Consider the following 288,358-nt stretch of genomic DNA (forward strand, 5'->3'; position numbering starts at 1 on the left):
CCAAAGTGTCTATAGGGGATTAGTTCTAGGACTTCCGGGAAGCTCAAATCCTTTCTGTAAAATACTCAGTATTTGCATGTTAAGAACAGCCTACCATAGACTTTATAAATCATTTCTCAATCGTTTATAACACTTAAAGTCATGCAAATGTTATGTAAATGAGAGGAAATAAAAGTTAATTTTTCAGTACAGATGTGATTGCAATTTCTAACATTTTTGCTATCCATGATATGTTGAATCTGTGGATGAAAAGCTCATGGGTGGGGAGACAGTATTAAATTTACTTAAAAGGATTCAAGGGAAAAAAAAAAGTATTCAAGGAAATGAAACACCCTTCAGACCATCTAAAAGGAAAATGACAAAAAATGGCTAGTGAGCAGCTACCATCCCCGTCTGCTTCCTTCTAGGCTGTTTCCATGTAACTCTATTCTGCTGGCCCTTGATTTTAAGGACCTTGGTTTTAACTACAGTGATGGCCCCCTCTGAAGAGGCAGGAAAATGCAGTCATTAGTAAATAAAAGGACTTTGGAGGCATGAATAATAATTCACAAACACTTTCATCTAGAAGGAATTTGAATTGGTGACCATTTTAAATGCAGGAATTTTTCTATGCACTTAAATATCATTTATCCGGAGGAGTACACATTACTGAAATGAACAGCACACCCCCATTGGGACTTAATTAGAGAAGGCTAAATTGGGAAGTGACAGTTTCCATGCTGTTTTGGATCTGTGCTCTAGCCCTTGTTTCTAACTCCTGTGTAATACAATTAATATCCTGCATCTACTTTTTAATAGTGGCAGTAACTCTAGTAAGACACATTATTGCTTCTTGGCCCAAAGAGAAATGTTCATATATTTCTCTCCTTGCTGTTATCTGTCAAACCGACTGGTTTGGGCTGTACCATGAGACATTACATATTCAGGAAAGCAGTTGTTTCCATATGTCTTGTGGGAAAGCTATCATTTTTCAGAAAGGCATGAGGTGTATGGAACATTTTTCCTTCTTTCTTTCCCAATGCATATATCAGGTGGTACCCATTATAGCGTTCCCAGTGCATGCCTCTGATGAGAACTAGCACTTCTCTAACCCACAGTTTGTATTTATTTCATTGGAAGACAGAATTATAAAGCTGCTTCCCGACATGTAGCAACAGATGCTAAACATCTGTATGCCTAACTTTCAAAAGAATTCAATAGAAGCAGGGAAAAAAAAGTTAGCCAAAGACTACTTCTAGGAAATTTAACACTCATCTGGAAAATAAATTAATGACAGCACTCTATCTCTGATTTGTTTACAGACTTTAGAGAATAAGAATGATAGTACTTTTGTTTCTAACCAACATTTACAAATTATAACTTGCTTTCTCCAGGCTGTTTTCATCTCCATTGTTCAAAATTCGGGCTCAAAATATAACTCACCCGTGAAGCCTATTTGGATCTCAGCATCGCATCTCTCAATAGTAAGGAATTTCTCCCTTCAGCATTAACTACAGAGTATTTATAATAGGAATGTTTCCTGTACTTTTTTAATTAATGGCTTTATATTTTTAGAGAGGGTATAGGTTTACAAAGAAATTGAGCAGAATGCCCAGAGTTCTTCTAACATCCCTACCACCTTCTCTATACAACAAATTTATTATTAGTTTCTTGTATTACTCATGACAAATGTATTTATTAAAATCAATGAGCTGATATTGATAAATTAGTAACTCAAGTTACCTTAGGTTTCACTCTGTGTTTTTCATTCAGTTTTATCAAATACACAAAAGTATATGTCCACCATTTTAGTATCATACAGAATAGATTCACTGGCCTAAAAATTCCTTGTTAGAATGACTATCGAGCCCTATTAGTCTCTCTCTGCCCTAAGACCCCAGGCCATTCCTAATCTTTTTATTATCTCTTGATTTTTGTCTTTTCCAGAAGATTGTGCTGTTGAAATTATGAAAGAGGTAGTAATTTCAAATGGACTTATTTCACTTAGAGACATACTTTTAATGCTCTTCTGTGTTTTGTTGTGTCTTGATAAGCTATCGTATTGTTGAATAGAATTCCGCTGTGGGAAAGTACTACAGTTTGTTTACACATTCATCAGATGTCTTGATTGCTTCCAAATTTTGACAATTACAAATATAGCTGTGCAGTAAACATCTGTATGGAGGTTTGGGTGCAAAAAATAATTCAACTCCTTTGGATAAATATTGAGAAGCATGATTTGCTGGATCATATATTAAATGTAGGTATAATTGTGTAAAAAAAAAAAAAATAACCAACCAGTCTTTCACAGTGGCTGTTCCCACCAGAAATGGATGAATGTATCTGGGCTTCATCTCCTAGCCAGTCTTGGGTACTGGCTAGTTGTGAATTATGGCCATTCTGAGAGATGCTTAGTGCTGACTTCTCATCCCATTTTCAGTAATGTAAAGAATGTTTTCAAGTGCTTGTAATACATCTGTGTATTTTCTTTGGTGAGGTTCCTGTTGCAGTCTTGGGCCTGTAATACTTTTTCCCGATTCTTCATTTCTTATTGTGGAGTTTTAGGATTTCTTTGTATACTTCGAACAACAGTTCTTCAGTAGATGTGTCTTTTGGAAATATTTTTCTCAATATATGGCCATTCCCTTGACATTGCTTTTAGCACAGCAGAAGATTTTAATTTGAATGAAGTCCAGTTTATCAAGTAATTTCTTTTAGGGATTATGACTTCTGCATCTTGGCTGAAAAGCTATTGCACATCAGAGATCCTCTGGGTTTTCTCCTGTTATCTTTTAAATGTTTCATAATTATGAGTTTTCTTTTTTGGTCTATGATCCATTCCAAGTTAATTTTTGAGAAGAGTACAAGGTTATTCCCATATTCTTGGTTACTATTCTTTTTTTCCCCGCCTGTTCCTCTCTCTCTCTCTCTCTCTCTCTCTCTCTCTCTCTCTCTCTCTCTCTCTCTCTCTCTCTCTCTCTCTCTCTCTCTCTCTCTCTCTCTCTTACTTTCTCTCTCTCTCTCTTACTTTCTCTCTCTCCCTCTTCCCCCCACCTCTGGCTATTAGGGTCTTCATTCTCTGTAGGTAAACTGTAGAATCAGTCTGTCAAATATCCACAACATAATTTTCTGTGATTTTGAATGTGATTATATGAAAGTTATAGATAATACAGGGCACAACTGGAATCCTGACCATAATGAATCTTCCTGCCCATTCCCATGAAATACTTCCTCCTTCTGTTTTTAGATTTTATTCATCAGAATTACACAGAGTTTTAAAATGCAGAGCTCGTATATATTCTGTTAAATTTATACCTATGTATTTCATAGTTGAGGGTGCGAGTGGAACTGCCATTGCCATTTTAACTTTGAATTCTATCCTTTCACTGCGAGTATATAGGTGACTGATTGGCTTTTCTAACAATGCCTCTGTGCTGAAACTTTGTTACTACTTGGTTCTGAACTTTTTTTAAGCCAGTCCTTTAAGGTGTTTAATAAAGAAAATCATGTCATTTTTGAGTAATTCTATTTCTTCCCTTTCACGTTGTTTATATTTATTTGCTTTTCTCTCATCATTTTAGCTAAGATTTGGAATATAATGTTAAAAGTCAGTGGTCAGAGGGGACATTGTTAATATTTCTGGAATGTAGGAGGAGGAAAACTCTTGGTTACTCACTGTGAAGAATGAAGTTAGCCATAAGGAGGATTATTATTATTAATAATAATAATAATTTTTTTAAAATCAGCGATGTTGAGTTGGGTATGTATTCCTAATTTACCTAGTGATACTATAAAATTTATGGATGAGTGTTGCATTTTGTCCAGTGGTTTTGTACATCTATTTATTTGTTCATGCATTTCTCCTTTTTAGCTGGTAGATGTGCTAGATTATATTGATCAGTTTTTGAATGTTGTTTACTTGTTTCTAATCCTGCATGTTTGTGGTATATAACTTTTGTGTGTGCATATGTGTGCATGTGACACTAAGATTTGAGTGCAGGCATTCCTGACCCAAAGGTGAATAATTTTGCCCTGCCATGTGCTCCTACCATGAAGTGCCACTACAAGCTCAAAGTTCAAAGGTCATGGCTGAAATATCTAAAGCCCCAAATAAAACTTTTCTTTTTCAGCTGACTTGTATAGCAAGTCTTTTCCTTCAATAATTAGTGAAAACCGATAAACAACTAAAAAAAAAGAACGGTGGTAACAGGACTAATCCTGCTTTAATGAATAGGAAACAAAAACCCTCACGATTTCAGAGCGTTACTTCATGTGTAGAAGATGCTGTTTCATTTGTATTCTATTTTTTCTTTATTAAACAAAAGCACACAATGGTCATATGTGGATTAAGTGGGCCTCTAAAATGAGTGGAAAATAATCTGCATTGAATCTGAGTGGGAATTGTTTTGGTTTTGCCTCCATTAATCCATGTATTATCAGTTGTTTTGCATTGCAAATAAGCACAGGCTCTAGGCAGCTGAATTGAAAACTAGACTCTGCCTCCCCTTCCATTATGGAGCACTCATTCCAAATGTCAAAACTTTAACACAAATGATTAGACATATGAAGCTTACATAGGTGGCAAAGGAAGGATAGAGGTGGCGGAAGAGGAAGAGCTTTCGGCATTAAAACTCTGGATCATCTACGCAGTACTGAGTTTTAACCTTGAAACTCTTCCAAAATTTTATTTTCACAAGCTTTAAGGCCAATTGCCTCCAGATAGGCACACAAGTTCCTACAAATTTCCTTTTCAATTTGACACCCAGGCCATATGTTATGCTGTTTCACTCTGATTTTCAGGCAGAAACTCTCCCTAATCTACATTTAATTATGTGGAGCATTTGGCTTGCTAAAGGCTTACGACTCTACCAGAAACCCCTTGGAATTCATTACTCCCTCTCAGATTGGAGGAAACACGGTGTTAAATCACACTTCAATACACTGAGTAGTAACTCAGAGATCATAAATATGTGTGCAAAACCTTTTTCAGGGGTGACGTATGCCATTAGAATTATAATTCTTGAGGAAGATTGTTGGTTTATAAGGATATGTACTTACTTTGATAGGCATTGCTATCTTCATTGAAGATATCACTGAAGATCTTCAGCAAAGATCCAGGCAGCTCTGCCTGATCCACTAAGAGGAATCTCACACACAATTAGTGTGTGAAATTTGGTTGGACCACAGCAATCAGCCTGAGACATATTTAGAAAGGATTACCTGGTTCTCTTTACTGCAGGAACTCACCTGTTGCTTTGATATCATGATGCATACTCGCTGCACTTGCTAGATTTACTCTTTAGGTATGAGATGTTTTTTTTTTCCCCAGTGACTGAAGCATGGTACTTGCTGATGGCACTTCTACATAGATGACTTTCATACCAGGAGTTGCCCTCAGTCAAAAAGGAAACTGGTTTGTCAAACAGTACTTACTCATGAACAAGCCATATTCAATGAATGGCTTTACTGGGGTTTACTTCTGAGCCTCTAATAAAGGGTTCTTTGTAGGACTTTCCTAGTCTTCCAGATTCCTGTGAGAGCCAGCAAAGCCTCTGATGAAAAATGCAACTGCATTCAACTCCTCCCTCTTCACAAGAACAAACCCCATCGAAGTGAAAGTCTTTATCTCCATATTTGTTTCCCAGGAAATCAACTTAAGACACTTTTACCAGATGTCATCCTAAGAAACAGACTCTATTAAGCAGTTTGGATCTGGAGGAACTTTCTACCTGCTAACAACAGGTGTGTCCTATCACTCGTAGTAGATAAAACAATGACAACCCCTAAAAGGTTGTGGTATATTTGTAAAAACTTTTACCAATAATGGAAGGGGATGGATTACCAGTGTACCAGTGGAAGGGATATATAGGCATGAAAAATATCCCAAGAATCTGAGCATCTTCATCAGATTCTAGGAAAGTAGGATGTACAAATCAGATGATAGCTGGGAGCTCTCTATATACCAGAGAAACAATGATTGAGAGAGAATATTCAATTCACAACAGATTGAAATATGTAGGGACATTGTAGGGTACACTAAGACACATCTGCAGCCAGAGAGTAGCGAATTTTATCATCTGAGCCCCAAGGCAATGATAATAGTGCCTTTTTTTCTAGAGAAGACTGGATTCTAAATCCAAAAAGTTTCCATGACACAGTGGCACTAACAAGGAATGGAACCTGGTACCTGGAATGAAAATATACATTCTCAATGCACTCAAAACCCTTGAGTTCCTAGCCCTTTCTGTCTCCTCTGAGTGGCCCACTGTTTGTTTTAAGACCAGCGCCCCTTCTCTTCTGCTTGAAAACAATGCAGAGGCTTCTACTTTTCAAGAGAAAGGTATACACTTTTCTCAGCTCTCTCCAACAAATGCCTGTTGGCTCACATTTTATTACACTGGGTTAAGTGTTGGCTAAGGAAGGACTGCTATGTCAAGACACCTGTGATCCACCTGTGAACCAACAAGAACAACCAGGAGAATGCATAGGGGATTTCATTCTAAAATCAACTTGTCTCCTCTGGAGACAGCATTGAATTCTTTACAGGAAACAATTCTTATACACAGAGTAGATTTTAGAAGGATAGAGAAAGTGATGACCTATAGAAATAAAATTAAAAGACTAGTGCTGCTAGCCAGGTGCTGGTGGCACATGCCTGTAATCCTAACTAACCAGGGGCTGAGATTTGAAGATCTTGGTTTGAACACAGCTTGGGAAGGAATGTCTTGTGAGTCTCTTATCTCTAATTAAATCACAGAACGTGCCAGGAGTGGCGCTGTGGCTCAACTATTGGTTGAGTGCTAGCCTTGAGCAAAAACTTGCTCAAGGGTAGTGTCCAGGCCCAGACAAGCCTCAGGACCATAAAAAAAAAAAGCACCAAAAATCTAGTACTGCTATGCTGGAGCTAGAAGAGGGGAGTAGAAGACACATAAGGGGCCATTTTACAATACAGATAGTATTTAAGACAGGAGATACAGTTGCGTTGTGGTTCAAGTAGTAGAGAGCTTACCTGGAAGAGCTGAGGGATAGCACCCAGGCCCAGAGTTCAAGCTCCACAACCAACAAAACAAAACAGAACAAGACAGGAAATCCACCAAACAACTATGTCCCATGAGAGGACCCCAACCTATGCCATTTTCCAAAATGGCACAGAACAATCTCAGCATAACAGAGAAACCAAATGCCAGCTTTTTACCTGACAGGTATGACAGCAAGTACCCCCTTAAAAAAAAGTGATCTCTCTGCAATCAATCCCTGAAAGAAGTGACAATAAGCAAAGTGAATGGGATTATCACAATGAGTAGGGAGATTATACCAGAAGCCACAGGGCTTGTTCTGCAAAGAGCTGTGGAGTTGTTGGTAGAAGATAGTCTTTCTGAAGGCAAAACACATAGCAAATACCTCTTAGTACTCTCAGCATATACAATTAAAACAAATAAAAGGATAGATGGCCAACAGGCTGTGGATGGTCACTGCAATAAAAAGTCCTGACCCTTGCCCATTTTCTGCAATTTACTCAGTTTTGAAATCCAGATATCATTAGGGGAAAAAAGAAGTGAGGCGCTCAGAGAAGAGTGGACCAGAAAGAGTATCTGCTGGTAAATAAAGGTCAGTCTCATACAATCTTCTCCAAAAATTCCCATAGTGATGTACTCAGGGAATTTTACACTAGTAGAAACCAAATATTTTGGGGAAATGGTGAACTGTAAGGGCTAGGTAATAAATCGTGCCCATGTCTGCATGGTAGAAGGTTTAATGGATCTGAAGGCAGAGCCAGTGTTTATTTTCCCGTCACCAAGTTTATAATGGGCATAGAGATACTTGGGAGCTGGCAGAAACATGGTGCTGATTTCTAGGACTATGGAAGAACAAAAAACAAAATACTACTATACCATAGAAGACCAACTAAAGTCCAAGAAAGTGACCCCTCTACTCAACCAAGTCAAAAAGGGGTACCAACTTGTATCACTTAATGGCAAACTGGCAGACATCATCCACAATCTTATTGAGTCCAAAATATACACTTCATTGTCTTCATCACGTTCATTGCTCTGTTCCTTGGGAAAAAAAAATCTGAAAAATGTTTCAGATGATAGTGGACGATGCTTTCTAAAGCAGCAGGTTCATTTGTAGCTCACTTACTTACTATGTTTCCATCACATCTGTCTCCACCAAAGTCAATGTGTAAAAGACCCATTCTAATAAATAGAGGCAGGATGCATCACCCTTTGAGCTACTTTGCCTAATTTACTAAGTTGAACAGAAGACTCCCAACTTGACTGCATCAGCAAAGAGTTCTGCATGCAGTCCAAACTGCACTACAGAAAGCCTGTTATCCCCACCTGTGCTGCAGCAGTATGGGGAACAATCACAGAGTTTCTGGGAATCCCAACATGGGACTCATGGCAGGGGAATCTAGACCTCTATAGCCACCACATCAAAAATCAGGTAAGTGTAGAATGATTAGTCCTAATGCGTATGGGTTATATCTGAGATGGGGCACAAGCAGACAAAGAGATTACAAGCAAGGCACTCCAGCAGACACCAGACACCAATCACCAATATGGCAGGGACACCTTTCTCTTGAATAGTAACTTTGGGTCACAGTCTCTGATGATCAGCTGATGGAGAAGTAAAAAAAGCAAAGTTGGAATGACAAGTGGTTTATCTTGTACTTCGGTCCAAAACAAAATAAAGACCTTTTCTGGACTGCAATTCACCAAGAAATGGCCCTAATAGACAAAGGTGAGACGGAAAGCTTTAGAGAGCAAATCTGGTCACCACAATTAGTCACTTTGATTAATGGCAGCTGAGCAACTTTGTTTCAGGGTCTTTTTGAAGAGGTATTTCAAGTTTATCACTCCAAGAGAGGGTGAGTTTTCTGCCTTTTCTGGGCTGCCTTTTGTTATCCCTTTTTTCAACCTTAACCTTTGCTTCTTACTCCCTCAGGGGTCTCATTTCCAACTGCATGCTCCAATAAACCTGAGTCAATTAAATCATCTCCAACACTACTTTCTGAGGAAACTAGCTAAGACAAATGCTGAATCTTGGCTACTGGTTCTTTAGTTTTCTGTATTATGCACTTCTGTTTTCTTCCATTAATAGTTTACTGTGGAGGGTTTAAGGTATTGTTAATACCTTTAGTAAACATTTCTAATATTAATTTCTATCGTTTGGATATTATGAGCTTCATTCCCCTTGGGAGGGGAATTCCTGGTCCTTGTCTTAGTTCCTTAGTTATTACTCCCTGAATATGTGTGTTTAAATTTGGGGAACTATCACAGGCAGTATTTATTGGTGGTGGGAGGGTGTGGTATGTTGGGTAAAATGAAATAGAAGTAAATAACTGAGACAAAGACAATAATATCAAACCATAAAACATAATCAGAAAACAAACTCTTGCTACTTTTGGTCTCTTTTTGTCCAATATTGTACTGCCAAAATACTAGTAGAAATACTAAAACACTTCTTCAGGTTGTTATGCTGGAGTCAAGAATGCCCAATAAAACAATATACTAATAAAGAACAATTAAGCAGTGTTTTACAGTCATCAATTAACATGGAAGCTAATTTTATTCTAAGCTTAATATTACAATGATATCTAAAATTTAATAACCAGGAACAGATTGGTAGCCTTATGATTTTAAATAGTAACTTTTCTATGTGTCAAAGACTAAAAAGAAAAAAGAAAATTCCTAAGTACATTGAGGGTGTATCTTTCTCACTTTATGGTTTTCTTAGGGAGTTAGACATTCTGACATCTCTTTATTCTTCTTGGATGAAATAAAGTAAACCCCCTACAATCTGGAGGCAATGTCACTTGTTAATCGCCTTCCTTTGTTCTGAGAGGTGTTCCTACAGAAGAACCCCTTACTTTATATTGTTTTCTGGGCACCTAAATGACTAGCAAGCATATAGAATTAATTAGTGTTCAAACTCATTTTTTTCTATTTGTCACACCCTTTGTGACTCTGCTCCCTATAAAGACTTAATTATTGTCCTTTCTATTACATGCATACAACATACATGTGTACATGCATGCTTTTTATTAAACATTTTGCATCTATGACAGTTCTATTTTAAGACAAGCTAGATCTTTCTTTTTTTGGGGGGGGGGTGGTCCAGACGTGGATCTGAACTCTGGGCCTGGGCTCTGTCCTTCAGCTCTTCAGCTCAAGGCTAGCGCTCTACCACAGTTGAGCCACAGCGCAACTCCTGGTTTTTTTCTTTTTGCTTATGTGGTGCTGAGGAATCGAACCTAGGGCCTCATGCATGCAAGGCAAGCGCTCTACCACTGAGCCACCTTCCCAGCCCAAGCTAGATCTTTCTATTTTAAAAAGATATTTTTTTGTGTGTTTCTGCTTTATGGATCTCTATACTGAGAATTTATTTCTATCTTAAAAAAAATTCACAGTTGTAGGCAAAACTGTCTATGCAGAATGAAGTCATCACATGGAACAAGGCCAGGCTATTGTAATGCAAGTGTATGTGTGTGTGATTTCAAAAGCCATTCAGTGAGCTGACCTCAAGATCATGACACAAAGGCTACCTCTCCATTGCTCTCTGTTTCAGCAATGGCAGCTACTTTATTTATGAAGATAGACTATTGGTTTGGTTTGAGATGCAGAGCTCCTGCCTGTCCTATGTTCATATGTTCTGCTTCTGATATGGTTGGATTTTTTTTTTTGGAAAGTAAAACATTGCCCTGGTCATCTACAGGGAGTATAATTTATTCTAACCAGAAATGATCCTGTTTTATGTAATCATTTGCTCTTCTGCCCCCCATTATCCTTATTCTTTGGGATGGTATTAATTAAGAGCCATTGATTTTCACCTAATGCCAATTCATCCACTCTTCCAATTACCCCACAAATCTCATTCATTCTTATTTAGTATTCATTACAGTGATTCATTCTTTATATTCATCCTTTTCCCCTTGCCAGATCCTCCTAACTTCTTTCAGAAATGTCTGTCCTTGACCCATGAGCTTCCTTCTCTTTCTCTGCATCTCTTAGTGGCCTCTTTCAGCTGAATGCTTTAGTGACAATGACTACATTGACAATTCTGAAACCTCCCTGCCCACCTTTAACCTCTGTCCCAATATATCTCTTTTCTGTCAATCAGAATCCCCCTGCAGGCACTCAAATGCATACCCCATCTATTTAAGAATGGAGGAATCTTTCATTTTGCCTTTCTCCAATGCCATCATTCAGAACCACCTTAGGCATCACTTCTGAAGCCTGAATACGCATTTTGATGCATGTCAAGATCCAGATGTATCTTTAAAGACAGACAGTTCCATGGTCAGAGGCCTTTTGCTAAGAGGCACTGTGGCTCACAGATGTCAGATAGGAGGAAGGAGGTCAGGCCCAGGAGGTAACATAGGGATGGGGTTTCTTCTCAGGGATTGAAGAATATCTCATCTTATCAGCCCACCCACAGGTAATTAAACTTTGGAACACAAATTCTGCCAAGATGCTCTCTTTTTCCTTTTTCTTTCTCTTTCTCCATTTCTTTCTCTTTCTCCATTTCTTTCTCTTTCTCTTTCTCTCTTTCTCTTTCTCACTCACTCACTCACTCACACACATAAGAATGTCAGAAGATGAATTTACAGTGGGAAATGGGTCTGCAAAGATGAACTAAACCAGTCATTTTCTTACATAAAGAAGAAACTGCTGCTTAAGCAAATCCAATGAGGAAACAAAGGGCTCTGAAGGCTGCTTAGTGATTGTGAACCTGAAGGCTATCACTTGAAGGAAAGGTCTTCTCATTGAAAAAACTTCAGGCCCAGCCTGGTCAACTCCAGAGTCCAGTGTGAATGTGGTCCCAAATTCCAAGCTCCTTTTCCTTTTTCTAGCAGTAAGTTCTCCCTTCTGCTGGCCACTTCCTTCTACTTTGTACTGTGCTTCACTAGCATTCCTGTGGTTGTTTCAATGTAGGATTTCACAGTACTGGAGCCTGCTTTTTATCCTTGCACTAATCACTGCAAGTTTCTTTCCATGGTAGCCTACATGACCTTTTAGGAAACCACTATTTCACAAAAGAAGATACTTCTATTTTAAAAATCATGTGCAACATGAAGTTATGATGTCCTTGATGCCTAGTTTCTTGATGACTTCTAAGTAGCTTACTTTAAGTGTAACTCATAGAATCGCTAAAGATTGCATTCTTTCTGAATAGCAGTCAAGAGAAGAAAAGTGGTATTAGCATAGATGAAATATAGTTAAATATAATATATTAAAAATAAAGTCTGTCAGATACAAAAAAAGGATTCTGTGTGAATTCATAAAATATGACATATAAAGCTATATTACTTTCTTAGTTACTGTTTTTTTCTATGTTCTTCTCCATAATGGTGTATAATTGAAACAAGAACACTGCGTTTATAGGTTTTCCACATACCTAACACTTGCCCTTTTGAATATGACAGTGCTGAACAATCTCCAAATTCCATGCATTCTCACATAAATGTTTTTGTTTGGTGTACAGATGAAACAGATTCAATTTCTTTTCCAGGAAAAAAATTAAAAGGCTTTGGAAAAATATAGAATACACAGACTCAGACACATACATACATACAGACAGACAGACACACACACACACACAGAAATTCTGATACCAATTTTATTGAAACCATCTAATTTGGAAAAATACTTTGCTTATATGGAGAAAATGTATATATGTGATACTACACATTAAAATATTAATAACGGTAGCATTCTTGTGGTAAAGTTTTATTTAGTAAAGACTTGTGCTCACTTCTTATCAGGTACTCTAATTCAATGTTGGGGTTATAATTGTGAATACATTTTGGCCTCAGATGCTTCATCTTGATTTTCAGTATGACTGGATCAAGAGATGTCTAGAATATTAGCAAAAACACACTTCTGGGTGTGTCTGTGAGGGCATTTTCAGAGAGAATTAGTGAAACAGGGGAAGACTTGAACTGAATGTGGGTGGTACAACCCTCTAGGCTGGGGGCTGTGATGGAATAAAAATGGACAAAGAATAAGTCAAAGGCTTGCTATGCTGTCTTATTCTCTCTGTCTCTCTGGTGCGGGGAAATGTGGCTGAGCTTAAGGCAGCGCAAGGAGATACATGCGTTTGGAATAAGCTGGGGAAGGAGGGTAGTTGTCAGTACTAGAAAGGGCTTTAGTTTCCATTCATCTGAAATGGGAAGGCATGGGGCCAGGTAGAATTGAACATAAAACTTTGGTTGTTTGTGTCGTTCATAGGAGAGGATGCGAGTGGAGGCAGGGACACAGAGAGGAGGCTTATGTGACAGTCCACCATGAGAGGGGTTAGAAAGCAACAGCATTTGGTTACCTGAATGATCACAAACAAGACAATGCTGAAGCTACCAGCACAACTATGTTTATTGCAGCATTATTTACCATAGCTATGATATGGAACCAACCCAGATGCCCCTCAGTAGAAGAATGGATTTAGAAAATGTGGTACATATACACAATGGAATTCTATGCCTCCATCAGAAAGAATGACATCATCCCATTTGTTAGGAAATGGAAAGACTTGGAAAAATTATATTAAATGAAGTAAGCCAGGCCCAAAGAAACATAGGTCCCATGGTTTCCCTTATTTGCAATGACTAGTATATGTCTTAGACAAGCAGAAACAGTCAGATAAGTTGATGTTAGGTGAAATGAACCCCAAGATAAGGACTCAAATGGTTTTACTTTCTTGCTATTGTTTCTAACCTATTTATAAGATGATTTCTTTGTTGCTTTCTATGTCCCTCCACCATGGTATAACCCCTGTTTTCACTGTATGTTGGTATAATGTATGTTGGTATAATTTGTGGAGGGGAAGGGAAAAAATTATTTAAATAGGTATACAGGTGGACCCATTGCAACAATGAGATGTACAAGACATTATGTCAAAAAACGAACTTTACAACTTTGGCTGGGGGTGGGGGGATGGGGGATGGAGGGATGGCAGGGATGGTAAGGGGAAACAAAGGAGGAGGCAACAGTGCTTGATAAGAAATGTACTCATTACCTTGCTCATGTAATTGTAACCCCTCTGTAATTTTCACAATAAAAAAACAAACTTAAAAAAAAGAAAGCAACAGCATTTGGCATAAATAAGATTTACTGACTGGTGATTTGACACTTTCATATTTTTATTTATTTTTCAAATGTTTTATTATAAAGATACTGTACAGAGGGTCTACAGTTAGGTAATGAGTACATTTCCTATCGAGCATTTTACCTCCTCCTTTGTTTTTCCCCTACTATCTCTTCCCTCCCCACCTCCCCAACTCCTCCCCCACTATGTTGAAAATGAACTTCACTTTGATATTGTCACAGATTAGGATTTTTGTAATTGGTTGTTTTCCATAGGACTACAGAATTAATTTTTTTTTACGTTAAAGAAACCCTTTAATAATACTAAAATTATTAAATACTAATCTACAAGAAAGGTAATATTATTAGCATATTAAGAAAACAACAATGATCACAAAAATAGGTAAGCAAAAATTGGAGAGATTTTTTTTTCTTCTGGTTCTGAGGCTTGAACTTAGAGTCTGGTCACCGTCTTTGAGATTTTTGCTCCAGGCTAACCCTCTATCACTTGATCCACAGCCGCTTTGGATTGATTCCAGTTTTTTTTTTTTTTTGTTTGTTTTAGTAGCTTCTTAGAGATAAGAGTCTCACAGACTTTTCTGCCCAGGCTGACTTCCAATCACAATCCTTAGATCTCAGCCTCCTGAGTAGCTACTGGTGAATGGCAAAAATAGGATTCTTTTAGTAATGATATGATATGATATGATCACCCTTTTATTTTCCAAAACATACAACTCTCATTATAGGAGCTTTATGTAAAACTAAAAAACTCAAATTCTAGTACCAAGTGGAAACTCTCCAGAGTACCAGGCTTCTTTTCCTCTATTCCTCACATGTTATGTTGAAATTATGATTATGCTTTTCAGAGATAAAGGACTACAGATCTTTAGTCAAATCTAGAGGTTCGATATAGAAACTTCTTTATGTGAACAATTATGGCCATTGATTTTCCATGAAATTCATCATGCTGTTTTTGAGAACATTTTAGTAATCTCTGCTAGTGAGTTTTCTGGAGTCTAAGTATGACTTCAGTTTTCTGGTTTTTCATATAATTTGCAATCAGGGATAGAAAGAACACACCACTCTAAAGTAATGTAGAACAATTACAAAACTGTCTGCTGACCAATCAAAAATGAAACAAAACAAGTGTACTATTTTTCCATCGGATTGATTTTCTCCCTCTCACAACTGGGGAGCATTCTATGCTTGACAAGCAAAGTGCTGCTTAAATTACAGGCTGACCTTTGGCTTACCACAGGGCAGTATTTCCCTGACATGGCTTTGTCAAACTGTCCTTTCCCTTTGCAAACTTCAAGATAGGACACAATGTGCCAGGCAAACTCTTCCAAAATTTTACAGAGAAAAAAAACCTGACTACTTTTCTAGCAATTTGTGGTTTTGAAAGATAAATAGTAGGCATTTCTGGGAAAAGATGCTTCGTAGGGCAATACCTTATATTTGTACTTCGGGAACAAACATTATTTTCATGAGGCACACATATATTTTTGACTCATAGTTTGATGCATTGAGCTCTAAATCAGACATTTAAAGTGGAATAATTGAAATGATATTTTCACTACTGTTTATAGATTAAAATATGGTACTGTTAACCCATGTGGTTATTTGAGTGTGGAACAAATTAGGAATGCTAATCTTACAGCTAAACCTTAAAGCTGATTAAAAAATGTGGGTTTTCTAATGTCAACCTATCAGTTCCACAAAGAGAAAAATAGTTCTGTAATCAGAAAACAAGTTTTCCAATCACTTCAAGATTTCTCACCCACAATCATTTTGGAATGGAAGAAAATAGGCCATGTGATAGATGATAGAAATGATATGCTTGAAAATCCATCCTTTTTAAATGAAGTGATTTTAATTGTTATAATTTTTATAATACCATTCTTTCTTATCATTTATCTCCCTAGAAGTAACCTTAAAATTAATGTTTACTGAATATTTTTATACAACATGGACCAACCAGAAAAATATACTTTATAAGCACTGCTTTATGTAAACACTGAAACATTCAAGGGCAGCAGATGGAAGTACATTCATTCTCACTTTATCTGTAAAGAAACTGAAGGGACAGGTAATGAGGGCCGCAGAACAGATTTAAACCCAGCCTGCTCCTTATGATGTGTTCTCATTCCTCAACACATCCACAAAGTATTAAGTGGATTTCTATCCAGAATTAATGATAGTAGGTTGTTTTTCTTAAGTCCTTAAAGATTTAAGGATGTTTCTTTTTGTTACATATAAGACAATCGACAATCAACTTGAGTGATAAAAGTATCTACTTCCACTTGTTTCCGTCAACATGCTACATGTCTTCTATGTAACCTATTACAGATAAATCTCTGAGCCAATAAAACATGAAAAATGGGGCTGGGAAGGGGGCTCAATGGTAGAGCGCTTGCCTTGCATGCATGAGGCCCTGGCTTCAATTCCTCAGCACCACATAAGCAGAAAAAGCCAGAAGTGGTGTTGTGGCTCAAGTTGTAGAGTGCTAACCTTGAGCTGAAGAGCTGAGGGACAGCACCTAGGCTCAGAGTTCAGGACCCAAGATTGGCAAAAATAAATAAATACATAAATAAATAAAATAAATAAAATATGAAAAATGGTGGGGATATCCAAACCACTAAACCTCAGGTATAATCTTATTTCTTTCCTATATCATTTTCCTTGCATTTTGTTGACCCCCCCCCCCAAAATACAAATCTGCCTTTGATATGGGTGCCTATTGTTCCATGGTGCTGGATGGGTAAGGAGTATACTTACACAAACATGGGCAAAGGTGCAGGTGCGCACACATACAAACACACACACACACACACACACACACACACACACACACACACACACGTGTTGTTTCCTACTTTAGCCTGAAAGAAAACAAAGATCCAAATCTTTGCTTAGAGTTGGTATGGACATTGTTCAAATCTCATTGTTACAGGGTGTTTGTCCTTGAAGAGAGGATCATGACTGGTTTTCATTTTTCATAGCTCACCTGAGAACACATATTCCTAAAGAGGCATCTATAAACATACTTCTGCGTTGGGTATTTTCATTCCAAGTAGGAGTACACTTCCATATATGCTATTAAGATTATTGAACAAATGAAGGAAGGAGGGAATGAGTGTAAAAGCCATAGGCAACTTTAGGGAAAATAACTATTGAGTATATTTTATTATTACTGGGTTTTTATAATGAAAACTGAAATTATTGTTAGCACTCCAATGAATATTGGATATTCTTAATGAAAATGTAGTCAGAAAATTTCTGTATCTCAAGACTTATTTCTTTTATAAGAAGTTAACACATTTAATATTAAAGTATAGCATTTAACATAGGAATGAGTAAATAATTCAATTCACATTTCCCCTCTTATCTCTTATCAGGAATAAGGAGAGGCATTGCATAGTGATTAGATCAATGCTCCAAGACGACATAGCAATAAGCAGCTAAGAAAGCTTCAGAGTGGATGAAGGAAAACCTGACAACAATAAGAGGAGAAATAATAGAATTCCCAACGATAGCACATTTCTTTCTCAGTAACAGACAAACCAAAAATCACTAAGCTAGAAGAACCAAACATCCCCCTCAACTACTGAGTATAGCTAACACTTAACACTTCTACTCCAAAATACAGAATACAAATTCTTTTAAAGTACACCCATGTAACATCTATGAACATAGACCTTAAGTCCTAAGGTAAGCTTTAAGTTAGGTGGGCATATGCCCGTAAGTCCACCTAATTGGGAGGCAGAGGTAAGATTTTTTGCATAGGACAGCCTAGGCAAAATTAGCAAGAGACATTATCTGAAAAAAAAAATAACCTACAAGCAACAGAAATAGGGGCATGGTCTAAGCAGTAGAATCTTTGAGCCCTTGATTGAACTCAAGGTCCTGAGTTCAATCCTCAGTAAAACACACACACACACACACACACACACACACACACACACACACACACACACACACACACACACACACACACACACACAAATACCAAATTAAGTCCTACCAACTGCAGTTTTTTAGGAAAAATATCAAAGAGAAAAATAATACCTTTTTTCTAACTCTTTGTCAAACCACTTAGCCATTTTCACAGCCTACATTTACCAAATCCAATCCATTTTGATATGGAAATTTAATTAAAAAAACAAATTTTAAAATGGTAGAAAAGAATGTACCCAAACACATGAAATTAAATAAATTATAACCCAAAGGGTAAAAGAAGAAATTTCAACTAGAAATATAAAGCATTATAAGCTAACTTAAAACAAATATCATAAAATACTGAAGTTTGTGGGAAACTTGTGCTAAGGGGAAAATTTGGAGCATTAAATGCTAAAGAAGAGAAATGTCCAGTCAGTCAAAACTTTCCTCATGAGAAACTAGACAAGGAGAAAACTATACTCACAAATATTTTTTCATAGATACAGAGTCTGATTCTAAAATTCATAACAGAAAGCAGAGGAACTACAGTATTTAGACTCATTTATGTAAAATAATAAATAGTAGGTCATGTGAACATAGTATTTTAACTTATTTCATTAATGCTATTACACAAATAATATATATACATAAGTATCCAATAACACATAAATATTCTATTATATCCAATAGGATATGTATTTATGTAGAATAAGACACGTTCAGAAGAGAAGAATATAGTTGGTGGTATCATACCACCCAATTTGTACCTAAGCAGGAGTTCACATTAATGAAGACAGCCTGGTCTTCTCATATCCAGAATGATGTTATTAAAATTTCATTGGCATTGAGTTGTTACTGCTCTGCTTTTAAACCTTAGTGGCTTCTCCATTCACTTGGATTAGAAGGCAAAGTCCATTTAGGGAAGGAAATGAGATTTATTTGGGAAGTGAGTTGTCATCACAGAAAACTGTTCAATGGTTTGTAGGCACACAATTCCTCACTTTTTAAAAAAGTTGCTACATATAGTTCGTTGTTCAGGATGCTTTCTGATCAAGTTTCTGGACCAATGTATAATAGCAAAGCCAAATTCTAGCTCATGCTTCTATTTTTGAAACTGACAGAACAAAAAGAAGGGATACCTTTTCCAGATGAGCACACAAACATTTCATGTGGGTTATTCACAGCACTGAGTCCTTGAGCACAGGTGATCTCAGGTAAGATCGGCCTATAGGGCAGGTACTCTCCTGGAAATGGGTAGTTCTTATGCCTGTCACTGTTTATGAAACATTACAATGTGATTCATTTCACTGCTACCATTCATATTTTCTCTCATCCATCAGTAACATTTCAGTATGTGATATATCTTTATTGAACAGCTGCAATGTGCAGGAGTAAAACTCCTTGGATATATTTGGACTTCTAGTGCACATCCCTCTATGACAGCTGGGATTTTTTCCCCCTTCATAGTCAACCATATTTCAAGCAAATCTTCAGTTTAAAAAGTCACCACTGGACAAACTAGGCTAATTTTAAGTTTGGGGCAAAGAGCAGATCAAGACAGAAGAAACTACAATAAAGGGACATTTTTGTTTGTTGGTGGTGGGGCTTGAACTCTGGGGCTGGGAGCTGTCCCTCAGCTTTTCAGCTCAAGGCTAACACTCTACCACCTGAGCCACAGCATCACTTCCAGTTTCCTGAGTGGTTTATTGGAGATAAGAGTCTCTTGGACTTTCCTGCCCTGCCTGGCTGGCTTTGAGCCTCGATCCTCAGATCTCAGCCTTCTGAGTAGCTAGGATTACAGGCGTGAGCCACTGGCACCCAGCTGGGACAATTCTTTTATATCAAATATTCATAAAACTGTACACAAATTTACAATAATACAAATTGTGGCTGGATGAACCAATCAATTTCTTTTTTTGGCATTTATGATGGCAGTTAATGAATACAGGGTCACTTGATCAATGTCACCCACACCTCCCAACCCAACCCATTCCTTATTTATCTGAATTTTTGGTTATGTTTTTATTTATTCATTTATTTATTTGCCTTTTGACAAAGCCATTAAAGCTGGGATTTTTTCAAAAGAAATTTTGATTGCTTAATTGGGACAAAATATTTCAAGGAAACCAAATGTCAATGATAACAGTGAAAAATGAGGATGTAAAATAATTGCTAAAAATGTAAATGTAAATGTGATTCAGCAGATGAAAAGCTACAGGAAAATCCTAAAAGTTTAGCATGTGTTACATCTACCTCTTCCTCTGTTCATCATATGTATAGTTTATGTATTTTTATCCTTCTGACTTTTCCTGAGATGTTAACATTTAATTTTAAAATGAATTATTTTGTCACTAGAAATGTGCTGAATGTGATGTTAATTTTTGAAGTAAATAGAAAAGTGGAATGTATTATTTTATTTATTTATTTTTATGAATACTTTTTTAATTATGGAAATACCGTACAGAGGGGTTACAATTACATGGGCAAGATAATGAGTACATTTCTTATCAAGCATTGTAGCCTCCTTTGTTTCCTCTTCCCATCCCTTCCCATCCTCCCCCTGCCCCGCCTCCCCACCCAATCCTCCTCGCTCCCCCCCACCCCGCACCAAAGTTGTAAAGTTATTTTCGACATAACGACTTGTACATCTCATTGTATGAGTACATTTCTTACCAAGCGTTGTTGCCTCCTCCTTTGTTTCCCCTTACCATCCCTGCCCTCCCAGCTCCCAATGGTTTTTCTTTCTTGCTATTGTTTCTAACATATTTATAAGATGATTTCTTTGTTGCTTTGTGTGTCCCTCCCCCATGGTATAACCTTTGTTTTCATTGTATTTGATGTTGGTATAATTTGTGGAGGGGAAGGGAAAAAAAAAAACAAATTGTTTAAATAGGGATACAGGTGGGCCCATTGCAACAATGAGATATACAAGACATTATGTTGAAAACAAACTTTACAACTTTGACAGGGAAGAGGAGGGCGGTGGAGTGTATTATTTTAAAGTCAGATTTGGAGGGGCATATATCTATCTTATACAGAGACAGTATGGCAGTTATGATTCCTAAACAATATGAAGCATTGGGATCAATTCTTATATTTGCAAGTCAACTATATTAAGATTTTTTGCTTGACAGCAGAGATTTTAGGTTATCATCCATTTAAAGACATTTCTTTTTCCAGAGTTGTTAAAATGAAAAACTTAGTAATTTCGAGTTGGTGAACTACAACAGTGGAGGTGAGCTCAGTGGGCTGTGAGCTCAGGTAGTGGTAAGATGGATGGATATGCTCAGTTCTGCATATGTTGAGTTCAGGCTGGTGCTGAACTAGATTCAAGCTCAAGTTTCAGAGAGAAGGACCCATGGTCAGGACACTCAGAGGAATGAAGCATTTCAAACAGGAATCACTGACTAAAAGACCATCTTCTGGCAAGCAGAGGGAAGAAAGGAATGGTCCTGATGATGCAGATGCATAAGGAGCTATGGGAGTTAGATATGGCAGAGTCCAGATTGTACTACCAATCCAAAGTAAACCCCAACAAACTTTATTCCCTCTCACAAAGCTTACACAAGAAGTTAACTGTTTCTCCTCAAAGAACAAAACACCTCTCAAGGCAAAATCTAACATTCCTCATTCCTTACAGCAGTTTGTGTAAAGAAGGGTAAAACTAATACACACACATGGTGGCGCTTTAGTAAATGTAATAAAGGGAAAATAAGGCAGTTTAATACTATATTCCTCTTCTCCAAGTAGATAAGTAAACGGCTAAGCAAACTAAGCAAAAAACACCTTTATGTTTATACAACCAAATAGTTATTTAAATTCTACTGCTCTCCACTTTGCCCTCTAGTTTTATAGAGCACAGTTTGTTCTTTGCTTCAGAGCCCTGCCAAAGGCAGTGGTTGTATTCTTTGCCTATAGCTCTGGGGAAACACACTAAAATAGCTTTATGAGCATGCCCTGAGGAGAAAGAATATTTACTACAGATACTTAAAGCTCAAGTTACACATATCTCACCTTTATATTGATTTAACCAAAAGAATGCGTTTTACTGAGATATTATATAAACATTGTGATCAAAAGTAAAGCTCCCTGCAGAACTGGATTTACTTTTGCTTTAGATTACATAGCTTTTTCTTCAATGAGAAAATATGAATACATAGTTTTTTTCCCTCATGCACAAGAAAGAGTGGAATGTGACCTATGGGTATAAAGGACAGGAGAAAAAATGATGTGAGTGAAGGGTTGGGCATGGTGATGCAGGTCTATAGTAGTAGCTACTTGTGAGGCAAAGATCAGGAGGATAGTAGTTTGAGGCCACCCAGAGGGGAAAAAATGTTAGTGAGACCTCATCTGAAAAACTCAAGCCAGGTGTGATGTTGCTTGCATGTGATCCTAGCTAGATGGATTGTGTAGGTAGGAGGATTCTGGCTCAGGCCAACACATACAAAAAGTTCACAACTGTCTGAAAAGCAGTTCCAGGAAGGACTAAACACAAGGTCTAAGTAGTAGTAGACAACTTGCCTAGCAAATATAATGCTCAGAGTGTGAATCACAATAGTATCTAAAAGGAAAAATAAATAAAAAAGAATAAGAGGATAACTCAAATCCTGCAGGAACTTACTTCCTCCCAACATATCTCACCTCTTAATGGTTCTTCTCTCTACTAAGAGTGCCACAGTGCTGGGGATGAATCCATTAACACTGGGTCTTGGGGATATACAACCAAACCCAAAGCAAAGAGCCATATTTTCCTATAATCATGCAGGTCCCATTTAACCTCTCAGGAGAAAGGGATACATTTAAGTATCCATTAAGAATTGCCTTCAGGAGCTCCTAGGATTCCCAAATCCATGGGATATGCCAGCCTCCAATACAAAACCAGCTACACATATCCTCTTGAATACTATAATTCATTCCTAGATGACTTATGATTCTTAACATAATGAAAATGCTATGTAAGGCTCATTAGATTGAAATGTTTGATAGTGGCAAGAAAGATAAATCTGCACATGCTCACCGAAGATGCAGTTATCTTTCAGACATTTTTTATTTTAAATGAAAATTTTAATGTATTTCATTTTAACACCTGTGGCTTCTATCAGCTCCAAGGTGTTGAATATCTTTAAGAGTGTAATTGTTACCATATTTTATCCTTCTCTGGACTAATTAAAAATGAGAGAAAGAACAGAAAACACAACAAGGAGCCTCATATGAGTGCCCTTAGCTCAACTGTCAGCCTGTAAGTGGTAGAACACATTGTAGTCTATAAAGTTAGTGACTCTTCTTACACTATACCAAAATATTTAGTAAAATTCCCTCCTGCAGCAACTCGAATGGTAGAAAATAATCTCAAGAGTCTTGACTGCAAAAGTAGAATTTTATGCAGTATTCTCAGTGTGTGTTGACTATTTTGTTTGGTGATTATGTAAAGGAATATTAAGATGGATACACACAGGCAATCATTTGTTGTTTGATATATAATGGACAACATGTAAAACAATAGATCCCTATCGAAAGGCCTGTGATTCTTCTTTTTTTATGAAACAACTACATATGAGTATTATTCAGAACCTTTTCTCATGGCTTCTTCATTAGGCCAGCATAGTACTCTCTATCATTAGCAATGTCTCCTCCACAGGTTTAAAAATGTCCATCTAGTCTATTGTGTTTCTTCTATACTTTGCCATCCTGATGGGAGTGTTTATTGAAGTATTTATTTTTATATATTGGTAGCTATATTCAGATTTGAAGGGACTGATCTTAATCAAGAGAATACAAAATTTCAAAAATAATAAAGTAACTACATGGATGTTTTGAATTTATTTTGATTCCTAGAGCTGTGGTTTTAGTTAGTGTGCAAGACATTATATGCAAATGTGGTGATAAACTAGGAAGCCCATGATACAATTGTTGCCTATTGGCAAATTTCCTTTCATTCTTTCCTACCTGGTGAGACAACTGACTTCCAGGTATCACACAGTGTCCTAACCCCTCTCTGAATACCAGGCAACCTATGTAATTGTGTCACCAGTGCAAGGACAGGGTGCTTGTTCTAGGCATCGATTCCATGCTCATCATCTAGTTGACCATAGATGTATGCACTGGGACATTCTATCCTATTGATTGTCTATATGATTGTGATTCTTGGTATCCTGTTTATGATATTTTAATCATGTGACCCTGGAAATTTCATTTCACATAAACCCAGGGGGAGTATTCGCTTTCTCTGGGATCTTACTGCTTCCTGGACCTCTATCACAAGCAGGACTTGAATGACTTCTCTTATATCCTCAAACCTGTTTTAGAATGTGCTGCCAAATATGTTAGTTGGTACCCACAAGCTCTCCTTACTCTCATTTTTGAAGATTCTTCCTTTTCTTAGACCGGTAACTACTTACTTTCTTTTTTTTTTTTTTTTTGTCGGTCGTGGGGCTTGAACTCTGGGCCTGGGCGCTGTCCCTCAGCTCTTCAGCTCAAGGCGAGCGCTCTACCACTTGAGCTACAGCGCCACTTCCGGTTTTCTGGTGGTTTATTGGAGATAGGAGTCTCACGGTCTCTCCTGCCCGGGCTGGCTTTGAACCGCGATCCTCAGATCTCAGCCTCCTGAGTAGCTAGGATTACAGGCGTGAGCCACCGGCGCCCGGCTTTACTTTCTTACTCTTGGATTGCTGTGATGGTTTTGGAAAATGTATCAGCTACCCGACAGTGGCCGCTTTGTCTGGAGGCTGCCCATTGAATGCAGGAACTGCTCCAAGGAAGCTCTTCCCAATGTTGACTTGAATGTCCACACTTGAGACCTCTTCTACCCGACTTTCCTACATGGCTTGAGCAAATGTCTAAAACTTCATACTCGCCATGAGAAGATTCTTTTTCCTGATTTGTACACTATTCTATTTTTTTCTATGTTATTTCTAACTCTCCTTTTTCACTATACTCTCTTTTCTCATGTTTTGGCTCTGCAGTATCTCTCTCAGAAGGGCCACTTCTCAGACACCATGAATTTACTGAGTGCGCTACTCAAATCTGTAAACTCCTTCCAGGTTTCTTTAGGTTGTGAAACTCTACCCTCCTTTGTGCTATCACTGAAAATGTCCCATAGCTGTGTGAAGCCAAGAAGCATCTCAGTTCACGCTTCTAAAACAATGTATTTGATGTATATCACATGCATGAAGGAATATTAGTCTGCATATAGCAATCTGCAAGCCTCAGAAAGTTTCATGGAAAACTTTCCGAACACACTCATCTAATCCTTTCCCCTTCACCCATTTTGGTTAAATAAATTTGTTGAAAACTGTGGTTACTACCATGGCTCCTAAAATCTAGCCCTTGCTTTAGAATATTAATGGATGCAATTTAATACAAACAGTCATAAAGTAATCAAGCCTGTAAAAATATCCTTAAATATCCAATGTGGAGTAGAGGCAATACCATCTATTCTACATAGTTTTTCTTTTCTAAAAAATAATTTTATTTGAAGATGTTGGACTAACATATCTCAAAAATGTTCTGACTAAATCTGATCTCAAAATGAGTAGGAATGATGACTGATTGATTGAGACACGAGATATAGAATTGTAAAACAAAAGCTGCCCTTTTGTAAACCTGCATTGCTGTGGTAATTTGTTTACCCTCAATGAATAGACCGATAGCCAATTTATGTTAATGCTAACATTTTCAAATATCATAGGATTATTACCATGTCATTTTCAAGTGTCATTTGTTGACTTTTCCTAAGAATCATAGATTTTTCAGCACAGAGGGAAATGAAGACATCATTTTATCCAGCTCACTGCTTTTAGACAGGTAAGGTATTTATTTTCCTATCTCAGAGAGAAGTTACCACCAAATCCCCAAGAAATGGAATGACTTGACCCAAGTGCACAGTTAATTAGTGGTGGAATTTTAGTTTTCATATCTTACAATTCAGTGCTCTTGTTGTGATTAGGAAATGTTGTTGTTAGCAAAATGGAGGAGAAGAGAAAAAGAATAGGCCAGACTGGATCATCAGTAGGTGAGGACTGTTTATTGAGGAACAGGGAGGGGCACAGACCTGCCTGGGGATTTGGAGGTTGTGCCTGAGAATTGAGACAGGAGCTGGGTTTTTATAGGCTGTCCAAACAAGGAGGCAGAGGTTAATTAAAAAGCCACTAGGTCAAGGAAGGTGGGGCCTTTCAGTTGGGCCCATAATGGGATATTTACAGCTAGGCTTAGGTGGATTGCTCTGCCTGCACTTTAAACAAGTTCACACATACCTGGGATTTTGCTTGGGGTCTGTATGGGCCTGGGACAATAAGGTGGGGGGGGGGGTCCATCCTTCCATTGTTATCTTACAGCATAGGAAGAGACTGACTGTAGTAAGATTCAAGAGGAAAAGATTCAGGAAAACCTCACAGGAAATATAATAGCCAGAAGTTTTAGACTCAGTTTTTGCACCATAAAGCTTTAGTAACAAAATGTATAAATTGTCATCTAATTTTAAAGAAAGTATGAACTCTGTCTTGAATGGCCATATGTTAAGCATAGGATAAGGTTAGGGATAATGTTTGTAGGTTGAAAGAGAATGTTAATTTTTTTCTTTTCATCTTTTTCCCCACTAGGATACTGGAAATAACCAGTAGAATCTTATTGGTAGGTTACTTGTTTTATGTTTAGAAAAGAAAGCAATAGGGAAGAAAAGGACAATCATCAATATGTGGAAATTTTGGTATTCCTGATATCTAAACATTAGGAGAGTTACTGAAAACAATGATAAATTATTGCATTAGTGTCTTAACAGTAATTCATGATCTTACCTCCCTCAACTAAAGATAATAATTTACACTTCTTTTTTGGTTTTTGATGTAATACCTTTCTTTTTAATATATAATTTTATTGTAAAGATACTGTACAAAGGGGTTACAGTTACATGAATAAGGTAATGAGTACATTTCCTTTTGAGCATTATTACCCCCTCCTTTGTTTTTTCCCCTACCATCCCTTCCCTCTCCACCTCCCCATCTCCTCCCTCACCTCCACCTCCAAAGCTGTAAAGTTCGTTTTCAACACAGAGTCTTGCAATTCTCATTGTTACAATGGGTCAACCTGTATTCTTATTTCAGCATTTTGTTATTTCCTTACCCTCCCAAGTTAGAAAAATGTATATACAAGATGCAGGGTACTGGAATCAAAACAGTGAAAGCAGGGGTTATACTATGGGGGGAGAACATACAAAACAAAAAAAATCACATAGTGCATTGTAAGTACATTAAAAACAACATCAAGAAAGATAAAATCTCTTGTGTCCTTATCTTGGGGCTCATTTTGCCTAGCATCATCTTATATGGTCATATATGCATAGCTTTTGACCTTTTCTACCTGATGGATACTAGTTATTGCAAATAAGGGAAACTGGGACTTATGTTTCTTGGGGCCTGGCTTATTTCACTTAATATAATTTTTTTCCAAGCCTCCATATCCTAACAAGTATGGTGAATCATGCTGCGATAAACAGCTGTGCTGGTAGCTTTAGTATAGCCTTGTTTGTGATAGTTTACCCTTCTTTTGCAATAGTGGCTATGACTTTTCCATTATGACCAGAAGGAAAGCATTCTGACAATACAATGGATATGGTGAACATGGCACTGGTGGTGAACAAAGGTGGTGAACAAATTGCACAGAAGCAGAGAAACAACCAAACTGCACTTCAAACTTGCCTCCCTTCTTTATCTTATATTTACAAACATCAAAAACTTGAGATGAAAATCAAGACAAAGAAGACAGTTTGAGTTACTTCTCACAGAAGGCATCTTAAGAGTTATTTGAGAAAAAGGGGTTGTGTTTTACAACACACAATAGAAAGAATTCTTCAAGCTAAGGATATCTTGTTCAAAACAATAGGAATCCCTGTCAGTGACAGAACTAGACCGTGTGCATTGGAACTATGAACGACAGATGAGATGGTATATTATTTATCCACATTTATTTGAACTTTGGAGAATTAATTTTTAAACTCATGGGTGTGATGTGTATATGCTAATTTGGGGGCACAAAGAGTATCTTTCTTGCCTCTAATGTCATATAAGTTCCTCCATACATCATATATTTGTGAGTGTTTTTATATAGTAAAAAAATACCCTCACTATTAACTTAGATATCAAGAAAAAATCATTCTTTAACACATGAAATAATTTTTTCTTAATACTATTTTGGATTATTGCTCCTTTACCCAAGCACTCTACTATATAAAATCTTGTCATCTTTTTACGATGAAGGAATACTTACTTAGCATAGGTCCCCTAACGTTTTGGTGTTCCTAGATCTCAGATTTTTTTGTCTTTGAAATGTTTCCTTTGAAGAGGACTAACACGCTGAGCATGGGGCATGGCTACACAATCTCAATCTCAGCTGCAGAAAGAAGGCAGATGGAGAGATGCAGCATCTGCCACACATTCTGGGTAAACCTTCTGTAGCCTCTTAAGCAGATATAAATTGAAGGTGCCCTAGCCTTCTGCCCAGCCCTTTGGCCGGCCTCCAGGAGGCCTGCTGAACCATCTGTCCATTCACGCTTATATTGCACTGTCAAAGACATTCATGAGATTGCCTCATTTTCTCTTGTTTACTAATGTGGTCCATACTGTGCCCTGGGAAAGGGGACTGGGTTGAGAGTAGAGAATACTGGTGGGGCATTTCATGTCTCATGACACCTTATCTGTAAAGCATGAAGTTGAATTCAATCCTCTCTAAGAGACATTCTAGTTCCTATGAAGAGTTTTTCTTCATGGAAAAATATTATTCTTCCCTGTGTACTTGTATGGGGCCTGAGAACTTTGCTTTGATAGAAATCCTTCAAAATATGAATAAATATAGACTTAAAAGGCAGTCATGTGAATTAAAAAAAAACTGAGGTAATAAGTAAAATGGCAGCTAAATACTTTCCCAGAGAATTATTTGGTATCCATCTATCTACCACCCATCTACCAATCACCCACCCACCCACCTACCCATCCATCCATCCATCCATCCCCCCATCTAACAGGTCTTGAGTTCTCACAGTGATGGTGCTTCTCTATTTGCAGAGTAATTGGGGAGGAATGCCAAGACTGAGGTAGAATTATACATGAAAGATTATTAATTCCAGTTCTAAAGAATTTAGCTCACTGTCTTGCCAGGGGGCAGACAAAAATAAGTAGCTAATTAATTAACTGTTTTTGTGAGTTGTAGACCAAGGATCAGAAGATAAAGAGAATCAAGGCTAAGGAAAAGAACATTGAGAAAAGGGTATATTTTAGATATCAGCAAAAGATTTTCTTTCATGGCTTGCTCTTCTCCATTTCAGTTAGAAAACCATCTGAAATAAATGTGGGATGATTAAATATTACTGGGGGATGATTAAATATTCCCTTTGTAAATCAATGTGCTGGATAAACACGTGTTCACAGAATCTTGAAACCATGACTGCTCTCTCATCATTCTGCATCCACTATTATACACAGTGAGGCCAACATACAGTAGACACTCAGTAAGAGCCAAGTGACTCACAGATTAATTAATAGAAAAGAATTCTAGTTGAAATAGAATAATGTGTTCTTTAATAATTATTAGATACAGCATCCGTTATGACAACACACATGAAAGGAATGACACTAATTCATGAAAAAGCACTAAGACACTACAACCTCACTTTTTGAGAATTAGGAAGGTAATAATAAATGCATCCTTTGGAATCATATTTAATATGAAAAATTACTGCTTAGAGAAGATAGAAGATCATAGAAGTATTTAAGGATCTAGTAACAGCATGTAACCTGAAATTTGCTAATTTCTGATCATGGTTAAATTTACCAAACTGTCACTTCTCAATTGTTGGCCAGTCTGAGAAGCAAAGAAAGTACAGTGCAGACTAATGGTGGCTATGTGGCTGTCCATCATTCCAATAATAAGCCTTTCTCTGTTACCCAGAAAGCAAGAGCAATAATGCAATAATGTCATCAAGACTGTAGCAACTACCAGACTTCTTTTCTTCCTGACACACAGAAGGCCCCATATACATTGTGGGGAGGGGGAGTCAAATTTATTTTTATACAACACATTTTGAATGCAGACCAGTGCTTTTATGTAATTTGTATTGATGGGCCACCCTTTTTTATGGTTTTCATTTTTTTTTAGTAAGGGAAATCACAGGTCTGAACTTTTCCAAGTGGAAATAATTCCAGCTTTTATTAGAGCAATGGAGGCATTTGAAGCAGTGGGAATGACTTAATGATTATAGACAGATATTTCTTCGTGTATATGTGGCTGAAGTAGAGCCTTGGTCAGATCTGTGGGATAGAATAGAGTCAAGTGATCAGAAGCTTTCAGGACATTTTGTGGCTTCAAGGGAAAAAGCTTTCAAATCTTTTAAAATTGCACTGCACCAAGATATTTCAGGGCCCACTTCCCTTTCAGAGTCAACCATTACAAAAGTGAGAAGATTTGCAATTAGGTCCCCCAAAGAGACCTAGTGTGCAGACAGTAAGAGGGGAATTATGGGTGTTAGAGCACTTGATGCTGCTATGAGCTCCCTTGGTTACTCAGCTAATCTACTGGCAGTGATTCTAAACTTTAAAGCTCCATGGTGTGAGCCAGGAATTGTGTGAAATCTCTTCACAGGGAGAAGCATCTGAAGGAAATGGTATTTGAGAAAGATACATTGAACCTGGGTGTGATTAAAGTATTATCATATCCCCTATTCTCCTACTGGTATAGACACTTTGCTACCAAGGCTCTGAAAGAAGTTTCCCCAGTGTAGAGCCTCTTTGTACTTAACTCTTCATTATATATGCTCCTAGATAAGTTGACTCTTGGTAGAATTGCTCATGAGGGACTTTCTTTTCCTTTAGAGAATGAAATTGCTATGCAAACGAGGTCATAGTTCTTCACTTTAGAGTGTGTCTGCAGCGGACATGCTAGGTTCCTTATCTAGGGAGCTCTACCACCTGATCCAACAGAGCTTGCGTCTGCTCAGGGTGACTGAGGGAGGCTTCTGTGGCTGAGCACCCGGGCCAATGGAAGAGGTACTGCCTGTCACCAAGGCTACAAAAATCATTACCTTGCTCCAGTGCAATAACAAAATATAGAAGCCTACCCTCTTTCCTATAGGGGGCATGCTTCAAGATTCCCCATGCTCCATGAACACTAAAACTTCAATATAAAGCCTTAACTAAGCACCAATCACACAGTGTGGCCATGATTCTTCGAGTAGAGGTGCAAATGAGCAAAATGAGCATTGGTTCCTTTTTTAAAAAATTATTATTCTTTGCAACTTCAGGGACAGAAGATTTGTTTTTACTGTCCATCTTAGCAGCTTCAGGCCTACAATATTCTCTGTCTTGATTACTTTTACCTTTTCATCCAAGGAAGCACTTTAAAGCTTGTCTTTGTCATTTCCAAATTGCTAGCATCACTCCTTTTATACTTTGGGGCCAGAATTAAGTAAAATTGTGGTTATTTGAACATAAGAATTGCAGTAGCATGACAGTCAATCCGATCAACAAGATGAGTATTGAGTGACCGGTTGCATATACAATGTGGATCTTAGGGACAAAGGATGGTGCACCAGAAATGTAAGAGCTGGAACGCAGAGATTTCATCACACTTCTGAAGACAGCCTGCAATTTAAAACTTACAAACTGTTTGTGGGATTGTTTTTTCAGTGACTAATTTTAGACCATGTTTGACTGCGGGAAAGTGAATGACAGAGTAGAAGCCATGGATAAGCAAGGAATATGGCCGCATCCTTTTTATATTCTCATAGCATTAAACATGTGGGGAAGTACTGACCTCCCCAAACTCAGTTCTGGTCTTCTATTTTATTTAAGAGAAGTTGCTTTAATTTGGGGCTGAAAGTACATGATACGCTGGTTCTCTTGCAGACATAGATGTCTGAGTAACACAGCTTGTCACCAATGAAATATAAGATGATGTCCACTCAGTGGGCCTTTTGGGGGCCTCGACTGCCCTAAGAGTCAGTGAGACTGTAGTTCCCAAATCAGCAGCATGCATATATTCTAGAGATTGTTAGAATTGTAAGTTGTTTATTCAGCCCTCCTTAACTCTAAGAACTGGAGATGAAGGCACGCAATTGTATCTAGGTAATTTTGCAGGACGATGTTTGAGAAGTAGTGTTTCAATGTAGAACAGTAGTTTCTATGCTTGGCTATGGATTGGATTCACCTGGGGTCGCTGATACCGAGGTACCACTCAAAGGTTCTCTTTGAAACAATCTGGGAAGTGAATTGTGTGAATCCCAGCCTTCTGATTGTGATATTGCTCTACCACTATTTGAAATGTTTCCCACCTGCTCTCCAAGGGAGTCTGTTCAAAGAGCCTGGGTGGAGCCATGATGGAACATTCTACTTTGGGCCGAGACCCTCAGGGATGATAGAGGAGAATGAGCCTGCATTTATGCCTCCTCTTTCTTTCTTATTGGAAGTCTCAAAAGTTAATGTGCAGGAAAACAGGACCAAGGATTTTCATATGTTTCCTTTGCCTCCACCTTTTCATCCCCAGTTGTCCTAGAAAGGAAAGCAGGTTAGATCCCAAAGGTTCTACAGAACTTTTAAATATAGAAGCAAAGCTGTCATGGTCCTAAAGAGCACTGTAGGATTCTTGCTTGGAGGAGACTTTTTCTGACACGCGTTAATGTGGATCTAAGCATCCTCAGGAGCTTTCTCAAAGGCCTCCCCAGTGAAAGCTGGCAATGCCTTTAACCCAGCATGAAATATGCTAAGTAAGAGGACCTAGTCCTTTAGACTAGGGGCACTGTGGTTTGTGGCTGTCCAAGTTTACTTGTTTTTTGGCCTCCTGGCTTCCCTAAATTGTCTGAGGAGCCAGCCAAAATGAGCACAAAATGGTTGAAACAGGAGTCTGTTTCAGTGCTTAAAAACTGGGTTGTGGTAAATGAGCTAGGCTGGGTGGAGCTTGTGTATTCAGTGAAACATGCATTCGTTGTTGATAGTGGTTTGTTTATGCCATAAGATTCATGAACAGACATATCTGAGAATAATGCTTAGAGAACTCAGTGTGCCAGGCTTAATCTCTTGGAGGTACCAAGTATCAGAACTGGAAAACAATTCCATCAGAGTCAGTTTGCTAGACATCATGCTCACAGGAATGAGCCCCAGCCTTCCTATTACTTGCAGGGAATTATATAGCAAGTTCATGTGCTTTTCTTAAACTTGAATGACATGCATGCCACCTCTACTGGCTAAACAAAAGCGTTCAGTATTTTTAGAGGTGAGTTATAATAACTTGAAAAAGGTTACTTAGAAACAAAGGAAAGTACCAACCTGATATTGTAATTATCATCAACTTAATATGGTAAATGAAGTCTGTTGAAGGAATAAAATTTCACGTTCAACCAATGATCTATGAATTTCTGTTGACCCACATGCTAATGTGAGTTCTTTGAGGAGCCGATGTCAAGATGAACATGAAATAATTTTATTAAGATAAATGCTAGTGACTCTTGCCTACAATCTAAGCTACTCAGAAACCTGAGTTGTAGAAGATTATGATTTAAAACCAGCTCAGTCAGAACAGTTCATTAGACTATCTCTAAAACAGCCAAAAACTGGGCTGGAAATATACCTCAAGTGGCACAGTACCATATGGGCCAGGATAAAACCCTGAGAATTTCTCTAAGGTTTCAATAGTCTTTTGTTAAACTGCACTGCTATTCCTATTAAAATATTTTTAAAGGCAAATATTTATTAGGTTGGGAAAGACCAGTACAACAACTAGAAAAATAACTAAAGTAAATGACTCTGGTAATTATCATTGTGAGTTTGATAATAGAACAGAGCATCTTAATGACAGCCAGCTACACTTCCAGTGCATGGAGAGTTAAATATCATGATGTTAATAGGTAATGTATCATGACTGCAGATACAGATAGGAAGGCAACAGCAGTACTATGTACATGTGGAAGGGTAGGTTAAAAAGTGGGTGCAGACAATCTATATGTGGGTTCTCAATCCCAGATTTGTAATAAGACCAGAGTTGTTCTGAAATATCAATTAGCTGATCTCAAGTGGAGCCTGATATTCCCATATTTTAAACTCAGGTTTGAAGTGAAAACTACCTATTTAAGCTTATAGGACATTTTAGATAATCTTACAAAGAAGAAAAGCATTATCATGGAGAGCTCTTGGATCACTGAAATTATGATCGTGGATGATATAGCTATTTTAGTATGCAATTTGGCAGTTTCTTACTAATTGAAACATACTCTTATTACACAATTTGGCAATATATTCCTTGGCATTCATCCAATGAATCAAAAGCTCATATCCATATGAAAATTTGCTTTCCTTGATATCCTGGACTCCACCCAAGCTGGCTGACTTTCGCTCTTCTCTGACCCAGTGGAGTAGGCTAATATTCTTTGAAGAAACATAGGTTGCTTGGTTTCCCTCATTTGTAATAATTAGAATGTGCCTGTCAATCTACAAATAAACCCAATGGATAGTAAAAGACAAAAAAATTACTCTTGGACATGATAAATTAATTAAACATTCACACAGTGCTACTAAATGAGTATATTCTTAGGAGAGGATCATAAGGGCTCAATATCTATGTGCATTGTGATCATATAAAATGATTCTCATCGAAATGAACTCCAAGAAATGGAAGAAAGAGGATTTTTAAATTTTATTTTGTGTTTTTTCCTCTGTTTTCCCCCTTTTGTTGTTGTTTTTTATTTCTGTAACCTTTGTATGTAAGCTTATCTCATTTGGGAAGGGAGCAGGGAGCACAGAAATAGTGGGACAAAGTATGAACCAATTCAGCAGTGATACTCACTAGACATTATTATGGACACTCTACAACTTGGGGAGCAGAGTGATTCAGGAGGGAAAAAACTGGGAGAAAATGAGGGAAGAGGTGACACTATTCAAAAAGAAATGTACTCAATGCCTGACTTATGTAACTGTAACTTCTTTGTATATCACCTTTACAGTAAAAAAATCAATATAAAAAAGAAAACAAAAAAGAGTATAAAAAATAAATACCACAGGTTGAAATTCACTGCCCTGACTTCCTTTCCTTTTCAGAACTCCTAGCCCCCCAAAAATGTGTCACAAGATGATCATTCAAATTCCTTCTCAGACAGCCACAATCTGTAGCCTCTTCATCCCTAACAATATACTCACCTAATATGGAAACTTAGCTATTATGAAGAAAAATCCCCATGAGCCTCAAGAGTGCAAAGAGAGAGTTCCCACCTCATGTCTTCTCTGGTGATTTTTAAAAAAATCATTCCCTCTCTTTTCTGGCTGCCATTTCCAAACAGTAGCAGCAACAACAAGACCGTGTATGTTATCATTTTTCCATAATCTCTTCTGGTTGGAATTGGCCAAAAGCAATCTGCACATACCTAATCTTCTGCACTACAGAATGCAACACCTTGGGTCTCAGGCAATGTGGGAATACAACCTTTAGTATTCCAACTACCATGCTTAAAAGTCAGTTTGAAAGATAAACAATGGCTTCCCCATCTCTTCCAAAACTTAAAACAAATGGATTTTGGAAAGAATCTTGTTTTTCATGTTTGCAAATATACTATGACATTAATTATTCCAAGTTCATTGTTGGGGTGCTTTCAAGTCTATATGGCTACCCTCCAAATGAAATAAAAAGTAATTTTGAATATTTCATCCTCCTTTCCCCAAATCCTCTTAGATCTTTCTTTTTATAATATAAATCTGAACTGATTCAATTATATCTCAAGTCAGAAGAGGTTCAAGCAAAGAGTAACACATAAATCCAGTTTTTTGGGCAGCAGGCATTTATTACACACAAAGATTCCAAAGTCTTGCCTTATAGAAGTGTTTTTATTTTTTATTTAGACATTTACATTTGAAGTTTTTTTGGGGGGGGGTTGGTCGTGAGGCTTGAACTCTGGGTCTGAGTGCTGTCCCTCAGCTCTTCAGCTCAAGGAAGCAGTCTACCACTTGAGCTATAGCACCATTTCCAGTTTTCTGGTGTTTTATTGGAGATAAGAGTCTCACAGACTTTCTTGCCTGGGCTGGCTTTGAACTGTGATCCTCAGATCTCAGCTTCCTGAGTAGCTAGGATTTCACGTGTGAGCCACTGGCGCCCAGCTCAGAAATTTACATTTGAAAAATAATTTAAGAAAGAAAACACATGAATCTTATTTATTTCAAAAATAAGTTGTGATTGATAATAAAAAATTAAATAGGCAATCTTATTTTATAATTTGTGGGTTTGCTTGTGGCTTTTCTTGGTGTTATTACTAAGTTTTTATTTGGTGATTGTTACACTAATGGTTTGAATCAAGGCCACTTTTGCTGGGAGATTGATCTGAGTTTTTTTTTTAGAGATTATAAGGACGTTGTTTTAGTGGGTAAACTATCCAAGAACTTTGTAGGATGGCTTCCTTGGCTTTCTTAAATGAGTCCCTCAGTACTCAATATCTCTCTGAGGCTTCAAGCAATGTCAGATATGAACAGAACACTTAGACATTTGTGAAGCCATAGTTTCTTTCTTCTGGTTGAGTACTGTGGGAAAGTCTTAACAAGAAACCAGAAACTGTTTTGTTTATTTTCTCACACAGGCTTTCTTGACTGCTTTAGCTTAAAAAAAACTATACATAAAATACTTTCAAGTTTTATAGAGTACTTTATTTTGTTATCTCCAGAATCTTCTGGTCCCTCTATTCAAAAATACTTTTTTGGATACTAGAGATTTCTGGAGATTTCTTGGAGTCATTCTTTTTAAAACAGAAGATTATTCTTCCTCTCTCCTGTAAATAACCTTCAATGAGTCTTTAACTTTCAATAGAAAGCTCAGTTGTAATATGGCAGAGAGGGACAAGTCATAGATTGAGGTTATAACAGCTAGTCATGATTCAAGAGCTATCAAATTAGATTGGTTCTCTCAAACTTACTATGCTTTTGCATGTGAGTCTTCATTCCCTCTCCCTCTCCCCCTCCCTTGTTTCACTTGGTTTTGGCAACATTGGGGTTTGAACTAAAAGCCTTGTGCTTGCTAGGCAGGTGCTTTACCTCTTGAGCTGCAATCTCTGACCCCTGCATAACATCATATGTTAGTGAAATTACTCACCACAAAATCAAGATGCCTTTTCCATTTTCTTCAGAAGTCATTTCCAGAGTTACCTTCTGTGAAACGTACCATACAGTATATATGATCATAGAAAAAGGAAAGTTAAAAAAGAAGAGCTGAAGTACTGGATGAATGATTTCCTGGGTCTTGTGTCCAATCTGGTTAGAGGGTGTTCCAGAAACATTGATTCTGAGGGGAATGCCTGGAGCAAATATGGCAGCAGAATAATCTGTCAAAATTTCTGGTTTATAATTGACAATTCGGTCCATTTCTAAAATGTTAGAGGACTATTGTTTGTTTTTGCTTTGTTTTGTGTGGGATAGTGAAGATGGAGGTCATTCCTCAAACTCATGCAAGGTAATAACAAAGAGAGGCCATACTGCACTTTCTTTCTTTGTTTTTTAAAATAAGTTTTTTTACTTGTGAAAATACCGTACAGAGGAGTTACAACTACATGAGCAAGGTAATGAGTACATTTCTTACCAAGCATTGTTGCCTCCTCCTTTGTTTCCCCTTACCATCCCTGCCCTCCCGCCCCCTCCCCCCGAAAGTTGTAAAGTTCGTTTATCAACATAACGTATTGTACATCTCATTGTTGCGATGGGTCCACCTGTATCCCTATTTAAACAATTGTTTTTTTCCCCTTCCCCTCCACAAATTATACCAACATCAAATACAGTGAAAACAGGGGTTATACCATGGGGGAGGGACATACAAAGCAACAAAGAAATCATCTTATAAATATGTTAGAAACAATAGCAAGAAAGAAAAAACCATTTGAGTCCTCATCTTGGGGTTCATTTCACCTAAAATCAACTTATCTGACTGTTTCTGCTTGTCTAAGACATATACTAGTTATACTGCACTTTCTTTAAGGTGCTCTAGAACCAAATTCTAAGCCTTGTCTCCCTGTGTTGGTCTGTGAGTTTACTGTTACTGTTCACTTTATGCATGTACCCAAGGCTAATAAGATGTGACCATCAGAGATAACACATAATTGACGCTCACCCACATTCACAGAATGGATGTATTAATGCTTAGTGTGTCTTTGGTTACAACATCCTCAGGTCTAAAACAGAACAAATCTCCTACCCCATGCTAGAACATGAATATGAATTCCATAGAATGTCAGAGTGACCTAAGTGTTTCTAAAGTATGCAGTGGTATTTTGTATACTTAGGAAGAAATGGAGTTTGTCCTGCAAGCCATTTCTTCCAAAGTCTTTGGTCGAAAAGGGTGGACTATACAGTGTAAATCAAGGCCCTTATATTTACCCTGCCCTCCAGATTTGAATTCTTAGTTAAAAATCACAGTTCTGAAGATTATGTTCTTACTGGGTTTGAGTTCTAACTTTTCTCTCACTACTACCAAATAGGCTTCAAAGTCAGTTATTAAATCATACCATTATTCAAATCACAGTCACTGGCTTTTCACACTTAGGGTCTTGAGTACTGTGACAATTCTTTTATAGCAATATCTTTTGAAGTTAAAATATTTTTCCTTATACTTTGAGTGAATAAATTAGTGAATTATCATGCATGAAAAATAAGATAATGAAAAAAGAGTTGATACTCAAAATGATGAAAGTTATATTATTTTACTCTCTTCCCCCCCACCCCCCGCCCTTTCCCTCCTTCCTTCCGAATTCCCATGCTCTCTCTGTCTCTCCTCTTCTCGCTCTATCCCTGTGTCCATACTGGAGTCTGAATTCAGGGCTTTGTCCTTGCTTATGGAAGTGGTCTATCCTTGAATCTCTGGTTTATTTGAGATATAGTCTTGCTTCCTGCCCTGGCTCTAACCTGAACTGAGATCCTTTTATAATTCCAACTGTATCATTGGGATGACAGGCATGAATCCCACATCCAGCTTTTTCCATTGAGATCCGGTCTTATGGACTTTTCTGTCTGACTAGCCTTGAACTATAATCTTCTCAGTTTTCCAAGTATCTAGGATTACAGATGTGAGCCACCTGTGCCTGCTTTTCTTTTCTTTTTGAACTCTTGATTAGCAATGCATACAATCATTAAAAAATACATGCATTCTGAGTCTCTGTTTTTCTATTTTTCTCTTTATCTCAGGTTAGAGAACAAATGCTCTTCCACAATTATTCAACCATCCATGGGTCAAAATATTTTTAGAAAATTGCATATTTTAGATTTTTTTCTTGTTATTCTGAGAACAATATCAAATAGCACTATTTAGTGAAATTTATGTTATCTAGGTGTTGAAAGAAATCAAGAGACAATATAAAGAATATGAAAAAATGTTCATAGGTCCTACTATACCATTTTATAGAAGGACTTCAGTGTCTGTAGCTTTTGATTTCTTCATGAAGGTGAGGGGATAACTTCCTTTAAAATGTCCATTTGTGCCCACAATAACACAAGCTAAATTTGCTTTCACAGAGGTTCAATGTTTAATCACCTGCTAGGCAAGTACCAAGCTGTTTGATACAGACAGACCACGAAATACAAGCTGAACTACCTGACAGGAAATTCCTGTTTTCAATTTGCTGGTTACCTTAAGCAGAAGTTCTTTGTATTTTATTTTCTTATCTATAAACCATCACCCCTTATGTTATTTTTATAGCTAATAAATGGATACATCTAATACACAAAATCGTACTTGGCCAAAAAATGCATGCAATGATAGTGAACTGTTATTGTTCTAGACTATTATTTTCTTTTGAAGGAAGAACTTGAGTTCTATTTTTTTCTTTCTGGGGATCAAACTCAGAGCCTTGTACATGCTAGGGAAGCATCACTGAGCTGTACCCCTAGTCCAGTCAGATAACGTTTTCTGTGTGTGTGTGCTAGTCCTGGTGCTTGAACTGAACTCAAGGCCGAGTTACTGGCCCTGGGCTTCTTTTGCTAGAGGCTAGTGCTCTATCCCTTGAGCCACAGGACCATTGTGGCTTTTCTGAGTATTTTATCTGAGATAAGAGTCTCATGGACTAGCTAGACTAGCTTCATATTGCGACCCTCAACTCTCATCCTCCTGAGTAGCCAGGATTACAGGAATAAGCCACCAGCTCCTGTCTCCAATCAGATAATTTTTAATTAGGTACAATGTTAGTATGCTTTCCTGTTAACCATTATCTTGGATTGAGTTTTAAACATTTAGTCTTTGGGATATATTTGAAAATGTCATATCATAGTGTCAATATCCTTTAAAAAGTCAATATTCTATGCTTAAATGGTGAAATAGCTTTCTATTCTTACAATATTCCCACATGTACTTTTTTAACAGATAAGAAAATTTATTAAGAAAGACATTGCACAGATGTGTTAAAATGTAAATTAATACCATTTTCACCATTTTGGGTAATGTATGCATTTTTATATTTTTGTTAATGTGTAATGAGTTTTTAGTTATTTTATATTTATTTTAGTTATTGTAGTTATTTTATATACTGAACTGTTCTTTTACACTTTAGCCTTAATTTTATTTTTTAATTTTTTCTGATAAGCGGAAATAATTATTAAATTTTATTTTGTTTTATACTTTTTAGTGTAAAGGTACAATTTCATGAGTAAGGTAATGAATACATTTCCTATGGAGCATTGTTACCCCCTCCTTTGTTTTTTCCCTACTATGCTTTCCCTCCCCACCTCCCCAACATGTACTTTTAAGGATCATTCACAGAACAAGTATTAAAAAACCAGTCTTGGGCAAGGTTCATCAGAGTTGTATACTGGAAATACTAGTATCAATATACTAAAAGGCAAAAGTTAGACAATGAATTTGATCAAACCAGATTAAATACAAAAAATCATAGCTAGATCATCTCTATCAGCTGCTGAGAAGATAGAAAAATAAATCATTCCATAGAGAGGAAATTCACACTGTCTCCAAGTCATCTTCAATACAATAGTCATGCAAAACACCATTTTTTAGAAGGAAAACACCTCTCAAGAGTGAAGCAAAAATGCCAGGTGCCAGTGGCTCATGCCTATAATCCTTACTATTTAGATGGTTGAGATATGAGGATCATAGGTCAAAGCTAGCACAGGTAGAAGACTGTTATCGTTAATTGGTTAGCAAAAAGCCAGAAGTAGAGGTATTGCTCAAATAGTAGAGTGCCAGTCATAACCAAGCATGCAAGGCTCTGAGTTCAAGCCCCAGTACAAGAAAACAACAATTACAAAAAAGAATGAAACAACCAAAAAAACACCCATATTTTTAAAGCATGAGATTTTTCTTTAAAAAAACAAAAACAAAAACAAAAAAACAAAACCAAGAGATCAGAACTGCAAGAAGTACTGTAGGATATTTGTCTCAGAGTATGAGAATCCCATTCAAAAAAATGTAAAAACACAAACTGTTTATGGTTGAAGGGCTTGTTGAAATGGTAGAGCACCCACCCCAAGTGAGAGAATGAGGCTCTGAGTTCAAGCCTTGATACTGGCAGAAATCCCACAAAAAACAAAACACCAGTAACAATTTTGAAACTGTGTTTAAAAAATCAGTACTTGGAAACCTGTATGACATGAGGTAGAGGATTTTCTCCATTATTGCTTTTGATTGTTGAATTATTATAAGACCTAGTTTAATAATTAATATATTCAGTGTTACATAAGATGCAATACACACTATAATATATAAAATATACATTGTATATTATATAATAATTATATAATTACATGGTTAATATCATAGTTAATACTATTCAATATTTAATTATCCAAATACCTTGTGAGAATTTATTATAATTCAAAAATTAATGAAAAAAAGTGAATGGGGAAGTGTATGAGAACCATGCAAGTCTAACCAATATTCCTTCCTTGAATAATCAAACCAGAGCTGAAATGATGCTGGATTGAAACAGATAAATCAAAAATGAGTGTGCCTGGTTTAGTAACTATGATGTTCTCCGTCACTTGCCTACCATGGCTCTGCTCACTGATACACAGAAGAATTCTAGTATCACAAAAGAAACCACAGCAGAGTATACAAAACCTCTGGAGTACTTTAACTCTTCCTTCCCAGGGGTTCCTTGGGGGTCCGAGAAATCAGTCTTCACTCTTAATTGTGTCAATTAACTGTGCCCCAACTAAGCCACAGGGGCAAAGCTGAGAAGTCAGAGAACGAGGTGAATATGTGGAAATCCTCTTGAGTAACCTAAATTACACACTTTATTATAATGGCTTTACTAACCTAAATATCAGTGAGGCTGATTCATTCCCACCCTCGCCATTGGGGAATCCTGCAAGGGAGCCTGAGAGAACTGGGTCCTCATTTTTTATCATTTGATTTGACATACTCGGTTTTAAACATAAGAGCAATTTAAGGATATGTGGCACTGGTAATCTATCTCCAAAAGGTTTGTGTTCTTTTTGAAATTCAGCCAGGGTCAATAAGACCAAAAATCATGGATATGCAAGCCTGGTTAAAAAATGGGGTTGTGAGGAATGAGGCTGTTTTCATCCTGAGCACATTTCTGAGTTAGTTACTCTCAGCTAACTGGAGCTAATAGGACAGTTCTCCATGGGCAAAATGAAGCAGGGTTTGAAGCACTGACCTAGATAATCCAGGCAAACTGCCCACTTTTGCCTGGAGTGTCATGAAAAATTGCTCTAATTCCCCACTTCACTTTGATAGTGGAAGCCTCCTAGTCAGTTTCCTTCAGTGTCCTATTAAGCTCTGAGCTTCTCTGCTTGGTCTTTGGCTGGGACTGAGTGTGTCAGTTGGAGCTCACTCTCTGTAGCTTTGGCTTTGATCGCTGTCAAGCTGGATGGAACTGAAGTAATAATTCTGTTGATCTCTATGTCCATGCTATATTGTCCAATCACTCCTGTGTCATTTAAAATGGTGCAGTGTGAATAGCAATTCCCAAAGGCTTCCATCTGGCTCATTCTTTGTCATTTCATCAACCTACAGGTATTTGTTTTATAACCCAGTTAGGTCCACAATAACAATCTGTAAAGTCAGGCTCAGAGAGACAATGGATATATATTGTCTATGGAAGTTAGATCTAAATTATGAATATATATATAAACCTACAGGGTCATATGCTTGTATATACAAACATATTAACTAAAGTATGGAATGTGAAGGGGAGGAGACCAATGGTGTAACTTCTTTGAACAATTGACTTACAGTTTAACAAATGAATACTAAGAGGCTAGACACATGTAGTTTGCAGGGAGGAATAAGGAGGGAAGGACAGAGAGAAAGGGTAGGCAAATGCAATCATAGCATTCTATGTATTGATGTGAAAATGGACCTCGCTAAATTGATAGGATGGGTAGGGTTGGGAGAGATTGGGAGAATAACGAAAAGGGTGACATTGGTCCAGATGACTTGAACTCACAAACTGACACATTGAATTATAAATTACTTGTACAACTACTTAAAGACAAAAATAAATAAAAAATTTAAAACAACATGTTCATAGTAGTAGTGGATTTCTTTTGGCCACCTAGTCTCTGAACATAATTTCAAGTATTTGGGAAATTCTCCAAGTTATTTGCTTCCTGATCCTTTCTAAGAGGGTCATTTACTCATTTTTCCTGCTTGGCTCTTTAATTAGGATGCAGGCTATATTTTGAAATGGAAGCTGGTGAAGACACAGGTCTTGTCCAGCTGGTGGCAGCTCTAACAAAATTCCAGAGCAGCAGAGATTATATTAGTACTGCTAAGGGCACAACATTATCAGTATAGGGGCGGGAAGCTGTAGGGACTCTGCTTAACTTAGCACCAATAGCATCTCTATTGAACTGCCTCTACAAAGAGTTTTATTAATTGTTTCTGGACATACTGCCTCTAGAATTGTTTTCAGTCTCCTCAAAGGACCTCTATGACCTACATAATATCCAGTAATAAATATATATTTTAATAAAGAAGAGATTGTTTCAAAATTTGCAACCCAACTGTACTAGGGAAGACATCTTTGAATAAAGTTCAGTGATGATATGTTGGATCAGGATTTCATAGACTTGGTTGATGTTTGATTGATAAATATGGTCTGATTGAAACACACACAGACTAAGGGTTAAATCAGTGATGGGTATATGTTAAAAGCTCTAATTTAATTATGAAATGCCATACCACACTGTGATTGAAATACATGAGATTTGAAATAAAAAATATTTGGAGATTTTGTCCACTTGTAACGTCATGGTAATTAATGGAAGATGAAGGTCATTGCATCTCAGTAGTTTGATAAAATGAAAGTTCAACTCTAAAACATGTCATTGTTGGATGATGGTGAGGCCACCCTTAAGATAGTTCCCATCCAAGAGGAGACTCAGGCTACATTATACAAAATATATGGAAGGGATAGAGTGTCTCTTAGCTGCCTTTGATCAGAAATGACATCTTCCTTCATATAATCCTGGTTAAAAGTATGCTCTTATTTTCAAGCTAAGTTCCAGCAAGACTAGACAACGTTGAGAAGGGCGACGGGGAGGGGTGGAGGGTGGCAGGGGGTGGGGGGTAGGGGGTGGGAGGAGGTGTCCGGGGTGGCGACGTGCCACCACACCGGTCCCCTCTTCAACCTCCCATCCTGCCGGGTGCCCTCCCCCACTCTGCGGTTTCCCACTCAGGGCTTCCCAGCCGGCCTAGCAGCTGCCTTAGATCTGGTGCAGACCAGGGGAATCTGACTGTTTAATTAAAACAAAGCATGGCGAAGGCCCGCGGTGGGTATTGAGGCAATGTGATTTCTGCCTAGTGCTCTGAAGTCAAAGTGAAGAAATTCAATGAAGCCGGGGTAAACAGCGATAGTAACTATGACTCTCTTAAGGTAGCCACATGCCTCATCATCTAATTAGTGACGTGCATGAATGGATGAACGAGATTAAACAGTGGTGTCCACTCCAGGATCATGTGATCAAACAGTGGTGTCCACGTGGGGATCACATGATTAAACAGTGGTGTCCAGTGATCAAACGATGGTATCCACGTGGTGATCACATGATCAAACAGTAGTATCCACGTGGTCAAGTGATAGTGTCCACGTGGGGATCACGTTATTAAACAGTGGTATCCACATGGTGTCCACGTGATCAAATGATGGTGTCCATGTGGGGATCACGTGATTAAACAGTGGTGTCCACCTGGTGTCCATGTGATGAAATGATGGTATCCACGTGGGGATCACATGATTAAACACTAGGGTCCACGTGGGGTTCACATGATTAAACACTGGTGTCCAAGTGGGGATCATGTGATTAAACACTGGTGTCCATGTGGTGTCCACGTGATCAAACAATGGTGTCCATGTGAGGGTCACGTGATTAAACAGTGGTGTCCACATCGGGACTTAACAGTGATACTCTGGTCATACATTTAGTATTAGTTACTGTCTCTTCTCACACATGGAAAACACACACACAGACACAAACACACACACACACCACTTCAAGGGGGATAACTCAAAGTCATATCCAATTACAGTGATTAGTTCAAGTTAAGATTCTGTGGGTGTTCCTCATTCCCCACATCATGTCCAGATATTATTTGCTTATTTCTCCCAAGTCCTATAGATAAATGTGTCAAACTCTGTCCTATTACACATCCAATATATCATATTCCAATAGGGACAAGGTAGCTGCAATGAAATTGTCACTAGGAGAAGGGAGGGGTGTGAAATCATGTTGAACAGAAATGGTAAAGAACCCTTCCCTGCAGTTGAGAGGTAATTTTTGTATCCTATTCTCTTTGGCAGAATTTTTCCAGCCATCCATAGGAACAAGGAACTTTGGCTCTACTCTCCCAGATGCTTTTTCTTTATTTTCATCCTCTTTGGCAACATCTGGAGTGAATGTTGCAGAATAGTCAAGTTTTTCAATTTTCTTAACCTGCTGCTACTTCTTTGTTGACTGTTAATAGCATACAGATTTCTTCACTTCTCAAACATCTCAAAACACTTTTGTTTGTTTGGTTGATATTGTTTGTGTATTTTTTGTAAAATACTATACTATATTTACACATATATATTCTCTTTCTCTCAGAAACTTAGATTTCTAACTTCTTTGCCTCCAATCTTGAGTATTGTGTAAATAGTAATGATACAAAGTTCTTCTGAAGATATGATTCTTAATTTGATTTTTCCCCTTTTCTTTATTTTTCCTTGCTTGAATGATAATTCCTCTCAGTTGAACTGAGGTTTTATTAAACACTTCTTCTGTACCACTTGAAAATTCTGGCTCCATGTTTATTCCAACCAATGTGTTTACCTGTTTCTGTGTAGACTTTAAGCACAGACATTACATCTCCATTATATGAAGAAGCCTATGCTTTTTGTGATGGGGTTCTCTTATTTGATTTCTCAAAGACAGACTGTATTCATATTCATATAGCCCAGAAGAGGGATGGCAAAGAATGAATGTGAAAAGAACCATTTCTGGCCAGTAGGAAAAGGGGGTTGGGGGTCTCAATGGATAATGTTTTCTGTCTTTTTTGCCAAAGTGAACAATTCTCAGATGAATTTACAGATCTCTTCAAAAGATCACCCAAGGTTGAATAATATTTTCTTATAGCAATGGACAAATCCATTATTGATTATCTCAGTCCCTGACTAAGTCCCTAATTCTTCTCTCGGTCATCTTCTAAATGAGCTACTTTTGTAGGCCTTCTGCTTCAACCAGTGTCCTGGTTTGGGTTCAAGGCAGCAGGTGTTGGCACAATGGTAATCTGAAAATCTGATTGGCAGTCCTTCACTCAAAGCAGCCAGGAGCCAGTGGGGGAATGATCTAGAAGCCATTCATTCAAAAGCCAATCCTCCCCAGATCCCAACATCTCAGTACAATGAATGAAAGGAGTAACAAATGATGAAAAAAAGAGCTTACAAGAAAAGCTTATTAGTAAAAGTGCTTCAATAAGACTGAAGAGTGCTGTACTAATATTTAACTTCTTCCCCAGTGCCCCCGAGAGAGGTGAGCTCCTAACTACTACCTTTTCCTACCTTGATGGTAGTGGAAAGGGGCCCCCTTTATTAAATATTTTCTGTGAGTCATTTGTTCCCAATGAGAAGTTTTATAGTATTTCCTCCTCTCAATCACTTTCAACTTGTTTCTCCTCTTCAACTTAACTCCTTTATACCTAATATTAGCCCCAGGAATATGTCCTCATTTAGAATTGTTTGGTGTGGTAAGAAAAAAACCAGGAGAGGGTATGTTTTTGTTCGATCTATTAGATACAAGTATCTGGGGGAGATTGCACACAGAAATATAAAGAGATGTGATGTGGCACAAGATATTGACTTCTGAACCCAACAATTAATCACCAAGACAGCCAAATTAACCTAGCTTAAGACTAGACTGGTCTAAAATAAGAAAGAAAGAGGAAAGAATAGACAGAGAAAAGGAACCAGAGATTTTTGTATCTTTCTGGCATAGGATGAAATACTCTAATCAGAAATGAGCTTGAAATAGACTATTAGAACAGCCCTTCTTCCTGCAGAGTCCTGCATACCTTGGCACTGGTAGGTTGTTTTCTTGTGGCTAGGCACAGGTTTTCAGTGAATATGGCATGAGATTTAAGATGAAACTTATTCTTAGAATATAAGTATCAAGTTATTTGAATTAAGATATATATATAAACATATATATGTATGTGTATATATATATATATATATAGGTTTTCACATGTGTGAGAATCCAACAAGAACTGAGAAATAGATTACTTAGCTTTTAATATATTCAGTAAGGAAAATTATACTTTCTTATTTTTAATTTATACACATTCAATAATGCTACTATGAACTTGTTTGCTGGTCAAATACTAGTGGATCCCTTCACATTGCATTGTCATGTTTTTTTCACCTTTTTTGGTCATCCAAATAGTTAATTTTTGTCAATTACTTAAAAGGATTTGATTCTTGAGAAGTTTAGACTACTATCTAAATTTAAATTCTAAGAGCCTTCAGTAAATGAACTCTCTGATAGGGCTGGTCAAATCCATATGAATTTAATACACATTTTCTAAATGTTGACTGCTTTCTGATTATCCCAGATGTCTTCTGAACTAGAAGGATTGTTCCTGTTCCCTCAGTCTGTCAATGTGGATCTTATCTCTTTGCCTATTTACCCATGAATACACATAACCGTAATTGGAAATTAAGTCTTATAAAATGAATATCCATCTTTCAATAATTCAAAGTCACTTCTTGCTTTTACTTGAATAATTGGTATGCTTATTCTTATTCTCATGGAAATGCAGTCAAAACACATGTCTCTTTCCAATTCAATCTAGGAAACTAATATCTTTGGCATACATCTTCTGAATTTGAATAAAGATTCAATTGTTGTTCTGAGAGTAATACTATAGGGCTAACTTGTGTCTATTGTACCTAATGTAAAGGATTGGGGACATAGAAAAGGTCTCTGACATAAAACAGAAAATATTCTTAAAATTTTATTAGGTATGTCTAAAGGGTTAATTAATTAATTAATTAATTTTGCAGGTCCTGGGGCTTGAACTCTGGGCCTGGGCACTGTCCCTGAGCTTCTTTTGCTCCAGGTTAGTGCTTTCCCACATGAGCCATGGTGCCACTTCTGGATTTTTTTGAGAAGTTTATTGGACATGGACTTTCCTGCCTAGGCTGGCTTTGAAACACAAGATCGCAGCCTCCTGAGTAGCTAGGATTATGGGTGTGAGCCACCTTTTCTTGAAGGGTTAACTTTGAAGAATGGAATAACAATTCCATGGTGGGCCAATGAGTAGAATAACAGGAACAATGATTTCCCCCCATGGTGTGTGTGTGTGTGTGTGTGTGTGTGTGTGTGGTGTGTGTGTGTGTGTGTGTGTGTGTGTGTGTGTGTGTGTGTGTGTGTGTGTGTGTGTGTGTAGAAAGGAGAGCACAACCCTGGGGCAGCTCACAGAAGTAGGCTCCTTGTTGCTAAGCAGTTGTTCACCCAGTGGTCATCCTTGTCACATGATTCTGTTAATTACATTTCAGCCACCACTGCTGAATGTCACCAAGTCCATCCCTTTGGTGCAGACCAGTGGCATCCAACCTGGCTTCCCTGGAAGAAGGACTTCTCAGCAAAGAAGCCCAGGGGCTGTTCTCATTCTCTGTGTACCCAAAGATGCTGCAGATCCACACCGACCCCATCATCTCTGCTGCAATGGCTCCTTGGCTGTCACCTCTCACTTCTGCCTTTCTCACTTCCTTTCTCTCCTTGTATATGGTGAGAAGTTAAGTCTTCAGATGTTAAAGAGAATGAATACCCGGATGTCAACATGGGAAGTGTTCCTTCCCTTCCCCTGAGAGACACATGGTCCATCTCCAGCAAGCAGGTTGCCCTTTAGGAACAACTGCTGTTTTGATTTCCTAAGCGGTCTCCATGTGTTGTGAGAGTCTGTATTTATCCAAGTCTTGATTTTTTAAAATAACTTCTCAGTAACTGATTATTCTGTGATGACACTGAGTTCTGGGGTTCTTTTACCCTCACAACATTTATTTAAATAGCATTGTCACAAGTTTCCAAAATATTTCTAATTAATGTTTATCTATTCATGGGTCCTAATAAATTATAATTTAGCTTACTAAAAATCAACTACATATATATATATCATATATATAATATATATCATTTGGGTATTGATCTAGTCTTACATTTTAGCAAAAATTTTCTATTGGTTATCTTCATAGATATGATTTTTTGTCATGTAAAAAATTTCCTTTTCTCTTACTGTACATTTTATTGTAAATTCAGAAAATTATGATAAAAGCTTTAATAAAATATTTTTGGATTAAAAAACCTCTTAACATTATGTCAATTTTCCTATCTAGACATATGATTAAGAAAGTAAATATGCAAACCAAATTTTTGTTTAGTAAGGCAGTATTCAATTTGTCCTGCAACACTTATTCCAATGATTTGTTAGATTGAGCTTTACCTTCAGTTAATAATGGTAAACAACAATGATAAAGCAAAGAATGCTAGTGTGATTGGGGATTTCCAAATCCTAACACCAGAAAAGTAATTAAGAAATTAAGCAGTATTGAAACTTAATTCAATCTAATTGCTATCAAAGTCCAACCAAGTACTATAAACCCACCTAGATCCTCAATGTGAACTCAGGGCCTCAAATTCACTTGGCTTAGTCAGCTGGTGTTCTACCACTTGAGCCAAGCATCCAGCCTGGCTTTTTGCTGCTAGTTTAGAAATGGAGTCTACCAAATTTTTCTGCCTGGCATGGTCCTGAACTGAGGTTTTCTGAATCTCAGACTCCTGAATAGGTAGGATTGCAGACATGGGTCACTGCCACTGGCTTATGGCTTACTTTTAATGAGAGTAAGTAAATATTATAGAGCAACACCTTGCAAGAAATTGCAATTAAGTAATTGTGAAAAACATCATTCATCTGAGCTATTGGTATTAAAATCATCAAGGCAAAGAAAAATATTTTTATTAATTTATATTTTCTATTGTAAAGATATTGTACAGAGGGGTAATAGTTACATGTATAAGGTAATGAGTACATTTCCTGTCGAGCATTGTTACCCCTCCTTTGTTTTTCCCCTACCATCCCTGCCCTCTCTTCCTCTCCAATTCCTCCCTTGCTCACCCCCATCCATGAAGTGGTAAAGTTCGTTTTCAACACAGTGTCTTGTACATCTCATTGTTACAATGGGTCAACCTATATCCTTATTTCAGCATTTTGTTATTTTCCTTCCCCTCCTCAAATTAGAAAAATATTTTTATATTTTAAAATTATTAAGGAACAAGAACCAGTTTCGACAATTTCACATAATTTAACTTTGATTATTCCTTTTTGAGAAATGTATTCTTTTAAACTTGCCTTGAAAAAATAAGAGAAAGCAAGAAGTACCTTATGTTAATGGAGCTCTAAACAGAAACCCCAAATGTAAATGGGTGTTGGGGAAGCATGCCAGTTTAGGTTGTTTGCTGAGGTATGATCCTCAACTCTAATAAAACAATCTTCCTTTGTCGCCTGAAGAACTCCCACTTCATTATCTGACCCACAGTACTGTTCATTTAAGTGCATCGTTGCAAGCCTTTAACAAGTACCGAATTTTAATATAGTTTTAGTTGCTACCACATGCTTTTTCTTATTGCATGTAAAAACTTTGTTTTAATTAAATATTGGATTTTGAAATTTAAAAAATGTGATAGCTTTTCCTTCATCATATTTGATTCTCTCTTTAGAGGAATGAAATTGACTTGGTAAACATTCCAAGGCAAAAAACAACAACAACAACAAAAACACATTGTCTTTCCGTCGGGCGCCAGCATTGTTTTTCCACCGGGCGCCAATGCCTCACGCCTGTAATCCTAACTACTCGGAAGGCTGAGATCTGAGGATCGCAGTTCAAAGCCAGTCTGGACAGGAAAGTCCATGAGACTCTTATCTCCAATAAACCACTAGAAAACCGGAAGTGGCACTGTGGCTCACTGTAGAGTGCTTGCTTTGAGCTGAAGAGCGCAGGGACAGCACCCAAGCCCAGAGTTCAAGCCCCACAACTGACCAAAAACAACAATAGCAGCAACAAAAAAAACACTGTTTTTCCTTTCCCATTTTTGTAAATATGGATCCTGGGCTGTTCAGTCCTTGAGTACACAGGTTCACAGACTTAAAATATGCCTAAGTTTGCTTATAAACATGGTATTGATGGAATTAATCTTTCGTTGAGAGCATTTTTTGAAATGTTTAAAAAATTGAGCATGTTTATGCCATCAAAAGAGGGCATAAGGGGGGCATAAATCTAAGGAAGAGCATTCCTATTTCTTAGGTTTTATTTTACATAGACTTTATGACAAGTGATTGAGAAAGCTTGTTGCACATTCTTTTCTAAGGCAACCAATGAGTAAAACTGTAAGCATACATAGCAAACTGCTAAACAGATCTTGAAAACAATAAAGTAGTCAAGTGAAATAAACTCTAGACAATATAAATGAAAACAATCCACTTGAAGAACAATCAATGTATTTTTGATTCCCATATAAAGATGATAAATATTAATGATAAATATGTGAACACCCTCAGGAAGAATGTCATAGTTTTATGCATCAAATTACTAAGCATGAGTAGAATTTTCAGTAGCTTTTATTTTCAAGCTATGTTTATGCTATATGTGTCTTTAATTAAGATTTGTACAATGTTTATGATCTGAAAGTATGATGATAAAATAGTGGACTGATCAATGATTATTTCTAAGGTTATCTCTCTCTCTCTCTCTCTCTCTCTCTCTCTCTCTCTCTATATATATATATATATATATATATATATATATAAAACATCATATGCTTTTGGCTGATGAATCTTTTAAAAGCCCAGGCAGATTGATATAGCATTTTGTCATCACTAACCCTTAAGGAGATTCATCTGATACAAGGGAATCTCTGAGTAATTGAATGGTACAAGTTCAGCATCTGAATCAAAATTCCATCATTTCTTCAGCAAGTCACGTAATATAGCTGAGCCACAGTTTTCTCATTTATAAAATGAGAGTAATAAAAAGATGTGGAATGCTGCTCAGTGGATTAGATGATTTAAATATCAAACGGAAAGCTAAAGACCAGTATACTGTAATGAGATTAAAAACTAATTTCTGAAGAGCTATGACTCCACTTCTTAATGCCCTATCTGTGAACATTTTCCAAAAAAAAAAGTTTAAATGTCTGTAGTCTCTGAAGTATCATGAGGAATGCTAAAGGTCAACTTAATCACCAACACTAAGGCTGAGGAAGAAGAGAGAGTCATGACTTAGAAAAGAAAGCAGAAAATGTGGTACATATACACAATGGAATTCTATGCCTCCATCAGAAAGAATGATATTGCCCCATTTGTTAGGAAATGGAAAGACTTGGAAAAAATTATATTAAGTTAAGTAATCCAGGCCCAAAGAAACATAGGTCTCATGGTTTCCCTTATTTGCAATAACTAGTATATGTCTGAGACAAGCAGAAATGGTCAGATAAGTTGATATTAGGCGAAATGAACCCCAAGATAATGACTCAAATGTTTTTTTCTTTCTTGCAATTGTTTCTAACATATTTATAAGATGATTTCTTTGTTGCTTTGTATGTCCCTCCCCCATGGTATAACCCCTGCTTTCACTGTATTTGATGTTGGTATAATTTATGGAGGGGAAGGGAAAAAACAAATTGTTTAAATAGGGATACAGGTGGACCCATTGCAACAATGAGATGTACAAGACGTTATGTTGAAAAACAAACTTTATAACTTTGGCTGGTGGGGGGAGGGGGTAGAAAGGAGGGAAGGATGGGGGGGGAAGGGAAGATGGGAAGGGATGGGAAGGGGAAAGAAAGGTGGAGGCAACAATGCTTGATAAGAAATGTACTCATTACCTTGCCCATGTAATTGTAACCCCTCTTTACAGTATTTTCACAATAAAAAAAAAGAAAATGAAAATCTAAAGATTCTAGGTCTTGACCAGGAATCAGTGATTAATTTTATGTAAATATCTTGCAATCATGCAATTCTTTTAAATTCCTTCCAAGAATTAATCATTTCTCCATCTTCCTTAATGTTTACGATAGCTGCAGTCTAATTTCTGGTCTGTTTTGCATGTTCCATTTGATGGAGGAAGGCATCTTCTTTGTGTTATTCCTTCCATTCAGCCTTCCAGGAATGACTCTGCCTTATTTTAAAATTATACTGAGTTGCACTGACCTCTATGTACCACGGCTAGTGAATTCAAATGGGAATCATTAGCACTCTTTAGCTAGGTCTTCTGTGTAGTTTAACTAAAGAAGAGGGGAAAAGCAAATGAGTCTCCCCCTCTAGAAATGTGTTCAAAATTGTGTTCTTCATTGTAATATATGTGGAGCTGGATAATAGAAAGAACAATCTCTCTCAAATATGGCTCATTTATAGAAAGGAAAGAAAATGAGGCTACATGAACAAACATTGTGGCTTAGTATGTGATTCCAATGTGAGGCTAATGCTTCTTAAATAAAGTGTTTATGGGCTTTGAGCAGAATAGGACAGAAGTTAATATCTCATAACTTCAGAGAAGAAATAACTGTAAGAGGAAATAGGAACTATCTACCACTTGATTTGTGCCTCCAATGCACTATTTTGCTGGTTAATTGGAGATGGAATCTTACCGATTTTTCTACCCAGCTGCCTTGAACCATCTTGAGTATTATTTTGGATTACAGACATAAACCACTGATACCAAGCTTTACTTTTATTCCTTTTTGAGAGTTTTTTTATCCACATGCTTCTCCCTCTTCCTCTCTTTCTCTCTTTCTCTCCACTCCTTATTTCTCTGCATATATAAAAACACATAGGTTCATATACATATTGAGGAAGATCATTATCATATAAAATATATGAACATATAAAATGTTTGTAGTATTATCTTGAGAGGTAAGATAATAAAATTGCATATTAATAAAGCCATACAATGACACAGCCCAAAGTCTTAATAATTGGAAGGCTAGAGTGTACTTGATCTGAAACACAATAAAATTTAATTTTTCTTTTTGAGCCTGCCTAATACACTTGGGCACTTGGAAATTGTGCTAATTCTTTTCCGGTCATAAAAGTTAGAAATAAGAGTTTGCCTGAAAGATATTCCAATGAGCCCGTCAGTTAGCTTGCCAGTATAGCTAACCTATTTGGAGGCTGTTCTGCAAGCCAGATACTGTGTTCAGCTCTGGAGATGCAGAACTCCAGTAGGAAGGAAAGTGCTGATTTTGTAAAGCTTAGAGACTGGCAGGTGAGCTATATATTGTAAAGATAATCCTATCATAAAAATCATATGCATTTTTACAAATTGACAAGTGTTGTGAAGGGGAATTGTGCTGTGTGCTGACAGGCAGTGGCAGGGGAAATCAAAGTCTCTATGGGAAAGTGACACTTAGATAAGAATTGAAGGATAGGATTTCCCCAGAACGGAATGACAGAGTTGGTCTGGGAAGAAGAAAATAGTGCAAAGGAAGTTAAGGAAAGAATTTATCATGCGAGAGAAGAGTACGAAGACCAGGGTGGGTTGAATATTAATGGAAGGTATAGCAAGCCAGGGGGTAGAATGGAAAGTATGGGGGTGTAAGACCCAGCAGGACCTATGAAAGCTTTGAGGGTATTTCTCTAGCATAAAATAAACCTGCAGTGTTTGATGTATTGATGGGTCATAAGTGAAATTAGATTTTATTGTTTTTACTAATAGCTGCCATATCTTGAGAGATAAATAGAAAATGTATTTTTATTTAAAGGCCATATATATATATTTCATATATACCACAAACACAATCATTTCATAAACTGGGAAAGCAAATCTGAGAGTTTAGGTCATTTTAGACAAAAAAATGAAGTTGCCAAAAGTCAGCCGGGCTGAAATCAGATCCAAGGTTTCATTTCAGAAGCTCAAGCTTTTAAGTATTCAAATAATTGATTTTTAAAAAGTATTTAATTAGACCATTAGGATATGGCTTGGGAGGTTGGATGAGTCGGGTGTTATCTACTGCCTAGGAATTTTCTGGAACAGTGGCTAGTAATGGTTGCTTGAGCAATCTTCTTTAATAGTATTTAAATTCTAAGTAAAAGGGGCCTTCTTGGATGGCAGTCCCCTTCCAGCTGTGCTCATCATTTGCTTTGGCGCATATGAGGGGAAAAAATAAAATGTGAAACTCCAGTTAAGCATTTATTTGCGTAATGGGTGGTAATTAAAGGGCATCCCTAGTGCTCTTCTGAAAGGGGACTGGTACCACTGGTTCTGGGCTAGCTTGTTTCTGCTTAGAGACCGTTTTCACAACCATGGCCTCTCCCCTCCAGATTTTAGCAGAAGATTATTCACATCTTAAAATGTCTTATTGCCCCCTCTCATCAGCAGAATTTCTTCATATTATTCACTTTACTGTGCTTGTCCAAAAGCCCCACATTTATACATGGGGCAAGGATTATTTAGTAGACAATTCATTTGCAATATAATATCACAATGGTCAGCTGGTATTATGACCCTCCTTCAGCCTATATTATTCTCTTTGGATGGGCTTCTTGCCATATAGATACAATGTATTTCAATATTCTTCACCTTCTAATAATGTCTTTTCTTCTCCATCAACGACATAGCACCCACATTTATTTTTTTCTATTATCAACACCAGATTTCTCTAAAGATCTCTTCTTTAGCATTATTTAATGCCATTATAAGACCCAGTGTATTTTTCATTAGCACGCATTAGTTGTACAAGGGGATTTCATCTTGACATATCCATCTTTTCTCACTTTGTACCCTGATCAGATTCACTATCTCCATTGCTGCCCCTCTACTCCCCACATTTTTAAATTTCAACAAGGGTTATCTTGTTCTATCAATGTTGCCCTCTTTCACCCTTTCCACCTGCCCATTATATAACTTTCTCTTCATAAAGGACCTGTTTTCCATTCCTGTCATTCACTTTTTAGATGTAGGTTGATTGATTAAAGAAGTTTCACCATAACAATTCACAAACACCTCTACTATGTTAATCAGATTTATCCCCTCCATCACTGTGTTTTTCCCTTCCCTTTATTATTTGTCAGTTTCCTTATGCCATATTGACTGATATAGCTACAATATATTTCAATATTCTTCACCTTTTGACAATGCTTTTTCTTCTGTTTCCACTACATAGTATCCTAAAAGAGTTGCACATTACAAATATGTTCTGCCTATATAACTACATGTGTACAATAAAATATGTATTTTTGTAGATGTTTAGATGTAGGTCTAACTTCCATTTATCAGAAGAAAATATGAATTGTTTTTTTTTTGCCAGTCTTGGGACTTGAACTCAGGGCCTGGGCACTGTTCCTGAACTTCTTTTGCTCAAGACTAGCATCCTACTACTGAGCCACAGTGCCACTTCCAGCCTTTCCTGTCTGTGTGGTACTGAGGAATCAAACCCAGGGCTTGATGCATGTTAGGCAAGCACTCTACCACGTTCCCAGACCAAAATATGCATTTTTTGACAACTGGAATTTCACTATACATGAAATTTCACATCATTGAAAAAGTCCTGAAAGGTAAACTCATGCTGTAGACTACACTATTAGCCTGGATGACAGGGTAAGCAGAATGACTTTGATTAGGTTGTCAGTTAGTGAACTTCAATTTCTTCAGCTCTGTATCCTTTGTAACAAGGGCACAAAATGTATATCATTAATGAACCACTTGGCAATTTAGCTTTGATTATTACCTTCATTTTATTACCTTTTCATCTGTGTTGTCTACAATTGATGGTACATTAACATAACATAAAATGAACCTTAGAATCCCTTGTGTTGACTGAAACTGAGTCTTCCTCCTCAATGAGAGATCCTTTAATGGCCACGGAGGAGCAAAGTTCCATTCACCCCTGTGTCTTTGCAAGCTGTTCCTCTTTTGGAGTGCTCTGGACTCTTTCTCAGCCTGTTCGAACATCACAAACCTTCAAAAATTAAGACCAGTTCTACATCTTCTCACAAAATCTGTTCTTACCAAGCTGGTCCACAAGGTTTGTGGGAAATCCTACAAAAACTATGTCACGAACAATAGTAGTAAGACATACTGCCTTTTTGTCACTGAGTATAAAGGAAAGAGCTTAAGTTGTAGGATTCTCACATCAGTGTTTTTAATAACTGAAAACTAAGTACAGCAATGTTCGGAAAGGCAAATTCTTAAGCCTTTCTGACTCTTTCTTCCTAATTTTTATAATGGAGAACATATTCTAGAGCACCAACTTAAATGTAACAAATAGGTTAAGTACCTAATATGCACCTACAATAAATACTTACAAGGTTGTATATTACAGTAATAGGTAAGAAATATTTGGCAAGTCGAATGCATTGCAATATCCGCCAGACAGACTACATGTCACTGAAATGGAAAGTATTCATTTATATTTTAAACATGAAGTGTTGGAGATATCTTAAGTATTTAGTAAGAAATTATTTTAAAGCATTTCTCAGTGACACAATGTTTTGCTTTGAAATCAAATAGAGCAAGACCCAGTATGGATGAGTTAGTAGACCCTAATTGTATAAAAAATGATGCTTGATAGGATATTGGTATAATATGATCTAACAAAAGCAAGAGATCTGTTTGAAGATGGAAAGAGTAATGAAATCAAAATGTATAGAAAGAAATTCTATTGAATTATTGGGTGTATAATATCAGAATGTTGGCATATAGCCTTCACGTGAAAAGAAGTAGACCTTTATTTTATTTCTGCCTACAAGTTTTGCTGGTTTGGGAAGAAACTTGGAATAGCAGTATAAAATGCTGGCATTTAAAAAATCAACGGGTTTTTAATTGGTCCTGGAACTTTCATATGTGTACTGAACAGCTTTGTCATTCCCCTTTGGTGTTTCTTCGTCTTCTCTATTGACAAAATAAGATTAGTTGATGACTTTCAACTGTTCAGCTTCCATGAAAATGGCTCCAGCGATTATCTATGGAGTTTTCAGAAAGAGCATTTTTACATACTTACAGAGGACATTCAGGACATTCAGGAAGGAAAATTGAGTGAAAATAGATGGCTTCCAAGGGAAAAATATTTAACTTTCTGTCAGGATTTTCTAGCAAAATCAGCAATGTCCAACTCTGAGTATCTCATTGGCTGTTTCTCAATAAGCGTAATGTAGTGTTTCTACAGGATATGGTGTTTCCTACAGGAATATTTATCTCAGACCTTGGATTTACCCTGGGCAATCTTGCCTTAACTATCTTCAAATATCATTTAGTATATTTTTTTCTTTTTTTAATTTATTTTTTGTGAACACACTGTACAGAGGGGTTACAATTACATGGGCAGGTTAATGCGTACATTTCTTATCAAGCATTGGAGCCTCCTCCTTTGTTTACCCTTCACATCATTTAGTATCTTAAAGTAAGCAGTATTCTCTGTGTGAATTTTTGTTTATAGTATGGTAGGATGCTAAGATGTCACTTAGAGTACTATTAGCCTGGATGACAGGGTAAGCAGAATGACTTTGAACTTTAGTTTCTTCAACTCTGTGTGCTTTGGAACAATGGCACAAAATGTATATCCTTAGTGAACCACTTGGCAATTTAGCTTTGAGTATTATCTTCATTTTATTACCTTCTCATCTGTGTTACCTACAATTGATGGTACATAACATGAAATAAATCTTAGAATCCCTTGTGTTGAATGAAACTGAGTCTTTAACCTAAGTCCTTATTTTTATGATTAAATTTAAGAATATGAAGAAGACCTCAAAATGAAGATTGGTATTAGGTGTTTAATTTTTTAGTAACTCTCATAGCATGCTCTGTGATGAGTATGGATTTTTTATATCCATTTAATTTAAAAAAGTATACCTCTATAATGACATGACTTAAAATATCTAGTTCTATAGTGATATCCTCCCAAATGATGACTCTTCAATCACATTTCCCTTAGTTATCAATGGATGACTACTTTTAATGTCCTTACCAATACAAGAAATTGGATTAATTAACATGAAATAAAAGTGTTTTGTGGTCAACTATTATTTGAAAGGCATGAGTGAGAACAAGATAGAGATTTATTTTTGTCCTTAGGAGTTTTCTAGGTTTGAATTCCTTAGGTAATAGGGACTTACTTCTTGGAACCCTAACAAAACATTTTCTGAATATGGTGATTAAGTTTTCTAAGTAGAATCTGCTTCAGTGCAAACGTGTTGGCTCTAACTAGGATAATTTTACCAATGAGAAAAGCTCAAAAGCTACTTGAATATGACTCTATAAGATGATCCTAAGCAAAATGAACTGAAGATATAGACACAAGAGATTTTTTCTTTGTTCCTGTTGTTTTTAATGTACTATGTGATATTTTTCTGTTTCTTTGTATGTTCTTCCCCCACAGTACAACCCTTGTTGTCACTGTATTTGATTCTGGTGCCCTGCATCTTGTATATACATTTTTCTAATTTGGGGAGGGAAAGGGAAAATGCTGAAATAAGGATACAGGTTGAGCCATAGTAACAATGAGACATAAAAAACACTATGTTGAAAATGAACTTTACAACTTGGGTGGGGGAAGGAGGGAGGAGTTGGGGAGGTGGAGAGGGAAGAGATTGTAGGGGAAAAACAATGGAGGGAGTAACAATGCTCCATAGGAAGTGTACTCATTACCTTACTCATGTAACTGTAACCCCTTTGTACAGTATCTTTACAATAAAAATATTTAAAAAATCTAGAATAGTACTTGACAATAAAAACAAATGAACTATTTATATATGCAAAAAATGACTTCCAAATATTTCTTAACTTTTCCCAGCAAGCAACTAAGATTTCAAAGACTGGGAAATCTTTTTTGGAAAGGCTTTTCGTTGCCTGAGTCATGCTGGCTATTACTCAGAATGGTATAATTATGCCTTGAGGAGATTGACTGGCTAGACCCAGAATACTCATGGAGACTAAGAGGGATTAGAGAAGAAAAAATTCACTTGCTTCAATTATTTGAGGGTCAGAATATAAACTCAAGGTTTGCACTTAGTGCTCAGCTTGCTTGCATGTCTGGCACACTACTAGTTGAGCAAGACTTCCAGCACAACTTTTTGCTAGTTATTTTGGGAACAGAGTCATGTGGATTCTTCTACATGGGTTGCCTTCAAGCCTTCTTCATCCAGATCTCAGCCTCCTAAGTAGACAGGATTTCAAAGGTGAAATGCTGGTTGACAGTGATGATTTTCAGGTGAATGAGACCCATTTTTAAAAATTATTTCCTTGGAACCCACCCCATAACCTTTTTTTTTTTTTTTTTTTTTTTTTTTTACTTTTTTGCTAGTCTTGGTGCTTGAACTCAGGGTCTAGGCACTATCCCTGAGTTTTTCTTTGCTCAAGGCTGGCACTCTACCACTTGAGCCACAGTGCCACTTCCAGCTTTTTCTGTTTATGTGGTACTGAGGAATCAAACCCAAGGCTTCATGTATGCTAGGAAGCACTCTACCACTAAGCCACATTCCCGTCCATCCCATAAATTTTGCTTGGGTTTTATTTCAGACCAAAAGAATGTGCTATGTATAATATAAGTAAAATCTTAAAATTGTGCCTTTACTATAAGGAAGACTTAGATTTGTGGCCATTCACAAGAATGATTGATGAAGGTTGTCCTGACTTGGGATCTGGGGTACATGCAATGAATCATGGAGACTCATAGAAACTCCCGAAGTGTTTAAGAAATGCTATTTCCCTAAAGAAGCAGCGAATATGTGACTACAAGATAAAATTTCAAAGCAACAATTACATTGCCTTAGATTTTTCCTCATAGTCAATTCTTTGACCTAGAATCTAGTCACTAATTAATGAAACATAATATCATGCAGAGATCTGCGCTCTTTAATGTAAGTGGATTTTATTTTTTTGCTCATATCTCTTCCATTGCACTCCTTTGAGAGGAGTAAGGTAAGGGAGTGAGAGACAATTGTTTTTTTTTTTTAAATTTTTGATTACAGTTATTTGGAGGAGAACTCATTGGTTAGAAAATGGGCTCTAAAATTCTGGTCTCAGGTCAACAAATGAGTGGTGGAAGAATTTTTCTCAATTAATTATTTCATCATATATATTGGTAGCTTCTCTTAGGCATGCAGTTTTCCAAGGCACTGACAAAGGCAAGAGATAAAGGCTTTAATCTTATGGATTTTATTCTATTGTAAAGGTGATGTACAGAGGGGTTGCAGTTATATAAGTAAGGTAATGAGTTCATTTCTTGTCCAACAGTGTTACCCCCTCCCTTGTTTTTTCCCACTTCACCTCCCCCTTACTTCTCCCCCTACCAAGTTATAAAGTTCATTTCCAACATGGTGTCTTGTGAGGATCACATTGCATTGGTTCACCCATTGTCCTTTGTATTACCATTTTGTGATTCTGCTTCCCTTCCCCAAATCATATATATATATATATATATATATATATACACATACACACATATATATTATATATATATGTATATATATACACACATATATATGTGTACACATATATACACATATATATACACATACATATATATATTATATACATATATATATATATATATATATATATATATATGACACAGGGTAGCAAAATCAAAAACAATGACAACAGGGGATAAACCAAAGGGCAAAAATGAAAGAAAAAAAAAAGAACTTCATATAGTACATCAAAAAGCAAAAACCAAAAATATCCTCTTATTTCCATATCTTAAAGTTCATTTTGATTAGCATAATTTTATATGATCATATGTATGTAACTATTGAGCTATTGTGATCCTCTTCTAGGACTATCCTAGACATATACTAATTATTACAAATGAGGGAAACCATGGAGCCTATGTTTCGTTGGGTCTAGCTTACTTCACTTTATATGATTTTTTTCCAAGTCTTTCCATTTCCTTACAAATTGGACAGTGTCATTCTTTCTGATGGAAGCATAGAATTCCACTGTGTATATATACCACATTTTCTTGATCCATTCATCTACTGAGGGGCATCTGGGTTGGTTCCATATCTTAGCTATGGTAAATAATGCTACAATGAACATAATTATGCTGGTAGCTTTAGTGTGGCCTTGTTTGTGATAATTTGGGTAAATGCCCAGGAGTGGGATTGCTGGGACATAGGGGAGTTCTTTGTTTAGTTTAGTCTTTTGAGAAACCTCCATCTCTTTCCAGAATGGTTTTTAAGTAGTTGTGTAGAGAGTCAGCCAACACACACACACACACACACACATGCACACAGACAGATAGGTAAAGGTATGTAGGTAATATAAATTGATCTTTTAACAGAAAATCATATTAGGTACAAGCATAGAAAGTAGAGTGATTGTTTAGTTAGTTATGGCACATAAAGGTAGGCTCTCTAGTGAGATAATGGAAGAAGTAAGTCATGCCAAGATCTGCTTTTTGAGATAGCCCAACTAGGGTGAGCAAGAGAAAAGTAAAAATCTGAGATCATATTTGTAAAAGTTTTCAATCTATCAGTATGGAAAAAAATCACTGAACAGACTATAGTCAGTGTCCACCATGTATCTAGGGAGAACAGATGAAGGAGGGAGAAGAACTTCTTGGAGCCCCAAAATAGTCCATAGAAGGAAAGGCTATAGACTAATGTTGCCTGTTACTGACTCCCTTTCCTCCCTCATTTTTTCCCACATCAGGATTCTGTGGCTCTGTATCGTCTTTCATGGTTTAATAAACATCTCAGAAATCTGCTGTTCCCAAAGTTTATTCATCTTTCCCATGCCATTTCTCAAGTCATTTGGTTTGCAGAGCTTTCTAAAAATGGAAGCATAAAATGTTTGTTTATTTACTTAACTTCAGCACTTTGTTATTTGGTCATCCTTTTCCTAATTCTGACATGATCTAGCCAGAAACTTCAAATTTACATGTGCTTCCTTTTTAGGAAGAGTTCAGATAATAAGAAAACCAATACTTTTAAAAATAAAAAAAGAAGAGTATGTTCTTCCTAGAAATCAAGAAGTGAAAAGAATCTTTTTTGATACCATGGCTCATTGTTTTCAATGATGGACGTGGTCATAATTCTGTGAGTTGCTCTCCCTATATTAGGACATTTTTTTCCCCTTCTAATTTAGTGTTCCTTTGATTCTTTACGGGAAGTCTTTTTCTCTTATTTTCATTAACATCTTAGCCTCTTTTAGTTTATTCTTTTTTTCCAGTCTCTCAAAATCTCAGGACAGAATTGAATAAATCAAAATTGCCACATTAAATGCCAAGGTTTAATTAGGTATCTCTCCATGGGCATTTTAGTAGCACAGTACAATTTACATCAAAAGAATGTTTCCTGAAATTGCAGGCCTCTCAGTGAGCAGGGAACACTTGAGAATGTGCTTGGATATGAGGCTGAAACTCCTGACCACGTAGCATCCATAGTTTGTGTTGCATATTTGTATGCTACTTGAACTGTCCCAGTTTCTTAATTTGATTTATGGAGTCTTTTTTTTTTCAGAGAAACTAAAGGACAAATATATTTTTCCTTTAAAAATAGTTAATATAATTAAATCTGTTAAAAAGGTTAGGTAAGACAGAATTATAAAATGGAAACAAATATTGAAATGAAAATTTAGAAATCAAGCTTCTAAGCTTTTTTCATTTACAATCTGTCAGCATTTCTGAGTATCTTCTTTCATTTTTCAAAGGCATGAGCTAGACTGCTGATCTCAAATGTCCTTTTTATCTTAAGTATCTTTTTAATTCTTTGGGTCCTTAACTTGTCCTTGTTGAGTAATCAGCACTGTGTTTGGAGGAAAATGAAAGTTATATCTGGGTTCAAAATGTAGGAGTCAACATAAGTTGTTGGAAATTTTGAAATATATTGGGAAATACAGCAGGAGAACAATTTTCCAGAAGCAAAGTATTTGATGCTAACCAAAACTACTTTACTAGCACATTATCAAGGAGTCATGCTGGAAATGATATGAAGGAATTAAGAACAATAAAATATGACTAAAAGATGTTTATCCATTATGAGTCTATCATTGTGGTCATGTTGGGAGAAAAACCAAGCATGAGCTCAAGCTGAGAGTTTTAAAGAAGATACAAGGTATGGGAGAGATACTGAAAATTCTTGATTATAAATTCACTCATATGTTACAAATTTTCCCCTAGTAACTGGAATGCTCTTCAGAGTAAAAGGAGGGATGATTATTTAGTTTATAATAAAAGATATAGCCGGGCACTGGTAGCTCACACCTGTAATCCTAGCTACTCCGGAAGCTGAGATCTGAGGATAGTGGTTTGAAGCCAACCCCCGTCAAAAAAGTCCGAGAGACTCATATCTCTAATTAACCACCAGAAAACAGGAAGTAGTGTTGTGTCTCAAAATGGTAGAGCACTAACTTGAGAGAAAAAGCTCAGGAGCAGCACCCTGATCCTGAGTTCAAGCCCATGATAGAAAATAAATAAATAAATAAATAAATAAATAAATAAATAAATAAATAAATAAATAAATAAATAAATAAATACAAAGTTAAAGCTTGTACTAACTACCTCATGCAAGCTGGAGTCATCCTAAGTATATTGGGACTTGTATTCACTTGCTTATGTGGAGTACATACATTTCTGTTCCTATCAAGCAGAAAAGCATGGATCATAGCTAGAATTGCAGTCTTCATTGAAGTAACAGAAGTGGAGATGACTTTTATATGGTTGGCTCCAAACTCTAGGGATTTCTCCACCAATTCCCAACAGAAACAAACATATGATATGACATTTGCTATGTTGCTGATACATCCTTTGTGGGTTTGCTAATTATGCCTAGAGGAACAGACTCCCAGAGTGAGGGTGATAAACTTTGGAGTGAGACATACACAGAGAAGAAAGATGAAAGAAATCACAGGCTGTAAAATTAAAAAAAAAACCACAACACCTTGGAGAACACACTGCTACTTCTAGATGGATTGTTTAGGACCTGTGTTATGGATATTGATATGCACAGTTCCTTTTTTTTTGAAGGAACTTGGCATTTGGCTCACAATGGAAGATAGATAGCATTTCCTGGGATGCTGATACTGGCTAGGAGAACTGTTCTGTGCTTGAATGTGTTCTGTGACCAGACTATGGTTGATGTCTTTCTCTACCCATAATAATGCTTTGAAAGACCTCCAGACAGGTGCTTCACAACTTGCAGCATGTGACTATGCCAGGTAAATATCACTAAGACAGTGATGATGTAGGGATTCTCTCTTTGAGGATCTTTCCTTCCAGCTCTGAAAGTCCTAACTATGTTCCTGTGAATAAGTTCAGACACTGTGATGGCATAAAAACTTGTTGGTCTTTGCACACTACACAAAATAGTATAAATATACTTGGTTGCAATAATATAATGGTAAAAGTAACCATCATCCACTAAGAGCCCATACCATATGGACAACTGTTCAAGATTCTATGTACTCATTCCAAATCCTTAAAAACTCTGCATTTCTAGTAGTATTATTACCAAATTAAAGCTGAAAAATCTGTAACTTTGAAAGGTGACATTTGCAGGATGGCACAATGGTTGTGGCAGAGCTGAGATTTAAACTTGTATCCAGGTAGGGAGGTTTGCTTTATGGTCTTGGAGAAGAATGTGCAGGAATGTTGACACGACTGAATTATATTTCTTTGCTGATTATATCCTAAAACCAAACTACATTCAAGGCATTGTTCTTCACACTTTACACAAATTTCCCATCTTCCTAAATTTAATTTAGGTTTATATATTTGCAACTTACCTCTTCTCGTCACTACCAATGGTTCTTATCTTACATTCTAATAATAATTATTATTATCATTATTAAAAGCTTAGTATGTTCCATATAATTTATGAATATTTTCTAGTATGACAAATACAAACTATGAGATCAGTCTTTAATTATACATATTTTGGAGATGAGAAATATAAGACCTAGAGAAGGACTGGGACACAGTGAAGGAATTTCCTAGGATCCCATAGCAGGAGAATGTTAAAACCAACATGTAACCGAGTTCCTACACTCCTCATAACTTTGTTCAGCAGTGTTTCTGTTGTTGTTAGGCTGAGTTAAGTCATGCTCTCACAACATCCTCGAGTTTAAATTTGCCATATACATATGGTATGCAATGTTTAAGCATTAGGCACTTAAAATAGAAGGAAAGAAATAAAGTAGAAGGAAAGAAATAAAATACTGCTGTTGCTAAAAGGCACCTAGATAACCTGTGGACTGTATTTAAATAAGCTATCTACAATACCAATGAGGTTTCTACTGAGTACATCTTACTTGCTTACAAGCTGTGGCAATTGCTAATAAAACTACTATAAACTTTTATTTAAAGGGCTATGAGCAATTTAAAATTACAAAGGCAGGTCAATAATAAGTGTAGAAAGATGCACTCTTCCTTCAAAAAAGTACAAAAAGTTTCCTGTGTGAAAATATAACATAAAAGACAGAAGACCAGAGTTTTAGGAAAGTTGTATGATTTGATACAGGCTAAGAGAGTCATGAAATGGGTACCTAGGAAAGTATAGCCAGCCCTCAGATTCATGGGTTCCTCATTAGCAGAATGAATTGACAAAGGATCAAAAGTAACTTCATAAAAGTTGCATCTGTAACTGAAGATGTATAGACTTTTTCCTGTAGTTATTGCCTAAACAATAGAATACAAGCAATATTGCACATCAATAACTATTCTAATGATGAAAAATTCTTAACACCAGCATTCATTGTGTATATATACCAATTTTCTTGATCCATTCATCTACTGAGGGGCATCTGGGTTGGTTACATATATTAACTATGGTAAATAACACTGCAATGAACATAGTTGTGCTGGTAGCTTTAGTGTGGCCGTGTTTGTGATCATTTGGATAAAGGCCCAGGAGTGGGATTGCTGGATCATGGGGAGCTCTATGTTTAGTCTTTTGAGTAACCTTCATAGTGCTTTCCAGAGTTGTTGAACCAGTTTACACCCCCACCAACAGTGAAGTTGTAGTAGTGTTCCTTTTTGGCCACATCCCTGCCAGCATCTGTTATGAGTTGTTTTCTTGATAATGGCCATTCTAACTGGGGTGAAGTGGAATCTCAATGTTTTTTTGATTTGCATTTCTTTTATGGCTAGAGATGAAACATAGGCTCCTTGGTTTCTCACATTTGTAATAATTAGTAATACTTAGTAAATGTGTAGGATAGCCCTAACAGAGGGTCACAATAGCTCAATAGCTATGTACATATGACCATAAAAACTGATGCTAGGGGCTGGGAAGGTGGCTCAGTGGTAGAGTGCTTGCCTTGCATGCCTGAGGCCCTGGGTTTGATTCCTCAGCACCACATAAGCAAAAAGAAAAAAGCCTGAAGTGGCGCTGTGGCTCAAGTGGTAGAGCACTAGCCTTGAGCTGAAGAGCTGAGGGACAGCGCCCAGGCTCAGAGTTCAAGCCTCATGATGGGACCCAAAAAAAAAACCAAAAACAAAACAACAACAAAAAAAAAACAAACTGATGCTATTCAAAATGAACACCAAGATATGGAAATGAGGGTATTTTTTAATGTACTGTGCGAAGTTGTTTCTTTTTTATTTCATTTTTCCCCTTTTGGTTTATCCCCTGTTGTCATTGTTTTTGATTTTTGTACCCTGTGTCATATATATATATATATATATATATATATATATATATATATATATATATGCTTAGCTGATGTGGGGAAGGGAGGGAGTATAACAAAATGGTGAGAGAAAGGACAAGAGGTGAACCAATACAACAGGGAAACCCTGTTGGAAATGAACTTTAGAACCTAGGGAGAGGGGAGAGTTGGGGGGGAGGGAAAGTGGGAGAAAACGAGGGAGGGGGTAACACTGTTCAAAAAGAAAGGTACTCATTACATTACTCATGTAACTGTAACATCACCTTTACAATAAAATAAAATATTATTTAAAAAAAGAAGAAAAACAAAAACAAAATAACCACACCAGCATTCAATCCTCTTAAGCTAGTATCCATTGACCTATCCTTCCATCTCTTTCCTCTTCTAGGCTCTGTAACCGTTATTTAACTCTCAACTTTTATAAAATCAACTGTTAAAAATCCAGTTTATAGTAAAGCCTCCAGCACAACCATGTTTATTGCAGCACTATTCACTATAAATGAAGTGCAGAATCAGCTCAGTTGTTCCTCAATGAAAATGTGATACATATACACAATGGAATTGTACTCATAGATTAGAAGGAATGGTATTGTATCATTTGTAAAGAAAGGGAAAGACTAGTAAAAATGTATGTTAAGCGATGTAAGTCAGATCCAGACAGACAAAGGATGCAGGTTTTCCCTTATATATTGAAGATAGATTTAGCATATAAATGTATAAATAAATACATTGGGTGGTATGTAAGTGTATATAAATATATTAAATGAAATATGATAGATTCATGGAAGAACTCAGGCTCAGTGGTAGAGTGCTTGCCTTGCATTCATGAGGCCCTGGGTTCGATTCCTCAGCACCACATAAGCAGAAAAAGCCGGAAGTAGAGCTATGACTCTAGTGGTAGAGTGCTAGCCTTGAGCTGAAGAGCCAAGGGACAGTGGCCACGCCAGAGTTCAGGCCCCACAACCGACCAAAAAAAAAAAAAAAGACCTCATCAATTTACTCAAGGAAGAACTCAAATCATGTAACTCCTTAGAAAGGCAAAAGTCAAAGTTCAGCAAAATTAAAACACCAAGAAACCAGTACACAAACAGGCAGGGTGGGGTCAAGGGGAAATGGGTGGGCAAATGAATAGGAGAAGACAAGGAGAATGAATTCAAGAATCCTTGTATATCCTACAAAATTAAGAAGAGTGAGGGAAGGGCTGGGTAAGGGAGAGATGGGTAAGAATATATTGAAAGCGGTGCCATTGATAAAAATATAAACAGCTAAACAAAGGAGGAGGCTAGAATGCTTGATAAGAAATGTACTTATTATCTTGCCCATGTAATTGTAACCCCTCTGTACAGTATTTTCACAAATATATAATATATATAAATATATATAATATATAAAAATATATATATTTATATATATAATATATATATAAACAGCTTTGTTAAATGGCACCTTTTTTGTACAACTAAAAGATAATAACATTTTTTAAATCAGCATATAAATGACATCAGGAAGTGTTTGCCTTTTTATGTCTAACATATTTCCCTTAATGTCCTCCAGGTCTATTTATTTAGTGTCAAATGGCAGGATTTTGTGCTTTTTATGGTGCAATACTATTCCATTGTATCTATATACCACAAATAATCTTTACTCATTTATCTGTGAGACATTTAGGTTGATTCTATATCCTATCTTCACATGGCCTCCTTGTTTGTGCCCATTTGTCTCTTTTTTTCTTCTCTCTTTTAAGGAATGTCTGAATTCACATTCTAAAACACTATAAGCCAACAGAATTTTATATGACAATGCAAAACCCTGTATCTACACAGTCTGATTTGCTAGTTATTAGCCATGTATGAATATTATATACTTGAAATGCACCTATTGCAACTGAGAAACAAAAAAATTCTATTTGTTTTATTTTAGCTAACTTAATTTTAATAGTTGCTCACATCTGGGGTTATTGCACTGGATGAAGTAGTTCTATAGAGTAAAACTCGATAAGCACTAATCATATTTATTTAATATTAAGAGTGTTGCTGGGTGCTAGTGGCTCACACCTGTAGTCCTAGCTAATCAAGATGCTGAAATCTGAGGATCATAGTTTGAAGCCAGCTCAAATAGGAAAGTCCATGAGACTCTTGTCTCCAATAAACTACTCAGAAAAATCCTGAAGTGGTGCTATGGGTCAAGTTGTAGAGCATTAGCCTTGAGCGTAAAGAGGCTCAGAGACAGAGCCCAGGCCCTGTGTTCAAGCCCCAGGACTGGCAAAAAATAAACATTAAAAAAATGTGAGTGTTATGAAACAATGATAGAATCACCAAACCAATGATACAAGACTGGCACTTTCTTTGGCTGCCAAGGGACTATCAAAATAACAACTATGCATAAAGGCGTAGAGGGGGAGGTAGATATGTCAAACACTGAGAACCTAGGGGCTCTGCAAGAAGTGACTTGAACATAACTCCCTTGTGCTGGAGAAGTTGAACTTATAGCAATGGGTGTTAAACTGGGGAATATAATGACTATAATGGTCTTTTTGCAGCCTGGCCTTCCCTGCAGCAGAATGGAGTATGTTAGATACAGGAGAGTCCAGAATAAGACTTCCTGTTCTCCATCACAATCTGGACTACATGTATTGCAGGCTCTAGTTATCCAAGTTCGAAGAATAAAGACATTGTGCAAAGCTTTCCTAAGAGAATCAAGTAGAGATTTCAGGACTGTGTGCTATCTAGTTAGTGAGAGCATAAAATTCTACAGGACAAAAAAAAAAGCTTTGAAAAGAAATCTCATCATTCCTTAGTCAGTCACTACTACACATACTAAGTAGAAAGCAATAGCCGGACTCCTTGTGATAGCTCACCTTAGATCCCAAATGATGTTGAAGGATGGTGACGCTATCCATCTTTCCACTGCAGACCCTTTGCATTTGGTGACAGTAGTGATTCCTCTCCTAATTCTTGGCTAACACATTAGTATTCGTGGTAATTTTTTCCCATTAGGTTTTGCTGTGCACCAGGATGGTTTCTACGCTGTAATTGTAGGGATCCTCATTAATCCAAAAGAATATTATGACATTGTGAGCTTACAGGAGACAATTCATGACTGACACAATAAAGGCTTAAATTAGGCTTCTTTTGATGATGAGAGCTACAGAGCTGCATGTTTTTAACTTCTTGCAAAATTGGGCTTTAGCAGCTGTAAAAAATTTTCTTGTATAATGAAAGTGGATGGCATTCAGACAAAACCAATTCCAGACCTGCCTTGAGGAAACCTTTTATTTCAGGAAGAGATTAAAATTTCAAAGCTGTTTTCTGGTAGCATTTTTATTGATAAATCTGCATGTAAAGCAAAGTCATAAAATGTATGAGATACACATAGGCGGAACACAGTGTGTTAGAACCTCAAAGCGGACAGCATTGTAGCCAGCCCTGTACAGGCTCTGTAACATATTTGGACATATGTCAAAATTTTTAATGCTCAACTTTCTTTGGTGAGGAAGAACTGGCTTTGGATACAGGTTTTCCTTTGCTAGTAAGTAGGTAAGAAATATATATGTTTCTTTTTCTACTAGCATATATAAAAGAAACATATACTTTATTTGACACAGAATTGATAGCAAAAGCAGTTTTCTCTCTTTTTCCTCTATATCTAAACTATTATTTATTTAGTTCTCATGGATGATTCGGTATGTAAACAAATCTTACTAATTTAAATTGTTTATATTTTTGTATGTGTATGTGTGTGTGTGGTGGGGGGGGGGTGGTGTGCCAGACCTGGGGCTTGAACTCAGGGTCTGAGTGCTGTCCTGGAGCTTTTTGCTAAAGGCTAGCACTCTAATACTTGAGCTATAGCTATACTTCTAAGCTTTTTAGTGGTTAATTGGAGATAAGAGTCTCATGGAGTTTCCTGCCCAGGCTGGCTTCCAACTGCAATCCATAGATCTCAGTCTCCTGAGTAACTCAGATTACAGGTGTGAGCCACTGGATCCAGCAGATTTGTTCTATTTTTGATTAGTTAGTAAATTTAAGTCTAGAAAGGTCAGTGATCTTTTTTATATGTTTTTAATTGTAAAATACTGTACAGAGGGGTTACAGTTACATGAGTAAGGTAATGAGTTCATTTCCTATTGAGCATTGTTACCTCCTTCTTAGTTTTTCTCCTACCATCCTTACCCTCCCTACATCCTCAACTCCTCCCTACCTCCTCCCACCCCAGTTGTAAAGTGCGTTTTCAACATAGTGTCTTGTATAGCTCATTGTTGCAATGGGTCAACCTGTATACTTGTTTTAGCATTTTGTTATTTCCCTTCCCCTCCCCAAATTAAAAAAATGTATATATGGGGCTGAGAAGGTGGCTCAGTGGTAGAGTGCTTGCCTTGCGTGCATGAGGCAGAAAAAGCAAGAATGGCGCTGTGGCTCAAGTGGTAGAGCACTAGCTTTGAGCTGAAGAGCTGAGGGACAGAGCCTAGGCCCAGAGTTCAGGCTCCATGACCAGCAAAAAAAAATGTATATACAAGTTGCAGGGCATCGATATCAAATACAGTGAAAACAGGGGTTATACTGTGGGGGAAGAACATACAAGAGAAACAAAAAAAGCACATAGCACATTATAAATACGTTAAAAACAATAGCAAGCAAGAAAAAAACCATTTGTGTCCCTAGGGGTTAATTTCACTTAACATCATCTCATATGGTCATATATACATAGCATTTGATCTTTTCTGCTTGTCCTAGACTTATACTAGTTATTGCAAATAAGGGAAACCATGGGACCTATGTTTCTTTGGGTCTGGCTTACTTCACTTAATTTTTTCCAAGTCTTTCCATTTCCTAACAAATGGGCAATGTCATTCTTTCTGATGGAGGCATAGAATTCCATTTTATAAATACACCATATTATCCTGATCCATTCATCTACTGAGGGGCATCTGGGTTGGTACCATATCTTAGCTATGATAAATAATGCTGCGACAAACATAGTTGTGCTGGTACCTTTATTATAGCCTTGTTTGTGATCATTTGGGTAAATCCCCAAAAGTGGGATTGCTGGGTCATAGGGGAGTTCTATGTGTAGTTTTTTGAGGAACCTCCACACTGCTTTCCAAAGTGGTTGAACAAGTTTACACTCCCACCAACAATGCAGTAGGGTTCCCTTTTGGCCACATCCCTTCCAGCCTCTGGATTTCTTGATTATAGCCATTCTAACTGGGGTGAGGTATAATCTCAATGTAGTTTTGATTTGCATTTCTTTGATGGCTAGAGAAGTTGAGCATTTATTCATGCTTCAATTGGTCATTCTTATTTCCTCTTCAGAGAAGTTTCCCTTTAAGTCTTTAGCCCACTTATTTATTGGGAAGTTGTTTCTTTGAGGATTTGTTGTTGGGAGATTTAATTTTTTGAGTTCTAAGTATATTTTAGATATGATACCCTTGTCCATTGTATAGCTGGTGAAGATCTTCTCCCAATCAGTGTGCTTTCTATTGATCTTGCTAGCTATGTCCTTTGCCATGCAGAAACTCTGCAGTTTCATGCAATACTATTTGTCCAAACTTTCTTCGATTTGTTGTAATTCTGGGTCTTTATTAAGAAAATTTTTGCTGTACCAAGGAGCCCTAGAGTTTCTCCTATCCTTTCCTGTAATGTTTTAAGGGTGTCTGCTTTGACTCCAAGGTCTTTGATCCATTTGGAGTTGCTTCTGGTGCAGGGTGATCAATAAGGATCTAGTGTTAGATTTCTACAAGTGATTAACCAATTTTGCCAGCACCATTTACTGAAGAGGCTGTCTTTTGTCCATTCTATTTTTTTAGCTCTCTTATCAAAGATTACATGGCTATAGGTCTGTGGGTTCATTTCAGGGTCTACAGTTCTGTTCCATTGGTCCTGAGGTCTGTTCTTGTGACAGCACCAAGCTGTTTTGATTACTATGGCTTTGTAGTAGTTTGAAATTCGTTATTGATATTCATCCAGCACTGTTCTTTCTGCTAACTATTGTTTTTGCTATCCAGGTCTTTTATTGTTCCATATGAATTTTTGGATTGCTTCTTCTGTTTCATTGATGTATGAGGTTGGAATAGTGATAGGTATCACATTGAATTTGTAGATAGCCTTTGGCACTATTGCCATTTTCACAATGTTATTCATTCCAATCCAGGAGCATGGGAGGTTTTTTTCACTTTCTTAGTTCTGCTTTAATTCCATTTTTTAGGTTTTTAAAGTTATCATCGTAGAGGTCCTTCACTTCTTTAGTTAAATTAACTCCTAGGTATTTTATTTTTTTGTGGGGTTATTACAAAAGGAGTTGCTTTCCTGCTTTCAGCTGCATTCATCTCATTGTTGGCATACAGAAAAGCCATTGAGTTTTAGGGTTAATTTTATACCCTGCTACTTTGCCAAAGATTTGAGTCAGCTTGAGTAATTTGGGAGTGGAGTCCATGGGATTCTTTAAATACAAGATCATGTCATCTGCAAAGAGGGAGAGTTTTACTTCAGCTTTCCATATTTGGATCCCCTTTATGTTTGTGTCTTTTCTTATTGCTGTAGCTAGGCATTCTAATACTAAATTGATCATTTCAGGGATGCAAAACTGGTTCAATATACACAAATCAATTAATATAATTCATCACATCAACAAGAGCAAGGGCAAGAACCACATGATTATCTCTATGGATGCAGAAAAAACATTTGACAAGATCCAACACCCCTTTATAATGAAGGTGCTGGAAAAACTAGGAATCCATGGAACATTCCTCAATATAATAAAGACTGTGTATGACAAACCTACAGCCAGCATTATACTTAATGGTGAAAAGTTAAAGCCATTTTTTCTAAACTCAGGGATGAGACAAACATGTCCCCAGTAGTCTTTTTCAAGATCATTGATTCTTGGTGATAAGGTGTGTGGGATAAACTTTCTCTATTTTCTGTTTTTTTGCATTTTTTACAACATAGCGCTAAAAATGAATGAATCGAAATCTCTGTAACACTTTCAATTCTTGTTGTTGTGGTAGAGTTGGAGTTCATACCAGGGAGTTTGTAATCTTATCAGGAAAACTAAGTTAGCACTCATGAGATTGTTGTAAAATTATGGTAACCATATGGATAATGTATAATGTATAACCATATGTATAATCTCACAATCCTTTTTGAGAGTTCTCATATTAACATATTACAGGTGAAGAAACAAAATCCAAGTATATTATTTAAATTAAAGAAAGTCATACAGCTAGTAAATGATGGTATTAAGATTTATATCTGGGATTTTAGATAGAAGACCCTAAATACTTATACTTTTGACAGATAACATATAGCCAGAAAAAGAAAGAATACAAGCTGTGAATGGAAAAAAATGAGAGTGGACAGACAAAACTTCAGAGTTTTACTTGTAGAAAGGATTTAAAGAGACATCAGAGACAATGTACCTTGGGAGAATAGAGTGATACTCTCTGAGCAATATGACATTTTCTGGGGTAGGCAGAAAACTATAGAAGGTATTCCTATATATTAGACTTTGGGTAAGACAAGCCAGTTATCAGTACATGGATAATTAGAAACAGTACCTTGTCAGACTCATCTATGTGCTCAGGGATGTGCCCCTCAGCTCAGCTTCACTCATTACTTCTTGACTCAATTTTAACTTGTTTTAAATTAACAACAGATGGGATTTCATTAGTTGTGGATCAGCTTTCTCTCTCTACCTGAGAGAACACAGGGGCAGGAGGAGCTAGCTATGTCTCTTATCTGTGTGGCTGGGATGGACTTGCTGTATGGATCTACTTGCTTGGGATACAGGGAAGGAAGTTGCATAATGTCCTGTGTACTGGCAGAGGAAGACTCTAATTGACAGGGCTTCTCTAAGAATTGGAGACCTCTTGCCAGTCCAGAAACACTTCATTCTCTAGAGAGAAGGTCAAAAATAGTCTCTCAGAATTGAATAGGTTTCCTGCTGACAACTCCTGATGTCAATGGGGACCTATTAAATCAGTTTCTGTCAAACTCTGCATATTTCAAAACGTCATACAAGGTGGACACTCCAGAGAAGCATGCTTCTCAAAACGCAGCTGATGAGCACCTGGTTGTTAGGTCCTACCTCACTGCAGGGATTTCCTTACCAAGCAGATCAGTTTCATTGAAAGTCTATTGTTCTCCCTTTACCATTATTTTTTATATTTAATTTTATTGTCAAGGAGATGTACAGAGGGGATACAGTTACATACATAAGGTAGTGATTTCATTTCTTATCAAACTTGTTACTACCTCCCTCATTTTTCTCCCACTTTCCTTAACCTCTCCCCCGTGAGCCAGTTATACAGTTCATTTCCAACATATTGTCTTGTGAGTATCACTGTTGCATTGGTTCACTCTTTGTCCTTTGTCTCACCATTTTGTTGTTCTCCTTCCTTCTCTAATTCTGATAAACATATATATGATTCCCAGGATACCAGAATCAAATACAGTGACAACAGAGGATAAACCATAGGGGGAAAAAACCACAAAAGAAAAAAGAAATCACATAGTACATTAAAAACAACAACAAAGAAAAACCTCTTGTTTTCATATCTTGGAGTTCATTTTACTTTACATCTTTTTTTTTGTCATGGGGCTTGAACTCTGAACCTGGGCATTGTCCCTGAGCTCTTTTTTTTTGTTTTTGGTCGGTGCTGGGGCTTGAACTCTGGGCTTGGGTGCTGTCTCTGAGCTCCTCAGCTCAAGGCGAGTGCTCTTCAGCTCAAGGCAGCGCCACTTGTTTTCCTAGTGGTTCATTGTAAGAGTCTCACGGACTTTCCTGTCCGGGCTGGCTTTGAACTGCGACCCTCAGATCTCAGCCTCCTGAGTAGCTAGGATTACAGGCATGAGCCATTGGGCTCCAGGCTACTTTACATCATCTTATATGGTCATATTGTGTCCCTATTGGAATACATGGGAGAATGGGAGACAGGAGGGTTTTCTATGTCCTGTAAGTTTTAACAACTTATAGACATTCAAAATATAACTGTAAACACAGTGCTTTCATCTATAAACCCATGTATTAAGTAAGTAGTGTATAAAAATACACAGAAAGTAAAAACCTACTGCCCCTCAAATTTCTAAAAGTAACCAATGCCAATACAAGGTTCAGGTTCTAGAGGGAGAGCCTTAGTACCTAAGTACAGTGAATAGCAATAACCTTGTATAGATTATATATATATATATGTATATATATATATATTCTTTAAAGTTGTGTATTTTGGCTTACTTATATTTAACCAAAGAAAAAAGAAATTATAGTGAAAGAGCTGGAATATCAATTTCTTTGCTTTCAATTACTTTTTTCCCAATTATCTTTAAGTAGTTGTACAATGGTGTTTCAATGCAACATGTCAGTGTATGAGTATAATGCGCCATGATTGGTGCCATTCCTTCTACCATTCTTCTCCATATTTCCCAATACCACCATCCCTTTAGTTTTCCTAGTTCCATTTTTACATATATATATATATATATATGCATATATATATATATAGGTTGACTATTGATAGCTTATTTTTAAATTTCAGATGTTTTCATGTTTCCTTTTGCTATAGATGATTCTATCTCTATGAAATCTTTATAAAGTTAAAAGGCCATAAAAATGAACAAACTGAAATCATGTTTGTTATAAACTATACAATTAAATTTCAATTAGTAGAAATTAAAGGTTACTAAAGGATTGGGACATCAACACAGTTATATGTTGTGTGTTTAATGTTTTTATATTGTATTCATAAAATTTCCATTTCATTCTATAACAGTTCCTCTATTTGTTTAGTGCTGATTCTATACTTGAAAGATTAATGTTTCCCATCAGCCTTTCAATTCCTGACCTTTTAATTTTTTATTTACTGATTGCTTGACTGGATCTCCTCATCTACCCATTCTCATTTGTCTGTAAAGGGCTTACATATGCTACCATCCCTGAGAGTTTTCTTATTTCAGAAGGTTTGCTTATTGCCTTTCTCTACTTAGATTGATTAGTACATTTGGATCAATTGCTCAGTAGACCTTGTTCTACTTTCTTCCAGTATTAAGTGTATATTTCTCACAGCTTTATTTGTCTTTACTGCAATAGTAAGGTAGCTAAACAAAAATTTCACACTAAAAATACATTTCCTGTAAGCATCAATTACCCTTTTAATCAGGCCCATTATAGCAGTATCCTGATAATTCTTTGTCTCTTATCCTTTGTAATACTTTTGTTGTGTCCCTAATTCGTGACTCTGCTATAGTAGTTTTAGAAGCTTATTCCTGTGTTTTTGGCTCAGCCCATTCTGCAGTGATCTATTGTCTAGCTGGAAGGTCTGTGATGCTATCAAATGGCTCTTCTGTACATCTAAGGCACAGGAGACACCTGTCTTCCTCTTCTCCTCTCTCTGGATATTCTCTTCTGTTTTGCCAGTTTGGGGATGTGATTTTTTTTAAATTTAATTTAATTTTATTTGTGAACATACTGTACAGAGGAGTAACAATTACATGGGCAGGATAATGTGTACATTTCTTACCAAGCATTGCAGCCTCCTCCTTTGTTTACCCTTCACAAGGGGATGTGATATTTTTTATCTTTATTTTTAATTTCATATCGGTTTTATATTTATACTCTCACTTTAAAAGAAGTTGTCTTTCAACTTAGTAATTTCCTGAGATGTTCCTTCAGATATTTGTCTTTTCTTTTTTTCTTACTGGTAAAAAGTAATCAGTCTGATTCTTATTTGTTGATTAATGTGACTTTCTTCTTAAAAATTTAAGGAATCTACTCTCCTTTATTCTTAGAATTTCATTCTAGAATTTCACAATCACATCATATTGGCTAAAAAAAAGTTCTCAAATGCTTTTCTTCTTCAACTGTGTTCTTTCTTAAGGAACTATTACTCTGGAGACATCTGAAATTTTAATTTTATTATAATTACTCTCCTCTCTTCTATATGATTTATTTTGAAAATTTTCTCAATTGTGTCTCCCACAGTTTCTATACTTAGGGAATTTTAGAACAACTGCCCTTAGTTTTAAATTTCTCTCTCCTCCCTTCCTCCTACCCTCTCTACCACTATAACTGTTATCTTCCTCCATTCCTCTCTGATAGTGGCAAACCCAATAGTTTATGAAGTACTTCATAGACTTTTATTTATTTCTGAGCTTTCAAATAATTATCATTGTAATATGTTTCTTGCTGCTCATGATTTGTTGAGCATGGTGTTTATATTGTTGAATATATATGTAGCATATTTAAAAATTTAGGGAGGTGACACTTGGTGATATGACCAACTGGTAGAAAGTGCATTCAAAAGCAAAGACAGATGTGAGTTGGTCACAGCACGTTTAAGAAAATGTGTATTACCATCATAGTCAAGATTTTCAGATACACTACAGCCACTCTAGCAGAAAGAGATATTTTAAGTTGCAATAAGTACTATTCATGTTGTCAACATAGAGACAACATTTACTTACAGGCAGCATGCTAAATGTTAAATGCAAATGTAACTGCTAATTTTTTCTCTTGAATTATTATCTTGCTTGCAACAATTCCAAGATTTCAAAAAAGTAACAAAGGAAGTAATTCCACCATAAAGATGTAACCATTTTTCCTTTGGGTCCTGTGAGATAACATTTTTATTCTTATGCACACACAGAGTTTGATTTATGATGTAAATTCACTGTTTGGTGCTGGTTTGTTCACATAATATTATATCAAGAATGTTTTCCTGTCTTATCCAACTTATTAAATATTCATTGAAAATATATTTTAAGAATATCTGCATGTTTTCAATCAATGCAAGATAAATATTCACTACCCCATAGTTTCACATTCAGGTTTTAAATCTTTTACTATTTATAACAGCATGATGACTATCATACCATAAAAACCTTGCCCTCATAGATTATTGGGTAAATGGCACACACATATCTTTTTTAAAAAGTATTCATTTTTCCTAGGAGTTTACCTAATACAGAAAATCCTGAATTGATTGTATTGTAAGATTCAAATTAAATATTTTGTAAGAATCTTATGTGAAATATTTTTATATTTCATCAAAAGCATATATGTTTATTTACTATGGAAACCTAACTATTCTTCCAAGGTGTCTCAATTCACTAATTTGTAGAAATAAAAGGCAAGATGAAAAGAGGAAGTAATGTGTCATTACAAATATCCCAACTACACTGACATATTTTTTCACTTAATAAATTATGGAAATTCATAGAAAAATATAATACTATTTGCAGACTATAGCTTATTATTACCAATGTCCAGAGATTCCTCTTTCCAATATTGCAGAATGTCTATCTCTGCATACCTATACCATTGGATATTTTCCTTCTTATTCTCTTACAATATTTACAAATAATTTCAGTTGTTCATTTGATTTTAAGTAACATGGATGTATTTATATTAGGGTTGTAATTAATGTATGACTACCTTACCTCCAAATATAAGTAGTATTAGAAAATACCTTTAAATATGAATTGGAAGTATTTTCTCTATTTTTTTACTTCATTCCATATATGTGGGATTCTAATGCTTCATTCTTTAAAAACTTGGTAATGTTAAGATTGTATAAACTGGGACTTATTATCATGTTCTCTGAGTAATAAGACAATCTTACATTTGTAAGATTATCAAACATTTTATTATTAAATACTCATCTATCTTCCTTGATTTTATCTTATATACATTTTTGAAAGGACATCATTCCTTACAGTGAGGCTTTTTAGACTTGTATACATTGTTTGAGAAGACAGAGTATCTGAGAGAGCAACAAAGGCAAGGTTTAAATACCAGATTGAGGAATCTGTAGCTATCAAGAATAGTTGACATGGCTATCTGGTGATGTCGCTTAAGATACAAAACCAATGTGGCTACCTTCTCAAAAAGTAAATACATAGAAACAGATGTTTATAGTTTAAAATGTATTATTACATATATTTACAACTAATATACAATACTGGAACTTATTCAAACCTTTTAAATAAAAATATGCTTCATGAAGAAATTTTTCCTTGTTTTTTCCCCCATAAGATTCCTAAATAATGAAAATTAACTCCTGAGATTTTAGTTTTCAGTTCATTCTTCAGTTCTTGTTTGTAGTATTTGCATGAACTCGACTCAGCATTTCCTTCTATTTCCATAGATTTTCTAAAAGAAGGTTCTGGTCTATTGTTGGTACAACTAAGGGATTCTACATATTAGAAAATAATATTTTCTTGCTTTGTTGAACTATACATCACCCACTTCACCACCTAATAAATGAATCAAAACAGAAAAAATAAACAAGTAATACCAGGCCAAAATAAAAGAAAAATAGAACTTTACATCTAACCATTCACTGCTCAGCAAATCTAATTCTTTATTGAGGGAAAAATCAATCATTTATATCTTTTAATGTTGACTCCTGTGTAGAGTGTACTAAAATCTTCAAGTTCAGGTCAGTTTAGTGCAGGAAACATTTCTGATACCTTACTCCAATAGCAGACTATGGCTATAGGTCAGTAAAATATGGAACATAGTCCTGCCTCAAGAAAGTTCAGTTAAAGAGGTGAGAAGAAGACAAACTGTAGGATATTTAGGAAGACAAGGATAAGAATGATGCAAAAAAAATCACAAAGGAATGTAGATATGGAGAAAACAGGTGGTTAGGGAAGGTCTCCAAAGAAATTAGTCTTCCAGCTAATTCAGAAGTATATTTATATAAAGAGAACATGCCAAACTCATGGGTATGAATAAAGTACATTTCAAACAAGAGTGGCAAATAAACATGATAACAGAGAGATGTAGGATAACACACTTTTATAAAAGGACTAGGTAGCAAGGCACTGATGGCTTACACCTGTAATGCTAGCTACTCAAGAGGCTGAGGTTCAAAGCTAGCTGGGGCAGGAAAGTCCATGAGACTCTTACCTGCAATTAACCATGAAAAATTCTTAAGTGGAGTTATGGCTCAAGTAGTAGAGTACTAGTCTTGAGCATAAAAACTCAGGGACAGAGACCAGCCCTTTAGTTCAAGCCCCAGGATTGACATAATAAAAGGAGGGTTATTAGGTTCAAGGAAGTAAATCTCAGTAATTTATCATGGGGCATAAAACTAAATGAGAGACTAAAACAAGATGAAGAAGGTTGGCCCAGTTACGTAGAGGCAAATGTAGGAGAATCACACAATTTCTGCTCAGAGAAAAGCACAAGACTCCATCTGAAAAATAATCTACTGTAAAACAGGGCTGGAGTCATGGATCAATTGGTAGAGTTCTTGGCTAGAAGGAATGAGCCCCTCAGTAACTGCACATGTAAACACTGAAGACTGTGGATGTTAGAGCAACAGTTTATACTTTGATCTGGAGTGACTGAAAAATGGGAAGGGAGTAGTCTATATGCTGAAGAACCAAAAGGAAATACATTTTTCCCACAAGGTTGTATAGTAATAGCTACACTTGAAAACTAAGGGATCATGAAGTAGAAGCTGTATACAGATTTTAAAATTTTGTCTAAAACATACACACAGAAAGGATGGGTGCTTGCTAAGTAAGTGTATAGGAAAGACTGAATAAGCAGGACTGTCTCTATGATTTTATGATTTGGGTGAGTGGATATATAATAATGACAACAATCAAAGAATACAGTACAGGATAGCACTGAAAATAGTAACTACATGTACATGTTTCCATGTCTTCATTGTGGCATTCATTTACCCTTATAAAGAGACAGATATTTAATACACATTAACACACATGCACACACACACACACACACACACACACACACACACACATCCATACACATACACACATACTCACACACATCACACACCAAGCTTGAAGAACCTCCTAAGGCCTGGGGTTAAGATACAAATATGTGTTGTTCAAGAATCTTAAAAATCAAAGTAGGTAGGATAGATAGCTGTGTTCTAATTGTGGGTTTTTCCCCAATCTGGGCATTATTTATTTATTACATTATTTATTCATTACAAGGCCAAATTATTACTCAAAACTGTTCATGTTCTAGATGCAGAGTAGGTTTGTGACACTACTTTCTACCTTCCTCCCACACGCTATGCCAACATCTCCGATGTCCTAATTCAACCCAAAGTCAAGTGTCAGTCAAATAGAGACGGCTGCAATGTCCTCAAGCCTTCGAGAATTCCTTCAGCGGCTAGTACTCAGAAGATGCTCCGACCTGCTTTGCCTTTTCTAGGGATCCTCAATCAATACTCAGACTTAGTCTGCTCCCAAAAGCTGGTGCTTCCCCATGTGATCTTCATGGCATGTGTGATCCTTTCTTGGGAAATAAAAAATCTTTTCTTTAAATCCTTCTTCCAAAGGCAGCTATCTCCATGCAAGTCCTTTCACTCCATCTGATCAAACCAAAGCCAAGGTATAAACATGGAATGCATAGCAGTGAGGTGCAAGTAGAATTCAGAGATTTAAGCCTGATGAACTGAATTATGAACATCAGGAACAGAATTAACAACAGCATAAGGACCAGAAAACAGAACCCACTGAACATTATTATGTCAAAGTTCCCGATAACCACATTGGTTAAAAGGGAAGACAGAAAAGCTCATCATTGATTTGCAAAACAAAATTATTTAAATGACATCAGCAGGTCTTTCATGAGGTTGGTATCCTCTAAACCCAGATTAGAGATGATTCATGGGTATCAGTACTCTATGCTTATCTTTCGCTCCTCAGATAAAATTCAGAATGAAATATAATATCTGAATGTGTTGAACACCATATCTCTAAATTTATCCTTTATACTCTCAGAGCCATTAGGAAACTTTACACACATGTATCCTGTAGACATAGATTTAGAATTAGTATTTCTCAAGTACAGTATGATGACTAGAGAAAGAAAATATAAGTGAATTGTTTCAGAGACATGAGACAAACTTTTGCAAAAACATTAAACACATAAGTAAATCTATCACTAATCATGGAATCAAATTCAACAGACTTATCAAAATTGTGCAAATATATAAGTTTGAGAGACAATTTAACAATACAATCAACTTTAAGGAGAAATAATTTGAGATGTTTAATTTAACTTAGGATTTCCAAGGTGAGGTGGTTAGCTGCTGGCACAGTGATCTCCTGGTACTGACTGGCACGAGGGCTTGGAATTATTTTCCATTAATTCTTTTATCTAGACTTTCTGCCTTCATGAAAAGTGCCTGACATTACCCTGTAATTACATGAATGGTAGATCCGTCCTTACTTAATATTCCATTTGGCAAGTCATTACTTGTCTTTTCTTCAGGACATAAAACAGCCTCTCTGTTAAAATAATAATAAAAATAATAATGACTATGGCATTGTCATGTTCATCTGATTGTGGGTAGTTCAGTGAGGTAATGCCACAGACAGAATCCTTTTATGACAATGGTGGTGATGAGGAGATAGTTGGAAAATTTTACAGACCTAGATGTCTACCTCCATTCCCCACAAAATAAGAGTATACCCACACACAGAAAGAATGAATTATGTACTAAATTTGACAAGTTAAAACAGTTGATGTTATTTATGTCAGAGACTGCACACTTTTAATATCCAACCTCTACAAATACTAACCAATGATAATGATGGCAAATTTCAACTTTTTTAATAAATACTGCAACAAAGGATGTCCTAAAGACATTTTACCTGGTCTGTCTCCATCCTTTCTTGAAAAATTGTCTGCATTCCAACATTCTCAGTTCTTTGTTTTCCTGCTTTCCTCTGAGGAGTGGAAGTAAATGCTTACTGGTTACAGTTGTCCCAATGACCAGAGAAGTGGAGCTAAACCTCACCTAGGGAAACAAATACTGTTTGTCAAACAGAAAACAAAGGAGATACTGGTTTGATTCTAGCCAGATAATTGTTTATTTATTCTTCTAATAATGCAGTCTCTGAAAGGGTTCGGATAACCTTAAGGTTACAAGAATTCTGCTATATGTTTCATCATTAAATATAAAAGAAAAAAAGAATGGGGGAGGAAAGAGGAGGAGGAGGAAGAAAAAGAGAAGGTGGAAGATAAGGAAAAGGAGAAGGGGAAAGAGGAGAAAGAGAAGAGGAAGGGGAGGAGAAGGGGATGAAAAGGTAGAGAAGGAGAATGAAGAAGGAAGGAAGGAAGGAAGGAAGAAAGAAAGAAAGAAGGAAGGAAAGGAAGGAAGGAAGGAAGGAAGGGAAGGAAGGAAAGAAAGAAAGAAGGAAAGAAGGAAGGGGAAGAGGAAGAAGAAGGGAGAAGAGAGAGGAGAAGGAAGAAGAAGAGGAGGAGGAAGAGAAGGAGAGGAAGAAACATAATGAAAGCTGGAAGAATGTAAGAAAGGAAGATCAGGAAAAAAAGATGGTGGATTGAAGGAAAGAGTATGGAAGGAAGGAAGGAAGGGAAGAAAGAAGGAAGGGGGAAAGAAGGAAGGAAGGAAGGGAAGAAGGAAGGAAGGAAAGAAGAAAGGAAAGAAGGAAGAAAAGAAGGAAGGAAGAAAAGAAAGAAGGAAAGAAGGAGGGAAATGACAGGTACAGGGTATATGCCTGTAATTCTAACTACTCAGGAGGCAAAGATCAGGAGAACTGTATTCAAAGCCAGCTTGTGTGAAAAGTTGATGAGAGCCCATCTAAACATAAAAACTTGGGATAACGATATGAGCCTGAATCTTAGTAATTCAAGAAGCACATATAGGAGTATCATGGTCCAGCTTTAGTCCAGGTATAAATGTGAGACTTTCTGAAAAAAAAATAAGAAAAACCAAAAGGCTAGGGGTGTTGATTTAAGTGGTAGACTGATTGCTTGGAAAGCACAGGCTCTGGATTCAAACCATAGTACTACCAAAAATAGTAACTCTAATTAATTCATTATGAGCTTATTACATACATTTCAATGGCAAGCAGGCAAGTTAATCACCTCGGAAAACAGCAAGAGTTGTAAACCTAAATTAGTGAGGTCCTGGTATCTGTAAGTACAGTTGTCTTGATGACAGAATGAGCACAGGACATGATATTGAGTGTGATTTCTTAGTTAAGGATGTTTTCTGAATTGAATATGTCTGTGTTCAAACTGCCAGATGCATAATTCAGGACACATTTCCTAACTCTCTTCTCCATGTCTCTACTCTTTGATCTGTAAAATCTCCAGATCACTGAAATCAGTAACAAGATAACACGTTAAAGATATCTGCCAAGAACATCTGGCAAAGTGAGTGTTCAAAAATACTCCTAATTTTCCTTTACCTGTACTGCCATCTTTCTTGTTCTAATGACATAGTTTTGATCCTCTTTCTCAGTATGTCACTGTATTGGTTTTGACACAAACTTTTCATTACTGTTTCTCTGTGTCAAATATCAAGGCACCAATCTAAGCACATTCTGAATCAACTTGAACTTTCATCATGGGGTGATTACTACAGAAAAAGAAAACATTACAAATATATCTAATCATCCTAAACCATCTTAGGCTCTAATTAAGATTGGGGATATTTCAAAGTTCTTTCCCCTTTTCTGTTGTCATCAGCATGCTTTGTTTCTGTGCTAAATGGAAAAATCTAGAAACTGAACTCTGTGAGATTCCTTAGTATTCTGCCAGCTGAGCTTCAGCCTTGTCTCAGGCAAGTCATTTTTATTCCTATTTTTCTTTTGATACTGTATCATGCAGTCAACTTGACTCTACTGAATGTGGCTCAAGTTCATCCATATCAGTTCAATATAGCTTTAGACCTTTCAGTTCCTGCAAGCTGAGCAAATACTACAGCCTGGACATGACGCTTATCACCTAGACCATGAAGGTGTTAAGGGAGCTAAGGGTCTATTAGATTACCTATAGAAACTCAAAATGGTACTGGCATGCAAAGGTGGAGTGCAATACGTTAAGAAAGGGTTTTGAAGCAGGTAGAACAGAGAAGGTTTCAGAAAAGGAGTCACTTTTATGACAATAAATAGTTTCAGTCAAAATGAAAGGACTGGTGGTGGTCATGGCAATAGGGATTCTCCTAAAAAAATATTATGAATCAAGATAACCCTAGGCTACTTATCAGCTAGTGGTTCTTAAATGGAGTCCTGGAAGACCTTGATTTTCCCCGAAGATTTCAGAGGCTACCAAAAGGGCACTGCCTAAAGGGAAAGGGAATTAAAAAGAGAAGTGGAAGCCTGAACATCGCTGATAGTCCAACCGCTTTACATTTCAAAAATAAGCCACCAAATCTTTAAGTTTCAAAGACCTGGCTGATCTCTACCCCAATGAAAGAGTCTCCTTTCTCTGAACTCTCACTGCTATGTAATATATTCACACTGCATTTTCCTCCTTATCAACTTTGACTGTAAGGCAAACAGCCTTGCATCTGACACCTGAACCATTAATTTCTCACTTTCATCTTTGGGCCTCTTCCACCAAACACTACCTTCTTCATTGTCCACCAGTGAAGAGCTGAATGAATATGTGAGGGTTTTCAACTCTGTGGGATAATTAGATGGAGAATGCAATGGTTTGTATGAAGGAGAAGTAAAGAACATGTTAGGTTATTATGGAAATTCTAACCTAGAGCATCATAGGTTTGGCGTGCTTCGTTGGTGATTATAAATCTTCCTAGCCCTTATTTCTCATCTCCTTATTTTCTACAAACAAAAAGTACAACTCAGTAGAGACCTGATGGATAACAGCACAGATTTCATCTTGTCATCTTTCAGTTCAATGTGAAGGCAAAGGGTGATTGTGGGAGCTTGCAGCTAAAAATAAAAGAGATGCTCTACTGAGCATTGGATAGACTGTCTGTGGCCCAGTCAATGGGACTTTAAGGGACTGGAGAAACAAGTTCCTTTGTATCCAGCAGTGGAGATTTGAGGACAATTTTTTTAATTTAAATTTTATTGTAAAGGTGATAAACAGAGGGCATACAGTTACATAAGTTTGGTAATGAATACATTTGTTTTCTCCCACATTTCCCCTGACCTCCCAAGTTGTAAAGCTCATTTCCAACATAGTGTCTAGTAAGTATCACCATTGAATTGGTTCATCCTTTGTCCCACCATTTCTATGATTCCCTTTCCCTTCCCCAAATCAGATAAATTTATATACAAGACAAAGAGTACAGAAATAAAAAATAATGACAACAGGAAATAAACCAAAGGAAAAAAGAAAGAAAAGAAGAAATAACTGCAAATAGTACAATAAAAAAACCTCTTGTTTCCATTTCTTGGAGTTTATTTCGATAAGCATCATTTTATACAGTGATATGCATGTAGCTATTGAGACATTGTGATCCTTCCCTAAGAATATCCTTCTTTGTTCTCACTGTGTGAATACTTAGAGTGCTGTTTAATTAATCATGTTCAACTGTAACTATTTGTCTTTTCTATCCATTGGATTAACTTGAAGATTTATAGACATGTCCTAGTTATTACAAATGAGGGAAACCATGCAGCCTATGTTTCTTTGGGTCTGGCTTACTTCACTTAATATACTTTTTTCCAATTCTTTTCATTTCCTTATGAATGGGTCAATGGAGGAAAATGCTTATTAATACAGACCATGTTATGACACACTGCCAGATACTAGGGACATACCATTAAGCCTTTGTAACTATTTTCTTTTTAAAGGCCATAACATATCTTGAAACATTTCTGGGAAAAACTGTATTTCCAAAGAGATATACACAAGCATATATAACCAATGAAATAAGGTGCTTAGGTAAGGGGACACCAGGCCTTCAATCTTAGCTACTCAGGATCCTAAGATTTGAGAATTATGGTTTAAGGTCAGCTGGGGCAGAAACATTGGCTACATTCTATCTCCAAAATAACTAATAAAACAGTAGGATTGGAAGGGTACTTCCTAGGCTCAAGTGGTAAAACAACCACCTAGTAAGCACAAGGTCCTGAATTTGAACCCCAGTACCATCAAAATACTCCACTACTAAGGAGCCTGAGGCAGAATGATTGCTTGAGCTCATGCCAGTCTGGGCAACATAACAAGACTTCATTTCAAAAACAAATAACAAAACAAAAACAGAAAAAATAAAGACTGAAGAAAACCCACAACATATACTAAATTAAATAGCATGTCAGAAAGTTTAAAGTACTCAAGGGGCTGGGCACTGGTGGCTCACGCCTGTAATACTAGCTACTCAGGAGGCTGAGATCTGGGGATCATGGTTCAAAACAAGCCCAGGCAGGAAAGTCCATGAGTCTCTTATCTCCAATTAACCACCAGAGAACCAGAAGTATCGCTGTGGCTCAAGTGGTAGAGCGCTTGCCTTGAGCTGAAGAGCTTAGGGACAGCACCCAGGTCCAGAGTTCAAGCCCCACAAACAAACAGAAAGAAAGAAAGAAAAAGAAAAGAAATAACACAGAATTCTTTTTCTCTGGTAATACTGGGCATTGAACTCAGGGGCTTGCACATACTAAGCAGATAGTAGAGCCTCATCTCCAGGCAGAAGATGTTGAGACTGACTAATGGTATGAATGGTGGGAGTGGTGATTTTAGAGTGCTCTCTTGAGGCCTCTCCGAAAGGTAACTTCCAAAGAAAAGCTTGAAGAAGGAAAGAAAATGAGTTCTGCACATTTCCACATAAAATACAACCAAAAATTTAAAGAAAAGGACAGACCAAGGTAAGAACCTAAATGACATTATTACTGCAGTCTTGGAAGAAGGGCAGAGAGGAGAAGCCAGGGAGGCTCTAGAGTAGTACAAGAATTGGGAACGAGGCTTCCTCATGGCGTAGACATGCATTTTCTTCACGGATAATATTCCAGCAGGTCTTATTACAGTCATTTTTAGTACAAAAACTTGGGGCGGGGGTGGCTATAATCATCTTCTTTAGGGCTAGCCTTATGGTTCAAACCCCGAAGAGGAAAAAAGAAACCATTGCACAAAATTGGAAGACTGGAAAAAAGGACAAATAACTTTATTGATATTAACCACAATCTGTTTATAATGTTACCATTCACCCTATCTCCTTTCATTTTTGAGACCCATCTGAATGAACCATGGCTCCCTTGTGGCATGGCTAGGGCTCAGCTTTCTAGGGTAAACAATCAATTTGCTCATTTGAAAGAAAAGAGAGATTGGATTTGGCCAAATTCCACTGAAATGTACATGTGGTTTTTATTTTTTTTCACAGATACAATGCTCAAGTTGGTTTTTGGATTGATGCGTTAATAATTTCTTTTCAAGAATCTCATGAATGCTTTTGAAGCAACAACTTACGTTGTTAGAAGGAATGTAAAGGTTTTTGTCATGGGCTTTGCAAACATAGGTGGTATGTTAAAAAAATAACATAGTACACCCAAGAGTTGTTGTTCAAGATTCTCTCCCTTTATATGCAGACATTTTTGAACTTTGTATCGATCCAGTATTCTCAGAAATTTATCTTTGCAGGTTTTTAATTTTTTTGACCATTGCCAGATAAATTGCTAAATGGAACAGACTTTGTGGTACATTCATTAAGTAAGCATAACAAGGGCTCCTTTTTACCTTTTGGCTTCAGAAAATGTGCATGTCTTATTTAATTTGTATTTATCTACACCCCTTCCATTTTTTTAAAGTGTCTGATGCCATGTGTAATTGTAGGGGAGAAACGCTTAACAGCAAAACCAGAATCTATTTGAATATACAAGCAGGGATTGCCAGAATTTTATTTTCAATTTCATGCTTAAGAAAATCATAGGTGATTCTCCAAAGTCACAGATTTAGCAGACACAGAAATGTTCATAGTTACTCATGACATGGAGAATACTTAGGTTTGTGTTGGTATTATCCTGCTTCCATCTCCATCAGTATTAATTTGCTCATAAAATATTCGTGTATAGGTAAATACTTCTTGCAAGCAAACTCTAGGAAAAACACCTAACTTAATTATTGAAAGAAAGTGCTGTATACACAGTCACCAGAGTTTGTTACTGAGCCAGAGTCTTCAGAAGCACCTCAACCACATTGTAAATACTCTATGCTGCCTGAATCAATGATATATTCTGTTTTTTTAGTCTATTGAGAAAACTCCCCAAAAGGTTTACTTTTAATGAAAAATCATCGGTTAAACAATATTTTGTAAGCCATCATGGATCGTGAAAGGGTGGGGGTTGTGGATAGGAAGTTAAAAAAGGCACTCATCTCACCTTGGTTAGACTTCTGCTTTACAGTTGAGCAATCCATACTTCCGTCATTGATCGCATCTTAGCTTTTCATTTGTATTCTTAATTTCAAAGGTGGTGAGACAATACAGAATTCATGAGTATCTGGATACATAACAGCAGCAATTGTTCTGCCTTTCAAAAGAACACCATGGCTTTCAATCCATTATGAATAACTTTTAAAGTACAATTTTCCCAGCATTCCAGCATACTGAGAAGAGAAAAATCGTCTGTCTTTGCAATGAATCATCGCCGAACATACAAATGGAGCTAATCATGACATCATAGTTCTATGAGACCTCAAGTCTGACAACCTAAACTAGTCACTCTGAGTAAAGACAGAGTCTAGCTTTTTGTATTTACAAAGGTGTCTTTACAAGGGTGTATTTACAAGGGTCACAGGGCTGCAAGATGCAAGATCTTTTTTTGGCAGCTCTGTTGCTCTCTAGGTGTTGAAGGATATCATTTTGCCTCAATCTAAAATCTTGGATTTCTGAACATCTTCATGTTCAAGTGCATTTCATTTACAAGTGATGCAAGCCATTCCAATTTAATATTATCAAAGTTGCCTTGTCCCCTTTAGATAATCAATACTTTCTGGTTCCTGGTTGCCAACTGAAATCTTATTTTATACTGATGAGAGTGATTTTTGTAACAATATTCCTCTGTCCCTCATCTTGAGGATAGCTCAATGCCAAATTCAGATTAGAAAGAAACAGACATGTTAGTTAATAGTGAACTCTTTCTTTTTGCTTTCTAAAAATGACACTGCTCTGGTGGATACATACTGGAAAAGATATGTAGAATTCTATTTGAAAAAGATATATAGAATTCCATTCGGACTACATAGTCTTTCTTAACTCATTTTTCCTGCAAATATATACATGGTGCCAAACATTTTATTTAAACGACTTGCTTATTGAGAAATTACTGCAATTTTCACGCTTTTGGTAGGAAGGCATTTCTATGTATGTAAATGTTGAAAAGCAATGGCAATGCTCTCTCCCACAGCCTCTCAATTATTGCCTGGAAATTTGAAATCCATCTTGGTTCTTATTTAGAAAGACCAGAGGGCTGGGCCAGCTACCTAGGCAATGTGTTTAAACTGAGGGGCTAATAATTTGTGTCTTTTTTCTTTCTTCCTTCTTTTTGAAGATAACTGCTATTTTCACCTCCAAGAAGGGAAAAAAAGGTTTTACTGTAAATTTCTATGTTAAAGCTAAAAGATTCTAGCCACCTTTCTGAATTGAAAGGTCTAATTAGATTCTACTTTAATGTGAGAGCTTAGCTTCAAGGTACTTAACCACAAAAACAGAAATGGCATTAAAAGAGGAAGCTATAAAGTGTTTAAATAGAAGGCATCTTAAGAGTATAACTAGGAAATGAAAACACAAGGTACTATATAAACTGGAAATTTTCACATCCGTTCTGCAAACTGCAATTCACATTGGTTCCTATTCAGTATGTATCTTGCTGTAGTGAAGGAAATGGAGATTATTTTTTTAATGAATTCTGAAACAAAAGAACTCAGGTTAATCATCACATTTAAAATCAAAACAAGGCTTGGCGCTAGTGATAAGTGAATATCATCACACTTCTACTAAAGGCAGAGATCTGGAGAATAGTGGCTCCAGGTTGTCCAACCTGGAATGCAGTAATAGGAAGACTGTAGTTCAGCCTTAACTGGGTGAATCAGTGAGATGCTGTCTCAAAAAATAATTGGAGATAAAAGGGTCGAAGGTATGTAGATGCTGCAGATCTCCTGACTTAGCAAACTTGGAAACCCTGAGTTTGAATATTGCCCCTGACAAACTGTACTCAAGTAGACCTAAGATCATTATAGATATGAAGTGATTATGACTTCTTATTGCTACCCTTTACCACATTTTGTGACAGATAAAAATATGGAAGGTCAAATGACCTTGCAAAATCACTTTCCCCCTTAGATTAGCATTGCTTAAGGAATTTACAATTGTTAAATGATGTTGATCAGGGTGTCATTATTCTGCATCTATTTAGAACATCAGGCCAAACATTCCTGAGATATATCTGCAGATTGAGAGTCCTAATTTGAATTATTCAACAATTACTGAATATGTGACCTGAAATCCTCTTTTTGAGTATGTGTATACTGGTACTGGGGATTGAAGTTGGGGCCTGAGCATTGTCTTTGATCTTTTTTGCTCAAAGCTAGTACATCATCACCTGAACCACAGTTCTACTTCCTGCTTTTTCTTTTTCTTTTCTTTTCTTTTTTTTTTTTTTTGAGTAGTTTTTTTTTAGATGAGTCTCATAGAATTTCCATCTCAGGCTGGTTTTGAACTGTGATCCTCAGATCTCACTCTCCTAACTAACTATAATTACAGGCATGAGCTATCTGTGCCAGGCATAAAATCCCCATTTTTAAAGACTCCTTATGCATTGGGACTTTGTTAGGGTGGGTGAGAAAGTCTTCACTTCAGCCAGTAAACCCATTTAAAGAAAACAACTACCTTTCAGTGACAAGTTAAACCCAAGAGAAGACAAAATGTTTCAGGCACAAACTGCAGAGTTTGGAATTTTCTTCTAACGCAGGATCAATTTAGAAAAACCTCATGCGCCCTTCAATTCAGCAGTTTTCCAAGTTCATTCATGTTATTCTTTAAATTGCTCACATTTTTAATTTTTTTTTATTGTGAAAATACTGTACAGAGGGGTTACAATTACATGGGCAAAATAATGAGTACATTTCTTATCAAGCATTGTTGCCTCCTCCTTTGTTTCCCCTTCCCATCCCTTCCCATCCTCCCTCCCCCCACCCCCCACCCAATCCTCCCCGCCCCCCCCCACCAAAGTTGTAAAGTTCGTTTTCAACATAGTGACTTGTACATCTCATTGTTACAATGAGTCAACCTGCATCCTTGTTTAAGCATTTTGTTATTTCCCTTCCCCTCCCCAAATTAGCAAAATGTGTATACAAGATGCAGGGTACCAGAATCAAATACAGTGAAAACAGGAGTTATACGATGGGGGAAGAACATAAAAGAAATAAAATAATCACATAATACATTATAAGTACTTTAAAAACACTTTGGAAAGCAGTATAGAGGTTCCTCAAAAGACTACACAGAGAGCTCTCCTATGATTTAGCAATCCCACTTCTGGGCATTTACCCAAATGATCATAAACAACGCCATATTAAAGATACCAGCACAACTATATTTATCACAGCATTATTTACCATAGCTAAGATATTGAACCAACCCAGATGCCCCTCAGTAGATGAATGGATCAAGAAAATGTGGTGTATATATATGTATATTATATATGTATATGTATATATATATATATATATATATATATACATATACAATGAAATTCTATGCCTCCAGCAGAAAGAATGGCATTTGGCAATGAAAAGATTTGGCAAAAATTATACTAAGTGAAGTAAGCCAGGCCCAAAGAAACATAGATCCCATGGTTTCTCTTATTTGCAATAACTAGTATACATTTAGAATAATCTTACCAGACAAGTAGAAAAGGTCTAAAGCTGTGTACATGGGACCATGCAAGATGATGCCCAGTGAAATGAACCCCAAGAGAGGGACAGAAGTGGTTTTTCTTTGTTGCTGTTGTTTTTAAAGTACTTATAATTTATTTATTTTTAATTGTTTTTAATTAGTTGTGCAAAGGGTAACTGACTCCCTTTTGTTAGTACTGGTGGGACTGGTAGATCTTCTCCAACAAAGCACTTTTGTCTGGAAATTTAAACAGAATTTTCTAGAATTCAGCAGATATTCATTGTCTGATTGCTAAGAGTTATGAACCACAGAAAGAACACCATTTGATATAAAATGCAGCATTGACACAATGATAAATAGGAATAAAATGCCCAAATTGTCAAGATAGATTGAGGTGGACTAATAGGACATGTTCTAACGTGTCTCAGGATGTCAACATCAGTACACTGAGGACATAATTCTCAGCACGTGAACCTTTGAGGGACATATTTAAATCATACCCATCATTGTTTCAGTAGGATTTTTATCTTTATGTCCATTATAAATTAGTCTGTGGCTTTCCTTTCTTTCCATATCTTCATTTGATTTTAGAGTTGGGGTACTGTTGTCATTATGAGTTAAATGGCACTCTCTTTTCTATTAGGTCATTTCTTATGTCTATGTTTGCATAAAGTTGGTCAATAAAATTATCCAGGAAAAAAAATTTGGAAGATTTTCTTTGAATGACTACATTAACTTCATTAGTAGCTATAAGCCTATTTAAATTATCTACTTCTTCATGAGTAGGTTTCAGAAGTTTATGCAGTCAAGTACTACTTCTCCATTGTATCCAAGTCATCAAACTTGTGGGCATAAATAGCTTATACTGTTTCCTTATTATGTTTTTTTTAAACATTACCTATTAAGATGTATATACATATTAATGGGATGATTTAGTGTGTTTCCATGCATTCATTGATTATGTCCAACCATGGTTTTACACACACTTGCACATATGCAAACAAACCACATGGAATACCATACAGCCCTAAATAGGAGATATTGTTTATAACAACTTGGATGAACATGAAGGCATGACACTAAAGCAAAATAACAACTTTCGCGCTATCCAAATATCATGGGGATTTATTACAATCTCATACATGGTAGATGACAAGACTATAGGGAAAGACTGTGGAGCACCTGTATTATGAACACTGCAAAATGGGGAAAACATGATAATCTTTTCATTATCCTTCCAGAGTCGCAGACTACCAGAAAATTTTATATTGTTATTGAAAGGAAAAATATATAAGAATATTAATAGGAACTTATGAGTCAAAATGAATGTACAAATTACTGTTTGTTTTAATGGTTTAGATGTTATTACTTCATATTTCTTCCTAGTTTCAGAGAAGAGGCCCTGCAGAGAGAGAATGACCTACTTCTTAGAGGGACTCATTAACACATTACCTAGTCTTATTTCTTACACTTTCTATGGCTTTTTTCACATTAACCTTATTTGCCATAATGGATTTGTGTTTTATTAAATTGCGAAAATGGAACTTTCAACAAGGAGAGATTAGTTAATTTGCTATTTTGCTGAAATGGCTAATTGGGAAGATTTTGATATTGAATTAGCCTTATAGTGCCATAGATTTTAAAGCACATAACTGACTATAATGCTTCTGTGATTGCTTGTTTGTCCTTCACATGTTTCTATGGCAAAATGAGCCATTTCTCAAACATGATGAGATGTATTCTAGAAGGGCGTTATTTTTATATTTTCTCATCAATCTGTCCTTTGGTTTCAGGAACAAATTTAGACAATTTTATTCTTGCCACTAGGTTTGGAAGCTTGAGTCTTCTAATCCATTCTTTCCTGTTGGATGCTAAGAAATAATTTTGTCCTTTATTTATTGTAGTGTAAAACCAATTGCTCATTCTACTATTGTAAGTACAAACTTTGATTAGGATCAAGAATAAAACATCCCAGCCTGATACTGGTAGCTCATATCTATACTCCTAGCTACTCAGGAAGCTGTGACCTGAGGACTATGGTTCAATGCCAGCCTGGGCAGGAAAGCTCATGAGAATTTTTATCTCTGATTAACCACCAAAAAGCCAGAAATGGAGCTGTGGCTAACGTGGCAGAGTATCCGCTTTGATCAATAAAGCTTAGTGAAAGCCCAGGACCTGAGTTCAAGCCTCAGAAAAGATACCAAATCAAACAAACAAACAAAAAACAAACTAGAAAGTCTGAAAGGTATTAACAATCTCTATAATAAATATCTAAGTATAGACATGTATATATATATATATGTATATATATATACATAGCCTGTCATTTACTAATGAATATTTTCACTAATATAAATCACAAATAATTACCATAGAATATAGTTTTACTATACAAACAAGAAAGTATAGAAAAGCAATAATAGATGGTAATAAGGAAAAACTGACATATTGTATAGCAGGATGTAGAAAAAGGAAATTAAATGGCTTTACCAACACAGCACAACATGTGATCAGTTCTAATGTATTTCAGGTTTGTTTTCATGACTAGGATGTTTATACTGTGATAATCCTACACAAATTGTATGTTGCTCTTAGTATTAAATCAAAGGAATCTTCCCATGGCATCACTTCTTTTTAAATCTCTTTAGGTGGTTAGCAGCATATCCATTCCAAGATCAATGTAACTTAATAACATGGTAACTTGAGCAGTGATTATGTACCTACAAATGAGAAGCAGCATTTGAGAAGAGACGCATGCATGTGTGCTGAATAAAAAGTCAGAGTGCTTTCTTCTATGTTTAAAATGACATGCTTATTTATGTGGAGAGCAAATGAAAGATTACTAACCCAGGGTTAGAAGTTAGGTAATGGCCAAGGTGAATGACTGATGCTCCTATTATATTACCTGGATATGGGAAATTGTCTAATTATTGACCTATGCCTTCAGCAGAAAAAGGATTATCACTGTGTTTGGGGTTTCAGAAAATTATAAATATCCTACAGATGATTGTGGTTGCTATCTATAATCTGTTTGTAAGAATAATATGTTTCGTATTGTCTATGATGCAAGTATGATCTAAATCGTAACCTCAGGTTTCATAGAGCTGTGTTTTATGAATTTAGATGAACTTCAGCTAAGACCATATAATCCTAGTTTATTGCTATGGACATTGTGAAAGCAAACTTTCATCAGTTTGAAACAACTCATACAGAGGATTATCTTCACTTGTATTTGGCCAACTTTTGTATTTCATTGTATTAGACTATTTGTCCCTGTGACAAATTCCTGAGGAAAGAGACTTAAAGAGGGTTTAGTTAGCCCCACTAAGAGGTTTCTGTTCATCATGGCAGAGAATGAGGGAGGGAAGGAGGGAATGGTGGAGCAGAACTGCTCAAATCATGGCTGCCAGGAAGCAGACAGTAGGAGAATGTTTGCTTTCACAACCATTATTTCTTTTGTCTTTTGTTCCATCTGGGCCCAGCCCATGGGAATGGTGTCACCTACTTTCCAGGTGGATCTCCATTCCCAAATTAAACACTTTGTTTTTTTTTTTTTTTTTTTTTTTTTGTCTCTGGAATGAGCTCAAAAGTTGAAAGTGCTGAAAGGAGCACAATTGCTTTTCTTCTCGGAGAAAATTCATCACTGCTTTCTGCTACGGTTTTGCAATGATTACTAACATACTGTTTCAGATGATGGCTATACTCCCTTAAATGGCCATTTGGCAGGATTCATTGATACTTTGAACACAAATGTGAGGCATATTTCCTTTGAGATTTGTGACTGAAGTATTGAAAACTATTGACCACAATGTCAAAGAAAAATGATTTTGAGACTTATTACCTCTCTGTGGCTAATACTTAGGATACTGTGAAGTATTCTGCAAAATCTGCTTTTTAAACATCTGTAATGTAAACTTCAGAAGAGCTTGAAATCGCACTGTTTACCTTTGAAGGAAACGTGATTTTTTTTCATTAGAAATAAGGGAAATAGGTTTGTGCATCTTACTATTTAAAGAAAATGAATGCAACGTTTCCATTATATCACACTCACTTTACATACATTCCATTTTTACATACATTCCATAAGTACATGTTTATATTTCAGATGGAGCTATACTGGTTTTTGAACTTAGGGTTTTGTACTTGATAGGTTGGTGCTCCACCACTTAAGCCAGAAGACCTACCCTGCATTCAGTTGGTTTATTTTGGATATAGAGTATAAGAAACTTTTGTACAGAACTGGCCTTGAAATTTGATCATCTAGATCTAAGCCTCTGGAGTAGTTAGAATTATAGGCATGGATAACGGGTACTTGCCAATATATTGTTTTTAACCTACACAAATTCCCTTAATTGGTGGCTATACATTCATAAGAAAAGGAGCACTGTCTACAATCTTTGATTTCACAAGAACGTCCCATTGTTGATCTGTCTCTGTTTACGGGTAAAGATACACCAGTTTTTTATTTGACTTCAATATGTCTATGGTGCCTAATAGTCTAGTTCATGGTACTGAGTCTGTCACCATCGATTTATGTATCTACCTATCTCACTTTCCTCCAGGAAAATGATTAAATTGCCTAAGTCATAATTTCATTGGGGCCTAACAATTTAAACTATTTTGTCACTACTGTCAGTGGCTTCCAAATAATCTCTCAACTATCTAACTCTATTCTCTAACAGCGCCCATGCTTCCTGGTTTGAAATTAAGTAACGCAGTATTTCTCTGCCCTCTAGGAGTTTATAATCTTATAAAAAGAGAATATGGTTAAGGCAGATTTACAAATCTATGCATCTTGTTTTGAATAAAATATTTTTAGCTATTGTTGAACTTATTTCTGGTTAGGTTTTAATTATTTGGAAGAACAAGAAGTTACTACCAGCAACAAGGGGCTGCTACCAGCAGTGCCAGTGCGAGTGTGTATGTGTGTGTGTATGTTAATACATGTATGTGCACACAAAAGTGTAAAAAACCTACCTTAATTTGGTGAAGATCATTCCTTAGACTGTACACCAAGGATAACCAACTTGAGTAAACAGATGATAGAAACATTTGCAGAATATCTAAGTACATGAACTCACAGGTTTATCCAGCATTCTACTCCTGACCAGAGAAAACAGGAGAGCACAGGAAGACATGCTTTTCCTAGCACCTGCCTCTGCTTCTGACCATCCAGCTGTTTCCATGTAAGATTCAGTCAAGTCCCTTCCTTCTGTAGCATGGAGATGTAGATCACAAAACACCCATAATTTCTATCATTATGGAAAAATAACTGCAAAACTGAGAGTGGTCTGAAGGGTCCCAAGTGGATTTCTCTTCATGTTAGCGTCTCTTTAAACACAGCCACCTCCTGATTGTGCTCTGTTAATAGCTGTCATTCTTGCTTCTGAACAAATCACCTCCATGCCATTCACACCCGAGGGTGGTGGAGAGTGTCCTACCTATCTCTCCATGTTAAATCACCTCCTTGTGCTGGCTGTGGGTCTCCTTTTCTCTGTGGCAGGTGTATTTATCATTTTTCCCCACTCTGACATTCCTAGCTCCAGCTGCCAGCCAAGGCCTGGTTCCTTTCTCTCACTAGATTAGTTTGCAGTCTACAGGATTAAAAAGGTTTAGAGAGCAACTAGGAGTTGGCAGGAAGAGCTTGACTTGTTTGGAAATGTCAAAAAAAGCGTCAAGACTGCCAGTTTCTGGGGTAAGAAATGGGAGAAGGAACAGAGGCGCTCTTCCATCAGAATATAGCAGACAAAACAGCGTGAAAATTCAGCAAGCATCTCTGAGGTAATAGGAATATTCTTGTGATATGAATGTGATAGGAAGAAAAAAGAGGAGGGAGTGGTGAAGAGGACAAATGACTCTGCTTCGCCATCAGCAATTGAAAGTTGACAAATTGGACAGTCTGGGACATCACACCCTGGTGTCATTCTCTTCTGTTTTAGTCGACCTGAGAGAAAGGAGCCATGGGAGAAGGCACCTGTGAGGCATGAGGTGCTCCCCACACGAACATGAGACTAGTACATTTAGCAAGATCTCATGCTCCTATTTCATGTTCTGCCTATATTCTGATTTCTTTGATTATTTGCAGAGGAGGGGGCTTTTTGTCTTTGATGTGCTTTCTTAGAGAAAAGAGACACTTCCTAGGGCTCAGAAAGAAGCCTTGATCTCCCCAAAGATAGTGTGCAGGTGACAAGTAAATGGAGGAAAGATAATTTTAATGCTGTATCTAATGTGTGCACAAGCACCACTGCGGAGAACAAAGGGAAATCGCAGTATTTGAAAACTCTAAAAGCTGGATTAAACATGGAGAATGAGTTAGTGTGTTATTACTGTCCCATGTATGTGGGTAGATTGGGAGCACTATTCCACTATTCTTTCCCGACTGCACTGGGGATGTGCTGTGCCCAGAGAAGTACCAGAAAGAGAGTAAAGAGCATGGAGAGAAAGAGAGAGAGAGAGAGAGAGAGAGAGAGAGAGAGAGAGAGAGAGAGAGAGAGAGAGAGAGACAGACAGACAGACAGACAGACAGACAGACAGACAGAGAGAGAGACAGAGAGAGAGACAGAGAGAGAGACAGAGAGAGAGAGACAGAGACAGAGACAGAGACAGAGACAGAGAGACAGAGACAGAGAGACAGAGAAAGACAGAGACAGAGAAAGACAGAGAAATGGAAAGAGACAGAGACAGGGAGAGGGAGAAAGAAAGAGAGAAAAAAAGAAAAGGAGGAAAGAAGAAAAGGAAGGAAAGAAGGAAGGAAGGAAGAACGAAAGAAAGAAATAAAGACATTAAAGAAGAAAAGAAAGAGAGGAAAAAGAGGAAGGAAGAAAGAATTAAGACCTGAGAAACTTGGCAACGACTTTCCTCGGGTGTGGCTGAATTTGAAGTGAAACACTCAAATCATTTAAGAGACATCTACAGAAATGCTTTCTTTCATGTCACAAGCCAGCTAGGTAGATGAGGAGACTGAGCTAGATTTTTGGCCTTTTTGTTTTGGGTGTGAAGAACCAATGTTAAATTAAAAGACAGAACTAAGTGTTGCTAGTCAAACCAGGTTTCTGATCCTCCATTTGTAACATGAGCCAGGTAGCGGGTAGCAGTGATTAGACACTGGGATTTTTAAGGCTCCTTCTAAGATCCTATCATTCACTTTGTAAACACAGGCCTCCAGCCTTAACAGCCCAACCAAGCTAGTGAATTGTCTCTCTCCAGAAGTACTCTGTGTATAAGTCATATTTATGGGGTTATTGAGAGGTGACATCATCAGTTTTGCTATGATTAATGCTTAACCAGGCATTGAGAATTCAGGAGCCCATGTCAGGGGCTGCTAATAAGTGGCAGACCAATCAACATTCAGCTTTCTCTTGGCTAACATGTTATTTTTCAAATGCAGCTCAAGCAGTTACTTACCACAGAGAGCAGATTCCTAAGGGGAAGCAGGTGTGCATCCTATCTCAAAGCAAAGACTACATCTTATCCTCACACAGGATAAATCTCCACACATTTTTGTTTTAATTCTTTTCTTCCTAACATATATGAGACTACATTCTATGAAGAGTTTGTCTGTTGCATACCTCTATTTTCTTCTTCCTGGGATTGCTCCATGCAGTCTTTGTGCATATCCCAACCACCTTTGCTTATACTTCCATCCAAATCTCTCCATCTTATATCACTCTTTTCTTTTATACATTAACATATAAAGGACCAAATATAGAACAGGAAAGAAAGGGCCTTCAGGCAGTTTAATTTCTAGTATACTGGACTTGGTGCTTGGAGGTAGGGGGAAATACAAAGGAAAAGATGCATGTGAAATGTTTTTCTAAACAAGATGTTTGAACACTGACACACTTCAAAAACAGAGTAGGCAACCATAATAGATCAGTTCAGCTGGATAGTGGGTACCCACTGGCCTTGGTGAGTGTGGTTTGGAGTTGACCCAATCTTATTTATACTTTCAACATCACTCTTGTTGTTGGATGGTAAACTCAATGGAGAGAAGCCAATTTTAGAAGCAGGAAGGCACATTACAGAGTGACTTTCAGTTGTTCAAGTGGGTTGTGATGTCCTGGGTACGGACCATAATGCCTGTATGAAGGACATAAGGAGCCATATACAAGATACAATTGTAACATGATGGATTAAATACATTGGACTTTCTAGTGAAGGACGCTAAGGAAATAAGAATGAAGAGTAGGTCTCTAGCTTGCTCATTATAGTATGTGGAGCTTACAATGACTGAGAAGAGAAAGCCGGGAGAATCCTGGTTGAATGTTCCTAATAGATTTGGGTTTAAGCCTCTTCTTCACATCATGTTCATTTCAAATCAATAGGATACTCTATGGTGGAAGAGGAAACTATTCTAATTTTCCTGGTTCCATGTTTCTAATTCGGACTTTCAATTAGACAGAATCAATGACCATCTCTTTCCCCTTCTCTGAGAGGAAAACTCCCTCCATTAGTACATTTATGAATAAAACATTGTCATCCTTTGTGCTGCACCTTCTCACTTTCCTCCTTGATTTTCGCCTCCATGTACCAAGTTGCCATACTATCTGGAATTCCGGAACTTCTTATTTCTGTTGTCATATTCCACCAAGAACAAGGTCCGTGTTGATTCTGTCTGTCCTGGCTGTGCCATCTATGTGTTTTTCCAGTTATTCCCTAGAAATCAGTCCTTGTGACTTAACAGTTGAATCCTTGTTGGTCCATGCAATACAACCTCTCCCCTTGCAGAACTGTTACAAGAGTATTCTTGTAACTTTCAATATTTGGGTTGAATGGAAGAAGCCACTCTTCTTTAGATCATTCATATTAAACAATTCATTAACTTTAATTCATTTTCTAAATAATTCGAGTCTTCATTTCCACCACACCACTGTATAGATCTTCATGCTATTCTCTTCATCTAGAAGTTTCTACACCTCTGCGAGGCCCAATTCTATAAGACCTAGATTTAATGTTACCAGTAAAATGAATATTTTCCTTTGTGTGTGTGTGTGAGTTGTGGGGCTTGAACTCTGGGCCTGGGTGCTGTCCTTAAGCTCTTCAGCTCAAGGCTAGTGCCACAGCACCACTTCTGGCTTTTTCTGTTTATGTGGTGCTGAGGAATTGAACCCACAGCCTCATGCATGCAAGGTAAGCACTCTACCACTTAGCCACCTTCCCAGCCTGAATATTTTCCTATTGATGATCCTTGGTGGAGATGGTTTATCTCCTTTAATATTAGCATGTAACTACATTACAATAAGCTTACTGAGCATCATACAGAAGGCTTTCTCCTCATTCAATCTTCTACTGGCTTCCAACTTTACTTCAAATAATTATTACCAGGATGCTCTGTTGGGAGTAGATTCTTAAGGGGAGCTGTCAGACAAAAAGACCAAAGATTATCTGAGGGAATCTGCAACTTTCTAAATCCTGACAAATTTATGTCATCAATCTCCTGAAGAATGTGAATCCAAGTGGAGAATGAGGGAGGCTCAAAAATCTATTTCCTTCTCTAGAACTTCCAGAAAAGTCTCAAAGGGTTCCCATATGTCTCTTATGTTGTCTTTGATGATTCAAGTCAGAGATTCCAGACTTATTTCCTTCCAAGCTGAAATATTACCTACTAGGCCATGAGCTGTGTGGTATCAGGTAACTAGTATTTCTTGAAGGTATAAAACATAGCTGGTTTTTCTTTTGTTTCTGTTCTCATAAAATAGGCAGCTTTCTGCTATTTACTCAAAGCTACTGAATGATTAACTTCTGAATAGCATGGAGAGTGTGTGTGTACTGAGATGATTCCTTATATTTTAGATTCAAATAGATCTTGACGTATACAAAGCTCAGTAGAAGAAATGGCTCCATTAATGTCAACAAACAAGAAGGATACGGACATGAACAACCCCTTAGAAACTGATGTTTAAAATATCATTCTAAAATTTGATGATCTAATGATTAGTTATGAATATCCCATTATTGCTATTACCACGTTTCTAATTGCAGGATACCTAAATCTCACAATCACCTTTTGAGATGAGTAGAATGGGTATTTGCAATTGACACATTTACCAATGAAATGATTAAAATTCAGATAGAAGAACCGACCTAAAGTCTCAGTGTTTAGTGAATGGCATAGTGAGAAGAACTTAAATCACTGTGGAAAGGTACCACAAATACTAGCACTGGATTCTAAGCAGGTATGCAAACTAGCGCTTGAGAGTATTCCAGGATCAAATTAGCCAGACCTGGGGAAATCAGCATGGCTTTAAACATACACACACACAAACTCACACACACACACACACACACACACACACACACACACACATATACATTCACACATCTACACACGCAGACACTTATGCATGGGTATGTTCACACACATGAATGTAGGCAATTTATGTGACAAAAAGTACAATATTCATTTTCCACTCTTTCAATTTTGCTATATGGCATATGTATATTAATTCTGTTTCTGATGAATTGCTAGGACAGAGATGAAGCAGCAACAAAATTAAGTTCAATGTATGGAATTTCTCATCTTGCATGAAGCTGGGCATGAACTCTATCTAGCCAAATCCTCTTGTCATAGCTATCCTTTTGATCATCTTTGTTTCCAAACTAAAATGCCAAACTTTGGAGGGTAATTCTAGTCACAAATGACTTGGGATTAAAGACATTCCATGCTGTGTAAAATTAAGATCAATACCAGAGAAATGACAACTTGGGGCCTGTTAAGAATGACCCATAGTGCCTCTAAGCACCTGAATTCCTTGCTCCATTATCTCTGTTGGTGACTTACTACCCAGTTCCCCCACTTAGGCTTCTCCATGCCTTACTGTGGCTGTTGGTCTCAATCCAGTTCATACTTTTATGCACTAGACGCTAGCTCTTGTCAATAATGCAGACTTGCAATCTGTATTTGCTAGAGCTACCATACAAAGTGTCAACTGAGTGGCTTAAATAGTAGAAATGTACTGCCCTGGTTTTGAAGGAAGAAAATCTGAGATCAAGTTCCTAGTTGGTTGGAATCTCCAGAAGACTGTGAGGGAAGGATCTGTACCAGGCCACTCCCCTTGGCTTGCAGAGACTGCTTCTCTTTCTCTGTATACCATTCTTCTCTTTTCTCCTCCCAGATTCCCTCTGCTACGCCATGCATTCCTTTACTTTTTTGCTAGTCCTAGGACTTGATATCAGGTCCTGGGCACCGTCCCTGAGCTTCCTTTGCTCAAGGCTAGCAATCTACCACTTGAACCACAGCACAGCTTCTTCTGTTTATGTGGTACTGAGGAATCGAACCCAGGGCTTCATGCATGCTAGTCAAGTACTCTACTGTTAAACCACATTCCCAGCCTAGCTCATGCATTCTTTCTTCCTGAAAGAACTAGGATTGCTAAGACACAATCTATTTCTTTTACTCTTGTATGTCCCAATCCAAAAGGGCACCTACATGGAGAAGGATTTGAAAGACTGGACTGATGAATAGCCATAACTAACATCTTAAGTAAAAATCTTTGAAAGCAAAGCAAAGCAAAGCAATTTCTATGTGTAACCTTAAATTACCAGTTTTGAGTTTGGTATCTTACCCATTTGAAGGCTCTTTGCAAACAAAGTTACATCAGTGTAATCTGATTCCATTTATAGCTAGATGCAAGGGTCAACTTTGAAAGAACATGTGAGCTTGGAGTAAGCACTGGGACTTTTAATTCACTGGTCTCTTTTAATTCATATACTTTAATTCTGATTTACTTTCAGTCAGTGCATTGATTTACCTTTTTTGGGTCTTTTCTCACTTTGTTCTTCATAAGTCCTTTGTTGGCTTTGTAAAAGTTATTGCCACTGAATTAGATTTTAATGGAGTTAATATATCAGTGTGTTATTTATATCAGTGTGTTATTTAGTGTTTTTGTCTGTGATTAATCCTAGAAAATCTGGGTGAATGCCTTACCAGAAGGGCTGTGTTTTCTCCAGGTTGTAGCATTATTCATGTCAGATGCAGATGGACAAATCCAGAGTGGCAGGAAAAATGAGGCGAGGAGTCTGGGGAGTCTGGGGAGTCTGGGCTCTGTGGCTAGGGAAGGAGGGGTTGCATGTTTTACAGAGGAGCTCACTCTTCTATTCTTGGGTCTCTAATGAAGCAGGTAGATTTCAGTTCTGCAGTAACGAGGAGGAAAACATTATTTACTCTGAAGCAGGTTTAGTGGTGACATCTATAAATTTGCCTTCCTATTTGGACTTTGCCCATATTTGAAATCTTAAACAAAGGGCTAGTCCTTAGCTTGCAGGAACCTAAGCCTTCACAGTTCTAGCCACTCTCTTCTTTTCCTGCCCAAATGGAAATGCATACTCTTTAGAATGTACTGACAAGTAATATTTAAAGACCATTAAATCAGAACCTTAACTTGTATCCATGCTCTCAAATATTCATTAACCTTCCCCTAAGTGCTCTCCTGGTTAAGAAACAAAGAAAACAACAACAACAACAACAGAAAATGCATTTGAATCTCTCTTGCAAAGACAGACAGCTACCCAGACCTAAGTAAGAAAAGTTATACAGACTGACTCATTTGCACTTTTCTGTCCAAGGCTTTTGCTGAGAAATTGGAGATCCTGGCAGTGTGGTTATCATGTGGGCATCTTCCCCTAGTTGCATTTGCTCCACCATGTACAGAGCTAGCTACACATTTCTCCTTCAGCATGCCTAGGCCCATGGTGAGACAGAAATGAATTTCATTTAAGACACCTGGAGCTACAGGTCACTTTGGAAACTAGCAAAAAATATTAGCCTGCAGTTCTAGGTTACTTTGACATAGGTAATGACTTAAAATTCCTGTGAGCTTAGATTTTTTACACTTCTGCTTCTCCAAATTAGCTCTCATTATCCCTGCAGGTCTCTGCCTTTTGAGCTTTGAAAGTCATAGGTTTCTAATATAAACCAGAGTGCCAAGGTTCTTTGCTTCTAAGGTCACAGCCATCTGCAGGATGATAGAAAGGGGGTAGATATAGATGTTTGCAAGGGAGGTGAAAGTTATTACAGCTAATGAAAAAAAAGGAAGAAATACTCTAACAAGTAAAAGAAATGCTGGTGGATTGCATCCACAAAGGCACCAGGCTAGTACTGGAATGAGTCTGTACTAGAATAGGGTAGAACGTTGATATGGAGAATTATAAAGGGCTACAGAAGAAGATGATGCCTTGTCCTTTCATACACTTGTGTCATGTGACACAAAAATATTTGGCCAAGATGCCACATACTTTGCTATGTCTCATGATGGAGTTTAATGTTTAGCATCCCACACACTGAGCCTTTAGCAATGCAGTCTTTCTATCAGCAGTAGATATATTCAGGGGCATGAATGGCAAACACTATTTTTGTTGCATATAATCACAGACTTGAAAGGAAACAAAAATGTTATCTGCCTTCGTGACCATCCTTGGAGAAGGCAGTGGACCTGTGGCTATCTAGAATCTTTTCAAAGGATATAGACATCCTTCCCTTGAATACATCATTCCTGCTGCTTAACAAGCCTTTACAATTGAGACGTGCCTTCTCATAAAGAACTTGATATTAGAATTGACTGGGGTTTTTCCATTTTTGCCAGAAGAAATACACTGCTTTGTGTTGTTTGACCACTAAGCAATGCTTCTGTAGGAAAATAATTCATTACGTGGTGCACGCACCAGTGCAGAGGATATTTCTTCAGAGATGTGCCCTTGTTCCTCCCCCCCAACCTTTGCAATCTCAAATTGGATTGTCTCACCCACTCTGTTTTCTTCCCTTCTGGGTAACTGCATCTCACACTAGATGGCAGTAATACCCTAGTCTGAGAGTCTATTTTATATTTCCCCTCCCCCGCCCTTCCCCTTCACTCACTACACATAAGCTCTCCTTGTCCAAAGCAATATGGAATAAAATATGCAAATAAAAAAATTCCCCTTCTTTTGTACCAGGTTCATTCAGAAAAGCTGATATATAATTAAAACTGGTAAAGAAAAAAAACATGTTAAATGATATTGAAAACTCAAGGAATTGTGAGGTTTTCTTTGGGGAGGGAAATCTCTGATATGTTTCTTTGTTTGTGGTTCTTTTTTCAGATATAGTTTAATTACAAAGGAAAATTTGTTAGGGATCAAAGTCAATGCTTACATGAGAAGACAAAAATGATGTATATGTAAGGGTGGGTGGGAGGGATTCATATATACTGGTTGCTTATGTTTCTTCAAATCCTATTCTTTCCAGAAGATGGCTTATGCTTTTATGCAGCATCAATCTGGATTTTCTGGACACAGACAGAGGCATGCTCAGAGCTGTATGTACATTGTCTATTAACAGTGAGTTAAAATGGTTGGAAGGAAAACCAAATCCAACACCTGACCCACATGCACCCCCTTTTCTCTGTGCCTGTGTTAATCTGACTATCTGCTTACGACTTGGAAAGGAACACATTCTGTTTCTATAAAATATTCCTGGGCAGCTAAACCAGAACCCCCAGGTTGACCGAGAGTGAAAAAGTCATCTGAGAAGAATTCATATAAAAACAACTCTACACAGATTGGTGATAATCCATGTTGCATATAAAGTAGTAGAGATGGGGAATGTTTTTCCCAAACATACTTGTCAAGCACTTAACTTGATGTTACAGGAATGGCAGCCTTTCTCTTCTCCCAGTTCACAGCCCTGGGCTTTCTATTAGAATTCATAGTCACTATGCTCTCATTTTAAAGGAAAGCATGTAATCACCTTTTAAAGGTTACTGCACAGAACACTGAAGCAGCATCATAAGAAGCAATGTGAATTCATGAGCAAATATGAAGGCTGCTACTCAGCCCGCATGTGAAAATGCTTAATGCATTATTTATAGATATTGTTTTACCAGGGAGATCAAGGTCATCTGTGGACTGCTGGGCAATGGGTCAAGTCTTGAGAGGCCATCTTAATAATCCCTGCTGACAGTTTCTTGGATAGCATTGTTATACCACTTAACTATATTCACTTTCCAACTTGGAAGAAACAACAAAACATGTTCTTTCTTTTAAAAAAAATTAGCTACTCATTTATCCAACTTGATCACAACTCATTAGTTTTGATTAGAAACAGAACATGGGGTAGCAGTGTTGCTGTGTTCACATTTTCTCTACCTAAATCCTCTGAGTCCTTCAAATTAAAGAAACATACAATTAACCTCACCTTGTGACAACTGATCTTTGCCTTCCTCCCCTTGCCACTGATGTTCATGGGTACTCTGATGTCCACAGAAGAAGATGCAATAACAGTGTGATTTTCCAGAAAGACTAAAATCCTAGGATATTTACTTTAGAAAATATAATGGGATACATTTGTAAAATATCTCATATATAGTATATATACATATATATGTACATACACATATATGATGTATTACAGATTTCTATGCCCTTATTTTCCCACCCATCCTGGGTTCTATTTGCTTTATGCATCTCCCTTGGAGAAGGTATGGATTTGCTTGCTTAAGTAATCATGTGACATAATATGGAATGCAATGGGAAAGCAGACTGGTGAGGATTGGGTAACTGTAGTTCAGGTAGTCAGGAGACTCATTGCTTGCACGGAATGTAAATAATAGTAGCCAATTCCTACAATTAACTCTAAGTTTCATGTTCACTAAGCACTAGTAACTCTCTTGCTCATTTATTTATTTACTTATATATTTTTAATTCATTCATTGTAGCAGGTTTGCACTTAAACTCTCTACTGTTGAGAAATGTTTCTGGCTTCTTCTGGTTGTAGGTATTTTTCAGATAGAATTTTCCATTTCTGCCTGGGGATTACCTTGGAATATGATAATAGCTATCCATGTCCCAACATCTGCCTGAACTCTACTTCCACAGCTGGACTGGTGGTGATTTCACCATTGTACAAACATCAGAGAGTGCTTTACACACACCTAGAAACTAAAGGGCAATCTTCTCATCTGGACTCAAGAGTCATGATAAAAATGAGATGGGCAAAGGCAACTTCCTGCATAAAACTGTCTTTATATTTGAGGCACTATCTCTACAATAACAACAATAAAGCACAGCAAACCAATTACATAGTGCCATCACCAAATAGTATTACTGTTCATCATTGTTTGTACTATAAACTCATGACAGACAATGTAGTAAATTTGTTCATACGATTATTCACACACTGGCAAGCAATGCATCATACTACAATGCTAAGTTGACTCTACTGTCTCTAGGCATTGGAATTTCTCAGCTCCCCTATAATCTTTTGGGACCACTAACCGGCATGTGGCCTGTTGTTCTGTTGTTGACCAAAATCTTATTATGTATTACATGACTGAACACATAGTCAAAGCAATGACTGGTCCTATTATGGAAAATTTGGTCTGATGTGTTTGTTAAATTGGATAATGAAACAAATAAATAACATATATTTTACCTAGGCTTTAGGCTGCACACTTCATATATGTTAATTTAATTTGAGTCAAATGGAAATGGAAGAGAGAGATTACCATTGAGGTGGGGAGGGGCCTGCGATCAAGGAAACAAGCCAGCAATTTGTTGCCAAAATCCAAATTTGAATTGATGAAGGAACCCCTTGGGTGTGGTAAATGGGAAAAGAAATGGAAAAGACAGGGGATAACGTGAAAAAAAATTTAGAGAATGAATGAGGAATGACTTCTATTTGAAAGAGACCTGGCAGAGATTTTTCCAGTGGGAACATTGCAAGGTGGTAAATTTAATTACTTGGAAAGCTTTAGAAATGAGAGAGGCTCTGAAATGTTTGTAAACTGAAATGTACTTATTGTAATAACTTCAGTTTTATTCTATTAGCTAATACACCCATGCAGTTCTCCAAAAGAACAGTCGACCTTCTGCTGCATAGAGGATACTGCTTGCTGGTATGCTTAAATTATAAGCTTCTTGTCCTTCTCTGACTTTGTTTCCATGCAGGGGACAAAAAAAATACAGCCACAGGCGAGCTTATTTCAATTATTTCCTATCGGACCCCATGATTGTCTCTTTTCCAATCAGAACACTGTTACCCTGGCAACTGGCTTCATTGTTTCCTTCTCCCCCATCCCTGCCCCCCAACATCTCAGTTCCTCTCCCAAGAAGACCAAGTCATTTTACTGAGGAAAACTAAAGAAACCCTATTCGCTACCTTCTGTGTTTAACAATTTGTTTCTTTTAAAGATAAATGGGCTAGAATACTCACTATTTTTCCAGGTTATGTAAAAGGTGATACCCTTATAGAAGCAACACACATCACTCTATCAATGTTTGGGGTTGATAGTATAATACTCTATTCTCCCCTGGTGCTGGATATTGAACCTAAAGTCTTGTGCATGCTGGACAACTGAGTAACACCTCAACCCTGACATTGTAATAGGTGGTTTCATGAAGTCAGGAAACATTAGCAATGCCCTCCTGAACTGAATGCGCAGGCTGAGGAAATGGAATTATGATTTATATTTCTCAACACTTCCATTCTCTCTTCTTGTCATTCCTCAGCTGGCCATCTCAAATAAAACAGCGTGGTCATTTTGACACTTTCCCAGAATAAGGCTGACATTTGGCAAAAGGACATAGTGGATACATTCAGGCGAGAGGTAGTATACAAATTATGCCTTTCCTTATGTGGGCATTTTTGAGGAGAGAAGCTAATTGTCATGAGCACAGTCCTCTGGCTTCAGAAAAGATATGACTGAGCTTATGGACTTTCTGTTCTAGATCTTCCTTCATTTCTCAGAATCTCTGAGTGTTTAATAAATCATTGCAGTCCTGCCTTCTAGGAAGGTACATCTTGAAAGTACATTTAACAAGTAACTTGTGTTATAAACTGTAGTACTATGATTATTTTTCCAGATTTTTGGAATATGCCAGGATACTTTAACCAATTATTTAGGGTTCTTCCTGATGTAACCTCTTCAGTAAACTCTGTAATTCAACGATCATAATTTATCTTTTATGGTTTTCCATTTTTACTTTAGGAGTCTAAATTACTTACTTGGTAGTCTTCCTATTTTTATTTAGTTGTGTCCCTTCCATTAAGAAACATTAATTCAGGGCTGGGAAGGTGGCTCAGTGGTAGAGCGCTTGCCTTGCATGCATGAGGCCCTGGGTTCAATTCCTCAACACCACATAAGCAAAAAGAAAAAAGCCGGAAGTGGTTTTGTGGCTCAAGTGGTAGAGCACTAGCCTTGAGCTGAAGAGCTGAGGGACAGCGCCCAGGTCCAGAGTTCAGGCACCACGACCGGACCCCCCCCCCCAAAAAAAAAAGAAACATTAATTCTAGGGCTAGAATTCCTCTTTAGTTAATTCAAAGACTAATACAAAATTTAAAGTCTGGATTAAAAACTGTTCAACATTGTACAGAAATTGTGTACAGAGCCTTTTAAAAAAAATAATAGCCTTTGCTTTTTATATGGCAACTCAAAATACAAAAGTGGTGTGAAGAGCATAAATGAGTTTATGTTACATAAGAGCCACAAGGTGCCTCTTTTAATACTCTGTTGTGATGAACCTGTAACAGTAAATGTAAGAAAACAAAGGAGAAAACAAATGGGCAAGTGTCCATGATATACCTAGTCCTGAAGGAAATTATGATCATCAAAACCACTTCACTAGCAAAGAATATAATGTTTATCCTTAAATTATCTATAATCTAGGTCAAGGGAGAAGCCAAACCCACAACTCCCACACATGTCAAAAGATGAAAGAAGACAAATTATTATTGAGTCTCAATCTCTAAAACCTCTCAGGGATATCGGGAACTGTAGGGAACCCAGAGAAGAGCCACAGCGATGATTAAAGAGTTGCAAATATGGTCTTTGAGGGTAGGTTAAAAGAATTGAGATTATGTAGTTTGGGAGTGAGATGATTAAAACGTGGCTTCAAAACATCTTGTTAAAAATACACAGTGTTGGTTGATTCATAGTGATGACTACTTTTCCCCAGAATGAGAAGACAAGGGCAAAACATTTTGTCCCAGAGATTTTAGTCAGACATATAGGAAAGGAGTTTTTCAGAAAACAGCATGGATGGTTGGGCACCGTTGGCTCATCTCTACACTCCTAGCTACGAAGCAGGCTGAACTCTTAAGAATCAAAGGTAACCAGGGCAGAAAAGTCCTTAAGACAGTTATCTTCAATTAACTAGTAAAAAGCCAGAAGGAGCTGGGTGCCGGTGACTCACATCTATAATCCTAGCTACACAGGAGGCTGAAATCTGATGATCGCAGTTTAAAGCCAGCCCAGGCAGGAAAAGCCATGAAACTCTTATCTCCAATAAACCACCAGAAAACCTGAAGTGGCGCTGTGGCTCAAGTGGTAGAGCGCTAACCTTGAGCTGAAGAACTGAGGGACAGCGCCCAGGCCCAGAGTTTAAGCTCCATGACCAACAGAAAAAAAAAAAAAAAAGCCAAAAGGTGTGTTTGTGGAAGGGTGTTGCTCAAGTAGCAGACCACCAGCCTTGATCAAAAAAGCCAAGCAAGAGAGGCCCTGAGTTCAAGCCCCACTGTAAAGCAAAACAAATGTAGATAAGATGATAAAGATAAATGTACATGTGGCTATAGATAGCATAGATGGACAAGGTTGGAAATCATATTTCCATTTTCAATTATTTACTATTTAAGAATAGAAAAAAGAAATCACACATGAGAAACAAAGGCCAACAGCAAGATTCAGACATTTCCAGGACCCAACCATTAAAATATCTTCTAGCTCAATAACTCTTAGATCTTATTCAGTATTAGCTGAGATTCATAAAGAGTGGATAGAAAAATTGGGTAGGAAATTTTCCACCTTTCCCTTTTTATTGGGTTTTATATAGGACTAATTAATTCATACATAAAAGTTTTAAGTGATTGCTATTTGTTATCTACTTATAATAAGGAACAGCAAAATTTTCACAAAGGATTGGATTACTTATTTTCTTTAGGAAGTATTTTCTAGTTTACTAGTGGATGATTCCTAGCCCTTTGGCATAGGAACCCAACTGGTAGTGAAAACTATTACCTCCTTAGGGACTGCAATTTCTCCTACATTTCCTATCTTCAGATTGCTTGTATAGAAAAAAAATATGCAATACAGATTACTTTAAAATGGTTAATGCACTAATTAAGGAAAAAGATTTTTCTCATCTAAGTGCAATATTTTGATTGAAATGCTCAGTAAAAGGAGAATTCTGACACAATTCCTCTCTCTCAAAGTTGAATAATGTTTGCTTTCTTCCAAAATAAATTTTAAATAGCTTAAGTAAACCTAAACGTATTTAAAAACCCAACTCCTATTATTTGCTTTGTCAGTGGGTTTTTTTTTTTCTTGGCAACAAGAGCCTAAAGTCTTAATAAAGTTGGAAACTTACTTCAGTGCAGGGATGAAGAAATTGGACCAATGTTTGGGAACTATTTGCCAAGAATTTTAGAATGATTGCATTTTAAGTATTGTTCCATTTAAGAGGTGGAATTAAACTTCTCCAGAGCAAAACTGACATATATGCTTTATTATCGGAGTGTGCTTTGTACAAACCTTAAATGAAATTAGGGTTTTCGTTAATGAAGCAAATAAATCTGAATTTATTTCCTTAAAAGACAAGATATGGTTTCTAGTAATGGTGTTTTAAAACACATTTTGTGTACTTACCTATACTACAGTATTTCACACTAATCGAAATCTTGGCCATCAAGACTTTCTTCATTAATTTCACACTGTGCACATACAAATAAATAGCTAAGCTCAGTATACACTTTCTTTATCTTTTAACCCTATCTGTTTCCTATTCTCATGGTTTCGTGTATTATGGTGTTGCAATGATTGGCCACATTTCTAATGCATTAATTCACTCATGTTAAAATTAAAAATTATTTTGACTAGATTAATTTTTCCTCCATTTAACCAGAAAAATTATTGATTTAAAGGAAGGGACAAAAGAAGGAAAATGAAATGTCTTCACTCTCCTCTTTACCTTATCCTCTTTAGATATCTTTCTCTTAAAGAGCTGAAGAATAGAAGAGATGGGACAGAGGATATTTTAAAAAGGAAAGTTCAAGTGGCTTCCCTATTTTGCTCTTAAACTTTGGTTTTGGAAAGTCATGTTGCTAAATTATACGAAAATATATTTCTAAAATAATTGGGAGCTTTGTCCAGCAATTCATATCTGTTTTGGAGAAGTGTCATTTTTTATGCCTGTAATACCTATGAGGAAAATAATAAGTTAAGACATTTTTTTTTACTCTCAACTATTTACTCAGGAAAATCAGACTCAGTAAAACGATCATCACTACCTTCTTACTTTTGAAGTTTTCAGAGATATCCTCTTTCCCACTGGGGCTCACTGTAGGCAGAAATTAAATTTTCACCCTTATCAGTCACGCAGGCTTCTACGGAGTCACACCCATAGAGCTTAATCCAGACAGCAGTGTTTTGTAAGACACAAATCTTTTTAGTTTAATCTTTGGGTTTGGTTAGAAATATAAATGTGATATTTTCACATTTTCAGACCAGGCTGCAAATTGGAGGAATTTAAACTCCTAGGGGAAAAAAAGGCTCAGATATTCTACTCTAAATTTACAAATAAAATGCTCCAAAGTAATTCTATAGTTTACTGTTGAGTTGCTATTAACAATGTGTTACTAAGAAAACAGACCTAAATTGAGATCTTTTAGGAAATAGAATTTCAGTGTATTTTCTATTATTCACACTAAGAATTAGTACCAGAACATAAGTGTCACTGAGTTAAATGCAATTACAGAATGAATCATATTTAAAAAATAGGTATCATTTGCAAACTTCCAATGGGGAACATTGATGCAGAAAAAAAGAAAAAACAAAACAAAACTAGGAAGGATGGCATGTCACCCGTTATGTTGACACTAAAGGGAAAGATCAAGTTGGATTCATGTGTGTGACTTCACAGTACCTGGAGATTGCCCAATCTCTTCTTGATACAAACTTATTGCCTAGGAGAGAGGAAAGCTGTACAGGCATGTGAAGAAGCAGAAGGAAACAAGTGAACAGAAGAACATGTGTACACAGAGACAGATGGGTTTAGTTTCCTGTGCTATGTCCCGTTGAAGTAATGTTTTTATGATGTGTTTAGGACATATTGCAAGGTAAAGATGATATAAGATAATTGTTGAAGAATTTTGAAGCAAGCACTTGTGGGAAGTGTAAAGGCACAAATTCCATGGTATCATTAAATTCATTTGTGGGAAGAATTATCTTTTAAATGTCACTGTCTATTGGCCACTTTTGATTTCTCAATACCTGTTCTATAAGTACATTAGGAACATCATGGATCTTCAGAGAAAGTATTCATAAGCACAAAAGAAACATGTGTCAGATAAATGCATGCACCTGTGGATGGTGCACACGCACGCGCACGTGCACACACGCACACACAGAATCTATTGCAAGAGTCCCATTTAAATCTATGCCAGCTTCAACTACTGCTTTGTATTTTCTTTGAAGTGGTTGTATACTTATTTTATTTTTGTATGTGAACTAAGTTGTGAGAATGTTATAAGTATAGTTCAATCAGAATTTACTTCTGTATAAAAGTCCTGAATGTATTTGGGGATAAGGCAATTACCTCAATAACTTTTAGATGTATTTACCTTATTTTTAAAGATTGTTCATTGTATTGTAAACTCTGTTTTTCTTATAGTTTATATATTTAGCCTAAAATGAAACAGAAGAAAAGAGAAAATGAAATGCAACATTTGCTAGAGAATTTCTCATGAGGAAAAGTGAAGTTTTAATTGTCATATTTTAACTTTTTATTTTTTTAAATCTTGGGACAATCTACTATTTCATATATATATTTCCTATCTATCTATCTATCTATCTATCTATCTATCTATCTATCTATCTATCTATCTATCTATCTATGAAATGTTCTAAAGCTTTAATAATAGAATAGGTAACCCTGCAAATAAAACAAATGTATTTTATGGGATTTTGATTAATTGTGATATTATTAAACTACTTATGTATTTTAAATATCTATTTCTTGTTACTAACAGTCATTTATTCTAGGAACTCAGAAGTAGAAATGAGCTATTAGGTCACCCAGTTCCCTTGTTATTCTACAACTCAATATTGGTACATCTAACCAATCCTGTGGAAAGATAACCCAAATCCTGAATATTCTCAGTGTTTATGTCCTCTTTCCCAAGAATATTATAGATTCCTCCTTGTTGTATATAATAAAAATGTTGGTTTTAGTTTTCACAGAATATTTTTATAATCCTAATATTTTGATAAATAAGACATTTCCAAAGGCCTACAAAAATCAATGGATATAGGTTTTGTGTGGTTAATATTTTGCTGAGATTTAAAACTTCAAATTCAATGTTGTTGTTACATAATTTATGCTAGGTCCTATGCCTCCTATGAATCATCTAATGAAGTACAAATAAATTATTTCAGATATCACCCATAAAAATGAAAATTTCTCATGTCCTTGATTATACAGGTTGTAGTTTTAGATGGAGATGTAGAGCAATTTTCTTTTACCTGAGGTATTATTATGTACTTATTTGTATTTGTCCTATATTTGGCATCAAACATTAATCACTATAAGGGTCACCCTGTTGTATCCTAGAGTGTAAGTAGAGAAAACTTTCGTTTTCATCCAAATGTAACTAGCCTTAGTAAATTCTAAATGGAAATAGTTAAACTGAACAAAAATGAATTTGTGACACTCAAGATGATTGCCTTATATTCTGTTTTCAATTCTTTCCAGGAGGCAGGTGGGGTAAAAGGGTTTTGCATTTGCATGTAGAGTCCCTAAGTTCAAATTCCATTCCTGTGACATTTTTATGTATTCATATCTCATGACATCTAAAATGGAGATAAAGTGTCAGTCTATCATAGAGTTTTTAAAAAATATTAAATTAAATATTGCTTACATCACACCAGCTGGCTGGTGCATTTGGCTCATAGTTGTTGAACAATAAGTCATAATAATAATTTTTATCTTAAAAAATTAAGAAATAGTCAGGTCCTGGTGACTCACACTTGTAATCCTAGCTAATGGGAAGCTGAGATCTGAGTCTCAGTAAGCCTAATAAATGCAACCACCACAACAAAAACCTTTCATAATGGGTCCCAAGTGTGTAAGGATCTAAGTTGAAGAGCACTGAAAATTACAATTATAGTCATTTATGTATGTCTCAAGAAAACATTGAGCAGCAATTGTGGTAGGAAAATGTATGTTCCATCTTCTAGCTGACTTTATGGTATGTGGGGCAAGCAATCACATAAATACAAATTCCAACTGTGATCAATGCAAGGGTGAACAACATACTAGCTTTGCTTAGATTTTTTAAATAGAAATTTGTCTAATCAGTGGATCACAAAAGAATTGCTACTGAGAAAATTGAGTTGAGTAGGACCTGCCAGTGGCTCCAGGGTAAGGCCAAACAAAAGCTAAGGACACAGAGAGGAGTTCAGAAAACAAGGATAAAGAACTAAGAATAAGGACATTCTCTTCTGGTTATTTTGGAAATGGAATCTATTAAATGTTTCTGCTTGGGCTGACCTGAAACTATCATTTTCTGAATCTTAGATGCCTGAGTAACTAGGATTATAGGAGTGAGTCACTGGCAATCGGATGAGTAAGGATTTTCATCCAATGTTCTAAAAGAAGAATTGTTCACCTTTGCTAATGCAAATGTAAGAATGACAGTGATCAAAAGGAATGGGTATGCATTTGAAATATAATTGACTAATGAAATTTAATCTTATTATATTGGTGGATATATAAGATAGTCCTAACCAAAAGCTGTTTTAGGGAATACAATAATTGTTAAGGAAATTTAAAATTTGCACACATTTGGAGCATAATTGAGAACTAATTTTTGTATTATTATAATAAGCCTAAAATGGTTATTTATGTGCATATTCAAATTCTTCAACCAACTTGTTACACGTTTGTCTTTAATAGCACAATTATGAATATTTTTAGTTTTTAAGTACAGTCTTATTTAATATTTTTAAAAATTGACTATAAAACTCTGCTTTATAGAAATGAAGTTTGAAATCATTGATACCTTTATCTCCCTTTCCCTGGGGGGGATCTCGGTATTTTACTCATATTTTACAATATTTGATATTTCATATTCTTGTATCATATCTTGTATCATTCACCTCTTCTGATGTTCATGTTAAAATATGTGTAATTTCCCTTGGGATTATGTTCTTGTTGTCATGCTTATTTGAAGGTAGAGCACTTGATTATCTTCTACCAAATATAGAGAAATAGGTGCCAGAAAAGAGTGTGGGCTAATAGGGAAGCAGAGATAGGAGGTGCTTATGTGATGGATCATATTAAGCAAATACATGAATTAATGGAGTAAGTAAATATAATGACAATAATGGGAGTCATTATTTTGTCTAGAAAGCATTAGCAAACATAATAATTGCCAAGACTTCAAAAAAGAGAGATAATAGTTTAGAATTAGGATTATCGATGTGAACTTGTTTTTCAAATTTAACACATAAGTAAGTACAGAAATATGTAGAATGTAAATGTCAGTATAAAAAACCATTTTCCCTTTTCTGGGCACTCTGAGTGAATAGAAGGAATGATATACAAGTATCAATGTGCAGAATTTGGTTTATAAATGCCATTCTCTATCAAGGGAACCTAAAACCCTTTTCTCTGTTTATATCTACGAAAATAGTCAAAGAATACTGGGTGGTGAAAAGGACACACCAATCAACTCAATGGGACAAATTTTGGTCAACTTGAGAAATAATTCTATTAAAATATACAGAATGAGGTAGGATTCTATATTAATTTTAAAAATAGCTCTATAAAGATGAAGGAGAAGGAAAAGCTTCTGCTTACAATAAAATGCCAGATAATAAACATGGAGATGAAGAACATGATAATCATCATTTCTACAACCCTTGTCCTAGGAGCTATCTCTCCCAGGAATCACAGTGAATTCTGTAGCTGGAGAGTGGAAATCAGAAGAGAATTTTCTGGAGAGGATTTGGGACTGGCATAATAGAGTGGCTTATTTCTGGCACCATAAAAATTGGAATCTCAACAGCAGTAACTTGAGTGGAACAATGCGGTCAGAACTCAGTTCTTATTGCAGCTGTGTTTTCTTTATTTTCTACATTTATCTGGAGCCACTATATACAGGGCTTGTGCAAATATGGCTGGAGTTGTTTAGACTGATTTCACAGTTCTTTACATAGTTGCTAGCTTCTCCAAGAAAATGTCCTCCTTTGGGCCAGGGCAGAAGCTACAAAATGCACAAATGGACTCAGAAATATACAGCATCAATTATGGTACATTTCATAGGCCAAGCTGATCATTAAAAGTAGCCCAGATTCCAGGGGAAGCAAATGAGGTTTTATGTGTCAATAGAGAGAGTATCTGATAATTTACAACTTCCTTTATCTAATTCAATATATTACAATGGCATCTTAGGAAGAGAGTGAATTACAGTTGCCACATACTTCCATAAAATTTATATACATATTATCACTCACCTAAATAATTTTATCTCCAGTGTTGAACTTTTTAGCTGAAATTGCAATATAGCAAGAGGCTCGCTCTTCCTTCCTTCCTTCCTTCCTTCCTTCCTTCCTTCCTTCCTTCCTTCCTTCCTTCCTTCCTTCCTTCCTCTTTCTTTCTTTCTTTCTTTCTTTCTTTCCTTCCTTCCTTTCTTCCTTCCTTCCTCCATGCCCCCCTCTCTCCTTTCTTTTGTGCTGGTCCTGGGGCTTCAACTCAGGGCCCAGGTCCTGTCTTTGAGATTTTTTGCTCAAGCTAATGTTCTTCCTTGAGCCACAGCTCCAATCACTTTTTTGCTAGCTAATTGGAGAGTCTCATGGACTTTCTTGCCTGGGCTTGTATTTGAACCATGATCCTCAGAAATCAGCTTCCTGAGCAGCTAGGATCATAGTTGTGAGCCACCAGGGCCCAGCTAAGTGTTTTATGTTTTCATCAGAGACATTTTTCAAAATTTTACTTCAATTCTAGAATTTAGCTAAAACAATCTTAACTCATTGAAATAAATATTTTCAACATTCCCTTTGAAGCATTGAATCATTGCAATGTTTTTGAAGATGTGTTAATTTAACAAGGACAACTATATCATTTTGGTTTTACGAATGCACAAGAATATTTGGTATTGAAGATGAATGAAATTAAATGTTAAAGCAATCATTTGCTCGAAATAAAATGTCATGTCCCAGAGCCTGACATTGTGGTGCTAAATGTATTCCCATCACTCAGAAAGGTGAAGCAGGAGAATCTAAAGTTCAAGGCTAGTCTGGGTGGGTTAGTGTGACTCTGTCTCTAAAAAACAACAATAAAAAAAAGTTATGGCTCACATCATTCTGTGTAAATGTAACTTCTTCAGCTACAAGTAGGAAGTTTGTTAAAATAACTCCTATGTGGAGTCTTTTGAGGAACTTCCATACTGCTTTCCAAAGTGGTTGAACAAGTTTAAACTCCCACCAACAATGCAGTAAGGTTCCCTTTTGGATACATCTTCTCCAGCCTCTGTTGTTATTAGATTTCTTGATTTTAGCCATTCTAACTGGGGTGAGGGGGAATCTCAATGTTGTCTTGATTTGCATTTCTTTTATGGCTAAAGAAGATGAGTATTTCTTCATGTGTCTATTGACCATTCTTATTTCCTCTTCAGAAAAGTCTCTCTTTAAGTTTTTAGCCCACTTATTAATTGTTTCTTTGAGGATTTGTTGTTGGGGGATTTAATTTTTTGAGTTCTAAGTATATTTTAGATATGAGACCCTTGGCTGTTGTATGGTTAGTAAAGATCTTCTCCTAGTCTGTGGGCTTTCTATTGATCTTGCTAGCTATAACCCAGCAATCCCACTTTTAGGCATTTACCCCAAATGATTACAAACAAGGTCATACCAAAGCTACCAGCCCAACCATGTTTATTACAGCATTATTTACCATAGCTAAGATATGGAAACAACCCATATCAGTAGATGAATGGATCAAGAAAATGTGATATATATATATATATGTATATATATATATATATATATATATATATATATATATATATATATATATATATATATATATGCCTCCATCAGAAAGAATGACATTGACCCATTTGTTAGGAAATGGAAAGACTTGGAAAAAATTATATTAAATGAAGTAAGCCAGGCCCAAAGAAACATAGGTCCCATGGTTTCCCTTATTTGCAATAACTAGTACATGTCTAGGCAACCAAAAAGTTAAAAGCTATGCTCAAATGACATATAAGATGATGTTAAGTGAAATAAACCCTGACAGGGACACAAGTGGTTTTTTTCTTTCTTTCTATTGCTTTTAATGTACTTATAATATATTTCTTTTGTATGTTCTTCTCCCCGGTATAACCCCTGTTTTCACTGTATTTGATGTCAGTGTCCGGCATCTTGTGTATATATAATCTTGGGAGGGGAAGGGATATATCAGAATGCTTAAATAAGGATACAGGTTGACCCATTGAAACAATGCAATGTACAAGATCCTATGTTGAAAATAAAACTTTACAATTTCAGGGTGTGGGGAGGGAAGAATTAGAGAGGTGGGGAAGGAAGGGATGGCAGGGGGAAAACAAAGGAGGAGGTAACAATGCTGGATAGGAAATGTACTGATTACTCATGTAACTGTAATCCCTCTGTACAGTACTTTTATAAGAAAAATATATATGGGAAAAAAGAACTAAAAATTTAAAACACAAAACAAAATAAGTCTTTAAGTTGATACTAGTATGTTTCTGTAGACTTTTGCCTTTTCATTATTTTTTATTTCATTATTTCTGTGATATTATCCACTGTCGTTACTATGGATAACAATCAGTGACAAAAAAATCACTCTATGTTCACACATTAATCATGATCATTTTGAAGAAACCCTATTGCAATAGTCACTCTCTCAGTAAATGGGCAATTTTGGCTTTGACTTAATTCCTGACAGAACATCACAAGAAAAGTTTCACCACTGTTAATGTAATTACTGTTAAGACACCAAAAAACATTTGACCAAACAAATGACATGTGCATGGAGGAGTGTGGAACATTCTTCTAGCCTCTGAAGAAGGGATGGTCAGGCCGATAAGCACAAACACCTGTATTGCCTTAGTTTATGTTGACTATAACAACTGACCATAGAAGTTTCATGCATTGTAGGAGCCTCCATGCAAATTTCCCCAGCTGCCCATGCCTAGATGTATTTTTAAAAAGAAAAAGCCCTAGGTATTTTATATTTTGTGGGCTATTACAAAAGTAATTGCTTTTCTGATTTCAGCCACGCTCTTCTCATTGTTGGCATACAGAAAAGCCATTGATTTTTTAATGTTTTTTTTTTATTGTGAAAATACTATACAGAGGGGTTGCAGTTACATGAGTAAGGTAATAAGCACATTTCTTATCAAGCATTGTTGCCTCCGCCTTTGTTTTTCCCCATTGATTTTTGAGGGTTAATTTTATACCCTGCTACTTCACCAACATTTCAAATCAGCTAGAGTAATTTGGGAGTGCAGTCCATAAGATTCTTTAAATACAAGATCATGTCATCTGCCAAGTATGAGAGTTTTACTTCATCTTTCCCTATTTGGATCCTTGCTATAGCTAGGCATTCTAATATTAAATTGAAGAGAAATGGAGAAAGTGGACATCCTTGTCTCATTCCTGACTTTAGAGGAAATGGCTTTAGTTTTTCACCATTAAGTATAATGCTGGCTGTAGGTTTGTCATATACAGCCTTTATTGTAGTGAGGAATGTTCGATGGATTCCTAATTTTTCCATAACCTTCATCATAAAAGGGTGTTGGATGTTGTCAAATGCTTTTTTTGCATCTATTGAGATAACCCTGTGGTTCTTATCCTTGCTCTTGTTGATGTGATGAATCATATTAATTGATTTTGCATATATTGAATCAGCTTTGCATCCCTGAAATGAATCCTGTTTGATTGTGGTGTATGAGTTTTTGGGTGAATTGTTGAAGTCAATTGGCAAAAATTTTGTTGAGAAGTTTTTCATCGATGTTCATCAAAGAATTGAGTCTATAGTTCTCTTTCTTTCATATGTCCCTGCCTGGTTTTGGGATGAGGGTTGCCATGGCTCCATAGAAAGAGATGATGTTGGAGGGGATGTGGCCAGAAGGGAACCCTATTGTCTTGTTGATGGGAGTTTAAACTTGTTCAACCACTTTGCAAAGCAGTATGAAGGTTCCTCAAAAGACTCCACATAGAGCTCCCCTATGACGCAGCAATCCCAGTTTTGGGCATTTACCCAAATGATCACAAACAAGACCATACCAAAGCCACCAGCACAACTATGTTTATTGCAGCATTATTTACTATAGCTAAGATATGGAACCAACCCAGATGCCCCTCAGTAGAAGATTGGATCAAGAAAATGTGATATTATATATATATATATATATATATATACATATATATATATATATATATACACGTATACATATATACATACAATGGAATTCTATGCCTCCATTCTATGTCCCATTTGTTAGGAAATGGAAAGACTTGGAAAAAATTATATTAAGTAAGTCAGCCAGGCCCAAAGAAACATAGGTCCCATGGTTTCCCTTATTTGCAATAACTAGTTTATGTCTGGGAAAAGTAGAAAAGGTCAAAAGTTATGTACATATGACCAGATGAGATGATGTTAAGTGAAATGAACCACAAGGTAGGGACACAAGTGGTTTTTTCTTTCTTGCTATTGCTAACATATTTATAAGGTACCATGTTTGAGATGGAGTTTTGTGTTTATTACCAAGCTGAACTCCAGCCACAGTCTTTCTGATCTTCACCCACCCAACTGGCTTAAGGATTATAGGCATGGGCTACTAGTGTCTGAGCATTCATCACATTTTGAAAGAAGGCGTGCTTTGTGGAGAAGGGACTGAAGCTATAAGAGAAGGCATGAGGACACAGGGAAGCTATTATAGTATCTGAAGTAACAGATCCGTTAAGTTGGTCCTAATGGGAAGTGGCAAATAAATGAACTTCTGAAGATACTCAGAAAATAAGTTCAACAGGATTTTATTTTGCATTGGCTTGTGACATGTGAGTATATGGCTATAATTAAGACATCTGTGTATCTAGTTCTTTATAACTGGGTGAATGGTTGTTCTATTCTCTATTAGATAGGGTCACTGGATAATGCTTTCGATTGTACCATTTACCATGGGATGAAAGAATTTGTATTCATTCAGTAGGTGATATGAAGTATCACCTGGACAGGGTACGACTGAGTATAGAATGATTGCAGATACTCTGTGGTAGACAGGTTTTGAAAAGAGGCTATCTGTTGAATAACATTTCCTCACTTAAGAAGCAAAATTTCTATTGAAATGGGCAGTGAACAGGGCATTCGGAAGTTGAATGATTTATGAGACTGCAATAAATCCCTGTATTACCTAGAAGTAGACATGAGTTGATAGGGGATGTGGAGAGGTTTGTGGGGCCCCACTGAAGAGCAAGTAAGTAATCCACATTATAATTTAGTCATACTCAGATCCAAGGACTCTGAGCACAAAGTAAAATCCAAGCATTGTACACTGACTTAGAATAAAAAGGAAACACATCCTCACCCTTGTGCTATTCACTGCCTTTACTGATTACGTTTTGAATTTCTCTGGTGTTTTGTGAATTACTAACACTTTTTGGTTTTTAATGTCTTTGATATAATTTGATGAACTTGACTGAAAACAATGAGTCACTGAGAATGACTTGCATTGGCACATTCCAGTTTTCCTACATTAGGCTTTAACAAGAGGCTATCAAATCAAATGGCAGAATCTGCATCAAAAGTCAAAAGTCAAGTTCATTCATATAGACAGGTTGTGTATTCTTTTTTTGCCAGTTCTGGGGCTTGAACTGGGCATTGTCCCTGAGCTCCTTTTGCTCAAGGCTAGTACTTTACCACTTGAGCCACAGCGCTACTTCCAGCCTTTTCTGTTTATATGGTACTAAGGAATCGAACCCAGGGCTTCATGTATTATAGATAAGCATTCTGCCACTAGGCCACATTCCCAGTCCCCAGGTTGCATATTCTTAACCTATGAATTCTAAAGGGAACTCAGTAAAGTGACTGGCCATTAGTCCTTTGATGGATTTGGAAAATAAGTGAAGAAGATATGAATATTGTTTATAAGCAAGTACTCTGAGATTTAAATATTTTCTATACATTATTGTAATTGCCTGGTGATTCAATAATAACTGTGGATCTTAAGTCTTCCCCCAAAGTATAGGTCATAAAGTATCTGTCTCCCAGGTGGTAATTTAAGAGACAAGATCTAGGTCTGTATGGGCATTCTCTAGGTAAGCAGGTGTCTAACATAAAATGGCGCTATGCATATTATTTCAATAGCAACAATGTCTGTGTATTGTGTTCATGATTAATGAAAATTAATAGATCATGATTAATGCATTACCATTTAGGAAATTTGTGTGTGAAAAAGAATGATCTTATTAGAAATCTAAGATGCAGTAGACCCAACTTTTACTCACACCTCTCTCGTTACCAAAATAAATTTTAGAAAAATACCAAACTCATCTTTCAGTTTCATGTAGAAGCTGCTGGGCAGAGAAACATTCTGTCAAATGTCATTTGCCTCATAGTCCTCAAACCTTCAACCATGACTTTCTTTGACTTATTAATTTGACAAGTAACTACAGGATGATTCCTTTGAGTACCCATCATCCCCCTTTCACACACAAATATGGCCAGGTATGGATTGGGCAGGGGGGTAGCTAATCTTTGCCAATACCATAGAAATAAAAAATTAATACAGCATTTAGCAACTCAATTTAGAGAAGATCAGGGTGCTAGCTCTTTAAGCTATTTTCATATTTGTTGTGACTGTATGTTCAACTTTCACTGGATTGTTCAATATTTTTTCTTTCCTTAGTTTACACAATCATTATTTATTTATTTACGTCTTTATTCATATATATTTTATTTCTAAATTTCAAGAGTCATTCATATTGGCAAGTGACTCTGAAACTTCAGGACACCAGAATGAAATATGTCAAACCTGTATGTCAAATCTACTGGCATAATTTACTCTAAAACTCTGTAGGAATATGAGAAAACTGGCATAGTTTTTTATTTGATACGACATCATCTTTTGAGGTGCCCTTCTTTGTGTGTTGTAGTTTGTACCCATAATTGAAAAGTATTTGCAAGTAATGCTTTTAAAACAATGCTAACACAGAAAAAATAATGCTTAAAATAGAAAAAAATGTTCAAAAAGTGCAAATATCAATGTACTATATTTGGACAGCTGATTGTAGGGTAATTGGATTTAGTGATGAAGAGGTACCAGGAGTCAGGGTTACCCATTGTTCAATGGCTGTAGAGGGTGTAGAAAAAGTGAGTCATTGACTCCGGTTGCAGAACAAATAAGCACACACCTTCCTTTTGTGTGGAGGCTAGTATTCTTGCAAAAAACAATGAAAATCTGTCACAAGCAGGAGTGCTAAGTAATTGCCTTAACTAGCTAAAGATCCCCTTTTATCTTGTATTCCTTAATCTATTTAAAACATGAAGTTCATTTCCACCCAACATAGCATTCTCCCAGGTGCAAACACCAGGAGCAACACAATGCCAAAAGATGTGACTATTCTTTGGAAAAGATGTTGAAACACATTGAAGAATGTGAATATATATATACATATATATGTATATACATATACATGTATGTATGCAGACATATATATACATATATTTGCTCAATATCTGCTTACATAGATACCTAAATTTATTTTCCTAAAAAGAGCTCTGTGTACCCACAATTTATTGTGAAATACAGCACTGATTCTGTCCCTCATAGTAAATAAATACACACCATGGGACTACACCAGATGCTCTGTCTCATCCTATCCTCTGGTGGTCATCTTCCCAGCTCAATGTCTTCTTTTTATTTTCCTTGAAAGTTAGGTTCTATTCAATATTCTTCACAAACAGATTTCAAGGATGGGGGAAAATTTTTTTAACTGGTAATGGTTTCTTATGAAACTTGGAAGTTAAACATAATTATATTTATATTTTCATAAAAGTGTATGTCACAAACATACAGCAATCATCTTAAACTTTAGTTAGCATTATAATTGTACAACTTGTTATATATCTATAAATACATATCTATAAATACTTATATACATATATACACCCTCTTCATTACTGTCTAAGTATCTTAAAATTAGTTTTATATTCATAATGGAAACACTAGACACTATATTTTGTTATATGCTACCTAGGAACAAACTATAATGTTTGTTTATTAAATTAACAACCATTTATTTTATAGTCCACTGACTATACTGTATGTTATCTAATATGCAAATTTTTACACTTTATGATGGATAAAAAATTAGGAGAGAGAAACTATGCAACAAACACAATATAATCCTATGCAATAAAATCATCATAAGACTGCCATAGAAAGGAATGTAATTAGGTAGAGAGAGATTTCAACCTTACCTCTGAGCTCTACACTTTATATCCAACTACTAATGGGACCTGCCCATCTAATATTGACTATCTGATATCTAATAGCACTCTAAAACTATTCCTCTGCTAGCTTTCCTCTTCTCAATAAATATTAACCTTACAAAACTGAGGAAATACTTAAACTCTTCTTAAACTTTTCTCCTGTCTGATAACACACTTAATTCTTCAGCTAGCACTTTGGCTCTATCTTTTCCATTGCTGTGTGTGTGTGTGTGTGTGTGTGTGTGTGTGTGTGTGTGTGTGTGTGTGTGTGTGTGTGTGTTGTGTTGTGTTGTGTTACATTAGTATACTACTGGGACTTAAACTAAGGGCCTGGTACTGCACTTTCACTTTTTTCACTCAAGGCTGGCATTTATCAAATGAGCCCGAGATACACTTCTATCTTTTGGGTGGTTAACTGAAGATCAGAATCTCACAGAGTTTCCTACCTGGGCTGGCTTTGATGTGTGATAACTAGGATTATAGTCATGAGCCGCCTATGTGGGCCCTCTACTGCTTCTTACTGCAAGCTTCCACCATCTTTCACTTCAGTGACTGCATCAGCCTCTGGGACTAAGTCACAGGCTTCCACCATGAATCCCCTTAATGTGTCTTCAGTACAGCAGCCAGAGTAAGACTCATGATATGACTACTCAAATCACATTTCTATAGTGTTTGACCCCTTCTCACTGGGTAAAAACTAAACAATGGGGCCCACGAGGTACTGTAAAATCTAGTTTTCTCTTTCTTCTATGAGCTCAGATCCTAATATTCTCCTCATTAAGCATTCTAACTCAGATACATTAATGGCTTTGTTTCTTAAACAACCCTTCCTTGTTTAAAATACACATCTCCCAAGTATCTGCATGGCTCTCTCTCTCTCTCTCTCTCTCTCTCTCTCTCTCTCTCTCTCTCTCTCTCTCTCTCTCTCTCTCTCTCTCTCTCTCTTTCTCTTTCTCTCTCTCTCTCTCTTTCAGAGTACCACTAGACTACATAGAGCTAAAAATGTGAACCCAACTCCAGTAGACATTTACTTTGTAGCCACATAATAGCCCACGGGCAGGAGATGCCAGTGGGCAGGAAGGATTCTTGCTTGAAGGGGTAGTTTTCCAATGTGCTGATTGTATCTTGTGGATAAGGGCAGGAAAACTGCTGGTCAAATGTTGCCTACAATTTTTTTCTTTCTGTTTTTGCCAAACAAAACATAAAAGTATAGCTAAAAACAAAAAACATACAATTTCTTCTTTTGTTTTTACTTTCTAAAGGGCTGATGGAGAGAAGAATTTGAAAATATATTTGGTTCAAAAAGAACTAGAACATTTAATATTTGCAGAAAACATTGCTAATTCCTGGTAGAGAGTCTAGATCATAGATTAGAACCAGATTAAATATAATAATCTCTAACATAGTGTCTAGTGGACTTTATGATTTGCCTGAGGGTTGGGGAAGAGGGAAGTCAGGGGAGAATGAGAGAGGGGGTAACACTGTTCAAAAGGAAATGTACTCATTACCTGACTTACATAACTGCAACCCTTCTGTACATCACCTTTACAGCAAATTTTTTAAAAATCTAAAAGTAAATAAATAAATATAACCATCTAAAATCTTAGTCATACTTTTATCTTTTCCTAAACACTTTGAAAGTTAAAAGGTATGTTCTTATTTTGTAAGCCATACAAGAGGAGATGCAGGGATTGGTTTTGACCTGAAGCTACAGTTTGAAAACCTCTGCTCATGGCTATTCACTTACTCTAGATGCAAAATCCTTCTTTAGGCCTCAACCATACAGACATAATGGGATTTATTTTATTAACAAGTATGAAAAACAGCAGCCTAATGGTATTCCCTTAGGTTATGAGAGTAGGGTCTATAGTGAAGGTGAAGAGGAGAAAATTCAAATACTTATTCTCCAGGGTCTTTCTGGTGATCTTGCTGCCATGATGTACTGCAAGAACCTGGTGCTCAAGGGGACATAATATTGCAGGACTTGTAGGTACTACACAGTCCTTGGTTATCAGTTTTACTTGAGTTGAATTTTTACTTTAGCGGACTGCAGGGGTAGCTAAAAGGAAAAGTAATTATTGTACAAGTCAGGACAATGAACTGTGGTACAAAGGGGATTTTCCCCACTATATTTTGATAAAGCTTAAGGCACAATGCACTTGTCACTTTAAATATATATCTGTCTACTGTGGTCTCTGTATTCAGTCCAGCAACATTCACTGTGAATTGTAACATTTCCTTACATGTATGACCAGGTTGATAAAAAATAACTACCTCTTACTAACAGAATTTATTTACTTTGTGTTGAATTTCAGCCCTGCTAGCACACTGTGAAGATATAAAATTGTAACAAGCTGAACTAGGGACTTCCACTGTTTTGAAGATAGAAAAGAAAGTTTTCCTGATTGTTGGGGAATAAATATTTGGGTGGAAAGAAGGACATGGGAACAGTACTTGCCAAATAAAAAAAGTAATGGATGAAGTTCACTTCTTCTCATGCAAATTGAGTTAATGAAGGTATAAAAAATTGACCACATGGAAATTGGTCAATTCACATGTATCCTCATCTCCATTTCACTATATGTTCTAAGACAGGAAAACCAGGATTTATAATGTAGGCAGACTGCGACATACATTTTTTTTCTGTTCAATTCAACCTATATTTGTTGAGGGCCTGTTTTGTGTCAAGCATACTGCTCCTGTATCTCCATATGAAAATTATTATGTGGCTATCAAAATTAAGAACCTGAAGTAATATGTGTTCATCACTGGAAATAAAATCACCATCACACAAGAGACCTTAGGAAGCATTAACAGGAAAATCAACTGATATGGCCTCCAGTTAATAATTTGCTCTGGTGACCTTGATTATGATTTGAAGACCTTCCCTGCTGTGATCTTCATCTGTAACATTGGAGAAATAAAACCTGCCTCATAGGTAGCAAAGGATACACAGATGCCAGATTTAGATGTATAGCCAGATGCCAGATTTAGATGTATAGTCAGATGGATGGATGGATGGATGAATGGATGAAGACTACTCAATAAATAGATGTGTTTTCTTTAATCAAGTCTTAAGATAAACAGACCTAAATTCCTTTAATATAGCAATGAAAAATTAAGCATGCATATTCATATTTTTACAGGCAATGTAGATGTTTTCTTTTGATAACATTTCATATGTTTTATAAACACATCATCCACTCCAAAACTGTTGTTTTGGAGGAGTCTGGAGGAAGATGGTGGAGGAGACATTGGGGGCTAAACAAGCTCTCACTCAGAAACCAGTTTTAGTGTTCCAGTGAAAAGTCCAAGGATAGAGAGTCACACCAATTGTGCCATCATAGTACAGAGAGTTTGGCCAGAGAGGAAAATTCAGACAGCTTGGTTAAGGACACTCACTTGTGTTCCCAGTGGTGGCCCAGTAGCAGTGGCAGTAGATGACATATCAACAGAGTGCCCAGGACAAAGGCACCACAAGCAGTGTGAGAGCTGATTCTACTTACTACCAGCAAGAACTGAGAAGGAGCTAAAATCTTCATTCTGCTGACCACAGAGTCACAAACCATGGACGGCCCAGAAACCAAGGGAAAGGAGTGAGTACCATAAAAGACATTCTCACTCCTTTTCATAGAGCAGCGGTGGGAAGGTAGCCCCTCCCCCACCACCAGAGAAGAACTCCATTGATACTGACAAAGACCAGGCCAGAGCTGCCATCACATAACTCAGGCCTTGGAAGAAGACAATAGAAGCCATTCAACAGGTCAAAGGAACCTGACCTGCCTGGTTCAGCTCCACCCCAGGGGAAAGTTACTCTTCCCAGGCAGAGAAAGCTCCACCCAAGGAGGAGTGACTTTCTTTATTGGGTAAACAGAGCCAGAGGTTGCCCCACCCCACTGTAGCACAAGAAGCATACCCAGCTGAAGGAGGCTAAAAGAAAAATTATTGAAAACTCAGTAAACATAAATCCTGAGAATGGCTCCAAGCTGGCCTCTGTGAATGTCTCAGGAGCTAGCTCTTCAGAAAAAGCTACTGATTGGTGATAGGCCTCAACCCTACCCACAACCTAGGCCCATCACAGCAACTCCAAGCTAGAGGAAATAGCCATCTCCCTCTTTCATGATACTCAAAGCAGATTATCCTCCCAATGAACTAGCCTGGGAGGAGGGTCATAAAGTACCTGGTAAGGCAGAGCTTCTTTCTGCTTGCTCAAACAAACTGATTTAAGAAACCAATCAAGCCACAGGCAAACCAAACACCACAAGCAAATCAGAGACTCCAGCAAGAGACTTGTTACAGACACAGGGGAGACACAGAACCCTTCCTCACCAAAAAAGATATTGAAGAACTCCTTTTTCTACATAATTTTTAAAGTTTTAAAAAAATGTTTTCAATTTTTTTATCATTTCTATTTTAGGTGTTTTTTTTAATTTTTTTTTACTCTTTCCCCTTTTGGTCCTTTTTGGGTTTTTTTGCTTTATTTAATTGCTGTTCTGTTCATCCCCAGGTATATATCTGTCTTTGATTATTAGACATTATCCTTCATTGTGTGCATACTTAATTCAGACATCCATTACTCAATTCACAAACTCTCAGCCTTAACTCTACTAGTTGTAGTATTATTTCTTTATACTAATATAATTTTTAAGTGTTAGTTTCTCCTCACAATTCTCCCTATCCCTATTAATTTCTGGTCTGCTGCTTCCTTCTTTGATTTTCTTAGTCCACTGATCCCTAGTTGTTTGTTGTTGAACTACATTGTATCTGTAGAACTAGATTATACATGTACTCATTTTGACTGCATAAAACACTCTGTGCAACTACAGGGCTCTGGTTGATGCTTGTCCTAAAATAATGTTTGAGTGCAGAATTTGCTTTTGCTTTCTTACCCAAATGGGCAGAACAAGCCAGAGAAACACAAGAAAAATGGCAAGTCCAGGTATCTCAACTCCTGCTATGATAATCAGGCAACAGAGCAGTTAATAAATAATCCAGAGGAGACTTCCCAAAATGTTCTACAAACACTACTAGTAAACATGCAGAATGAAATGATTGAAAGCCTGCAAGGGACTCTGTATGAGTGTGAAATGGAAATAGCAATAACAGACCTCCTACCCAAGAAAAGCCCAGGACAGGATGGATTTACAGCTGAATTCTACCAGGCCTTTAAAGCAGAACTCACACCAACACTCCTCCAACTCTTCAATAAAATTGAAAGTGAAACTCTATGAAGCCATCCTAACTCTCATCCCCAAACCAAGCAGGGACTCATCAAAGAAAGAGAAGGATAGACCCATTTCTTTGATGAACATCAATGCAAAGCTCCTCAACAAAATTTTAGCCAACAACTTCTACGACACATAAAAAAATATCATACACCATGATCAAACAGGATTCATTCCAGGGATGCAAAGCTCATTCAACATATGCAAATCAATTAATATAATTCATATAAGAGCAAGGAAAGAAACACATGATTATCTCAATAGATGCAGAAAAAGCATTTGATAAGATCCAACACCCATTTATGATGAAAGCTCTGGAAAAACTAGGAATCCATGGAACATTGCTCAATATAATAAAGGCTATGTATGACAAACCTACAGCCAGCATCATACTTAATGGGGAAAAGCTAAAGCAATTTCCTCTAAATTACAGAATGAGACAAAGATGTGCATTCTCTCCACTTTTCTTCAATTTATTATTAGAATGCCTAGATAGACCAATAAGACTAGATGCAAACATAGAGGGGGTCCAAAAATGAAGTAAAACTCTCCCTCTTTACAGATGACATGATCTTGTATGTAATGAACCCCATGGACTACAATCCAAAGTTAACTCTAGCTGATTTGAAACGTTGGCAAAGAGGCAGGGTATAAAATTAACCCTCAAAAATCAATGGCTTTTCTGTATGTCAATAATATGAGGAGCACTGCTGAAATCAGGAAAGCAACTTTTTGGAATAGCTCCACAAAAAATAAAATACCCAGGAGTTAACTAAAGAAGTGAAAAACCTCTGTGATGAAAACTTTAAAAAAAAACCTGAAAAAGGAAATTAAAGCAGAACTAAGAAGTAAATAAACCTCCCATGCTACTGGATTGGGAGCATTAACACCATGAAAATGACAAAACTGCAAAAGGCTATTTACAAATTCAATGTGTTATCTATCAATATCCCAACCTCATTCTTCAATGAAATAGAAGAAGCAATCCAAAAACTCATATGGAACAATAAAAGACCTCGGATAGCAAAAACGATGCTGGAGGAATATCAATACCAAATTTCAAACTCTACTACAAAGCCATAGTAATCAAAACAGCTTGGTACTGACACAAGAACAGACCTGAGGACCAATAGAATAGGACTGAAGACCCAGAAATGAACAGTCCTATAGCCACCCAATCTTCGATAAGGGAGGAAAAAAATATAATGGAAGAAACACAGCCTTGTCAATAAATGGTGCTGGCAAAAATGGTGCTGTAGAAAACTAAAGCTGGATCCTCATATATCACCCTGTAACAGAATAAACTCCAAATGGATCAAAGACCTCGAAGTCAAAGCAGACGCCCTGAAAACATTACGGAAAGGAACAGGAGAAACTCTAGGGCTCCTGGACACAGGCCGAATTTTCTTAATAAAGACCCATAAACACAATAAATCAAAGAAAGTTTGGATAAATGGTATTGCATGAAACTATAGAGCTTCTGCATGACAAAGGACATAGCTAGCAAGATCAATAGAAAGCCTATGGACTGGGAGAAGATCTTCACTAGCCATACAATAGACAAGGGTCTCATATCTAAAATATACCTGGAACTTTACAACTTGGGTGGGGGGAGGGTGGAGCTGGAGAGGTGGGGAGGGCAGGGATGGTAGGGGAAAAACAAAGGGGGAGGTAACAATGCTAGATAGGAAATGCACTCACTACCTTACTCATGTAATTGTAACTCTCTGTACAATATTTCTACAACAAAAACATAAAAATTGCAAATCAAAATAATATTGTGAGTCCACCTCACCCCAGTTAGAATGGGGGAATCAAGAAATCTAACAGATGTTGGAGGGAATGTGGTCAAAAGAGAATCCTACTACATTGTTGGTGGGAGTGTAAACTTGTTCAACCACTTTGCAAAGAAGTATGGAGGTTCCTTAAAAGACTGCACATAGAGCTCCCCTATGACCCAGCAATCCCACTTTTGGGCATTTACCCAACTGATCACAAACAAGACCATACTAAAGCTACCAGCACAACTATGTTTATCACAGCATTTTGAACCAACTCAGATGCCCCTGAGTAGCTGAATGGATAAAGAAAATGTGATATATATATATATATATATACATATATATATAGTATATATTATTATTATATTATTATTATACCAGTAAATTCCCTATATTGAATTAAAGGAAGCTTTCCATATTAGAGCCTTATATTATCTGTCATAGTCTCATTAGATGCAATGAAAAACACTTTCTCCTTGGTGCTTCATAGGAAATAGCTTTTTATTCGTTTATTAAAGTAATCATAATTGGAGTGTACATTTTTTCTCTATGCCTTTGGCTATAAGGGCTTTAAAATTCTTAGGATGATCATGCATTTAAACAGTTTTAACATCTGCAATCTACCTAAAATCAATTATTGACTATTCATAGCACCATAATTAGCATATGTATGAAAATATATGGTTTGTACATACACTCGTTAAAATTCTCATAAATATGTACCTTTTCTTTATTTGCAATGTCAAGGGTTCTTTGCAATGTATATCTTATCATAAATGTTTTTAATTTATATTACAGGTGTACTTCATTATACTACATTAAAGTACTTGGAAATGAATTCATTATGCAGTCCCACATGACTTGAATTAGCAGAAATCTTCCAGTAGCATATATAAATGTGCTCTCCCAGCTGTGTGCTTTGTTTGGCAGAATTAGATGTGAGAATGTATCTCAAAGTTATCTGTGAATTCAAAAGGGAAATATAAGCTACTTTCCAGTGCAAAAAATAAATATAAAAGAAAGAAAAAAATACATGATTTATCTCACCATCGAGACAAGCACATGCCTAACATACATAATGAGATGTTTTCTCGATTAACTTATTCTTATGGTCATAGGCTTTAAAGGCATCTACCACCATATCAGAGATCTGGCCATCCAGAGATATTTTCTCCTTTATATCTAAGTACTGTCTTAGTCAGTTAGAATAGGTTGAAGAAATTTCTCTGGATTTCAGCCTTAAAGGGTGAGAAGAAGCAATCATCTTTCACCATGGAGTTCTCTTGATAGGGAAGGGCACACTTGAATATTTGTCTGGCAAAGAAAGCAGTATACTGTAGCAGAAGATATGAAAATACCTGTGGGGAAATGCAGTCCTGTGTTCCCAGTAAATGGATAGCTAGGTTCATGGGAACAATTTGAACAAAGTTGAGAGAGCAGAAGGCTCTGTAGCACCTTTACTATGCTCTAGGCTACAAGAAAAATGATAAAAATGTTGAATTTTGCCATTGAATGTTTTCAACAGGAGCAAGAAGTCATATCATCAATGCATTGTGGAGGAGGGGAATGAAGATAAAATTAGCGAAAACAAATGGATCGTGATGAAGCTTTCTGTAGATATATTGTTTGTGCTTCCAACTGCCCTGTGAAGCAAATATGAGAGGCTATTTTTGAATGCAAGCATAGCTCCTCAATAATGACAAACGAAGGCACAAGTTAGTTGTAATGAGGGCTATGGGAAAAGGCAAGGACAATTAAGCTTTCTAGTATCAAGTGAAGCCAGACTTGAGGGGTGGGAGGTAAAGAAGAAAAAACAAGAGTGAACCTGGGGAGTTGGGGATGCTACCAACAGTTCAAATTTCCTCATTTCCCAGCAGCATAGGATTGCATTGACTCATTTGTAATAGAATAGTAAAATGGAGAATATGAGAAAGATGGGAGCCAAGGGGAGAGAAGTATGAGAAAAATTAAATAAGCAAATAAATACGCAAATGCTTAGTACATCATAGTAGCTCCAGCCTCCCCCTCACAGAATGGTGTACAGAATATTTAGGACAATTTTCATTACTTTAAAGATAAGGTTGAGTTATTTAATAAAATATGATTTTGCCTTTCTCCCTCAACAATTTGACATATATTGAACATTGTGATAAATTTTGAATCCCTTACACTGGATTTTCCCATGATGAAATAAAGATGATGGAATTCTTTTCTTATCTTGTCTCATCTCATGAGAATCACTGCTTCAACTGATTAGTTGTTTTAAAGATCCCTTTTCTAAGGATGCATTATGAACAGAATTCTCCTTTTCATCCTCCTTTCTCACTATTCCTTAAGAGACCAGCACCAGAATTCAGCAGAAAGTACTTCATGTGAACACTACAAACACCAGTGAAAGGTTCTAGATTTTTGTTACCCTCAGGAGCTTGAAAAGGGGTAGATTATAGTGTTTAAAATCAATGTATGTTTTTAGTTTTACAGTGATTTCCTTACAATTATTAACAAAATCAGAGCATTGTTTTTCAATTTTTTTATTGTGAAAATACCGTACAGAGGGGTTACAATTACATGAGCAAGGTAATGAGTACATTTCTTTTTTGTTTTTTGGGTCTGGTCGTGGGGCCTGAACTCTGGGCCTGGGTGCTGTCCCTCAGCTCTTCAGCTCAAGGCTAGCGCTCTACCACTTGAGCCACAGCGCCACTTCTGGCTTTTTTCTTTTTGCTTATGTGGTGCTGAGGAATCGAACCTAGGGCCTTGAGCATGCAAGGCAAGCGCTCTACCACTGAACCACCTTCCCAGCCCATGAGTACATTTCTTATCATGCATTGTTGCCTCCTCCTTTGTTTCCCCTTCCCATCCCTTCCCATCTCTCCCGCCCCACATTTCCCCCCACCCCACGCCAAAATTGTAAAATTCATTTTGTACATCTCATTCAGTTTAAGAAAAGCTTCCCAAACCTTTCTATAAGGAAGTTGTAGAGCATTTGCAAGCACCTTAAATCCAGGTGGGTTACAATTACATGGACAAGGTAATGAGTGTATTTTTTACCAAGCATTGTTGCCTCCTCCTTTGTTTCCCCAACCCCTCTGTATAGGGGTTATTGTGAAAACAATAAAAAGTTTATTAAATAAATATATTATTAGTAAAAAAAAATCCAGGTGGGCAGGTGACTTCACTATCCCAGCAGCCTATGTACCATACCTGTTTCAGGACACAGGTTTTGAATTATAAAAGTGAAGGCATCCTGAATACTTTTTAAGTGAAAAGGGAAAGTAATAAAGACAAAGATGTTTAAACTATTTACTTAATAACACCTAGTAATAACAGAGCTGAGATTAGAATCTACTACTTCAGATTCACCACGCTCTCCAAGAAATTTAGTAGAGTTAAAAAAAAAAAAAAACAACCCAGTAGGTTCCAGCATTTATTTCTTTGACTATCAGAGCCGAGTTCGAGAAAAATAGTAATTGGGAAGCAAATTTGATTCAAGTATTTTTAAACAGGGTGCTTCCTTTTGTAATGAGATAGAACCTTTCTCAAGTCAATTGAACTGGAGTATTATGTGAACAGAAATGCAAATTGGAGCATCATTCATCCCTCTCCTTCCCCATTCCCTGAAAATTCTTTTGCTTCTAAGGAGAAATTAACTAGAGAAAGGAAGCCCTGTGCCTAAAAGGCACAGCATCTACTTATCAGAGCAGCTGTGGCCTTCCTCTCTTTTTCCCTCCTCCTTTGACTGTATATAGGAACAAATACATTTCTGTATTACCATGCATTCTGAATTATGCAGCTCCCTTTTAATGCTGATTAACTAGGAAATAGTCAAAGAGGAGGACATGAAAGAAAAGGTAAAAGAGGGAGGAAACCAAGAAAAAAAAACCCAGAAACGGATTGTCTTTGAAAACTGCTAAGCATGATGAAATATCACAAAATGCACTGACAAATGTAGAAATGTGCTATGAAGCACAGAGACATAAAAATAGGTTACATTGGAGGTGGGGCATAGAAGCACTAGCTGGTAGTAAAGCAAGTAGACTAGACAAAGTAATGTGGGCAAAACATGGGGAGGCATCGTAGCAAATCCCAGAAGGAGAAGGAAAAAGAATGATTTTGTCATTTCAGGCTGAATGTATTGGATGAGCCAATATCAAATACAAAGTGCTCATGGCCATTTTTAGCAACTCCCTCTGATTTCCTTCTATAATTCAGGAGCAGTCTTTAGTGTCACAGCTATTCCTTTTCTTCCTCCTTTCCCCTTCAACCTTCTGCAGCAGTTTCATTGCAACTCAAGTCCCTGAAGATCTTGTTTGCCAAATAGACTCTTCAATGGCTGTCCTGATTAGTACAAAGAACTGCAATACCAGCCCATCAACTTATAGGCAGAGATATTATGGTGACTTTTATTTCCAACTTTAATCTCAGGTTGAAACATAAAGCCTATAGCTACAATCTTAAGAATAGATCAATGTCAAAGGTAGCAAAGGAGGTCAAACTGAATGCAGAGAGAGCTGGAGGCAACTGAAAATCATATCAAGGTAGCAGGTCATCGTAATTCCACTTCATGAATACTTTACAAAGCAGGGACTGGTGGTCCCCAAACCATTTAAGGCTTTTATTGCTTTGCCAGGCAGCCTGCATAGAATCTCCACCATCAAACATTAGCACCTTGAGGGCTCTCCAAGGTTGGAGTTTTCCATTCATTTGTTGTTCTGTCTACAGAAGAACAGTAGCAATTATTATAGAGACTTTGATGCACTAGTATGCACATTCCTATACCAGACTCACCTCTGTACAGTGACAAAATTAGCTCATGCCTTCAGGTTGCAACCGAAGTTACAAGCCATACACATGGATTATGCAGATTCAACCCATTTCAATAAATTGAAACGTTTAGTGAATTAAGGAAAGAAGAAAGGACTAAAAGATAAGTGTAGGTAAAAAAGAAAGGCAGGTAGGAAAGGAATGGATTGTAGGAATAAGTTTGGGAGAATAAAGGGAAGACACAGGGATAAACTAAATGAGATAGCAGCCAATCTTTTAGAATCTGCTATAATTTCACTGACTAATAGAATTCTTTTTTTTTAAACAATAGTTATCTGTATAGCTGCTCATCAAAAGAGATGCCATGTTTTTTGCAAAATAAATGGCTAAGAAATGAATAGTGACATGTACTTTGGATTTTAAGCTAGCCATTTAAGGGTTTTCTTTTATAAGGAAAACTTTTATCTTCTACAGTTGAATTTTTAAAATTGTTCTTTATTTACTTGCCAGTCCTAGGCCTTGAAGTCTGGGCCTGAGTGCTGTCTCTAAGTTCCTTTTGCGCAAGGCTATCACTCTATCACTTGAGCTACTACTCCATTTCTGGCTTTTTCTGTGACTCATTGGAGATAAGAGTCTCACAGACTTTCCTGCCTGGGCTGGCTTGAATAGCTAGGATTATAGGAATGAGTCATCAGTTCCCTGCTTTAGTTTGATATTTGATATAGGAAAATGAACAGCAAGGAAGTAGAGATGGGCATGTGAGGAAACAGACAGGAACCCTAGTGTGGAAAGGATGCTAGAGATGCAGAAAGGAAATAAAGGCCTAGCACTGAAGATTCCTTGGTTTGCTGTTACAAATTTAGATGTGACATTATGCAATAGTGAAGTGAATTACTATGAGATTTCTGTTTGTAAAACTATTATTCCATACTACCGATGATGGACCCTTATTGACCTAGATCTATGTTTTAGTTATTTTTTTGTGTTACACCAAGTTTAAGAACAAGATCTACAGAATGCCTTAAATGTGACACTATCCTTGAAAATCACACACAAATACAAGCATATATAAGCAAAACTGCATAGGCTCATGGGAGAGTGAAACAAATCACCATTCTCAAGCCCTGCTTTTCATTGTTATCTAATTTTAGCACTATAGGAAACACTACTCTAATAATCTTCATGAAAAACAGAGAGTCTCTTCTATAGGTCTTAGGATCCTGAAAAATAATGCAGAGGAACACACATAAAAGATGCTTAAAGTTAACAGTGGCTGTCTGGTGGACGATGGATTGCAGGTGATTTGAATTTTCTTTCCCCTTAATGCTTCTATGCATGATGCAAACTTTTTAAAATGAACAATTTTACTTGGATAATATATCATTATTTAATGAGAATGTATTGCTGGTGTTATTCCTATCCAAGTGGAAAGAAAAGTGAAGCCAGTATTTCATGGCAGAGAGACTACTTAGGGCTGCTTGGAACCTTAGACACCAATATAGATTCTTAAGTTTTATTTTATTTCCTTTGTCCTCAGCCCCCTGTTTTATGTGAGAGCTGACACAGCAATGCCTGTGAAGCATATTGGAACTCTCCAGTAGTCTTCAAGGTTTTTAGGATTTGGTAGGGATTTCACTTACAGAATGTGTACCAATGTGAGCATACATACACACTATCTTCTTGAAGTCACCATGTTAATATTGTTGAAAAATAAGCCAGTCCTATTTTAATCATGCAATGTATTGAGCAAATAAAATATACCACAGTCACACAACTTCATTGTGACAGGAACACATTACATAAAAATATTCCTAACCTGTAATGATAGACTTGAATTAGTGGCTAATAAAGTAAAATAAAAAGGGTAAATATTTTTCCTGAAGTGTTTTTGAGGTAACCTTTTTTCTTGAGTGTCTAACAGCAGGAGTACAAGGCAACAAAGTACGTGATGTTTTGTTGCTATAATCAAGTCCCATGTCCCTGAACTAGACTCTTGTTTAACTTTATGGAAAATTATCACTAGGCATGTGTAGATAGGCATGTGTAGAAATGAATTGCTCAAAACTGCTTTGTCTGGTTGATCTAGATGTAATGCATGTCTTTTATCCCTTTTTCAATGAAAAAAAAAGTGAAAGAGAAAAATCATTCTCTATTGTGTTAGCTTTCCATATATATAACAAACACCGGAATAGTAAACTTAGAAAACAAAAAAATTGTGTGTGTGTGTGTGTGTGTGTGTGTGTGTGTGTGAGAGAGAGAGAGAGAGAGAGAGAGAGAGAGAGAGAGAGAGAGAGAGAGAGAGAGAGAGAGAGAGAGAGAGAGAGAGAGAGAGAGAGAGAGAGAGAGAGAGAGTTTGGCTTACAATGTTTGAAATTCCATTTGAAGTTCCAAGCAATGTAATCCATTGCTTTTGGACCTATGGCAAAATAGCACATCATGTTTAGAGGGAGTACACATCTGAACAAAATAAGAGAAAAAGGAAAAGAGCTTGGGTCTCACAATCTGTGGTCAAGTCCTCAATGAGTTAAAGACTTACTGCTAAGCTCCACCCCTTAAAGATTCCACCACCTCCCAATAGGATACCTCATGGACCTTTAGGAGACACCTATGTCCAAATGATAGCATCAACTATGAAGAAAAGATTTGAGCCAGGTTGTTCTTGCCTGGGTATTCTATCTTTACATACCAGGAGTATGGCATGTTCTTACAGTTGTATTAGGCCGTGTTGTAAGGTTGGCTGGTTGTATTGTTTCATCTGCCCAGATTAGCAATTCTCAGTTCAGATATGCCTTAGGAATTGTTCTTCCTTCTTCCTGAATTAATGAGTTATTCCTTGAGAGTAGGAATTCCCTAGGTCCTCAGCCCTGGTGTGTGAATGCAACAATGTAGGATGACAGGCAAGGAGTGGAAAGATGCTTCCAAAGTTACCAAATATCACTTTCCATCACATTCAAGTGTATGAGTGGCTATAGATGTGTGGGCCTAGACAGAACCCTGCTGAATTCCAGGGAGAAATCCCTGCGAAAATATAACCAGTGCTAACTTTACCAATTCATATTAACAAACAGTTATACCAAAATACAGGAAGAGGAATAGAAGGAATTGCTCTTCATTGTATAGAGAGAATCAGGGACAGAACAACATGCATCTCAAAGTGTGTGTTTACAGTAATACAAAAAATTAATGGAAAGAAAATAGCTTCTTCGACACAAAGGGGGAGAAGGACTGGTTAGAAGTATGTGTGTGTGTGTGTGTGTGTGTGTGTGTGTGTGTGTGTGTGTGAGAGAGAGTCTAATTATATACTTATTCTTTGTTCTCCAATCTAACATCTACTTTTTTCTGAGTAGACCAGAAATCATTTGCCAAAGCAACTAGTGTTGGAAAGAGATTGGTGCCTTACCAACTTTTAGAGTTTTTCATGAAATAAAGTTTAAGTCTATGATTTAGTGTCTGTGAAAGTAGGAGGCTGCTGTCCTGGCAGGTTCCAAGATTGATTTCTTCAAGTTCATCCTTGCCAGCCCCATCTGACATGTACAAACACAATCAATATAGTTATACCACAGGTAATCACTCATTAGAAGGACTCCATCCATTCCAAGCACCGCGTGTATCAATTCATCATTTCATTTCCACACGTGTCAAGAGTGGTGTGTTTACCGTTCAGTGGCGTCATTTGAACAGACAAGGTTAATACCAACTTAATTTCACTTTCATGGTAATTTAAATGAAATACCTTGATGAACATGAAGACCCGGAGTGTCTGCTGAGGAAATTCAATCAAAAATTTGCCTCAGTGACAGAACTGTATTTTTGATGGATGGTAGCCCCTACTGTTTTATTTGGTCCTCTTCCTCCTAAGTAGGACAGCCGAGGACTAACATACATCGTGCCTGAGGCATGTCAAGGCAGCTGGTGCTTCACCACTAACTGTATTTTCTTCCTGCTGAAGCTGATTGCAAGGAATATCAGTTTTATTGCCCAGGATTTTTATTGTTCTATCTTTGCATAAAACAATCATTGTGGAAATAGAGCATGGGAATTGCTATTGCTTTTCTGCTTCCTTCTTTCTTGGATTTCTCTCATATTCAAGAATAAGCCTCAATGGGTATGTCAAGGAGAGTCATTGAAAGCTGTCTGACCCTAGAGCACTCATTCCGAGTTTCTGCCATAACACTTAGCAAATTGTGTTAGAATTACATTCAAAGACGTGAGTGCATGACTGGACTCTGATGCTCTGCTTTTTGTCAAATAGCAGCGTTGGAATCATAGCTCCTTGAGGTTAACACAAAGCTTAGAAGGCAACGAAAAAAAAAATCAACCTATTGCTAGCACTATTCATTCATAATTTATGCTTAGTAAATTTTTATCCTGCCATGAAAACACATTGTTTTCCTTCCATTATTTTTTCTTGTATCTATACCTTCACCTGTGAACTACAGAATTTATTTTCAAGAGCTGGGATCATGGGCCATTGCTTATAGAACTCTTATTGTGTATTTTATTGCAGGGAAATATGGCTACAGAAATGAATTGTGTATTGAATAATATTAAAAAAACCTCTAGAAAAAAAGATTTTGAATATTTTCTCCACAAAGAAATGATAAGTTTTTGAATAGTAGATATGTCTACTTTCTCCGAATTGAACATTATGAATCTCAACTAAGCAACAGTGCTTTCTTTTTGTTTTCTTTTTTCTTTTCTTTTCTTTTTTTTTGTCTGTCATGGGGCTTGAACTCTGAGCCTGAGTGCTGTCCCAAGGCTAGCACACTACCACCTGAGCCACAGCAACAATTCTGGTTTTCTAGTGGTTTATTGGAAATATGAGTTTCACAGCCTTTCCTGCCCAGGCTGGCTTTGACCTGCAATCCTCAGATCTCAGCCTTCTGAGTAGCTAGGATTACAGGTGTGAGCCACCAGAGCCGGGCTACGACAGGGCTTCCTTGTATTAAATTTTCCTGCCTTTTTTCTTCATCAATGTTCTAAACTTATTTCATTTTGATCAACTCTTACCCTTCCCTCCCATCCCTACTGATGTAAACTGGTGAACATGTTTCAGAATGAAGAAAATCCTTTTGGAAAGAATTCCCATCATCCTGGCCCATGAATCAAGAGAGCACACGAACCCAATATCCATCCTCACACAAGGTCAAACCTTTCATCTGTATTTCTTCACACTACTCCTCTCCAGTCCTCCTGGGACAATTTTATATCAAGTATTCCCTCTCCCTTGCATGTTACTCTACACTTGCTCTTCTGGCTTCTTTTTCAAGTATATGCTCTTCAAAATGTTACTTTATGTTTTGTTGTTATTTCTTTGGTTGGTATCAGCAAATCGCTGTTCCTTTTTACACTAGATTCCATTAAATGTCTCCTTACTGTCTCCATGCATTTTAATGTCATGTGTCCTATCCTCTCATTTTATCTAGTTTCTGTCCTTAATGAATACTGCCCAACGGATCATCTATAATGCCTTCATTATTAAAATTATTATCACATTTCAACATTTCAATGCTGATCCTCTTTAGTCCTTGTGAAGGTGTGATTTCCCTGGACTTTTCACAGATTTTCAAAGTCCATTTTTTGGTGATATCTTTTTTCTGTTTCTGCTCTTTCTGATTATGATTTTTTTCTCCCTTTGCAATCTGTTGACAGGATTTTGCTTCTATTTTTCTTGCTTCCCCTATGGTAGCTTTCACATGATCCCTTAGACTGTAATTATGGTTATAGTGGATTTTTCACCACAAATGCTAATGACTTCTGTGTCTAACTCTGATGTTTGCTTCACTTCTAAATTATAAATCTAACTTTTTGCCACATTAAGTGTTACCAAACTTGAATTTTTTATTTCCCCTTTCTGTTTGTGTTCTGCCATTTTACATCTTTTAAAATGAGTACAACTATAAACACTGTAATATGAACTATTTAATTTAGCTATTATTATTTCCCTCTTCTTCATCCTACTTCTAACTGGTTATTATTTCCCCTGGAGCTACACTACTAAATACTTATTATTACTCTCTCCTCTCCCTTTCAACTTCTGTTTTCATTGGAGTTTGTGTCATGTCTTATTTAGGTTATTTCAAAGCTCATTAATGAGACATCCATGGATCTGTTTTATTTTCCCATTTATCTAATCTTCATATTGCTGCTACAATTTCATTTCCAAGGGAAAAAAAAAAACTTAATGTCAAATTTTCTTGTTTTTTTTTAAATTTTTATTTATTTATTTTGTTGCTCGTGGGGCATGAACTCTGGGCCTGCACTGTCCCTCAGCTCTTCAGCTCAAGGCTAGCACTCTACCACTTGAGCCACAGTGCCACTTCTGACTTTTTCTGCTTTATGTGGTGCTGAGGAATCGAACCCAGGGCCTCATGCATGCAAGGCAAGCACTCTACCACTGAGCCACCTTCCCAGCCCATATTTTCTTGTTTTTAAAGTCTCAGCACCTTTTTGTAACCACCAAATAAGCTCCATATATCTAGGCCTGTTTTATAAAAAGACAACTAGGATGCTGCTGTCACTCATGCCCCTTACGAGTCTGTGTTCCTACTTGTGTCAACCGCATTGCCTGCTAAGATCTCTGCTCATTTTACTAATTGTTCATCTATCTCCACTGGTTCATGTTCATAGATATAAACTACTTTGGCTGGTCTGGAATTCTCTTCTCTTGCCAATCTCTTGATTTCTAGGTTTTAATTTTGATTTTAAATCAACCCTGCTTTCCTTCCTTGACCTAATACAACCATCATTGATGAGGTAGTCCTTTGAATATCTATTGTGATTTATGCATTAACTTCAACTTCTTGCACCAATGTCTATATTTTTCCATCTTCATATTTCTAGTGTCTTACAAAGAACTCATAGTAACTTACCAGTCCCACAAATTAAATAAACTTTATATTACATATTTTTATCAATCATGTCTTATTATTTATTTTAATGCTTAGTTGCTCACTAGCAGTCACTAATTGTTAATTAGTAGACTAGTCTGATCTCCTTATACCCTTCTTTTTTTGAGGTGCTGAACAATTTGTTGTTGCTTTTTAATATTTTTATTTATTATAAAGGTGGTGAACAGAGGCTTACCTCCTTCTTTATCATTGACTTTCTAATATCTATCACATTGGGTGGTAAATGTTTGGTGAAAATTTATTTAAAAAACTCAAAATGGTTCCCTATAGATTGCATTGAATAGAAGGATTGTTTTATGTTTTAGAGGTTTCTAGATTTCAAAACCCTTGCACATATCTCATTTAAATTATAATATGTAAAGGATACATATTATATTATCTCTAGTTGGTCAGAAGAATAGAGTATTAGAAAATATAAATTAAGCCAATTTATGAAATAATGTACAGTATTACATCAAATAGTCTTAAGAAGTTTGTTGTGGGAAGAACACATACAAGGAGATCTAACCTGTTAATACACATTTAAATTGATGATATTTGTTTTTACCTATTGATACAATATTATACAGCAAATCATTGAAACGTATCCAACTTTATAAATGGAGTCTTATATCCATTGGTTAGCAACTCATAATTGCTATTTCTCTGCATATGTTACAACAATATTTCTATTTTTGCTTTCATGAGTTAAGCTATTTTAGGTACCTCATGTAAATGGATTCACATAGTATTTCATTTCATAGTGGATTCACTTAGCTAGTGACTTTTAGGTTTATCTATGTTTTTAGCAATTGCAGCATTTCCTTGTATTTTTTAAATGAGAATCTCAAAAAGATATTAGCACTCTCATGTTCATTTCAGCACCAATCACACATATAGAATGTGAATATAACTCAAAGATTTTTCTATGGATTGGTAATTTTTGTGAAGTGGTATATGCTAAATTATTCTTATCTTTTGGTATTGGGTATTGAAGCCAGGGTCTTGTGCATAATAGAAAGTACTTGGGCTGGGAAGGTGGCTCAGTGGTAGAGCGCTTGCCTTACATGTATGAGGCCCTGGGTTCGATTCCTCAGCACCACATAAGCAAAAAGAAAAAAAGCCGGAAGTGGCACTGTGGCTCAAGTGGTAGAGCACTAGCCTTGAGCTGAAGAGCTGAGGGACAGTGCCCAGGCCCAGAGTTCAGGCCCCATGACTGGACCCAAAAAAAAAGAAAAAGAAAAAGAATATACTCTACCACTGAGCTATATAACTTCAGTTTAAAAATTACTATTTGAATATATAAAACTGTAGGCCTGAATCGCATGTTACTCCGCTAGACAAAATGAGCTCTTAGAAGTTATAAACAATTTTTTTATAATTAATGAAGTTCTAAACAACTAGCAGATTATGTTCCAAAGACACAGATTATGTTTTAAATGATGTTCAAAAGACATAAAAGGCAAACAGAAAATAAATCTGAAAACATCTTTCTACTTTAGCTAAAGTCATAGTGTTTGAAAATGATCGTATTTTGAAAAACACCTACATTCTTTTTTACCTACCTTGGGTTTGATTTATTGTATGGTATACCTGAAAGCTGGGCACCAGCAGGTGTGTGAGCATTCATTTTACTTTTATCTGAAATTAAACTGATGTAGACTTAAAAGAAGAGTTTGTAACACTCTAGCATTACTTGTATATGGCAAAACAATAATTCTGCAAATAATTCCCTAAGACTAGTGAAAGCATATTTCAATAAATTACAGAGTACAGTCAAAATTCACAAGACCTATGTTCTCCATTCAGTACTTATGTGGTGAGAGGGATCTTGCAATCAAAATACATTGACATAACAGTAAAACTATTCTCATAATTCACCTATACTTTCAACTTTGTTATTGAAAGCAAAGAGCAAAGTAATATATGCCTGGAAATTTCTGCTACAACAGGGCTATCCTATCATACAAATGTGTTTACTATCCTTGACAGAAAAGAAATAGGAATTTCTGTGTCCTCCTTAGAATGTTGGAGGTTAGCTCATATTCCTAATTCTTGCAGTTACTCATTCAGTATCCTTCCATCTGCTCACACACACTGTGAAGAAATAATGTCTGTCTTTTCAGTCTTACAGTCTCAAATTGCAGTAGGGGTAGGAACCATTGTTTCACTTGAAACATAACAGGAGTATGTGCAATTAGCTGCCGAGGCTATACAAAAAGTGAAGTTCATTCTGCTACAGTATAAAAGAAAATATTTTCATGAAGACCTCAAAGGAAATGAAAAAAAATGTATATACAAGATGCAGGGTACTAAAATCAAATACAGTGACAACAGGGGTATACATACAAAAATCAAGTACAGTGAAAACAGGGGATATACATACAAAGGAAACAAAAAAATCACATAGTACATTAAAAACAACAACAAAGAACGACCTCTTCTTAAGGTTCATTTCACTTAGCATCAACTTATATGGTCATATGTAAATAGCTTTTAAGCTTTTTCTGCTCATCTGATAAAATTATCCTAGGCATATACTAACTATTGCAAATGAGGGAAACCATGAGACCTGATTTTGGTTCCCTGCATCTTGTGTATACATTTGTCTAATTCGGGGAAGGGAAGGGGAATAACAAAACTCTGGAACAAGGACACAGGATGACTCATTTGAACAACTTTACACACAAGACACTATATGGAAAATGAACTTTACAACTTCGGGTGGGAGGGAGGAGCAAGGGAGGTAGGGGAGGGAAGGAATTGTGGGAGAACAACAAAGGAAGGGGTAGCAATGGTCATCAAGAATGTACTCATTGCCTTACTCATGTAACTGTAACCCCTCTTTACAGCATTTTTACAATAAAATAATTTTTAAAAAAAGAAATGAAAAATGGTGAGAACACTTCAAATTTTAACTCACACCCCTGCCTTCTTCATATTAATAATAATAAAAACATGTAGTCACCTATGTAATACTAGAACATGTGATTTTTGTTTTAGCAGTATTCTAGTGCAATGCTAAAGAAAACAGAATATAAAACACAGGAATGATAGAGTTGGGTTTTTATGTCCACTGTATTTTGTGGGATTATGTTACATTCTGAGCTCAGTCTCCTAAAGCTAAATAGGAATAGAATGAAATACCTATGGTATATTGTGTTTTGCATGGCAGTGAAACTTCCCATAGCAGCATGCTTTAGATATTTTCCCCTCAGTGTTTAGTATAGTGGAAAACACATGTCAGATGTAAAAATTATTTAGCTTATCATTAATCTAGAGATCTAGTTGTTGAGATAATTAATGCCACTATTTGTTGAAGGCAACATCATAGCAGGGATGTTTCTGCATACCACACAACGCTGTCACTGTGCATGTTTCTTTGTGCTGGTTCGATTTCCATGACCCATGTTCAGGCAGTGGCAGGATAAATGTATTTACCATAGCCAAGATATGGAATCAGCCCAGATGACCCTCAGTGGACACAAGGATCAGGAAAATGTGGTATATGTACACAATGGAATGCTATGCTTGCATCATAAAAATGATAATGACCCATTTGTAAGGAGATGGAAAGACATGGAAAAATTATATTATCTGAGGTAAGCCAGATCCAAAGAAACGAAGTTGCATGTTTTCCATCATTTGTAGTAATTAGAATATGCCTATAAATCTACAAGTGATCATATCAGATAGTAAAGGACAAAAAATTGTACTTGGACATAAAATAAGTAAAATGGCATTCTAAACATTCATTCACATAGTGAGACCAAAGGAGGAGATCTTTAGGAGAGGATCACAAAGGATTACTAATTTCTGGATCTCCAAAGGACTTTTGTAAAAAAAAAAAAACTCCACATGAAAGAGGGGACTGGTGGGGATTTGCATAAATATTGGACACAAAATTAAGAAGGTCTGGATTTCTTTCTAGCCTGTGGGAATCCAGCTGGAAACGAACCGTACAGTAACAGTCCTCATTTGGAAAACTGAGTATGGACATTAGAGGACAATCTGCTAGTAGCAAGTATGAAAGAGTAGGTAGAAGACAGAAAGTTTATTGACTTGAAAATATACCTTTGTGTTCATCTTAGGGAATTACTTAGATAAAAGATCCCTGTGAAAAACTACACCAAAAAACCCCCTCCCCAGACTAGGAAGGTGCTGGTGAATTATGAGAAGCATGTACTTTCCCTACAGCCATTTTCTTCCCCCCCCCGAAAGGCAGAAATACAGCCGATCCAGGGCTCCTCTCAAGATTTACCAGCATTCCTGCTTCCATGGATGCCCATTAGTTATGTTATTGTCTAATAATATGCTTTCTATCTCACAGGGATAGAGTAAGAATTAATGGTATGAATTTTGCAAGCCCCTCAAGACCGTAGACACATGCAACATAAATATCTTATGACTATATACATTATTCCCTCCACCTGTTTTGTACCTAGTAAATGGGAGAGAAAGACAGGCTTACCCTTCTAGCAAATATACTGGTATTTCTCTTGAAATAAAATCATATCTTAGTGTTTGGCTTTGAGAAAATGTAATTAAAATCATCTTCTAAAAATAGTTATCACTGATGTGCATGATTTGTATGTTATTAATAGCCCCCTGTATAGTATATTTTAATTCTTTAGAATAATGATTGAACACTTATTGCTATTATAATTATTTTGTTCTTATTCTGGCCTCTCCCATCTTTTATATTTTCTTGTCAGTCATGGGGCTTGAACTCAGGGCTTGGGTGCTGTCCCTGAGCTTTTGCCCTCAAAGCTAGCAGTCTCCTCAATTTTCTGGTGGTTAATTGGAGATAAAAGTCTCACTGGACTTTCCTGACTGAAGTGGCTTGCAACTGTGATCCTCTGATCTCAGCCTCCTAAGTATCTAGGATTACAGGTGTGAGTCACCAGCACCTTCTCCCATCTTTTTTTGATAATATAGATCTATCTATAATCAAGGGTTTGGAAATACATTTTAAGCTCTATTAATTAACAGTCCTCACGTAGACAAAGAATCCTCTTTTGCTTTAGTTAAAGAATAACTGAATAAGCTAGTAGAATTCTCTTAACATCCATTAAGAAATAATGACAATGAAATATTTTACTGGGGTGAGCTGCCTCCTGACCAGAAAGTCCAGCCTCTTCCTCATATTCACACTAGGTCCTAACTCATCTGAAACACATTTGCACACTGCAAGGACGTGCTTCTGCATATCTGACTTAAGCTGCTCCATTTATGAGGCCTGGAAACTTTCCATAGCAGTATGCTGTAGATATTTTTCCCCTCAGAGCAGCAATGAATTATTTAGTACTTGATTTGTCAAAGGGAAGCATGGCTACACTACAGGGACAGAGTTATGCTGTAGAAATAGTATGCTGTTTAAGAAATTATTGGTGCAAAAAAAGGCAACTAAAGCAGAAGGCACAGTTGGCTTTCCAAATATACATACATAGCACTCACATTTATCATAATTCAAGTGCTTTATAGGGAAAAATTCTAGCTTGATTTGCCTTTATAAAACTGTCTTCATGTTCTATGTGCATCTGTTGACTGGCTTTCTCTCCAGTCCCCTTTTATCTACCCTTCTTGATTGGTTCTTTTTAAGGGTCTCTGTTTGTCACTTATATTCCAAATAAGTAGAATATTTCTTTCATATCATCTCTTTATTTTCTAGTAATTCTCAATTTCTTAGTGCAGGAAATTACTTACATAAAATGTGTTCAATACTATTTTCACTTCCTTTAGTGTGCTTTAAAAAAATCTTTCTCTCCTCTTGTCTCTTTCTCTATATGTATATATCCATCTGTCCTTATCTCCTTAACAGCGACAACTTGCATTATTCTAAGTTCATGCAAACTCCCTACTCACATCTTCACACAGTCCTTTTTTGTCATTTCTGTTATGTACAGGTTCCATTTAATCTGATGCAGCTGAAAAACTCAGTGCTCCTAATGATGTTTTGAAATTTCAGTTACTGTCTATTGACTGTAACTGCATAAAGTTCAAAGTTTGCTACAGGCTGATGAGCCTACAAATCTCTACCATAGTAAAAAAAAATAGTGTTATTTCCAGTGACCAATCACAGCAATTCGCCCAAAGTCTGCTGGTAATTGGACCATGTGCTGCTGTTATTTAATTCACATACAGAGAGCAAGATGCAAAGTTGTGTTTCCTTCTAGTCTATCAATGTTAAAATTATGGGACATTGCACAAAAATAGACACTTGGAGCTAAGAATTGGCCATCAAAGAAGAAATTACGCCAATGAAACAAAACATGAGAGTATGAGGAGTGAAATTTAATCCGACACAATTGCAGTTGTCAAGGGAGTAGCGGATCCTGCCACCCTAAAATCTAGACACTACATAAACTGTCTAGACTCTAAGCATGCAACTAGAGATAGATGTTGTGTGAAGGGACACTTATAGGCATAAGAGGAAAGATGTTGTAATAAAAAGGATGAAGCTGTCCCCAAGCAAATGACACTAACATAACGCTTCCCATAAAAGGAATCCTCAGAGATATTTCATGTCATTGGGAAAGCAAAGATAAAATGTTGCAAGTGGATTCCAGTTTAGAAAACAGTATAGCAATTTGGTAAGGAGTAGAAGAGTTGCTTGTTCCTTACTGTAATTTAAACTATAAGAAGGCAAACATTGTGCACATAATCTTAGAACTATAACACTTAACATGCAAAGACTTTAATGTTTGATATTCAATTAATTATTATTCTCCATTCTTCTATACATTTCCAACTGGCAGTTAGACATTCTTTAAAGTAGTGGGGAAAAATTAGCTTTAAAGGTCACAGAGGAAAAAAAAAGGTCACAGAGCATTTGTGTACTTTGCAGTTGATTGTTATCATATCACATGATTTTGCTTTGCAGGTCATTTTTACAGGCTCACACTAGTCTGCAAATAAAGACTGCTTGATCTTAAAGTCTTAAACTATAAGGAAAATTGTGGTTTCTAAGGGTAAGATGAGCAGCCACTTTCTAGGGTTAAGATGATTTTTAAGTACTTGAAGTACCTACTCTATTTGAATGATTTAATGACACAGTCCCTGTCACAGATCAAAGTACTATTTTTCTGAGGTCATTCTATACATGTTTCTATGGAACTGATGTATTGATGAATCAACATAGTCTCTATCTAGGTGCCAAAGATCATGATTCCAATAAATGGTAGAATATTCCTGTGATTTTTCAGTTATTTATATTCTAAATTGGGAATGGCATGTTCATATCAAAAATGTTTTTAAGGTTATCTTAATCATTCCTAACTGTTCTTCAGATTCCCTCTGACTTCCTGTAGATTCCCCACCCATAAAAATTATTACAAAGAGAACAGCTAGGCAGGATGATGCATGATTAGAATCCTAGAACTAGGAATTACTAGGAAATTTATTACATCATATCCAGCCTGAGTTAGATATGGTGCAGATGAGTCTGATCTACATCATGAGGCTTTATCTCAATAAGTAAGTAAATAAATAAATATGAATATGACAAGTGATTGCAATTTGGAAGCTTCTTTTCTTTCTCTTCTTCTTTCTCTCTTTTTGGTTGCAAAATTGCATTCACAGTCACTCTTCATTAAGCTGCTTAATTACTCAGTTATAACATTTCTTGAAGTTTTATTTTGAAATTCAGGACCACTATACCTTTTCCATGAGCATGTCAGCACTTCTGTACCTGTTATACATTTTCGATTATTGTTGCCAATAGAGTAGTTTGAAACAACACGTTTAGTATCTTACCAGGTCAGAAGTCCTAAAATCAAGGCACTTACTAACTTTCCACCCTTTTGGAGCCTCTGGGGAGAACTACTTGTGCATCTCTTCCATCTCTGGTGGTCCCTGCAGATGTGAACCAGCAACACAGTGTGGGCTCTTCATGATACCTTCTCACTAGAACTCTGTAGTTGTTGAAAGCTCTCCTGAATTTTAAGGACCCATGTGATCTCACTAGATCCCTATCTCAAGATCCTTACCTTCATTCACAACTGAACAGATTCTTTGGTTAAGTGAGTTAACATGTGCATCCTATCCAAGGGAGTTGGGCATTTTGGGGACCTAATTCAGTCTTTTACCATATAGGATAATGAGATTTAGAAGACAATTTTTTCTACTGACTGGCATTTGAAGAAACTCAGGATCGTGAAATATTGCTCAGCTATCATAATTTAAAAGTTTATGTGGACTTGACTTTATTATAGACTAGTACTTTTTCTATGTGGCAAAGTGCTAGTATATTTTCCATAATAGACCATGTATACAGTACAGACTAGTATTTTTACTAGTGAGAAAAAAAGAATATCTTAGTACCTACTCAATATTTCAGCCTTTGAATTTGCCAAGTAGTAACACTATTTTTCAAAAGAAAGGAAATGGGCTAGTGAAGAAGAGTCTAAGAGAATATTATCATCATAAGACCACCATTGAAAGGGAACCGCCTGGGCTTCCTGGTCTACCCGGCTTTATTTCCACCCTGTGCAAAGGCTAGTTTCATATTTTTTATTGCAAATTACAATGTGTTCCTTTATTAAATTTATAAATTCTTACTTCAGATAATGCCAAATTTGTAATTTGAAACCTGAAGGCATTGTAAGACTTAACCATGCCATATGAAAGTTCTGCAAATTATGAAATCAAATAATTTAAAATTCATGTTGGAATTATCTACACATCTGTCTTGTGTAGCAAATATTGATTTAATGAGAGCCTGTTATGTATCATACATAAATGAGGAACTGAAAATACAAGGCCGAGTAAAACATGGGTCCTATTGAATCAAATATCTGTTATCAGAATAAACATAAGATCTGCTTTGAGTCAGACTAAAGAAAGCTCTCCGGCCATATATAAGACCTCAGTATTCAACAGTAGTGTGAATGAATCTTGAGAAAAATGCAGAAAATTTATAATTATGCAGGTTTGTCAAATGTGAATTTGACTTTTTCATTCCAATACAGAAGGGAGGAAATGTAGTGTGTGGAGTCAGAAAAAGTTCTTGCTGAGGATTTACCAATAGTTCAATGAAATCCAGTTATAGTTAGCTTTGAGACATAAAGAAAACATACTTGAAGGGAAAGACAGTGGAGATGCTTTTACTCCATTCTCTACCTCTGAGGATGAGCCCTTCCTCTTTGAAGTATTAGTCCAATGATTACAAACAGAAGCTCCTAAAATGGACTTACTGCTTTCGAATTCTAGTCCTGCAGTTTTCTCTAAAGCTTAGCCAATGATTTCTGCTACTTGTGTAAGTTTTCTAATCATTAGAAAGGGGATAAAATTATGTCTGCCTCTATAATCATTTTGAAAATGAAATAAGATAAAAATATAGCTTCCTTGAAGCATTACCAGTTGTATGTTAAGGTTTGTGTGCAGGGTGCTTTTATTATTACTCCTTCCATCTGCATCTGCACAAACCTGGTAAAGCTGCACACGTGTGCACACAAAAAACAATCAGTCCAAGTAGCAGAAAGAAGGGGATCTAAACTCATTACATGCAGCAAACCCTACAGGAGGAGGAGTGCTAGAGTAAATAAATACATGTATCACGTACATTATGTTCAATATCTTAGAGTTAATTATGCAAGGCATCCCTCAAAAACAGAAAACAAAACACTTATTCTTTCTTTAGTTAGCTTGTCTATTTGGTAAAAATTGCTTTTATTATTATTTACTTGCACATTCATTTTCTTTGGTGCAATAATTAATGGCAAAGGGCTGTTTATAGCCCTCTCTCCTCCCCCCCCCCTCTTTTTTCCAACAGCAAGTAAAACTGACTAGGGTAGAATGAGTCAATGCAGATTTATTTCGGACAATAATAGTTTAGCTAGAAAAGTTATATGCTAAGTTATTCTTTCCTTGTGAAAGTTATATAAATATAACTGAATTTATTTGATGGATTGAGGTTAAGTGAGTAGCATATAAATATTTATAAAACACAATTGTATTATATACATAATTTATATGTATAAATATGTGTATATGTGTGTATATCTATATATAGAAATGAGTTAGGAAAATATACCACAGGATGAATTCAGAACAAAATCAATGATGCTGTGCCTTTGAAGGGCCCCCTTTACTAAGATGAGAAAAATGAGAAGTCAAATAAGTCTCTGTAATCAGAAAGAAACAAACCAGATGTGCCTCTAGATTGACTGAAGTATTTACTTTATAAAGAGGGTAGGGACATTAATTACATATAAAAATGTTCATCCATGTAATGACCAATAAAACCTTGACCTAGATAAAACATAACATTGTTGATATGTTGTATTGTTCAAAGAAACATAGCCCCCGTGTTATCTTACCTTTCCCTCCTGGCATTAATCAAGTGTTGATGACCATGACTTCAGGCCTGAAGATATTGTGGTAGAAAACCTTGGCAGAGAGAAAGTGAAATTATACGTGCCTGGGGTCATTTATCACGCTGTCACTGAACACCCAGGGAAGTGCAGTTCCAGCTAACTTATTACAATGTCGTTTTCCTTTTTACTGGGCATGGAAAGGACTCACACTGAGGCCACTCCACTGTCATCCTGGCTGGAGCAGTAGCCATTACAATGCTACTTCTCTTACATTGTTTTTGGTAGTCTTCTCCTTGACTGATCTCTTCCCCATCACATGGGAGAGTGTATATTAAGCCCCATAGAAATCAAGGGCTATAAAGGCAGGGTGAGGTCAAAGAGTGGGAGGTGAGGAGTTTGGAAGAAAAACTGGAATGCCACACCCAGAACGATGTACATGTTACTTGCGAACAGGACTCACTCAAATCCCTAATTTCTTATCCAGGGTAAGTTGCTCAAGGAGAACTTGTAACTGCAATCCAAATATTGTGTCCACAGAGCAAAGAGAGAGGGTTTCAAAGTGATACTGACCACCCTACTGGAATCCCAAACTCTTTCTTTTCTAATTTCAGTGCACATAGAAATTGTTAGGGAAATGAACCCCAAGATAAGTATTCAAATGTTTTTTTCATGGATTGTTTCTAACATAATTATAAGATGATTTCTTTGTTGCTTTGTATGTCCCTCCCCCACAGTATAACCCCTGCTTTCACTGCATTTGATGTTGGTATAATTTGTGGAGGGGAAGGGAAAAAACAAATCGTTTAAATAGGGATACAGGTGGACCCATTGCAACAATGAGATGTACAGGTCGTTATGTTGAAAAACAACTTTACAACTTTGGTGGGGGGGGGAGGCTTGGGTAGGGGGACAGAGGGGGATGGGAAGGGATGGGAAGGGGAACCAAAGGAGGAGGCAACAATGCTTGATAAGAAATGTACTCATTATCTTGCCCATGTAATTGTAACCCCTCTGTACAGTACTTTCACAATAAAAAAAATAAAGAAATTGAAATTAGGGGCGTAGAGAATGATGGGCTGAAAGTCACAAAGATTAAAAAAGCAAAGAGTTGGCTTTAATCTTATGCAAATATTACATGTGAGAGTTCTCAGGTCTTTTGCAGTCATGCAGCCAGAAAGTACCTCATTGAATACAGCCATTCAAATATTCCCTCCCCAAGGATATTGTGAATAAGGACTCATACATTGTAAGTTGTATTCCTGAAGATGAATAGTAAATATAAACAAATTAATTGATTCTATAGATAAGCACATATACACAATGCATAGATAGCAATATACATATATATATTTGTGAGTATATATATATTTGCACACACATATAAACTCAGAGTAAGTCTATACAGCAATATACATTTGATTGAAATGTATTCTGAATGTTTAACTCTGATGCAGATATAAGGCAAAGCACATAAATGTCCTTTGTCTCCAAAGGTCATGTCAGCAATTTCCCACTATACTGGCCATGCATCACTGCACATTTTATCCATATGCTCAAGTATTTGCATAGGATTGCATGGGAGAGTTCTTAATACATGTTTGTAAATACATAATACATTTACATGCATGGAAACATATCTAAGGTGGTTCATTACTGAGCAGTTAATTGTAACTGAGGAACAAAGAAATCAAAGAACTACTTAAAGTTAGTTAGTGTCAGTGTTACAGGTAGAATTCTGGACTGTGGATTACTAATAGGAATCCTGGATGGTGCTATTTACAGTTTATACATTAATATGGATGTTATTTTAAGCACATGTCAGTTGTGATGCTTCATGTTTGAGCAAAGTGTCTTGCCCCTAGGTTGAAGCAGAACTTCTCAAACAAGGGAAGGAACTCCCATTCATCAACCATGACCCCCGATTTATACTATAACATCCAGGAAAAAGACACTAATAGTTTCTCCTAAGATGCCCATAGCTTCTCTCACATAGTTAACTACTCTCAGGTCTTTGCTTAAGTCCGCCTCCTCTTAGAAGGCTTTTTTCCCCCTCTTTCCTCTTCTCACACATTGATCTGCCTCTGTTCATTTCTCATCATTCATCTTCTATATCTCATTTGTTGATACCTGTCCTTGATTGCCCTTCACCAGGCTAGACTGTTATCCTCCATCGTCTCCCATTATTATTGTACTGAAAGATATCATCGCATACTTCACTAAGGTCTCAAAATTAGATAATAGGTATGTGTCAACTGTACTAGGCAGTGAATATCTCATAGGAAGGAATGACTTTAGTCCTCTTCTTAAAGTGAGACCACATAGCTAGGTGTCCTGGAATCTATTGGAACTTATTGATTAAAAAAATCTGTAAGTTAACATCCAGTGAGTATTTGATGTGATTACTTCTATGGTTAAAGAGCACACACTACCATGATGATAGAATTCTCAGGGGCTGCTTAATTACATTGTTAGAGATAATAACCTAACTCTAGCTATGCTTCTTCTCTTTAAGGGTTCAGAGATCAAGTCAATAAACATTAGTGGGCTGCTCTTTAATATCAAGTGTGATTCTTACTTCTACAGAGCTGTTTTATAGTACAGATAGATGAAACAGCAAATACAAAAACTAGAAATATTTTCTCTTGTGTCTCATTCTATTGACAGCAAATCAGTAATTTTTATTTGATCGCACTGAGACATAACAATTATTATTATAAACATTAATATCATCTTTAAGTTGTCAGTATTCATGCTAATTTTATAGTAACATTAAAGATTGCTTAACTTTTTTCACTGTAGACTAACTTAAACAATGCTAACTTAATCAATTTTTTTCCCTGTTGCTACACCTGAAACTGTATAATTTATAGAGAAAAGGAGTTTATTTTGGCTCACCCTTCTGGAAACTCTGAAGTCAAAGGTGGCTGGAGCTGGTCAGGGCCTTGTGATACTTGAATTCACCATGGGGTGGAAGGGAGGTGTTCATTGAGGAGGACAAAACAAAACAAAAGAGGTAGCCCTGCCTTATTACCACCCTCTTTTGGTAACTGACCAATCACATCAGAGCAAGAACTCACACTTAGAAGGCAGTGGTCTCTCTTCAGGTCTTCTGAAAGGCCCCACATCTCCACACTACCAAAGTGGAAGTCAAATTTCAGCCTGAATTTTGGATGGAGAAAAACATATCCATATCATGCAGGATTGTTCGAATTTGGCAACGCTATAAAGGTCTTGAGAAATTGTTTGGCATTTTTACCAATTGTAGACTTAGCCTTTCATCAATAGAGTGATTAATTAAAGGCATACTAAGAAAGCATGAATGGACATAAATATATCACATAGTTCACTTACAACCACTGTCTTCCTTATCCTTAAAATTAAAAAAAAACACTGAAGCTCACATTATCTAAGTGTTTCAGTTTGCTAACAGGAAAACATGATTTCCAAATGGTGAATAATCATTATTAAAGAATATTAATATTAAGGATTATATCTTCTTTGCCCAGTGTCTTCCTATCAGGGATTCTTTACTATCTTTATCCCAGCCTCTATGAAGTTTCAAATATGTTGAAATTTTACATCAATTAAAAAATAACTTTTATTTTTGTCCTGCTTTTTAAAAAAATCATCCATCCTAAACCTGTTCATGCTCAATGTGGGATTTGTGTTGCCTCTTTTGTGTATGAAAATTGCTGCTCAAAAAAAGTTCCCAACAGACAATACTGTAAACATATTTAGAATGCTCTAATAAAATCTCATTCAGTCTTAACAATAAAATGCAAAAGCTCCTGTTTGGATAAATGTCATTTATGAGACTCTTATTTCCTCTTTTTGAGACAGTGGCTCACTCCTGTAATCCTGGTTACTTGAGGAGCTGTGACTATTAGCATGGGATTTGAGAACAACCCAGGAAGGAAAATGTCTTCTTAATGAAGAGCTGGATGTAGTGGTACATACTGGTTATCCCAGGTACCTAGAAGCCTAATATAGTTACATTGTACTGAAACACTTCCTGGGTATCTTAAATGTAATCAGCATAAAATAGGGCTGAAGGAGTAGCTCAGTGATTAGACTACTATGTACATGAAATACTATATACTGAAGTTCAAACTCAGTTCTTCCATATTTAAAGTACTCATCTACATGTGAATACGGCTTACAATATTGGAAGCAGAGTCATCAAAGTCAAATATCCTACTTTTTCCTGAGAGAACGACATCATGTTGCCCTCATACACATGTGTAATATAAAGTAAATTAAATCTCAACTTACAATGATAGAAACCCTGAGCTTAACAAGAATGAAAGAGAGTTTAGAAAATTTAGAATGATAGCAATGGTTGAATCTTGTGTTAGGCGGTCATTATGTTTTTATCTGCAATAGTCAATAGTACTGGGACTCCTCAGCATTGAGAATGAGTGTGGTTTAGTTTCTGGACTTTTGTCTTAGGAATGACGTAATTGCAGGGAGAGAGTCTTGAGAGTCTTGCATAGGTACTTGGAAATCAATCCCCTTGCTTTTATGCTCCTGCCTCACAATCTCTTCTGTAGCTCTCTCAAGCAGTGAGGTGAGACACTTAGGACTTGCTCTGCTCTCAGGATGTACAACCCAATAGTGAAGAGGTATGAATATTCATTTGACCACTGTTGTCCAATGAGAGACGGCAGCCAGTGAGATAAAGCATTTGTCCTTTCATTCTCTAGGCAGAGATCTATGGTCCATTCTATTAGTGTCCTCTGGGGCTTCCCTTGAGACAGGATGGCTTACTCAGTAATCTCACCCATGTGCTGTGGCTTTACCCTGAAAGCTCTTTTATCTCACTATCTCTCCTCTGCTTCCTGAAAACACATCCCCACATAAACAAACTGAATGTAAGAATTTGTCTCATGTTCTGCTTGGAGGAAAGCAATTCTTCTTCTCTGGACACACACACACACACACACACACACACACACACACACACACACACACACACATTTTATATAGGAAAAAAAACCTCTTGTTTCCATTTTCTGAAGTTCATTTTGATAATTATTATTCTAAATGATCAGAGGCATATAGGCATTGTGCATTTTTGTTCCTCTCCTAAGATTATCCTCCTTTGGTCTCACTGTGTGTGAATGCCTAGACTGTTGTATAATCTATAATGTCCCAGTGTAGTTATAGTATTTTTTAATAAAGTGGTTGTCCTTGTGTTATAATATTTACATCTACTAGTGTGATTTAAATTCATGTGTATCATCTAGATTTGTATAATAGAAACAACCATGATCAGAAATCACTCCACAGGCTTTTAAAGGTCAAATTTAATCAGCACACTAAATATATAAGCTACTAGAATAATAGCAGAAATGTTTGTTCTGTCCCATGGCATTTTTTCAATACTGGCAACTATCTCCTACCACATTATATATATGTTATATTATATATAATACTATGTATTACATATTACATATAAGTATATATAATACAAAGCATAATTTATGTACTTATATATAATATATAAAATATGTATTATACATTTTATGTCCTGGTTTGTTATATATAACACATAGTCTAAGTAGTTTTTTCACCTTTACATATAAAAGTCAGCAACTGACCATAGACATAATATTGGCAAATTTTAACTGAGCTTTAAAGTTAAAAGCTTCCTTATGCTTATAGTCTTTATAAAACTATGTTCAAGTAATATTTAATTTTTATTAATCAACTTAGTATGATGCTTATTTAGTGAAATAGACAAGTTTGCTTTTATTTTGTCTTTTTTTAAAATGAAACTTCAATTAGTTTTAAAGATGTCTGTCATCTCACTCTAAGGACTCCCATTTGGTCGAGCTTTGTACTTCCTTACTGCTCTGAAATTCAAAGGAAGATTTTAGAGAGAAAAAAAATAGAAGAGAAAGAAGGGAAGAGTAGGGAAGGGGAAGGAGAAAGGAAAGGAGAAGAGAAGAAAAGAAGGGAAAAGAAGAGGAAAGGAACAAGGAGGAAAGGGAAAAGAAAGGAAGGGAAGGAAAAGGAAGAGGACATTGATTTTCTGTTCTCATAGCCTGTCATCTACACAGCTGTTGCGGGAATGTCTCAACTGCTCTATATTTTTTTATTCACCTCTGAAGCAATATTTCCTGTACCTCAGGTTCTTCCAAAATATTGCCACTGCCTGTTGAATAGGGAAACCTACTCTCATTCTCCTCTTCCCCTACTTAAACTTGGATAGTCTTCAGGTTGTGTTTTCTCCAAATCAAACTGTGTACCTGCCATGACTAGTGTACAAACACAATATGGCTTCCTGTGGATGCCTTCTCTTTTTCTCAGGATATTAATTTTTGGAATCCTGCCATGTGTTGAAACGAAGCCTAGTTGAGCTCATTTTAAGAGGTCAAACAGAAAGACTCGGGGAGAGAAACGACTCTCAGCCTGTAGTCAGTGCCAACAGGCAGATATCAGGTGAATGAACACTCGAAGATCTTCCAGAACACTAGTCGTTTACTGAGGCCAAGAATACACTATAGGAAAGAGGATGCTCTTCATGATGCATCATTTCCATAAGCCTAAAGGACTCTATTCCATGAGTATAGAAATAGTTCCTTTGGGACAGCAAATTTGGGGACGATTTGTTATATAACTCTAGCAACTGGATCTGGCACTTGGAAGTAGCATGGTGCTTGTCACTTCAAAGTCCAAAGAGAAAGGATGTCATTTGGGGACAAAGTAGAGCTCTCTTGGATGGGCCATCCAGAGTGTCCTGCTACTGCCACTCAGCCCAGGATGACAAAAGAGAAGTAACAATACTCTATGGATTTGTCTTGTTGAAATATTGGAGGCTCTATGATTTGAAAGGAAACAGAAAGATTGGAATTTGGGCAGATTAACTCTCAGTTAATATATATCATGTTCTGCTGCTAGTTTATTTGTCTATGTTTGGTACAGAGATATCAAATAAAAAGGAGGGGGTAACAATGCTAGACAGGAAATGTACTCATTACCTTTCTCATGTACCTGTAACCCCTTTGTACAGTAACTTTACAATAAAAATATATATTAAAGAATAAAGACAGGAGAAGTCATATTAATGTACCCAACTGATCCTTACTTTAGAAAAGAAAATGTACATGATCTTTTGAAATTCATTGTCTTTTAAAGTGATAAGGTATCACTCTTTGAGTGTGATTCTTATTTTCATCTCTTTAAAGTGTCTTTTATTCTCTTATCCTTTAAATGAATCTTCTTCCATCTCAGAGCTTACAGCATGAAAACAGCTGACAGGGATAGAATGTAATTTATCAGCTTTGCCGTTTTCAACTGTTTCAAATCCTTCATTTTTCTTTTTGTCTACGCAGTAACTCAGCTTCACCGGGCTATCGTAAAAGTTGAAGAAGCAATGGGTATAGAATTCCCACTACCTCCTTCATGCCTCAGTCCTAACCTGGCGAAGGAACTACCTGAAAGGGTCTTATTACGATGCCAGCAATATCTCAAGTTTGTGAGCTCTGTCTCTTCTTGATTGCCCTCTTTTGTCTGATTTCTCATTGCCACCCTTTACTCTGTCCCAGAAGTAAAAATGCAATTGTCAAACTGTGTACAGGTAAAGATAAAATAGTTCAAGGGGCACTCCAAATGATGCAGCCTGTCTTTCAAATAAACTCAGCAACAAGGGTCCACAGAGATTTATCATTGCACTTTGTAAAGCCCTTGTGGTTTATTTATTTATTTCTCTCTTTTTATTATGCCCGCCTCACTCTTTCACCCTCTTCCATACATTCCGTGGCCTCTGGTTCTTGTTTATCATTTATTTAGGGAGTATGCTTCCATCTATTCACAAAAAGGTGACACTACATCCGTTTCAGGTGACAGCTACCAAATAGCCTAGTCTAGTCTGATTAAGTGCATGGAGAATTTCTTTTCCTTTCCCCTTAAGAAAATAATTATCTACATAGACTAGGTGGGGAGTGGTGGTGAGGATAAAGAAATACATTCGTCCTTTACTAGTAAGAGTTAAAAAATATAGTTCACTATAGATTGAGAAAAATTCTGTATGTCATTAAATATTTTTAGTTGTTTGAAAAGTTACATTTACCACGACAATTACTCAGTAAACCAAGACAAACTGATTTAATTTCATGATTACAAAATGTAATGACTTAATGGCTATAATTTTAAACTTTAAATAGGAATAGGTCATTGATGTAACCAGTTCTTCTATTTATCAGACAAATGACAATTCAGAATGAAAAAGTTACATATTTGAACTACTATAGTTTCTTGTCCAAGTAGGTTTAACGAACGTAGCAGAAATGACTACTTATGTACTTAAAAAGTAGACTATTTTAGATAGAATTAGTCAACAATGCTAAGAAAGCGAAACTAAAAGAGAACCTAGCTTTCTGTTTTTTTTTTTTTTTAAATCTAGTTCAGCTGAGAGTAGTGATTCACACCTGTAATTCAAAGACTTGGGAATTACAAGAAGAATATGTTACATAACAAGATCCTTTCTCAAAATTTTTTTTTAATTCCTCAAAATTGTTACTGTCTGGAGTTGAGTGCTGTTTCAGGATGTCAGATGGTTCTTTGTGGTCAGTTTAACATCAGTAGTTACTTTGAATTAATGTGAGCTGGCCTCAACATTTCAAGTGATCCTAGAGTGAAATACTTTATAGAGATAAGGCATATTGTAATATTTTTAAGGACTTTGTATTCAAAGAGTTTGAATCCCATTTCTCCTTTTTGTTACATGGTAAGCTAAATTCACCTAAATTGAAATGATCAAATTTAGCATTCCCAATAGTCAATCAAAACTGAAGGTCAGTGCCACTTGATACATAGGAAATAATTACAGCACCCATTATGCAGAATTTTGGGATTAGGGTGAACAAAATTTTAATTCTTTATGTGAAAACCACCTAGAATCTTAAATATGTGTCACAACGTACAGGAAAACTGGTTTGGAAAACTGTCAATCTCATGTACTTTGTATCAGTACAATTAAACTACTTTTAATGTTCACATTTCCTTAGATGTGTTATGATTATATGGGGAACATTCTTATCCCAAATACATGAATTTTAGTTGAATGTTAGGTGGTGCACATTTGTAGTCTCAGTACTTCAGAGTCTGAAGCAAGAAAGTCTTATATTTGAGGCCAGGATGTGCTACTTAGTGGGGTTCTGTCTGGAAATAAAAGCAAAATACAAAACACCAATAATAACAGAAACAAATGCAGGACCACATATTGAGATGTGAACTATAATGGAATGTGCAAATTATTCCCCATGGTTGACTACCACAATTGATGACAAGGAGTGTTCAAATAATTATAAAGAAGAACATCACTGGTGACAAAAATGTTAACAGTAAATGAAGAATTTAGATAGGTAACTTTTTAAACTTGTTTTCTAAATGATGGGCCTTAAGTAAAAATACAAACAGCAGTAAATAGAGCCAGAAGACTGTTTATTATGAATGGATTTACACAGAGCCCTCAAATTGGATTTCTGCTGAGTATTTTTGCACTTAGAAATACTGTTCTGATATCTCACCAAGTGCAAAAAAGAGAATCATGTCCTTTGACACAGTTAGTGTAATTGCTTGTTAAGTTTTCCATCTCCTGGTGGGAATGTATTTAGTGGATACTGAATGGACTTTCCTACATTTAATTGCAAGATCTGAAAATAAATGAACTGAAGCCAGCTCAAGGAAGCATGTCTCCTTCTAGGTGTCCTGGGGAGCTGTGAGGACAACTCATTCATAGTCAGGTGTCTATTAGTGGCTTGAGGTTGTATAGAGGGTATGTGCAAAATAGATCCCAGGGAGACATCTGGCAGTGGAATGTGTGGCATATGTGACTATAAAAGTATGAATATAAATGTGAGGGTATAGATAAGAGAGAGAATATACGTGCACATACAGTAGTATAGGATGTTTATAGCTGTGGTAAATTTAGAAAGGACTATTTATAATTAAAAGCATATCGAATAGTTTTAGATCATCTATAGGGTGCAAATTCCCACTCCTAGGTGATTTTCAAAGGTTCATGGAAGACTGACAGGAAGATCAATAACACTCTGGTTGATTGTAAGTGGCTAGAGAGATTAGGTTGAACATTTTCACAGATGAAATGACAATATAACAAATCAAAAAAATGTTGAGGTCAAATAAAGGGTGTTCTAATTCCCACAGCTCTGTAGAGAGCTTGGAGACCATTCTCCAGGCAGCCGCTAAAATCAACAAATGTGGATGTCTGCTTAGATGATTGCCTCTTATTTTGCTGCGATAAAATACTGTCTTCATTATCACAACCCCACTTAAAACCAGCAAAGAGAAAGGCTTCTTTTTCTCAGTAAGCTTCCTGCTTCAGTGTACATTATAGAAGAAAAAGAAAAAACACTTTATATTACAAAGCACCCACATAAAAATTAAATTCATTTCAAAAAAGAATCATTCCTTGGTCATATGTTAAATATTCAAGCCTGCCTGTCAGAATACAGCATCTACTTCTTCCTTGCCTTATAGCTTTATCAGTTTTAAAGGTCAACTGGGTTGGTGTTTATTAAAGAAAAGGACAAGGGAATTTGCTTCAACTTTAAATCTTTCACATATTTTGCATTAAACACCTTCCTTAAGGCACATAACCAGTTAGAATAGAATAAAATAGGTGTGAGCCACAAACAGGTGCTGGCATTTTTGAAAAATGTATAGATTAATTTATTTCCTTTTCAATTAGTACAAGTTCAATGTATGAGGATAAGCAAAATTTGAGGATAGTATCTCAAATGTACTTAAAACCAATGAGATTCTTTTCCTCAAAATCCTTGCAATGCTTCAGAGATGAAGCAGAATTTGAGCAGGGCTCCAAAGCCATACACATTTTCATAATAACCCATTGTTTTTCACTTATATTTCATTTTCTAGTTGTAAAAAAGAATCATCAAGCATTTTTTCTCTTGATGCTTTTTCCTCCCATGCATGTATTTTCTCTAAACACGAGTAAAAACTGTTCACACTTCAGTAATGTTTTGTGTAGGACAAAGTATTTCTGGAAATTGTGATTATTTTTTTCTTCTTAGACTTGAGTTAAAATGTATTGGCCAAAATATCTGAGAATCCCCATCTGGGTGCAAAAGCAGATACTCAGAGAAAGAGGTCAAGTTGGAATCAGGAGCAGAGAGCCTGGGAGTAGACAACTCTGTGCCAACTGTGTAAAAAGGCAGCAGCAAGAATAACATAAGCCTGGCATAGGTCCACTGGACTTATTGTTATACAAGTCAAAGAGGGACAACTTGGAAGAATGGTGAGAGTGAAAGCCAGATTGGAGTGGCTTATGATATTGGGACCAGCAGCCAGGATGTAGTTCCATGTCCTTCTAATGGTGTGGCAATGAGATGAACTACTTGAGAGCTAAACTCTTTGCTGTAAATGTGAAAGATCAAGGAGAGATCGAAATGACACCTTTTGAGGATGTGATTGCATGGATTTAATCACTTGTTGCAAGGTAACAGGGTATATATTTAATACCTTTAAATTATTTTTACTTTGCAATTTCACATATTCCTATCTTCTATCAAAATATGGTAACAAAATTGAAATATTTACTTGTTTTTAACCCTATATAAAATTAACCATGGCTGTGGAAATTATAAAATAAATTCCTGAAGAACAAACAAAAGTATCCTTAAAGTAGTTGCACAATGTTTTTACCATTTGATATGTCAGACTATGAATATAATGCATCTCGATCAATATCACCCCTTTCTTCCTTCTCCACCATCACTGCCAAAACCACCAATCCTCTCAATTTGTCTTAAAGGCTTTCCTGGCATAGAGAACAAGCATTCAGACTTTTGCAGGCGGTCATCTTGCTAAACTCTTCATAACACAACATTCAAGGGTGTTGGGGAATAGTAAAAAATGAACTCTAGAGTATTCTAACTGCTGGGAGTTAGCGCCTTAGTAGAGCTAGGGGAGATACAACTCTCTCATTCACCACTTCAAGCCTCCTCCCTCCTTCCCTGAACTAACATGAGTGACCTGGAGCCAGATCAGTGGCATGTACCAAGCCAGGAGAACTCACACCCTCCAACACCTGGACATGGTCTTTAGGAGAGACGTTAAATTGAGAAGGGCCAGGGAGAATGATGAAAGGAGTAACATAAATCAAAAGGCATCATAATTACAAACAGACTTGTGGAATAGTGACTCTTGTATAACGACTTAAAGATAATAAAAATACAATAAGAGTATAGAACACAGATGATATGAGGTGACTGCCTCATAAAAACTGTGAGATAATAAATGGCTGTTTTTTTAAAAAATAATTTGTTATACAGCATAGGTAACTAACATGATTTTAGACAACCTGTAGCCTATATACTTTAATCTTCAGTGCTCTTTATTCCTTTCTTTAGATCTAGATTTCTATCTAATATATATTTTTCTTTTAGCTAGAGGAATTTCTTAATCATTCTCCTAATGCTGGTTTGCTTGTGGTGAAATTTTGGCCAGATTTTTTGACATGTCTGCAAAGTACTTCTTTGGTTTCTTCTAAATATCTATTTAGTTAAAAATACTTGCACAATACATTTAAGACAACAACAACAAAGAAAAACCTCTTCATATCTTGGAGTTTATTTCTATTAGCATCATCTTATATGGTCATATGTACATAGCTATTGAGCTATTGTGATCCTTTGCTAGGACTATCCTAGATATATACTAATTATTACAAATGACAGAAACCATGGAGCCTATGTTTCTTTGGGTCTGGTTTACTTCACTTAATATGATTTTCCCCCCAAATCTTTCCATTTCCTTATGAATAGAGTGGTGCCATTCTTTCTGATGGAAGCACAGAATTCCATTGTATATATATACCACATTTCTTTGATACATTCATCTACTGAGGGGCATCTGGGTTGATTTTATATCTTAGCTTCGGTAAACAATGCTGCAATGAACATAATTGTGCTGGTAGCTTTAGTACAGCCTTGCTTGTGGTCATTTGGGTAAATGCCCAGGAATGGGAATTTGGGGTTATATGTTGTCACTATATTTGATTTTGGTATCCCTTGGCTTGTATATACATTTATCTGATTTGGGGAAGGGAAAGGGAACAACAAAATGGCGAGACAAAGGACAAAGGGTGATCCAATGCAATAGTGATACTCAAAAGACCTTATGTTGGAAATGAACTTTACAACTTGCAGGGTGGGGGGGAGTAAGTAGGGGGAAAGGAAGGGGAGAAAATGAGGGCGGGTTTGAGAAGAAATGTATTCATTACCTTACGTATGTAACTGTAACCCCTCTGTACATCACCTTAACAATAAAATTAATTTTTAAAAATACTTGTATATTTCCAAATGCTGGCTTTATTCTGTAGTTAATTATGCCACTCACATGATGCTAACAACTCACCATTGTTATGTTAATTACTGCTTCATGTCATTTAGAAAATTTCCTCTATGGGGAGAACAGAAGCTGTAAAAATCAGCTGCATTTTAAGATATTATATTTTAATTCCAGTTCATCTCGTGGTTCTTTAGAACCCAGGAATATTTAAGTACAAATTTATATTTTTGCCTTGTTCTTCCTTTCTTATATTTGGCAGGCTGACATGTTTGTGCTATCAAAATAAAATATTGCCTGGGGGGTTGTTTTTGCTAGGTTGCCTAGCAGTTAGCTTTCTACAAGGCAGAATTCATTTCCATAATACATTACCATCCCTATTGTTCACTGTCCAAGGATTCTGGAAATAAAGTTTATTTAAGGGGAGTCAAAAGTTATTAGGAAAGCCATAAACAGCTAAAATGCCCAAATGTTTCAAAGACCACTATCAAAAATGTATGTGGTGTGTGCCTGCAAGACAGAATGTAATTTAATCTATCTTTAAAAAGCAAGACAAGGAAAGTGTTTTAATACAATTACACTCTACTGGTGGAAAATAATCATGATTCCCTGAAATATTACATAATGTTTTATGTGAAAAGGAGAGAATTTACCAGAAAGGTACTGTAGTAATTTAGAATCCAAATACTCATAGATTCTTTTCATTCTAATTTGTCTTTTCCTGGTAGTCAGCAAGATCCTAATGCTTTGCTTGACTACTCAAAGAGGTGCTTTCTTTTCGGTAAATTAAATCAATTTCCATTTGTTCTCAGTCTAGGAAATTTTATTTTCTCTTGTCTTTATTCAATTTTCAATTCATTCTTCCCAGAGCATAAATCAATGTCTTCCTTTGATTCCATGGCAGGTATTCCTGTTTGGTTTACATTGTAGTAGAACCAGGAATAGCCATTACATTGAGTGTTATTCCAAGTTTTGAAGTTACAGTGATACTAAGGAATCAGTTGAGTGTCTGCTTTGGCAACATATATACTAAAATAGAAATCAGTGGATATCAGGGCATTTCTACATCCATAGAAAATACCAAAAGCTTGATCGTCACCTCAGTAAGTAGTACAGGTATAATAATTAGAGATCCTTGGATAAATGTACTATGTCAGCATATATCCTATCCTCGGGCAGAAATCACATAAATTAAGACAACCTATTCCTCTTAAACTCTCAGAAAACTTAGTTGTAATGATCATTTTATTATGAAGATTGTTTTCTTCTTTTTTAATACATTTTTTATTAACTGGTATGAATCAAACTATAAATTTCACATATTAATTGGGTACTCTGTTACCTCTCAATATGTGTATACATTGCATAATGTAAGCATATTTATCACCTCCATCATTTATTATTTCTTTATATGAACAAGTTCAAAGTATTTTCTCCCCCACCCCCCGCCCCAGGGTTTGGAAATGTGCAGTATAATGATGTCTAACACTAACCTATTGTGTAAAAGCACACAGAACTTCAACACCTATCTATGGGCATCTCAAGATCCTCTAGCCAACCTTTCCTAGCCTACCTCTGCCTCTCCCCCATCCTTCCTTCACCTTTCCCTACCCCTCCTTCTCACTGACTCAGGTAGGCAGCATTCGCCTCTCAGTTTCAACTAAATCTACTGTTTTAGAATTGCATGGATGAATGGAATCATGTATAACATCTCTGATTAATTGGAGATAAGGCTGGTTAATTAGAGATAAGGCTGGTTAATTGGAGATAAGAGTCTCATGGATTTTTCTGCCTGAGCTGGCTTTAAAATGGTGATCCTCATATCTCATCCTCTGGAACAGCTAGATTACAGGTGAAAACTATTGATGCCCCTAGCTTGCTTTTTAAATTTATTTTTATTTTTGTCAGTTGTGGGGCTTGAACTCTGGGCCTAGACTCTGTTCCTGAGCTCTTCAGCTTAAGACTAGCACTCTACCACTTGAATCACAGCACCACTTTCAGTTTTCTAGTGGTTTATTGGAGATAAGAGTCTCATGGCCTTTCCTGTCTGGTCTGGCTTTGAACCGTGATCCTCAGATCTCAGCCTCCTGAGTAGCTAGGATTACAGGCATGAGCCACTGGTGCCCAGCCTTGCTTTTGTTATTTTTGATATACAATATTGTGTTTTTCCTTAGGTGGGACAGGGCATCAATAATCCAATTTTTGCTTCCTATGTGTCTGGGCTGACAGGTGTATACCACCATGGGAAGATACTGCTTGAAATTGGATCTCACATTTTTCGTGGCTGAAATTGTAGGTGTGACCCATTACACTTGGTGATGTTTAAATTTTTGAGGGCCCACCATATGATTTTCCATGACTGTACTAATTCACATGCCTGACACCAGAGTGTGAGGGGATTTTGCCCTTTCTTTGCATTCTCACTGGACTTCATGCATTAGTCTTTTTGATAGTAGGCATTATTTTGCAGAAGTCTAAGCATATTAGAATTTGAAAAAGGTAACCAATTGAAGGAATTTAACAACATAAATGTTTTCTTACAGTCTTGGAGCAAAATGTCTGAGGTCAAAGTGTCTCCAGAATTTGTGTCTTCTGAGACCTTTCTACCTAGATTCCCTCCCCACCTCCCCAACTCCTATCCCCCAGCCCCAACATGGTAAAGTTTGTTTGCAACATAGTGTCCTGTACATCTCATCGTCACAATGAGTCAACCTGCATCCCCATTTAAGCATTTTGCTATATCCCCTCCTCTCCCCAAATTACATATATATATATATATTATATTATATATATATATATATATATATATATATATATATATATATATATATATATACACACACACAAGATGCAGAACAACGGAATCAAATATAGTGAAAGCAAGGGTTATACTGTGGGGGAAGAACACAGAAAAGAAACAAAAGAATCACAGTGCATTATAAGTACATTAAGAACAATAGCAAGAAAGAAAAAAACCACGTGTGTCCCTGTTTTGGGGTACATTTCACTTAACATCATCTTATATGGTCATATGTACATAGCCTTTGACCTTCTCTGCTTGTCCTAGACATGTATGAGTCATTGCAAACAAGGGAAACCATGGGACCTATGTTTGTTTGGGCCTGGCTTACTTCACTTAATATAATTTTTTCCAAGTCTTTTCATTTCCTAACAAATGGAGCAATGTCATTCTTTCTGATCCATCCATTTACTGAGGAGCATCTGGATTGGTTCCCTATCTTAGCTATGCTTATAATTGATTTTCAAATGCAGTCACATGCTCAAATTTCAAAGGTTAAAGCATTAGTATGATTATGAAAGGCGGAGGGACAAACTTCACTGTATAGCAAGTATAATGATTCCTAACAAACTCCCTTATGTTGTCTGGCAGAGATCATAAGGCTGTTTGGTCAAGAATGCAAATGAAAATATGAAATGGAGAATCACCTTTTCCCCCTGCTCTAATATAGAGGAAGAATATTTAAAAACAGGATTGTGCACTTACAATGATAAACATCATTATTATGGGGTTTAATATAGCCCTTAATTTGAACTTTGCCACTTACATTGTGTGGAGAGATTAAATCTATTGTCCTTACTCCCCCATTCTACCACTCCTTTCTATCTTTTTTACAACTGGAGAATCTTTGCATGGTCACTAGAAATAGAACCTCCAAGTTCTCTCTATTATGAAAAGGGGTCATTTATTCTGACCAATTGAATCAGTACGTTCTTGTTAATTAACATAATTTAATATTTGGAGTGCATAAGACATCCTTCCAACAATTATTTATGAGATGCAAAACATGGATTTAAAATAGAAAAGTTGTCTTAAATTATTATTCAGCAAATCAGAGATCTAAATTAATGTTTTAAAGTAAGAACTCATTTAAACTAATTAATATGTTGTGAGCAAAAAAGAAAGCTAGTCAACCTCCCTAGCCATAAAAGAAATGCAAATCAAAACAACATTGAGATACCACCTCACCCCAGTTAGAATAGCTATAGTCAAGAACTCTAATAACAACAGATGTTGGAGGGGATGTGGACAGAAGGGAACTCTACTGCATTGCAGCATTATTTACCATAGCTAAGATATGGAACCAACCCAGATGCCCCTCAGTAGATGAATGGATCAAAAAAATGTGGTATATATACACAATGGAATTCTATGCCTCCATCAGAAAGAATGACAGTGCCCCATTTGTTAGGAAATGGAAAGACTTGGAAAAATTATATTAAGTGAAGTAAGCCAGGCCCAAAGAAACTTAGGTCTCATGGTTTCCCTTATTTGCAATAACTAGTATATGTCTGAGTCAAGCAGAAAAGGTCAGATAAGTTGATGTTAGGGAAATGAACCCTAAGATATGTATTAAAATGTTTTTTTTCTTTCAGGTGATTGTTTCTAACACATTTATAAGATTATTTCTTTGTTGCTTTGTATGTCCCTCCCCCACGGTATAACCCCTGCTTTCACTGTATTTGAAGTTGGTATAATTTGTGGAGGGGAAGGGAAAAAACAGATGGTTTAAATAGGGATATAGGTGGATCCATTGCAACAATGAGATGTACAAGTTGTTATGTGGAAAAACGAACTTTACAACTTTGGTGGGGGGGGGTGAGGATTGGGTAGGAAGTGAGGGGAGGATGGGAAGGGGAAACAAAGGAGGAGGCTACAATGCTTGATAAGAAATGTACTCATTATCTTGCCCATGTAATTGTAACCCCTCTGTACAGTATTTTCACAATAAAAAAATAAAAAAAGAAAGCTAGTATAAGTGACCTCATTTTCAGAGCCCTACTTCTGTGGATATTAAGAATTTACAGATTAATCCATGAGGTAGGTAACAGGAAGAAACCAAGAGTGAAAAATGTTTGGACATGCTTTTAAACTTCATTAGTTTAAAAGTCACATAAGAGTCCTCTCAACGAAATTCATAATTGTTTAATTTTAACTGAGATCATCTTGGAGAACTGGCACTAAAGCATTTTATAGTACCATCAAGTGAATGGGAATATGGCAACAAATGAAAAATTACTAAATTCCAACTTGTTCATGTAAAATTAATATTGCATGGCTATATGATAGGAAAAGAATACTCATTTTCATAAAACCTAATCAGTACTTTATAGATGACCTATAATTTAATTGATTATCTCTCTAGTTTATAACAGACATGTTGATGTTTAGTACAATATAGGTGATAGATATTTTCACTTTGGTCACCAAATCTTGATAATCTGACCTCACTCTGTAATTTTTTTAGTTGACTTCTACAGTTGTTTGCTTTATGGTTGGCTTCTTTAACTTCAGATATTTAAAATGTAGGGAAACACAAACTAAGGGCTGAGAAAATCTCCATGGTACCTAATTCCCTTGCCTTACCAAAACATGAAAGTCAAGGACAATTATGGGTTTAATTCAGTCCAATCGCTAAAAAAGTCTTTTTAATGTAGTTTTGATATTTAAAAAACATAGCAATCAAAACTTTTCTTGTGGCACATGCCTTTAAGATGCAAGGATATTTAAAAAGAAAAACAACTTCAATAGAGCTCTCATTCAAATGAAGGACAGTGTCAAACTATAAAGAACAGAAAGAAATTGAGTAGATGAAATGACTCTGAGATTTCACAGCTCAATTATTAGAACGGCTTGAATGAAATAAACATGTCAGATCAAAACACTTGTTTTATCCCAATTTATGTAGATGAGCACCTGGTAAACCAATAATAGTTTTACAGCACAGATTTCTCACAAATATTTCATTTTAGAGGCTTATAAAAGTTTCACTACTGCCATTTTGTTTAAATCATATTTATACAGATACAAATTTGATCAGATATATGAGAACACATATTTGCAAATGTATATGTATGCATGCATGCACAAATGTGAATGCAGACCGTAAAATCATTAAGAATATCCACATGTAACAATCGCAAACACTAAATTTTATGTAAATTTAAAAGAATTATATAGCTTCTAATTTTTAGTAGTTTGGCTTAAAAATACTTTTTCTGAGTGTACATATTTTTTCTCCCAATAACAGCAGTCAGAATATTGTTGTATACATGCAAAATACTCACCATCTTTAATCTTTTTATTTAAATTTATCCTTAACTTTTAAAATTGTTATCTGTATGTAGTTACAGAAAGTTATCACTTCACAAAGCATTGTATGAATGCAATGTATCTTGATTAATGTCACCCTTTTAACATTTTTATCCATACTTCCTCTACCCATCTTTCCCTCACTCTTTGCAATTTTGTAACATACACATTGGATTCTTGACTGCATCCCTGCCTCTCTGTTCTCCGCATCTTCATTCATCTATTCCTTTTCCCTTGACCCCACCCCACCCCTTTGAGTTACCACTTCCTGGTATTTTATTTTGCTGGACTTTGATTTTGCCTTTCTAATGAATTATACTATTTGATATCTCCCATGAATCTACCTTATTTCAGTTAGGAAATTTGTGTATACTTTCATAACACCCAATATATTTACTTATGAGTCAGTAAGTTAATTCTAGCTTCCCCATATAAGAGAAAACATCCTTTCTACTTGTACTGGACAAAAATACTTCGTGAAACAACAGAGATCTTTCTTTACTTGATCTCTTCAGACTCTTTCCTGGCTTATAAATAATAACAACCACTATAGGTAGGGACCAAGCCAAACCAAACAAACAGAATGATTTTAACTTTCCATTTTATATAAATGGAGCAGATTTAAGTTATTTTTGTACTTTTTAATAGCATTATAGGGGACTCTCTGAGAATTGTAATTGTTTTTTAAGCTTTTCACAGTAAACAGTTAAAAATGAAGCCATATTTAATTACTGAGCATATTATGTATGATGTGTTGCTTAAGGGATTTCCAAACAAAAATGAATAAAAGTTTGAATGAAAAAATTACACAATGTACAATGCAAAAACTCTATTACAAAATAAGAAGTATGTCATATATAGCAAATAGTCTAATAATTTACGATATGATAAACAGTATCAGAATATTTTCTCCAATTCTCATAGTAATAAATGAGATTCTATTATTGTTATTACTCTGTTACATTAAAAAACATAATCCAACATTTTAAAACTGGCACCAAAGCAAATATATTTCCTGCTTTTCTTCAATAATAAAGGGAATATGCAGAATGTGACAAGATCTAAAGTTTCCTCTCTCAACCCTTCATTATTCCTCACAAACCACAAGTGCTCTGAGTTTCTTACTTGAATCATCTATTTACTGTCTAGAAATGCTCACCATCTTTCAGGTCCTGCCCTGGTAAGTGAAATTCATTTTCTTCTTGTTCACCTCTGTCAAAACCATCTACCCACCTCCTCTCTGAATCTGTTTCTTTCTAATCTTTTTTTCTCTACTTAAGAAAGCTCAAGTGCTGGGCACTGGTGGCTTATACCTATAATCCTAGCTACTCAGGAGGTTGAGATCTAAGGATCTCAGTTCAGAGTCAGCCCAGGCAGTAAAGTCCATGAGACTCTTTATCTCCAATAAACCACTCTTATCTTCAATAAACCACCAGAAAATTGGAAGTGGAGCTGTGATTCAAGTGGTAGAGCGCTTGACTTGAGGTGAAGAGCTGAGGGACAGTACCCAGGCCCAGAGTTCAAGCCCCATGACCGACAAGAAAAAGAAAAGCCAAGAAATGGGGATAAAGAAGTGTAAGTAAGGATAAATGGAGCAAAAAAAAAAAACGTGACACAGGATTAGTGAGAATACTGTAAAAGAAGAGCTACTTCATAAATTACAAATTCTCTTTTTTTCTTTCCTTCAACTTTTCTTTCTTTTTGTAAAAGCAGGCTGAATTGCTTTTGGGGAACTAATCTCAGAAATTATTATTCATGGGGCCTGAACTCTGGGCCTGGGTGCTGTCCTCAGCTCTTCAGCTCAAGGCTAGTGCTCTACCACTTGAGCCACAGCGCCACTTCCGGCTTTTTTCTTTTTGCTTATGTGGTGCTGAGGAATCGAACCCAGGGCCTCAGGCCTGCAAGGCAAGCGCTCTACCACTGAGCCACCTTCCCAGCCCCAAACCTCAGAAATTCTTTATCTTTAGAGAACCAAACTGGTTAATAAGAAACCAATCAATCTATTTCTTACTAGGATAGATTTCTTTAGAGTCTAGGTAAAGTTTTAATTTATTGATCTAGTTGATTTGTTTTTCCAGGAAATTTTAAAAGCAATACAAAAGAGACTGGTAACATTTTACAAAATGAAGTCTTTTAATCTGATTTTTAAAAAAATCCAGATTGCTTTACATGTACTGATTATTTTAGTGAGGAGTAATTATAATTTTATTAATATATGTCTAAAACTGAATGGATTGTGGACTCTAACCTGAAAATGTGATATTTGCTATAGGACTTTTGGAATTTCTGCATTTCAACACTTGCTATTGTGATCATTTTAATTGTTGGGATCATATTACATCTTGACATTTGAAGTCATATTTTACAAATTCTCCCTCACTTTGTAGTTAATTATGTAAAAGACTTTTGGACATTTTACATATGCACTTACTTAATAATCTAATATGTTATAATAATCAAACGAATTGTGTGGCAGGTTGCTTAAGAATGATAGGAATCAGTTTATTTGTGATTCTGATATCTGAATTCTGAAGGTTAAAATTAAGTAAGATGCTACTGACAGGTTCAGATTCTAACACTATACTTTAAAAAGGGAATCTAGAAGGCCATTTCATGAAAATATTACATTTTAGATAAAAGAAACTAGCTAGGCACTGGTGGCTCACATCTACAATCTTAGCTACTTAGGAGGCTGAGGTCTGAGGATTGTTGTTGTAAGCAAGTCTGGGAAGGAAAGTTCGTGAGACTCTTCTCCAATTAATCACAGAAAAAGCTGAAGTGGTGCTTGATTGAGCAAAAGGAGCTTAGGGACAGCATCCAGGCTCAAAGCTTGAGGCTTATGACAGGAAAAAATAAACGAGTGAATGAATGAATGAATGAATAGAGACTAGTTTCTTTTGACTTTATCAATTCTCAAATCATAATGGTTATTCTCTTTCAACCAGGTACACACAGAGATCCATCTGTCTGTAAGAAAATAGAGGAATCAGAGAGAATGGAATTATGCTACTTGAAGTCTAGCTTCTATTGCAACAAGTGATAGTCAAAGACACCTGTAATTATTTAAAAACCCCATGTACTTAGGAAAAATAGATTCAAATTAAGATAGGTGAGAATGTTGGAAGGGATGGCATCAATCAAGATACATTGCATTCATAAACTGCTTGGTTAAATAGCAACTCCTTTGTGCAACTACTTAAAGCTAACAACAACAACAAAAGAAACAAGTGCGTAATTCTGAATTCTACTCCCCTCCTTTCTTACAAAATATTTCATTTCTATGATATCTCAGTCAGGCTCATCCTCTCCAGTCAAACAGCATTTTCACCAGATCTTCAGATTTTTCTCCAATTAATTTAATGGCACAATGGATGGAAAGGAAGAAAAATGGAAAAGCATAGTTAGAAGTCATTCTGTAACACATGTATTCTTAAAGAAAATGCGGGGGTGGAAATGAAAAAGGCTGTATATTTTTGATGAATTTGATACTTAGATCAGTTACGCAGATTAAAACTTTTTTACTCTTCCTCTTCAAAAAAAATCGAAGTTCACTCTGATGGCTAATTGGAGGGTATGAAATAGGGAAAGTTATTGAAAGAAGAAATATCCCAAACATAAGGCAAGATGTCAGTAGCCTGTGAATTCTGGGCTACATGTGATGAATTAGGACTCCCTGGTTCGGACTCATTTTAGGTAAAAGAAATCAAGATTTGACTGCTACCCACTGTCTTCCATTCAATCAGAATTTCAGATTAATGCAGAATAGGTTTAATTGGAATCTTACCATTTTAACTAGGAGATATATGAAATGTCTTTGGGAGGAAATACATGCCATATGCTTCTAACTATTGTCAATTCCATAATAAGGAAAAATAAATAAGTGAAATCCGACACATGAGATAGAAGTTTTCTCTTAAATACTGCTTTTATTATGGAAGAGCCTTGGGATACTCTCTTCATCTACATGACCTTCATGATTCTAGAAGTCAGTTGACCAGAGTGCCTGGAATTTGTAAAGTCCTTCAAAGAAGAGGGGAAAGTGGATGTCATTTGATTAAGCCATGCAAATATGGCAAGTCTCTATAGGAGATTATATCATAATTATATCAGCTTGTGCCTTTATTGGGACATAGAAATTGTGGGTCTTGGGATTTCCTTCCCCCTCTTCATACCCTTGCTCACGTTTTGCTATAACCTACGGATGAGATCCATCTTCCTTTTTAAGCATATCAATAGAATCCCTCAACTCAGATCTCCTGAAAACCTGTCTTTTCCTCAAAGCAGGTTTCTGCTTCCTTGTTCTGGTTCTGAATACATGAAAGACTTTTGAGGAGTTTTGTGGGAGATTTCACAAAATGATTCATGCTGCCAAATATATGTTCTAGCAGGACCATGAGCAGGACAAACAAATAATAGAAGATTATTCTGCCCACACGCCTAGTTTATATTATGTAGAAATCAGATTAGACGTGGATCCTTCCTTTCTAAAAGCTTTCACATTCATCTCTATTTCTTTACTTGCCCTGAATACAAATCAAGTCAGGTCAAGTATTTTCTTTGGGGAAGTTAAAAACATATCCATGGCCTCCACAAAACCAAGTATGGATTCATGCTATCCAAGAACCTCTACATGCATTTGAAGTTCAGTATCTTTGGGGTCAATTATATCCCCTAAAGTTTGTCATAGTCAATTGAAGTGACACAAAGTGGTTTTTTCCTCCAGGGAGAGACTAATCAGACTGGAAATATTGATGATTTGGGTCACTCTTTAAAATCCAGAGAGTGCTCTGGTTTGGACATTAGTTGCTAATTCAGTTTATTTGACTGTTAGAGTTGATCCTCCAGGCATAAATGGGCGTTTAGTCATCAAACAAACAGGATTACTGTATCTTGGACTTGTGCCACTGGAAACCATTAGTGAGGTGTGTCATGCATGGGAGGAGGAGAGTGGAGGTACAGATGAAGGAAATAGGGTTTGTAACCTTTGGAGACATAGTTCAAACTTAAAAACAAACTTCCAATTTTAATCCTTCTCTTTATTCACAATTCATCCCTCCCCAAACTTGGATCTGCAAAAACCTCCACTTGCATAGAACTAGAAGAGGCCCTAAAAATGTTTTGAGCAACTTCTTACCAGGGACAGAAAATGCTTTTAAAAATAATTATGACCATTGGTTATCACAGACTCAAACTGATAACTATAAAATTTTACATTCAATGAAAAATTGTTTTTCTGTGTCTTTTCAACTCTTTGCTCACTGGAGCAATGAAAATCAATAAATCAAATCCCAATTTATTTTTGACAGGCTTGGCAGATGGTGGAAGGCAACAATTACATGTTCTGAATACACCATTTCTACCATTAGCATGCACAGCTTTGTTATTTCCAATTCTTTTGAATGAGCCAACTAGCTTAACCTCACAAATCTGTGCAGTAGATTGTATATGTAAATCCAGTGTCCTGGAGAAAAACTCAGAAGCTTTCTGACTTAAGAGTTTGAGGAGAGGATGGTGTTAGAGTCTTATCTGTGCTTACTAATTTCTAAGTCAATTACTCTTACATTCCATATTTTCTTTAACACAAACAGCCACCGTACCCAATATAATTATATCCACACATTATATCAGCCAAAAGACAAATTAATAGCTGTCTGTGAGTAGGTCTTTTATAAAGGAGAAAACAAAGCTTTCTGAAAAATCTGTAATCATTATGTATTAAAGTTTCTAATGCAATTCAATTGCATAACATCTCAAAATATTCCTTCTGGACTCAGTATGTTTTCTTTTGTGTGTGTGTATGCGCATGTGTGTGTGCACACGCATGTGCACATGCATGCATGTGCTGCTAATGCAGCTTGAACTCAGAGCTTGGAAGCTGTCCCTTAGCAATTTTTCTCAAAGGTGGCACTCTACCATTTGATTCACTTCTGGCTCTTTGGTGTTTAATTGGATATAAGTCATATGGACTTTTTGTTTTTTTTGGTCAGGCTGACTTCTAACCCTTATCTTCAGATCTCAGCTCTTTGAGTAGGTAGGAATACAAGTATGAGCTACCAGTGCCTGACTGTTTTCATTTTTATTCTAGTAGTTACAGCCTTGAGCCCTTTTCATCCTTTTCATCTGAAGTGAAAATGTGTTCTTTCCTTGGAGTTTAGATTGGAGTGCATACCAAAAGATACCAGGTCATGAAAGTGTAGCATGTTACTGCTAGAAGTGAATTTACCATACTGGGAATCGTAAAGCCATTTATTAGAACATCGAATCAAATAATTAAAAGTATTTCCCCATGCAAACACCCTTCTGCTTTATGATGAATAATTGTGACAATTATTTAGAAGCAAACAAGGATATTGCCAGATACTGCACAAATTTTGTTGCACGTTACTATGTAAATATTTTAATTTTTGTTGATTAAAGAAATTAAATAGAGCTTGTGAGATGGTAGTTGATGTATCTGGTCAGAGTTGTGTGGAGGAGATCTTTTGCATCATGGAAACAATCAGGCTTACACTGGAAGTTTTGTACCTTTTCTCTCTCATGACACCCAGCAAAGAAAATCTTCTTAGTCTTCATCTTGTAAGGAAAGCAAAATTCTCTTTCTTCAGTTCACTGGAGACATAGCTATAAGATAGAACTGCCTGACAGACTGCAAAGCTGCTGTTTTGATTCTGAAAGCAGATGCCGCTCATCTTTGCTGGAAGGCAGGAAGTACAAGGCAGCTGATGTCATCAATAGGCACCGGAAGAAACATTCTCTTTGGCCCACAGTGCTTTACTGCTGTTGCTGATACATGCAGTCTTGGATGTGGTACCTCTCCTCCTAAGACAGTAGATTGTATATCTGCTAAGATGGTACAGTGTGCCACAACAGTCTCAACACTGGAAGGGAATTAACTATATGTGCACCTACAATGTGCTGCCTCCCAGAGTAGGAAACCAAAATAATATATTAGGGCTGAGTCATAGACCACATGAAAGAGGCAGTAAATTTTTCCGTACATGTGAAACTTTACAGATATTTTGTTTTATGAGAGATCATCAAAATGGTGTCGTTGTAGTTTAACTTTCAGTTATTGATTGCATTTAGGGGAATTTTGTGAGTAATTTTTCCCCTTAGGTGGATTTTTGCTCTGTGATGTATGTTTTGTTATCAATGTCATTTATTACCTTTTCATTAAGTTTCACTTTTGCTCATTGGCCTCATGATGAAGGTCATATTCCTGGACAATTTATAGAGCTTGTTGTAATCTAATTATTTGCACAGACCTACAGTCTCATCATTCCTACTTTCTTCATGTTGTCTGTGAAATGTGTAGACCTTCAGCAACTCAAATAATCACAGCTTCATTTTCTTAGGGATTTGCTCCATCACCCTTTACCCTACATTGACTTCTCCAGGAATAAGAATCAAATACCTTTATTTAAAAATCTCTACTAGTGTTGAGCCCCATGAGGGATGGCATGATATGGCTCCTTCATCATTGGTTTCTTGACATCCTACACTCATTTCTCATGAGTCTTCAACTACTGAATAAGTGACTCATGGGAAATTGGTCAGAAGGTAGAGTCATGGAACTGAAAAGGGAAACTCACAGGAAACTTAACACTTCAAAGGATATTAAAAAAAGAACAATCCAATCTTCCTATCATGGTAGAAACTTCTTCCAAATCTTCCAAATCTTCTGAAAAAAATGTTAGGACTTTAAAAAGTACATATCTTGATTCATTCATTTAATCATTCATTCTGCTGTGTCTTTCATACTAAGTATTGCTCTGTAAGAATTCCCATTTCCCTTTTATTTGTTTTTTGTGGGTTTTTTTGGTCGGTCGTGGGACTCGAACTCTGGGCTTGGGTGCTGTTCCTGTGCTCTTCAGCTCAAGGCAAGCGCTCTACCGCTTGAGCCACAGAACCACTTCCGGTTTTCTAGTGGTTTATTGGAGATAAGAGACTCATGGATGTTCCTGCCCAGGCTGGCTTTGAACTGTGATCCTCAGATCTCAGCCTCCTGAGTAGATAGGATTACAGGCGTGAAGCCACCAGCGCCCGGCCATTTCCCTTTTATTTGATTTGTATGTACAGTGATACAAAGTCATTAGGGCATTATGCTACTGGGAAATAGTTTCTGCTTTTAAATAATTCTGAAATTTCCGACTGGCATTTTACATATGGCTAAATGAAGGCAGAGAGCAAATGAATTTTGTTGTGTGGTCCCCATCACTACCCCACCTACTGGAGTAAGCATGTTTCTCCTTTAGAGTTCAGGTCCTCTTGAGACCTAAGCTAAATGAGAAATAATGGAACTAAAAGTTCAAGCTATTTGCTGTCCAATGCTCTTAGAAATTTTCTAAGTAGTGGATTTGGTTTGTAGCTATTGTCTTCCTTTAAAAAATGGCTTCAAGAGGCTGGGAAGGTGGCTCAGTGATAGAGCGCTTGCCTTACATGCATGAGGCCCTAGGTTCGATTCCTCAGCACCACATAAGCAAAAAGAAAAAAGCCAGAAGTGGAGCTGTGGCTCAAGTGGTAGAGCGCTAGCCTTGAGCTGAAGAGCTGAGGGACAGCTCCCAGGCCCAGAGTTCAGGCCCCACGACTGGACCCCCCCCCCAAAAAAAAACAATAAAAAATGGTGTCAAATGTTCTTAGGATCACTATATCTTGAATCCTACTATTTTGTAGATGGTTTTTGCTAATTAATTCGAGCCCATGTTTCAGTCAAATGTAAGCTGAGAAATCACAAAAGATACATTTTTAAAATATGTTCTGTTTGGAACCAGAGTTTGCAGCCTGTGGCTTTTATTAAAATGATGATCCAGTGTAGAGGAAAGTCAAAACTGTAAATTACCTTTAGATTACTTTTGTGAATTTATCATTTCAAAACTTTTTTTTACAAGCTATGAATTTTAATTGTGTTTCTTTCATGCCCTTATTTGAACAGTAGCCCTTGAACAGGAACATGTAGTGATAACTTCAAAATGTATGTTTAGTTTTTTGTCTAAATACAATTCTAAAAACAAAGTAAATGAGCAACACAAGATTTGAACTCAAAATATGTTAAATCTTCACTTGAATATATCTGGTTGCTCTGTGAGAACTGATTTTTAAAAGGAATGGAGTGGATATATATATTTCTTGTTTGTCCTCAGTCTCTACATATACTTAGAATATGACATATGAAAATTTTGCTGAATGCCTAGTACAGTGTTTTGATTATGGAAAGCATTCAGTGTGGAATACTTAATCAAAATACAATCATTGATCAAAACAACTTACCATAGAAATTCCAGTGAATTCCTCTGGTGCTTTATTCCCTACAAGACCAAACCATTGGTCATGGTCTTTGAAGTAGAGGCAGAGGCTGGATAGTTTTGTATTGACTTTTAAGAGAGAGATGAATCTATCATATACAAGGGGTGACAAGAAAGAATAATTTAAAAGAGTCTAATTAGAGTCTTGAAGATCTATATGACTAGTTTTAGCTAATGTAGGAACCCAAAGTAACACATATGATTTTGTTCCAGGGAAAATAAAGAGCTGAAAATCTACTGCCAGTGGGGTTTATACTTTTCTTCTTATGCTAGACAACACATGCACAGGAGCCTGGATCCCTGAGTAAATGAACAGAGAAAAAATGCTTACCAAATACATCACATTTGTATGAGCCAAAATGAAAACCTAGATGGTGACTTAATGAGGTATGATTATATTTTTCAATATACTGCTACTACTAAATCATATCAGGGTCCACACGTTTCAGTCTGGTAAGCATGTACTCAATCCCAAAGGTTCAGATGTGTTCGGGTTTATTTTCACAACTTCTCTTTGGAATGAGTAAGACGAATTAACACTTTGTCTCACTTTCTTGGATACATAATACCAATTAACCCCAATGAGCTTTCTTACCAACTTTGTGAAGAATGATTCAGATAGTCTAAGTGTTTTTAAATAGTAAAATCTTGTGATGTTTGGGGTATAATTTGTTTGGTTGCTAGGTTTAAAATGTATAGGAGGATCGTTGATCAAGGCTGGTTCTACTACCCCCCCCCTCCCAAAATTCAAATGAACAAGCATCACAAAACAAACCAACAAAATCTACTAGACCCTTTCTGAAAAATAACTGAAGCTAAAAAGGGCTTAGGATCAAGTGGTAGAGCTACTCCTTAGCAAGCCTGAGTCCTTTGCTCAATCTCCAGTTCAATGAAAAAAGTACAATGTATCTTGAAGTTAATTAAAGAGGAAACTAACAAACAAATCAACTATTAGTTCAGAGATTTATTAAAGAATCTTAAAGAATATTTGCATTAAAAACTAAGCCAATACATAAGAAATGGGTCTAGATATTTTTAGTCTAGGGATGAACTTGTCTATTATCCTATATTGTTGGTGTTATTTAGGAATAAAACAAGAATCAGACTGATTCAAAGCCATAGTAATAATAAAATTTTAACTTTGAATAAAAATAAAAGCAGTTGTATTTATATATTTACAGAGTAACTGATCTTTATTGACCTAATTATGTGAACTTAAAATACCAGAAGCTGGAATTACAGCTGGATATGATAGGATCCATGCCCTCAAGAGATCTGTAGGTACTAAAGAAAATAGGATTATAAAATGTATCATAAAATGCATAACAGCAATACAGTCCACAAAAGGAAAGCTATAATATATTCAGTAGGTAGGGACCATGCAGTGGGCTTGGGAGTGATATGAACTACACAGGAAAGATTTTCATAAAGGTATAATACATTTGAGTCTGTAAGAATATATTTAAAAAGTATTCTGCCTTAGAATTTTGTACCCTTTCAGGAAATTTAAACAACCAAGTATTCCATGAACTAGACAATTTCTTCAAATGAAGGCAAGGTGAGGGTTATAAGAAAATGCCAAATTGATGTGTAATTTGATGAATGAATGTAAGAACATAGCAGCATCCTTATAATTTTTTTACTTGAAAGATGTCAGGAAATATGGGTTGTCTTTAACAAATAATATTGGAGATCTCTTAGAGATTAGATATGGCTGGTTACTTTTTGCAATTACACACGAAAAGTCATTTAATTTCTACCATCCCATTTGCTGGAGAATTAAAAGTCTGAAAATATCCTAAATTTAGACCTTTAATAAAAGAAAATATGTATGTAGGTATTTATTTATTTAGTGCTTGTCCTAGGGCCTGAGCTCAGGGCCTGGGTAATATTCTTGTCCATTTGTGCTCAAGGTTAAAGCTGTACTTCTTGAGTCACAGCTCTGCTTCAAGCTTTTTGGTGGGTAATTGGAGATATGAGTCTCACAGACTTTCCTGCTTGGTTTGGCTTTGAACCATGATCATCAGATCTTAAGCTCCTCAGCAGATAGTCTTCACAGGCGTGAACTAATAGTTTCAGGCAAGAATTTAATTTTAACTTATGGAAAGCTAGACTGAATGGTGGTTAGTTTCTACTAAAATATATGCTAAAGACTCCAACATGATAAAGAAAAGGAAAGTCAGGGGACATAATGACTGGTAAAGCTCAGGGGGTTGGAGAAAGAGAAGACCTTGATATACTAAGTAGAGGTGACTGGGAGAATTGGCTGACAACTGGTCAGGGTCACTTTGACTTTTCTGCAAAGCTCATATATGTATAACTGGGTATCAATACTCATTCTGGCAAATTTGCTTTGGAGGTTTGAGAATTGCAGTAATGCAACCACTGTGGACCATGTATACACTTTGTTCTTTTGTTGGGGGGGGGTCCGGTTGTGGGGCCTGAACTCTGGGCCTGGGCACTGTCCCTCAGCTCTTCAGCTCAAGGCTAGTGCTCTACCACTTGAGCCACAGTGCCACTTCCGGCTTTTTTCTTTTTTTGCTTATGTGGTGCTGAGGAATCAAACCCAGGGCCTCAGGCATGCAAGGCAAGCACTCTACCACTGAGCCACCATCCCAGCCCCTACACTTTGTTCTTAACCTCCTGCATTTCATAAATAATTGCAGGAGAAAGTTTCATCATCATTACTCAATGGAGACAAAGTGTCAGGAAAGAAAAAGTAGTAACCTTCTAATGAGGGACAGATATAATTATAGTTATTATCACAGAGAAAATAAGGCAGAACAAGTTTCAAGGAATGCAAATAAGATCAAAGATCAATTTAAAATATATCCCTTTCTTGCTGGAATTGCTATACCTTTTCTCTGACAAAAGTTACTCACAAATTCACAAAGAGACATTTTATATTTTATAAAGCCCTAATCTATTACCACTTTTCAAAGAGCTCAGAGTAGAGACCCATTTATGTCTCACTTAATCCCTATGCACAGGTAGAGGTTAATATTTATGTCTCATTTTCCTACTTTTAATATTGGAATAACAAGCTACTTGTCCATTTTACACAGTTAATATTTCACAAAGCTGGGATTTCAATTCTAACCTCTCTCCATGTTGCTGGACTACCATACAGAAAGTCTTCATTCACTGCAGAACAATTAAGACAATTTTTGCATATTTCCATAACCTTCTTTACCCTTCAGAATAAAACAAACTTCAACTTAACAAAAATGCATTGGCAAAGCACGTATTTATAAGGGAAAGTGAGGATGTTACAAAAATTAAATAAGTTTACAATTTCCCTGCTTTTGTTCTGCTTCTTCAATCTAAGTTTTCTTTCCTTAATAAGTATAATTCATTTGGTGGGAATAAATGTGCACCAGAAAGTCTCTCTTAAGTCTGGAAATGATTCTAACAGGGACTCATAGTTCTCTCTACTAGGTAAGTTAACAGTGTGATTATTTATAAAGCAGAATCAGAGTTCTGGGTTGGAGGCCTCCAGAGGTCCTCTGAACTTTCCTCTCATTATGTTTCTTTGCCACCAACATCATGGGAACTGTCAGTTGGCACTATTAGTTTCACCTATGGTGATGAAGTAGTAAGGTAAAAATGTTGGTAAGATGAATCCTGATTGGTTGAAACTCTTTTGTACCTCTGTCAACCACAAAACAGATCTCTGAAAGATATAGCTACCTGGTTCTTCAGAACACAAAAGACCTTACCACTAGCTGCTTTCAATCCCAAGAGCGCTATTTCTCAAATGGTGTCATCATCTTATAACATGCCTCTTACAGTACCCTCTCAGAATTAGAGTGATTTTGCTTGGATTTCCAGTATTTTTTTTGGTCACAAAGATCCCACCACAAGGGCAGCCATCATCCTTCTGTTTTTCCAGAGATGTAGAATCATTAAATAATTTCCCTCTGGGTTCTGAGTGCTTGCTGGTCTGGTATCATAATGCTAGAGAAGGGTAGAGAAGGGATAAGGGTAGCTAAAACTTGGTTCAAGATGCTTGCAGTTACTTTTCTGAATTACATATGTGTATTCAAGGCAAGTGAAGATCTGTAATACAAACAAGTTTTGTTAGGCTATGCTTCTAAGCTGAAAATCTCCCCATCTATGAGATGGAGGGCTGGCCTAAGATTTCTAAGGACTGATTTTAAAGACTTGGAAGATTGCTGTGCATCTGGAAAGCATTAGTGGCAAATCCTGAGGATGAAGCTCATATACACCACTTTCCCTTAATGAACATCCGATCCAGAGATTTAACTGAGGCCCTGTTGTCAGGACTACGCATCTGCTATCCACATCCCAGCAGAGGCTCCACTTTTTTGTTTTTTGGAGGAGGCCTGAAAGTCCCTGTAATATTCATTATGCCCTTGAAATCATGGTTGGGCATTTGGAGGAAATACAGCCAACTGACTTGGCTGATGTCGACTTTCCATATTCAATAAAATGCTTAAAAACACATATACAATATATCCATAACCATATAGACTTCCTTACTAATGGCGAGTGTTTAATGAGGACTAATTACAGAGGCAACACTAAGGTAAGAAAGTTAAATAGGTAAAGAGTTTGAGGTTAGGACTGGGTAGGTCAGTGGTAGAATGCTTGCCTTGCATGCATGAGGCCCTGGGTTTGATTCCTCAGCACCACATAAGCAGAAAAAGCTGGAAGTGGCACTGTGGCTCAAGTGGTAGAGCGCTAGCCTTGAGCAAAGAGCTCAGGGACAGCATCCAGATCTAGAGTTCAGGCCCCACGACCAAAAAGAAAAGTTTTAGGTTAGGAAAAAAGACATCTTTAAGAGGAATCTAAGTAGGAAAATGGACAAATAAAAGTGTCAAGAGAATATATATGTATATACATATACACATATCATATGCATATATGAGTTATTATGAGAACTTTAATAATTAAGGAGTCTAAGAAGTTCTGAAATGTGCAATTAGGAACACAGAAGGTAACCTTGGAAATTTTCAGTGGTGGGGCAGGAAACTACCAGTCCAAATATAGGCCAAAACCAGTGTTCCAGCGCAAGTAGGTAGTCAGGAAAAAAATGTTCAAACTCCCACTTCAGTCTCTTTGTTGTTTTTATCCTCAAGATATTGGATTGTACCCACTACAATGGACAGAGCTACCTACTTTTCTGGATCTTTTGATTCCGATGCTTATCACATATAAACTACCCTCAGAGACACATCCAGAAATGTTTTAATTTGGCACCCCATAGCCCAGCCATGTTGGTATACACTGTTAATCATCACAAACACAATATAGAAGTGTTTTCATATGCAAGTATATAATCCACCTGTATGCATAAGGTTCTCTTCTATAGCATACCTACCCAACCTTGGGCTTCAGTAGTATAAAAGATATCCCCTAACCCAATGATCTTTAGGTCCTGAAGTAGTGCTGGCCTTTAACCAAGACACTGCCAAAAATGATGGTGTGGTAACTCAGGTTACAGGTAAAGACATTGTTACTACTGGTTTTTCCTCACGTGTTGCTCTCAGAAGGAAAAATCAGACGTTCTAACATGAAAACCCAATAGCAGCTTCATGTCATGAGGATGGCTGGGTGAAAGACTCATATGGCCAGGGGTTTGAGTCCACCCACCAAAATCCAGAACTCCCTTGCTAGGCATAGAAATGAGCCACCTGGAAGCACATCCATAGCTCTGTCACCCTTTGAGTTGATGGCAATTCATGCTCACACCTTACTGACACCTCATGAGTGGAAATGATGCAGAACCACCCACCAAGCCCTTCCTCAATTCCTGCTTCAAAGACACCATGCAACACAATGACATATACATGTGTGCATTACTGCAACATTGTATGTTAAATGAGCAATCTTTAGCATATATAACATAGGACATAGCATGTATGGCCTCTAGGCCTTAGAATCATACATGATTAGTCATAAGTGCATGATATAACTTCTGTAATAAATCAAATGAAGAGCAAGGACTGCTGTGCATGGAAGGGTGATGATTTGGTGAGGAGGTCCTTTGTGTAAGTCCCTTTGGAAACTCCTCAAATCAGTAAGTTGGTTGATCAGAGCTCAGGGTTCATTCTACATCCAGGTTGTGAAAAATTACTATTCTTCATAATAACTGAAGTCTCCCTTGACCTGCTGCAATACATTTATAGAGATTGGAATTGTATGACTTAAAAAACAAATCAATAGAACTAATAGTTGTATCAAAATTGATGAAATTATTTAAGCAAAGATCATCTAAGACTGTCCCTGTACCACAGTTCTTATTCACATCCATTATCAGCAGGAGGAAACAGAGAAGTTGTATTGTGGACTTAGGACAACGATCTATATTCTCAGGTGTCCTTAGGAAGAGAATGCTGTAATAGTAAATGGCATTGAGCCTATGTCACCATGGCAAAACAATTTGAAAGTTAATCCACTAATAAAAACAGCCATGACATATCACTGACAACTTCATAAAGGAGGAGAGGTTTTATTTTATGTGTTTACAAGAGACAGGGAATTGATTTGATTGCAAAACAAGCAGAAATACTGTGTAGGAATCTGAGATAATCTACACGGCTCAAAGATCAGCTAGAGTGGCCTGGTAGAAGGTAGGCGAATTTAAGAGGATGCTATCTTTCTACAGTTGATGATACATACATGTGTCTGTAAGACAGAGGGAGTCCTGCAGAAGCTAGAAGTATATAGATTGGTGGTAGAATGCTTGCCTAGCATGAACAAGGCCTCCAGTTCCATCACCTGCATCAAAGAAATACATCAAGTTAAAAAAAAATGGATAAGGGTGAACCAATGCAACAGCGATACTCCCAAGACGCTATGTTGGAAATGAACTTTACAACTTGGGGGGGCAGGAGAGGAGTTGGGTGGAGAGAAAATAGGAGGAAAAATGAGGGGGGTAGCAATGTTCAACAAGAAATGTACTCATTACCTTACTTATGTAACTATAACCCCTCTGCACATCATCTTTACAATTAAATTAAATTAAGTTAGAAGATGAAAGGAGGAACAAATGTTGGGCATGGTGGTTTTTAGTGCAACAGTACATTTGAACCTGATGGGCAGAAAACTGGAACCAGATGTGTGATCAGATCCTGCATAATTCCGTGTTAAAGGCAGAGATGGACACCCATGTCCTGGGTTAAGAAGAAAAGGAGACAGGTCTATGAAAGCTCTTAGATTCCTGATACAGAGAAAACAAGAATTAAAATATGTGGCCTACAAGTCATGTTAGCTGAGAAGAAATAAGACAGGGCAGACAAGTCTTCTACCAATCAAAGCTACTATTCCACACCTTTTCTCCCTTTAAACATTAGATAGAGTTAATAGATCAGTATTTCATTCAAATGTATATTCAGTAGACAAACAGGGTTTTAGGAAGTGACTCCTATGATTTCAGGGATGGAAGTGACATTCATCTATTCCTATGATATCTACTAATCTCCTTTCTAATTATCATTGTTTTAGGGTTTACTTCCATAATAACTCTTTAGGTTCTATGAACATTTGAAATTACTTCATGACTATAATTTTATGTAAGTCATTGTATTTCTTGGATTTTTTTCCTACCTTCAACTGAGACTTCCTTGGGGTAAAAGACTGTTTTCCATCATTTCCTTCCAAAGTATAACACATGATACTTATAGAAAGAAGTTCAATGAGATTTGTCTGTTATGAATGAATTCAATGACTCATGGAATCACAAGCTTGGCATATAAGTCAATGAACTCTGCCATTATTATGTCTACTTATTATTCCCACTTACTATCCTGTTGGAATAATTTCTTATTTTGATATTCATACGTAGACTTCCTATAATTTTAAACTTGCTGAAATAGTACTATAGGAAGTAATCTTTTAAATTCAGTTGTTGGGTAGAATGTCTGCCTATTCCCTGTTTTCCACTCTAGTAGAGTTATGCAATGTTCTCATGGATCCATCTATTAACTCAACAAGACCTTGTTAGAAGAGTGGAAATCATTCCTGAGCACTCAAACCTGTCCCACCTATGTGAGCCTCTGTCATCACATCTGCTTACATGAAAACAACACATCTGTTGCTCTAGTATTCTCCTTGGAACCACCTGTGTTCTCTCCTAAGTGAATTTATTCCCCTTATATTTACAGGCAAAAGAAACAGAAGGAAAGAGGTAAATTTTAGAATTGTATCTAAGAGAAAGTAAAATTTTAAGGTTCATTGTTCAAACCACCCTTCAACATGCTTTGCAGGCAATAGATTAAGGTGCATTTTGTTTGGCAGTAGCAAGGCTCAGTCACTCTCATTAGCTGTAATTGAGCTGGACACAGTATATCAGAGATCAAACTTACAGCCAAGAGCCCCAAGGTCTGGATAGTGACAAGGAGTCAGGTACTGTCTTTTGTGGCTGAGATGTCAGACCTGGGCTGGTTTTATATTGCAGGGTATGAAAAGGAGAAAAATTGTGGCACTTGGAAAGATTGAGTTTTACAGAAGTTATGTTTTCCCCCCACAGCAAGACTACAAAGAAAACAGTGTTCTTTGGAGACTCTTGAATGCTCACTCGAAGGCATACTGCTGTGCAGCTATTTTGTAAGTGAGGAGAAATGGGAAATGATCATATTTTGAGGTAGCTGGAGGCTGCCTGTGCTCACAAACTGGCTTCACCTTCTTGGGAGAAGGATGAACCTGCCATTATGCAGTACCCCAGAAAAGGAGAAGGCAGGTGGCAAAGAACCAAGTCAGAAGAAAGTAAAGTAGGCAAAGTTGCAATAAAAAATTCACCATCGTTTATTAATAATTCACTCATTTATCAATTTTTTTTTATCATCTACTCTATGCCAAGTGCCATTTAAGGTGTGAAGTGAAGCTAGTGAACAAAGGCCATTAAAATCCTTCTTTATGATGCAACATACTGGAGGGGGAAAATAATGACATATTGTAATTTTAACTGGTCAATGATATACAAGATTAGAGAGTGTCAAGTATAAGAGAACCAGGTAGGAAAGGGTGAAGGGGATCTGGAAATTTAATAGAAGGTTAGGAAGATGTGAACTATAAATCTGGAGGAAGACTGGTCCACACAGGGAGAGAGATGGTAAAACGCATTGAGACAGAAGCAGGATTCTCAAGTTTGAGAAGAACCATGGAGAACAGAATACCTCAAAGTGCAAGAAGCAAGCAGAGGAAATAGGAAATGGGGACAAGGAGAAAGACCAAGAATGAGGACAGTTGATATTGTTTTACATGTCGTAGGAAGGAATGGCTATAATCAAGAAAGCTAATAACAACAGATACTGGAGGGTATGTGGCCAAAAGAAAACCCTACTGTATTGTTGGTGGGAATGTAAACTTGTTCAACCACTTTGGAAAGCAGTATCAGGTTCCTCAAAACACTCCTCATAGAGCTTCCCTATGACTCAGGAATCCCACTTTTAGGCATTTACCCAAACTATTACAAGCAAAGCCATACTAAAGCTACCATCACAACTATGTTTATCGCAGCTTTATTCACTATAGTTAATATATGGAACCAACCCAGATGCTCCTCAGTAAACAAATGGATCAAGAAAATGGATATATATATATATGAAAAAATATTACTATAAAAATAATAGGGGCCTGGGCACCTATGGCTCACACCTGTAATCATAGCTACTCAGGAAGCTGAGAATCACAGTTCAAAGCCAACCCAGGCACAAAGATTCATGACACTGTGGCTCAAAGTGTTAGAGCACTAGCCTTGAAGAGTAAAGCTCAGGGACATTGCCCAGGCCCTGAATTCAAGACTTGTGACCAACAAAAAGATAATAGTGATAATAATAATTAGGGACCTTCTCTAAACAATCTTGAGGAGAGCAATAGCATGATAATGTCAATTTTTATAAGAGCAATGTGAGTTCTATGTTGAGAAGCAGCTATAGAAAGATTTTATGTTCTAATCACTAAGGCCCTGAAATATATGTTATCTCATTTACTCCTTCAGCAGGGTAGGTATTATTGTGCATTTGATGGATGAAGAAACTAAAACAAAGAGATGTAGCTTGAAAAGGCCACACAACTAACAAATTCAGATTCCAAGACTTAAATCACAGGCAGTGTACATTAATTTTACTGGGGCTCAGGGTTACCAATAGGGCCTTATATGTGTTAAAATAAAAACAAAAATACAAACAAAGAAAAATAGTCCATAGATATTTAGCTCATTTCTAATAAAATATTATTGATATTATTGCAAACTTTTTATTAAAATTACCAATAGTTTACGTAATCATATACCTTCCTATTTAAAGAGGAATATGTCCTGACTTTTTATAGATGTATCAGCAGCTTGATTTATCCCTATCTCAAGCATTCCTGAATCACTGAGTGAGGACAAACCTTTACATATCATTCTCATGACTGCTTTGATGTGTTATTAATTCTGTGATAATGACTACATAGCACTTCTGAAATAATACAGTGCTTTTTGTGAGCACAGGCCAGACAAATCTGCTTAAAAGAACTAAAAGCAAAGACCCAATCAATGATGGTCTATGTTTTCACCAAAGAATGCCTGTTGAAATAATTCCTCATGATTCTTCCCTGAATAGCATTTTTTTGCAGATAACATTTCTGCATTTAGTTAACAAACATGCCCAAAGAATGGTAGCAAACAATAATTAGTTAAAGAAAATGTAATGGAAATCTTCAGTTTTTTTCCTATCCCAGAATGAAAAAGCTGACAAGTAACAAATTTTGAGGAGTTCCAAATCACTAGTGCAGATAAGCCTTGGCTTTGAAGTTGATTAAAAGGGAAAAAAAAGCAAATTTATTTGATTATAAATGTTACAATTACTTTACTAGGTAATTGAGTGAATGTTTAATTTTCCAAATTATTTGATTGTAGGCATTAATTTTCAAACTACTTAAATTCTGGATTTCCTGTATACATAATCACATGTGATTAAATATAACCTTCATATGTTAGGTTTGCAAGGATATTTCCTTTTTCATCTTTTAAAAGTCAAATATCTGGAGTCCAGAGGAAGATGGTGGAAAAGAAGCTGGAGGCTAAACAAGCTCTTGCATAGAAAGCAGTTATAGTGTTCCAACGAACAGTCCTAGGCTATAAAATCACATCAAGTGTGCCATCATAATACAGAGAGTTTGGCTACAGAGGAAAAATCCAGGCAGTTTGGTCAAGGAGAAACTGGTGTCTGCGATGGTGGTGGTGGCAGCAGCAGCATATCAACAGAGAGAGCCTGGGACAAAGGCATCAGACGTGGTGTGCAAGCAGATTCTACTCACCACCAGTGAGAACTGACAAAGAACAAAAATTTTCATCCTGCTGATAACAGACCAGGGACAGTCCAGAAACCAAGAGGCTGTGCTGAGTACACCCAAGACATCCTCACTCCTCATGGAGCAGTGGTGGAAAGGTAGCCCCTCCCCCACCACCAGAGAAGAACTCCATCTTTGATACTGGCAAAGGCCCAGGCAAGCAGCTAGCTACAACTCAGGCCTTGGAAGAAAACAATAGGAGCCATTCCCACATTACAGGAACCTGACCTGACCTGTGGGCTCAGCTCCACCCAGGGGAAAGTCACCCTTCCCAGGCAGAGGAGCTCTGCCCATGGAGGAGTGACTTTCTTCACAAGGTAAAAAGAGCCAGAGGCTGCCCCTCCCCACTGCAGCCTAGACAGCAGGAGGGATAAAAGACAAACAATTGAAACTCAGTAAACACAAATCTTAAGAATGGATCCAGGCTAGGGTCTGTGAGTGTCTCAGGAGCTAGCCCCTCTGGGAAAGTTACTGATTGCTACCCAGAACCTTACCCAGAACCTAGCCTCATCACAGCCATCTCCCCCTTTTGTGATATGCAAAGCAGATCTCCCTCTTACTGAACTAGCCTGGGAGGAGAATCACAAAGTCCTGGGTAAGGCAGAGCATTTTTTCTGCCTGATCAAACAAACTGACTTAAGAAACCAATCAAGCCACAGGAAAACCAAACACCACAAACAAACCAGAGACTCCACCAAGAGACTGGTTATGGACACAGGGGAGATACAAGATATTCCCCCAACCCCCACCAAAAAAAAGAAAACTCAAATAACTCGTTTTCTACCTAATGAATTTTTTTCTAATTTTTCTTTCATAATTTTTATTTTAGGTGTGTGTGTGTGTGTGTGTGTGTGTGTGTGTGTGTGTGTGTGTGTGTGTGTGTGTGTGTGTATTTTAACCTTTGGTCCTTTTTTTTGCATGACTTTTTTTTGCTGTTCTGCTCATCCCCAGATATATACCAATCATCGATTATTAGACGTTATCCTTCATTGTATACATACTTAATTCAGAAATTGAATATTCAATTCACAACCTCTTAGGCTTAACTTTTTTTTTTTTTTTTTTTTTTTTTTTTGGGTCCGGTCATGGGGCCTGAACTCTGGGCCTGGGCGCTGTCCCTCAGCTCTTCAGCTCAAGGCTAGCGCTCTACCACTTGAACCACAGCACCACTTCCGGCTTTTTTCTTTTTGCTTATGTGGTGCTGAGGAATGGAACCCAGGGCCTCAGGCATGCAAGGCAAGCGCTCTACCACTGAGCCACCTTCTCAGCCCCAACTTTTTTAACAGTAGTATTATTTCTTTATACCTGTATAATCATTAAGAATTCCATTTTTAATTTTTTTTATAGTTTTTTATTTTTCCATTTATCTCTCTCCTCCTCTCATCCTATCCCTTAATTCTATCAGTATTTTTTCTTTATGATTACATAATTAAGTGTTTAATTTTTTAAAATTAAATTTTTGTTTTATTCATTTTTTCTTGTTTCTTTATTTCTCTCCTTTCACTCTGTACTATATATTTCCTGTCTGAGATTAGGACTTGGTTAAATTCAATCTTTCCTTTTACCTCTCCACATCCCTCTAATCCTATTTTCCCCCACAATTCTCCCTAAACCCATTAATTTCTGGCCTGCTGAATCCCTCTTTGATGTTCTTAGCCCATTAATCCATAGTTGTTTGATGTTGAATAGATTATATCTGTTGAACTAGATTGTATCTGCAACCATTTTGACTGTGCAACTACAGGACTCTGGTTGATGCTTTCCTTAAAATAGTGTTCTAGCATAAAATAGGTGTTACTTTCTTACCAAATGGGCAAAACAAGCTGGAGAAACATAAGAAAAATGGAAAGTCTAGATATCTCAACTCCCTCTCATGATAATCAGGTGACAGGACAGTTAATCATTATTCAGAGGGGAGTTCCCAAAAAGCTCTACAAACTCTACTGGTAAACATGGTCAATGAAAAGGTTGAAAGCCTCCAAAGGACTCAGAGTGAGCATGATAGGAGCAAGAAAAGGGTAACAAAAGATTAAAACAGGAACTTCATTAGCATGATGAGGCTAACCAAAAATTAATACAAGAATCTCATGAGTGTGAGGAAGCTAGTCGAAGATTATTACAGGAATTGTGTGAGCAGGCTGAGAACAGTCAAATAGTAATACAGGAATGGCATGAGCAGGCTGAGAACAGTCAAAGAGTAATACAGGAAATGCATGAGCATGAGGAAGCTAATCAAAGAGTAATACAGGAATTGAGTGAGCGGGATGAGCATAGCCAAAGATCAATAGAGATATTTATGGAATCCATAAAAGACAGCTGAAGGAATCCAGGGAGACCACAAAGGGAATGCTGAATGGAGACCCTCAGAAGGAAAGGGAGTCCAATGAAACCATCACAAATCAACCAAGGGATTTGAGAATAAACACTGAACACCAAATTAAGTAAGTAAAGAAGTCCACACAAGATCTAAAACAAGTTCCAACAAAGAATTTGAAGCCATCAAAGCCGACCAATTAGAAGGAAAGGAAATAAAAAACAAAGTAGAAAGTCTTGACAGCAGGTTAGACCATGTAGAAGATCGAATCTCAGGTACTGAAGACAGCCTAGATATTATAGAGAAAGAATATACAACCAAGACAAATCCAAGAAATATGATAGATCTATTCAACATTTAGAAGACATGATCAGAAGGCCTAATCTGAGGATAATGGATGTAGAGGAGCACCTAGACAGAGAACTTAATAGTCTAGGAAAGTTATTTAACAGTATCTTAGCAGAGAACTTCCTAAACATGCAAAAAGATAAGCTAATCAGATACAAGAAGCTTTAGAACCCCAAATAGACAAGACCAAAACAGAACATCTCACTGTCACATTATAATCCACACAGGATCAATTAAGACTAAGGAAAGGATCCTTACTATTGAGGAGAAAAGATCAATCATCTATAACGGGAAACCAATTAGAATAACCTCAGATTTCTCAGCAGAGACAATTAAAGCAAGAAGATCCTGGAATGATATTTGTCATGCCCTAAAGACAAACAACTATAAACCAAGAATACTGTACCCAGCTAAACTCTCCTTCATAACAGAAGGCCAAATAAAAACTTTCCATAGCAAAGAACCCTAAGATATGTATTCAAATTTGTTTTCCTTTCATGTGATTGTTTCTAACACATTTATAAGATTATTTCCTTGTTGCTTTGTATGTCCCTCCCCTACAGTATAACCCCTGCTTTCACTATATTTGATGTCGGTATAATTTGTGGAGGGAAAGGGAAAAAAAACAAACCATTTAAATAGGGATATAGATGGATCCATTGCAACAATGAGATGTACAAGTTGTTATGTCAAAGACGAACTTTACAACTTTGGTTGGGGAGAGGAGGTTTGGGTGGAGGGGCAGGGGGAGAATGGGAAGGGATGGGATGGGGAAACAAAGGAAGAGGCTACAATGCTTGATAAGAAATGTACTCATTATCTTGCCCATGTAATTGTAACCCCTCTGTACAGTATTTTCACAATAAAAAAAAGAAAATTTGAAACAATATATCTCCACCAAACCAGCCTACAAAAGATACTTAAAGTTGTCCTATGCATAGAAAACCAACAACAACACAATAAAGACCAAGAAACTGCACCCAAACTGAGAATCCAAGAAACATAGGAAAAACCCAGTTGTCACAGCCCCCAAAAGGGTGAATAACATGGCAGGAACTACCAAACACCTCTCAGTCCTAACTCTCAATATTAATGGAGTTAATGCTCCAATTAAGTGCCATAGACTGTCTAGTTGGATTAAAAAGCAAGATCCTTCTATCTGCTGCTTTCAAGAGTCATACCTTGCCCATAAAAACAAACATATTCTGAAAGTAAAAAGCTGGAATAAAATCTACCAAGCAAATGACCCCCATAAGCAGGTGAGAGTTGCTATCCTAATAACAGATAAAATAGACTTCAAATTAAAATTCGTGAGAAGAGATAAAAAAAAAAGTTCACTACATACTGATTAAAGGATCTTTCCTTCAGGAGGTTACTACAATTCTAAATATTTATTTACCAAACAATGGAGCACCCAAATTTATATAAGAAACACTACTTTCCCTCAAATCTCACATAGATTCAAAGACATTAATTGTTGGGGACTTTAATACACCACTATCCTCACTAGATAGATCAACTCAGCAAAAACTCAACAGAGAAACCGCAGATCTAAACAACTGCATAGACCAACTAGATTTAACTGACATCTACCGAATATTTCACATAGCAGCATCAGAATACACGTTTTTCTCAGCAGCACATGGAACATTTTCCAAAATAGACCACATTGTAAGTCACAAAGCAAACTTGTCCAAATTCAGAAACATTGAAGTTATGCCCTGCATTCTCTCAGACCACATGGGAATAAATTTAGAAATCAACATCAAAAGCCACCAAAATAAGTCCTGTAACACATGGAGACTGAACAGCACACGGTAGAATCACCAGTTGGTCATGGAAGAGATTAAAAAGGAAATTCAAATGTTCCTGATATTCAACAAAAATGAGCACACAAAGTATCAGCTCCTGTGAGACACAGCAAAGGCAGTACTCAGAGGCAAGTTTATAGCTCTGAATTCCTACATCAACAAATGGGAGAGATCTGAAACCAACAATTTAATGAGACATCTGAGCCTCCTTGAAAAAGAGCAGCAAGCTAAACCCCAATCCAATAAATGGAAATAAATAATTAAAATTAAATTAGAATTAAATGAATTAGAATCCAAAAAAAATAGAAAAAATCAACAAAACAAAGAGCTGGTTGCTCAAAAAAATTAACAAAATTGACAGACCCTTAGCAAAACTTATCAGAAAAAGTAGAGAACACACCCAAATAAACTCAGAGATGAGAATGGAAACTTTACCCCAGAAACAACCAAGATTCAGAACATTATAAGGGATTACTTCTCAAACTTTGATGCTAATAAGTTTGAGAATCTGGAAGAAATGGACAATTTCATAGCAAAGATCGACATGCCAAAACTAAACCAAGAGTAGCTAAACCAACTTAACAGACCCATAACAAGCATCAAAATAGAAACAGCAATAAGAGTCCTCCCATCTAAGAAAAGCCCAGGACCGGATGGATTTATAACAGAATTCTACAAGGCCTTCAAAGCAGAACTCACACCAATACTCCACCAACTGTTCAATGAAATTGAAAGAGAAAGTTCACTACGAAACTGTTTCTATGAAGCCATTGTAACCCTCATCTCAAAACCAGGCAGCGACTTATCAAAGAAAGGATCTATAGACCCATTTCTTTGATGAACATTGATGCAAAACTTCTCAACAAAGTTTTGCAAATCTACTTCAACAATTCATAAAAAATACATATACTACGATCAAACAGGATTCATTTCAGGGATGCAAAGCTGCTTCAATATATACAAATCAATTAATATGATTCATCATATCAACAAGAGCAAGGATAAGAACCACATGATTATCTCAATAGATGCAGAAAAAGCATTTGACAATATCCAACACCGCTTTATGATGAAGGCTCTGGAAAAATTAAGAATCCATTGAACTTTCCTCAATACACTAAAGCCTGAATATGACAAACCTACAGCCAGCATTATACTTAATGGTGAAAAACTAAAGCCATTTCCTCTTTACTCAGGAACAAGACAAGGATGTCCACTCTCTCCACTTCTCTTCAAAGTATTATTATAATGCCTAGCTACAGCAATGTCAAGATGCAAGTATAAAGGGAATCCAAATAGGGAAAGATGAAGTAAAACTGTCCCTCTTTGCAGATGACATGATCTTGTATTTAAAGAATCCCACAGATCCACTCCCAAATTACTAAAGATGATTCGAAAATTTGGCAAAGTAGCAGGGTATAAAATTAACCCTCAAAAATCAATGGTTTTTTCCTATGCCAGCAATGAGAAGAGCACGGCTGAAATCAGGAAAGCAATTCCATTCATAATAGCCCATCAAAAAATAAAATACCTAGGAATTAACTTAACTAAAGAAATGAAGGACCTCTACGATGAAAACTTTAAAAACCTGAAAAAGAAAATCAAAGCAGAACTTAGAAAGTGGAAAAGCCTCCCCTGCTCCTGGATCAGAAGGATCAACATCGTGAAACTGGCAATACTTCCCAAAGCTATCTACAAATTCAATGCAATACCTATCAATATTCCAACCTCATTTCTCAATGAAATAAAAGAAGCAATCCAAAAATTCATAAGGAACAAGAAAAGACCCCGAATAGCAAAAATGATCCTTAACAGAAAGTATAGTGCTGGAGGAATATCAATAGCAAATTTCAAACTCCACTACAAAGCCATAGCAATCCAAACAGTTTGGTATTGGCACAAGAACAGACCTCAGGACCAATGGAATAGAACTGAAAACCCAGAAATGAACCCACAGACTTATAGCCACCTAATCTTTGATAAGGGTGCTAAAAAAGTAGAACGAACAAAAGACAGCCTCTTCAGTAAATGAGGCTGGCAAAATTGGTTAATCACTTGTAGAAAATTAAAGCTAGATCCTTATATATCACCCTGCACAGATCAAATGCATCAAAGACCTCGGAGTCAAAGCAGACACCCTGAAAACATTACAGAAAAAAATAGGAGAAACCTTAGGTCTCCTTGGCACAGGCTGAAATTTTCTTAATAGAGACCCAGAAACACAACAAATCAAAGAAAGGTTGGACAAATGGGATTGCATGAAGCTGCAGAGTTTCTGCATGGCAAAGGACATAGCTAGCAAGATCAATAGAAAGCCCACAGATTGGCAGAAGATCTTCACTAGCCATACAATGGATAAGGTTCTCATATCTAAAATATACATGGAAGTCAAAAAATTAAATCCCTCAACAACAAATCCTCAAAGAAACAACTGCTTGATAAATAAGTGGGCCAAAGACTTAAAGAGAAACTTCTCTGAAGAGGAAATAAGAATGGCCAATAAACATATGAAGAAATGCTCCACCTCTATAGCCATAAAAGAAATGCAAATCAAAACAATATTGAGGTTCCATCTCACCCCAGTTAGAATGGCTACAATCAATGGACTTGACCTCAAAAGATCAGAGAAGGGCATGTTCATGGTAATGAACATTACAGGGACAGACTCCAGGCTGGGCTAGAGAGCTGAACTTCAGCTCTGCTCCCCATATCCTATTGCATATAGCAGGCCCAATTTAATGTGGTCTCAATAACTGAAAACAGTCTTCTGGCTGAGTTCACATTCTCTAGTCAAACTATAAAACCTGTTATCCTAGCTACTCAGGAGGCTGAGACCTGGAGGATGGAGGTTGAATCCAGGCCAGGCAGAAAACTTCTACACACCACCTCCAATTAATGAACAAAATGATGAGCTAGAGATCTGACTCAAAAAGTAAAGTGAAAAAGCCAAGTGAGACTTTGAAGTCCTGAGTTTAAATCCCAAGGAACTGAGCTCGAGTACTGGCCCAGTAAAAAAAAAAAATTAAAAAAACAACAGATAATAACAGATGCTGGAGGGGATGTGGCCAAAAGGGAACCCTACTGCATTGTTGGTGGGAGTGTAAACTTGTTCAACCAACTTGGAAAGCAGTATGGAGGTTCCTTAAAAGACTCCACATAGAGCTCTCCTATGACCCAGCAATCCCACTTTTGGTCATTTACCCAAATGATCACAAACAAGACCACACTAAAGCTACCAGCGCAACTATGTTTATTGCAGCATTATTTACCGTAGCTAAAATGTGGAACCAACCCAGATGCCCCTCAGTAGATGAATGGATCAAGAAAATGTGGTATATATACACAATGGAATTCTATGCCTCCATCAGAAAGAATGACATTGCCCATTTGTTAGGAAATGGAAAGAGTTGGAAAAATTATATTAAGTGAAGTAAGCCAGGCCCAGAGAAACATAGGTCCCATGGTTTCACTTACTTGCAATAACTAGTATATGTCTGGGACAAGCAGGAAAGCTCAAAATCTATGTACATATGACCATATAAGATGATATTAATGAATCCCAAGATAGGGACACAAGTGTTTTTTTTTTCTTTCTTGATACTGTTTCTAACTTATTTATAATGTACCATGTGATTTTTTTTGTTTCTTTCTATGTTCTTCCCCCATGGTATAACCCCTGTTTCCACTGTATTTGATGATGGTGCCCTGCATCTTAATATACAATTTTCTAATTTGGGGAGGGGAAGGGAAAAACAAAATGCTTAAATAGGGATACAGGTTGGCCCATGGTAACAATGAGATGTACAAGACTCTATGTTGAAAAAAGAACTCTACAAGTTAGGTGAGGGGGTGAGGGTTTGTAGTTGTTGAGGTGGGAAGGAAGGGATGGTAGGGGAAAAACAAAGGAGGAGGCAACAATGCTTGATACGATGTACTCATTACCTTGCTCATGTAACTCTAACCCCTCTGTACAGTATTTTTACAATAAAAACATATAGAAAAAGAATTACCTGTTCTTATTTTTTAAAAAAGTCAAATATCCAAACTCTAGGCTCTTTCCATTTTCATCCATTGTATAGTTACAATTTCAAAGATCACCATAGAATTCAAATGAACTAAATATCGACATTGGTAAAGCTTCACTAGAGAGAATAAAGTCCAAAGGTTTATTTCAGCTATATAAGGCACCAAATCTATATCCATACACTATCATAGAAAGTCATTTTGCCTATGTGATAAGAAGCATCAAAAGTAGTAGTTTCTAAATCTTTGGCCTCACACACAGAAAATCTGGATAACTGATTTGTAAGAAAACAGGTTTAAATCTTTGGGCATAAAAAAGAAAAATTAAAAAAAAAACTCCTGGTAATTTGACTCAAAACATAACCTTGAACTCTTTACAGAGAAATTCCTCATAAGAAGAAATGTCATTAAACTTTCAGAGTGCCCTATTTTAAGCTTGACTGGAAAATACATGACAGTTCCATTTGAAACCAGGAAGTAGAGCAAGTCAACATCCTGGCTGAGTGTGTGTTTAGACATAGAAGACATAATGGTCCCTAGGAAAGATGATATTTTCCAATTTAGAGCATCTGAGTAGAACTGTGCTTATACATCCGATGAGTTAAATAGTTCTCATTATTTTGAAGCCATACACTACCTGTGTTTCTGTGTTCCACGGAAATTATATTTATCAAATCATTAACGTGTAAGATATATATGTATATAGATATACATGTATATCTATATATGTATATCTATCTATCTATCTATCTATCTATCTATCTATCTATCTATCTATCTATCTATCTATCTATCTATCTATCTATCTATCTATCTATCTATCTGTAGGTTTCATTAGGTGGCCGATGAAGAGAACACCACATGATACTCAGGCAGGAGAAGTTTATTTACCCAACTGCTGCTCCCGCCATGCATGGTGGAGAGGCATGGCTAAAAAGCAAGGGGGTGACCCACTTCTGGGCTAGGACTTATCTAGGCCAGGGACAGGAAGAGATGTGGCTAGGTGGGGGAAAGTTGTGGCCACACTGGATCTGGATGTGACCTCAGAGTCTGGGACCCTCTTAAGGTCAGATGGGAGGCATGTGACCAGAGGTGGCTTAGGATATGACCTAGCAGGAGGGGAGGGTGGTAGCTTCCAGGTCTGCCAGTTACCTAGGTACTGGGTGGAAACTTAGCCAAGAGGTAGGGAGGTGTCCCTGTGCAGACCTTACATTCCTTACATTCTTTTGATAATATGAAACAGGGTGAAAACTCTCTCTGGCTACTTCCTGCTGGCAAGGGGCATCAGTAAAACCTGAGATGTGGTCTCCTATGGGAGAAGGCAGCAGGCAGCAGCGGTCACTTGGTAGGCATGAGTCTTTAGATGAAGTCTGGAGGAGGCAAGTCTCTTGGATAAAGTCTGGAGAAAGTCTCATGAGGCATTGAGAGGCTGGACAAAAAAAAATACTAGAGAGCAAACAAATGGCAAGAGGTAGGGTTGGGGGCAGAAAATTATCTCCTGCATTCCAGGCTGTCCTGGAGTTGGTGGAAATGTCCCTAGCTACTTCTGACATCTAGTGACTAGGTAGGGAGAACGTCAGGTAACAAAGATAAGAATGTAAATTCCTGTCCAGCCAAATGGTAGGCAGGTATGGACAGGAGATGGGCAGACTTCTTACTTCTATTGACCTCCTGGCTCTGGTTAATTTTGAAAGGGCAGGCACAAAGTGGCTGATGTGATATCATCTCCTCTTATTCCTCTCCATGGTCCCTTGTTTTCCAGACTGGCTGAGTCTAGGTGCTCATTGTTGGGATGGCTTGTCTCAGTTGGTATTCATGGAGGTTTGAACTCAAGGCCTGGGCACTAGTCCCTGAACACTTCTTCTCAAGGCTAGTACTCTACCATTTGGAGTTATAGTACCACTTCCAGTGTTTGCTGAATAATTAGAGATAAGAGTCTTGAGCCATGCTTCCAGCCTGGCTCATTGCTGGTTATTTGGGAGATGGAGTCTTAGGGATTTTTCAGCCTGGGCTGGCTTTGAACTGCAATCTTTGCCATAAAAACCCTTTGTTATTTCCAATTAATCAAATAGAATAAGTAGAGCTTACCTGGTCCTTATCAAGAATTAACCAACAAATATTCTGGAATGACAAAACTCGTTAGATGTGATGAGAATTTTAGCACAGATATAGTATTGATTTCTTTCTGGTAACCCTTACAGTGCTTAAGTTAACCAAAGTTACATAAAATACATTTAAAAACTCTCTTTTGTCCTGATTCTTTCATGATTTTTGAGGAGATTTCGGTGTTATTTTTACTGCCCCCTGGAGATGTTACTCAGCTGTTTAATCCATTCTCATATATTGGTGTTCAAATTTATGATATATATTTTGCCATTGTTTTGTATTGATTCAAAATGAGTGGAATTCTTTTCAGGGATGATTTGATATTAAGCAATGAGATTCATCCTTTAAAATCATTTACAATGACCAATATTCCTGGATTCTTGAATTCTGATGGTTTGTTGGCTCTAGAGAAAATACATATTATACTGATGATAAATATTTCTGAGTTCATTGACTCATATTAAATTCCAGTTAAAATCGTTGGCTTCATTTTCATTGATGGATTTTACTAATTCATTATAATACTCAGAAATACATTTTATCCTTTTATAAAGTAATTTGTGTTAACTCTTTTTAAGTCAGACACACAGTGGATATACACACATATATTTATATACATATATATTATACATAAATACACACATTTCTCTAACCTAAGCATACCTCATAAAGTAAGAACACTGGTTCTCAAAGACAAAAAAGGGGCATGTACATATTGGTATATATTTTTCTATGTGTGCATCTTATCTGTCTGTTTTTCTATTCATCAACTTAGAAAAGCTAATCATCTATGTATTTATATTTAATTATCTATATCTACCCATAACAAATACTATAAAATCATCTTTCTGCCTAGATTCTATTGCTATCTAGATAGATATCCACATTATTTATTTAGCACTGAGAAACAGTCTGGATCTGGTTTTGTAAAAGAGTGGGATATACACTGGTATCACTTGGTATCCCTGTGATTGAGTATATGATATAAATACTATACAAGGAGGAAAATTTTGTTTTGCCTCCTAGCTTAAGAGGGTCAAGCAATTGTTTCTTGGCCTCATGTTCTACTTAAGGCAGAACATGGCAGTGGGGTAGTAGTGTGTGGTAAAGTGATTTGTCACTTTGTGGTAAACAGTAAACAACAGAGAGAAAGGGACTAGGCCCAGTAACCATCAGATCTATGCCTCCAGTGCCCTATTTCTTCCATCTATGCCCTACCTCACTAACTTTGTGCCACTTCACAGCAGCAGTAACACAAGAACCTATGGGACATTTGTGGCCTCCAAGAGAGTATGCTCATTTCATTTTACAAATTGGATCCAGGAAATAGGTTTAAACAAATCTGTCATTCTTGAATAATACTGATGTCAGATTTCCTTCATAGGAAAAGATTATCTATCTATCTATCTATCTATCTATCTATCTATCTATCTATCTATCTATCTATAGATAGATAACTATATAGATAACTATATCTGTAACTATATCAATATCTATACCTAGTTATCCATGATCTCACTTATTTTGGTTGACTTTAAATAGACCAAATGTCCATAACTTTTCCCTTTGGTCTATTATTCCCTTACAGAAATATCCTTGAAGTGTATATTAAAGAATAAGGTAAATTGTGTTATATTAATTTTAATATTTGTGGCTCTAAAAAGACAATGGAAGCAAATAAAGGGGGCTTACCAATAATTTCAATATTATTGATTTGCATCTTTAATTCTCATACTTGCTTTCTATGCCCTGTTTATCTCAATAGGTTTATAGAACATATCTTTGGTGATTTCTCAATTTTTATACTATGTGACCTCTAATTATGTGGTGTAATAAATTGTAGAATTCAACTTACATTATTATTTCCTATATGTTCATCCAACACTGTTTGTTAAACCATCTGGTTTTCTTTCACAAACCTAATATGAAAAGAACTGTATCTATTCCTTACATGAACTTGTGATAATTCAAAAAATTGTCTGTAGTCATGAGTTGGGAGATGCAGAGATTGACATAAGAAATGAAGACAATAAATATCTAACAACCCAGTTCATGTTAAAACTGCAATAAAGATTCATACTATTTCATAATCAAATAATGTTTTAATGAATGAAAATGTGGAACTGATTGCTTGGTCATAGCTGTAGAAAATCAGTTGTTCTACGGGGCTCTATTTGAGAGCAGCCAGATGGAGATGTGAAGTCAGAGTGTCCTTCCTGAGACACACAGAACCACGGGAAGCATAGAGTAATGGATTCAGATGTCTCCGTGCACATAGCCAGAAGCAAGTTTAACAGGAAGAACAAAATTCTTGTTCCAGGTATAGCCTAGCAAGTGTGTATTCTGTTGGTAATAGAATAGCTGTTGGTTAAAGAATAGCTGTTGGTAATAGATGTTTTTTTTAAATTGTCAAGGTGATATACAGAGAGATTACAGTTACATAAGTAAGGTAATAAGTACATTTATTGTCAAACGTGTTACCCCTTCCCTCATTTTTCTCCTACTCTACCTCCCTCCAAGCCCCCACCCTGAGTTGTACAGATCATTTCCGACGTATTGTCTGAGACTATCACTGTTGCATTGGTTCCCTTCTTGTCCTTTGTCTCACCATTCTGTTGTTCTCCTTCTCTTCCCTAATTCAGATAACCAAATATACAATAGCAGGGTACCAAAATCAAATACAGTGACAACAGGGGATACGCCATAGGGAGAAGAACATACAAAAGAAACAAGAAATCATGCAGTACATTGAGAACAATGACAAACAACAACAACTCCATGTCTTGGAGTTCATTTTGCTTAGCATCATCTTAGATGGTCATATGTACCTAGCTATTGAGCTTTGCTACTCATTTGCTAAGATGATCCTAGATGTATACTACTTATTGCAAATAAGGGAAATCATGGGACCTATCTTTCTTTGGGTCTGAATTACTTCACTTAATATGATTTTTTTCCAAGTCTTTCCATTTCCTTACATATGGGGAGGTATCCTTCTTTCTAATGGAAGCACAGAATTCCTGTGTGTGTGTGTGTGTGTGTGTGTGTGTGTGTGTGTGTGTGTATCACATTTTCTTCATCCATTCATGACAATAGCTGTTTTATAACAAATATTTCTAATTTTATGAACATTTACAATTCTAATTATTTTAATGTAGGAAAGGAAGGTAGATCAAAATACATAAATAATCTGAAGAAACTATATGCAGTGAACCATTTTCCTAGTATTGTATTGCTATCTTGGTTGCAAAAGAATACTCATTTAGAAGCCCGGCGCCGGTGGCTCACGCCTGTAATCCTAGCTACTCAGGAGGCTGAGATCTGAGGATCGCGGTTCAAAGCCAGCCCGGGCAGGAGAGACCATGAGACTCCTATCTCCAATAAACCACCAGAAAACCGGAAGTGGCGCTGTAGCTCAAGTGGTAGAGCGCTCGCCTTGAGCTGAAGAGCTGAGGGACAGCACCCAGGCCCAGAGTTCAAGCCCCACAACCGCCAAAAAAAAAAAAAAAAAAAAAAAAAAGAATACTCATTTAGGAGAATAATGTTGTTTCATGAGTTTTTAGATCAGTGGACAGATTCCATTATTTTTTTTTCTTGGTGCTGGTTCTTAGGCTTTAACTCAGGATCTGGGCACTGTCCTTGAGCTTTATTGCTCAAGGCTAAAAGCTCAATCACTTGAACCACAGATCCATTTCTGGAATTTTTCTTTGTAGTTTACTAGAGATAAGAGTCTCATGGGTTTTCCTGCCTGGGCTGGCTTCATACCATGAACCTCAAATCTCAGTCTCTGACTTTAGAGAATTAACTATCATATTGCTTTCAAGAGTAGTTTAACCAGTTTACATTCCCATCAACATGGTAGTGGCGTTCCCTTTTGATCACATACCTGCCAGAATCTGTTATTATTAGTTATCTTTATAATGGCCATTCTAACTGGGGTGAGGTGGAATCACAATGTAGGTTTGATTTGCATTTCCTTTATGGCCAGAGATATTGAACATTTCTTCATGTGTCTATTGGCTATTCTTATTTCCTCTCCAGAGAATTCTCTTTTTATTTCTTTAGCCCACTTATTATTGAGGTGGCTGTTTCTTTGATGATTTGTTTTTGGGGGGTTTAATTTTGATCCAGCAATCCCATTCCTGAGCATTTACCCAAATGATCACAAACAAGGCCACACTAAAGCTCCCAGCACAACTATTTTCAGCATTATTTACCACAGCTAAGATACGAAACCAACCCAGATGCCCCTCAGGAGATGAATTGATCAAGAAAAATGTGATGTATACACATACACACACACACACACACACACACACACACATGCGCGCGCGCAAACACACACACCAGAGTGCTATGCTTCCATCAGAAAGAATGATGGAAACCTCATATTAAGTGAAGTAATCCAGATCCAAAGAAACATAGGCTCCATGGTTTCCCTCATTTGTAACAATTAGTGTATGTCTAGGATAGTCCTAGTAGAGGATCACAATAGTTCAACAACTATGTACATATGGCCATCCAAAATGATGTAATCCAAATGATCTCCACTATATGGAAAGAAGAGTTTTTTTCTTTTTTTCTTTTCCTTTTTTCCAGTCATGGGGCTTGAACTCTGGGCCTGGGTGCTATCCCTGAGCTCTTCAGCTCAAGGCAAGCATTCTACCACTTGAGCCACAGCGCCACTTCCCGTTTTCTGAGTGATTAAGTAAAGGTCAGGCCACATTCACATGGAAGTTACCCTGTTCTCAGGAGATATGGAGGATTATCACTGCCAAAGAAAACCTCATAGTATTGGGCTGGGAAGGTGTCTCAGTGGTAGAGCGCTTGCCTTGCATGCCTGAGGCCTGGGTTCAATTCCTCAGCACCACATAAGCAAAAAGAAAAAAGCCGGAAGTGGCGCTGTGGCTCAAGTGGTAGAGCGCTAGCCTTGAGCTGAAGAGCTGAGGGACAGCGCCCAGGCCCCGAGTTCAGGCCCTACCCCCCCCCCCCCCCCCCCCCCGCAAAAAAAGAAAACCTCATAGTATTGAGTCTGTTCAATACAAAATGGCTCATATATCAAGTCTTGTTCAAGATTAACACCAATTGGTTAAGGAAGTCCTACCAGGGGTGGGGAGTAAACAAGAGTTGGGATAAGTAATACTATCTACCCTGAGCATCGATTTATTAGCTTGCTTATGAAGATTGAGTGACTTTATGGAATACATTTCTACACCAGTCTATTTTCAAACGCATAATATTATCCATGTTCCTGTTGTGAAACTTTAATTATAATAGTTTATTATAGTTTCTATTATCTTTTTGGGGGGTCCTTATTTTATTCACAGAAGACTCCTTACGAATCCATACCATTAATTATCAGTCCTGTGCTTGCTTTAGACATTCCCTTTTCCCACCATACTCTCTTTACATCCTCTCTCTCTCTCTCTCTCTCTCTCTCTCTCTCTCTCTCTCTCTCTCTCTCTCTCTCTCTCTCTCTCTCTCCACAGTTCTTCATACTTAAATGATATAATGACCATTTATCTGGACAGAATGTACAATCAATTTGCAACACTAGGCATTTAATCTCACCAATAAAACATTTACACGCTAAGGACATCTTTCCCCTAAGCAGATCACCGTGGTAGGTACTATGTTCTCTAAGAAATCTCACACCTTCATTCAAGTGCAACTGTCCACAGAAATTTGATCTGATGGTCCTTAGACAAGCTCCATAACCTTCATTAGGAAGGTTGAGGTTTGAATATTAGGCTCTCTTGCGTTGCATCTACCTGTCTTCTCATCTGGTTTCCATGATATTGTTAAGATCTCACATATTTTGTGCAAGGACACTAGCACTCTAATCAAGCATTATATTTTCTTGGTATTTACCTCAAGTAATATCTCTGTTTATTTTGTAGTATATAGTGAGGCTCAATTATTATATTTTGAACTGTTTCTTGTTGTACCTTGTAAGCAAATCTGATGAGTGTCTTTTGAGTTTTTTTCTGAAAGAGTGTTGTTAAGAAAAGTTCATACTAGACAATGAGATCAGCCTCAAACTCGCAATCCTCCTTCCTCAGCCTCTAGAGTGCTGAGATTTGAGGCATGTTCCATAACTGGCCAAGTACAATTAATTTTCTATTAGAGGGAAAGCAATAATAGTGGTGGGTTCTCACATTGTATAGGAACATCATTTACCCTATCACAGTCAATAATCACAAAGCTAATACTAATCAGCTATCTATTTGACTCATTCTAGATTCAACAACATTACTTTCAAACTTAGATCAGTCCTCCAAATTTGAGTTCTTACCAGCGAAACTACAGATGCAAAATGGTTGCAGTGGCCACTGTGAAAAAATAAGCACCTTCACTCAATTTGACAGTGAGAAACGTCTTTCTTTCTTGTTTGTGACATGTGTTCTGAGGGGTGTAGAGCTTCCTTTATAGTATTTGGTATGTCTCAGATTTTAACATACATAGTTACATAGTAGTAAGTCTGTACTACAAACTCATTTTCAATACCCAGACTAGGGTTTGGAATCTGCTCTACTGCCAAAAGCTTTACTATTTCAATTATCTGGTAAAACAGAAAATTGATTGCTAATTCATCCTGAGCCTTAAGATCAGTAACTATTGGCAAGATTTGGAGAACAAAGTACACTCTGTAGCCCAGCACCCTCCTGATTCTTTAAATTTAAATTTTATTGTAAAGATGATGTACAGAGTGGTTACAGTTACATGTAATGAGTGCATTTCTTTTTGAACAGATCTACCCCCTCCCTCATTTTCTCCCACTTTCCCCCCAACTCCCTTTCCCCCAAAATTGTAAAGTTCATTTTCAACATAGTGTCTAGTGAGTATCACTGTTGAATTGCTTTACCCTTTGTCCCATTTCTGTGATTCCTCTCTCCTCCCCCAAATCAGATAAACTTGTATACAAAACAAAGTGTGCAGAAATAAAAAACAGTGAAAACAGGGAATAAATCAAAGGAGAAAAATGAAAATTAACTGCTAAACAGTACAATAGAAAAATCTTTGTTTCCATTTCTTATAGTTTATTTCAATAAACATCATTTTATATGATCATATGCATATAGCTATTGAGCCCTTGTGATCTTCTCCTAAGAATATCCTCCATTGTTCTCACTGTGGAATGCTTAGCATGCTGTTTAATTAATCACATCCAAGGGTAATTATGTGTCTTGTACGATTCACAGGGTCCTAATTTGCCTCCATATTAAAAAATTGTACTTAGGATTTTTATACACAGATATAAAACCATCAGCCTAACTCTGGCAGTTCAACACAACTTAAAGCATGTGCTAAAATGAACTGTGTTTATACTGCATCACGTTTGCAATTGCCACATAAATTAGCATTTTCAGTAACACAGAGAAAATCTGTAATCCTTACAGATCAAATGTTTTTTAGCATGATGATGAAATGAAGCAGAAGTTAAATGTATAATACTTTAGCAATATCACTGAAACTACCTGTTTGTAAGGGTACCATCTATATCATTTTTTTCCAAAGAAAGAGAAATAGAAAGAAATTGAAAAAGAGAGAATAAAATGAAAAGAGAGAAAATACATATTTTGAGATTTGAGTTATAAGCTTATGCTGTCATTGCATGCATTCTCCTATGATGCTGGTTTTCTTTTTTCTTTTTTAGAACTATGGCGATTTTTGAAAAGATTTTTAAATAATTCATTCTTCTGTGATTTGTTCCTTGCATAGCTTTAGTTTGTGTTCTCTTACTCAAAACACAAGGTTAACCTCTTCTGCTAGAAAACTCTAGTGGAATGCTTCCCCTTGCAAAGATTTGAAAGGCTGACATTGAAGAAACTGATTTTCCTACATCCTACTACAATGACTTTTTCATGTCCTGAGCTCTCGAAAGGATGTGAAGGGCACTGTGGTAAATTCAGTCTTGCTACGGAGAGCTTACATATGTATGTACACTCTCCTTACCTTTCCTTTCAAAGGCCCCCTGAGCAGATGTTTGCCAATTGATTTACACTCCATTGTATTTAGCTGTCACTTCACCCTGAACTGCAAAGCAGTCACCTCTGTAGAAAATGCTGCCATGTTTTAATAAAGCACATGGATGCTGAGATGAAAGGCAGGAAGTGAGGTCTGTCTAAATCTCAATCTACTATGATGGAAATGTGAAGGTGTTCCTGTCAGGCCTTTTGTGCACAAATCAGGAATGTGGGCTAGGCCTGTAGAGAGGAATCCTTACCCTCTCTTGTTCTGCCCGCTCAGTTCTCAATAACACAGCTTTCCATTAGACCTGGAACGCCACAGTCACCACTCTGTTACTTCTGGAGTGTTCTCTTCATAATCAAGCCTGACAAACCAACTTAGGATCTTGGCTGTTTACAAATGGTGACATCAACTTTTGTTGGGCGTTCAGTGCCTCCTTGTCCCTTATCTTCCTTCAGACAAAAACCAGGAATCACAGGGTGAGATGTATCCTACAGAGGTATCTATCTGCAACCTATTGGCCCTGTGGAAAAATGTTAGAATCCATCCCATAAACTTCACTTCCTCTAGTTCTAGCAGCTCTTTCACCCAGAACTTCTAGACTTGGCAAAGATGTACAGAGTATTGCTCCATTCCATTTCACAGTAGTCATGCCTTTTATTGATGGCAAATCTTGCCTAGGAATGACTTTAATTGATCTTATAGGGTGTTTCCTTCTGATTGGTTTCCAACATTCAGATTTCCAACTTGCTTTCCAACATTTAGATTTGAACTCCTTGGTATTTTGCTTCCATCGTTCTCTAAACCGCAGGCCCTTGGTAGACACTATAATCTCTTACATCAGCTTAATTCCCAGGAACTTTAAAAACTGGGCTAGGCAGTATTACTATTACACAGCCAGGAAAGCTGGAGTTTTAAAAAAAAAACGTTAAATGACTTTCCTAAAATTAAGCACATAACTAGTGAACCAGACTTCAAACTCACATTCAAAGCTACTGACCCCACCTCCAACATTCTTTCCTCTGTACATCATAAATGCACACCAAAACAGATTAGAGTTGCATCTAGTCTCATTTGATTACTGCCATCTGTTTATCACTTTCCAAAATGTTCAGCATTAAACAGTTGAACTTCTATCAGATCACATCTGAAGTGCTGCCTCTCTGTCTTTCTCTCAGGATAAAAAATAAATTTGAAAAGCCCAAACTTTTAGCAAATATGTCCCAGTTTGATTAGTAGAATCTAACAGACTAGATTTTAGCCCAGATTTTTTTTTTCTGCTAAATTGTTCACCTGCTGAAAATAAATCACAATGCAACAAAGAGATCCAAAAGCAACTATCATAAAACATTACAGGATGGTTCTCTAAAAGAGAAAGTTTGTGATCCTGGTTGAGGTTGGTGAAACACTTTGCTTTATTCAAATCTGCTTTTAAAACTCATGTGTATGTCTTGATTTGTTGTCCAGGTACTATAATCTCAACTTGTCTAGTTAAATACTGATAGTAGTCCATATATATATTTGTATTGTATACATGTATTGTTCTGAAAGATAAGAATTTTGCTATTAGTGTTCCTGTACTGGACTCAATTCCTAGGTGCTGCTCCTTGGCAGTTTTGCTCCAAGCTAGCACTCTACCACTTGATTCCTATCTCCAATTCCAGCTTTTTGGTTGCACATTGGAGCTAAGTGTTTCACAGACTTTCCAGCCCAGTCTGGCTTTGAACTGCAATTATTAGGCAAATAAGTGTATTTTGAGACACAGAAGACATCCTGGTTGTTTTGAGACTTCTGACTCCATATTAGAGAGTAAGAATGTATACAGAGTGCTGGAGTTGGGTGTGTAGGGTGGGGGAGTAGCAGTACCCAGCACAGTGCTGACAGCTTGTCTTCATCAGGAATATTCTCCATGTGTGCTTCACTGAGACGTTGTCAAAGCAACTTTTCCCTCGATTCTGAAAGGTGTTAAGTATCTCCCAGTGCCAGAAACACATCATTCTCAGCCAATTTCTAGTGAAGGGTGTTGCCAATATTGCATGTCTTCCTTCCTGCCCGAAGGTATGTGGCTAACTGAAAGTTAAGGAAGTTATACAAGAAGGAAAGCTGGCATTTGCTTTTTAAGTTTTTTAAAAAATGCAGTTTATATGCTTCTTAAATTTGCAAGAATTCCTATACAGAGCTAGACTATTCATTGTACCTTCACCCTTGAATACTTGAATATGCCATGTAAAACATATACGTTTGTGTGTTCTTCAGTAGTTGTACAAAGAAGGTTATTTATACTTTCATGCCCACTGTACATGTAGTGACTGGTATAAAAAGAACTTGGAGTGTTTTAGCATCTTCAATTATACTAAATAGGTTGCTGTTGTGGAGAAACCTCAACTCAGTGGCCCAATTTGAATGTGCATTGTAGGAGCTGGTCATTGCTCAGATTCTCCCAGCTTCTGTAAAGGTCTGCCTGACAGGTGTCTTTCTATTTTCCCCATGAGACTTATATTACTTCTCTTCATCTCATGTTACCCTAGTAAGCATCTACCTTTGCTTCAATACTCATGAAACATCTCTTTAACACTGGGCTTATCTTCTGTTTGGATAGGCAAGTGATTGCTATTAAACACCTCCTCCATACCCAAGAGTTTTCTCTAAGCTATACTATAAAGTACTTATCATAGCTGCAATTTGGTATTCATTTGTCTTATGCTCTAATGCATCTATATATCCTCCACTATGTTCTTTAAAGGGAAAAAGCGAGTTATCTCTTCCTTCTTTTGACTTAAATATTTGTCAGCATTCAGCATATTATGCTGAATGTACAGAGAAGCCATTCCATAACAATTTGTTGACTAGGAGGTGGGGCTTATTTGTTTCTTTTTTATTTGGACATTCTAGACAATGAGTCAAGATGGGGGGGTGGTAGTTGTGGAGATTAGAGGGAAGGATGGTAGGGGAAAAACAAAGGAGGAGGCAACAATGCTAGATAGGAAATGTACTCATTACCTTGCTCATGTAACTGTAACCCCTCTGTACAGTATTTTTACAATAAAAAATGTACAAAAAAGATTTATCCTGTTTTTCCTCCTCAAGGAAAAGAACCATAATTTTTGTTCATCTCTTACATCTCTCCTCAGATAAAACTCCCTCAAATAAAAAATTCTCTCATCCTCCTCTTCTAGGCAAAGTACTTCTGTTAAATGCTGAATGAACTTTAATGAGCCATTTCAACATTTAACACATGTTGTAGCCTTTCTTACGTTTTTTTGATTCCTGTTTTCTTCTTTAGACTTCAAGGTACTTGTGAGAAGGCCTTGTGTTTGTGTTTGTGCATCCTTGTATCCCTAAAGCCTAGAAGTGGCTGGTATTTAGTTGTTATGTTTGCTGAACAGAGGGGTTGGTAGGAAGTGTCAAATACGTATTTGTTGGATAAATAAATCAGGGTGGCCTGGTACAGGCCACTGCTGAGTTGCATTGCTCTGTTCATTGTTCAGGTGAAACGTTGAGATATAAGGCTCTCTTTTTCTTACTCCAAGCTGACAATATCTGAGGAAAAACAACGCAGTCATCATTCAGAGGAAGCATTAATTCCACGTACATTCTCTGTCAGTCCCACTTGGAGCAGGTACATGCTTCCTCTTTTGTCTTTGTGGATTAAAATCCTGGTGCCAGTGGTGGTGAACACCATGGAGGAAAAGGCCATTTATATTTCTTGCTTGATCTGTGCCACCCACAGAATATGTCTCTGTTTACACCTTTGTTTTATAGTTTTTAACATTGAATATCCAAGTTAGCCATTTGAATGATTAGAAAAATTAGAAAATGAATATTTAAAACTAATGTCTAAAATTAGAAAAAATTTAGAAAGCTAATATCTAAATAGATTTGAGGGTCCTAGAAAGCGGTAGCTAAGAACAACATAAACATACTCAAATATTACATTTGCTTCTAATCTTAGATTTTTAGATCAAACTCTACAAATTGATTTTAAAATGTTTTATTCACAGCTTATGGCAAGTTATTGATAACTGTTTTTGATTAAATCGCCTAATTGAATACTAGTAATTAACTCAGCAGGAAAAGCTAGCTATTTTACCTATTCAAGATGCTTTAATGCAGATTAGAAATAGGAAATTTTTGTTCGTTTCTTTTTAAAAAAAAATTTTGTTTTTGGGCCCGGTCGTGGGGCCTGAACTCTGGGCCTGGGCACTGTCCCTCAGCTCTTCAGCTCAAGGCTAGCACTCTACCACTTGTGCCACAGTGCCACTTCTGGCTTTTTTCTTTTTGCTTATGTGGTGCTGAGGAATCAAACCCAGGGCCTCAGGCATGCAAGGCAAGCACTCTACCACTGAGCCACCTTCCCAGCCCTGTTTGTTTCTTAAATTTCTAGTGAAGTTACAAATCTTGGATGAAAAAGTCCATCAAGAAATATAAAGAAGTCATACACTAAATTTAAGTAATTATAGGTAGATGGAGTATGTATGGTGCACATGAAATATAAACAGAACCCTGAAACTAATCTTCAGCATGATAAAAGTAAAATTAAATTAAATATAAAAATCTACACATAAATGACCTTATAAACTTCATTGTTTTTGTTTTGGTAGATGCTAATTATGAGATCAATGGGATTGTGTTGTGACAAAAAATGGTATCTGCTATATCCAGGGAAGAATAATTCGATTATTTAGGTAAAACATTGTGACCCATCAGAGTGGGTCACAATGAGACAGAAAATATAAGATCTCTAACTCTTCTTTCCACAGGATATGGGAAACATTAAAGAAATGAATCTGGCAATAATTGATTGGTAGACAATAAGAGTTATAATCAGGATCATGCAATTTAAAAGTAAATCAAAAGATTAAAAAAAAAAACAGCAACCAAAAGTTGAATTTAGATAATCAGTTAGCATGGAAGCTCTCCAGGAAATGACAGCAATTTCCCAACACAGAACATGTTCCATGATAAATAGCAGGTGAAAAATAAATCAGGGAGGTTGCAAGTTTTCCCAATAGAACACTCTGTTCATTAAAGATATATTTTGCTCAGAAATCTTAGAATTTGGCAGATTCAACTTAGGACTTTAGCACTAAAGGCATAAAAAGGATTTTCTTTTAAACCCTGAAGTCTACCACTGAGTTGACAAAAATGTGGAACAGAATAATAATAATTACTACTTCTTAGACTATTGTACCACAAAAGACAGTATCAGCAACCTTTGAGAACAGCCAATGATTCAAAATAAGACTTCTCACTCAGCAGGGAGAGTGTTGTTATATTTGAAGAGGGGTCTCTGAAAAGGCAGTACTCAAGACTGTTTGTGTATTTAACTCATAGCCCTCTCTTCAGAACACTGTATATCCATTAAAAAAATGTGAACCTAAAAACTCATCCTCTTCTGAAAAGATTCCAAAATCCTCCTCACCTCTTCCAATTGTACAACCTTAGCACAGGGAGGATCATCCCGAGTTAATTTTATCACATGCCTTGTCTGGCTTGCAATGATCACCAAAGGAACCCTAGAATCCAAACTTCTCTTCATCCCTTTAACTCTAACCTTTCTATCCCTCAGCACTTAGCTTTTTCTGACTACTCATCACACATAACCACAGTTTATTTAGCTCAATTCACAGAACTCCTGGAATTCTAATTCATCATGGCAAAGTTCTTATATCTCTTGCTGCTTTGTCTCTGAACATTTTTTTAATGTTCTTGCTCTTATTAAAATCTGACTCTCTATGCAGAAAATTGCCTTCCGTACATCTTTTAAAAAATCTCTTCATACCTTTCAGGCCAAGACTTTTCAAACCCTTGAGGCCTGTTATTTGGACAAGTATTTTATTGGGGACATATCACCATTGTGTTAATGCAGTGTCTCTTAGTGAGCACTTCTGTTAATCTTCCTACTTCTGGAAATACCTCATTCTCCTCAAGTCCATGAATGTTATTATTCCTTAAAAAATTTAAGCTCTTAGCTTGGTAAGTCTTTGTCCAAAACTGTTGTCATCATACTTTTAGGTGATTTGAATATCTACTTAAGTGACTCAACAGTCTAGCCTTGCATTCCTAGGTTTCCAAATATCGCATGCCCACCCATTCCCTCTACTCATTCTCAAGGCTGTTTTTTCATCAATTCTGTCATTATTAATGATTGCAATTCCTCTGCAATCTCATTCAACACACTCAGTGCAAATGTGCAGTAGAGTGGTATAGAAGAAAGGATTACAGAATTAAATTCACATAAGAAAATATTCTGGCCTAGACATAAAATGGCTATTCAGTATACAAGCTGAAATAGCATGTACTGAGGACTTGCATGTCTGAGTTGCTTCTAGAAAACAATGTCTACTATTCCATCACTATTGCCTGTATGAGAACTTAGAACCTATTCCTGATTTCAAGAGAAATAACATGATCCAAGGGCTCTCCATACAATATCCTTTTACCCAAATAAGACATAAAGTAATATATTATGGATTAATTCCAACAGTTCTGTGCTGGGGGTATTTCTAGGCCTGGGAATGTCATGTTAGGGTCTCACAAATGACTTTGCTTTGTCATCATCCAGAAGTAGTGACTCACACCACGAGTCACAGGTTGTAGCTGGCTTTGTTCTCACTTGGCTCTGCCTGATTATCCCATATCTGGTTCACAATATAGAGAAGAGTCAGTGTTGGAGAGTGGCAAATATGTGATAGCACAGAACTCTGAGTGACAGCATGGGAAACGGCCACACTCTGTAATCACCAGTGAGATACTGTGCAACTTCTCTGTGAACAGCCAGGAGTGCTGGTTGTGAGAGGAACTTCCTCCTTTCCCTGCTTGGTGGGGAATCTCAGACCCTCCTTGTCACTCCCACTGCTATATCAATCACTTTATTCCCACAAAAGCTAGGGCTCGCTCTTTCCCAGTAGCCTGTCAGAGAATTAATTTGCTGTGGCCTTAATTCAACCACTCATATCTGCTTCCCATGTCTACTTCCTAGATTAAAACTTTGGTTTCACCTCAGTGACAGTTTGCTTCCTGTTATAACTTTAATTCACATGGTGTTAATGTTCCTCAAACTTTAAAAAGTTATGTGCTCTTTTCCTTAACGGATTCAAATACAGACTTTTGATTAGTCTTCCCCAATGTTTGGTGCATTAGATTGAGTAATCTGTCTGAGCAGACAGACATTAGTGATGCAAATATAAGCCCAGGATCCTTTGAGACTCATGTTTAATATGATATTTGACGACATTCAGTGTGAGTTCTTTCTGTGAATTACAAGTCACTACTGCATTTTGGTCAGTGTTCTAAATTATTTGTTACTTCCTTGAATACATTCCCATTGAATACAGTGCACTTGAATACATTCCCAATCCCAGTTGTGGAAAATTGCAAATTGCACTTTATGATACATTGAAGATGGAAAACGCTTGGGTGTTTGAACGTGTCAGACTCATCCTTCATCAATTTCAACTATTAAGCTTTTGCTGCAGAGATTATTTTTTCCTAGGCAGAGTGGTGGAGTTTTAACTTCCTACTCAAGAATATTGATTGAGCAAAGAGGAGAGAGGTTGGCATATTTTTGTCAGTGCTTTCCACTTGAAGACTGATCACTGGCGGGTGGCAATTCCCCTGAGCTTAGCATGCCTGGACTTATTTATATAAGTAAACCTAGTTTTGGAAGATTGTGTGCAATCCAGCACACAGACTGTTTTATTAACACAATTATTCTTGTCATTTCCACCCAATCAGAATTAAGTGAAAAGTATCCATAGTGACTGAGGTATAAGAATGTAACATCAAAAACCAAGGACTTTCACATAAATTGTAAGGAAGATTTTGTGTTGTTGAACTCTATGTAAACGTGCTTTTTCTTTTTGAAGTTTAAATTGATCACTTTTGATTTAAGCTAAATTACAGCAAAACAGCATTTTTTTCAGAGGTCTGAAAAGAAAAATAGTAAGAGTTTAGCAAGAAAACATTATTGTGCTAACGTTTAAGGGATGGCATTTGATAATGTATGTTGCTTTCAAGAATAGTAATAAATTTAATGAAATATTCATACAGACTTACTCATTGATTCTTACAGAAATGGACTGTTTTTAGAATAATTTCTAGTCATATATTGTTTTAGAATAATTTCTAGACGTATGTATATATGTCTATATATAGAAACATATGTTTGTGTGCATATACACACACACATACACACACATATATAGTTCTGAGAATTCAGAACTATCACTAAACACACACAATATGGAAATAGATGAGTGTCTCAAAGATCCATTTGAATTGGCTGAGTGATTCTGATAAGGTGTACCAATAACTAGGATTTCTTTTTTCTTTGCGTTAAGATTTTTAAAAAAGAGCTGCAAATAAACAATAGCACACCATTTCCAGCGAAGTGTATCAAAACAATAAGAAACCAAGACAAGTAGTAAAGCATAATACTGCTTAACGTTCCAGAAAAACGATAAGCCAGTTTGGGAATTCTTTATCTTGCTTGGTGATGTTATGTTATATCACACAATAAGAAATCTGCTGTGAATGCAATAATACAGAAAAGCCATTTAAGCCTATGCATTGTTGCAGGCATATAACAAATGAACCTTTATTGTATCCTTCCTTCAAGGTGGTCCAGAAATAATAGTAACAGCAGATCAGGTCAATACTAACGGCATGTCATTTTTCTTCGCCCTGAGAAGAAGGATAAAAAAAATCTATCTAATAAATGTATTTTAACAATGTGTTATTTTTATATTGTAATTCATTTGGGCTCTTTGGCTCCATCCAAATACAAATAGGAAATCGTTGGCAGCTATCCTATAAAGTTTGGTTCCCTGGAAAGATGAGCTGGGTTGGTTGAAGTAAAAAGTAAATTTTCCCTAAAGAAATTGAAGTATAGGTAAATTTGTAAAGGGAGTTAATCTTCCACTTCCTTTGCATCAGGTCTGGGTATCCTGTGCAGAAGGCAGATTGTGCTTTGTTTGCTAAGGTGAGGACACTAGAATCCTGGCATTCATGATCTGTGTAGCTTTCCATAAGTTGTCAACTTCTTTGAGATTCAGATTACTCATGAGTAAGGAAATAATTATTCTTCAAGATTATTGTGATGCTCAGAAAAATTTGTGGCTACTCTTGGTATTTTTTCTTATTATTTTATAACCTAATCTATAGACAGAATTCCTGGAACCTATTTGCAAACAAGAACCTGAGAGTGAAATTAGGCAGGCATAGATACTGATTGATGATAGATGAATAAAAAGGTAGGTCACAGTAACTAGAGAATATTCATAACTGAAATATGAAGTACTATTTCATTTAGAGGCTAAGCTAGAACATAAAAGTGTTGTTTTGTTAAAATATGTTAACACATACATTTTTCCATCTCAAATTCAAACCCAAGTTTGAAGACCTGGGAGTGAATCTCAAGGGTGGGACATTTCCCTAGCTAAACTTGGGATTCCATTTTATATTACACAATAAGCAAGTAAATAAGTACCCATGTTTACATATACTGAATATCTTTCTAGGAAATCTGGCTCACATCAAAGGAAGGCATGATATATTAAAGTTAATTATTCATATATCTCAATGAAGAGTCAACTTTATCCAATCATAACCCTGGTCAAAGGCCCAAGAGTTAATGGGCAAATCTATCCAATATACAGCACTGCTAAGGATGAGCAGATGTGTTTAGTTTAACTTGGAATACATTTTTTACTTAGCCCATTATGTTGATAGGGATAGAGTGAATGTCAGGATGTGATTTGAACAACTAAATAATACACATTAAGCATTTAGAGTTCAAAAGTCAATAAAAAATGAGTGTTTACATCAGTTATCTCCCAATCTCAATTTCTCTCATTTCTATTGTCTCCCCCTACTTCCCAGTATCTCAAAACTAGAACACAACAATTCTGACAATAATACAGTTTCTAAAGAAGAAGATGAGGAATGGGATGGGTATGGAGAGATGGATGAGAATGTTGAAAGGGGCAACATTTCTCAAGATACATTGCACTCATAAAATGTTTTGTTAAATGGTAATTACTCTCTACAACTACTCCAAGAGAGGTTGGACAAATGGGATTGCATAAAACTGCAGAGCTTCTTCATGGCAAAGGATATAGCTAGCAAGATCAATAGATAGCCCACGGACTGGGAGATCTTTACTAGCCATACAGTGGACAAGGGTCTCATATCTAAAATATACTTAAAACTCAAAAAATTAAATCCCCCCCATAACAAATCCTCAAAGAAACAACTGCCCGATTAATAAGTGGGCTAAAGACTTAAAGAGAAACTTCTCTGAAGAGGAAATAAGAATGGCCAATCGACACATGAAGAAATGCTCAACTTCTCTAGTCATAAAAGAAATAAGAAATGTACTCATTATCTTGCCCATGTCATTGTAACCCCTCTGTACAGTATTTTCACAATAAAAAAATGCAACAAAAACATTGAGATTCCACCTCCAGTTAGAATGGCTATAATCAAGAACTGTAATAACAACAGATGCTGGAGGGGATGTGGACCGAAGGGAACCTTACTACATTGTTGGTGGGAGTGTAAACTTGTTCAACCACTTTGGAAAGCACTTTGGAGGTTCCTCAAAAGACTCCACATACAGCTCCCCTATGACCCAGCAATCCCATTTTGGGGCATTTACCTGAATGATCACAAACAAGACCATACTAAAGCTACCAGCACAACTATGTTTATTGCAGCATTATTTACCATAGCTAAGATATGGAACCAACCCAGCTAAGATATGGAACCAATCCATTCTTGAATGGATAAAGAAAATGTGGTATATATACACAATGGAATTCTATGCCTCCATCAGAAAGAATGACATTGCCCCATTTGTTAGGAAATGGAAAGACTTGGAAAAAATTACATTAAGTGAAGTAAGCCAGGCCCAAAGAAACATAGGTCCCATGGTTTCCCTTATTTGCAATAACTAGTATATGTCTGAGACAAGCAGAAAAGGTTAAAAACTATGTACATTTGACCATATAAGATGATGTTAAGTGAAATGAACTCCAAGATAGGAATACAGAAATTTTATCTTTGGTATGTTCCTCCCCCATGGTATAACTGGTTTTTACTGTATTTGATTCTGGTGCCTTGCATCTTAATATACACTTTTCTAATTTGTGGAGGGGAAGGGAAAAACCAAAATGCTTAACTTTGGCAGGGGGCAAGGGTCGGGGGAGAAAGGAGTAGTTGGGCAGTGGGGAAGGAAAGGAAGGTAGGGGAAAAACAAAGGAGGAGGCAACAATGCTAGATAGGAAATGTGCTCATTACCTTGCTCATGTAACTGTAACCCCTCTGTACAGTAATTTTACAAAAAATGTATAAAAAGATAATTAAAAGAGGAAAGCACAAACATGTAAAAACAGGAATAATCAATAAAAAACTTGAATAGTGAGAACATTAGCACAAATTTCGTATGTGGAGTTTACTAATAAAATGATTTTAGAGCTCCTGGAGTGATTTTCACTGCCATGTACAACACAATCAAGTGATTTCACATACAAGAGTATAAGCATATATACTTTACACAAAGGGCATATTCAAAGTCTTGGCCCTTTTAATTTTCACAGGCTCATTCTACCTGAGACAACTTACCCTGAGTAAAAAAAATATTTAATATGCTAAGCTTGTGGGCTCTTTCAAACACAAAAACAGTAAGTGATATGAATAGACCAATGGATGCCCATCATTCTGCTACCTGTTCTATCTGAATTTCCAGCATGGATATGGAAGTAATGATTAATACGAACATGTAGAATTTCTCATGATCTCTCCCTGATTTTAAATACTTTATAATGCATCCTTTCTAAAATAAAAAAGATGAGATTTTGCTTAGCGTGGAACACATTCATGTAAGTCTCCTTCAAGGAAATACTGGGAGCAGAAATTTTAGAAGATACTAAATCTTAATCAATAGCTTCAAGCCAGCTTTAAGAATTTTATCACTCTATCTTGGACTTAAATGCCAAGACATTTTCATTATATTTTAAAGAAAACATGAAATTTTAGTAACACAAGCTGGCTATGTTTTGCTATATTTCTACCATCAAAGTAATGCAATAATTTTTAATGTCAACCCCCCCCCCCCAAACATTCACTCTTCACTTGACAATATGTCATGGGTTAAATTTGTGGGATTAATGAAAGTATGCCTTTTATCCTATTTTAATGTATGTTTGAGGATTTAAACTTTAGAAATAAAGTTTAGAAATCAAGTGCTTGCCTTGTATGCATGAGGCCCTGGGTTTGATTCCTCAGCACCATATAAGCAGAAAAAGCTGGAAGTGGTGCTGTGGCTCAAGTGGTAGAGCGCTAGCCTTGAGCTGAAGAGCTGAGGGACAGTGCCCAGGCCCAGAGTTCAGGCTCCACTACTGACAAAAGAAAAAAAAAAGAAAATGTATCTTATTTTAAAATGACTATTCATGATGGGGATTTATTACATTTGTCTTAACTGTATTGTTTGCTATTTTTTAGATTGTACATCAAGGCCACTTTTGTACATTAATTTTGATTGATCATTATAAGAAGGATTATTATAAATGTATCTTACGTCATAAACAAAATGTAAGCAATGCATACTCTACCATAACTAGCAATAATTTGAAAAATAGCCACTCCCTTATGGGGCATGAAGAAATAAAACATTTCCCAAACCATTTGGTATGATGCTATATTTTCTTAGATGTGGAAAATGAAAGCCTTGTCCATAAATCTACATGATTTTATTGTATATTCAGAAATTTCATGATTGCTGTAGTTTTCATGTAAATAGTACGATGAGTCTGTTTCTGATTTTTAAGGATGCTGGGTGGGATTCTGTGTGACTGGAGTTGTTCTCACATGTTAGGCATGGACTAAAGGAAGCATTTGACACTGAGCATGTCATTCACAAAGGCTAGTTTGTCTGAATAGTTGGTTAAAACCTCTCCATTGAAGAATCAGGAATTGTGAGTTTGCCTTTGCCACATTATTTGGAACTTTGATTTCATAAATGGCCTTAAAACTAACTTCTTTCCTTCCTTCCTTCCTTCCTTCCTTGTTTTCGTCCTTCCTTCCTTCCTTCCTTCCTTCCTTCCCTCATTCTTTCTTCCTTCCTTCGTTCCTTCCTTCCCTAGTTCTTTCTTTCTTTCTTTCTGTCTGTCTTTCTTTCTTTCTTTCTTCCTTCCTTCCTTCCTTTCTTTCTTTCTTTCTTTCTTTCTTTCTTTCTTTCTTTCTTTCTTTCTTTCTTTCTTTCTTCCTTCCTTCCTTTCTTTCTTTCTTTCTTTTTCCTTCCTTCCTTCCTGGCTTGCTTCCTTCCTTCCTTCCTTCCTTCCTTCCTTCTTTCCTTCCTTCCTTCCTTCCTTTCTTTCTTTCTTTCTTTCTTTCTTTCTTTCTTTCTTTCTTTCTTTCTTTCTTTCTTTCTTCCTTCCTTCCTTCCTTTCTTTCTTTCTTTCTTTCTTTTACCTTCCTTCCTTCCTGGCTTGCTTGCTTCCTTCCTTCCTTCCTTCCTTCCTTCCTTCCTTCCTTCCTTTCTTTCTTTCTTTCTTTCTTTCTTTCTTTCTTTCTTTCTTTCTTTCTTTCTTTCTTTCTTTCTTTCTTTCTTTCTTTTTCCTTCCTTCCTTCTTGACTTGCTTCCTTCCTTCCTTGCTTCCTTCCTTCCTTCTTTCCTTCCTTTCTTCCTTCCTTCCCTTGTCCTTCCTTCCTTCCTTCCTTTCTTTCTTTCTTTTTCCTTCCTTCCTTCCTGGCTTGCTTCCTTCCTTCCTTCCCTCTTTCCTTCCTTCCTTCCTTCCTTCCTTCCTTCCTTCCTTCCTTCCTTCCTTCCTTCCTTCCTTCCTTCCTTTTTCCCTTCCTTGCACATAGCTGTACAAAAGCACTCTCCTACTTGAGCCATGTCTCCAACTCTTCTGAAACATTTTCAAAGATACTTAAAAAGCATTTATTTTAAATCCATGTGTAGTGTGGATGTGTGTCTGAGGAATCATTATTGAAACTTAAAAAAAAAGACTACCATGTAAAAGTGGATCAACTATTTTTATCTCTGCCAAAAATGTTTATCTTTTTATAGCTCTCCTCCCATGAATCAAGCTTTTGGCCACTTGCTTACACAAAGACAGCCTCCCTAGGTAATGCTGCCTAACACTTTAATCGAACCCAGATGCCTCCTTTTAGGTTTCTTTGTACCATATAATCATTGAATGGGTGAATTAATTCAGTGAGACTCATTGCCCTTCAGTTTTATAGCTAACAATTTTCCTATCATGTTGAATAACAGAATCCTTTCCTTTTAGAACAATAGTCCTTGTGAATTTTCCCTTTCCTGTCCACAGTATCATCTCTCTAGTGAATTTTAAAGGCAGGAAACAAAAGGAAAATTCAGTGTTCACAAATTGCCTTCAAGATTTATACCATTTTTCACCTTCTGCTGAGAACGATTGGGACAGAGAGCTGGCTAAAAGACAAATAAGTCATCAGCCTTTGTTTGGACACAAAGATTTGCAAAACGGATTCCCAATTTTATCTAATATTGATGTAAAGAAAGAGTCCCATGTGCATTTTCTAGTTATTTTGATTCAGTTTCCTGGAGAGAGAGAGAGAGAGAGAGAGAGAGAGAGAGAGAGAGAGAGAGAGAGAGAGAGAGAGAGAGAGAGAGAGAGAGAGAGAGAGAGAGAGAGAGTTTGATTCTGTGGCAATAAGAATAATGCATGGAAATAAAATTTAAAATCAGTGATTTTAAGATAGGAGATTAATCTGGATTTTTCAGATTGTTTTTACTTTCTTTAGTAATAGTTTGATATATAAAAATAAGTCAGATTAAGCCTGGTGCTGGTGACTAAAACCTATAATCCTGATTACTCAGGAGGTTGAGATCTAAGGATAACCGTTCAAAGCCAGCCTGGGCAGGAAAGTCCATGAGACTTTTATCTCCAATAAATCACATAGAAAAAGCTCTAAGTGACACTGTGGGTTAAGTGGTGGAATGCTAGCTTTGAGCACAAAGAGGCTCAGGAACATCCCCTAGGCCTTTAAACCCCAAGACTGGTTTAAAAAAAAAGAGGTCAGAATAATACCATGTAAAGAGTAAACTCATACAATTGCTGTTTTATAAAGATCCAAAAGTCAAACAACCTCTCTGGAGACTAAGATAAAAGAATATAGTTTCTTTTCTAGAGCTTCCATAAAAGAACAGAATGCAATCATGTAATTCAATGCATAGCCTGAAAACTGGGGGAAGGTGTAGGGTTGGAAGGGATGGGGAAGAATAGTGAGAGGGAAATGCTGACAGGAAAGAACGATGACATTGATCAAGATGCATTCTGTTCATAAACTGCTTTGGTGAATTGTAATTCCTTTGCAAAACGACTTAAAGATAATGAAATATAGTTCAAAAGAGCATGCATGGGCATCATATTCAATGCCTATCCTACAAAATTAAGAAAAGTAGTGGAAGGGGTTGAGTGGGGAGGGAACTGGAAGAATAATGAGAGGAGTACTGTTGGGTAAAACACATTCTATTTATAACTGATTCACTGAATAGTAGTTCCTTTGTCCAACTATTTAACAATAATAAAAATACACTTTTAACAAAACACACACATTGATGTCTCTTGAAGTGATTCAGACTTCGACTTCCAGAATTGTAAGCTAATAAGTTCATATGCTTTAAAATATTATGAGTTTGGTTATTTTTATGACAACAATAGAATACTAAAAGAGATTTTCCTATAGTTCTATAATACCATGCAATTGTCTCCTACGTTATTGGTATAGAGGATGCCAAAAGAATATGATTCTGATATATAGTGGTAACAGTGGACAGAGGACTTCAAAATAAAATAAAATATTACCTTAAAGTATTATGTCACCAAGAGTCTGTCTCATTGGCAGTTATATCTATTTCTCTGTTCCTTTGCAACACTAACTCTGGCAATGAATTGATATCACACACAAAAAAATGATCTAACTTTTGTTTAATAAGAAAACAGTCTGATTCCCAAAGTATTATTTTAATGAGCTTTTCTTTCTCAAAAATCAGAAAATATTTTAATATCTTTTACTAAAATAAGACTAAAGGCCATTCTAAGCTCTTTTTCATTGTAGATCCATCTACAAAATGTGTGTTTCATAAAACCTTCATTTGTAAGCTCTGAGTCATTTTCCTTGTACTTTCTTTATACATCCAATTCCTATCTATTTTCGTTATAACCAATTTATGAAAGACTAGAGACCATTTTTTTTGCTAGTTTTGAGTTAACTGATTTTGTATGGATTTTGCATATGATTTATTGTTCTTAGTTTACACAGGTGAAGTTTTATCTTAAGAAAGATGTGTTTAACTTAGGGGTTTTCAGTTCTACTCACTGGAAATCTGAGTTATAGGCTTGGAAGAGAGTACAGAATTTACTAACTTCTCTTTATGTAGACATCTACCTTAGTGTTTTAGACAGATACTGCATTTTTTAAATTCTCTTGGGAAGACACTTTCATAGCATGTTAAAAATAATGTGAATCTGTATAGTAAATCCACAATACTCCGCTTTGTAATGCTAGTTCCTCCTGATCTATTGTAAATCTGTCTCCTATTCTGCTCTTCGTAGTAACAAATAACAGTTCTACATTTCTTTGAGTCAACTTCCTTTTTGTATTTGACATCTTGAATACCCTCCTCTAGTCCTCCTTTTGGCCTTTTCAAACTCACTAGGAGCTAAAGTATTTTTTCCCACATGGTAAGAAAAAAATTAATCATTTCCTTATTTCTCTCATAGATGTGCAAGAGGGAAATACATGAGGTCATATATCCTAATTCAATTTGAACATTAATACAGTGAATGAAAGCAAGTTCTCTCAGTATTATCTGTATCATCACATTTCTTACAATATTATTACATTAAAGATTCAGCTTAATTCATGGCATGAAAAGCCTAGTTTTGTCAGCACTATTAAAACCAAACTGTGCTCCCACCTAGAAATTAATTTGTTTGCAATCTAGTTGAGAAAAAAAATAGTATTTATAGGCCAAAGACTAAGGAAGTGGAAATCCAAAAACAACTTCTTTACAAGACCCTTTTTTGAGCTAGGCCTCAGATTATTCTATATTCTAGAATTATATAGTTGAAGTGGAGATGTCCTGACTTCTAGGATATTTTAAGTCAATTGAAATGTATGTTCTTAAATATGAATCTCATGAACAAAAATATTCCTAAGGCATGTGTTTAAGTACTATTTGATTATTGTCTCATGCAAAATATTTTGCTAGTCTGTTAAGATGAATAGCATTGGCAGAAAATTCACAGGCAAGAATTCTGTATACTGAGAACTTGTAATCACTTTAACTTGGTGTGTGTGCATGTGTGTGTGCGCACGCGTGCTTGCACGTGTGTGTGCACTAATTGTGGGGTTTAAGTCAGGGCCTCAGCACTGTCCCTGAGTTTTTTGTTAAAGGCTAGCACTCTACTACTTGAGTCACAGCTCCACTTCTGGCTTTTTGGTTGTTAATTGGAGATACGTTCTTATAAAGTTTCTTGTCCAGGCTGGCTTATAACTGAGATCCTCAGATCTCAGACTGCTGCTTAGCTAGGATTGCAGATATGAGCCAGTTCAATTTAACTTTATTCAATAGATCCTCAGGAGCACTACCTAAGATATCAAACTTCTAATTTCTAGGGATACTGTTCTTCAAGTTCAAAAATAGATTTTCAATTTATTACTTGTTATATGAAAATATTTACCTGAAAGTCCATAAATTGCTCAAAAGGATATTTAATGCATATGTTCATAAATTCTTTGGAATCATCTAGACTTAGAAAAAATGGAAATTAACCTACCAGTAGATAAAGAAAATGTTAAGTGATTCTTAAAATAAATGTTAGAAAGCATTGGGGAGAAAAGCTAATTTAAAATATAATACTAAGATAAATTAAAACAAGGTAGAAGTGTCTAAATATTTTTTGCCATTTTATGAACATGGCAAACATATTTGCTAAATAAGAGAAGAAAACATAAGTAGTGAATGAGAGTGGAGAGTTATGTTTTTTATTACAAACTTTTAAATTATGTGGTATGTTTCAAATTGGTAACAATCAGAAGCTATCTCAATAATTCTTAATTAATCATGATAGAAGAAATGCTTCATGTTATGCAGTTGAGAAAGCTCAACAGATTTAGCTTAACAGAGTATTCCTCTTTCTACATGCTTTGTCTTAGCTGTATTCTACCTAATAGAATACATGTTGTTATGTTTGATGCTAATAATATATCTTGAAATAATTTTAATCCTATCCTTTGAATTTTTGCTCTATTTTTTCATTCATTTGTATCCCTTTTACATGTACTTTGCTGTTGTTAAAGATGAGGGTATAGTTGTGGTTTTCAAAAGGTAGTTAAAATTGGCTTTAATTATAACCCAGAACATTATTTCCTTCAAGGAAATTTGTCTCTCTTAGTGACTGCATTCTCTTTCATAGTGAAGACCCTGAAGGGTGAGTAGGAGTAATTGATGAGGAATGTAATGTTTTTGAGCATTAACATTTTCCTCTGGTTACAAGATTCAATTAAATATAGTTTGAACCTCTTCAGCTCCTTGGATCCTTATTCAGGATGCCAGCACTTATTTCATGAATAATTGGCAGCCCATTTGTCCTATGGTTCGTAAACAAAAACTTGAATATCCTGCTATGAAGTTGAGGATCAATATACAAGCAGCATACGTACAAATGAGTAAGAGAGTTTGGTTTGCTTTAGACCAATAATGGTTGCATATTCTTCTGCTACTTGATACATGAGGAGACTATTGTATAGATTGTTATAAAAATACAACTGCCACCAAAAATTGGCCAATATAATAAATACATGGAGAAGCCAGTGAGAAAGGGGCTGAGACTAACTCAGAAGACTCTTCCAGGGCATATTCTTGAGCCCTTGAAAGATGTGTTCAGCTGTCTTCACTCTCAGTTTGCATGAAAATTGTTTCAGAGGGGAAAAAATGGGTTTACCTGTCAGAGTATTCCCAGGGGAAAGGTGGATTCTCAGTGACACACTGATAGTGGGAGACACGGAGATGGATTGTAGTTGGAACTTGAACTTAAATTAGTGGACAATGGCTCTGTGGAGATATCAACTAATTTTCTCCCTACAGGGAGTACCATGCAGGTTGACAGGCCAATACCATCCATTATTTTTAATTGGCGAGAAAAATGACACTGGTAGAATGACATGCCATAGACTGCCATGGCCTCACTTGGTGATGGGAGGATATTTGCTCGCAAAGTGGACTCTCGTTTTGCATTCAGCACCTTTTCACACCAACTGGAAGAAGTGAGAGGAGAAATGTCGAAATGTCAGGCAGGTAGTGAGAAGATTGTTCCTTCTCGGCACAGGTAATTAGGTGGACCTTTCCCAACCCTGGACTAGAAGAGTGAAGGCTCCTTCCAGGAAACAGTGGCTTTTGTTCTGTTTGCAATAGTCTCAGACCAATAGGTGTGTGCACATGTGTGTGCGCGCACACACTCACACATATACACACAAGAGCGTTGTTCATGTGTTTAACTATTTATCACAGCAAGGAGCTAGCAGTGGGATTAAATGCCTCCAGTTAACCACAACAGAAACTGGTAAGTAACCATGGGCCATATATTGATATTTGAAAAAGGAGGGGGCAGGTCTGAGCATTGAGATTGCCATTCTTTACTTCTCTTCATAAGCCCATGACCAAGAAGATGGTGTATGGATCAGCAGAAGTGGTCATTAGCCTTCTACTCTATTAGGCAAAGCTATTCCTGCAGAGCCTGCCTCTCTATGTTGAGTACAATAGAATTTAGGACTAAACTCCCTTGGATTGCAGATAGTTTTATAGATGAAGGAAGCCCCTCTTAAGATGACAACAATGAATGTCAATGCTAACAAGCTGAGAAGAGTTACTAGCCAAAGCTGGCTTTGTGTCCCCTCACAGACAAGCTCTTTAAAGGTAGAATCTGTGCTTACTCTGGGCTCCCTTGAATGTCAGTGTCTAGATGGACTGGTGTCTTCCATGCAGGGATGCTGGCATGATAGATGACAATGTATCTCAATGACATCGTCATCTCAATCAAATAAAAACCAAAGTGCCTTTTCAGGCAAAAAGCCATCCTTACAACTCTTTGGGAAAATAAAGATAATGTACATATGAAAAAAATGACTAAATTATATCTTGGAAAATAAAAGTATAGCTTACCACCCTTTCATAGATATTCTGATCTAGTCATATTTCAGAGATGGGATACAACTGTTTTTATATGCTATACAAAGTCATATTTTCGGTGAGATATGGAGAGGCTTCCATAACCCACAAGTCAAAAATTTGAATTGAGGGGCTGGGAAGGTGGCTCAGTGGTAGAGCGCTTGCCTTGCATGCCTGAGGCCCTGGGTTTGATTCCTCAGCACCGCATAAGCAAAAAGAAAAAAAGCTGAAAGTGGCGCTGTGGCTCAAGTGGTAGAGCACTCACCTTGAGCTGAAGAGCTGAGGGACAGCACCCAGGCCCAGAGTTCAGGCCCCATGACCGAACCCCGCCCCCCAAAAAATTAATTGAATTTTACATCATAATTGTTTGACATTATGTAAGTTGATCTGAATTATAGTGTTTCACCATCCATAAAGGTAAGATGAGAAAATAAAAACCACCCCGTATCAAAGAGGTAGCCTAAGCAAGAGATCAGACTGTATATGTGATCATAGTATTTATCTTTAACATATACCTCCAGTGAAACTTGGTTTTCCTTCTTCCTTAAGCAAAATTGACTTGCCTGAGTTGCTAATTTATTGTGATTACTGCTGTATAAAATAGCTACCATAAATGATCTGCTCACTACTGGCCCAAAATGCCTCTACATCAATTTACAAGGACATTATAACTCAGCATGTATTTTCTTACTTTTCTGGATCTTTGTACGAAATATTAGGTCTAGCCATGACCAGCCTAGATATACTAATAATAGATTTATTATTATTATTATTATAGTCAAATTGATTGGTTTCTGTCAGAGTGTGTATATTTTAATCAATTGGAAATAACATGAATCTGTTGCCCTTTCTTTTTTTCACTACTCATCAGAAATTTTTGGAAGCAGAAGCAGTGGATGGAGAAGGAAAAGTAGAAGGAAAAGGAAGAAGAAAGAAGGAGGAAGGAGAAGGAGGAGTAGAAAAGGGAAAAGGAAGAGGAGGAGTGGGGAGGAGGAGGTTGAAGGAGGAGGGAGAGGAGGAAGAGGAGGAGCAAGAAGAGGAGGAACGGGAAGAGGAGGAGCAGGAAGAAGGAGGAGAAGAGGAGGAGGAGGAATAGGAAGAGGAGGAGAGGAAGAAGAGGAGGAGGCAGAATAGGAAGAGAAGGAAAGGAAGAAGGAGGACGTAAAGGAGGAGGAGGAAGTGGAGGAGGAGGAGGATCAGCAGCCTCAGCAGCAATTTCATTCAGTCTTTTTCTTCACTGTAATTCAACTACCTTTTTCTTTCTGCAAGGAAACTTTATATTAAGTTTAAGGTACTGAAAAAGAAGTAGCCTCAAATTTAAACACAAAAGTTATTAAATGTTTAGCACTACTAAGTGCTATTAAATCTTGACACTCTAGTCTTGTGTCATATTCTTTTTACCAAGGTTAATTTTGTTAAGACTTAAAGAAAAAAACTAGGATAGTACATTATTTTCACCTTGCACCCAGAGAAAATGTGAAGAGTTTTTCGAGCATCCTAAGAAAGTTCTTTTCTACTTACTTTCCCTTTAGTACATCTTTTTTTACATACACGGTTAAATTCAGGCTATGTGGTTTTGGGTACCAAATGGAAAATTTCAAATTGGATCTATTAAGCATGTTGAGTAGCTTAAAATAATTGAGCACTAAATAAATCACTATGAAAATATAGTAAATGAATGATAAATAGATGTACTAGTTAACAGTAACCTACAATATGGAGTTAGCAACCACTCTTAGTTGTGAGTGCTTGAGAAAAGACATTTAGTCAAGGGCCAGTTCCATCTGCCAGCTGCAAATCTCAGAGCAGCAAGCAGGACCATTATGTCCCTGTTTACCAACAAATGTCATTAAATGTGGAAACCTTTCTAATGAGCCCTATTTTCTAATATTCTCCCTCCCTTCTAGTAATCTAGGAGAATCTAACAGCATCCACCAAAGCAAAACTAAACAAAAATAAAAACAAACAAATCCACAACCAGCCCTGTTATCAGCAGAATGTCAGACTGATTTAGGTTTGTTTATATCAGAGACAAATATGTTTTTCTTAATTATAATTGCTCATCAACGCTTTATACTATTTGTTCTGTGTAAAGAGCACCACTAATACTATGGCTATGAGAGGAAAGTTAACATTTGTCTTGTTTAATTGACAGGACAGTGTGCTTAAACGGTTCCAACAAACATCCTTATATAAGTGTGTATTTGGCAGAAAGTCAGGGAGCAATGGAGCAGCAAGCAAATTTACAACCTGAATTCAGGAGGCACATCAGAGGGAATCAGAGGGAGAGCAGTGCACTTCTCTCTCTCTCTCTCTCTCTCTCTCTCTCTCTCTCTCTCTCTCTCTCTCTCTCTCTCTCTCTCTCTCTCTCTCTCTCTCTCTCTCTCTCTCTCTCTCTCTCTCTCTCTCTCTCTCTCTCTCTCTCCCTCCCCCTCTCCAAACCAGTGAATTCAAGTAGTGAATTCTGGAACAGTAGATGATACTAAGGTCAAGGCCTTTCAAGGAACAATGTACAATTAAAAAGAATTAAACACTAACTTATCAAAGTCATAATATAGTTCATTTAAAAACAAAACATCCAACATGGCATCAGGGACAAAGCGAAAAAGAGATTATATATGCCATTTTTCACAGATTGTATGAACTGAGCTGCAAATATTTATCATCCCCAAGTGGTACAGGATGGAATAAACCTATAATATTTCACATATCCCTCAGTTATTTGAAAATGTGAAGGATTTGTGTGAATTACAAGATGAGCTTTTGGGCACTTCAGTTAGTCACAAACTAGTCACTGTCAGAAGAGAGTTTATACAGCTGCTCTTTCATTTTTGTTCTAAGTGGTGTATCCAGAAATCCTTTATAGTCATTGTATTCAAGCAATTTTTTTTCCCAAACCAGTAACAATGGCTTGGATTTAGAAACACAGTCAAAATCGTGTGAGCGAAACAGTAGCTGAAAGACTGATAGAATGTAGACTGTGGAATTTGTTTTGCTTGCTTGCAACCTCTGAGTGGGTGGCCCGGCAATAAAGCATGCAAAACCCGTGTAAAGCTGTACTGGAAGATCAATGCCATGACCGCGGCCATCCATCATCTCTATCACAGGCAGGATGCAATCAATGGTAATCCATCTCTTTCCCATTGGATAATTGATTTTTTTCAAAAATTTGTGGGATTGATCTTTTTTCATTTGAAGAAACTGCCATTGCATAATACAGTAGTCTTAAGGGTAGAGGGGAAAGAGTTTAGTTGTTTCAATAAAATTCTAATGGCACCAGCAGATTTAATCACACTTGCATCTAAGATATCCCTGGAGAACATTGTGAAACTTTTGCCTTTGGTATTTTCCTGTTTTTTTTTTTTTTTGGTATGTTTTCTCCACCTATGGAAATATGCATAATTCCTTTATTTTTAGGTACTGACAAACACTTTCCACTTGAATCATTTAACTTATACTAAATTGCACCCTGTTAATGCTATTACCAGTTCTAGGATTTTCAATGTGATTGAGAGTTTTTTCTTTTTAAATATTAACTGTATTCTGATGGTTCTCAGCTGTAATTCTAGTTATTCAGAAGGCTCAAATGTAGGGAACTACAATTTTAAACTCTTTCTGGCAGAAAATTCCATGAGGCTCCATCTCCAAAATAATCAGTAAAAAGCCAGGCTGGAGGCATAAGTGTAAGACTGCCAGACAAGATAGCAAGCAAGAGGCCCTGAGTTCAAACTCTTGTATTGGCTAAAAAAAATAAATACAATTCTTGGTTATCTCTTTCAGACAATGATTGTGTATACACACACACACACACACACATATAACACATATAGATATGCATCTATGTATGTTTATATGTATATATACATAAACACACATAAACATATATACCCCCATATATACACACACACATATATATGTCAGTGTGTGTGTGTGTGTGTGTGTGTGTGTGTGTGTGTGTGTATGTGTGCGTGCATGTCTCTGTGTGTGTTATGATACTGGATATTGAACCCTGGGCATTGTCAAGAGTTCTATTAGTGAGACACACTCACAGCAAACCTTTTTTTTTTTTTGTCAGTTGTGGGGCTTGAACTCTGGGTCTGGGCACTCTTCTGAGCTCTTCAGCTCAAGGCTAGCACTCTACCACTTTGAGCCACAGCTCCACTTCTGGTTTTCTGGTGGTTTATTGAAGATAAGAGTCTCACAGATTTTCTTGCCTGGACTGGCTTTGAACCACCATCCTCAGATCTCAGCCTCCTGAGTAGTGAGGATTACAGGAGTGAGCTACTGATGCCCAGCTCAAAACAAATTTTTGAGTGATGATTTACAAGCTTACCCCACCAATTGAGCTTTCTCACATTCTTTTTTAATTTTATTTCCTAGGAACAAAAGGCATGTTTCAGATTCATTTATTTACTCATTCTAGAGGCACTAGTTATATTTTTTTATGTGCTGGACATGATTTAATTCAGTGAGTCTTACATTTTAATAGAAACAGAAAGCAAAGTACATAGGTTCTAGTGCAATTCAGAAAGGGTCTAATCTCAGAGTGACTAAGGACAGCCCTAGTTGCGTCACTTCAAAAGTCCAAATGGTTGAGGTGGCATTTAAAAAAGATAATAGGAAGCTTTAGGTTATTATAAAGAGAATGAGCAACTTAAAAAAGAGATGGTACTATGAGAGGTCACTTTATAGTTAAACATAACTACATTAATATATGGTCAGTACATCAGACATGACACACAGCAATGCCATGCCATTGGCACATACTTGATAATCTGTCCTATAAGGAACTGAGATAATTAAATCATGCTTACAGAAACTTTCATCCTGAAATCCTGGCTAGGGTTATCCTTTGAGCTCCTAATAAGCAGTAACCACACAGCTAAGCTTTACAGGACAATACCAAACTCATCTTAAAACCCTTGTGAGGGCTTTTGAAGTATTGACTTTCATATTTAAATATGCAAGGTAAAGGTTCTAAGATACCATAGAATATGAAAGTAGAGAAAAGTTTGCCTGTAGATTCCATTTTCTTCTAAAGTTCATGTCAGGTTTTGGTATTCGAATTATGTTGACCTTTTCTGAGCAGCATTTTGAGAGTTAAAGAGTTGAGAAGTGAGAGTATGAAAGTCTGGAAGTTGGCTTTTCTTTTTTTTTCTTTTCTTTTTTTTGGGGGGGGGGTCCGGTCGTGGGGCCTGAACTCTGGGCCTGGGCACTGTCCCTGAGCTCTTCAGCTCAAGGCTAGCACTCTACCACTTGAGCCACAGCGCCACTTCTGGCTTTTTTCTTTTCATTTATGTGGTGCTGAGGAATCGAACCCAGGGCCTCAGGCATGCAAGGTAAGCGCTCTACCACTGAGCCACCTTCCCAGCCCTGGAAGTTGGCTTTTCTATTAGATCTACTTGAAGGCATTGCATATAATTATACCTTCACATTAAAGATATGATGGTGTAGGATATATATGTCACCCAATGTGAGAGAAGAGGGAGCAAAAACACTATTGCTATTTTATGCACACATATATTATATAATATATAAGGGCTCTACTTGGTAGTGAATGTTGGTAATTCCAGCCAAGTTGGAAGCAAAAGTAGGAGAATCATGGCCCCAGGCCATCCCATAGAAAAGCAGGAAACCCTATCTGAAAAATAAATTAAACACAAAAGGATTGGCAGAATGGTTCAAGTGTAGGTACTTGCCACAAATGCCCACTATTGCACTACACATGACAAATACTGTTAAATAGAATGCCTTGCTCGATCATTCTAAATGTCAATTGTAACAGCTATGAATCACTAAAGAGAAAATAATTGTTAATGAAGCCTTCATTGTCAGAGATGTTTTTGAAATTTTGCAGACAAGGTTAATGATTATAGTACTGTATAGAAAATATAATGTCATTTATGCTCTCTCTGTTGTGAGAATGTGTGTTCCATGTTTATTCTGTTTAGGAACTTACTCCAGTGTCAAAAATAGTGGCATCTACTCCCATTCTAGGTCCATGGACAGAACACAAATATATGAAGTCAGAAAACAAACATCAGCACAGAAAAATAAGGAAAAGTAGTCAAGGACTTTCAGTATGAAGTAAAGAGGTGCGGAAATCACTAAGCAAAGGAATCATTCAATAAACTGGGGTCCATCTTGAATGGAAAAATCAAAATTCCCTGAGAAACACAGGAATGTATAAACTTTGAATATTTTAACAAAAACTAAGTAATCAATGCAAATAGAATAAGACTGTGACCTGGGCAAATTGTAGAGTTTACCCACAAGAACAAAACTGAATGGAATAGATATGCTGTTAGTTTTAGCAAATATAATTCATTCTCAATGTGTTATTAAATAAAATCTAATGACTGGATCCTTACAGTTTTAAAGTATTTATGGCAAATTATTCATAAATATATGTGGTACATACAAATGCACTCAGTTCCAATTATCATTCCATTAAACACCTCAAAGCACATATCTTTTGAATGGGATAGATGGTGCTAATTATTATAGAGAAAGAATTCCACTGAAAATATTTTACAAAAAAGCAAGGACTGATCATTCCTAATCCAAAATTGAACATCTGATATATTCCAAAATCTGCAGTTTTTGAGGACTAATGTGTTACCCAAAGCAGGAATGTGTCACACCCAATATACAATAGGTTGCCATTAAAATGCAGATACACTAAAAATATTGAATGGAATCACCTTCAATACAAATAAATGGAATATCATGTTTAGACTACAGTGTAGTCCAAAGATTATTTATTACATGTATGCAAATATTTGAAAAGTTTTAAAAACCAATTCCAAAAGATTTTTTGTGCCAAACATTTTGCCTATGGTATATTCAGGTTCTACCAGATCCATTGATAGTATCAGTGACCCACTGTTTCTACACACTAATTTCCCATGTTTCCTTGTATAGAACAACTTTATCTAAGCAGTTATGTGTTGACCGCCTAATTTGAACCTATTAAGCACATTTCTATGATGGAAATTGCCTGGAGGACACTAAGGATCTAAGAAACACTCACTAGTTTTTGAGAGAAATATGTTTATATAGAAGACTTGTAGGTGTCAGCCATCTTTTCAGTAGTTGAATTTACGTCTAATCTAGCTGTTACCACTCCTACTATAGCCCCTAAGTATTCCTTGTTTTCCTTTGGTAGTAGTATATAGAGGACTTTGTATAGAAGAGTGGGTGTTACTCATTAAAATACTGAGATCTGTTTAACTCAGGAGAAAAAAATCTTTAAATAATCTTATTTCCTTACTAAAAATACTAATGGCAATTTTGTTCTCAATAATACTGTGTTCGAATTCAGCAAGACCTAACCAAACTCTCTGATGTCCCATACTGTTTCCTTAAAATCTGTCCCACTGATGATTCATTTGAGAAATGAATGCTTCATTTGAGAAATGAAAATAATTTTATTATGTACCATACAAGGCTATTGTGTAATACAGAGACATTTACTTAGAAAGCATTCAAATATTATTGGTCATAAGTGCTTAACAGGGATTAGTGAGGTGGCCAGTTCATATATTTTGCAAATAACTTTCTGAGTACAAGGTTATTAACAATGAGACACAAGGACAATAGTTGTAATGAATGTCAACATTTTGTTATCTTAATTATTAACTATTAGTAGCTAAGAAATCAGTTTTCTGATACAGTTCTTTTGATTCAGCACTCCTAATTCAACTCACACATTGCTCATCCCCTAGTATCTATTTTCTTCTCTGGCATGATCAAGTGATTCCTTCTACACATTATTTAACACAATCCCATCTTTGATGTACATACTCACCTCTAAGTAGATAAATATTCAAAGCCCGATACCACCATGACTAATTCCAATAGACACTGAAATGGAAGAGGACTTCCCCTTATAACACAAATTTTAAACATATACCATTCAACATAGATTCAACTCTGTAAATTCAAATATTCTCCTTCTTCTAGCCTAATCTAAATTCAACAGACTAGAGATCTTTGTAATAGTCTCTTGGTTTCAAATCATCTGTAGCTTTCTGAAACTAGTCCCAGATTTTTCACAATGCCTTTACGTACACAGTGCCTTTATTTTCCACAGTGCCTTTTATGTACATCTGAAGAGAGATGCACATAGCCCGCCACCTTGCCTCAATTAAACTGAGTAAGCCTTACTTTTAACCTGGCCCTTGAGCATCCCAGTGCTGATCTTATAATGGAAGATGTGAGACAAGAAGTAGCAAATCACGGAGATTTTGACTAGTTATGGAAGATATTGGACACAGAGTGGTCCTGTGAGACTGGGCAAACTTTTGCCGTGTTGAAGGAAAAGAGAAGTAGTTCCTGGGTAACCAGTATTTAACACCCTTTTGACAATCATATACATTGCATACAGTGGAAGTCAGGCCATAAGAATACATTTTGGAAAGGAAAGCAAAGGTACATTTTGTCCCAGTAATGTGAAGGCTAAATACAAAGGGACCTACAAAGTGAAAGAGAAAGGTTAGGAACATATGGTGTGGAGAGTCACATGATTACATTATAAAAACTTTCAGCACCCTGCAAGAAGACAACAATTTATACCAAAATCTGTATCTTATTTAAAAAACAACAACAAATTTTTAAATCTCAAATCTTGAAGCAAGGGCATTTAATATAATCATTCTTTTGTGTATTTTGTCATAATTTCCTTTCTCTGTGCTCAGCTGGTTATTTTCAGGCTATCCTTAGTGTTTATTTTCATGTGTCCTCTAAATTTATAGAGCACACACTGTGTTCTTAGTCTCAGTGCTGAGTAGGCATGTCAGGGGAGGAAGAAAGAAAACAAAGATGCTAATTTTATAAGTTAAACCTAACTATGCCTTCAATATTCAATTGAGATAGGGAATTTTAACACAAAAGTGCTGATTGAATATCCATCTGGTTAGTCTTTAGCATTGATATCTAATTTCTTTCCAGTGCATGTGTAACTGCTCAGACACCTCTGGGACTGTTAGTATAACATTGTTGCTGCAGGCCATGGAAAATTCTGTGTGCTGCTTTCCATGTATGTTTGGTTACAGCTGGTTCTGGTTTGTGTGTTTTTGGGGCTTTCCAATGCAATTACTGCCTACTTCATGGACACCAAATGTCTCTGCTTCTTTCCATTTCAACTGAAAACTATTAAACAGGCATTTGAAAGTGGCTAGAATGATTAGAAAACGAAAATGCCCAGACCGACTGAAGGAAACTCAGAAAGACATAGGTACCTAGATGAAATGTTTCTTCAAACCAGAACTACAAGAGAAAATGATTTAAACAACAACAACAACAAAAGCTTTCTTTTCCATGTGCAAGCTTTTATTAGGATCCTTTGTGAGTGTGTGTACTATGTTTGGAGGGTTTCACTGGAGAGCATAATTATTTCCCTTTTCTGGGGAAAGAATTCTCTCACCAGGAACATGATGCATTCTGCCTGGACCTGACAGGTTCATCCAGTTCCTGCAAGATCAATAAGGGGCCTCAGTCTTGCAGTCACTGTGGCTTTTGTTCGATCTCAGTGAGTTTCACATTGACTACCATGAATGCATTGAGGAGAAGCCAATTACCCTGCACAGCCACGGGCTTGTTATATTGCCATACACAATTATTGGAAGAGAGGTATGCAGCGTAACCCCAGGGATGGGACCCAAAAGGAATAGCTTTTTTCATCATTATATTCTCAATAAAATCAGAAATTACTCCATCCACTGGCTTTTTTAAAAATGAAGGTTTATATCACTTTTTTGAAAATATGTGCAAGTGCAACCTCCCCGCAACAACCCAAAAAACAAACAAGAAAAAACAATGCAGAGCTCTCGTCAGACAAAGTCTGTGCTATACTTGCATGCAAGCCAAACCTTCTATGCATTAGCACTATTCTCCCTTATGCTAAAATATTGCTGACAGTGAGTGAAATAATACTCAAGTGTTTTGACCCTTTTGATTCTGTTGAAGTAGCACCTGCACACATGGGGATGGATTTTAGGCTTGGGACACATTCTGTCCTGTTTTCTGACATGCATGAATTTAACCTGAGCGATGTTATATGGTGATGTATTAAGGACAGAGTCAGCCCTATCTTCCTGTTAATCTTTCAGTTATCTTTCAGTAAATAACATTGATGTAGCAGACAGCCCACTCACAGATTTACAAATAAAGGTATCAGTTACATATAAAGATGGAAGAAGTATCCTCAAAGAAAAGAAACCTACATAACACAATATTTTAAAGCATGTTTGATACATTCATTCTAGGCAAAAGTGAATGCAGGAGCAGGCTGTGATTGCTCATGGGAAAGATCAACAGAGGAGGAAAGGAACAGAAGTGAAATTCAGCAGGAGGCAAGGTGTGTGGGGGGGGTGGGAGAAAGGGGAGGAGAAGAATACAAAGAGAGGGAGGGGTGGGAGAGGAGAGAAGGAAAAGAAAAAGAATAAGGAGAGAGAGAGGGGAGAGAGAGAAAAAAAAGAGAGAGGGGGGAAACAGAGTCCTGATGGAGGGCACCTGAGTCTCATAGGACTCTAGATCATAGCCTGAGGGCCATGGAAGTGCTAATCTTACCTGTTTACATCTGGTTTGCCTTTTCATCTCAAGTAAAAATGAGACTCATTTAAATATGGCTGTGGATGAAGAAAACCATGCCAGGGAAAGGAAAAAATATAAAAAGACATCACACCAATGTAGAGAAGTATTAGTTTAGCGCAAGAATAAAACATACCACTGGGTCTCATTTGCGCTAGGCTTCCTGCCTTTTCCCCCCCACTGCAACCAAATAAAAGAAATTCTATGTTAAGTCCAAATTTCACACTTCTTGCATCATTGGGCCTGATTTAGTAAAAATCTCACAGTGATTCAGACAACACCTAGCTGAGGGCGAAAGAAAACAAAGTAATTGTTTTAAAAGTGAACTAATATTCAATGCTATGTAATAAGAGCAACTACAACTAACACACTTTTAAGAACCTGGTGGAATTAACTGATAATTAAAAAACCAACAATTGCATTTTTTCAGTACTTTTACTTACAAAAAATTAAATTCCAATGGGTTTAAATGTGTTAAAAATAGAAATGACACAATAAAAGAGTAGGGAGAAAAATCTAGATTAATACTTAATTGGTAGGGAAAATCCTTGGTAAATATAAAAACGAAGGGATAGATCTTCATTTTTAAGAACACTCTCTTTTTTATGTTATATACTTTAAATTAGATTTTTATTATTTTTAAGTAGATATACAAAGGAGTTCCCATGTGACATTGCCACTCATAAATACAATGCATCTTGATAAATGACACCTTATTTATATTTCTGAATGAAAATATGTTGCCAGGAAGAATTTGTCAAAATGTTGAAATAGTAAGTTAATAAAAATAAACAGAAAATCCTCATACAACACATGTGCATGTGTGTGCGTGTACACACTTTAACCTGTAATGAAAGAAAGAAATAGTAGAAGAAAAAAAAAACTCACATCATCTCTTATGGTGGCAGAGATAGTTTACAAATGACAACAGGTTTGGAGAAGTGGAGAAGAGTTCCTAGACAGTGTTGGTGTCCTTTTTCAAAGAGTAGTTTGGTCAAGTCATGAAAGGTATTAATGGGTATGGCTAACTAGACAATGGGTATAAAGATTTGTATAGCAGGCCTTTAAGACTACAAAATTAGTATAGAAAACTGACATAGGATATTATGCAATTATTAAGATCACTTAAAATTTTAATGGAGTGAACTTATGACAGTTATAAATAAATCAGAATAAAAAGATTATATATCATTTAAACATAGCACCTTGTACATCTCTTTGTTGCAGTGGGTCAACCTGTATCCCTATTTAAACAATTTGTTTTTTCCCTTCTGCTCCCCAAATTATACCAACATGAAATACAGTGAAATCAGGGGTTATACTATGGGAGAGGGACACACAAAGCAACAAAATAATCACGTGGTACCTTATAAATACATTAGAAACAATAGCAAGAAAGAAAAAAACCACTTGTGTCCTTATCTTGGGGTTAATAATCTTGTTTTTCTTTTATAGCAATACTAGGATTGGAATTTATGGCCTTGTGCTCATCACTTGAGCCACACGATGAACCCTATTTGCTTTGGTTTACTATTTAGTTAGGCAGTGTGTGTGTGTGTGTGTGTGTGTGTGTGTGTGTGTGTGTGTGTGTCTGTGTGTGTGTGTACATGCGTGCATGCATGCCTTTGCCTGGAAATGGCCTTAAACTTTGATGCTTTGGCCTCTGCCTCCCAAATAGTTGGTTTATAGATATCCAACTTCGTTTATATTTTTTATTTTTTTGGCCTGGTTTGTCCTCAACTCACAATCTTCCCATCTCCTCCTTTAAAATTCTCAGTGAAACAAACAACAACAAAAATAACTCTCCCTTTTGACAAGAAAAGAAGGGTGTCAATCTGAGCATTGGAGGGGAAGAGAAATGTAGTGTGTATGAACAACGATATCTTTAGGATGATTCCTATTATATTAGACAAACATACTTCACCCAAGACATATATATATACCTCTGCTTTATTTACCTACAAACTTGGTTGTATTTTCTTTTAGTGCTTATCTATCCAGTGCCCCAGCCTAGTAATCACTAGCCATAGAGCATGTGAAATGTGACTAATGAGCATGAGAGGTGTTAGCAACATGTTTCTATTTCTAAATTGTATAAAATACAACAAATCTTCTTAAGAACTTTCAACATTGCTTGTAGTAAAATGTTAACACACTTTACATAAAATGTTAAATAAACCACCATGTGGAGATTGTTTTTCACTGATTTCTTTTTCTCTCTTTCATATACCTATTAGAGAATGCAAAAACGAAACTACCATGTTATATAGAACACGATACCATCGTTTACTGATCTTTCCTCTCTATCACTATACCATCTCTCCCAATTTAACCTTTTATTCTGTTCCTGAGGAAGGGCATATCAGTAGCCTAGAGCAGCCTTTTCATGCTTTACAATGAGCAGAGAGATGATGTGAAACCTTGTTAAAATGCAGACTCTGACTGAGCAGATGTGGGGTGGGGCCTGTTGAGTTTCCTATTTAATAAGCTCCAATGCGAGGTTCCTGCTGCCCATTCTCCCACCACAGTCAGAGAATCTATGGCTAGCACAATATTGTCTCCATTGACAGCAGGAGTAATTAAGGTGCAAGATCAGTATAAGTGCACAGAACAACAATCTTTTCAGTTTCTCACGTTGACTACTCGCGCAGGGATAGATTAGCTTCTTTCTCCTTTAATTGAATTCATCTGGTTAAGTTACACAGGGTCAGCTACCATCTCCTTTAGAGACATTATGGCTGCTGCAGCACATGCAATCTGTGACATTTGCTCTGAGTTTCATGGCAAATACATCGTAAAAACACAAGCAGGCCTTTGAAAATATAGTCTTCTAGACTAAACCATTCTCCCAATATGGTATCAAGGTGGGTTTTCTTTTTAACTTAGACACCGGTTATTCAGTTGGGAGAATTATGTTTAATATTACTGTATGAAGAAATGTAACCATGAAACACACTGCAGGATATCAGGTGCCCTTCTTGCATCTGTGTTTTCACAGCAATCTTTCAATAAAGAACCTCAGATTCATGTTTGTTAAAATATATTTTACTATCTTCAAGTATTTGTACAAAGGAGTTGTCATTCAACAAAGCAGTTTATAGACACAGTGTGTCTGCAAACCCTCTTTGCATTCATTGGGAAAATCAGTCTTGATCACAATGTTGATCATGCCACATTCAGCTGGCCAATATTTTGGTTGGCTTGCAATTTCTCTTATTATTATTTTTTGCTTCTGATATCAAGTTTGGGAAAGGCTTTGTGAAATGCTTTGGCTATATCCCCAGCAGTTTCTACAGGATATTTTTCCTTAAATATAACCTTTGCTGTGCTTTTCTTAACACAGAGATTTTTTTTGGTACCTTGAGAATCCTTTGATGCTCAGACTTGTTATATTCTCCCCAGCTACAGAAGTTGCATTTCTAATAAATTTCCGGTGAAATTCGGTGTCACATTTAATAAATGTTTATGCCAGGAGTTAGCATTATCTTAAATACAATAAGCACATGTGCAAGAGGATTAGAAAGGTATAAAGTGTGTATGCTGGATAATAAAATGTAATCATTTAACGTTTTATTGCCTACTGTTATATTATGGTTTGAAAACATATGCTTCATCTGTGCCTCTGTGGATGTTGGATGTCTTCATGTTTTCTTAAACTTTCTACAGATGGAGAATCTTGATATCCTGAATCAGGATCAGGCGAGTGAATTGCTGAAAGAAGAATCATCCTGAAAGTCTGTGCTCTCAGAGCCTTGCAAAACAATTATTTATGAAATCAACAACATTCCACAGACTTTATTGCTTATTAATTATAATCTGCCAGAGTTAGACAAAAGGAAATATTTTCGTTCCCATTTTACAGGAAGTTGAATTTCAGAAGAGTAATTTGCAGGGCCTAGAGGGTATGGGTGAAGAAGTGAAGTTTCTGACTCAAGTGCCTTAATCTAGATCCAAACACTACTCACAATGGGGTTCTCTGCTTAACCATTTTAAGTCCCAAGGCAATTTCCAGAGTTTAGGCCAGACCATCTAGTCTCCAACCAGGAATAAAAGGTCATGAACAGCAGTTCTCTATCAGGTCTTTTCATTTTTCATATTCATTGTTCAGTGTAATTGTACTCATAATTATTGTTTCCATTGGAAATACAAATGAGCCAAGGAATCTTCGGCTTACACTCAGGACTATCAGTTTACTCATTTATTGAGGCATTTATGTGATGGTTCACTTAAATAATTCCACTTGATCGATTCGCCAAGCGTAAATCCAGATGAACATCTTCCTTTTATCATACTTAATATGTTGAAACCTGAGAAAATACATCTCTCTGCAAAGAACAAAAACTACATATAAAAGAATGGAAGGAGTAGCTCTTGAGACTCCAAATAATTTTCAAGTATGTAAAACTCATTTAGATCATGCGTTTGATCCAAATGAACAAAGGTATTGGATCTACCAAGAAAAATGGCTTTGAACACCACAAATATTTAACCTGCCTCCTCAGTAATGTGCCTTCTAATTCCAAACGCCATTGCATTTGTATTCCAGACAATTTCCATACTATAAATGTCAGTCAACACAGGCTGATTATTCCTAAGAATGATTTAAAAAGCACCTTAACAACAGTAAAAGTCATGTCCGTATTTTCATTATGCATCTGAGCCTTTGGATTGTAAATATTCCCTCTGAGCTAATATTTTAGAATTCAAGGTCATATATGGGGGATTTTTTTCCCTCACTAATTAGAAAATAGATTACTCCACTTGAAAATTATGTAGGTAGAAATTCTTCCCTAAGGAATTTATCTCTTTCAGATGTGTTTGATCATGTTCAATATTTTTAACTATATTATATTTGCTTTCCCCCTCTCACATCCCAAATGTGATACGCAGAATGCTTAAGGACTTGACTTACTATTCTGACATTAGTAATAAAGCTATATTAAAAATAATGTACTGGAAGTCTTTCACCTGCATGTAATTTTCCTTATTAGATTTGCTTATTATTTCACTTGTCAAATTTCACGTCGAATGCTACCTCTGTATATTTTTTAAAAGTATTTTATTGCAGAGGAGTCTAATCACTATGTAAATTAGGTAATTATTTGGTGAATATTAACATTCTTCCCTATAAAAAATAATACATATATTTTGAGTCTTCTTTCTTGGCTGCAGGAGGAGGGGGGAGAGTATATAGCAGTTAAAATAGTTATTGAGTCCTTATTTGCATGCAAATAAGGTAAGTGAAAGCACATATCAGGATAGGCAAAAATATACTTAACTTTCAATTTTAGATATATATTTCTTATGAGTTACACTGCAACATTTTTGGTGTGATTTTCTTCTGGCACATTATTAGGCTCATGTATCATCAAAAGCCCTTCTGCTCATCACTTGCTTGTGTGCATGAGCTTTCATTTTTTTCCAGATTCTTCTGTGTCAAGACAAAATAAATCTCCATCCAGAAGACAAAACTTTTGTGTGGATCTGATTCATAACCAGATGGCATAAAGTCCTTAATACTGAACTGAATGGATAGTTTGAAAAGGTAAGGCTATTATTATCAGAAATGCTGATGGCTTTTCCACCAAACAATCATAAAAGTATCGATCATAGAAATATAACTAAAATAAAATAGTAGTTATGCCCATGGGTAAATTTAGAGCAGGTCATAACAAACTAAGAGTTTTCATATAGAGACGAAAACTCATTCTATTGGTAAGTCTATAAACATTAATAGTGTGGAGACAGTAAATAAATATTTAAAATCTTAAATGTTATAGCTGCAAAAGAATGAAGATACTTCATGATATTTAAGAAGTTAATAAAAGAAACAAAAATACCACAATAATAAAATAAAATCAAGGCAGATTGTAGTCCAAAATAATAGTGAATATAAATATATTTGACATGTGATCCATAGATGTGGCTTTGAGTAAGGAGCTTCTTAAGGAAGTGTTAGGTGTAAGCTTCACTCTAATATCATGGGAACAGTGTAAATAATCACACACATTCTGATTTAACTGCTTTGACTCTATGTAACCTTAAATCTGTTGTCTGCCGTTTTTGTGGCACCTGACTTAGATGTGAGTCTCTCAGCCTTTCACAGTCTAGCTAAGAACCTCTGGCTGTCCATGTCTTCCCAGCAAAGGCTGGAGGGCAGGTTGAATCTAACCCCTATTTGGAACATTCTCAGCTCTCTCTGAAATATGTGTTTATGGTAAAGACTGGAACTCTGCCACCTACTTTCGGTACACGGATTTTTCTATTGAATCCAACCATGTAGTAATTGAAAATAACACTTGTATATTTAGACTTGTGGATTATTCAGCATTACAGCTCGATTAACTGAATAGCTATTCAAATTTAGGTAGGAGGTAGCACGAAGAGATAGTAATGTTTCTAACTCCTCTCAGAAAAGGCAGGCTCCCGACCACTAGTTCTCTTCAGAGCTTATGATTTTCCAAATGGACCATCTCAAGGTTGCAATTTTATATTCTACTTGTAAGGAGGGTTCTTCCTAAGGATATAGTCCTTCTCTGTGATCATCAATAAAATCATCAGTCTGATATGCAGTCAATATTGAACAAGTGAGTGAGTGAGGGAGTGAATAAATAAATTTAGGTTGAAAAACAATTTAGGTTTTTGCTTGATTAAGCTGGAGTATGCTGACCAAATGACATAACTACCAGTATCTATGACCCATTTTTCAAAATTATTATGAGCAATGATAAAATTTACATACTTGAAAGCAATAAACAGATCTTAGCCATCATTTTAATTATATAGTAATACTGTACACTATATAGGAAACAATGCAATGCAATGGAACTCACTTATATGTGGTTCATCTGTATATTGCCTAACTTATTGTGATTTTGCTAGTGCTAGGGTTTAAACTGAGGATCTTGCCCTTGCTCAGCTTGCTTACTTGCTTAGCCAACACTCTACCATATGAGCCATATCTCCTCATTCTTTTTGTTGGTTATTTTTGGAGATGGAATTTTTATAGATGTTTCTTCCTGGGTTGTCTTTGAACCAAGACCCTCTGAATCTCAGCCGTCTGTATAGTTAGGATTACAGATATGAGCCACAGGCACCCAGTTGCCTGGCTTCTTTTTGTTGCAGTGATTTTGAAGCAGCACCAACATTCACTGCATATATTAGGCATTCAGTAACTCCCAGAATGTTAGATGGGAAGGTTAAATTTCTGACAATACTATGAGTGTGATTGGCACAAATACAAAACTTCATATTCTACATGGGATATTGCCAAGACTCCTAATGTAGATCTACGAATGATAATCTAATTATTGTGGAAAGACAATGAACATCTTGTGAAAGTGCTTGTCAGCAGTGGACAAGGACAGCAGGCTTTGCCTTGAGGCAGTATTCCAAAACACATCTTGGAAAGAGACTGCTCTGTGCAGGAAAATAAGGTCTATGAGAGTTAAAAGCAATGAAAACCTTTGTGACTGTATTGTAGCATTTTCCAATTTAATGATTTTGTGTGGACAGTTCAGAGATAAGAAACAAAAGAATTACCTGGAATAAAACTAAAAGACTACAAAGGAAATAAAAATGTTTCCTGAAACAAGAACCCATAAAACAGATAACCACTATGATCAGAAATGTTTGAGGCTGAGCCAGATTTGAACTTGTGGTTCAAGTGGCTGAGTTAGCTAGTCTTAAGCAAAAGCTCAGAAACTGTTAACAGGCCTTGAGTTCAAGCCTTAGGACAGGCAAACAAAAAGGTTAATTTACTGAGGTGGGGAGGGAAGGATAGTAGGGGAAAAATAAAGGAGGGGGTAACAATGCCTGATAGGAAATGCACTTATTATCTTACTCATAGAACTGTGACCCCTCTGTACAGTGTCTTTACAATAAAAAAAATTTTTAAATCTCCAAAACAAAGAGGGGCATGCAATACATTTCAAATGAGCTTTTGTAACAAATAAAACTGGAAAACTGTTGAATTTTAAGGTCCTTTAGCCATGATGTACAGCAACATATCAAAAACTTCTCCTCATTGTCCTTTGGGTTTATCAACTGAGAAAGAGAGAAATAATCTAGGATCTACAGGAGGTTTATACTCCAGAACAACCCTTGTGTCAATCAACTGGTTTGAACATGCATTCTTCATAAACACAAAGTGAGTATCACAAACTGGTCCCATGGCCATCACAAAATACAATAAACTGCATCATTCAGGAAAAACAGAAATTTCTTACAGATTTTAGGGCTGGACAGTGCAAAGTCAGGAATCCAGGAGATATGATGGTTGATGGCAAAAATGGGCCAAAAAACCTTCAGGGAGTCTTTCATGTAGATAGTCACTAGTACCATTGAGGAGTAACTCCCACTCATGACCTCACAAATTTCCAAATAGTCTACCAACCTGTGCCATTCTTTGGGAGTTATGTTTCGCTATAGGAATTTGTGGAAAACACAAATGTTAAGACCTATGCTATTTTCTGTTTTGGTTTCACTGTGTGTGTGTTTTTTTTATTTTATTGTAAAGATGCTATACAGAGGGGCTACAGTTACATGAGTAAGGCAATGAGTACATTACTTGTTGATCACTGTTTCTAAAAAATATTTTTATTGATATTGTAAAGGTAATATATAGAGAGAGGGGTCATAGCTTCAGAAATCATGCAATGAATACATTTCCTTTTGCGCAGTGTTACCTTTCCTTCACTTTCTCCCAGTTTTTCACTCCTGACCTTCCTCCTCACCAAGTTGTATAGTTTATTTTCAACCTAGTGTATAGTGAGTATCACTGCTGAATTAATTTACCCTTTGCCCTACACTTTCTGGGCTCTCCCTTATATTCCCCCAAACAGATAAATTTACATACAAGAAAAAAGGTACAGAAATCAAAAATAGTGACAAAAGAGAAAATAAACAAACCAAATAACAAAAAACCCTCTTATTTCCATTTCTTGGAGTTCATTTCAATAAATATCATTTATATGATCATAGGCACATACCTATTAAGCCCTTGTATTCCTCTCCTAAGAATATCATCCTTTGGTCTCACTATGTGAATGTTTAGTATCTTGCATAATTTATCATGTCCAAGTGTAATTTTTGTTGTTTCCCATGCAATATGCTTACATGTAGATTTACTGGCACATTCTCATTACAACAAATGAGGGAAAACATGCAAGCTATGTTTCTTTGGGTCTTGCTTTCTATGCTTAACATTATTTTTTCCAAGTCTTTCCATTTCTTTACAAATGATGCAGTATCATTCTTTCTGATGGAAGCATAAAATTCCATTGTGGTATATATACACTGGTAAACAACTTTTTCAAAGAACATGGTTGTATTGGTAACTTTACTGTGGTCTTGTTTGTGGCCTATTGGATAAATGCCCAGGAGTGGAATTTCTGGGTCATAGGGAAGCTCTGTGTTTAGTCTTTTGAAAAACTGCTATCCTGCTTTCCAGAGTGGTTGAACAGCTTACAGTTCCACTAACCATGTAGTAGGGTTCCTTTTTGGTCACATTCATCCCAGCATCTGTTACTTTTAGTTTTTTCCTTGTTTTTCAGCATGCAAAACTAAATCCATGCATACAGTGACCTGGGAAGAAATAAAGGCCACAGTGGGCAAGGAACTATTTATAAATAAGAATCAGCTAGATTGTCTGAGAAACAGCTGTGACATAAGCAGAACCTCCCAAGCATCATGGAAAACATTCATGTGATGGAATACTTACCGATTTACAGCCTTATCTTCATCATAAATGTACAATATTCAACTGTCAATTGCTTCATTGTGATCAGTACCATGCAGTACAGTGCAGTCGATTCATTTAATCTGCATTAAATGCAGCAGAATTTGCTAAGTTCTCTTTATATTTTTTTTTGTTAACCTTAGTAGCAACAGTTTCAGATGGACTCATTGACCATCAATCATAAATCAGCCCTTTATTGGAGAAGAGGTGAGATGGGTTAACAATGGATTTACTTGTAAATTGAGAAGAGATAAATCTTCATTCCCTCAAGGGTAGCAGTATATTTATAGGTTGGAAGGCAGTACCACTTTTCAAAAGGCACTTTATAGGGAGGTAAAGCCTTCAAGACCTTGGTGTTTACGATCTCTGAAGCTTATGTATCTGCAGAATTGTTGTAAAATACGCTAATAAAATAAAATAGGATGTTGCTTTATATTTGCCTGTGTTACCACTTGAAGTACTTGTATGGGTAGAAAGGAGCTCTATAAAGTAAAAGACTCACAGCTGAAATTGAATTCTTTGGAGAAATCTGTGGCCTTTATTTACAGTTCTATAAGCTTAACAGATAAAAAAAAACTAAGAGAAAATATTGCAAATATATTTTTTACCACTCCACAATCAAGATTGTTGAATGCCGTGTATTCTTATTACATGAACCTGTCTGGTGATTGTTGTGTCATCATCTGAAATAACTATAGTAACAAAATAAGGGAAACATGATCAAGACCTAGACTTTAACTAGTTGATGATTATACTCTACATACTGAATGCTTTTGCATGAGTACAAAATGACAGAACTATTAATTTAGATATGGATTGTCTAGGAATGAATTTTGGTGTATAAAACAGGTGACATTTCAGAACAATACTAAAATCTGAAGTCGCGAAAAAGGAAAAAAATGAAACACTTCTATTAACAAGAGTCTAGCACTTTAAACACTTTGAAATAAACTCTTTAGATATTCTAGTCTATTTCTAGAACAAAAAAACTAAAAAATAACTATAGCAGCTCTTTGTATTCTATCCTAAAACTTTGGTAGACTACTGAGAATATCAATATTAACAAATAATTCACTGCATCATGTAATTCACATAAGATATCATGCTGGGTGTTCCTTTATATGTGGATGAGAAGAGCTGCTGTAGTAAGTACAGGTTCTCTGTGGTTCATCCTGGGGTTGTGCAGGTCTGCACAGGATTCTGTCTTCACACATTTTAGCTTTAATTGAGATGGCCTCCAGTCTGACCTACAGTAATAGTGATAGCAAATAGCATTGCAATCCATCCATGTATATAAGGTCCAGCTACTCTTGTGTTCTTTTATCCATACCTGCACTCCCAACCTCACCTACAAAATGATAGTTAATATAAAACCAGTTCCTAGTACTATTTACTAAATTTCTTTTGATGGCCATTTATTGTTCCCAGTCTCTTTGCTATGACTCTAATCCAGAAAATGTGTACCTATGTCATGTCTTTCTTAAAAAGTAGTAGCACAAATTTTTCCATCCTGTTACAAGAAATTAGCCAGTTTTCTTCTTTCCTTCTTTCTCTCTTTTTTCTCTCTCTTTTCTTTCTTTCTTCCTTCCTTCCTTCCTTCCTTCCTTCCTTCCTTCCTTCCTTCCTTCCTTCCTTCCTTCCTTCCTTCCTTCCTTTCTTTCTTTCTTTCTTCCTTCCTTCCTTCCTTCTTTTCTTTCTTCCTTTCTTTTTTCTTTCTCTCTTTCTTCTTTTCCTTCTTCCTTTCTTCATGATAGTTTCCTCTGTGTCCAGTATGGACTTTGTCTTCCTTTTCTCATATACAATTCAACGCTCCATTCTTCCTCTTTCTGGTGCACTCTTAGAGGATCTTTGCCATTGCCTTTTGAATAAATCAACCCTCTTATTCTTTCCTATGTTCTTCTTCCATGGTATAACCCCTGTTTTTACTGTATTTGATTCTGGTACCTTGAATCTTGTATATACATTTTTTTTCTAATTTGGGGAGGGGAAGGGAAATAACAAAATGATGAAACAAGGATACAGGCTGACCCATTGTAACAATGAGATGTATAAACCACTGTGTTAAAAACGATCTTTACAACTTTGGGGTAGGGGAGGGGAGGAGGAGTTGGGGAGTTGGGGAGAGAAGGGGTGGCTGGGGAAAAACACAGGAAAGGGTAACAATGTTCAAGAGGAAATGTACTCATTACCTTACTCATGTAATTGTAACCTCTCTGTACAGTATCTTTACAGTAAAAAAAACCTCTATAATCGACATTTCTTTTTATTTATGATCATATCTCCTTTCTTTTGAAAGCCCTTAATAGATTGTGATCTCTTTCATCACTTACTATTCTTTTATCAACCCTCTCCAATTTGGCTTCGGCCTCTAGAACTGCGCTGATGGAGTTCCTGTTACATTGTCACTCACATTCTACATGGAGAGTTATAAAGAATTAGACAATTGTAAATAATTGGATAATTATAAAGAAATCTTTGTTTGAGTTGGGCATGGTGGCTCATCCACCCAGGAGGTGGATAATACCAGTTCAAAGCACAAAGTCAGCAGAGGCCTCATTTCAACAATGAAGGTAGAAATGGTGGCATGTCCAGCTACACAGAGTACATTAAGTATAAAGATTACAGTACAGGCCAGCTCGTGTAAGAAAACAAAATACAAGGTTCTATTTGTAGGACAACTGGTAACGTGCTTACCTAACCAGTACAAGACTTTAGAGTTAAACCCCAATAACACCAAAAAATATCTAAGAATTTACTCATAGCTGGGCGCCGGTGGCTCACACCTATAATCCTAGCTACTCAAGAGGCTTAGATCTGAGGATCTCAGTTCAAAGCCAGCCAGGGCAGGAAAATCCATGAGATTCTTATCTCCAATAAACCACTAGAAAACCAGAAGTGGTGCTGTGGCTCAAGCGGTAGAACACTCGCCTTGAGCTGAAGAGTGTAGGGACAGCACCTAAGCCCTGAGGTCAAGCCCCATGACCGACCAAAAAAAAAAAAAAAAAAAAGAATTTATTCATTACCTCACTCATGTAACTGTAACCCCTCCTCTGTACAGCATTTTCACGATAAAAAACTTATTTAATAAAAAAAAAGATTAAAAAAGAATTTAGTTGTTATGGTTATGATTCCCATGAGAGATAGAATAGTGTTCATATCTTAATGTATTTTTATAACTAACACATATAGCATGCTTTGTCAACTAAATAATACTTCTTTTTGCAATACTTTCTGACAATGTATTTTGTTGGCAGGTAGTATACAGCTGGTATTTCTAGCTACTTAAAACATTGAATTTGTCTTCAGACAAAAATGATAAATAAGAAACTTGGAATACATAAATAAACAAATATCCTTAGGAAGATGATATCTCATTTCTTTGAATAGTTTTTCATATGTCTAAAATTCTGGACTAATTTAATTTCAAAACCATTTCCATCCTATTCTGTCTGTATGATGCCAAACATCTGGGATAAAAACTGGAAAAAAAATACTCACTCATACTTCCTCTTAAATGAAGATGAAAATTTGAAATAAAATACTCAACATTCAAACATTACTTGGCAGGTTTTGTAGACATTACAATTTAAACTTAAATGTTACTATAATTGATTAAAAATATAACAGAGTAAAAAGCAATAAAACAGAAGCAAGATAACAAAAATGAACCCCAAATCTGGTTAATTATGAAAGTGTAAATAAACCAAAAACCTCCAACCAGATTGAGTTGGACAAAAGAAAAACTACCAATATTAGGAATGTAGGAAATGCTACAATTATAAAAGACTATTGATGTTAATATAAAGAAAATTATAAACAATTTAGTGCAAATAAATTTAAATATTTAAAGCCAATCGACAAATTTATTTAAATTCACAACCAGAATATTTTATAGATGATACAGATAATCTGAATATTCTGTGTCTAAAAAATAAAAATTGCAACCTGGTGCCAGTGGCATACGCCTATAACACTAGGTACTCAGGAGGCTGAGATCTGAGGATCGCAGTTCAAAGCCAGCCCAGGCAGGAAAGTCCATGAGACTCTCATCTCTAATAAACTACTCAGAAAAGACCAGAATAGCACTGTGGCTCAAGTGGTAGAGTGCTAGCATTGAGTAAAATGAAGCTGTGGTTCAGAGCCCAGGCCCTGTGTTCAAGCCCCAGGACTGGCACCAAACAAACAAACAAAAAACAAAAAAACAAAAACACCCATGTATCTTACATTGTTCCCATTGAAAACACTAGGAACATATTACTCAATGTTATGTTTCACCAAATAAAGTAGAAATAATACTACTAAAGTAGAAACATTACAAGAAAATTCGTTTTTATAAACTTGAACTTTGACAAAACTTTTTCTAATGTGTATCATGGAACATACAAAGAGAGAGGGGGGGGGAGAGAGAGAGAGAGAGAGAGGGGAGAAAGAAAATAATAGTTTAAATGAAGTCTAGCCCTCAAGTGCAAGCTTATGTAGCATTTAAAAGCAAATAACATAATTTACTATACTTTCATTAAAAAATAAAAATCTATAGTATCATTTCAAAAGATGTGAAGAAGATATGAATTATGATCTTGCTAACTTTTGCTCAAGCTGGCCTCCAAATGCTCTTCTGTCCCTGTCTGGTTTCTGAGTAGCTGAGGTACACCAAAGTGCTTGGCCTGTAATTTTTACTTAATAAAATGTTTAGATAAAATTAGGAGAGAACGATTTATTAGTGAGAATGAACTTTTAAGGCAATACTTGTAATGTTGAGTCTGATATTCTCCACCTGCCTTCTAAGTAATTAATAATAGTATGTTTTACAGGGCTTAAGTTGTAAGACACACACAGTAAAACAGTACCACAAAAGTTCAATTATACTATATCTTGGGAAGAAAGATTCTATCTTCAGTTCTAATTCTAGTTTTGAACTCTAGAGAAATAAAGCTGTACCCACGTTTCTTCAAGAATAGGGTTTTAAGGATCTTGACAGTCATAGTTCAGAATCGTTTTGAATTTAATAACAGTCAACTCTACTACAGGGAAAATACTACTTGAAAACTCCCATTTTAAACTGGGTTGCAGGTTGATCTTTCTGACCTGTGACCTGTGCCATTTCTTTGTTCATTCAGACATGAAACTTCACAATCTCATCTGAACAAAGTCTGTTACTACCATAGCTTTTGGGAAAGGTGGAAAGATGTTAGCCCTGGTTCACCTTATTCCTGCTTGTGGTGATTTTCACAAGTGGATTCGATGATTTTCTGACGATTCTGGCAAGCATAGCACCACCTCTGACCATGATCTCAACTGATGGACTTAAGCCAATTATTTCCCCACTGATTTTTCTCCTGTGATCTATGGCTTACAGCAGACCTTAAATCAAGGTTTCATAATGCATTTAGAGCTATAACTGTAATAGCTCTGAAATGCTCAGGTTTTGCTGGAAAGATAATGAAATAAACTGGCAAATAGCTACAGATTCTTCAGAACAGATATTAATGGAAGACTTAGCTCATTGCATAACACCTGGCAGAAAATTCACATGGAATGCTTCTGAAATTTGTCCCTAAAGTTGTATGATTATACATCCCTGGATGTTTCAGATCTGATGAAGGGAAAAACAGATATGTCAGAAGAGAATATACAGTGTCTAAGTGTGTTACATTTATTATAAAAATTTATATTCTAGTACTAAAATCAGTTGTTGCTCATTCAAGAGATCATTAGGGTGGTTTTCTTATTTTATGAGTTTTTTTATTTGATTCTTCATTAAAATGATTTTCTAACAGGTAGTGAATACACGCAAATAACATCTATGCTAATAATCTTGAAAATGCTCAAAATTCTGCATGAAAAATCATAGAAATAAATTCCCAGTTTATATCTGCCAATGTGAGTACTTTCTTCCCACAATGTACAAATGGCTCATAAATACATAAAGAAATGTTCAACATCCTTAGTCATTAAGGAAATACAGATCAAAACAACCCTAGCTGTCTTTGGAAAACAAACAAATGAACAACAACAAATGTTGGCAAAGGGAAAAAGAGACTCATATGCTACTGGTGGGAATGTATATTAGTGAAACCCCTATGGAAATCAATATGGAGGTTCCTCAAAAAAAAGTAGAATTACCTATACTACTCTATCTATATCATTCTTCAGCACATATCAGAAGGAACATATGTCAGCATTCAACACTGACAAATTTCACTTCCCTGTTTATAGTATGTTTACTTGATGCTTCATAATAGCCAAACTATGGAATAAACACAGGTGCTCATCAACTAATGAAAACATAAAGGTTGTATATGTATGAAGTCATAGTATATGCAGCATTATCCAACCTTAAAGAAGAGTGACATTGCAGTCATAATTTTCAATGCATATCCTATGACTCTTTGAATATTGAGGGGAGAGGTTGGGTTGGGAGGCATGCAGGACATAGGAGAATGATGAAAGATGCATTGTATTTATAAACTGGTTCGTCAACCTTAACTCCTTTGTACTAGATTTTCAAGAGGATAGGACTAGAGCCCATCATGCTGGGACTGTGGCATCAAGTTGCATGGAAGGAAGACAAGACTCAGAGAGAGGAATACTGTGTGCTCTCTTTCCTATACTGAACCTTGCCAATAAAATGAATGAAAAGAGTTTAAATGAGGACTGATTTGGGATGGAGACCAGCAGAAGCTAAGAGAGAAATATGGACCAGTAAAAGGAGAACAAATGGTGATGCCCATTTATGAAAATAGAATAATGAATTCTGTTTACCCACCTAGAATTAAAAACTCATAGGATAGACCATAATATTATAAAATGGATAATTCTGATGCATTTTAAATTATTTACAGGGTCAACTAGGACAAGTATTACTTATTGATATACATTACCATATTTAATAGAATTTGTAATTTACAATTTACAATTCAATTTTACTATTTTCTCACTTGATAACTTAGCCAACAGACTGAGATATGGCACACCTAATTTCCTATCTAAGTTATAAGTCATTAATAGAATGAGAATGAGAATTCAGCCTCACTGAACTCTAATCAACAGAGAAGCTTTTACCCTTTTTTTAAAAAACTTCCTTTTGGTTTATATAAGATAAAGCCCAAAGAATTAAGTTATTCAGTAGCTTGGTCAAGTGCCTTCTTACTATAACTCTCAGGAAAATCTTCCCAATTGACTTGCTTTTGAATATGAAGTTCAGTATTTATACTGCAAAAGTGTAATAGAAATATTTGCCTAGAGTGTTCCAACACTTAGCGGATATTTTTAGCTCTCAGGAGATGAAGAATTTACCACTTTTCTCTTTGTTAACTTGCTATGTCCTATCCTTTAACTCCATAACAACTATCTCCCTTTAAAAATAGTGTTCAATATTGACTGTACATTTGTAAGTGAATATTATTGTATATAGGATGTTTTATAATTGCCACAGGCCCCACTCACTAATCTTATAGCAATGTCCATTTCCCCATAATAATATAAACTCATTATGAAATGCAGAGAAACTGGTAATAAAATTGAGTAAGCCTAATTAAAATTCCCAGTGGATTAAATGAATTGAATGAAAGTAATAATAATACACTCAACCTTGGTCTTTAAGACTTTCGACAGGATTAGTAAGTTACACTGACATGACAAAAGAAGCCAGAGGGGGGGGAAATGCCTTAATGAAATTCCTTTTCTAATAGAATGCTTCTTTTAAAAAATACTTAGAGAGCTTGGTGCCACTGGCTCATACTTATAAATCTAGTTACTCAGGAGGCTGAGATCCAATGCAGGGAAGTTTGAAGCCAACCTGAGCAAAAAAGTTCAGTACTCACCATCTCCAAAATAAATAGTAAAATGGGTGTAGAGGCCTGGCTAATATATTAGAACTCTTGAAAGTATAAGACCCAGTATTGCCAAATATAATATGTATGTATATATGTGCATTTATATATTTCATTGGATATATATTCAATGTATGTACATGTGCATATAAATGCGGTTTACCAAATATATATGCACATGTACACATACTTGCACATCAAAATATTTGCATATAATTTATATCTATTATTTGAAAAAATATATTTCTTTAATCATGTCACCAATCTTCAATAGTTTGATGCATGATAAAAGTTTCAGATGAAGATATCTTAAAATGTAAACATCTCCATAACCATTTATTCACCCATATTTTAAATAAATTTGTATTTGGGGAATTAATTTCTGTTTTCCTAATTATTCTTTTTTTCATTCTATGATTGTGTGTTTGCTCTTTAAACACACAATCATAGAATAAGTATACATTGTATGTTTTGCCTCTGAACATTCAATCATGCTAATAATCCTGATACTTCTATTATAAATCAAATTGCTAAATAATATGCTGTGTGTAAACGATACTTTTCAGAAAATATGACTAAATTATTCCTCAATCTTTATGTAAAGATGACAGCACCATATCTCCTATGATATAGAAATCTGAGTATTTACTGAACAGTGTTGATAGATAGGAGAAATGAAATAAAAACATTACCCTTATAAAGGTTAAAGATCTTACTTTATTAACCATGCTTTTAAGGAATTAAAAAAATAATTGGACTAGCCAGGTGCTGATGGCTTGTGCCTATAATCTTAGCTATTCAGGAGGCTAAGATCTGGGGATCATGGTTCAAAGCTAGCTAGGGCAGAAAAGTCCATGAGACTCTTACCTCCAACTAACCCTCATAAAGACAGAAATGGAGGTATGGCTCAAGTGGTAGAGCAATATCCTTTAGTGCAAAAGCTCAGGAAATGCACCTAGGCTCTGAGTTCAAGCCTCAGTGCCAGCACACACCCAAAATTAAAGAAATAAATATAAATAAAATTTTTAGAATAAAAACTAGGGTATACATATATGTAGCTGTGACATTCCTTCTATATCAGGGGAGTTTTATCCTCATTTCCATTTATTAATAGGTATTTGGGGAAAAGATAACTGTGTAAGTTCTTTATTAGAAATCTACATAACTAACACAGTAAAGTCAAACTATTGTGTATAGTTAGAACTTCAATTGCTTAAATAAAATTGACCCTTGTAATCTATCTTGATTCATACCCTTATAAAACTACAATTTCCAAATATTGGAAGAAAATAATGATGACTTTCAAAATAATGCTACTTACTAATGTTACTCTCCTGTACTGGCAAGTTGTATTTTGTGAGGACATTTGGGAAACATAATAAATGTAAGATTGTAGAATAATATTTCATTGTGGTATGAATGGAGGAAAACTAGCCTTCTAATGACAGCAAACAAGATAGCATTTGGAATCCATGGCCAAAATTCAGAAACTATCTAAAATGTACTCAGATCTGCTTCTCTGGAAATATATTTGTTATGTCATCTTAATGATACTTCACTTCATCAGCTTGACTGAGTTAAGCATTTTGTCTTTCTTTTTCTATTTTTTTCCCCTCTGAATTTAAAAGTGTTAGGATTGCAGTTCGAAGCCAGCTGGGGTGGAAAAGTCCATGAGACTCTTATGTCCAGTTAACTAGCAAAAAGCAAGAAATATAGGTATAGTTAAAGTTATGGATCTTCAGCCTTGAGCAAAAAAAGCCAAGTGAGAGATTGAGGCCCCAAACTCAAACCCCAGTATGGTATAATAATAATAATGGTAGTAGTAGTAATAATAATACATTTTAAAAGGTCGTTCATAATAAACTTATAAAATGTTTTGACAATAAAGCTGTATATTGGCCAATATAGATGTAATAACATTGGCTAATTTGTTAATCTAAGAACAAATTCAAAATATACAATGAGAAAACTACAAAATGATTTATTTTACTAATATTAAACAATACATATTATTCATTTATAACCTGTGTATGTTTTTAGCAATTATTTCATAGTGATATTTGTGAATTTGGAGCAAAATCTGCTAGAAGTAAATAAAATTATAGACAAACATCCATCTAATGACAATCCCTATTATGAAATCATTCTCCAAAATAGACGTCTTTAACAATTTCACATTGGATGTGGTTTGAAACTGTCTTTTCTAAAATCAAAAATAGTGGATTATTTTGACATCTATTTTTATTAGGTCCAATTGCCTTTGATGTTTCAGTCTGAGCAGTTTTACTAAGGAACATTTCACCGTATGCTGTTTTATATTGTGAATATATCTATGCATACTGAATCACTGTAAAGCATGTAACTACACAATCTGCAGTTTCCATCTGGATTTTTTTTTATTAGAACCCCCCCCCCAATCATATTTAAATAGCAAACCTTCTTTCCTTTATTTGGAACATGTAAATTGAATTTCTCCTAAACTTTTAAACAACCTAATAGTGCTATATTACATTCAAAAAGTAAGTGACAAAGGAAGTAATAGGCAGATATTTCAGAGTATTTTTGTAAGCAGGAAATAACTTAAGTAGGGGTAAATTTTCTGATGAATAAAAAGATTTCAATTCTAGAGATGGAAATACCCAACATACCAAAACATTTCTTCTCAGGATGGCTCTGGTACGCTCAGTTCTGTCATGCAGTGGAGTTCACCTGCTACCTTTTCTGTTATGTTATCAGTATCCAACCATTTTCCCTCTCATTTCCTCTCTGGGCAGTTTTCTGGCCCAGCTCAATTAAAGGACAAATCCATGGAAGTCTGCAGCCTAGGAATTATAATGAAGTCAGCTGTCAAACTCCCATCTCCCAGCTGCCCCTTGGTGGGTAATCTGATGGCCACTGTCAGCTTTCACCCAGTCAGACACAGACAAAGGGCCTCTGATGGCCTGCTTTATTCTAATCAATCTACACAGAGGCAGATGTTGAAATCCCAACAGGAAAAGGTGTAATTTGATTTAGCATTCAGAACTGCCTTCTGCTATTGATATATCAGATCTTTGCTGAACTCGATCTTCTTTTGCAGCCATGAGGCAAAGGGTTTTCTGTTTATTTTTGTTACTCTGCCATTTAAAAGAATGCCTTAAAATGATATTTAGTAGTTCAGAATATTGTATCACTGGAATACAGGTAATTACTTAGTCTCTCAAGATAGAGAGAAGGCAGATTAGGATTTTCTAAAAGAGGGTTCTATTACTTTGAAAATATTATAAGTGAACCAGGAGAATCAAAGAGCTATTCATTCAGTCTTTTTTTTTTCCTCCACCAACCAGATGGATATAAAAGGAGAAAATGGTAAATCCTTTTCCTTGAGTAATTGGGCAGAAGATCAAAGGGAAAGATTTGATTGTGGGGAAAAAGGCAATTGATACTGTTTTATTCTGACTTGTCTATTCAAGAAAAATAGTAGTGAAGCTGAAAATCCTTTTGCAGTATTTTGTAATGCAACAGTTCTCTTGGTCTCTCCTGATCTCCAGAATAACTTAATATTGTAAAATGTGTATGTGTGTGCATGCACAAGGCCTTTGAAAATGAGAAAGAGAAGACGCCAAGCTTTCTGCCATTCCTGGTACAATCATTATCTGGCTAACTTTTATCCGGTTCTTGAGCACAGATAAGATGATTTTTGTTCTAAAAGAAGAGTATTTAGTCCTAGAGATGAAAATTAAAGTTTACACCAGCCCTGGAGTTCCTGCATAAAAAATGAGGTAGCAGAATACAGAAAAAGGGATTGGCCCTACAAGTTCCTTGGAACAAGGGAAAAGCACTTAAACTCCAGATACCCCCTTCCTGTCCTCCCCACCTCACACACATGCATGGGTCTGTAATGGTTGCTTTCTTCTGTTCAAGGGCTTTTTAATGATTCCGTGGGGGGGGAGGTGGTTCCTGGAACCAATAAACCCTTGGGATATCAAAATTATTTTCAAAATATTACCAAAGTGCCTTGCCACATTTTATTCTCTACTATACTCCCCTCAGTAGTATAGAACAACTAGAAATGCTACACTGTGTATTGTACTTTGAATTCACTCGGTTATCCTTTCTAATACAATTAATATCAATGGATATGACTGCTCCTAAGCTAAAGCCTCTGGAGTCATCAAAAATTCTGGCGAGTGCTGCAGTAGACTCAATGATACAGATACCACCCCACCCCCAACCTCCCTCACTTCCCAAAAAAGAAAAACAGACAAACTATATGTTGAAACCTGAACATAAGTATGCCTTTATCAGTTACGATTCAGTGGGGTCATAATGGTAGGTCCTATTCTGATAGAAGTGAGGACCTTGCAAGAAAGGGAAGACTAAATTTCTCTCTTTCTTCCTTCTTTTCTTTCTTCCTTCTTTCCTTCTCCCCTTTCCTTCTTACCTTCTCCCTGACTGTCTCTCTTTCTCTCTATCTGTCTGTCTCAAGGGAACTGACACATTGGCCACAGTGAGAAAAGATGGAAGCCAGAAAGGGAACACTCATCATATCTGGACCAAGCTGGCATGCTCTCCCTTCAGAACTGTGAGAAAATGAATTTCTATTGTTTAAGCCACTTGATATAATGTCATTAATTTAATGACAGAGTCAGAGCACTGGGACAAAAGGGCAAAAAGGATTGTAAGAAATGCTGATCTCTATCAATAATGCTGTAGTATTGGAGACACTTCAGGCTCAAAGAAGGAAACAAAAGTCCATGATGCACTTTGACTCCAATTATGTCCTTGAGCAGAGTGATACACATTGTGTTGATCAGAGGTTTAACATGCTACTGTCCTCACCATAATGATGAGTTATGAGAGAAATCTATAATAACTTCACACCTATCTCAAATCCTATAGCCCTGAAATTAAAGCCCTAATCTTGGGGCTTCCATTCAGCATTCTTTCCTACAGAAAGGAAAGCTTCAATTCTTCCAATATCATTGTACAAATCATCTCTTTCCTTGTGCACATACAATATTCTCACTATATATCTCTATATTTCAGATTACTTCTTCTAGATTAAGGAACTTTCTCCAGCCATCTCATTATTAGCATTGCAGCATCTGGCTTTTGAGGAATTCATGAGCTAGAGTATTTATGATGTATGACCGGGTTAGGGCTACAAACTTGAAATGTGCTCATGCAGTTTAAAGTTTAGTTTTTGTTTGTTTTAGCTTGTTTTGTTTTGTTTTGTCTTGCCGAGGGGGGATACTAGGGTTTGAATTCCAGACCATGTGTTTACTAGGCAGGTGCTCCACCATTTAAACCATGCTCCCAATTCTTTTGCTTTTCTTATTTTTTTAAATATAGTCATATTTTTGCTCTGATCCATCTGTGATCTTCCTACCACTTAGCCTGGATTACTACCACCATACCTAGCATTGATTTATGCTTTTTTTTTTCCTGGTATGGGGCTTGTACTCAGGGCCTGGGTGCTGTCCCTGAGCCTCTTTGTGCTCAAGACCAGCACTCTACCACTTGAGCCACAGCACCACTTTGGGTTTTTGAGTGGTTAATTGGAGATGATAGTCTCCAATAGCCGGGGCTGGTTTCAAACCACTATCCTCAAATTTCAGCCTCCTGAGTAGCTAGGATGACAGCTGTGAGCCATCAGTTCCTGGCTGATTTATGTTTATAAAGTGGGCCTATTTTGAGAACAAAACAACAACAAAAAACTTTTCATCCAGTTACTTTTTATGAATACATGCATGTATCAAAATAAAATCCCCACATATAACTAATGTTTATTTCTTAATTATGTAAAGAAAGCTTTTAAAAATGATTTTTTTCTACAAAGTACTACGTGTTAAATGTAATTCTTTTAAGCCTGGTCTTGCTATGTTCCTCAAATTAACCTTAAACTTGTATATGCTTCTGACTTTTCTTCCAGATGCCAGGATTATAAGTGTGAGCCACTATCCTCTGCTTTTACAGTAGCAGTCTTCATAATGTAGAGCATCACTGGTATGACTGGAAAAACTTCACTGTCTATGCTTTTCCCACTGTGTCCTTAAGTTTTTCTAAATAAAATCTATGTTAGTCATTCTTGAAATGGTAATGGTTGGGATTAAAAATAATAGAGCTCTTTAAGAACTGAAGCAAAATTTCAGAATTCAAATCTAGAATTTGTCAAACTCCAAACATTTTCCTATTGTTAACAGCTCCTCCTCTCAAATAGAATAAGCTACAAAGTCTATATTAACACCTTCCATGTTTGGACTCCCAAAATATTGCCATGTTTAACAAAAACACAGAGAAGGCTGGGTATTGTGTTTTATCACAATGGAACATATGTTTCTCATGAATGTATTTATACATTTTGAAATAAAAAAATTAAAAATACAGCTTGGTGGCTTTTTAACTAAGAGATCATGTAATTGTGTTCTGAGTGCTACAAGTAACCAGATACTACCTCTTTCCTTTTGAGCAATTACTAGTTTTACTAATGACCAAAATATACTATATGAGGCATGTAATATACAATATGAATCCAGGCAACTTAATCAATATGATTTTGAAACTAAATAAATCTAATTGGAAATTTTATGATTACATCACTAATGGACAAAATAATGTAGGTAAGGTATAACCAGCATTGGTAGCTGATCCAGTGCTTCAAGTGATTGCTCTATGGCTCCTTAATGTTTTCTTCTTTAATTTTGCTTATTTCATTTGAGTAGAAAAGATGACTGATAATATTACTCAAGGCCCACGGAAAGTCCACATGTAAGTATTCTAGTAGACAGTCCCCTTCAAGGATTTTGTTCATTGCAGTGCAGGTAGCAGACATAAAACTAAGCAAGTGTATCTTCAGAAGATTCCATAGCTAGCCAGACCCAGAAAATCAGAATAATCTCAATTTAGAGCATTATGAAAGCTGTCTTTAAAAGCTAGTTTAAATTAGTTAAAAATTTTGAGGCAACTGAAAGAGAAGCATGAGAAAGGAAAGGTTTGGTTTATGCAATATGGATAAATAAATGCAATGAAGCTTCAAACCACTGACTAATAGAGTAACTATCCAAGAGAACTACACATATTTGAATCTGAAAATGAACATAACTTCTTACTTGTGTAGTGCCTACTGTAAGATTATAAATACTTGCCAAAGTCTCTTTTCTTTCAAGCCATACACCATCAATTTTTATTTTCTAAAGATCTAGATATTAACTTCTACCTCAAACCTGTTTATGCTTTTAATTTGTTTCTTTTTTTTTTCAATCTGGCAGCTATAAACATCAGTCATGCCTACCTATGAATTAGGACAAATTTGAGGGAAATATTCAGCGCCATTTAAATGCTTCATAAGGAGGACTTTATGCCAATATAAATTACAATGATGATGATGATGATCAATATTTATGCTGCTTCTGCCAGTTGCCTGAGCAGTTTCTGTGTCATTCTGAATGAGGGGCTTATTTATAGGTATTTCTGTCTGCAGCAAGCTGTTGAGTGAATCACAATTGTAATATCATGACACTAATTCTGGCTGAGCAATGACTGGTTTCCACCTCAGTGATGATAAACTTGCCGATGGCCCCTTGCAACAAAAGCAGAGGAACCTCATTATTTTTATTTATCAGACATGGTATGTTGTTGTCACCTTTCAATGTGAAAGCGTTGTTACCCAGGTGAACTGGGTAGGAAGATAATTGAGAACTTGACAGGTAATGTCTTTGTTGTTATTGCTGTTGTTGTTTCATTTCTAATTAACTAGACAGGATGTTGTTTGCGCTTCAGCTGTTTGTTTTTCATTCATTTAAAAATGTATTTTGTCTCAGATGGCTGACACGGGACTTGGGAATGTTAGGTAGAGAAAGATTCCAAAGCTAGTGGTCCTACCAGACAGTGTGGAGATGTCAAGGTTTAGGGACATCATTAAGACATGGGCCTCACAAAGCTAAAATGGATGCAACCAGATTTCAGGGCTCAGGCCAACCCAATCATGGAACACTTTTACTTTCTGGAGTTCTGGAGTTAGGAAGACTGTCAGGAAAGCCATCAGCCACACCTTTCGGAGTCTCCTTTATACTACTTTGTTGGTAACAGAAAGGGGTGACATTGATGAAGATGCATTATGTGCATGAATTGCCCTGTTGAGTTGAAACCCCTTTGTACCACTACTTAATGATAGTTAAAGAAAAGGAAAAAGAAAGAGAACAATTTTATCTTGAAAACATTCTCTATCTCCCTCTTCTCTCTCATATGCACACACACATACACACACACACAAAGAAGAGAAACACGAGGCTTAGCATCAGAACACATAACTTTGCACAGCAGCCAGGGATATGTGGTCACACTTCCTGTCTAAGAACCTCAGGAGCCTAATGGTTTAGATAGGCAGTGTTATAATGTTTACTCTCTAACTGCTCAGGTTGCAGATTCTTGCAGGCTCATTTCAAATTCCAGGCCTGCCACACATATGCCCCTTACCTTCAGAGAGTCACTTGACACTGGGAACCTGAGCTTGTTCATGAGAAAAAGAGGACATGCATTACCTTGCACGTGGAACTGCTGGCTGTCCAGGTGGCAAGGGATTAAACAAGGTAATAGGTCTGAATTGAATCATTTCTTTCAAAAAGGAAATATTCAATAGCATTAAGCACCTTTTGTTTTGTTTTGTTTTTTCATTCTACAAATTTGTACCACTTTAGGGGCTATTGATATAGCTCATTATTGTTTCACCCTACCTTGAGAAATAAGCTCAATGAGATACTATCAAGTACTTCAGTGAATTAGATCACTGGGCAAGTGGTACAAATAGTTTAGGAATGTTCAGATCAAATCAAATACAATTTTAGAAGCTCACATTATTTTTCGGCCTCTTAAAACAATGTGTATTCATCACCTTTGCCTTATACAAATACCAAGAATGACTTTTTTGCTAAGCAATATAAGTTATCATTTTTATTTACCAATTTTAGTTTTTGGATTAAAACATTTTTCCTACTGTATGTCTTGAGTTTTGTTGTTATTTTCCTATTGTTGAATTTTCTTTTAACATTAACAATTGTAACAGTCATTGACTGAGCACAAACTGTTTTTATACAGATAAATTTCTCTTAAGGACTAATTCCCAGAAGAGATATTTTGGCTCATATATAAACATTTTAAATATAATCAATTGTCCTTTTAGAACCAGTCGACTTTTCATTAGCCTCAAACTTCCTTTCAGGTTGAGGCATAAACTCCGTCAAATATATTCTAAAAACACAGATTAAAGGGGAGAACAGGTAGAATTCATACATGTTACCAATATTACCTTTCCCTCTCACATTACTTTGAACTAATTATACTCACTTTTATACACATACTCACCATGACCGTTTTTGACAATGTGATCTTGTTCTTTTAGATTATGCCCTTCCATGTAAGGGATCACCATTTCAGAAGAACTATTAGAAGTGTTCATAACAATTATTGTTCATTTCTCAACATCATCTCCAATGATTTTTTTCTTTATATTCTAACTAGGGTATATGTGAGAAAACCTTTTGGGCATTCTGGGCCCATTGCATTACTTCACAGAGCCTCAGTGACCACAGGTTTTTTAAAAAAAATATTTATTGTAAAAATGTTGTTCAGAAGGGTTACAGTTACATGAGTAGGGTAATGGATACATTTCATAACAAGCATTGTTACCTCCTCCTTTGTTTTTCCCTACCATCACTTCCCTCCCCACCTCCCCAACTCCCCCAGTCCTCCATCCCAACATTGTAAAATTCATTTTCAATATAGTGTCCTGTACATCTCATCATCACAATGGGTCAGCCTGCATCTCCATTTAAGCGTTCCCCAATATCCCTTTCCTCCCCAAATTACAAAAATGTATATACAAGGTGCAGAACACTGGCATCAAATCCAGTGAGAACAGGGGTGATACTGTGGGTGAAGAACATACAAAAGAAACAAAAGAATCACATAGGGCATTATAAGTACATTAAAAACACTAGCAAGAAAGAAAAAAAATGACTCATATCCCTGTCTTGGGGTACATTTTGCTTAACATTATTTCATGTGGTCATATGTACATAGTCTTTGGCATTCTCTGCTTGTCCTAGACATGTACTAGTCATTGCAAACAAGGGAAACTGTGGGACCTATGTTTCTTTGGGCCTGGCTTACTTAATATAATTTTTTCCAAGTCTTCCCATTTCCTAACAAACGAGGCAAAGAAAGGTTGGACAAATGGGATTGCATGAAACTGCAGAACTTCTGCAAGGCAAAGGACATAGCTAGCAAGATCAACAGAAAGCGCACGGACTGGGAGAAGATCTTCATTAGCCATACAACGGACAGGGGTCTCATATCTAATATAACTCAAAAAACTAAATCCCCCAACAACAAATCCTCAAAGAAACGATTGCCAGATTAATAAATGGGCTAAAGACTTAAACAGAGACTTCTCTGTGGAGGAAATAAGAATGGCCAATAGACACATGAAGAAATGCTCAACTTCTCTAGCCATAAAAGAAATGCAAATCAAGGCAATGTTGAGATTCCACCTCACCCCAGTTAGAATGGATATAATCAAGAGGTCTAGTAACAAAAGATGCTGGGGGGGGGGATGTGGCCAAAAGGGAACCCTACTGTATTTTTGGTGGGAGTGTAAACTTGTTCAACCACTCTGGAAAGCTGTATGGAGATTCCTCAAAAGATTCCACATAGAACTCCCTTACGAATCAGCAATCCTACTTTTGGGCATTTACCCAAACGATCACAAACAAGGTCATACCAAAGCTACCAGCACAAACATGTTTATTGCAGCATTATTTACCATAGCTAAGATATGGAACCAACCCAGATGTCCCTCAGTAGATGAATGGATCAAGAAAATGTGATACACACACACACACACACATACACACACACACACACACACACACACACACACACACACACACACACACACTGGAATTCTATGCCTCCATCAGGAAGAATGATTGTGACCCCAGTTTTGTTTTGTTTTTTGTCGGTAATGGGGCTTGAACTCTGGGCCTGAGCACTGTCCCTCAGCTCTTCAGCTCAAGCCTAGTGTTCTACATTTGAGCTATAACACCACTTCCGGTTTTCTGGTGGTTTATTGGAGATAAGAGTTTCACGGACTTTCCTACCCGGGCTGGCTTTGAACCAAGATCCCCAGATCTCAGCCTGCTGAGTAGCTAGGATTACAGGCATGAGCCACTAGCACTCTACTAGTGACCCCAGTTTTAAGTCCCTTCATTTGCATTGTCTCAGAGTAGGATTTCTTCACCAGTGGTAAAGTATTAGAAGAACACACACACTGTGTCCACTTTTACATTTCCTGGATCTTTCATGGACTGGATTTTCAGTTTCATATGTATTGAATAAAATAAAGAATAAATGAATATGAAGACAAAAGAGTAAAAGGTTATATTTAAACCTCTTTAATGACTGGGCCCATAGAACTATAGTTAATAATAACTCAAAACTCAAATAACTAGGATAAGATGTGATGGCTATATGAGAAGAATAAGTATATAATTCATTTTAATTGGCAAAATAAATGAACTCTTTTCCAGAAACAATTCAACTCAAAGAGAAAAAGCCTCCTTTTATATTATTATTATATACAAATGCCTCCTTAAACAATTTGCTTCATATTTCCCAATCATCTCTTGGAAAGAATAAAATGATTGTATGTTATTATATTAAATTGGGCTTCTTAGGAAGAACCATGGGGAAGTGTTTATTAGGCAAATAAATGAATATACATTATCAAGTAGTAAAGTGATATGTTTATGTGCTCTAAATAGTTTTAATTTTTTCTTAAAATAGATTTAAGAAAATGTTTTAGTGGTTAAAAATGGAAATGATTATATTCCTAAAGAGATTTGGAGAACCATTTTTATTGGATGTTTAAAATGATCTCCTATCTTAAAGCTTGTTTTCTTCTGAGAAATACAGAAATACTAAAACCCAACTAATATCATCAAACAACCCTCACATTTGATCTGCACTAACTTATGAATACCATTATACTTGTATTATCATGACTCATGGCTCATATGTACATATGGTTTCCACATTTTACAATAAAATTAAGAATGTTTCAAAATACTCCAGAGAATAGTGCAGGTATTGATGAGTTAAAACAAATGAAAAATTATAAGATTGATCTAATCTTTTTTCATCCATTCATACAGGAGAATACAAAGTCCTTAACTATAATTCCAAACACATTCTCCTCAACTGAGTACCAGCAAAGACACCCAGTTTCAATCATCTATACATTCTGAAGCATTTCTAAAAATCTTACTAATCTATATTCTCAACGCCCATTACAGTAGAATACATTATATGCTGACTGAGAACAAAAAATAAAAATAATCCAGATACAGGTTTAGAAGATGGCATGTGAGAGGAAGATAGAAGGAGACAATAAAGATAAACCCCACACAATCCCCAAACCCTAAATCTTCCTAAGCACTTTAAATTTTTCATGTGGCACTAATATTCTTAATTACATAAACTAGTTGTCCTATATTTCATTGTTCTTTGGCCAATGGTTATCTGACATTAACTATATTTTCTGGGTAACAATCTCAGGCTGGTCAGATAAATCAATTGGAATAATGTATATCTTTATTTATTTGAGTTGGTATGTTTGAAAGGAGCTAAGATTAAAAAGCTGCAATTTACTTAAATATTTTGGACAATCATAAATTGTACTATATTTTAGGAGAAATAAGACTATGCATATGTATAGTATGTATTACACATACATATCCCTGGAAAATAAAGAGGGATGACACTGCTATTGAAGGATTTGGTGAATTCTCAAATCTATTAACATAATTCCACCAACCTAAATGGAATCCACAGCTATCAGTTCACGTACCGAATCAGCCTTATAATTAAAGTGTCTTTCATCTATCTGATGAGAGAGATTATACCTCACAGATTATTCTCACAAATTTTAACCAATTCAGGCTGAAAAATCAAATAATTTTTGGAATAGTGTTTCTCTGTTAAAGAAGGAATTTGATTTAAAAAATCCTTTTTATTTCATCCCAAAATGAGTGCTAAATAGCATCTCTGTGTAGACTTGTCTAATTAACTAGGATACTTATGCTACTGCATTAGCTACCAAAGTAATGATTATATTAAAAAAACATTTAGCCCTTATTGAATAAATCATAAGAACTCATTAGAATTGGGTTATTAGGACACTAAAATCCTGACAGCATGATCCACAGATACAAAAGCCCTTCAAGTCAGTTGTTTTCTTAAGAGAGGATTTACATTTTACACATACAGGAGCTTCCTTTGCCAGACATGTGGAGATTTTCTTGGCATATCTAAGTAATTCCAGTATCTTTGGCTTAACTAGGATTTAGATATTCAGAGACCTTATGTCCTATGGCTCAGAGTCCTGCCTTGGGATTACTGTAGGATAGTATGATTATGCAGTAACAACTATCAAGAAGGAACATAAACATTGATCCTTTTATACATGAGGGCAGGATTTCCTTGACAACCAAGTTATATGTAATGTAACTTCAAATTTTTAGTGGCTTCAAATTTATTTGGGGTTATAAAAGCTATTGGATCCCCCCAAAATAAAAGGATACAGTGTTCATTTTGGAGGTGAACTAGCATCTTTCTGAGTGTATTTACACTGTCAGTGGCTGGTTGTATTTTCCCTCCCCTCAACCTGAATGACCATCATGCAGTGCAAACAGTTGCCTCTTAGGGACATCTGTGTAGCCACAGATGATCTGATAGATATTGACAATACTGAAGGGTTATGAATACGATTTAAGTTGTATAGTGGACAGACACAATGGCTTCCTGTGTCCAACAGGAGAGTTTACCCCATCAGGCAGTAAAATCTTGGCCATTCTTTGTTTAAATGCAACAGATAAGTAGCTCAATAGCTATATGCATGTGATCATATAAAACAATGCTTATCGAAGTGAACTCCAAGAAATGGGAACAAGAGGTTTTTTATTTTACTTTGTGTGTCTATTTTTGTGTTTTTCCCCTTTCATTGCTGCTTTTTATTTCTATATCTTTGGTCTTGTATGTAAGTTTATCTGATTTGAAGAAAGGAAGGGGAAGCACAGAAATGGTGGGACAAAGGTGAATTAATTCAGCAATGATATTCACTAGACACTATGTTGAAAATGCGCTATAGAACTTGTGAGGGAAGGCATCAGGAGGAAAAAACTGGGAAGAAATGAGGGAAGAAATGATATTTTTCAGAAAGAAAAGTACTCAGTACCTGACTTATATAACTGTAACCCCTCTGTTCATCACCTTTACAATAAAAATTAAAAAAATAAAGAAAACCACAGGAAAGAAAAAATACACAGCTACAAGATCATTATTGTACTTTCAAACCACTTATTTGAAAAATGATCACACCACATTACTTATCATCAGGAGACTTGTCAACATCATACTTAGTGTAGGTTCAAGCCGTTATAACCTATCAATAGAAAATCATGCCTTGCTATGAAATCTGTTAATGCATAAAGAGCCAATAGTAAGCAAAATCAGAAACAAAGCAACCAACATTGTAGTACAGAAATAATGACTGAGAATTAAATCCAGGTTGGCATATGAGACAGGTAATGAAAATATTGCTTCCTAGTAAGTTCATAGAAGGTTTCCTGTCTCCAGATAGGGCCATTCCAAGAGACTCATGCATTAAGCCTGCTATAACATGCATTATCTGAGCTATGCTTCCCTTCTGCCCTTCTTCCTTCCTTCCTTCCTTCCTTCCTTCCTTCCTTCCTTCCTTCCTTCCTTCCTTCCTTCCTTCCTTCTTTCCTTCCTTCTTTCCTTCCTTCTTTCCTTCCTTCCTCACTCCCTCTTTCCTTCCCTCCTTTCCTTTACTTCCTTCCTTTTTTCTTCCTGTCTGCCTTTACTTCCTTCCTTTCTTGGCATAAAATTTAATTGACTTTTAGTTATTCTTTCTTCCTAGAATTTGTATATAAAATAAAAGAGGAAGTAATTAGTACTTAAAAGCTTGTTATCTGTTTATGTATTCTGGGTACCATGATTATATTTGACCATTTCAAAGATCTAATGATCTTGTTTCTCTTGACACCTACCATCACTACTCCAATGCTGTGCTACCAAAGAATTCATTTACAATTCAAATGAAGGATTCTTGAAGTGCATCATAAATGCAAAGCCTTACTTATGTTGCTTAGGATGGAGAAATGAAAGAAAGATTCTTGGTGTATTTTTTTATTTTTCTTAGTGTAAATTTGCTATTCCATAAGCCCCTTAAGGATTAAAATAAGAATGATATCCATTTATGAGCAAATTGGTAAAATTTAGCAAAGTTAAAGTACCAGTCCAACTCATTGTATAAAATGTGACTAGAGAATATTTGTATATGTGTTCAGTGTTCACAGAGCTCTTAAAACATGAGTTTAGAAACAGTCTAATTCATAATTGTGTGAATAATACAGTGTCTGACATAGGGAATACTCAAGTATCAATTGATTAATTAAACATTTACTTTTTTCATGAAAGTAGACATGATATATAGAATATGAAAACTAATTATTGCTCTATAATTTTATTGTGTTTTAAAAATACTAAATATTTTAAATTTCCCTTAAGTCATACATGTATCAGACAAACATAAGGTATATGGAATATATATGTATATTCATAGAAATAAAGAGGAATAAGTAGAAATTAAATATTCATGATGAATTATTTATGAGGTTTAGAAGGTAATGAATAAAGTCTTCAATTAGGCACACAAAGGTAGTGTAGATTGTTACCCTAAATGTCTATTTCTGGAGACATTCTCATAGAAGAGAGGACTTAGATAATCTACAGATCTGAGCAAATACCAGATGTTTTTGCCCCTGGGTCATTTAGATAGAATGAGTTTTTGTGCATGTGTGCCAGCCCCAGGCATCTTTATATGCTGGATTCACTGTGAAACCTCAATCCTGTGTCCTCATAACCACACTATCACCGTGGAAGGTTGAATTAACAGAATAACCTAGAATTCAGGCAGTGAGTTACACTCATTTCTTTCCTATACTTCTCATTTTGTTCTCTGAATGAAATCAGTCATGTGACTAACTCATTTCAGTTTGATATGAGAGTTTTTTGGTTCCATGGGTTGAGACTGATTTTCCTGGAGATGAACCTACAGCCATCAAAGCAATTTCCCACATGATAGCTGACCATTTCTTAGACCAAGGTAGCACAGGAGACAATCACATCTGGAGTTCATACTCTTGAGACATCAGTCTAGCCGTTATCACTTTTCCTTTGTTGGAGGAAACCCTAAAATAGGGAAAGGGATCTGTAATGATTTAAGTTTCAAAGGATGGAAATGAATCTCTAATTCCCACATCAGAAAGGGATAGATGAGACTGAGGGTGAGTTTTGAATTGTCTGACTAGCCAGGTTCTTCATGGAACCTGAAAGATGGCTGGTAGACTATGAAGGTACAGGATTACACAAAGAGGCCATAGTCCATGTAACTCATTACCTCAAGCTAATAGAAAGTAATGGTACCAGTTTGTAACCCACAATTCCTCAAATACTAAATGAGAAGTTTCATCTCTGAGGGTGGTATTTATGCACCTCCTCAAACAATGGACCAGAGACAGATATAATGGTGACTGTTCTTATTAGGAAGTTGGGAGCTCAGCTGATAAAGCATTTACAAAGACGAATCATTCAGAGACAGTTGAGTTCCCAAGAAATGAAGATACTCTAGATTGGGAAGTTCAAAACCTTCACTGCTTATGCTACCCCCATCTACTCTATTGTTAGGAAGCTGATTTAGAAACAAAGACAAAACAAAAACAATACTGAAGACACTTAGAAGTGCCATTTACGTTGCTCATTTGAGTAGGATGGATGTATATTTGACCTGTTTTATATGGCTTACAATCAGGAAGCTGGCTTTGCTGCAATAATATCAAATCAAATCATTGATGATTTGATATTATATCCAGATACAAAAAGCTAAGTAATTGTCTAACAAGAAACATCCAGTAAGTTCACCCCTTTATATTTGTTTCCTAAATTATTATTTAAGCTCTTGCTATAATATGGAACTTACTGCTTTTCAGGTAAGTATGCTCAATATTTAGATATCTATATTTCTTCCATGGTACTTTCTAATACTGATTCAAATTTACCTCTCTATAAGTCTATTCCTTATACCTAGTTCTGCGGTATCTTGGTGAATAAATTTTCTCTTTTCCATATTTACTCAGCATAAATTTATAGAGTGCTTGTTTTATAGCATTGCTTATGAGTGGCTGGTTATTGCTACTATGATTTAAAAATCATTAGAGATGCTTCTGGTTTAGATGATTATCTCTCAAAAGACGATTGCCAACTTCCAATTAAAACAAGCCAGATGATAGGTTGCATAAAAATAAAATAGAATAGGACCCAGATCCACCTAGATGATGGAGTAAAAAACTCTAGCCTGTTCTTGCTGCTGGCTGAAATGAAGGGATGATTTACAAGTTGCCACAATAAGTACCAAGGAGAGAGGTGCCTAACACTTAGCAAACTTTTCGTGTCCTTCTGAGGGCTGACTTGGCTGATTTAAACTCAATGAACCTAGATGCTTTTAGAATATTAATAGTTGCTTAAATGAAACAGTGAAGGAGGTTCAGGACTTTGAACTTTCAGCAAAGGAGATTGCTAAGAAATCCCTTCTCTTTGTTAATGCCAGCATCAGAAATTGTAGGACAACTACAGCTGTGAGGTCACAGACTGAAGATGACTCAAGAGCCTTGGGATATATTATGTCAAGTAGAGTAAGTTAGGCTCAGCTACAAAGGGTACATGATTTCTCTCCTTTGTGGAAGTTAGATGTAAATTACAAACATATGTGTAATACATATGTATATATGTGTATATATACATATACACATATATGTATTTGTGTGTATGTGTATATATATATAAACAGGGCTATATGAATGTATAATAAACAAATTGACTGAAGTATGGCATATGATGAGTGAGTTCCAATAGTACAACTCCTTTAAAATGACAATTTAACACAATGAATACCAGGAAGCTGAAACATGTTTTTTCAGGGACAGGTAGGGGTTATGGGGAGCAGGGGCCAACAAACAAGGCAAAGAGAAAGGGTAGACAAATACAATCATAATATTCAGTGTAGTTAATGAGGGGTTGGGGGAGATTGAAGATGGGGGAGAATGATGGAAGAGGTGACTGAATAAGACTCAGTGTACACATATATTGAAATGTTGCATTGCAATCCCTTTGGGTAACTACATAAGGATGATCTTTAAAGTATTTTTCTAGAATAATAACAAAAAAAAAAAATCCAAAGGAGTTCAAGTTCAAGTGTAACACAGCAGATGGAGCTAGAGAACAAAGAAAAATGTATCCGCTAACCAAAATGGTGGTAGCAAGTTGTGGATACAGGGAAGAGATTTTCCACAGTTTGGAAAGAAAGTGGCAGGAGTTTAGGAAGCTCTCCACAACCGATGGTACTTAAATCCCAGGCCAAGGATAGCTTCAAACCATTTGAATACGGAATTAAACTAAATGGAACTGATATTTTAACTCTTCCTATTCTAGCAAAACAAGAGATATATTTTTCTGGAAATGGCATTACTTACTTCAGTATCCACTGTATTCTATTTTAATGTTCAACAAACAATTTAAAACTCGAAATGCTCAAAGAAGCAGGAAAAGTTTTGTGGAAACCAAACTAGAAAAGGAATAGATTTTGAAATTCTTAAACATGGATTTTAAAGTGACTGTGATGAAAATTAAAGTGGAAGGTGAAAAACAAGTAAATAGGCTATCATTTCAGCATAGACGAAGAAACTAGGAAAAAGAATCCAAATAAATATGGAATGAAAAATATGTTATGAATAATGGGGGAAAATCGATTTGTGAACAAAAAATGACTGTATATGGCAAAGACAAGGATAGAGAAACATGAAGAATGATTTTTAATAAAGTATCCAAAATTCAGGCACATGCTTACAATCCCAGATACCTGGGAGGTAAAAATTCTGAGTATCTAAGTCCAGGGCTGGCTCAAGTAAAAATTAGCACATTCAATTTCAATGAGTAAGTCTGTTGTGACAGCATATATTTGTGGTCCCATCTATGCAGCAGGCTATAGATCCTCTGATCACTGTCAGAGGCTGGCCACTAGAGAAAAAACACAAGACCCTATTTGAAAAATGACTAAAGGAAAAAAGGTGTCTGGACATGGATCAAGTGGTAGAGTAATTTCTAGCAAGATAGGGTACATAGTTCAAACTAAAATGTAGCCAAAGAAGGAAGGCAAGAAAGCTAGAAGGCAGGAAGGCGGGGAAGGAAGGAAGGGAGGAATGAAAGAAGGAAGGAAGAAAGGAGGGAGGGAGGAACCAAGGGACAGAGGGAGGAAGGGAAGGAGACAAGACGTAAGCTGAAATTAAATCTACCAGATCACCTGTATTCTGAGGAGCAATATAAAATCACTCACAAGCATATTTAGAGTTACAGGAGGAAATAACATAATAAGAATAGGAGAGAATATGTGAGAAGACAATTGCTCTAAATGTTTATTTCAAAACATGAACCCATCTGTCAAGAAGTTCAATAAACACCATAAAGGATGACAAAATCAATCATATTGCTGAAAATCAAAGACAAAGAGCCAATATTAAGACCAGTCACATCATACAAAGAGCAACACGTCACGCTGTAGGAAAAATGGAGGCCAGAAGACAACAGAGAAATCTTTAATGTATTCAAAATGAAGAAAAACAGCCTATATATTTACATCAGTCAAAATTTCTCATATATGACAACAAAAGAAATCTTTCTTTTTTTCAGGCAAACAAAATGCTGAGAGACCCTCAATCCATTTATACCAAAACACAATATTAGATTTGAAGGGAAATAAATGCTGATGGGAACTTGGGTTTTCAGGAACGAATGAAGAGCACTAGGAAAGATAAATGTCTGAAAACATAGAAAGAGATGATACTCCTTAATGTTTTTAAGGTACAGTGCATGTGTGAATAGATAACATAATTTTATTGAAAGACTATTGGCTACTTAAAGCAGAAATCATAATGTTCTGTATGCATCCCTTACATACTAGTGGTGTTTCCAGATGATTTCAGAGCTGACACATATAAATGTCAAACAAATTTTCACAGTCATTTAACAAACTTTATACATTCCTTTTAGCTTACCTTCAGTAAGCTAACCTATTTCTGATTTATGAACACATAAGCTTTTGGACACATATTCCCCTATGCAACATCTACTGTCCTTCAGTAAAGTGTTTGATTCTTCACTAGCAAATGAAGAAAACTTTCTCTGTACACCAAATTATTTCCTCTTCACAGCAATGGATGAATTCTCTGTCTCTTGTTTCTAGCTTCTTGTTTCATTGTTATTATAAAGGTGATGTGCAGAAGGGTTAAAGTTACATAATTTCTAGCTTCCTATTCTTGGTTAGAGCATCAACTAGTTAACATATTACCAAGGATTTTATAGATCTAGAGAGATTTAAAAGTTCATGCAATGATTCTACTTGCTGTTTGTGAAACTGTGGGGTTAATTTGTCTTCAGAAATGCCAGAGAGTAATTAAGAACATAGCTCAATGGTAGAATGTTTGCTGAGCATGCACAAGGTCCTGGGATCTATTCCTAAGCCCATGTCCTCCCCCCCTCTCTCTTTCTCCCTCTCTCTTCTCTCTCTCATCTGTGTAAAGTCCTGGCCTGAAATTTTTATATCTAGAAGAAAAAGTAGCCACTGAGGCCCTTCTTTTCTTCCCTTCATTAACTAGAAATAATATTCTTTTTAATAGGATAGTAACTACAAACAACTGAAGTAAATTATAATTCTCCAATATAAGGACACAAAAAATAAGATTCCCTTAAAAAGTCTATTCAAACTAGACTAACAATTTATGTACATATTATCAGCAACAAAGTAAAGGTAATTTGAAAATGCTACAGATTTGTCTAAATGCTTTTGATACTTTTGAAAAGGTCACAAATGACTCTTGAAATATAAGAGAAATTTCTTATGATGAGGATGTTTTTCTGATAGAGATTAACAATTATATTTGACAAGAAGTATGGAAAATAGATGGTTACAATTTAACAGGGAAGACTTATAGCTAAAAGATTCTTCTATACTGCTTTGCAAAGGGTACATGTGGGTCATGAAATGATATCCAGAAAGGATCAAATTAAAAAATAAACACCACACATTATATAATAATATAAGATGGCAAACAATGAAAACACGAGAATAGCTCACCAATCACAAAATGCCAACATGTATCTGTTGTAGTTTTTTGGTTGGCCATTAAATGGAGCTGCTTCCTCCTCCTCCTCCTCCTCCTCCTCCTCCTCCTCCTCCTCCTCCTCCTCCTCCTCCTCCTCCTCCTCCTCCTCCTCCTCCTCCTCCTCCTCCTCCTCCTCCTCCTCCTCCTCCTCCTCCTCCTCCTCCTCCTCCTCCCCCCCCCTCCTCCTCCCCCTCCTCCCCCCCCCTCCTCCTCCCCCTCCTCCCCCTCCTCCCCCTCCTCCCCCTCCCCCTCCCCCTCCCCCTCCCCCTCCCCCTCCCCCTCCCCCTCCCCCTCCCCCTCCCCCTCCCCGTCCTCCTCCTCTTCTTCTTCTTCTTCTTCTTCTTCTTCTTCTTCTTCTTCTTCTTCTTCTTCTTCTTCTTCTTCTTCTTCTTCTTCTTCTTCTTCTTCTTCTTCTTCCTCTTCTTCCTCTTCTTCCTCTTCCTCTTCTTCTTCTTCTTCTTCTTCTTCTTCTTCTTCTTCTTCTTCTTCTTCTTCTTCTTTGTTTTTTGGATGGTAAGGGGAAACAAAGGAGGAGGCAACAATGCTTGATAAGAAATGCACTCATTACCTTGCCCATGTAATTGTAACCCCTCTGTATGGTATTTTCACAATAAAAAAGTTTAAAAAATGGAGATTCTTAACAGTGCATTTCTTCCCATCTAGACAGAAGCATGACACTAAGGAAATGAACACCCTGCCATAATTCTCAACTTTATTGCCTTCCCCCTTCCCTCCCTCCCCCCCCTCTTTTTTCCTTCCTTCTTTCTTCCTTCCTTTCTTCCTTCCTTTGTTCATTTTTTCTTTCTTTCTTTCCTTCTTTCTTTCTTTCTTTCTTTCTCTTTTCTTTCTTTCTTTCTTTTTTCTCTCTCTCTCTTTCTTTCTTCTTTCTTTCTCTCTTTCTTCTTCCTTCCTTCCTTCCTTCCTTCCTTTCTTTCTTTCTTTCTTTCTTTCTTTCTTTCTTTCTTTCTTTCTTTCTTTCTTTCTTTCTTTCTTTCTTTCTTTCTTTCTTTCTTTTCTTTCCCTACTAGTTCCCTATATCTCTAAGTACTTTATACAACTTTTCTTTCCTAAATTGTGATCAAAGTAAAGGAAGAAATAGTGAAGTAAAGGAAGAATATATTGTGCTTAAACACAAATAAAAGTCTTGGACAGCACTAGGCTATGCCTATGTCTGGAATTAATGTGGCAGAATTACTTTAAGTGGTATACTTATTTTTAATTTTTAGATTTGAATTTTTCTTTCTTACATGGAAGCATCAAACGTGAACCATATGGTTCTGAAAACCAGATATCCCTTTTCCAATTCATACTGTACCTTTGAAACACCTGCTCCGGCTGGCCTTCACTTATTTTATGAAGTGAGTTGCATTTTAATGCTTTAATCCTCTGCTTTGGAATCTACTTATGGAAGAATGTCCTCTTTGATACAATCACCAGAATGACAGTGTTTAAGAGAATGTGTACAAATGTAAGAAAATTCTAATGAAGTGACATTTTATGCAATAAGAAAATTTAGCCTGATGGAGAATCTTATATCAACATGTCAGTTGCTTCTCCTAATCTGATGCAATGTATTTTTTGGATCATTTGTATTGGTGTGCATGTGAGTATATGGGGGGGGGGATGTCTATGTGTGTGTGTGTGTGTGTGTGTGTGTGTGTGTGTGTGTGTGTGAATATGTGTGATGGAATTTTCTTGATTAACTATCCTCTCTGTAATACGATTTCAATGAATTGTATTACAGACATAAAATTACATAATTAGCACTAGAATGGCAGAACCCTCTTGTGTCTTAATCAGGGAGAGCATATTGAAAACATGGAGCAGTAAACTCTGTCATCAGTACAGTAAAAAGCAATACCAAATG

The sequence above is a fragment of the Dipodomys merriami genome, unplaced genomic scaffold (assembly GCF_024711535.1).
Source record: "Dipodomys merriami isolate MVZ:Mamm:240054 unplaced genomic scaffold, mDipMer1.0.p SCAF_16, whole genome shotgun sequence".
In the NCBI taxonomy this organism is placed as follows: domain Eukaryota; kingdom Metazoa; phylum Chordata; class Mammalia; order Rodentia; family Heteromyidae; genus Dipodomys; species Dipodomys merriami.